We start from the raw sequence: 226,318 nt of genomic DNA on the forward strand, positions 1-226,318 counted from the left end.
TCTGGTGAATCCTGGGCTGTTTGTACTGTTCTTAATCTGCAGATGCAGAGCTGTCCATCTACCCTCAGTCCTCAATCTGCATTCAAGGGGGCTCTGATGAAGAAACTTTGACAAGTCCTGCCACAGAAATTTAAGATATTAGTCAAGACCCCTTGGACATTAGTGTTGATAAGACCTACATTGGAGACTTTTGCCATAGCAGAGGTTGCAGAAGAGAGCAGACTGCCCACACATTGTATCAGATCAGTATGCCAGGGAGCCAACAGAGTAAGCACAACAGCAAAGCCATTTCACTTGCACTTTTACAGAAGATGGTGACCTGGGATGGAAAAGAGATCAATGGCTGGGAATGTTACCTACAGATAAAGTCTGAAAATTCATCTGTTAGAACCAAAATTAAAGTGTATGTTACAGGGAGGGACCTCATGCATTGTTAGAAGTCTCTTTAGACTAGCTCCATTATTCAGCTCAGTTGTGTAAATTGCCACTGATTGAATCTGAAATAAACTTGGCAACTTACCTCTTTGTATGGTGTAAGGGAATAAACGTTTTCAACCACCTGACAAAGCCTCTACATCACCTGTTAAAATTATTTTTACAGATTACGTCAGTCCAGCTCCTCTCTTTCCTCTGGATGGTGTAAAAAACAGAATTGCAGCTGGATGCTACAGTGGGGAAAGAGCCGTGCTTCTGTGAAGAGACTAGTTGGAGCCTGCAAGGCTGTCGGCAGGTCAACACTGCCTTGAGAGGCTCTGACCAGGGCTTCTCAGGAGGCTGCTCCGTCATGCTGACATTTTTGTCTTCAGGGTATGAAAGAAAGATGATCTTACAAAGATCAATATGCCTAGCATCATGCCTGGCAGATTTCCTACAGCCTCTGACACTCGCTGGGGAAAAATGAAATCTCAGCTGCACTTGCCCCTTTCTTCATGTGAATAAAACCTACAACCTGTATCTAGTTTTTGCTTTGCAGATGTAGTGTGCACTTTGTCTATTTATCTGTCTGTTTATGATGAAGATAACTGTACTCTGCTTTAACCCATTGCCTATCTCACTGCAGAATCTTCACTGAGACTTGATGATTCACAGTAGTTTGATATACAATTGGAGTAAAAGACTGTTCTGTGAGGAACAGAATGGAGTACTGGGTTTGGTGCATAATTCTTTTTCTGTAACAGAAAAGGGGCATATAATGCAAACATTGTGTGCCTGACATATTTTTATAACGGAGTACTAAGAAAATACTAGCTACCTGAAATATTTCTGTAAGTCACTGAAGCAAGCAATCCAACATGTGGGTTAGATTATATTCAGAGCTGATCTTAGTTTTGTAACACACACTAAACAGCAGTATGTAGGAGGCTCAGGTTTAATAAAACTAAAACTTTCGGTGGTGCATACAGCCAATAAAGACTTAAGCATGCTGGGCATGATCAGCATACTAATTGCAGCATTAATAAATCCTGAAGCCTGGCTTGTTTTGAAAGGCAAATAAAATTATTGTAGAAACCTTGAGGAGCATTTACTTAGAAAAGTTAGCATTTGCCTGTACTGAGATGTGTGTGAATGTAAAATATCAGTGGTAACACTGATCAGAAGTTTTTCGTGTTTTTTCTACCTCTCTGTTCTGTGCAATCATGACTTTACAATGTCTGATGTTAAGTTGTTCTGCCCTAGTGTTGCCAAAACATCACTGAAAACAATCATGTTTCTGTAACTACTAGTGATAATGCAGTTTATCATTAATTTTCAGTGCTGCATTAAGTCATGCTGTAGAAATGAACACACCCCAAAGAGTAAGGCTGTACAGAACTATCTGACTACAACACTTCACACCGCAATCACAGACAAAAGGAAGCATAAAGGCAATTGACCCAGCATAAACGATTGCCCTAGGTATCCCTTCCACAATGCCAGAGCGCTGAAGTTTTCCTAGGAGGCCAGAAAAACAGGAGGTGCCCGAGGTCACTTCTCATGTGGAGACAAGGCCACAGCTGGATCTGAACTGATATGAAGAGGTACTTCAAGTGCTGCAAGCCAATGCAGAGCATCCTGTCCAGCTGTCAACAAGAAGCCCTCTCCTCTAATTTCTGCTCCTCAGCAGCACCCTCCTAGCTCCTCACTGGAGGAAAACGCTGCCTATCTGGTGCAGTAAAAGGCTGGATATCAGTGGCAAGAGGTTTTCGGCTCAGGAAGGACAAGCCTGCAAATGTGAAAAGAAAGATTAAAAATTTAGCCATGAGAGTTTACAGAAGTGGAAAGTACTCTTGTGCATTTCCAAATCCAGTGATGGGAGAAATAGGGCTTTGCATGCAAAAAAATGTGAAGAAAGGTATTGCTTTCAAAGGGACCTCACTTGCCTAGCAAAATGTACGCTCCACTGTTCTTCTAAAATAAAAATTGTTTATTAAAAAGTTTGGAATTTTTTTTAATGAACAGTAAGATTAATGATCCGTGCTCAAGCAGCAATGATTCCTGCCAGCTTGTGCATTAGTCAACTACTAACGTACTTCTTGGGTAATTTGAAGGCATTTTTTCATAGTGCATTGGAAATCACAAAAGAGTCGTTGAACTCAACAGGATCCTTACTGCCAGTTAACTTGCCTTACAGTCTGATGGCTGTGGCAGTTCTGATACATTTTGGCATTTTCTCAGTGGCATCAGTATATTTAGTGGAGAAAATCAGCAAATAGTGTAAGTTGAAAAGGGCTTCCTTTTAGAGACACCTCATTTTTAGCACAACAGTCATCCTAAGACTCTCTCTCTCTCTTTCTCCCACTACTATTATATGGACTGTAAGAACAGGGAGGTGAGATCTGGAGGCAGAGAAGATGAAAAAACCGATTGCGTCTCTTTCCTGGTAAGTTCTTGTCTACCCAGTCTGACAGAGATAAGAACCGCGTGTTAGAAGCTATGAGTTCTGAATCTTGAGCAGAGTGTTTCCAGCACGCAGAAGATCCAAGTGCAGTACACAATACTCCCATTGGGAAAAAGTGATGAGCGAAAAGAGTTTTGTTATTGCAGTGTCAAAAGGAATCCCCAGGATGGAGAAGCTGCAGTTTCTGGTGAAAATCAGGGGCAAAATATCTAAGAATAAAAACTACATAGTCAGGCAGCTGTTTTGGCAATGGCATTTGAGACTTCCACCAAGCAATTTTAATGGAGCAGGAAACGGGGTTATAGGAAAGGATCTGGATCCAGACATTAGATACCGGACACGGTTCTCAAGTCTGCAGCAGATTCTGTAGGTGACATGGATCAAACTGACCTTTCTCTGCCTCAGGTTTCCAGTTGTAAGGTGGGGGCAACTAGAACACTAACATTTGGATTTTTCTAGCACCTTTTGTCTCCTTTGCTGGTTCCCAAACACACATCCGATGGGAAATCTTCAACTCCCCAAGGCACTGTTCCCTCCTTTCTTCTACCTGAGAGCCCACTAAAGAGCTGCTCAGGACACCACAAAGGTTAGGCAGGATTCACCCAAAGGACAGGAGAAACAGCAGACCCATTTTTTTTGGTAGCAAAAAGCAATTCAGCCCTCTAAGGATGGTGGTATCCTGCCCAAAATCCTGCCTGGGGACATTTTCCATGCTGATTAACCAGCCTTTGCAGCACTACGGAGAAATACCCCTTTCTCTGCTGAGACACTCAAAGACTTAGTCCAAGAAGGGCTATTCCAATAAGGATGGGGATACATGGTGGGTTGCTGTACTGCCTACACAGCAGCTGCTGTGGGTCCCCTAATGCACCAAATCCACAGTCAGTTTCCAGTGCAGACATGCCCTTATTGTAACAGGTCAGTCATCTCTTTTGATGGTTTCACAGGGTATATTAAAAGAATCTCACTCCTTCTAAAACCTGGCCAAGAGAGCCAGAGGATAGCATTCCACACATGCAACTATTTTCCCAAAACATACTCTCACAGTGTTAGAAAATATTTCCTGTACTTTCCAAGCAGAATTCAGTCCTCCTGCTGTCATAGTCTTGTACCCTTTCTAATAAGAGAAGCTGAGCAGTAGTTTCAATATTCTTTGATTAGGGATTGCTTAGTTTATAGGGCTTAATACCATGGCACTGCATCCTGACTTTGGTTGCCACCATGCTGATGATGGTGAACCCCAAATCTAAGCCAGGTTTGGCAAGATTTTGGTAAGCACAGGTTAAGGTTCAAGCAAGCATGAGGTAAATCATTGCCTGGGGTAAAAACTGGAACAAAACAAGATAGTTGTGTTTCTGGTTTTCAAGTTTTGGTTTCAGTTGAACCACAAACTCAAAACTCAAGATTACAAGGTTATTTACAATCCATGCCTGCACTTGCAATACAAGCACTAGGTCAGCCTTAGCTCAAGTGATGAGTGAATCCTAATAAATTATTTCTGCTTATTCAGACCTCTAGATATTAAAGGTATGCTGGAAATCTATTTGCCAAGTGAGATTTACTGTCTGACCATTCTGGAAATATCATGAGAACAGTCACTTTTATTGTATCTGTTTTATCATTTGTGATCTTACTCAAACCTGGAAATCCAAAATTGCTGGGATGGATGGGCAGATGATAACAATTTTAATGCCTATTAATCTCAAGTTTTTATTGGTTGGCATAAGTATCTAGGTTCAATCTTATTTTATTTAAGCTGGTTTACAAAAAATACAAAACAGGAGGCAAGCATGGGAAATTGCTTATGAGCGTACCTATATACTGCACAAACCAAATGGCTGATCATGGTTTGCACGGCTTGAGAGTACATTCCAAAACATAAACCCATCTGGTCATACAGTCACTTTGACAGAAGCTGAAACACTCGTGCTGGTTTTTTTTTAACTGTTTGTCGTCTTCATTAAGAGCTGCACTACTTGTGTAAGCAGCGAAAACAGTAAGTGCTGATCAGCTAAAAAAATGCACGAATTTAAATAAAAAGATTTTTAGTCCACTGTCTTATTGACTAGTGATATCCAGCATCTGTTGGGATATTTGATGCTGCCAGTCTTCTGATCCTACGTGGGTGCACTGTGATCCACAAGAGTAAATTCTCAAGGTAAGAAAAACAGAAATATTTTTTTTACATCATTTTGGAGTGACTATAGAAAAACTAAGGAAATGTTCTCTATATGGAACTGCTTATAACCCAGCAGTAATGAGTAAATAAGAAGCAATGATGAGTCTTGAAACAAAACATGTATTTAAAAGATCTCAAAAAAGTACATTTATACATCTGCAGGGACTGATTTTTTGCTTAGTGACAAGCTATCACAGTTGCTCTGCAGCAATGCCACTCCCAGATGCAAAAGGTAAGAAATTTGAAATAATTTTACAGGGAGAAAATAAGCCTTAATTATCTGTTGCGCTGAATTCAATATATAGGTACACTCCACTTGTGCACTGTGTAGTCCTTCCTGTGTAAATAGGGCATCTCTGTAGCCGATGTGCTTCATTCTCAGTGAGAAAGATGAATTATGTGGCTCAGCCCTATTGGCAAGAAAGCATACAGCCCCTACGTGTCAGTAGACATATCCTCATCACCACTCATGTAAAATCTAATCCCTGCTTGTCATGACAGTCTCCATAACGTGGAGTATTCTCTGAAACACAGCCAATTTTTTGGTCATTTACTGCACCAGGAGTAGCAGTCACTGTTCTCTGTGTGTGTGTGCATTATGCTTTCATCTACAAATACACATACTTCTAATGCTGTTACTTTAAAACTGAGAGGGGGTGGAAATCAGTGGAAATCCCTGGTGATTTCTTTTGGGGAGTGATACTTGAAACTTTGAGTTTCATTCATAACAATATGGAAAGACTAGCTGTCTTGACGTGCCTCTCTTTGGGGAATTTTTCACAGATGAACATTTTCCCTAGTCTTATTTCATAACGTGTGAGTGAAATACAGTACACAATAGATTGATCGGGCTGTTTTAAAGAAGTCTTTGTCAAAAATTCCTGCATGCTTGACCCGTTTCTTCAGCAGTAAGTCCTACCAGAAATGCAATCTGAATATACAGTGAGTAGGACAAATGTGGCTTGGCATAAGCAGCTGCAGGTCTGCAGACGTGTGCCATGACGGGAGGTGAGTGCTAGCTGAATTGCTGCTTTGCTGAAAAGGCACCTGTTGAAATAAAATACAGTTAAAAAGCGAGAGAGTCTATGTTGGAGTGGCAATCCTTAGTAGCAATGTGGAGGTAAGACCACATACATGTCTAGGTGTGTCTGTGTTTAGCACATGAAAACAGGAATCATTTTCTTCCCATGCAATCTGAGGGGGCAGCTGGGTCCCCACCAATAGCCCAGAGAGGGGGAAAAGAGGAGTTGAGGGAGGAGAGGGGCTAGGGCAACATGCAGTTTTGACAGGATCTGAATCATCCAAATGCTACTGTATGAATGGGTGGGCTATTGTATACTAAAAGCAGTGTCCTAATGCATTGACCTAGTTTCAAATTATTTGAACAGGCAAGCAAACTTTTTCATGAGGTATTTGGTACCTCATGGAAACCTCATTGTGGTCATTTTGGCATCTTCTCTTCCGCTCATAGCTGGAAAATTTACAAAGCCTGTGAAAGACCTCTGCACATGTGGTGCAATAGAGGGACATATGATTTAGTTCTTCTTTGTCTGACAGGCACAGGTTAGATTTCTTAGGGTGATTCAGCGCTGCTTAAAAGGAAGTGTCTCCATCAGTCACTTGCACTGAGCATGAGTTTCGTGTCCCTGTAATAATTGCGGGTTCTGATTTTGCACCAGAACCATCTTTTCTTCCTCCCTCCCTGGCTGTGGGTTAATTATGGATACTTAAAACTCACCAAAAAGTTCGGGAAAATAGTTTATCTGGAATTAAGCAGGTACTAAGTAGAACGAAAAAATGAACATCAAGCTGTGACTGCAACTTTTTCACTTCTTAGCATTAATGTTGCTCGTGATGAAAGACTAGGGCTGAAAACCATGCACAGCCCATGGACCTTGCTTGTCAGGGCAAACAGCAGAGGCAACAAATATACACTGGGAACTGAAGTATAATTTGTGGGCAATATTTTTTGTGAGAGTGTCAGAAACTTAAGGTTGTCGTGCAATTTGACTTCTCTTTAATAATCTTAATTGCTATAACCAGCGGACCACCTGGAAAAGCCAAATCATGACAACAGTTTGTTGTCCCTGGACAAGAACCAATTGTCAGGAACATCATTCATAATTTAAAGCAACTTTTCTTCTTATAGACAGATATTTAGATCCTTATTTACCATACACAGAATTGCCATATATTTAGAGTACTTTATTCCATAAACTAAACATTATTTCACTTAGACAAATAAAACATTGTTAGAATCACAGTGATATTACAAATATAGAAATCGATGATGCCAAAACAGGTTAATCACACAAGTAGTGTGTCAAAATATCTTCCTTGCCTAGTCTAAACCTATTCCAGGACAATAGTTTACTGTACCACAAGGCTTTAGTGCCCTGTTGTGGAAAAGAAAAGAAAAGAAAAGAAAGGAAAGGAAAAGAAAGGAAAAGAAAGGAAAAGAAAAGAAAGGAAAGGAAAGGAAAGGAAAGGAAAAGAAAAGAAAAGAAAAGAAAAGAAAAGAAAAGAAAAGAAAAGAAAAGAAAAGAAAAGAAAAGAAAAGAAAAGAAAAGAAAAGAAAAGAAAAGAAAAGAAAAGAAAAGAAAAGAAAAGAAAAGAAAAGAAAAGAAAAGAAAAGAAAAGAAAAGAAAAGAAAAGAAAAGAAAAGAAAAGAAAAGAAAAGAAAAGAAAAGAAAAGAAAAGACGTTTCCCAGACTAATGAATGTGGAAGTTTTGTGTATATGCACAGGCTTGTGAACTGTACTTCACCTATACCAGAGGGGAAAATTTTCTGAATAGTGCTGCATTGTTCTTCAAGGAAAAGAAGCAGAAGATATCCTCTAAACTGTATTGTAACTGCTTAAGTAGAAACAAGTCAGATCTTGCAAACAGGAAATAATTATGTGCACAAGTAATTATTGTTTTAGTTATCTAAGGTTTACTTTTCAACCAGGAGATTATGATGCTTGCAAGAGGACATCAGAAGTTCTCTGTAGACTTCTGCATTTATAAATCTACTGCATTTTTATTACTTCTTAATACGGTCATGAAGCTGAATTCATTTTGTGCATTAATATTGTTTTTTCACCTCAACATTTCTTACAGTGTGTTTTTCCAAATGAAAAATATGGCATTAAAATCTTGCTGGTCAGTTGGTAAAGGTGACTAAAAGATTTGTTTTCTTTGAGTCAGCTTCATATTGCTTCAATAAGTAGTTTTACTTTTATTATCTTCCTATTTCTAATACTAAATAACAAATGAAAATGTGTTTATTCCCCTGGTACACAACACATGTTCGTAAACATGCATACTTGGAGAATATGCATTTTCTAATAACTCCACACTGTCACCACCTGCTGACCCACAAATTGATCACAGAACTTTTCTCTCTTCTTCCTTCACTGTAGAGACCGCTTAGGTGTGATATCAGTAACTTGGATGGAAATTCTTATTTTGCTTTGCATTCAGCACGCTGCACTTTTCAGAACTTAGATTAAAATTGAATAAAGGAGCTACAGGTCCAGTATAAAGCTGTGAGATATGCATAACTGATGCACCAAACCTAGGTAAAGTTCCTCTCCTGGATAGCCAAATCATTCCAGGCAGCAACACTTGTTAGTGTGGCTGGACAGTCTCCAGGTAGCATCAAAAAATTTGCCCAGGAACCTCCTGAGGAACTTGAGAGAAGCCAATGCGATGTTGTAGCTTGAGAGGAGATTTTGAGATTTATCAATACAGTTTGAAGTTCTGCATTAGAGGGAAAAGCTACAGTATCACAAAGAAATACCTTTGCCTTGACAAAAAAAAAATCATTCTGCCATAAAGAAGGTTCATAGGTGAGTGAAACAATATCTTGGGTCAGGCTTTTGCAAGACCAGGCAACTTGTAAGATTAGTGGGAAAGTTTTTACCACAAAGAGATGACAGAGTGTCTGATTCATGCAGGTAAAGATAGAAGAAGTAAACAAGTTTCTGTAAAGACTAGAAGTACCTAATATTACTTTGAACTGCCAGAGGTCCAGTGGCACTTATTAGTCAATAAGAAGGGGTAGTTCAAAACCAAGACACAAATCCACAGTGGTTACAGAGTACTAATGCACGTATTGCCATGAATCATATTTTCCCCGATGACTAGAAAGCGAAGCATACAAGCATTATTTGTTTTTATATGCATTCAGTTCCTGACTTTTTTTAAATATCAAAAAAAATTGTCATTAATACATCATAGAAACCCTCTGTGTCTAATCTTAGTATAGCTGTTGCCATATGAGCTATGAGAACATTAAAAAAAGAAAACAGTAATTCTACGATAAGCAAAACAGGAAATTGGAGGTTGCTGATGATGAAACTGATACCCAAACAGTAACCTGAGCAATGAAGTCACTAAGCCTTTCCTGCACTATAAATTTGATTTCCTGGGACATATTTAATGTTTTTGTTAGATTTCTTGGATAGTACACACCAGGTATTTTTAGCTAATAATCATCACCTTAATTTTGTTCAGTTCACTCAAAATAAGTAGCGTGCTAAAAGCGTAACGTGGGAGCAGAAAGCTAAAGCACGTTCATATTATAGTGTCAGCATTTATTTACAACTGGGTCTGTTGTGCAGATAACATCAAAATGATAAAAGGGGGAGGGGGCTTAAGCAGTGCATGCTCTTTACAAAGGCTGCTTAGTAACCAACATCACATTGCCTCACTGGAAGCTTTATGTTTGTTCAGGCTATTTCATTAAAAAACGGCAAAGAGCCCTCCTGGAAGGTGGTGATGAGGGAGACTCAGAGAGCAGCAGCCAGAGTGGCTGAAATGTAAATACAGCCCACCAAAGCCTTTCCTCAAAATGGAGGCAACAAAAAATTTAGGTATTTTGTGAGCTGCTGTCAATTCTTGAAACTGTGATAGTCATGTCTCTGATGTCCAGGCATAGTCTGTGTATTTATTATTACAGGTGTACTAAAATGAAGTGGTTTCTGAGAGGCAGCTCAGATTATCAGTCAATGCAATTATGAAGTGCTGCTGGCTTTATGGAACTTATACACAGTATCTGTCCCGCATCTTTGTAAACAATATTGAGCAATGTTCTGGCACCTCTGTAGATTCTGTTTAAATGATCGCATATTGTTTGGCTGGCTTACAAATGGTGTTTTTAAGAGATGGTTCACAATGGCTTCAGTCTAAGTAGAGAACTATATTTTGGAGGTCTTGTTCTCCTGCACTCCTCAGAGCCGGAGGCAGGACCCAGAAGATGGTCTGGAATCATACAAATTGGCTGCAGTGAAATGTGGCTAGGATGACACCTGGCATAGGGGATGCTTGCCAGGGAAATGTGTCTGGAGACAAATAAGAGCACAGTAGGAAGAAGAAGGAGGCTGAGAGGTTGTTACAATCACAAGAACATCAGCAGCACAATGCAGGAGGTTGTGCCCAAAGGCAGTGAGCGATGTCTGTAGTGACACCAGTAATGAATAAAGTTATTTCAGAACAGAATTTATTTGTGTATTGTATAAGTGTGTGTGTATAATTACAATGAATTCATAATCTCAAAGGCTTGAGACTGACCTGGAGGCAAATATCCCTTGGATGTGGAGGTTATGTTCTTGTTCTAATAGGAAATGAACCTGCTAGAGGATAGGGCAGTGAAAAAGCAAGTCATGTGCCATAGAGACTGTGGGACTCGTTTCTAGCACTCTCAAAAAGAAGCATAAGGTGATGGCAGCCATTGCTCTGATGAAGAAGGCAGTGAAGATAGATGCTAGTGGGCCAAGTTTTGTATTCAAGGAGGTATGCTAAATGCAAAGAACTCAAATCTGAAACAGTCATACAAAAGTTGTGAAGATACCAGGCATCTCTGTGGCATCCCTGCCTCCCGCTTTTCTGACCAGTAATGACACAACCAGGAGTCACCCTGAGCATATTGGAGTAATCCTAATGCCCTGGGAATAACAGATTGGAGGTTCAGGTGTTCCTCTCACTGTGTCCCTCTAGCTCCCCTGCCAGGAGCTGGTTTTTGCATGTGGCTATGTAGATGACATCGCCAGGGTCCATCTTATCCCATGTGATGATGTTGAGCATGAATGGAGTTAGTATCTTGAGAAAGGAGAACACCTTTGTACACCAATTTGTTACTTAAATGAAGAGACTTATAAGTTCAGACAAAATACTGAAAGAGAAGATCCTAAGAGGTGTGAATCAATGTGACCAGCAGAGAAGAGATTGAAAGATGTAACACTAAAATAAGAAAAGTACTGGGCTTAGTAATGAATCTGCAAATCCAACCTAGGCTGCCAAATCAGGAAGGTCAAATGGATGAATATTTTGTTTAGTGACGAATGAAATTAATCGGAGCACAAAGCTTGGTCACCTGTGTAGATTTTAATTATCCAGACATCTTCTGGGAGAGAAAGGCAAATTTACTGTCCAGAAAACTTGAGGGATGCTGTGTTGTCCATTTTATTTTTACTTCTTATATTTTAAAAAATGAAGAAAGGTATTAGAAAGGAAGGTTTTCCTGATGCAATTCCAACTGCAGGGGAGGAACTGCTTCACACACAAGTTAACTTGAGTAGGTATGATTGAAATGACAGAGCTTACAATCAATGAAATGGAAGAGCAACAAAATAGAAACCATGAATCCATTTAGGAAAGTGAACATCAGAGAAGTTAGGGTCTTTGTAGGGCCGATTTCCCAGGAAAATGATTCAAAGGAGTGCAAAGGATTCTTAAGGAAATTTTATGAGAAACACATCAGCAAATTATCTCATTGTGAAAGGAATAGAAAAATGGTGTAGAAAATACGAAGGTGGCTGCATTGTGAGTTCTTTCCACAAGCCTCAAACACAAGGAAAGAGCATACAGAAGTTAGAAACTAAATCAGGTAATTCATGGAAACAAGCATCAGCACACAATGACAAAACCCAGGAGGCCAAGGCACAAAATGAAAGCAGACCACATGCAGCACCAAGGATAACCAATGCAGAGGAAAACAGACAGGAAAGGATGACTTTGTTCCATGTCCTGCAACAGATGTCCGCTCTGAAAGAGTACACAGAGCATTGATTCAATGCACCAGCCTCAAGCCATCAAACTCTACCTGAAACGCTGTAAAAAAATCTACATCTTCTTGCCAAATACTCTGTTATTTCTGTGCCACAGGAAGGGGGCAGAAGAGGATTAAGCATACTGCTTCTGCCCCAGGACCCTGCAATAGCACAAGATGTCTTGTAGCTCCGAGAACACTGTACAAAAATGCTTCATGCTGTTGAGAGCAGCAGAGGCGAGATGGTCCTGGCTGGTCTGAGCTCTGGGAGCGAAATTCCCCTACCAAACCCAAACCTGGCAGTGAGGGTGTGAGTAGGAGGTGGTAGATAGCATGCTACTTGCTACATGTGCAGCAAAAGGAAGACAATGGAGTGGAATGGAATGGAATGGAATGGAATGGAATGGAATGGAATGGAATGGAATGGAATGGAATGGAATGGAATGGGAAAGCTGCAGATGGCACATTTGCAGAAGATCATTGATGAACTGGAAGACTGGAAAAGGAGAAAACATAGTAGAGGTGGCATGCAAAGGTGTTTGGAGTGGTGTACTTGGGCAGTAATTGTCAGTGGTCACTAATGGCATGAGAGGCTGTGCTGAACGCTGTTATACAGCAGTCTGTGCTGGGATCTGGTACTCATATTTTCATTACTGACTTAGATGTTAAGTAATCAATGTGCTAATCACATTTGCAGATTATTCTAGTTTGGGAAGACCCATAAGTACTGAAAGAATGAAATTGAACTCTACACGATGGCTACAAAACTGAAAAATAGTATTGAAAATACTGAATTCAGTAAGAAGGAGCTTAAAGCGCTATGTAAAGATGGCATAGGCACAGGAGAGGGAACAAGTGGATAGATAGTATCTCTCTATGAACAGATTTGTTATGGTAGATCATTAAATGAGCTATAGACCACTCCATTAAGGGTGAACGACATCCAGGATTTAGATAAGAGCAGAGTCTGCAGTTTAAGGAGGTGACCTGTCCCCTCCAGCAAAGCAGTCGTCAGTCAGAGGGAATTCAGAAAACAGAAATGTCAGTAATGAGAAATACAGAAAGCAGAGTCTGTGAATAAAAAAAATGAATGAACAAGGGAAAAACACCAGAAAGGCTATCTAGAAAAAAATAGAAATAAACATCATAATCTGTTAAAGAGTTCAGAGCTTCAAGGTCCTTTGTATAAAGCCTGTTAACATCAATAGGAAGTGCTTTTTTCAATTCCGATTATTTTTAACAGATAAATTAGATCTGCTTGAGAGGAAGATTTTGACTCATCTCCCTTGAAAGTTCCTCAGAAGAGAATGAGATATTTTTGAAAAACATGCCTTTCACAAAAACCTATAAAGCTGTGATGAGAAATAAGATCTTATTCTCATCTGTGCTGCTACCATGAAGTCACCAGAATCCATTTGCATAAAAACTGAATCTAACCCACATGTCTCAAATGGGATCTTAGTCAGGCCTTGAGATTAGGTATGCAAAGGGGTGTAGATGATCTTGTCTCCCCTTGTGGCTCAGGCCTAGCCTTGGCTACACACTTGAATCCTCTGCACACAGCCTGGGACCCACTGCAGCCAGCATGCTGAGCAGGAACCCACACAAATCAGCGCGAGAGAAATGCTTTAAAGAGCAGCATATCATGCATTTTGCTTCTTTTGAGGTTAGGCTCTTAACCCAGGCTGTTGTTCCTTTCAACAACATAGCAAGAGGTCACTCTCTTCTTTTATCACACAGGCTAAAAAAGAGCAAGAGGTTGTGGTTGTCACAATAACCCTTTGTCCTCTAAATCAGCAGCTAAAGCACTTCTCAGGACACAGGTTGTTCAAGACTCTTGCAAGGCAGTACCCTGGTGACGGAGCTACTGCTGAGACTAGGCACTCCTCTGTTTGCTGGGTCACACGCACACAAAAAGCCTTCAAGAGTCATTGTGTTAAGGACCATGATGCTCTAATCAGGTGCATGGGCTCTTCACATGGGGAGACAGACAGGGACTTAGCCTGGCTCTCAGGCTTGCTTATACATTATACATGACATCTGTACTGGATCAAATTATTCAGTAGCTCCTAGAAAGAGCCTGAGCCTAACCTGCACAGGTCTGTGGAGATGGAAATCCTTCCAAACATTTGTGGAAGAAGGGAGTTAGACATCTTAAAGACTTTATGCACCTTATAAATTATGTGAGGAGGAACTTTTATTATCCAGTCTCTACATGAACAATTAAACCATTTTCACAACACGTTCTACTTAATCAAGGAAATCTACAGCATTGTTAATGCATCGATTGCAAGACGATCAGTCAAAACAGTAATTAAAAAAATACAGTTGAGTATGAAATTATTCCTAATTTTTGCTATGTATATGCAATGAATGCCTGAACAAACTTTCAAAAATAAAGAAAAAATTAAGAGCATATCAATGGCTTTGGGTGATATCCATCCCTTTGCCACCTGCCCAGTATTCTGAAGTGGCATTCATGACTCTCCTAGGAGTTTTGTTTTCAAGGCCTAGTCCTGTAAATGCTGTTTTATGTCATGAGGCACTGAGGCTGTCAGAGAGGTAAATAAATGTCATGTCTATTAGTGAGTGCCAACAGCAACTTGATTGCAACAAAGCCTCAGTTGTTGAATGTTTTTATGAATACCAACATTATTTATTTTGCTTCTGGAATTCTGAAATCTCTTCTGTTTTGTTTATGCACATGCACACACATTATATATAATATGTATAGAAAGCACGAAGAGAAGAAATCCGGAATATTTCCCTCTGCAGTGTGATGGCGTTCAATTTACTCAACGGTCGTGTGACCCACTTGATTGTGAAGTTCTAGCACTCTTCATTTCTGAGCAGGATGCCTATAAGAAGTTACGAAGAGATGGATGAATAGAGTGCTTTTATATAGCAAACCCCTAAATTTGGGCAATTACAAAAGAGAGTATCTTGTGTAGAATAGGTAGAATACTGAATTTTTTTGTTACTTTTTTTGTCTTTCTTCCTTTTCCTTGTTCTCTTTTACAGGAAATTTTCTTCATCATAAAGCCCCAGAGTGCTCCACACTGCATGAGACGGTTCTGAATCTTCATATAAATTTATTTTTTAGGATCTGTAAGTATTTTGGTCTTCAAACTCTAGGGCTTCAATTCCATGTTTTATGCATCCTCTACTGATGCAGAAAGTGTTATAACTAGTTTCTAATTTATATCTAAAATTGAAATTTAAATACTGTATGGGGAATTCTGTTTCTCTTTTTTTAAACTTATAAATGCATTCCTGTGATTCAGTCTGTAATGTTTTGATTATGGATGTTGTTTTCTTGATACTAGTAAATATGTGAAATTAACTGTTTCTTTTCTATATTGTTTAGACGTGCTCATGAACAGCCTCCTCCACATCCTCACAGAATGCATCCCAATAATGGTCCTGGGCATCACATTTATGTACCTCAGACAATGTCTTCCTATACTTGACAAGCTCTGTCAAGATCTGCCTAGTTAGTGCTCTTGAATTTTTTTGCAGTTCTTGATCACAAATGTTTATTTCTCACATTACTACCCACAAACTCAGGTGTTGGAACATCCTGACTCATTTTATGGAGTTTCCCATCAACGGCATACAGCATTTGAGAGCATTTTGGTGCTCTTTCTATTTATAGACTTTATCTTTTGTATTTTCATGAAAGTTTCATCTCGTGTTCAGAGCAACACCTCCTACTGAAACCAATGAATGCTTTCATTGTCAGTAAGGCAGGCCCACAGAGGAGCTTAACTAGTAATACGAGTTTCTTTTTGGCTGGTTTTGTGATTCATGTTTCCGTATGTTCATACTTACAAGGAAGACTTGCTAATGTAATTTTACTTGAGCTACTCAGCTAGATGGGGAGCCCCTTTGCTATGCCCAGCTTTATTACAGTACTTTGGAATCTACTGGACTGCCTCCATTAGAAAAGTCACGTCTGACTTTGTGTCCGAAGACTCATATTTGTTTATTAAAATGTTGCACTCAAGTCGATATTCTGTAAGCATGGCAACCCAGTCAGGATTTGCCTGTAACCTATTGGCATTGTGTTCAATAGCATGATCCTGACAACAGATTTATTGCAACATTTAACACTGTGTCAGGTAACATCTCTCCTTTAGGTCAAATCCTGATCCATTTTAGTGCAATTAAATCACACAGTTTAAAGGGCAAAATTCACCCTTAGAAAAGTATATTTCACTCTGTTGGCCTCTTGTGCCTTTTTCTTAAGGCTCAGCAGAGTTTGCACAGACACTTTCTTTCCCATTCACCTGGCTTACTGCCCATGTTTGATATTCCATCCAACCTTGTATGGATGTGCCCAACTGCTCCCAACATAGTGGGGTTTCTATACTTTGTAGGAGGAAGCCCTGGATGCTTCAATTGCATGACAATCGCTCAACACCATAGCTATACTTGGCTCTGTTTTGTCAAGATGAATGGCATCTTAAAAAGTTCCATGCTGTACTGTAATCATTATAATCATGTGGACAGCCCCTTCTTTAGCTTCTTTAGTCATGACTTTTGCCCTTTTTTCTTGATTGATAAGTGACAGCTTTGCATTCTGGACCTTGAGATATATATTTACAGTAGTATAAGAAATTTGTCCTTAATCAAAGGAGGCTTGACTTGCCAGCACATCTTTAGAATATTATTGAGTAACTCATTAAAATGTTAATAGCTTCTGTCAGGATTTATTGATCCTAATGTCAGCTTTTCTCAGAATAAGAAATAAAGCTGATTTTTATCTTGGCTTTGGACCATGCTGAGTGATCAGCACTTAAATAGAATAATGAGAAGTGCTTAAGTAGAATAATTGGCATCTAGTGCATGTATCAGTTCTGAATACAGACAGAGTCCTCCAGATATATGAGTGTATTTTTTTGTGGTGTGTGAAATAACACATAATATAAAGAAAATTAAGAAGGCATTTAATCTGGATTATTTTGACATTTTTTTTCTGCTGAAGTAAATAGAAGCAATACAAATACATCAAATATTTTCTCTTAGATGAAAATGGAGTTTTTTAAACAGCTTAGTAAAATATAAGTGTCCTTGTTGTTCATCGCATCTTAAGTTATACAGGTTAAATAACGATCAAATAATATTCCAATTAATTTCTATAAGAAAAATACTTGATAGTGAAAATTTTCTATTGTTGTCACGTTATTTTGGTTATATGTGGAACTGAACAAAAGACTGACTGACAAGTGAAGGAGAGGGAGGGAAGGGCATTTGTTTTTCAAAGGCAGCTGCTAATCTTAGAATCTTTCCCACCATGAGCAATGTTGTCCAACAAGAGTAAAACAGCAAATCCCATGCTGACCCGAGCAGAGGCAGGATTGTCAAGTGTTAAGAGGAATGAAAGAAATAAGAAAGAAGAATCTGTCTTTTATACCTTGCTTTAAAATGATTAAGCTGACCTTCATCAGGACATTTGAGTATGTCAACAAGTATCTTATAGCATGTGCAGGACTTCTAGGAGATGGATATGATGTTGTGGTACTTTTCTAATTCAAAAGGACTATGAAGACAGTACATAGAAATCTGTCCCTTAAAGGTTTATTTCAGTATCCACCTACAAGGCAATTCCCTCTGACCCTGGCATGTAAGCACCGCTGTGTCCCATGTAAATATGCTGTCACCTTGTAGCTGGAAGGTGGCAGGCATTTACTGGCAAAAGGACCAGGACACTGCAAATACTCTAAAAAGTTACCTGGTTGCATATAAGCCACAGCTGGTCAGCCTGTGAAAAGGCCACATAATGTGTCTGTGACAAAAAAAACTCAGCCTTCTAATACAAGAGATTCTTATAAATCCTGTCCCTTATGACTTAGTGGGGGAAAAAGAAGTGGGTTATTTAGTAATTTATTTACAAGATAAGGGCAAGAGTAACTGTCAAGAGGGTGATGGATGCTATGAAACTTTAAAAAAATAAGATATCCTGAGAGAAGCTTCATTTTAAGTCAGAATGACTTGTCTGGATATTAAATAGAGTCTGCAGTAAAGGAGAATTTACAGGATTTATAGTTATGAGAGATATTGTTGTGGACTTGGTCAATTTACCTTTTCATCAGATTAGTCAACATAATAGGAAATATGAAATCTGGCAAAGCAGCTAGATGTCATCACATGCTTAGTGAATTTTAATCTGGCATTCACAATATTTGAGAATATAATGAAAAAATGCTAAATGATGTCTAGTTTAAGTGACCAGTAGTGATTTTCATTAACATTTTTCTTGTGAGAGTTGACAATAAACCCTGGAATTACTTGCATTCCTTTAAAAGGATGAAGGCAACATCTGTGAGGATGCAAACAAGAAACATTATTTGCTGCATGGTAAACAGAATGTGTTTCTGAAACCTGACTAAACTGAAGCATATTAATTGTTTGTGCACAAACTACAATCTTAATGACAGTTGTCCAGAGGGACACTTGCACAATAAGGTCTTCAATATGCAGACACTTAAGCTTATGTGTAATTTCACTTTTATGTGTAATCCTGTTCGATATGCAATATAAAGTTGCTCACGTATGTAAGTGACTTTAGGATCAAGGTCATGGTTTATAGAGTGATTTGAGATTCCTCAGGATAAAAATGCCATCTAAATGTAAAGATACTGTTTGTTAGGCATTAGTGTTTTACAGACAGTAAATTTAATGGGCCTGATTTTCATTTACCTTTACAGTCAGATGAGGGATCTATTTTGGAAAAGTCACCACTGTGGGGGAAGAAAAACAATAGCCAGGAAATTGCTAATGTTAATGTGATGTAAAGTCAAGCAACCATTTCGGATCTCATTTAAACTTTGATTCAGGAAGGGACTGAAACATGCGCTTAATTTTAATCATGTCAGCAGTCCCAGCAGTCAGTGAGAGCACTTGAAATTAGGCGTATTCTGCCTGCATAGAGGCCTTAGTCAACAGACTACAAAATACATTACCATTTCTCGTCTGAATTGCCTGTGCCCACTTCTTAATGGATGGATGGTCTTCTCCCAAACCACAATGACAGAACAGGTATTTAACGGAGCAGAAAAACTTTTCTGCAGAAGTGAGTGAAATAAGACTGTGAGGGACATATATTTCAGAGGGAGTAAGATGGAAGCCCTGGCAAAATCTGTAATGTAAGTGCTCTGAGATATGAGGCATATCACTTCTTGGTGGCTCATACTGAGAACCCACACTCCTAACTCTAGGCTAACCATCTGAAGTAATAGGACACAAACATTTTCCATAGAGATTTAGCTGTCTTCTGCTACCTCCCCCACAGGGCAGCATGTTGTGCCATATCATTAATCTATGTCAGCAATAAATGATTGCATCAAAGAATTCACTACAACCGTGCAAATCCAAAGGCTACTTCAGAACTGCCTTCCTTTCAATGGCACTATTCAAATTATCTGTATTATACTTCATTTTAAGAAATAATCTTTCAAGGCAGCTACTTTCAATGTCTACTTAAAACAATATCCCCTTGTGTATTGAATTTAAAAATAAAGTGTACATTCTGGCTTTCTATAGCACGTATTTATAAATAAGACACAGTCACAGTTCATATTTTGCACTTTCAGTTTTAAATGCTATGTGATCTAGAATTTGATGAGGCACTTGGGGTCTTTTCATAAACACAGAGATCAGAAAGAGATATTTATGCTGTTTCTAAAGTAATGATGTGCAACTTAATGTTCTGCATAACCATTCATATGTGTATTTATATATATGTGTCTGTGTAGAGATATTTTTATGTATTATGAATGCGTTTATGATTGCATCTTTTAAAAAGTTATTCACAAGAGAAAGGATTTAATTCTTCAGACATTTGCATTCTTCTGAAGAATCCATTAAAATAATTTAATTCTCACACTCAGGGACTTAAAGAATTGTTAGTATGCTTGAGGTTTGGTTTTTTTTTTTTTTACTTAGAATTGGTAAGATGCATTTATTTAGCTTATCTATATTTTCTCCCAATAGGTAACTATGTATTGTGAACACAGCTAAAAAATGAATCTGGGAAACAAGTGCTTTTCGAACTTTGTAATCATCATCTTTCACGATCTGGGGCAATTGCGTAGTTTTTAAGATTGCAAGGGATCATTATGATTTTCTCTTCCCTTTCTCAGAGATCTCTCTGAATCTCCAGCTGCCTGTGACTTGTATGTGTTTAGCCTCATGGAAGTGGTATGAAATTTGAAGAGATAGAAATACGACTTTTGAATCAGCATGCTAAGTATCTACCCACCCAAGTTAAATTTAAAGACATCAGGTTATGGGAAATTTATCATATTCCTCTTTAATCATAGTCTTATACTTAGGCTGAACTCCACATCATGCAGTTGAATAACACTTGCCTTTGGTATGACAGACAAGGAGCCTCCCTGGGAAGAGACTTTCTCACAGCACTTTTCCAGCAGAGAAATGGGGAAACCGAGGCACTCAGATTCAGTCATTACTTCTAGCCTTAGATCTGCTGCATGTTTGTGATCCCAGCCTGACACCTTACGAAATTACTTTTAAAATCACAGGTAAGGTCTCCTGTAGTTGTGGGAAATATATTCTGTAGAAATTTAATGGGGTACAAAACATATCATGCATTAATGAAGGACTACTTTAGGCCATGTTATTTCATTTTCTACTATTCCTAGGCTTCCATATAAAAACTCTCTTTCTTAATTTAAAGGTTCTAGTTAGGAGCAGTTACAACGTTTCTTCAGGATGTTGTCATTGCAGGAGGTTGGTCCAGAGTCCCTACCAGCACTGCAGAAATTTCTACCTCTGCCAAGATCAGGAAGGTCCATGGAAACAGACTGAAAAGGTACAGAGTTTAAAGTCAAGGTAAATCTCTGTCTTCATTTAGTAATTTATTCATCTTGATCCTTATGGGGATATGTATACAAATCTTACTAAAATAAGATTTAAGCAAAAACAGAATAAAATGTTGCTGGTAAATATTCAGCTGACCATGTCACGTCCCATGCAGCTTGGTAATCATTCACTACTTAAACTCAACTTCAAGGTCAACAAATAATTTTAAAAGACTTCTTAAAAGTATTTTACCAGATAAGAACGCGAGCATTGAAATTGCATGGAACATAATTAAAGATATTAAAATATTGCCCAATAAAAAATATTACAAGGGTATTTTTTATTCCACTTCCTTTAGATAAAATTTGCTTTGAAGGATTCTGTCTTCCATCTGACTCAAAAGATCAGAATTTAATTGGTTTCCCAACAACAACAACACATCTAAAGGGGCAGCAGGAAAGAGACTTTCTTGGGGAGAACACCTATGGATAAAAATCAGTGGAACACACAATAAGGCAGATGTCATGGTGGGGTTCTGCTACAGACCACTCAGTCAGGAAGAAGAGGCTGATGAGATATTCTATAAGCAACTGGGAGAAGTCTCACAATCGCTAGCCCTTGTTCTTGTGGAAGACTTCAGCCTACAAGATGTCTGCTGGAAGTGTAATACAGCAGACAGAAACAATCTAGGAGGTTCCTGGAGTGCGTGGAAGACAACTTTCTGACAGAACCAGTGAGCAAACCAACCAGGGAAGGTGCCCTGCTGGACCTGTTGTTTGTGAACAGGGAAGGCCTTGTGGGAGGTGTGACAGTTGGAGGACAGTTGGAGGACACCTGGAGCATAACAAACACAAGATGATAGAATTCTCAGTTCTGGGAAAAGGAAGGGCAGGAAAGGGGGGAGGGATGGTAGAACAGCCATCCTGGACTTCCAGAGGGCAGACTTTGGACTGTTTAGAAGGCCGGTTGATCAAGTTCCTTGAGAGGAAGTCCTAAAGGTCAAAGGAGCCCAAGAGGGATGGATGCTCTTCAAGAAGGAGATCCTGGCACTGCAAGAGCAGCCCATCCCTATGTGACAGAAAATGAGCTGGTGAGGAAGAAAACCAGCTTGGCTGAGCAGAGAGCTTCAGGTGGATCTCAAATAAAAGAGGAACATATAAGAGCTTTGCAAGAAGGGGCAGGCATCTCAGGAGGACTACAAGAATGAAGTGAGATCATGCAGAGAGAAAATCAGAAGGGTTAAAGCCCAACTAGAACTTAATTTGGCCAGCTCTGTGAAAGATAACAAAAAATGTTTCTACAAATATATTAACAACAAAAGGAGGGCCATCTTTTAATGAGTGCAGGGGGAACAATAGTGATAAAAGATGAGGATGAGACTGAGGTACTTAATGCCTTTTTTGACTCAGTTTTTAATAGCAAGGTATCTCTGAGTATTCAGCCTTGTGAACCAGAAGACAGGGAGCAAGAGCAGAACAAAGCGCCCTTGATCTAAGAGGAAATGATTAGAGAACTTCTCAGCCAATTAGACATTCACAACTCTGTGGGGCTGGATGGGATCAATCCAAGGGCATTAAGGAGCTGGTGGAGGTGCTCACCAAACCCCCTTCCATCATCTGTCAGCATCCCTGGATGACTGGGGAAGTTCCACATGACTGGAGGCTGGCAGATGTTACACCCATTCACAAGAAGGGTCGAAGGGAAGATCCAAGGAACTACAAGCTTGTCAGTCTGACCGTGGTGCTGGGGAAGGTCATGGAACAGGTCATCTTGTGTACTATCACATAGCAAACACAAGGCCAATGGGTGATCGGGCCCAGTCAACATGGGCTTATGAAAGACAGGTCCTGCCAGACTAACCTGATCACTTTCTATGACAAGGTTACCCATTTAATGGATGAGGGAAAGGCTTGGATATAGAGTACCTGGACTTTAGCAAAGCCTATAACATCATTTCTCACACTATTCAGCATTAGAAACTGGCTGCCATTGCCCTGAACAGGCGCACTCTCTGCTGGGTTAAAAACTGGCTGGATGGCCAGGCCCAAAGAGTCATGGTAAACGAAGTTAAATACAGTTCAAGAGAGATCGCAAGGCATGTCCCCCAAGGCTCAGTGCTGGGTCCAGTTCTGTTCAATATCTTTATCAATGATCTGGATGAGGGCATTGAATGTACCCTTAGTAAGTTCATGGATGACACTAAGCTGGGAAGAAGTGTTGATCTTCTTAAAGGTGGGGAGGCTCTACAGAGGGACCTAAACCAGCTGCATCGATGGGCTGAGACCAACTTTATGAGGTTCAACAAAGCCAAGTACAAAGTCCTGCACTTGGGACACAATAACCCTGTGCAGCACTACAGGTTTGGGGAAGAGTGGCTGTAAAGCTGCCTGGCATAATTGGACCTGGGAGTGTTCGTTGACAGCTGGCTGAATATAAGTCAGCAATGTACCCAGGTGGCCAGGAAGGTTAATGGCATCTTGGCCTTAATCACAAACAGCATGGCCAGCAGGACCTGGGAAGTGATTGTGCTCCTGTACTCAGCATTGGTAAGGCCACACCTCAAATACTGTGTTTAGCGTTGGGCCCCTCACTACAACAAAGTCATTGAGGTGCTGGAGCACATCCAGAGAAGGGAATGGGGCTGGTGAAGGGGCTGGAGAACAAGTTCTATGAGGAACGGCTGAGGGAACAGGGGTTGCTTAGCCTACAGAAAAGGAGGATAAGGGGAGACCTTATCACAGTCTATTACAATCTGAAAGGTGCTTGTAATGAGATGGGTGTTGGTCTCTTCTCCCAAATGATAGGGATAGGTGATATGATGAAAAGAAATGGCCTCAAGTTGCACCAGGGGAGGTTCAGATTGGACATTAGGAAAAATTTCTTCACTGAAAGGGTTATCAGACACTGGAAAAACCTGCCCAGGGAGGTGATTGAGTCACCATCCCTGGATGTGTTTAAAAGATGGCAAGATGAGGCGCTCAGGGATATGATTTAGTGAAGAGGTACTTGATGGACTCAAAGGTCTTTTCCAGCCACATGATTCTATGATTTTAAAGAACACATTTTTCTTTATAGGGGTACATTTCCTGGGATATCCATGGGATGAACACTTACAGTGTAAAACGTGCTGGAAAAGCCTATGAAGCTCATTTGGATCTGCTCTAGCAAAGATGCTGTCTATGGCTCAGGTAGCGGCCCATGTATCAGACGTTTTGTGTCCCTAAAAGTATTTGAGAGTTTGTGCCCGTGACTTTGGGCATCTTGGATGAAATCACTGAGGTGCACTGCTGCTGTTTTGTTTGTGACACAATGCTCCATCCCTGGAAACATTCAAGGTCATGTTGGACAGGGCTGTAGGCAACCTGATCTGGTTGAAGATGTCCCTGCTCGCTACAGGGGGTTCAGACTAGACGATCTTTAGAGACCCCTACCAAGCCAAACTACAATTCTCTGATGTGTCACTAATAACAACACCACATGAGCCACCCAGGCCACACATTTATACTCAGGTAATCTAATCATTTCTAACAGTAAGCTGTAATTTCCAAAGGTATTTCTCTTTCTCTTCTGGTTGCATAGGTGAGGCAGGGGATAGAGGCATGTTTCATTGGATGCTTACAGCAACCAAGCAGAGAAAACCAACACTAGGAAAAGCTGATTGGTTTCTTTTACTCACTATCCCATAAAAAGTGGTAATTGACATTTTGATGCATGACATGTTGCATTCCTTCATAACGCTACAGTAATTGAATACACATGAAACTGTAGTGCACTGGGTGACCCCGGAGTGTGCCACACACCTGGAAGTAGTGAAGTTCAATTAATGTGTCATTGCTACTAATAACAGCTACTAGTGAGAACCTCCAGCCAGTTGCTGCACCAGAGGAAGCAGTAATCCTTGTATTTAGAGAGATAGTATACAGTAAACACCAAGGATCTATTGTTTAAGTGCAGAGCTGGTTTGGATCAACAGTCAAAATCGTGTTCTCTAAGTAACATGGTTTTTAACCTGTCCTGTATTTGTCTAGCTTTGTGTGCAAAAATTTGAGATATTGAAATAAAAACAACTGAAAGCCAGTAGTAGACCAAATAAAATGGTATTGAGACAAAGATTCATGCAGTAAAAGCAGGATATGAATCACATACTCAAGCAGAAAAAAATCCTATAGTAGAATAGCCTTCAGAATTTGATTTTATCTGTCAAACCCCAGGAAATTTTCAGTTAAGAGGTGAAACTCCTTCCTTAACTTGCCTTATTTTTAAGATCAAGTTATCAAACGTTCTCCGTTAAGCATATGCATAGAATCATAGAATCATAGAATAACTAGGTTGGAAGAGACCCACCGGATCATCAAGTCCAACCATTCCTATCAAACACTAAACCATGCCCCTTAGCACCTCGTCCACCCATGCCTTAAACACCTCCAGGGAAGGTGACTCAACCACCTCCCTGGGCAGCCTGTTCCAGAATATATTAATGTGCATACACAAACAGTCTGAATGTTTTCTTCATTTAGTTTACAAAACTAGAGGACATTGAAACTGAAAGTGTACATCTGCAGTAGATTGGAACAGAAGCAACAGGGCTGATGTTGTCCTTTTAAATATTTCAACATTATCTTCATCGGGCTCCTGAGACAAGTTTTGTGTCCTAGGTGCTGAACCTAAAAAATTATTAAACTGTTTAACCAAAAGCTCATAGGGAAGGAAAGATCCCTCCAGTACGGCCTACAACATGTCTGTCCTCAGTAGGATTACAGAGTAGAATATCGAGTTACAAACATTACATCATTTGAAAAAGCCTCCACTGACTGAAAGCCATGTTAATACTGAGGGCCATGATGCTGATTCATGAGGAGTTTAGCCTCTTCACAGGAACCCTGTTTGCAGTATCAGACCCATGCATTTTCACTGGTGTTGACACAAATCTCAGAGGAGTTGTAGTTTCTGGTTGAGTAATCTCCAGAGATAAAACATCTTATTGAAAATGGGTTTGACTTTCTGCAGAGCTCCACTCCTCTTCTAGTAGCTATCAACACCACATCTATTTTATTTCTCCAATCATGCTATTCTCTCATCTTACATTTGTCTAAGATTTATCTGTCAGCTTTATCTCTCCCTAAATTCATTTCAGCTCTCTAGCTGATTCTCTTAGGCATTCATGATAAATAATATTCACTGTTCTTCATGCTCCTCTTTCCCCTCATTTTGCTTTTATATGTCTTAGTTTAAAGTCTGTCCTATTGACCTGGCTGAAATCCCATATGTTTATGGAATTAGAGTACAAACTTCCTCAGCAATGGGTCTCTAACAGTCACTAAAGCACTAGTAGGCAGTTGAGAGAATATTTGTCTTGTATTAATTGCAGAAATATTCAGCTCAGTCTAAGACCCCCTCCATTTTTTTTTTGAACTATCTAGTCCACGCTGCATGTGTTCAAAGGGTTAGAGGCATCAGTGTAATCAATCCCACTGTGAGTATTTGCACTGTCCGATACTTGCAATCTATTCAGGGTAAACAGTTGTCTGCCAATCCCCACTGCAGGAAGGTTTCCCGAGATATGCTAATAACATGTCTCCAGTGCTGGAGAAAGCCTGAAGTAGAGAGAGATTGGAAACAAAAAATATACAGAAAACGTTCTCCATTCAAAATGGAGGAAAGAAGAGAAAAGCACTTTCGGAATTTGACTTTTATATTGAGTAGCAGGAGGCAAAGAGACAGAAGACCTTCTGAAACCATTCAGGTGATAAAATAAGTATTTAGAGACCAAAGTATGTACCAGATTCTGCTGTCTCTGCTGTTTTCTTCACTCACAAAAGAAATACATTGCAGTTCTGGAAATGTAAGAAAATTCTATATAGGTTTTGGAGGAACGATAAGTTGGAGGTGAGGGTGTCTTTCCATTGCAGCATGGTGACCACCATCTGGGAGACTTAAGCCCAAGCATTGTATTTGGCTGAGGTTCATTCTATGGAGATGTTTATACAAGAACAAATCTCAGGAATGTTCAGAAATTCATAATAAGTCGCACCAGAAAACAGTGCAGTGATTTCATTTATTGCTTCGTAGCAACATGAAAACAGATTTCTCTTGGGTTTTTTTAGATAGGAAAATATGCAAAAATTACTTTGGAGACATAAAGGTAGGTGTTGCAGCTCTTTGTAAGTAATCATTTCCAAACTCAGTGTTAGCTACTTAAGCGGCTGTGAGATTGTGCTCTTCCAAAGAGAATGCATAAAAAAAACCTGAGCAGTGAAACATGTAAGCTAGCCACAGGGAGACACACTAAGGGAGTGGGCTCATTCTTACAGCCTTCTTCCTACCTTAGGCTTAGACATCTTCCTCATCATGAGGTTCCCTGACTGGGGTTTTCTTCTAACCTCTCTTTTTTTTTTTATTTCTTTGTTTGGTTTGGAGTGTTTGGGGAATTAAGACAAGAAACAAAAGAAAACATTGTTTAAACTCTAAGCCTGGAGGCAGAACACTAGTTCTCCTCATCTTCCTGTCATACCACAGAGTGGTTCTGAATTTATTAAATAATGAGAAGATTCAATTACCTTTGAGGAAATTCAAACTTTCCTCTCCATCTTTTCAGCAACAGAAGGATATAAGTGGGGCTGAGACTTGCAGTCCTTCCCATTCATACAAGGCTGGTCTGCCCAGAAAAACTAAGGGAAAAAAAAAAAAAAGAAAGAGAATATGAATCTGGTCTGTTTGCAGGGCAGTTGGCTGAGAGAAGGGAATCCTACACTTCATCCTGTTCCAAAGACTTTTAATGCACTTGAGTGCAATATCTGTTCCCGAATAATATACATTTAAAATAAACAAAAAACCCTGGAAAAGACATTAAAGATTTGTCCCTTTTCCAGTAAATCTTGATTCTTTTGTGCACAGTGAAGTGAATTCAGCAGAAGAGTAGCCTACATACACGCTCAAGGTACAGTGGTCTCATACCTCTTTATAGACAAGTGTATTGGGTATGCATGGCAAGATTTTAGTAGTTAGGGGGCTGCATAGGTGGCTTCCATGAGAAGCTGCTGGAAGTTTCTCCTCTGTCAAATAGAGTCAACGCCAACCAGCTCCAAGATGGACCTACTGCTGGCCAAGGCTGAGCCAATCAGGGATGGTGGTAGCACCTCTTGGATAACATCTGTAAGAAGTGGGGAGGAAGGAAACTTGTGCAACACCAGCAGCCAGAGAGGAGTGAAAGTATGTGAGAGAAATAGCTCTGCACACACCAAGGTCAGGGAAGAAGGAGGGGGAGGAGTTGCTTCAGGCGCTGGAGCAGAGATTCCCCTGCAGTCTGTGATGAAGACCATGGTGAAGCGGGTTGTCCCCCTGCAGCCCGTGAAGGACAACGCTGGAGCAGATATCCACCTTCAGCCTGTGGTGGACCCCACACCAGAGCAGGTGGACGTCTGAAGGAGGCTGTGAACCTGTGGGAAGCCTACACTGGAGTAAGCTCCTGTCAGGACCTGTACATCCATGGAAATAGAGAAGCCCATGCTGATGCAGGTTTGCTGGCAGGACTTGTGGCCCCACTGGGGACCCATGATGGAGCACTCTGTTCCTGAAGGACTGCATGCCATGGAAAGAACCCACGCTGGAGCAGCTCATGAAGAACTGCAGACCATGGGAAAGACTCACATTGGAGAAGTTTGTGGAGAACTGTCTCCTGTGGGAAGAACTCCATGCCAGAGTAGGGGAGAAGGGTGAGGAGTCCTCCCTCTGAGGAGGAAGAAGCAGCAGAGATAAGGTGATGAACTGACTGCAACCCCTATTACATGTCCCCCTCCACTGCTGAGAGGGAAGAGGTAGAGAAAATTGGGATCAAAGTTAAGCCCAGGAAGAATTGGGGGAACAGATGTTTTAAGATTTAGCTTTTATTTCTCATTATCCTAAACTGATTTGACTGGTAATAAATTAAATTAATTTTCACCCAAGTCAAGTCTGATTTGCTCGTAACAGTAATTGCTGAGTGATGTTTCCTTGGTCTTATCTCAGCCCACAAGCCTTTTGATATATTTTCTCTCACCTGTCCAGCTGAGGAAAGGAGTGATAGAGCAGCTTTGGTGGGCACCTGGCATCCAGTCAGGATGAACCCACCACATCAAGAGGCCTGTGACTGAATCTCTTTGGATAAAGGAGGGAAATGAGTCTGGAAACTCACCATCATATCTGACTAATCTATCTTTTGTATAAAATGAGACTTCTTCTCCTTTTAATCCTGGAGAGGAAGAAGCTTTCAGCGTATTTTTACAGTGTATCCGTTAACTGCATTTGACACAGACCAAAGGAGAGAAGCAGAGAAATACTTGCTTCCTAGGTCTGCATTAGCTACCACCCTAGCTGTGCACTGATGTGGCTGAGGCATGACTATAGGTGTGCTTGGAGATCTGAAATGATGAAAAAATTGCTTTAAATACATCCATAATTAGCCAGTAACTGAATGGAAGTGCTCAGCATTCCCTTTTAAGACTTCAGCATCAACATTCTTCCTTAGTCCTTTTCTGGATCTGGCCTTGAGCTCCAAAATTGAGAGCACATTCAAATGTCATCCAGTGACTTAAGTGTCTAATTCATTCGTATTGGTGGGTCTTGAGGATCAGATTTCAGGATCAGTGTCTAAAGGCTGAACAGATCATTTTAGAGGGCAGTATTTTCTGAGTATCTTTCTGATGTTAACAGAGACTGAACTTAGGTCATCTTCATTCAGTTAAGATTGAACATATCCCAAGTTCCTGTAATAAAAGCATGGAAACCATGATACTATGAACCCTGACAAAAAGAAAAAGACATGTGAAGTTAGAGCCAAAGCTGGAAATATTAGTGAGACATAGAAGCAAGTTCCTATACTGAGAGCATCTCCACATAGAGATCAGAGATGTCCCTGCCCATGCAGCAGAGGTGGAAATAAATGATCTTTAAGGTCCCTACCAACCCAAACCATTCTATGATCTATATGTTTGCTGAAGACTAGCAAACAAAACCTGCTGGTGTGAGTTTGTTGAAGGGCGAGTTATTGATATAACCAAAATGCCTTGTATGGCCATGCAGAATGTTTTTCAAATGTTTCAGTGTCAAACGTAATTGCATTGTTTTGATTACTGTCTGAATGAATAACTTTTCAGTCTCACTGCTACTAGGGAATTTCATGGTGACTAGAAGAAAACAATTGTCTGTTTATAAATTGAAAGACGTGAGCAGAGACAAGGAACACCTTTTGCATTTTCCCTTTGGTGAAGTCAGCCCATGTGCACTCCTTATGCGCTCACAAAGCCTTAACTCTACAAGGAGGATGGCTGGGAGGTTTGCAACCCATTTCAAACAAGACACCATGGTATGAGGCTCATGTCTTCTTTGCCTTTTGAACCAAAAGGATTCACATCCTTTGAAACCACACCACCAGTTCCCCAGGAGCTGAGCTTGTGGACCCTCACTTTTCCCATCCCCATGCCAAACCTTCCCATCAGCTCAACCACACTGGTGAGGAAACAGAACCCCTCTTCCCATTCTTCTCAGTGCCTTGTTATGGCAGGCTGCACTGCTGTAAGTATTCCATGTTTAAGTGGAGGCTTGGAGGGTTGGCTGATTTGCATTATTTTGCAGGGACAAGGCCTTAAGTTCAGAAAAGTAGCCTTCACTAGAACCTCTGCTTCCCCTCTCCACCCCTTCTCCCCAACAATAACTACAGTCCTAGTCCCATGTGAACAGATTAATCTTGACTTAAATTTCTCTGCTCGTACATGGTAAAATATCTGTTTAGAAATAAGCTGCTGCATGTGTTACAGTGTTCAATGGACAAATGCAAAAATCTTGAATCAGGATATTACAACAAACCAAAAGAATGGTAATTAGCAAGAGCATATACATTTACTTATGAGTGTGCTTAAAACATAGTAAAACATCACATAATTATGTATAAGTAGCGTTTTCCATTGACCATTTCTAAATCATGACTCAAGTATTAATCAACCTTACCATAAAGTATTACCAAAGTTCTTCTGACAGCCATTATATAATATATTGAATGCCAAGCAGCATAAAATACCACCAAAAACCAGAGAGATGTTTTTGCATCAGAATTCCTCTATTCCTTGCAGATCCATTATTCATCTCCACTAGATTAGTCACACTATTCATATAAGTTGAAGGCCACTGAGAAAACTGGTTCAAGTCACTGAACATAACTTTAAAAAAGGTAAATAAAAATACTTACATTGAGTTTCATAATGTTCAAAGGAGTTCAGACAAACAGAACAAAAATGCTCTACTGTGTGCTTTTTATACTAGGTTTTTCCTATTTCTTCAACCTAGAAGCTTCCTCTGTATGATTGATACATTCTGTCTCCTGTTCCCAAGGACAGCTTCCACCTTTAAACTATCTAGTGTAGTTGAAAGAAATATGGTTTGAAACTTATATTAGCAGAAGCAAATGTTTGATCATGAAAGTTTGGGCATCATAATTAATATTAATTTTCTGAGTTTTATGAAAATACTTTCAGAAAATTCATCAAATTCCAGATCCAGTTGGGAAAAAAAATTAAGTTGGCCTTCACAGAATAGCTTTATTCTCCTCAGAAAACTGAAATTGAAAACCTGACCCAAACATGAGCATTTAGTGTTTTTAATGTAAGACATGTCTTTTACAAATGTCATCCATTTGGATCAGTCCATCAACTCCGACAGCTCCTGCAGTGTTGCGTGCCTATATTATCACTGTACATTATGTACAGGCACTGTATATTGTGTACATTGTGCACCCTTTTCTGCATCACATGCAGAAAATAACCCCCACAAATATATTAGTTCTAAGGGGGGAAAAAATGTCCTCTTATTTCATTTTTAAACAGCAGATATTTTTCTGTATAGCTAGCTGAAGCCACTTTTGACAAACTCTAAAAATACTGTCTGTGTAACTAGAAAGAGCATTGAGTTTTCCTTCCCTCCACCATGATTAGAAATGGGATCTGCAGCCCCAGCTGGATATTTCCAATTCATGCCCAGTAGAAATAACTTTCTGTCCGATTGCCAAATGTTGTCCCATGTGGCCAGCAAAGGTTGGACAATAGCAGTAACACAGCTTCAAGTAAAGAGCTGAAAACGATCCCCTGCAACTGGAGGCCTCAATTCTGCATAGTTTAATAATTCTAGCACCATGACTTAACTTCCTTTTTTTCCTTTCAAGTATTCCGTGCAAATTAATCGTATTGTCAATGCTTGCATTTCCTACCTTACTTATTTGTAAAGACATGTTCAAGTGGCATACTAGAAGGTTGATCCTGCGGTCTATACTTAACTAGTAATCCTCATGCACACTAGTAACCCCATTGAATATCAATATAAGATTGTGGTGCCAGGGAAAGTTAAACAAATCCTGAGGAATCTGTTTTATTAGCATTTATAGGATTTGTGTGTGTGTGAGCATGTGTGTGTATACATCCACACTTGGGAACAGTAGTTACAGGGAAAAAAAAAATAAGGGATTCCTCTGGGGAGGATAAGGGCTGCTAGTTCTTGAGCTCATACCAGTGCTGATGTCGCAGACCGTAAATGTTAAAATATCTGATGATATTTTCTTTCCTGAGGAACTCGGTGATATTTCTCACAGTTAATACGTTAGCTAAGCACCACATCAGACAAAAAAAAGTTAAAACCTGCTCTGGGCTGGGCCCCGCAGCCCCGTTTTCTCCAGCCTGGACCCATTCAGCACCGCGTGTATCACATGAGCGTGCGAGACTGAGAAACACGGGAAAAAACAATTACACACGAGTGTGAAAGACCAAAGGCACAACCCCGCCTGCGCCTCTCCTTCGGGATTCCCAAATAAAAAAAAAGGCATTAAACCCCTCGTTTTGAGCCGCTCCTTCCTCAGCGACACCTTCCCCCCTCCCTCCATCCCCCCTGCCCCGCTCCAACCCGCATCCCCTGGATGTCGCCCCCTCTCCCCGGTGTAAACGAAGCCGCTGAGGCTTTGCCCCCACACGCCTCCCTCCCTGCCCCGCTGTCCCCTACCTTTGTCACCCGCCTCCACGCGTTGTCCCCTCCGCGCAAGCCCCGGGGCTCCCGGGCGGTGCGGGACTCGTGGCGGAGCTACCGACAGAGTTTGTTTGTGGGGTGATGGGTTGTTTGGTTTGTTTGGAGTTGTTTGTTGGGTTTTCCCCCCTCCCGGATTTTCCCCTTTATTTTCCATTTTTAGTTTAAACGGTTTTTTGGGAGGCGGAATATTCCTCTGCACAGCTCACCTGGGAAAGAAACGCTCTCCCTTTACCTCCCACCCGGTGAAGAGTTTCCCCTCAAACCGAGGAAAAGGGCTGTTAAATAACAGCGCTTTTTTTGTGTGAGCCCAATTTATGATTCAATAACAGCGTATCGGTGAAATTACGATCTGAATATTTAAATAATAAATAGCTTTATCTATTCTCCCTATATATTTCCCCCCCCGGTGTGGATTTTCTTATTAAATCGAAGAGAGAGAAGCCGTTCCCCGAAGGTCCCTGCAGCCACATCCGACTCAACGAGTTGAATATTGCGAATCCACCTCGAAAGCTTTGGGCCACCCTTTTGGCAACGTGATTTTTCTTTTTCTGCCGGGATTATGTGGCAAACGTTCGCAAACCTGCCTGTGCTCCAAACCACAGTCATTTGTTAGAAAAGCAACGTGCTCCCTTCTCTCTTTCCTTTGAGAACAAATCTCTTGCCCCCATATATTGCTCACAGGACAGAGAATTGCCCCGTATAGTTCCAGGGGATCTCGGAGCTTGTTGTATCGGACCCGTCTTGAAATATAGCTACTTTTCCGCATATATATATATATATTTATAAACATTAATTTTTTTTTTTTTACCTCTGCTAACGAGTCCAGTTTCGGCAGCGGGAGGATTTTGTATTGATTTTTTGAGAATTTTCCCCGTAAAGCCGAAGGTTCTTTTCGACTGGTGGGTCTTCCAGATTAATTTTGGTTTGTTTTGCCCGGCGAAAAAGTCCGTAAGAAGAAAAAACACCAGCGGCGGGTTTACTCGCCGACTACATCTGCCGCCCCCAAGCCCGCTCCAGGTGTCCCCCCCCGACTCCCCCGAGGGGGACACGGGGCTGCTCCCTATTTTGCGGGTGCAAAGGGCTGTGCGGGAGGGTGAAACGTGTCACACCGCCCGGGCTCACCCGTGCAGCCGCTTCCCTCGGGTTTCCTTGACCTGGAAGGCAGCTCTAAGCCTAAATCCCACCCAGGACGGCGGGCAGGGAGCCCGATCCCCGCTGTTCCCCCCCTTTCCTCCTCCGAGCAGGGAGAGGAGGGGGCGGATTTGGGACGGGACGGGGCGAGAGACCCGTCGGGGCGCCGTTTCCCGGACTCCGTGCCCCACGTTTCGAGCAGCAGAGAAAGAAGGTGCCCCGAGCTCCCTACCGGCCGTTCCTCGGGCTCGGAGAGGCTTTCCCGGAGGGAGCCGCCCGGGGCAGGGAGAGCGGGGGCAGCGGTGCCGGCGCGGGGATGGGGGGGATTAAAAAGTGTGGCCTTTTTCCCTCGATAAACGCCGAGACGGGCCCTTTCTGGTGTAATGGGATAATTACAGAGGGGCGGGCGGTCTTGAGCAAACACCCTCGCCCGCCGGCCAGGCCTCTCCGAGGGATTAATATTAAGGACCGGCGGCCCCATCCCCCCAGCTCGACGCCCCTGGGCGGGTGTGGAGCCGGGTCTGCCCCGGGCTTTGCCCTCCTTCCCTTCTCCCCGGTGGTTCCCTCCTCGCTGCGGGAATGGCCGGTCGCAGCCCAGCTACCCCCGCGACTGTTCGAAAGCTGATGGGGGTGCGGGGAGGGAGGTACGTGTCCCCCACGCCGGTGCCCCTCGCAGCATCCCGGCTACGAGAAGTGGTTACTGATAAAAAAAAAAAAAAAAAGAAAAAAAAATTGGAATGTTTTTTATTTAAGCTAAAGTAGAGTTAAATTTCATTCAAGTAATTGTGTTCTTAGAAAGGCAGAATGTCCCTCTGATGCATGTTTGCTTCGAAACGGTGCTTTTCCAGGCAGTTTCCATTCTTCGAAGATGATAACGTCTTGTGTGCAGCGCGATCTGTGCTGAACGGTTGCGTCTCCTGCTGCAATCACCTCTCTTTGCAGAACCTCCCTGTCTCAAAGGCAAAGGTTAAGCAGAGAGCTGGAGCCAGCTCCAAATTAGCAAGAGATTTTACTGCTGTGAAGTTCATAATAACACTAAAATTAGTTCTTGGAAAAATAACAGCATGCGCATAAGATTTCTGGGAAAATTTATCCCTGCGCATGTGAGTGGGAAATCCATCCCGTTCCAGCTCTTGCCTCGCCGCACAGGATTGACGGAGATCGCTCCATCACGTTGTCCGGGCCTGATAAAGGATGACGCTTTCTAAAACTCCCGAACTAGTCCTAGAAGAGTTTTATTTGCGGCGTTTTCCGTATCACCCTCGAAGGGCGATAAGCCAAAGCCGGGTCCGGCTTAACCGGGGACTTGGGACGAGGCGCTGACAGGGAGCTGGGAGCCGAGCTTTGCGATGGTTTCGGAGGCTGCTGCGACAACCTGTGCAAAAAAAACCCGGTTACAGCCCCGTGAGCTCCGCGGCGCCCGGTTCTGCCCCCGCCGCGGTGCCCGGGGCCCGCTCCCTGGAGGGAAAGGGATAAAAATCCAGGCGCTCAGGGATTTTCTTCGCCTTTTCCCCCCCGGGGAGCAGATTGGGCTGCTCTGGGGTCAAGCCCCGGTCATGGGCGGCCCGCGGGGCGTCCCGTCGGGGGCTGATGGCGTGTAATATATACGTAAAATATATAGAATGTGTAGGTATAGTATGAATGTGTGCTACACGCGTACACGTGTGTGTACATGAGACGTATGTACATATGTGCCAGGACATACCTATGTACACACGCACACACGTCTATGGACCCGCGTACGTTTTCCGCCTTTTACTAGGAGTCAAAACATCAGGGGAAAGCGCTCGAGTGAATTCACAGCGGTGCAGCGGGTCTGGAGAAGGAGGGTCTCTGAGTGTCGCAGCCCCACGCGTGTCCGTGGCCCCAGTCGAGGTGCCGGGTGGGGGATACGAGCCCCCCCTCCTCCCCCCGGGGTCACGGTCGGTGCATCAAGCGTGAGCGACAGCAGGTTATGGGTCTTGGGGGGCGCGGGTCCCCGTGTCCGCTTAGGGAGGTCGAGGGGAGAGGGCTCGAGCTGCCAGAGCAAAAGGCCCCCGCCCCCGGCTCCCCCCACTCCCCGGCCTCCCGTCCCCTCGCAAGTGCTAATTGCGGCTCTTTTTTTACGGCTCGTCTCTATTTGGGTCCCTCGGAGGGCGCTGCGCGGGAGGACACGTCACGGATCCATTATCCCCTCCCCTCTTGAGGCTCTCCTGGCTTTCTGCAGCCTCTGCTAAAGAATTAACTGAGGGGTCCACTTCAGAGCTCCTTCTGCCCCCGAGAAGAAAAAAAAAAAAAAGAGAGAGAGAGAAAGGAAGAAAAAAAATAAAGAAAAAGGGAAGGGAAAGGAAAGGAGAGGGAAAAAAAAAGCGGAGATATCGGTGCTTTCAGGGGAGGATCGTGACGGCTAGGATTTCCGAGAGGAGGGGAATTTTACCTTCGATCCTTGCCGGAGGTGAATGTAGCAAAGCTTCCCGCTGCCTTCGAAAGGCATGTCTATGAGAAAGAGCCACCGCTTTGCTTTTTAAATACGTGTCAAAATAATAATAATAATAAAAAAGAAACAATTCCTGATCTTGCAAATACTTTTTCTTTAAAAGGAGGGGGGAAAAAAAACAATAAATAAATCCAACAAAATCAACCCCGCGCCTCTGCCAGTGCTCGGACTTGTTTGGAAAGAGACAACGCTGAAGTGGCACCGGTCCCGAGGAAAACGGATCCTTTAATTTGACTCCGCATGAGAACTCCATTTGGAGCCGGGCGGCGCGGCCGGAGCGGCGGGAGCAGCCCCGCGGGCAGCAGCCCCCGCAGCTGAGCCGCCCCGAGGCCACGGGGAGGGCCGCCCGCCCCGCCGAGAACCGCTGGACGAGAGGGAAGAGCCTGAAGGGAACGCGAGCTGGCGACTTGGGAGCGCTCCGGCCACCGGCTCCCTCCGCACCAGCTCCGACTTTCGTTTAACGGGAGGCTGCCCTGCCAGCTCGTCGTCTCCTCGGCATCTAAGGGTCTGGGACCAGATCATTTTGCACTTCGTTAAACGCGCAGCGCAGCCTTTCTTTTCCTCTCTTTTCTTTTTTTTTTTTTTTTCCTCGGCTTGCCCAGCCCAAAGATTTCTTGCGTGGACGCTCTATTTTTAATATTTTATTTTTCTTCTTTTTGAACGGGGGAAAGACTGAGCAGAAGAAATCCTTCAGTGAAGGGAACCCGGTGCTTTGCTCCCCAGTTGAGGAGAAGATCCGATTGCAGCAGCAGGCAGAGGAGCGCCCTTCACGTAGGTCTTTTCAGTCTCGGTTTCGAAGCGCTAGATACCGAGGGGCCGGAGCAGAACTGCCTTCTCCCGAGCGGCTTGTCTCAAGAAATCGCCTCCCCCCTCCTTGCACCGTTTCTTTTGGTGTTGGTTTTGTTTGGTTGGTTTGGCTTTTTTTTTTTTTTCCCCTCCCCTCTTCCCCTTTTTTTCCTCCCCTTTTTATTTTTTTTTTCAGTTATTATAATTTTATTTTATTCGCGTGAATTCCCTCCGTTCTTTAAACGAAAATACTAACTCTGAAGCCGAAATCCATGCCCCCTGCCATTCGGAAGAATCGGGTCTAATATGCCAGTGGCATCTTCGCCTGGCAGTAGTCGCGATGAAGGAAAAATCCAAGAACGCAGCAAAGACTAGACGGGAAAAAGAAAATGGAGAATTCTACGAACTGGCCAAGCTCCTGCCCCTGCCCTCGGCCATCACCTCTCAGCTGGACAAGGCGTCCATCATCCGCCTCACCACCAGCTACCTGAAAATGCGAGCAGTCTTCCCCGAAGGTAACCACCGACGGGTCGGGGCGAGGGGGGGAGACACCCCCAGCCCCACGGTATGAGTGTTGGGGTTGTCCTGTGCGGGTGTAGAAGTCGGACTGGATGGTCCCTGTGGGTCTTTCGGGTCATTCATTCATTCTGCACCCCGGGATAAGCCCACATCGCCCCTACACCCCGGGAGGAAGGAGTTGGCAGGGTTTGCCAGCCCTGGGAGGAATGGGGGGTGGGGGTGGGGGTGGGGAGGGGGGCGTCAGGAAGGAGCCCCCTTGCCTGGGAAGAGAAGGCAGCGCGGGATGGTCTGCGGAGGGGAGGGCTGCAAGTCGCAGCTCTGCTCCTGTGAGGCCTAAACCCGAAAATAATCTCGCCGTGGCCCCACGTAGGATAACGGGATCCGCGGGGAGATGCGCGGGGACCCCGGCCGGGGGCTACGCCGGGAGGGCGGGGGGGGGTGGGAGTGCAGAGCCGCCCCTTTAAACCCCCCCTTTTTCTCCCCTCCCCTGCTTTCCTGCCGGCTCAGCTCTGTCTGTCTGTCCCGGAGAGAGCGGGCTCCGCTCGGCTCAGCCCCGAGAGGCAGGGGGGCAGCCCCCCAGGTCCCCGGGGAGGCCCCTCGGGGAGGCTCTCGGTGCCCACGCACGGACCGGGATTGGGGGTGGGGGTCCAAAGAAACCCAACAGCGTGGGTGTAATTGTTATTTTGGTTTGCTCGGAGCTTTCTGGGGGTAGGGAAGCAGCCCGGGTAATAAGGCAGCGAGGCCCTCCGCCTTCTCCTGGGCCCGGGGAGAGCGGGAGTGGGGGGGTGGGGGGGTGGCAGCCCGAACCCACCGGGACCCCGCTGCCCCCCGGCCGGGGCGGTGGCTCCCGCAGCTCCTCCCGGAGCGACGGAGCAGGACAGTTCTCCCTCCTTCCCCCGGGGTCTGGTGAAAAAAAACACACCCCCCCGACCATCCTGGGCCGCCCGTCCTTCCCGTGAAACGGGAGGCGTGAAACGAAGCGCTGGCTGGTGTCTGCGGGCGGCCAAATAGAGCCCGACTCCCTCCTTTGTCAATTGTTTGTGCCTCTCCTGACGGGACACGGCGGGTGTGTGTGAAGGAATAAGCAAATTCCGGAGTGGAAGGTCTGCTCTCCATCGCGGTTTCTAAGGAGCTTTATTAAAAGCCTGTCAATTAGAAAAAAAAACCCAAACCATATATTTTTATATATATATTTTTTATATATATTAAATATATATATTTTAATATATATATTAAAAAAAAGGGGTGCTGGAAAAAACCACTCCCGAACCGAGAAATCTTACCGTTATGGGCAGATAATTTAGTAATTTCGAGAGCAAGTGCTGGCACGGCAAGCCGGGGCTCTTTTATCGTGTACTGCCGTGTTAGGAAACAAGGGGACGCGAGGCTCCTCTCTGCTGCGATTTCCAGCCATTATTCCCTAATTTCCCGATGAGAAAGAGCGTGTCGTAATTTTGGGGGGAGGAGGGGGGCGCTTGCCAGCCCTTGCTGGGGGACGTGGCCCCGAATGGCTTTGATTTAAGAGAGGAAAAAAGGGGCACGTTTCGAGGTGCCGCTGGATGTGCCCCTGCTCTACCAGCCCTGCTGATCCTCAGGAGCAGCAAGACGACCCCGGGAGCAGGTTTATACCCACAGCTTGGGTGTGTTTTATGCGTCTGTCTCCCTTAAACAGTCCAGGCGTGCGCTTCCGCACACTCTGCTTATTAGGAGCAACGTTTAAATACGTACAGCGAATTCCTGATCTTTCATCGTCTTAAGTACGGATGGAAAGACGTTTAAAGCCAAAAGCTTTGTATCCAGGGATGACAGGCCGGGGAAATAAACGCCTCCGGTCCCCGAGACGGGTGTTTAGTGCCTGGGAGGGTGGAGGGTTGCAGGGGGGCTGCCCGACGGCACGCGGTCCCGCATTACCCTCCCTTCCCTTTTTTCCCTGGGGATTTTTCTAAGGAAGGAGAAGGTGTTCCCGGGGCAGTGGGAGCTGTGCAGCCCGCTCCCTCTCCCCCGGGATTCTCTCTCTCGAAGAGGATGCTGCCGCTAGTCCCGTGTCCGTGTCCAGCCCCGAGGTGCCACCCTCTCCAGGCTCAAGGGAGTTTGCTTCTCCCAGACCGCGGTGGCGGGGGATGGGGTGGGGGGACAGGCCTGTGGCGCCTCCAACATGCAAGCTAAGCCCGAGGGAGCTGCAGCCAGCGTGATCAGAAGTGTTGCCCGGCTATAAAACTGGCTTCCAGCGCTGTCTGGACTGGAGAAATAAGCGTGTTTTTTTAAAAAACTCCGATGGATGGCTTCCCCAGCCGCTTTACTTCCAGAGCGAGCTGACACTTAGTTTAGGCAAAGACTGAGACCCTCACCGAGGCGCCCGGTCTCAGCCTTTCGACAGATCTGTCCCCCCCTGCTCGCCCGGTTTCCCGAAGATGCATCTTAGGAACTGAAGTCACTGATCTCCCCGCGGAGACGCCCGATCAGGCTCAAAGAAGTGAGAGTGAAAGAAGATTTATATTCCAGCTCTTTTTCCCCCTCAAAGTGCACAACTTCGTGCTCTGATACCACAGATTTCGCCGTGCGGTTTCCCTCTGACCTTCAGATTCATGAATTAAAGTCCAGGAGACAGCAACCTACAGCCTCCCCCGCGCTCCCTCTCGGTTAGCTCATCTTCTCTTGTGTTTTGAATTTTTCGCCAAGGCATTTATTACTGCAAAACAAAAATACACCACGGGGCTTCTGTCCTGACTGTCAGTATTATTTTTCTTTTTTTCCTAAAAATGAGCAAATGAAAGAAAGAGACGGGAGAAGAAATCGTGTTTTAAAACCGCTGTTCTCTGCGTCCTGGTTGTGGCAAACTGGTTAAGTTGTAACATTCTCCCTTCCCCATCTCCGAAGCTGTTTCCAAAAATGACTGTAAAACCGCACGTTTATAGATGTTTAAACCGGATGAGAACTAGCTAAGTAATAAGTGACCCAAAAGATGCTGTGCGCTGTACAAAATAATCGGAATAAAATCACTCAGCGGTAGATCTGAGACCTGTTCCCTATTCCGAAGGGCAGACAGTAGAAATTAATAGGAGCATACAGAGTTTTTTCTGTCCCTATTTAAACGTGACCGTGAATGTGTATTTCAAGAAAATCAAGACGAGCTGCAACAATTTCATCTAATTTTCATACGCACTCCGAAGAGATTCATTAATGCATTAAATAAATAAATAAATCTCGAGCCGGCGGCGTGAGTAATCCCTCTACGAAACCGGGCCGCGATTGTAATAACCTCTAATAGTTGTATTAAAGGTCTTACTAAAACAAAAGTGTCACTAGGGCTTCCCCGGAGCCGCGCGGCCGTTCCCAGGCGGCGGGAGCGCGCAGTGCCGGGGTGCGGGGACGGGCGGGGGTGTCACTGCCGGGGGAGCTGTGGGTCTGTCCGGGACGTCGCTGTTTGTCGTGGGCCGCTTGCAGAGTTGTTAGCACGAGGTGGAGTTTCTGGCTTGGAGGGAAGGGCCGGATTTGGGTTTGTCCGGCTGTTCCTGGAAGGCGGTTTTGGTGGTTGGGTTTTTGTTGTTGTTTTTGGTTTGGTTTTATTTTTTTCCCCTCTGTCCCTTTTTCATTTTCCTTTTCTAGTTTTGATTTCTTTTTCTTCTTTCTTCCTTTCTTCTTTTTCTTGTTTTAAGCTGAAGTCTTGATTTTTACATCCGTCGTTCCCACCGCCCATCCCTTTCCAGGCGGCGACGCTGAAGCCCGCAGAGAGGAGGCGGGCGAGCCGGCACATCCCTGCCGAAGTTAACCTAACGCAGCCCTGCTTCTTCCCAAAGGAGCCTCCCTGCCTCAAGCAGAGGTTCCCCCCGCTAGATCCGAGGGCAACCTCTCTGCTCCAGACCCGTCCCTCTCCCTCTGTCTCCCTGTCAATGGTGCCGTCTCCTGTGCCGTAGGGGCTGAGATACCTCTCCCCCCGCCGCAGATGGGGCTTAAGGGCAAGATGCCACCTCTGCCCCTCGCCCCGACTTCCAGGGCTGACAGGCCACCCCGTTCCTATCCAGCCCTGAGCCTCGAATAATCTAGGGAGCCAAAGGCGAGGGCAGGGGCTGCCTCCTCCCAGTCCCGGGGGTGGCATCTCGCCGAACCCCCTCGTACTTTCCCCGTTGCTTCCCTGGCCGAGGGAGGTATAACCGTGCCGGGGGAAAACCCCCCGGGAGAGGCGGCGCTGACAATCCAGGTGCTTGTAGTTGACCCAGGTGACTATTGAATATCGCGGGGGGACCGTGCGCTCCGGGGGAGCCGGCGAGTAGTACATTAGACAAAAAGGAAACGCTCCAAGTTACAGGGCAATCCGATACTTAACAAAATACATCTCGAAGTAATTCTTTTAGCAGAATCCCAAGCAGAAAAGCTACCGGGCTTTCAAGTGTGTGTGTGTGTGTGTGTACGAATTGATATATTTGGAGAGCAAACGCGGGAGTTGTTCCCAAATATTTCTAGAAGTCATCACGGTTTAACTCACCCCTCTCCCTGGAAACTGGGAAATGGTACAAAGTGAATGTTGAGGTCCTTTGAAAAACAGCCAGAGATGTCAAAAGGCGGTGGGGGGGGGCGGGTGTGGTGGAAATCGTGCTCGGGTTCGCCGAAGAGAGGTGGATGTGTTCGTATAAGAACCCCCACGTCTTTCAGCGGTAAAATAGCACGTACTTTGGGGTGCCCCTGCAACCCCTCCTCTTTGTCCCTGGGACGCCACTGTCGCAGCCGAACCCTGCGCCCACCCTGCCCACCCAGCGCAGCCCCGGGGACCAGCCGTCCTTTACAGGCACCAGCAAACGGAGGGCGAACAAGGAGAGGGGGGGATCATCTCATCCATGTTTGTCAGCAGCGGGATGCCAAGGAAAGAGGTGGCTGCGAGTCACCTTCCCGGCGGGCAGCGCTCCGCCGTGCCAGCTCCTGCACGTCGAGCCCGGCTCCGGCTCTCTGTGCTTAAGGCTACTGGTCCTGCACGGTGTGGCCCCGAGCCACCGCCTGTAGGCGACCCCCTGTCCTCTAGCACTGGGAAGTGGCCGCGTTGGGGGACAGAGCCACCGCCACGGGTGCCCGCAGCATCTGCGGGAAGGATGCCCCAGCTGCTCGCTCGCAGGGAAATCCCTCTCTGGGCCAGTATCTCGGATAGTTCGTGCCGTAATGGGTCTTTCTTAAACGTTGCCTTCGAAATGACCCCTCCGGCTGCACAGCCGCGTCGGAAACCCGACAGCCTTCCCCGCCGGAGCCCTCTTCCCGGCCGGGGCCACCCCAGCAAACTCCCACCGCGTTTAAGCGATGTAGGAAACGCTCGCTTTGTATCAGCAGCTCTTTTGGCCTCGCTCCAGCCCAGTGAGTGAGAACGTGTGTTATTTACTGGCTGGGCAGGAGCAGCTCGGCTGGGTCTATTGCATCCATATGTTTACGGGAGGTAACGCTGCGCGTTTGCAAATCGTTCGGAAGGCAAGTTAATGGGCGTTAGTCCTTTATCTGAACGTAAGGTTTCATTCGTTTCGTTTCCATCCTTAAAAAAAGATCCGCTGGCGGATTAAATGATAAAATCATCGGCTTTAAAATAAGCTTCGACGAATGCCAGGCTGATCCCCCAAACGCGAGTCCGCAATCGCAACTCCAATTTACGATTTCAAAGGGAAACGAATCCGCGGAAGTAGCTTTTTTTTAGTTCAGGTTGGGAAAGAACCTCAAAAATAGCGTAGATTTTAGACGATGGAGCGAAACTGTACCTGGCCAGGTGTGATGGACAGGATGGGGTTGATTGTCATGCCCGGGTGCGGCAGAGATTCGCTTGGTTCTTGAATAGCTTTTAGTTGAGTGGCTCAAAGATCAAATCTGCTTCGTCCTTCGGAAAGTCAGGGCTGGTTTCAGGAGGGTTTTTACACCGCTATGCGTAACCCCTTTCTAGGGTTACGATCCCATGTTTCGATATTTTTGCAATTAGTAAATCGAAACAAGGGCAAGCCGCGTAGCACTGGGACTGACTCTACCGGCTGCATTTGTTACCGTCTCGGGAAAGAGACTATAGGTTGTCTTTGCGATCCTCAAACTTTCCGCCTCAGGGGAAGCAGAAAGAACGTTTAGACCCATCATTGGAAGTTTATGGTTCTTCTCCAAACCGCGATTTGTGAAACGCCGCAGAAAAGTGCGACTTTTCGTTTGCCTCTTCAAAGCAGATTTCCCAACGCGTGGCCAAACGCTTCTTTCGGGGGAGGGGGACGTTTAGAACCGCGCTCCGAAGCTGGAGCTCAGGGCAGGGGCTTTCCACCTGGGTACCGAGTTCTTGGTCCCGCAGCAGAGCAGAGCGGAGCCCCCGCTGCGGCGGCCTCTGCCCCTTTTCTTCGAAAGCGCCTGGCCGGTGAGAGAGGGCGCAGGAGGCAAACGCGGCGCTGGGCTTCACGGCTGCACATCGGTTTGCGGCTACACTGGAGGTTACCTGGGCTGAAGGGCTCTGCATCCGTGGCAGGTGTGCGCGCCCAGGTGAAACGCTACAGACGGGACGCCCGGACGCCCCGTCCACAGCATCGCCGGGCTGGCACAGAGCATCCCTGCCTTTCACTCGCCTCTCGGCTGCCGAGCAGCTCGGGCAGGGGCGCCCTTAAAGCTCCGTGGCCTCTCAGAAGCTGCGTTGCAGCCCCGAGGGCTTCACCCTTCTTTTCTCTCCAAAAAGGAGGCATTAAATGTATGCGACCCCGTCTCCCTTCCCACTTCCCCGGTCCCCCGGGCTAAGTCTCGCTGCGGAGCTGCCATGAGGTGCCGACACGAGTTTCCATCCTCTTATATGGCACGGGGGGTGGTTTTCGTTTCACCGGCAGGACGATGCACGCTTCCTTGGCGTGGAAGAAACGAAAAAAAGGAACATACAGCCCCCAGACCAGCTCCCCTGCCCCCAAGCGCCCCCAGCACAGCCCCTTCGGTAACCTGTCGCTGTCACCGAGGCGGCGCCGGGCGCAGGGACTGTCCCCAGTCCCTGCGGGGACAGCGTGACCACGGGCAGGGGACGAATTGCTCGGTCCCGTCCGTGGGCAGGTGAAGAGGCCGTCGGGGCTGTTTCTCCCTGAGCGAGATCTGAGCTCCTTTGGCTGCCCCAGCCAGCAGCAACTCGCCTCGGCCAGCGTGGGGGTGGTGGCCACCGGCACCCCCGCGGCAGCCCCGCTGCCCCCCAGCCCTCAGAACCCACGGCTGGGAGTCAGGGGCCGTCCCTGCCGCCTCCCGCTGGGGTCACGCGTGGCGAGGGGCAGTAATTGAAGGCGAGCGAGCGCCTCGCAGCATCTCCTGCCTTCGCCGAGAGCCAAGTGCCCTGGGCTGCGCCTGGTCTGGGGTTCTCGGCGTGTGAGAAACGGGGACGGGGAAGGTGCTGGGCGAGGGGCAGAACCCCTGCCCTTAAGCCCCATCTTCGTGGGGAACGAGGTAACCCAGCGGGCGTGGGGGAGAAGCCGTCGGGGAAGGCGCCTCCCGGGGGACGAGCGGCTCTCCGGGGTGGGAGAAAGGGCTCCCGCGGGGTTGTCCTGGCCGGGACCTCAAGGAAAAGAGCAATCCCCTTCCCACGCGTGTGTGTAGGAGGTGCTCAAGCTTCCCTAATTCCCGAGCCTCCGCGCCGCAGCCCGGCCCGGAGAAGCGGGGGCTGCGGGCAGCGTGGGAGCATCCCGCAGGGGATGGGGTGGTCCAGGGAGGGACCCGGCTCCGCTTCCCGTTTTAACCAGCTCCTTGGTTCCCTTTGCAGGTCTGGGCGACGCCTGGGGACAGCCGAGCAGGATAGGGCCCTTGGATAACGTGGCCAAGGAGCTGGGATCCCATTTGCTTCAGGTAGTGGACGCCTCCCTCCTCCCGTACGCGCCTGGTGCTGCGAGGGGATTCACCTCCACCTCTCCTCCTCTTTCTCCTCTCCTCGGCACTCCAGAGGAGCCTGGCTGAAGCCTCCTTTTTACTCCTGGCCGGGAAGGGGAAAAGAAGCGAGGCAACAACCACTCCAGCTGTTATTTTGATTGTTTTCACCTTTGGTACCTTAGCAGCTCACCGTGGCACTGATGGGCTCCCTGCGCACTCAAGGTTCTCCCAGCCGTAAAGGCGTTAACCAGAAGCCAAGGAATTGTTGGGGATGTCCCGCAGGCGGCGGGGAAGGGTGCGGGACAGCGGGGATCGCCCTTCCCCGCCCGTGTTTGGGGAGGGGAGCCCTGCGAGGAGCGCAGGGTGAACGTCTGGGTCAGATCGCCCACCGACCTAAGCACCTGAAAACACCCTTGTTCCCAATCCCGTGGGTCTGCTCTGGAATTCCTCCGAATTCCCCAGCCTAGGAGAATTTAGGAAGCCGTAGCTGGGGTGTGCGTGCCAGCCGGAGCGGGGGGAAATTACGTTTAGCTCCAATTTTTTTTTTTTTTTTTAATTTGTGAACTTAATACAGCGAGGGTTTTCTCCCCCGATTTTAAAGACCTAGTAAACCGTAATCATTTAACGGCCGTTTTTATTGTAGGAGGTTAATTCCTGGTCACAGGGCTGGAGCTGTTTTAACTGTTGGCTCGGGCCGGGGATAAAAACCTCAACAGAAACTCTGTTCGGGCTCTGCGGCCGCTTCCCACCCCGGGTCCCCCACCTTCACCCCCGCGGCTTTTGGGGTGAGTCCTGGCCTTTCAACCCCCATCCCAGCATCCCGGCTGGTTTGTTTCCATTCGCAGCCCCCTCTTAGGTAGCTGCTTTTTCTTCCCAGGCTCAATCCAAGCTACTCCGGGGGAGGGCTGGCTGGGAAAGCTGTTGCGAGGTCGTCCTGCGTTCGAAATGACGTGCACGGTTATTTACTTGGTACTGCAGCCCTGCAGAATATCATCGGTTCTCCTGAAGTGGAAAGAAAGCGCTCTTTGGGTGGAGTGATTTGAAGCAGACGTTACTTACGTGTAGTTAAAAAAAAAAAAAAAAAATCCATGAAGTTCAAATTTGTCCCGTGCGTGGGTGTTTTGAGCCTTGAAAAGTTTGTTCTCCGTAGCTGATGTCCTATCAGCTGTTCAGAATCTACCTAGAAAATACGCATCTAGTTATACTACAAAAATAATCGTTGTTACACTTGCTCCTCCTCCCTGTTAGCTGTTTCCACACCGTTTCTGGCATTAAACGAACTTAAATAACATTATATGCTAATCACCTGTAAAACTCATTTTACAGTTAATTTATTTATGAATTACGAATGCTTAACATTTTAACAAACCCACATTTACTGTAAATGTAAGGGTTCTTAGACTGAAGCCATACATGTGAAATTTCAGCTGCAATTTGCTTTTCTGTGTAGGGAAGCTAGAGACCTAATGCACTATGTAATGCGGTAATGGAAGCATTGACACGGTTTTAGTTATGATCCCGGGCAGACCGATTGCAAAATGACAGTGTTTAAAAGCAAAATTATGGCTAAGGATGCAATAATTTATTTCCTATTTTAATACTTCCACAACATTTAATTTATGTCTCAAAAAAAGAAAAAAAATGTAAAGGCAAAGAGTAATCTGGTTTCAATTACATGCTGTAGAATCGTTAGTAGGCGAGAGAATAATTTGGACTATTTTCTTATTGGGGCAGCACTGTAAGAACATGAAACATACAGGATTTTATTGCTTCTCTCCAGTAACTTAAAAGGTGAATTAAAGTAGGTGTTTGCTTTATCCATATCCTGTATTTTTTTTTCCTGCTCCACATATATTTTCCAACGATGCTCATGTGTACGTGTTGATCAAGGGTCCCTAAACTGGTTATAGATAATGAATACTTTTTGACTGAGAATATCAGATACTTTTGAAAAAATGTCTCAGAATAGACACCGAAGAATCAAGGTAACTCCAAACTGACAATTTGTCTCCCAAAAGCAGGGCCAGTTTTAGGTAGCCTGTGCCATTTCCACCATATTATTTCTTTCTCATAAAAATGATATATGACTAAAAAAACTTCAGCTTTTACTCACACAAGTAATATTTACCTCCTAATCAATATGCTGCCAATAAGAATTTGTAGGGTTGGACCTCAAGCCTGCATTATGTGTTACTGTTAGTTGCAACTCACAAAATGTAGGGATACAGCTTAATGAGCATAAATACTTCTCTTCAAGTGTGAATTTTTGAATGCTGATTTATTTTACTTCCTTTTCCTAAGTTTGTATAGTTACATAGCAGACAGCCCTCTGTTCAGAGAGACTTTATTAAAAATATAGTCACAGAAATTTAAAACATTGCTTATGGTATCATTAAATATATTGCAAATAGCAGTAAGCTGTGTCTGCCAATTATACCATAATAAATGGCTTGCATAGTACTAGCCTTTCCCCTAAGTACCACATAGCTCAGGATTTGTACCAAGTACTAAAATAACCAGAATCAACAGGAGAATGTTAACCTAAAGTGAAGCAGTAAAGCTAGCATCTGCAGGGGGAATGAATTGGATTTCACAATGTGTGTGTGTGTCCTAGAGTTTGTAGGAACGGCACTGGATAAAGCTTTCTGTTCCTTAAACTTTGCTGCTGTTGAAGTTGGACAGAAATCTTCCTCCAAAAGGCTTCAAAAATTTTTCTGTGTAAATGCTTTCCACCGAGCGCTTGCTTTTTAACCTGTGTATTTATCTTTTTCAGACTTTGGATGGCTTTGTTTTCGTGGTAGCATCAGATGGCAAAATAATGTACATCTCAGAAACAGCGTCTGTACATCTTGGATTATCTCAGGTATGAGTGACTTATTCTGTCTATCTGTTAAATACAGATACTAGATTTGGATAGGTTCACACTAGTATCTTGACATGTGTATAATGATATTGTATTTTAGGGGTATTTGAAGCTTCAACTTCATTCTCTCACAAATGGCTTTACTTAAATATTTAAGTTTCTTTTACTTACAACTGCTTCATGACTGTCTTTATATCTTTTCTTGTTCCATGTGTTTTACTCCTCGTTACCTTTAAGAAAGGCAATAAATAATATGATATTGCAAATTGCAGATATACACAGACCTTGAAACCCAAACCTATTGCCTGTACAGTAATGCTATATGTCTGAAATAAAGTTTAGAATTCAAGTCTATATGTTTTAGATTGTGTAAGATATTGAAACTTGCTATGAAATAGAGAGGAAATCTAATGTGGAACATGAGTTTTATGGTAAATGTGCTTTAGGAAAAAAAAGTAAACGGGGCAGATTTATGAGTGTTCACATGGAATTCAGGGTAGTTTTCCCTGAGTTTTTCCAGCTCAGTGGTCTTTTCAGTAAAGCGTTTTATATGGTTGTGATAGAACTCATAAAACTCAGTTTACTACTGTTCTGCACAAGAAGTATAAGTTTTTTTTTATTGTTGTTCATTTTTTTTTTCTTAGAAGGACATTTCTGATTTTTTGCCTTCTTAGGATAGGCACAAGGGCAAATAGCCTCAATTTATTGCAGACAGCAAGTGCCCATACCTTTGTCTGTAAATGTACTACACAAATTCATTGGTAGCACCTGACCTAAAGCTTTGCTGCAGTCCAATAGAAAAACCTCTTTCACTAGGCCTTGGTTGAGACTCATAAGAAACAGAAACATTTCTTCAGAACCATTTGTAGCTCAAACACTTCTCAGAGTTAAAGTGAAATAAAGACTTAATTGCAGAGGGAATTAAAACGAGGAGATGAAGGTGAGAGAGCACAGGATATTCTGAAACTGTATGGGGAATACACCCTGTGGCTCTTTCAATAAACAGAGAAGAAGCTGAATTGTGGAGATTGTATATGTACTTTAACTTTGGGAGTAACTAATATTTTAGATTGAAAAATTGCAAATTTCTTGGAATGTGTGTTACATTAGTGATACTAGAATTAGTAGCTGTGAGAAAAAAATAGTGCTCTAAATAGTCAGAAAAAGCAAGTATATCATCTCATAAACACCACTTCTACATCCAAAGGTAGCTACAGTCCCTATTTTTGTAATCTCTTTTTAGAAAAATTGATTCTGAGAATCAATATTCTGTATGGATAGTTTTTACTGCCAAGTTTTAAAACTGTGTCCAGGGAACATTCTTAATTCAAGTAGGTTGTTCAGTTGAGTCTGTTACAGCATAGTATTAGTTGTTTCATAACATTTAATGCATATTCAAATTACTTTAAATATTGCTTTGTTTTAGAATAAACTTTCCCAGAGAATGGCCATATTTTCTACTCTGCATCAACAGTGTTATTAAAAGTTCTTCTTGCCCCAGCTTTTGAAAAGATCCACCACGGTGCTGACTGCTTGAATAGGTTCATTTAGTTACCACAATTATTCCAAAGCCCTGAGTGTTCCCATCTGTCCTCCCTGAAGTAGAGTCTCATTGTCTTGTGCTGCTTGCTGTTTGACAAGCTCTAACTGATCTTCCAGGTTTTGTCCAGAAATTGTTTTGGTTTTTTTTTTAGTTTTCTTACTTTTTTTGAGGAATATCAAGTCATCAGCTTACGTAGGTCTCAGTGTTAGCCAGTCATCTGCTGCGATTAAAGAACTAGGGGATCAGTAGGATGCTAAATAGACTTGGATGCGTTCAAGAAGAGGGGACTGGAAGTGTCATACAGGCTTTAGCCGTATTTAGCCCTCGCCCTTACAGCCCTCTGCTCTGACCGAATTCCACATCCATTGCACCTATAAGTATCTATAAACCCTTAGTGCAAGAGGCGCTAAGGAGACCTAGAGGGTTTTGTCATATTAATTATTCAAGTTAGTTTAATAAGCAAAATCACAAATATGTCACTTTAGCAGAGATTTGTGAAGGAATGGACTGTACCCTTGAGCTTCCCAGAAAGATGTAGATTGGAGAAGACAGAGGAATATGAAATTTAAGAACTTGTTATAGATTCTCAAAACACTAAGTGTTCCAGCAGTTTCACAGCACACGTTTTTTTCAATTTATAAATACAAAATCCCAGCTAAACAAGGCACTGATTTCCCCCCCTCCCCTTTCTTGATATTGTTTTATCATCTAATCTGTTCTTGCTATTTCTCAATCCTTCTGAAGGGACATTTTTTTCTTTAAGCAGTACTAGAATGAATACTATGCTATTCCTGCGTACTAGGATATTAATACATTAACACTAGGATATTCCTGTAACCTTCCCAGGGCTCTAAATGAGTTCTTGTTCCTGCTTCTCTGGAAATTGCTGGGAGTTTTGCCACTGACATCAACAAGAATGAGATTGGTCTGAGAAGGAAATTCTGCAAGTCTCCCTCACCAAGTCATAATCCCACACTATATTTTCAACAAGTGCTCTTATAGAGCTCCAGCCAATACAAGCTGAGACCAGAGTGATGATGATTATAGAAAGTCTCTTAGAGTGTGCATAGAAAGGCCTTTTTATTAAATAATTTGACAATTAACTAGTCCACACATCAATTGCCAGTTAAAGTGCAATCTGTTGAAAAATATATTTAAACTGAATAAAAAGTCTATTTAAAAATATTTTGCAGGATATTCTTGAGGGCGTACTACAGTAGCCTTTATCTTCTAGTTGACCATGAATTTAACTTCAGCAGAAAGAAATTAGAGCTTTGGAACAACCTTGCACTGGCTGGTGTAGTTAAGCTAGTTTAAAAATTAAAAACAACACAAAAGATTGTTTTTCAGCATTACTTCACTTCTGTCTGCACAATCAGAGAACCAGAAACAATTTTTCTGAAAAGGTTACATCTTCATTTGTGGACCTATCATTTAATTTGTGGCTTTGGATTTTGATCCATCTTTGATCTCAACTGTAACAGTGAATACTGATGGCTAGGACCCCCTCCTCCATCTAATTTCACCAGGCCTCAGGCCAGCACTGAACTGACTTGTGCTAACTGAGACAGCCAATTCCTTGCCTCTTTTTCTTTTTTTTTTTCCTGTGGATAACAAATAGGTTCAAATTCCCCAAGTATTTTTTCCCCTTAGAGTCCAAAGACAGAATGGAGAGGAAAATCTGCTTAGGAAACAATGGTGAAAGATGGTTTTTTTTAAGTTTTCAAAAATCTGGAGCTTATTCCAGTCAATTTCTGGGTCCATGAGGGAGCCAAGCTTATCTTTGACTTTTGATATGACTTGAAATCTTTAACCACAAACATCTGAACTTGTCCAAGAGTTTATTTTACTTTCATCAAATAAGTATATGAAAGGCAAAATATGTAATTATTTGCTCTAGAATCCATCTACTTAGTCCTTTGTGTTTATTATGAATTGTTTCTTGGCAGGAAAAAAATGTGCAGCTGAGTTACATATAAAAAACCTCTTAGTAGGAAACAGCAATATTGGGTAGTAAGCAGGTATTTACAGATATTAAAAAGCTACATTGAGGAAGCTGATTTAATAAGCCTGAGGCATGGGGTTTTAGAAGGTTTATGAATTGAACCATATACTTTATTTTTTTAAGTTTTCAGTGTTTCATTGTAGAATTTAAAATAGCATGCATGCACTATGCATAGCAGGAGACTGTGGTCAGTTTCCAAATTATGTATACATATTTTGGTTATTTGAGTCTTTCATAGCCCCCATCTCTTTGCTGACGGCTTTATGTTTCCACTTGCATTTTTATAGTCAATTTTGGTTTCAGTGTTGCATGTTCACCTCCCCCTGATTTTGCTGGGGTTCTAAATGCATACGTCAGGGTAGAAAATATTCCTATGTGTTTAATGAGAAAAAGTAGTCATTAGTTTGACGAAGTGTTTTAGTTTTGAATTTAAGCCCTGGGATACAAATTACAGTTTGGATAAAAGTGTGACCTTGGGTGCAGACCTGTGAATCCCGTGGACAAATGTGTATTTCCATGAGTAGTCCTTTTGAAATAGCTAGTGACTTTTGGAAAAGCAAGAGATACCCATGATTTATACTTTGTAAGGGAGTAGATGCATGCTGATGTGGTTGTGATTATACAAAGTAAAAGCAGAGATGCAAGAAGTTCTTTTGGATTACTACAGTTGCTGAAGTTGCTAGTCAGGTTGGCTGGTGTTGTTTTTGCAAAATCTTTATATTGAAGAGAGATATTTTTCGCACATATCCATCCGTGAACAATTTTTTTTTTGGAAGGCATATTTTCTGATACAATTGTTTTATTTTCAAATGCAAAACATATTCTTTAGTAAAATCACTATTAGCCAAAGATAAAGTGATATAACAGGCTCATTAGTGATACTCCTTTTGATTTTAATATTGACCACAGTGGTGTATTTTTAAAATAACTTTTTTTTTTCATGTTTTGGTTTACTAAGCAAATAGTATATCTATCACCATAGGAATTTTTAGGTTTTTTTTAAATTGTTTTTATGAGTCTATAGGTGATTATGATATCTGTGGAGATAGCTATGGACATTTAAAATATGTTTTTCACCATGTAATTAAAACCAAAATGAAGCATTGAGAAGCATGACTCACAGTGAGATTGTATGTTCTCCTTCCTCCCCTGCCACTAAAGCTTGAATATAGTGTGTTACTGCAAGTCCCTACCTATTACAATCCTGAAAGGGAATAGCCAGTGCTTTTTAAGGAGGATATTTAGAGAAAATTATATAAATGACGTAATGTGGATTCCTCCCCTTCTCTCTCCTCCCCTCCCCTTCTCTCCCCCCCTCTTTTTCTCTTTCTTCACCTCTTTCACTCTACCTTTCTTTCTCTCCCTCCATCTCTCTTTTCCTTATTTTATCTTTCTTTTTTTTGTTGTTCAGTGAACAACAAATATTATCCTGGTTACACTATCAAATCAATGTTGGTGTTTTCATTTTTGCAGGGAGGGGTTTTTGGGAAGAAGCAGTGGGGAATAGATAGCTAGGAAAAAAAGTTAGTTTGCATAGCCTTTGGAAGAGACATTCCATGAATAATGTAGAAAATGGAACTATGAGAAACATTTTTGGAAAAAGATTGCTTTGTGGGGTAGATAACTTCATTTATTCTAAAGAAAAGGCAAATCACACATCTTAGCAAATCAGTAGGATTGGCTCAGAATAATAGGTTAAATTACTTCACCTCTCAGCTGTCTCTGATCTTGGGGGCCCAAGGCACATCAGGCCACACTGAACAATTGGGCAGCCTGACACTAATTTAAAACACAGGCTCAAAGTATTGGTTCACTCCTTAAATCAATTACTGCATCTATCTGGAGACTTTTGTTGGTAAGTTTTATATGTGGCAAATAGAGTTAGCAAAAGGGACATATGGTGCAGGCCATTTATTTTTTGTGCAACAGTTACTATGGGTATGACAGCAGGAAAGACAGAAATACATTTTTATGCCAGCAAAGTTCAAGTGAGAAGAGGGAATGCACAGATATTTAAGATAGATCTAGTCTTTACTGTTCATATTTACTGAAAGCCACGAAGGCTCAATCCAGTGCCCATGAAAATCTATGGGAGTCTGCCTTTTGAATTCATTGGCTACTGTTCTGAGCCCTTCACATTACTGTGGATTGAGTGTGGTCTTTGAAAAGGCACAAAAGGAATTGTGTAAGTCTAGTGATTTATCTCTGAAGGCTGAGCTGCCAGCTGAATGTAGGTGATAGTTTCTGGGAACCTGTAGAAACAGTATTTTTTTATATATCTATCTCCCTGAGATACTTCAATACAGTCCACAAATATTTATCCCATTTTGTGGCAATCTAACATTTCTACATCTAGTCTAGTTTATCTCTTCATTTGCTAGATCTCCCTAATAGCAGCTCTTCTGTATCTGGAACATCACCAGAAAGTCTCACAAAAGCCTCTATAATAATATTAGTTACTGCCGAAGAAGGAATTAATTCAGTTTAGTGAGTATAACTTGGAACATGATTTTCATACATTCAACTTGTGTTTTAAAAATGGTCTGTAGTTACCCAGATGCAGTTCATGCAGGTTACTTACGAGCTCTTTTAGAACAGGAAAAAAACTCAGCCAGCTGCACTGCTTCATGTGCTACGTGTCTCTTCACAGGTGGAGCTGACTGGGAATAGCATTTACGAGTACATACATCCTTCTGATCACGATGAGATGACCGCTGTTCTTACTGCTCACCAGCCTCTTCATCCTCACCTCTTACAAGGTACCTGTGTGGTCTGTGATCAAACTAACACTGAGAACCAAGAAAAGTTACAGCCCTAGGCTAAAATGTAACAAGCCCATATTTACCCAAGATGAAGCTATGCACACGCAGGGAGGAGCAGTGTGAACCTGAAACTGTGACCCATGATTTTGATTTGTTGTAGTAAAGGGAATAAGGTATCCTAGATTAAATAGCACCTTCCATACCATGGAATCCATGCAGTTTAGACAGGTTTTTAGGTTTTGCTCAGTGAGCATTTAATCTTTGCTATTTTGTCATCACTGCTGAGGTTGCAGGAATGTTACAATGGTCTAGCTTTGCACAGCCGCAACTACCTGGTCTTAGTGGAAAAACAATAAATAATAATACATTAGGCAATTGGGAAATAGGAGAACACTTCTAATGTTTTGAAAGCAACTGTTAAATTTGAAGCTTGAACAAAAAGCCAGACTTAACACCCTCCACTGCAGGAAGAGCAAAAAAGGGTTTTGTCAATGACTTCTGTTTAGAAACTCTCCTTAAAAAGGATATTTCCAGGTCCTCTTACCTTGATACTGGGCAGCTGATTCACCAAGCAGTGCTGCAGATGATTCACCCATGCATACCTATACAGGATGATGGAGTGTTAGGAAAGACAGCAGAACTCTTATTGATTATGTGAATACCTGGATCGGACTGTCCCCCTGGCTGTGCTCAGACACGACACATACATATTAACATAACCATTTGTGTATTAAGTTGTTACTTCAGTACTGTGACTATTGCATGAATAACAAAAAGATAAGCTTATCTTTGCACAATCTTCTTCAGTAGCTTTTGTTTCCTTATGGGCAATTCTTTGAACTTTCAGCTATCACAAATAATCTGGCTCCATCATATACAAAGCCCTTTCACATATATTTCATCATTACTTAGTTGGAGCTCATACCCTACTTTTTTTTTTTTTTCTCTGGACTTCCTAAGCATGAGGAGCTTTGGGCTTGCACTACAAATCTTTTTAGGATCAGACAGGTTTTCACAGTTCAGGTGCCTGTGCATTTTCTGTGCTTGGTCATGTCACCACAGTTCTGACCATGATGATTCCGCCAGCACAGGACCATGTACTCTCTGCATGCAGGGATGTTTAATGCATCTGGAAGTGTATGTACTGCTCTTAGTGGTATGAATGGAAGAATTATCTTACCTTCCTTCTCTCTTCTTCCTCCCCGAAGAGCTTGTCTTGTGTACCCTTTGGTGTCTTGAAAATCAACCTCTCAGTTTTCTTGGACTCTTTTGATTTCTGTAGCTACTTGACTGTTTCACAGTTTGCTCATTCCTCTGTAACGGATAATTTGTTTTTATGTTGACATTTTTTAAAAAACAGCATTTTTTCTTTTTTCCTACCTTATTGTTAAGCAGAGGGGATACCTCTTGTATAAATACATGACTTTTCATGAAGTTCTGCAGGTATCCAGAATTGTTAGTAAGGCATTTTTATACCCACTGTCTTGCTGATGGTGATAGCTTTCTGTTTCTGTTATAGTATTTTTGTTTAAATTTGTTATTTGGACATTTTCACAAATTTAGAGTCATGGGCAACTGATTGAAATTAATTTCTATGTCAAATGCTTTCCCTTTTCTCTGTTCAGCATCTATCATGACTCTGGTTTACTAGAAACTGTGAGTCAGCACACCAGTACTGCGTTTATAGAAGGTTTTTTTAGATTTTTTTTTTTTCAGAACTTGTTACTGCCTGTTTCTTGCTTGTATTTGGATATCTCTGGATGCTCTGAAGCAATCAGATTCCTCCAATTTTTATTATTTATGGTCAAATTCTTTATTTCCTTAACAGATTCTCCTCATGGTGAAGTGCAACTCTATTCTCTTCTGGTTGCTTTTGAAAAGTCTTGACACACAATTGAAACTGTTAATTTCAGTTTACTTGCAACCATTTCAGTCCAAAATTCTGCTGATGGTATAATTAGCCCCAGATACATGCTCATTCTCTGTAGCTTTCTTTGCCTCATTCTACATAGATGTCATTTATTATTAGCATCAAGGTCTGGTTTCTCAATTGTGCAAGGGTAAAGGAAAATTTACTTTGAAATTTGATCCATATATATGCTTTGTTTTGTGCAAAATTTTGTGTAGCAGAGGAAATTGTTAAAAACCTCAAAACAACATTTTATTTGGTTTTCTAGACTTGGAGAAGATAAATAAAGCAGATGAGTTATGTTCTTGTTTGTATAAGGATTATTTTGTGCAAATTTTACTTCTGTGTGTCTCTTCCCCAGACAACACATGACACAGGTGTATTAAAATATCCAGAATCCATAGTTAAATATTTTTTAAATTAACAGAGTGGCAAATATTTACTGCTATTTGTCTTCTCTGAGCCAGTAGGTCCCTTTTCTGCAGCATATACATTTAATCTTGAGGCATAACCTGAAATTATCTGGCCCACAGAAATCAAAGAAGGTTTCCTGTTTTGTTTCAGTGAATCCCTGAAAACTATTTAATAGATGCCAGGGATGAAGAAACTTCTGTCTATTAAACAGATATTTTGAATATTCAATGTAATATGGAATTCTACAAATAACAGTACAGCAGGAAGTTGAGTGAAAGTGGCTTTATTTTCCATTTAAAAAGAAAACAGTTTTTTTAAAGCACATCTTTTTGTAATTTCAGTTTTATTTTATCTCTTTTAATCTTTTAACACATCTGAATCATCAAGTCACTGGGTTGAAAAAAAAATTTCCATTTATTAATTTATTACATTATAGATTTCTCCAGTCTGTAGTATTACTCAGAAGTAAAATCAATATTGCACTGCAAACACAGACGCTCATAACACGAATTTGCAGCTTGGCTCAGATAACTTTGCTGGCTCAAGATGTGTTCTTCAGCTAGTTCTTGGTACATATACACATTTTTAGTTGTTATTTCTGCAGCTGCAGCTGGATAAGATCTCTTATGACAGAAATCACAAATGTAAGCATACATATCTGTACTTTGTGATATTCTGTTACTGATATTGAAGAACCTAGAGTACAGATTATTTTTTAACCTTTAGTTTTACGGTCTTTGTAAATTTTGATTATTTCCCTTTATTGATTTCTTCATTTGCTTTTTATCTTCCTCATTGCCTTTCATTATTCTCCTCAAACCTTCCCTTGTATTTCCAGTGCTTCATCAGTTCCATAGAAGCTTCTCTGAAAGGCCAACTATCATAAGAAAGGTAGAAGACTTGCAGTTGTTGAGCTCTAGAAACATTATTTTAATGAATTTTGTTTCTTAGAGAAATGCAAATTCTTGCTCACCGCATACAATCAGAGAGCATGGATTTCTTTATATAATGCTCTCTGCCACATTGCTTTTCTTTATCTGTCTCAGCCTGATGCTCAAAACATCATGTATTAGTTTAATCTTGAATAATCACATGCTTTGAGAAGCTGGGACTTTGTAGCAACATTAAATATCATAAAATTTGGGAACCAGCTATTGTGTCATCACTCTTTGGGAAAGTACTATGTGGCACTACACCAAATTATGATAAGGACAGCTTTTGGGGCAAGAAACTCGAAGGCAGTGACTCTGAGAAGCATTTAAAAGTCATAAAGCTCGGTGCGAGTTCCTGTTGTGATACTGTGGCTAAAAGGGATAATGGAAAATCCTTATGCACATAAGCAGAGAAATGATGAACAGGAATGCCAAGGATTAACAATTATATTCTTTATGCAGTATTAGTGAAGTGGATGCTGGATTTTTCTGTCTAATTCTGCTGTGCACTTTATAAAAAAAATGGCAAATGAGAGAAACCCCCAAAATTATTGAAAGATTGAAAAGGCTTATAAGAAGAGATGAAAGAGCACCATCTGTTTTGTTTATAAAAAAGAAGATTGGAAGGTGACTTGATTACACATATCAAGGTCTAATGTCTGTGGGCTGAAACCACAAAAGCTCAAATTAGAATTATGCGTACATTAATAACTAGGAGTTTGATTAACCAAAGGAACAAAATATTGAGGGAAGCAATGCTTTCTTCCTCTTTTGATGTTTTCAGTTGAAGGCTGTGTGCCTTTATAAAAGATAGACTTTAGGCAAACAGAAGTTACTGAGCTTAGCACAGGAGCAAGCAACTGAAGTTTAATGAGCTGCAATGTACAGGTTAGACCTATGATCTAATGCTCCTTTCTGGCCTTTAAAGTCTATAAGCTATGACTCAATGAAAGATATAACCCCCATGATCTATGGAGGCTTTGGAGAATTTCAGCTTTAACTTAGAAAGTCTTTAAGCTGCCTTTTTACTTGCATGACCAGCACTGAAAATGTAAAGCAATACGTACTGATTCCTTTGTATGAAAGAAGCCAACAGCTGGAGTCTTTCTGAGGGTGGCTGGTGTGGGGAAAAATAATAATCTCTCTCGCATAGACATTAAAGTAGTGTAAGCATCAGCAAATCACCTTGCATAAGTCTTTAGGCCAACTTTGCACCAGATGCAACAATGTGAATCCATTATATTCAAGTGGGATAGGTTAGCAGAAAAAGGAGAAAAAAAAAGAAAAGAAAAAAGAATAATTTGATATCTTTTCCAAATGTTGTATACTGGCTGTGCTCAGATCTAGATGACTTCACTGGCCCTTTACACTTAACCAAATACTGCTTGGTGTATTTCTGGTCTGCAATAGTTTTCTGTGTTTTGGCTTGGTTTTTTTTCCCAGGAAGCTTACAGCTCAGTTTTGCACTCCCTACACCACCCGTATCTGTTGCATAGGCTGATTTTCATAGGGCCTTTATCATAAGGAACACCACATTTAACTAACAGGAAACTGGCAATTGTTTCATGGTGTAGGGCTGAGACATTGGTTTCTTAACATGTGGACAGGTGTTTTATGCATGCTCTCTGTACTTGAGCACTTACAGCTCTGGAAGCCTTTCTTTTCTGTTTCTTCAAGTAGTGGAACTGGGTCCACTGGATGAGATTCTCCTGCTGGAGCAGAAGGTAGTCATCTAGCAGGGTGACTTGGCTGCAAAACGTGAGGAAGATGGTATAATGGTAGTTTCTGAATCTTGGAAGACTGCAAGTTTATGTTTATGCCTGACTGTAGAGACTCAGTGCGTGCTGATTATCTCCTGTGCCTAGTGAAGAAGACCTAGTTGGTTGTGGTGCCATGCAAAATTCTGCCCAGCTAGCAATAGCTCCAGAACTCCATGGAGGCACATGAGGAGTTTACCTCTTTCCTCAGCTCACATACAGCATAGAACTGAGTGGCAAACCATTTGATTCTCACATTGTTGCGAGTACAATGCTGGCAATGCTGGCTGTGAAGTGACTGTTACAGGGTATCCTGGCCAGAGGTGATAAGCATTTTGAAAGTGTCTGAAATAGTGGCTGGCATTCAAGGACTGAATGTCGAGGAACGCACCGGGATTATGGACTACACCCAGCTCTTCCTAGCATGGTCTTCAGAGGAAACAAGATATTGGCACAAACTGGCATGCACATACCAATATAAGTCCGGATCTTAAGCCCTCAGATGATGTTGTTATTAAAAATGTCTGTACCAACTGTTTTTTGCAGAAAGTTTTCTTCAGCAGTTAGCAGTATGGAGTGATAGGGCGTTAGCAGAATAGTAACACCCACTAAACTATCTGGAGTTTTTTGGGAAACGCTATACATCTTGAACCGTGTCTACAACAATAAAGAAGGAAATTTTTGTATGAAATATCAGGGTAGTGCAAGCTGGGTATGACCAGTCAGTGCATCTATCATCACTACAGTTGAATATAAGCGAGTAAGCAAGTGAAATAAGAAATATCTACACTGCAGGTTGACCGAGACAAGCAATTAAGCAATGCTGAGAGGGATTCAGTATTATATGCTAGTCTTCCATATGTGTAGCTGGAGTCAGACATTATGTGCTTTTATTGGTTTCATGTGCTTTTTCTGAAATTTTAATCCTTTGAAACTTACATAGCTTCCCGACTTTTGCTGACTTGCACACCAAAGCATGGTGTACTAAAAGCAGTTTATTAACATTCCCCAGAGCAGACAAAGGGAAAGAGGAATACTGCAGTTATTGTAGACATTCTGGTTGTCTGCTAACAACTGCGTAATTCTTATATGATTAGTTATAAGCCTAATGTAAGTTACACAAGGGATATGGAATACATTGTGTAAGGCTTTCTCCATTCTGGTTGATGCTTTAAGGGCACCGTTTCAGTCAGCTAAGAAATAAATGCCAGTTCATACATTCCCTCTCAAAGAAGAGCATCTTCCCTACACATTTTGTTTGATAGTAAAATAAAGGAATAGAAAATTGTGTATCTGGAAAGAAATTTTTTACACTCAGTTTTAATGATTTTTTCCAGTAGTACATGTGCAAAAGACAACTGTTGATATGAATTTATATTTTAATTAATCTAAAAATATTTTATAGAAGAACCATTATTGAAAAATAATGGTTTAACACAATGATCTTGTTGTCATTTGTTGTTAGTGTTATTTTGAACTTCAGAAACATAGAAAATATTATTTTGGATGTACAAAACTGGAAAAGAGGGCAGACTGATGGTTCTCAATTAAAAAATCTATTTTCATTGGTAGTTAACAGTAAAGCATACCAAACAGAGCAGAGGTCTCGGACTGCAAAACCTATTCTTTTCCTTTCTGCCTAATGCCCCTGTGAGTTTCTTTAAGAAAAGTTTGGAAACATCACTTCTAGGAGCAAAGGAAAATTTTGGCAAATGATAGCAAATGGCTGAGTTTGGATGACAGGAGTAATTTACCCTCTCCAGGATTCTGGATACAATGAGGACAAATAACAAACTGTCCAAAAGGGGAGGAAATTTGGACAGCTTGTGCAACCTTGGAACTCTAGGACAGCGGCTAACAACAGAACGGACTGCTTTCCTATCACAGCCAAAACATTAACAGGCCAAACCAAGTCAGCCCACAGGCTTCATTTTTCAACTTGGTATGTGGGTAGGAACTTGCTCTCCCAACATATATAATTTGCAGTTTTGCCTCGTAAAGCATTTATATTTCATCATTCAACTAGTACCACTAAATTGCTAAAAAGAAGATGGAAGATGCTCAGAGGTATATGCTTAAGCCTGTAGCCTGCATGTGTATATATGATGCTGCAGTGTAACAGGGAGAAGGGAAAATACGTTCACCTGTTTTATCTCTTCTCTTTTACTTGGAATCAGTTTTGACCATGCATACCAAGAAAGGACAGAGAAATGTTATTTTCATACATCTCTTTGCATGTAGTAGTGCTAGTAAACGGCATTAACTCCGGCTGGAGGCCAGTTACAAGTGGGGTTCCCTAGGGCTCAGTGCTGGGTCCAGCCCTGTTCAACGTCTTTATCAATGACCTGGATGAAGGCATCGAGTGCACCCTTAGCAAGTTTGCGGACGACACTAAGCTAGGTGGAAGTGTGGATCTGCTGGAGGGCAGGGAGGCTCTGCAAAGGGATCTGAACAGGCTGGACCGCTGGGCAGAGTCCAATGGCATGAGGTTTAACAAGGCCAAATGCCGGGTCCTGCACTTGGGGCACAACAACCCTGTGCAGTGCTATAGACTAGGAGAAGTCTGTCTAGAAAGCTGCCTGGAGGAGAGGGACCTGGGTGTGTTGGTTGACAGCCGACTGAACATGAGCCAGCAGTGTGCCCAGGTGGCCAAGAAGGCCAATGGCATCTTGGCTTGGATCAGAAACGGCGTGGCCAGCAGGTCCAGGGAGGTTATTCTCCCTCTGTACTCAGCATTGATGAGACCACACCTTGAATCCTGTGTTCAGTTCTGGGCCCCTCACCACAAGAAAGATGTTGAGGCTCTGGAACATGTCCAGAGAAGAGCAACGAAGCTGGTGAAGGGGCTGGAGAATAGAATCAACTGGGGTTGTTTAGCCTGGAGAAGAAGAGGCTGAGGGGAGAACTCATTGCTCTCTACAACTACCTGAAAGGAAGTTGTAGAAAGGAGGGAGCTGGCCTCAAGCTCTGCCAGGGAAGGTTCAGGCTTGACATCAGGAAAAGTTACTTCACAGAAAGGGTTCATTGGGCACTGGAACAGGCTGCCCAGGGAGGTGGTTGAGTCATCTTCCTTGGAGCTGTTTAAATGACGGATGGATGAGGTGCTGAGGGACACAGTTTAGTGTTTGATAGGAATGGTTGGACTCAATAATCCAGTGGGTCCTTTCCAACCTAGTGATTCTATGATTCTATGATAGTATTTCTCCTTGAGAACTGTTTTAGTTGCAAACTCACTTTTGCACTTCCTGGCATAATGATGACAAAGATGATCAGTATGTACCAGGCATACAGGTCTGTCTTCTCATTTTTCACTAGCTGATCTCCAGGCCTGCTTCTGAACTTGTAATGAGAAAAGTCCACCAAAGGCATTTGCAAGCCCCTTCTCATGCTGGCCCCGTTGGTCAATCCTGCATTCATAGCTTCAAGGGCTACCTTAAAACTTTGTGTATTATTATGAAAGCATCTCTTTTCCATGTATTCTACCACGGTTTTACCTCTTTTTTTTTGTTCTAGAAGACAAGTCACCAACATTCATAATTAAGGGATAGAAGTTGTGGCATTTGTCTCTCCTATGTCTCACAAAAATGATAGCCTGGTTACGCTCACGGAAGAGACTAGTCAAGATACTCGCATGCTCTTTTAGTCAGCAATGTGCCATATGGGATCCACATGCTTTGCAGATTACACAAGAATAAGAGCAGAACATGTGCAACTTTATAGTATAGAGGAGGTAAGATGAAAATAACAAACTGAAAGGGCAAAGGTATGCAGAGGGTTTGGGGGCTGGGCAGTAGAGCATTATCCAGACATGAACTCATGGTATCTGTGTTTTGAGCCTGTAAAACGGTCCATCAGGGACATGGAGCACATCTTACCACACATGTGCCTTATCCCCAGAGGAAAGTACTAGGCTGAACCACGTGTATGTCTCTGCACAAGTTGAATGGGAGGGAAGGTAGAAACAGATGACTGTCTGTATAGTGTTTTGGGCTAAATGTGCCCTTTGAGAATAGCTTTCTTCTCCTTCACTACAGGTGTAATTTGACATCACACACAAATTGCCACGTAGAGCAAATATGAATCATTAGCTATGTCAATAGCTCCTAATTTTAATGCTGCTTCATATCTTTCCCAAAAAGAGAGCTTGATGCAGCAGTGTGCAGTTTGCATAGAATTGTAGAATGGGTTGGGTTGGAAGGGACATTAAAGTCATCTAGTTCCAATCCTCCTGCCACAGGCAGGGACACCTCCCACTTGATCAGGTTGCTCAGAGCCTCATCCAACCTTACCTTGAACATTTCCAGGGATGGGGCACTGGCAGTTTCTCTGGGCAACCTCTTCAGTACTGATGTATATTACTATGTGAACTGGTTCTGCAACAAAGTGATGCTGTATTTTACGAATGTTGAAACTTCAGAGCTTTGTCAAAGAGATATAAAATAGTAGCTTTTACCTTAGAGAAAATAAAGTCAAAAAAAAGGTGAAGTTGCGGAAAAAACTCTTATGATGCTATTTTCTCATTCCACTATGCAAGCAGCATACAAACCACAGAATTTTGTGACCATTTTCTTTGAAGAGAGATGAAATATGGATTAGAAAACAAAGACAGATTTCATAGTTGCACCCACAGGGTTAGACAATTCTGGCTTCCATAAAGCTAACCATAATTTCACAAAAAAGCTTGGAGAATTCTGGTTGGCAGTCATGTACAATGTGAATGAACAAATACACAAATTCTTTATAAAAAAATGGCAAGAATCATTTTCTTTATCATTATGTTTAGTCTGTTCACAAAAGTAAGAAAATACAAATCTGTAAAATGTAATCAAGCTATTTTATTCTTCATTAGTTCTTGAAGTCAAACTCTGTTGCATTACATACCAGGCTAAGAAAAAAAGGGATTAGCAGAGAAGGCATATATAGTAGGAACAGTACTCAGTGTTCTGCCAAAGAAGTATATCTTCTGTATGTCCATAGACAGCAATATTTATCTATGTTCTTATTCACAGGTTGCTGTGTTTCAGCTCTGTGAGGATGTTAACATATGGATAAGTTTGGTCTGGGATTTGATTGAAGTCATTTACTCTCTGCCTCATTTATAGCTTTTACTGAATCAACTCAAATACATTGCAGCAGTTCTTCAGGGAAGGTGCCTGATGGTGTAAGATGACCAGGCAATATGGTAATATATTAATAGAATAGAAAAACTCTGAATGTGACAAGGGAAACATGGAGTTAGGCTAAAAAGTAGGCAATGATGCATTAGAAATGGACATCTTGGACATGGATATGGATTCTGACCTGTAGTGCCTCCTCCTACAAAATTAATTATAAATGATACATCAACTTTATTAAAATATTTGCTAGTAGACATGTAGAAGAAGTCAGGATCTTAGCAAACGCAGGTACATTCTTCCAAAGAAATGCAGCAGGAAAGTCAGAGAAATCAGCTCACAGTATATAATCATGTTGATCAAAACTAGTGTTTTAACTGTGTCAGTTTTCATTTCCAACTATTACCAATCATCTAGTTGGGGGAAAATGGAAAACTGGAATTCCAGGATAAAAATCAAGAGTCATTCTTTAAAAGATTTCAATAAAAGTTTGTGGTGCAGTGGGGTGAAGGCAAAAGCTTTCAAATGCTAAACATTGATCCAGGGCAAACAAAATTAGAAACTTGCTATCATAAGTAAATCCAAGTTATGACAAATATTGGAAGTGGTTGTAACAGAAAAATAGACCCATAATCATATTCCACATGACTGCATAAAGAAAAGCACTATGCCAAAACTGGGAGTGTAAACATTTAGGAAGAACCCTAAAACTCTGCTTTTGATCTCTAATTCCTGTAGTAGAGAAACACAACGTTACTAAGTTCTGGGAAATGTTAAAAGCTGTACTAAGATAGTTGGTCCACTTTTCAGGAGGCTACCATCACAATCTTTCAAGATACTTGGGAATTCAGCAGTGGGGCTGAGGTTTCTTTTTAGCTATAGCAGCTATCGAAACATTTCCTTGACTACACTACTGAAAACAACTTAGAAGAATGTACAGACTTTGAAAAGTATTCAACACGTTTATGAAGTCAAGGATCAATTTCCCAATTATTTTGAGATTGTTTGGGAGAGGGAAACAAGTCACATTCAGGTAAAAAGGGAAAATAAATGCTGATATGGTTAGTAAAGCGGAAGGTGGGAAAAGCAGACTCATGCTGCATAACTCGTAAAGGAAAACTGCATTAAAATCTTTCATAGCAATACACAGCTGTTTGTCAGAATTATAGGTGGTTATAGCAAATGCTAGAGGTGGTGCAATTAAACAGACAAATTTCGTCGTATGTAGTGGGCTTGCTGGAATAGTAAGTATTTGAAAGAAAAGATGTTGAGTAAGACATACAACAATAGTGAAATTAATCATGAGTTGCAGCAACAAATGCCATTGCCATGTGGTGACTGCTCACTGTTTTGAAACCTCAAGTGGCTGGGAGAGGAGTGTGTGGAGAGCATATCTGTGGAAAAAGACCTGGTGGCGCTGGTTGATGCTAAATTCACTATCAGTCGTCAGTGTGCCCTGGCAGCCAAGAGGACAAATTACATCCTGTGGTGTATTAAATACAGTATAACCAGCTGATCAAAAGAGGCAGTTATTCCACTGTAACTGGCATTGGTGCAGTCTCACCTGGAGTGCTAGTGTGGCGTTCTGGGCCCACAATTTAAGAAAGATGTGAAGGTCTTCAAGTGTGTCCAGAGGAGGGCAACAAAGCTGGTGAAAGGGCTGGAAGGCGTGTCCTGCAAGGAGTGGCTGAGGATTTGTCTGGTCTGGAGAAAAGGAGCCTGAGGTGTAGGTTCACTGTTCTCTACAGCTTCCTGAGGAGGGTTAGTGGAGAGGAGGCTGTTGGTGTCTTCTCCCTGATATCCAGCAACAGGACATATGGTAATGGTTCAAAGCTGCTCCAGAGGAGTTTTAGACTGGACATTAGGAAGCATTTCTTCACCGAGAGCATGTTCAAACACTGCAACAGGCTTCCTAGAGAGGTGGTCGATACCCCAAGCATGGCATTGTCTAAGAGGCATTTGGACAATGCCCTTGATAAATTGATCAGCTCTGAATTGGTCAGGCAGTTGGACTACATGACTGTTTAGGTCCCTTCCAACTGAACTATTCTACTCTACTCTACTCTACTCTACTCTACTCTACTCTACTCTACTCTACTCTACTCTACTCTACTCTGTACAGCTTGTTGTCAGTTTTCCAGTTTATCAGACTGCTTCTGGAAGCTGTAGTCAGAGGGGCAATATAATATAGAATGCCTCCTGCAGTGACAAATATGAATTTACATATGAGATCATTTTATTCCAATCTAAAATATCCCCAATACCTTATATCTTCACTGTGCGAAGATACAGTTGTCCCAGTGCCAGGTGTTGTGAAGGCACAGTTGGAAAGCACCATTTACCATGGCTGACAATGCTATTCTTAATGAAGTCTCCCTTTTTTCTTGTAGCTCTAAAAATGCTGTTTTGTGTATACATCAAGTTTGCAAACACACATAGAGTATGGTCACAGACATTACAGTGCTCTAACAGTGTTCTCTTAATCATTAGAACTAATAATAATACGAAGTACATCCTCATGCAGAGAAATGGGATTTCTTTTGTTAGAGATGAAAACATCTTCACATTGTATTGGTTTTATTTCTTATTCTCCTTTTTCACAGAAGATAAAAAAAGACAACAAAATCAAATCTGAGCAATATGTAGTAATCAACATCCAAAGGACTTGAATGGATTGACTTTTCTTCAGTGATGTCTGCAGTCTGCTGGTTTCATCTCTTCTCTACAACAAACATAGTTTCTACATATATTTTTAACACCTTAACACTCAAAGGAAAGGTGTTAACACCACTTACAGTGATGCTTTATGTAGTTAACATTTCAGAATAATTTAATAGAGTGGTTAAGCTTCAATTATTAGATGGTATGAATCTTCTCTAATACTTAAGAAGGCTCTTTTCCTTCAGTCATAACATTTTACTATTCATTATTCTCTCTTAAATTTCATATGTATGTGCTTAACTCACAGTTCTGTCAGCTTTTAACTACTTAAGAGCTGATAGTACTTGGTTATTTTCAGCTCATTTTCAAAATTCTTTTACCTCCTTGAAAGCCTAAGATTCTTTCTGTTATTTGTATGCGCTGTGCTCACATGTTTGCTTGAAAGCACACCAGTGACAGCAATAATTACATTACTAGGTCTAGGTGCTTTGTATTGTTATATTTTTTCAATTTTTCTAAACTTAATTCTGACTGATAAAATCACTTAACTCTTGAGAATAATTGGTCACATTCACCTCTTACTGAAGCCTGAAGTTCTTATTTTACTTTTACTGTTATTCTGTCTTTCCTAATTTGAGACTTTTGCTGCATCCCTGAACATCTCTAGTCATTTTTCTTTTACAGTAGGTGCTGTCTAATTATGTTTCAGGGTTTTTATCCTGCTTTATAACTGAACTTTCATGCCTACTGTCTCCTCACAGTTTTGTGATTAACCTCTGCAGCAGGACGGCACGCATTAGTAATCACTCTTCTCACAGCTCATTTGATTTCTCCTATTTGAATATTCAGCTTCTCCCCCTTTGCTTGCTAAACCTAGAAGTACCTAATTTTCTTTCTACATTCTCTTCATCAGAGTAGACCTTCTTAATTACATCAGGTACATCCTGGATGTGATATTTTTGCACTGTGTTGATGGATGTGTTAGCATCCAGTAGGATACTGGGGCTTCTTATTTCCTAATCAGCTTTACAATTACAAATTTACTTTAGTTGTTTTTTGCTTTGCTCCACCCTTCTGCTGCTTTCAAAGGTACTGGGGAGTCACATTGGCAAAGGTATCAGTTAATATTATTACTAATTCACACTGTTCTGAGTCTTGCACATCTAGGTTCTTCATGCGAGGGCTTTGGTCTTACTGTTCCTTTATATTTTACAGTCTCTAGATCAGGTCTAGAGAAGGTTTTATTACTAGTTGGTGTGCACAAAGACACACATACACACAGAGCCCGTGCACGGCAAATTGACACAGAAAGGAGAACAGCACTTTTACAGACACCACGTATGCACTAATGGCACTCACACGAGCATGAGCAATATAAATAGCCTAGTCCTGCTCTTTCTTGCCAGCAAGTCAGTCTCAAAGCCTGCTAGATTTTATACTCGCTCACATAGTCACAAGGCTCTCTCTCTGGCTTTTGTATTCTTCATCTACAATCCTGCAAATAAGATGCCAAATGCCATGTAGCACCTGCGCATCATTTACTGGGAACCTTGACACAACAATAAGCCTTAACCAACCATGTAACTCTCCCAGCTGGCTGGTTAAAAATGTTGCAGCACTCTGCATCAGCCTGTGCTATGAGACATGTCACATTACTAAATAACTATGTTAGCAGTTATGATCCCAGATGATCCAGGAATGGTCAAGGTCTCCTTTACTCCTTTAGACACAGTCTGCTTACACCTCCCCCAGCACCAAATCTCACAGTGACACTGGGCCCCCACACAAACATGAACAACCATTCCTAATACACATGGGAGGAGGAACGTTTATTATCACGCATACGCTGCTTTGGCCTCTTCAGGCAAAAAAGGCAATATGTCACTCAGGGTCCAGATTCTGTTTGGCCACGTGGCCATTTCTCCCTTCGCTTACTTAAGGCAGCTTAACATCATCTAGCTCAAGCCTCAGAAATGGAAGCTGCCAGATGAGTCCCAAGGTACCTCGTGGGTAATTCTTCCCACTTTAGATTGCAGGCATGAGTTATAACTGATTAAGGGCCTTAAGGGCCACTACTACAACCTAATAATTTAATAATCAATACTTAATAAACACATCACTATTAAATTGCAGTTATATAATTTTGCACTTGATTACGCACAACAACAAAGAGGAGGGAGCTGGCCTCTTCTCCCAAATGACAAGGGACAGGACGAGAGGGAATGGCCTCAAGCTCTGCCAGGGAAGGTTCAGGCTTGACATCAGGAAAAAATATTTCACAGAAAGGGTCGTTGGGCACTGGAACAGGCTGCCCAGGGAGATGGTTGGGTCACCTTCCCTGGAGGTGTTTAAAAGAGGGGTGGATGAGGTGCTGAGGGGCATGGTTTAGTGTTTGATGGGAATGGTTGGACTCGATGATCTGGTGGGTATTTTCCAACCTGGTGATTCGATGATTCTATGATTACTCTCCAATGTCACAAATCACAAGCTGCTACTATTGAGTTACAATCCTATCACTTATCTGTCCCTGTACCACTTAATGCTAGGGTGCAACTCTATCCCTCTTTACTCCGTCCTTCTACACCACACAGCATCATGGCCCTTGAATTGTTTTAATAACCCTTCTGGTTTCCTAGAGAGCCTGTAGCTAGTTATGGGGACTAGTGTTCCAAGGGTCTATCTTGCTTGCAATCTACCATCACAAAATCAGAAAGACAAGATCTCTTCTTAAATAATGAAATAATTAACAAATTTAAATAATAAAGGAAAAATATTATCTTACAGTCTGGGTACCCCTTTAGTTTTTATAGACGCCTAAAGACTATGCTGTACATCATAACCTATTCCTGGTGGAAAAGTGAAGTTAGAGCTAACTGAGTGTTTCTGTAGGAGTGCACTAATCTGCAGTAAGATTTAAAAAAGAAGTAAGCAGCAAATAGAAAGCTAAAGAATAAGGTGTCTGGAAGGATCTTGTTTCTGAAAGAGACTATTTTAAGTCTTGTGGCAGGTCATTTGAGAAGTTTAAGGTATTGCTTCCAATTCCACTAATCATCTCCTTTTATAGAAGAGTGTAAATAATTAAAATTGATAGCAGCTCAGTTCAGGTCTGAAGACAGCCTTATTACTGTGTGCTAATTGTTTTTCTCCCTTGGTGCTCGTGAAGGGACAGTTATATTTATTTTCTGTGCATGGTACTGCGGCAGAAAGAGAGCAAGCACTAGGGTAAGGGCACACAGAAAATCTGTACTAAAGCCATGAATTGCACCGATGTTCCCAAGTCCCAGTTCCATTCTTTACTTGTCAGATCATGTTTCAGCAATAGTAATCTGTACTGTAAGGCTTCTTCCCACCGAATTGCATATATTCATATTTAAGACTCTATAGTAGATGTGCCACTTCATTTAAGTGCCTGATTTCCCTCATATGGATCTAATTTACATTAGGGAGATAAATTTAAAATTCAAATACTCAGGAAGGCTGAAACTATTTGAGATGCACCACGTATTGTATTTCTTTTCCCTCCTCGCTAAATCCTTTTTCTGTGGTTGTATCTTCAGATCTTTAAACTTGGAACTTAATGCAGAGAGTTTACCGGTTTCCAGGTGGTTTCCTCAGTGGTCTGAGGCTGAAACCACTGCAGGTGTGTGGCTAAGACATGATAACTGGGCGAGGGATGCAAAAAAATGGGAATACAACTCAATAGTTAAATCAAATGAAAGCAATACTCCAACTGATTACAGTGGACTTTCAATCAAACCCCGTGGGTATTTAGGAGCTAACATGCATGGTGGCAAATCTGAAAACCCCTCTGCTTCACTGATTTCCCTACTCATGGGTGTACCAAGTGAGGGCTTTTTTCCTAATATAGTTGTGTTCTGCCAAACCACAACTTTCAGTAAAAAGTCAGAACTATTAATGATGTCTAAATCGTTATTGAGAATAGTTAAAGATAACAGTTACTTATTAACTTATCCTTAGCAGAAAATACATAGGTGCATGAGCAATATTTAACATTAAAACATTTCTGTAGATTATCCATAAAGACATTTGATTAAAAACCATCTACCAGGATAATTTTGGAAGTCAGTGAAACAGGTAATAATATTGCATATGGAGGCCAGAAGGTCACTGGTCTGGGCACAACTGTCTACATACATTGGAAATATTACAAACCAAATGAATTTTCTTGTTTCTCATTCTGCTATTACTTTGGAGAGTACATTTATTTACCTGCTTTTCAAAGGAGACATTTCCTCCCCTTTTTACCAATATGGACCGGTACTTAGCTGTCCAGAAACAAGGTGATAGCTTCGTGAAGGGTGGTGTAAACAGAAATTTGGAGACCTGGTCGTGTTGACTTTTCCAGCTTTCCAGTGAATCCTAACATAAAAGTGAAATAAGACTTGAGGGCAGAGATTGAGTTGGAAAAATACTATATTGACTTTTATTGCTGCCTAAGGCTGAGATATAAACACATCTATTAAATCATGAAAGGCAATGTCATAAAAAGTTTTGAAATCTTCAGTTATAAGTAAGCAGTGTGGTTTATGCTTTCAGAATATGAAATTGAGAGATCATTTTTCCTGAGAATGAAGTGTGTCCTAGCCAAGAGGAATGCAGGATTGACATGCAGTGGCTACAAGGTAATGTGTATAAGCTTCAACCTCCCCTCCCTCCAGCCCAATATTCAACCAGAGAAGAGTTTATTTATTTAGATTTTCTTACATGTGTGGCTGAAAGCCAAGTCTGTGATACAGAGAATCAGAACAGATGCAAAAAAAAAAAAAAAAGCCACTACTTATTGCAGATTCCCTTAATAATGCAAGTCTAAGCTCCTGCAGTGAATTAGAGTTCACTTTGTGCCATATTACCATATCCTAATCCCCAGACTGGGGAACTGGCAGGAGCACAACCACTGAGGTGCAAAGAGAGTGCACAGGTCTTATTCCCCTGTGGAACTGGAGGCAGATGAGGCAGGAACCCAGACACAGGAACCTGGGACTCTTCCCACTTCCCTCTGCCTCGGTATTACAGTGCTCTGGCTGAGCAGCCATCCAGTTGCACAAGTCACCTCATTGGCCTGACCAGAATTACCTCAACATAATGAGGCCATGATGATACCCTAAGCAATCATCACTATCAGCTCAGGGCTGAACTGTTCAAAACTAGCAAGTCTGTTTATAAATCTTACAGTTTGTATTAATTTATATTTACTACATGAAACCCGAAGCCACAGCAAATCCTGAGATTCTGTAACAACACCTGCGTTCAGGTAGTTCTTATTTTCAGCTTTGCAGTGTGTATTTGCTGGCCTTTTGATCTAATTCCATCACTTAAGCATCAGGAGAGAAGGATACTTCACACACATTCTGGTGAGGATTCATTTTGTTTGAGTCATTGAAAAACAAAGAAGGAAAACATGCAAGATAAGCAGAGCTCTTTTAAGGAATGTGTTCAAGGTCCAGACATATATCTGTCTATTTACACTGCTGTCTACCTGGTTATACTTATAATTCTTCATTACATGGACCCTTGTTTGCTCAGCTGCTTCCCAGCAAAAATTATTCTATCCCAAAGCTGAATCTGCAATCAGGTAAAAGAGTAGAGTTTGTAGTGGGGGTATTCCACCCCAGTTATGACTGCTGATCATAGGGATCACCTTCCATCTTCTGCTTGTTTTTAAAAGTTTATGCAGTTAAAAATTTAAGGATGTATTCATCTAGAGAGATGTTAGCCTAAACTTATTTGCTTTGACAATACTTAGAGTTAGGACCTAGTAATTTTGAAAATATCACCCGATTAGCTGGGGGGAAAGCTCATGAATCAAATAATAGGATCTGCTGGGAGAACTTACTTAAGTTTTTCTTGCTACTGTGCTTTTGATAAACATACTGATCACTTATTGATGGGAGAGAAGAAAGGAAGGTTATACAGAGGGAGCATATTTGTAGGTGGCTGTTTAGTAGGTTGTTCAGGAGTACTAAATACAGTGGAAATTAATTCCTTTACATTGGACACAGTTAAAAGTCAAACAAATACAAAAATTATGCTGAAGGACATGTAGTCTGCCTGCTGTTTGGACTAGAAAGTTGGCAGGAGCACAAATGATTTCTAAACACTAGCACTACATTAAATAAATCTTATGTGCTGGAATAGTCCCCAGTTATAATTCCCCCTTTAGCTGACATTGTGAATTTTTACAGTCCAAGACTGAAGTTATCACTCCTGTGATTAGGAATTGTAAATGGGGATTCAGGAATCTGGCATCAAGACCCTGGGCTTGGTCACATGTCAAAATAACATCGTCTGAACTTGACTGGAGAACTTAAAACTACTTTTAAGTGCATTTACATATACAGCAGTTAATTTTTACAAATGGGATGCATTCATCTCCACTGGGTTTTTGAAGTGTCTCTTTTTCACCAGAGTAACAACTCATTAAAATGGAAATATTTGTATATACCTCTGCATTGTTTGTGAGACAGTGTCAATTTAAAAAGCAACTTCCAGATTTTTTTTATTTATGAACAGGCATTCTGAATATATCTACAAGAACTCTGTACCAAAGAGACTTTAAAGAATTAACTTGAAAGCGGTCAAGATGGTCCCAAAGAGCATGTGTTTTAATACTGGATTAATCACTTCGGCAGTAACACAAACCCTTGTTTTAATCTCCATTCATAAATTAACCACTCTTTCAAGCCTTAACAGGTTATGTAGTATTTAAGTTTTATAAGGGTGTATTTATAATCTTGTTGAAACTGGGTGGTTGGCTGACTCGAGGCCTCTTCCATTGCATTAGATATTGAGTGTGTTTTCTTCTCATGCCAGGTGATCCATTGCAGTGGCTATTTGAAGATACGGCAGTATATGCTAGATATGTCTTTGTATGATTCCTGTTACCAAATCGTTGGACTGGTGGCTGTAGGTCAATCTTTACCTCCCAGTGCAATCACTGAGATCAAACTTCACAGTAACATGTTTATGTTCAGAGCAAGTTTGGACTTAAAATTAATATTCCTAGATTCCAGGTAAGCAGCTATTTCATTTAGCATGAAATGTTTTCAAAATTTAGTGTTGTCATAAGCTACAGTGGTTCCCAAACAAATCAAAATACCCATGGAAAAAAAAAGCATTCCAAAATAGATCTGGAACACAAAGACCATGTGAGTTCTTCAGAACCTTTCAAGTAGCTGGATAGACCATTCTTTGTCTTGAATACCCACATTTAAGAACCTGTACAATTTAACCTACAGTTACTTCAGAGAGTCAACTAAAGTGTTCATGCTGTAAATAACAGGCACATGAACAGTAGCACATTTTTGCCTTAAAGGACATAAATTTTGACATACAAAGCTAGCAGAAGGAACGAAGATGTATCATCGTCCACAATTAAAAAAAAAACCCCAAATGAACACTGAGGTCAAATAACTTGCCAGGGTCATCCAGAAATCTTTTAACTGAATAGTAAGAAAACATAGTCTTCTGGACAAAGATCAAATGTATAATACATTTGCAATGAAACGAACCCAACTAAGACAGTGGGGAAGTTTTACGTGGCAGGTCAACCATGCAAGAATACGCTTTTTCTCCATGCTGTTTATGAGATAGTGGGCCATCAGCTGCTAAAATACAAAAAACTGCATGTTCCTAGAATTACTCCCAAAGAAAGGCACACTCCACTTAATATAACTGCTACAAAGAAGCACAAGGGGTACAGCAACATGTCTTTGCATGTGGAAGAAAAAGGAAATTACGTGCCTAAGAGGAATTGCCTGGAGACATAAGTGTCTTCAAAGGAAGCAGTATAAGTAGAGGTGTTGACAGGAGCACAGATAGAACCAGCATCGTTTCATAGCTGTGTTTACTGAAGAGCAGGTGGGTATCATCCACACACAGGACAATGGGGGGTATTAAGCATTACCCTTTGCTCTCCCAGCTGAATAAACCAAATTATGTTTGCTCAGAGCAGGGACACATTAGGAATAAGATAAAACTATTTTCAAGCTTGCTTCTAGTATCCATACAAGGAAAACTGTTGGTGGATCTTTAGAGGTGGCAGTCACAGCAGAGAGGCCAGTATGAAAGACAAGGGAAGGAGCAGTTAAATAAGTCTCTGGAGACTCTTGATACAATATAAAACATGCAGGAGCTAATTTATTAAGGTCACTAAAAAAATGAGACAGTTACTTCCCTACAAAGGCATCTGCTGCTTCTGATTTTTGTGATGCGTCTGATTTATTCATTGCTACATAGCTTACAAAGGCTTTAAAGAAATTTAGAGGGCGGAACTGGCCATTGGGGAAGCACTGTTTCCTCCTGTGTGCCCTGTCACACCCAAATAAAAATCTTCAGAGCCCAAGCTCTTTATAGTAGCTCATTGAGTGGGGGTGTGTTTGTGTCAAGGAAGTCAAGCAGCTGACTTCATTTCCAGATTAAAACTTTTCAAAAGTTTGGGTGTCCTCATAACTGTTAATGATGTTTTTTTGGCTTGTGGGAAGACCAACTTCAAAGTGAGGCTGCACTTCCAGAAAAATTAACACCTGGTTTAGGTTTGTGGTCTTCTATGTGTTTTTGGATTGGCTGTTCCTGTACTTACTGATTAAGTAGGCAGGGTGAAACTGTCACCCTTGTTTAAATTGCACTGAAGTCAGGAGGAGCACTGAAACCTGACCGGGATCTTACACCAATAATTCACCATGCTGATAGGCTTAAGTGCGCATTTGGGCACCTAGAATTGTAAGCCAGGAGGGACAGGGCACAGTGCAGAGTTGAAACACAAGCACATGTACACATATCCACATGCAGAAAGAGACCACACGTGCTCACTGTGCGTAGGCAGTCCCTGATTGAGGCAAAGGCATGCAAAAGTTCCCCAGATAAAGGCAGAGCTAGAGTTGGTATGGATGTATTTATACATTGTTTATAATAAATCAGACTGCAAAGACATTCTGTTGTTTGTTTTTCTGATTTCCTTCAGAAGAATCCCACCCTCCAACAATCTCTCTCAAGTAAAGTCTCCAGTTTCAGTGGAGTTCACACAATTACTTACCATTAGGGTAAGAGTGAAGAAGATACATAGATAGTTACAAAAGAAAAAAAAAAGTAATAAAAAATTACATTATCTGCAGCCACCAGTGAAATATTGCTTGAGACCCTTGTATTCATTTCTGTAGATACTGCTGTGTTATACTCTAATACAGAGTGTATCCTCATTAGCATTTAACTTCAGACCAGAAGCATTCTTTTGGTGCAAATGTCCAGACCATCCCCACTCATTGCACTGCTGTTCACGTTATAAAGAGGCCTTAGGCATGTGTACTACACTCCTCCTGTATCTAAACTGGAAGAAAACCTCAAAGAACATGTCTAAGATGCTCCAACTACTATAAAGCTTTCAGTTCACAGCCCTGGACTAGAGCTAGTCCCAACTAAAAGTGCCAAAATTAAAATATGCAGATACATCTGATGCTGCGGAAGTAGATCCTTGACTATAACAATTTTTCTCTACCGACCACCTGCTATTGGACTGTGTTGCTTGTTAATGTAGAGATGCATTTGTACAGGTACCTCTGTTCCACCTTTTTAGGTGAAGAAAGCCCAGGACAGCATAACCCCTCCACCACTGCAACAACACTGGATAAATAACCCACATTATGGATGAGTTGCAATGTACTTTAAGGACTTTTGTTCTCAAACAACAGTTGTAAATAAACAAAAGTCTATTCTAAACCATGAAGTTTGATTCTTCAGGTCTGACCTAGTGTAAATCTGACCAATATAATCTGGTTCTATAGCATCTGCAGAGATACTGCTGTTTCAAATTTGTTTCATTATTTTACTTCTCGTTGTGTGAGAATGTTTTTCTGATATCTAGCTTCAAGCTTACTTTTCTTAGCTTGTGATCTTTATAGGTCCTTGTCTTTCCACATTCTCAGCCTGAATAAACTCTTGCTTCCTTCCTCCTCCTGTTAGGCGTTAGCCTGGATTTATTATTGACCATGATCACAGATTCTATGGATTGACATACCTGCTGCAATTGTATGCTTGCAAAAGCAAATGAAAAAGTGTCAGCAGTTCACAAGAGTAGTTTTATTGTTTCATGAATGCCTACTCAACTGGATCTTTGTGCAAAGGGTCATGTACGGTAGTGGCAAAAGCCCCAAGTGGAAATAAGTAAAATAAGTAAAATAAATCTTTTTCCTATCCATGTGTAAAGTTGGCCAGGGAATAGCTGCACCTTGCTTTGGCTGGGTTGAGAGGGTTTGTTTTCTTATAAAGATGAAGATTCTGTTTCCAAAACTAACATTTTGTCCTGCAGTTTTTAGGCCCTTGATTTGTTGGCACAATCAAATGTTAGGTTAATGAAACTGAATATTCCCAGAGATTTGCTTATTATGGAATCTTCCTTTTCCAGAGTGACTGAATTAACTGGATATGAGCCCCAAGATCTGATAGAAAAAACCCTCTACCACCACGTTCATGGCTGTGATGTGTTCCATTTACGATACGCTCATCATTTGTGTAAGTGAAAAGAATGCTGGACTGAAATTTATTAAGTAGAGTGAGAAGTTTTGCAGACAACAAGCGCTGTGCTGGAAAGTAAAGAAAGCTTTCCAAATCTTGACGGGAGCTAGATTTTCAAAAGTGCTTGGCTATCGCTTAAGGAAACCATTAGGTCTGCAAATAAGTTGATACTCAATATGCTGTGTTTCTGAAAAAATATCTGGCCACTTTTATCTTTCTCCTTAAAGGATCTAGGCCCTTTTGAAAATTTGGACTTGATTCTGGGTGGTGAAATCTTGAAGGAAAAAAGCTTAAAGAACAAGTGTGTGAGAGGGGAAATTCTGATCTTTCCTAGCCTCTGTTGGTAAAAGAAAAACTATGCAACAGCTCCCCATGACTCTGAAATATGTTAGTAATAATCATCCCATGTTTGAAGTGAATGCAGACCCCAAAAGTCCTTAGATGAATATTCATTAATAGCATGTGGATGAGGTTTGGAGAATGGAGTGATAGGAAAAAAAATATTACACATTTAATAATTCCCCATCTGCTAACTAGTCATATCTTCAAACATCTGGATTTGAGAAGTAGTTCATTCAGTAGCACACTAATTTGAGAAGCAAATTGAGGGACTAGTTGAACTCTGGATTTGGCTCACTCTGCCGCTGCCCATACGATGCAAAGTTGACATTGAAAATCCACTATCAGTGCATTTTTTTCCAGATTGCTCCTGTAGGCTGAAATTGCCAGAGTGAAATCTCTCCCTTAGGTTTCCTGAAGGAGAAAGTAGTCAGTTCTTCACCTAATATGTGTTCTTCATGAAGATTTGGATTATAAACAAGAATATAATGGCGTTTGGCAAGGAAATTGCCTCAAGTTGCATCAGGGGAGGTTTAAACTGGATATTAGGAAAAAATTCTTTATTGAAAGAGTGGTGAAGCATTGGAACAGGCTGCCAGAGAAGTGGTGGAATCAACATCCCTGGAGGTCTTCTAAAAATGTGTATACGTGGCACTTTAGGACATGGGTTAGTAGGCACGGTATTGCTCTGATGGTTGGGCTTGATGATCTTAGGGGTCTTTTCCAACCTTAAGGATTTTATGACTCTAAGTCGATGCTGAAATTTGAAGTGCTGAATTCTGTTAATGGCAGTGTGTGCTACACCTGGAAAAGCAGAAGCTGATCTTTACAGCAAGTCCATGTTTACTGAAACACCACTTAATACTCTGGGCAATGGCAAATTGAAAACTAGAATGTCCACCATACACAGTAGTGTCCTGCATCTTCTTTGTACTGTTAATATCTGCGTCTGGATGTGACTCTTGACCTGTACAAAATATCACTCATTATTTTCACAAGACTATTTGAAATACCTATGTCATCCAGTACAGAGATTTTCTTATAGCCAGAGTCATCTCTTGGAAAACAGTTTTCCATATTAGAACAGAGTGATGTATAATTCTGTGTGTGTGTGGTACGACTGGAGTTTTAAATAGAAAGACATATCATGTTTACTAACTTACAACACACACACCCCTCCTCCCACAAGAAAAAAATCCTTAACAAAACAGAATAACTTAAAGCAGTTCTCTAGATGCTGTATCTGAGTGACAAAGATAAATTATTGTAAAGTTTGATACCAGAAGAAAAACACGAGACACATGCAAAGAAATTTATGAAAGTTTCAAAGTAGGTAAATGTCAAGAATCAAAAACTAATGGCTAATGTTTAAGCAACAGTGGAAACAGTGCAGAATCATGGTTAGAATACCAAGTAATATGAATTATTAAAACAGATGTAAAGTGTACAAGCTTCCTCTGGGGAACACTGTTATAACTCCCCCACCATCCATTAGTAAATGTCTTAGGAACACGAACAGCAAAAGGTTGGCAAGTTTGACGTACCACTCTAAAAAGCGATTTGATGATTAAGTGTCATCTGATGAAGAAATCTGGAAAGAAACATCTTACACCTAATAAGGGTATTAAAAAAAAAGAAGAAAAGAAAAAAAAAAAGCAACCCTACACTAGAGTAACTATTGCTTTTTTAGAAGAAAAATAATTCCCAAACTGAAGGCCAAAAGCAACTGAACTTTAAGTTAGGCAACATAGAGAACAAAACAAGGGAGACCGTGAGGAGAACAAGTTAGAAGGGATATAACAAGAACGTCTGACTATGAGGAAAATGTAAATGTGAATATTTGCCTAAGGTGTGTTGGCAGCAAAGAGTATTTCCTGTTTTACACATTTCATTAGCTTCCAGCCATATGAAAAAGCTTCCGGCATTTGAACTAGTGTTATTTATTTCTATAGCACCATCAATATACACAGTGTTTGCTCTGCAACTGGGGAAATGTGAACACACAAATAATGAGCCTAAGGATCTTGCATTCTAAAAGACAGGATAGAGAAGCTGTTCTAGTACAGAAAAAGTATTCCTTGCTACAGTATAAACAAATAATTTTGCTGGCCTCAGAAAAATCACTTCATTTGTACCATTGTCTCTCTGTGAGGAGGTTTTTGTGCATCCCATGTGTAGTAACATCATTGCTTTTCCGACAAAATCTTTTACAAGAGCCACATCACAATTAGCCCCAGCTAATAATCACCAAACTGTTCTGCCACTTCCTGGAAGTCCACCTGTGTCTTTTAAAGCCTGTCATATAGCAGAGCACAGTTTATACTTTGTCCATGGCATTGAGGCTACTTTTGCTCCCACAGCAATCAAGCTGTCTGGCAGAGCTGCGCTGGTTTTTAAGAGGGCAAAAGAACTGTAGAGTCTCCTAGGGCATCACCCACCGACCACACCGCTCGAGGGCTGGGCCAATGACATGCCAGGTTGTGTGTGCCAGGGAAGCTAAAGCAATAACTGCTGAGAGCGTGGAACCAAGAAGTCCATTTCTCCCAGTGGTATTCTTAAGTGCAGACTAGGAACTCCCAGCCACATGCCCATGAGCTTGCAGGAACCTTCTAAAATAGCCATCTATAACAGACCAGAAGGACCAGCCCAGCCAGCTCAGTGCCCTTTTCAGCTTCTCTGCTAAACCAAGAGGGAACCACAAGAGCGGAACACCCAGTTACAAATGGCACGTCTAAGAGCCAAGGCTAAAGCCACTGACTCCTCCCCATTTGATTGCAGCAGAGACCACCAAGAAGTCTGAGCCTGCACACATTGTCTTGGTAGTGGATTTACCTCACCCCCATTGCTGAGGTTTCCCAGTCAGCATCAAGCAGGATAATTTAACACAGAGCCAAATGAAAATTGACCTCATTTACTGTATCAGAAGCACAGCTACTCTCCCCTAGCCAAGGTCAGACTTTCCTCAGACTGCTAAAAATGCAGGAGACATGGAGTCCTCCCCTGTCCCAGGAGAAATATTGGTTTATCCATATAATTAAGAAGGACAGCTGAACACTGTAGTCCTCAGTGGTTTTCACATCTTTTAAAGTACTGTCTTAATGGGAGAGCTAAAGTTTGTTAAAAGGATTTTTAAAAAGTCAGTGAGGAAGTCAAAACCAGTCCCAAAGCACACAGAAGTTTGTTATAGCTGAAAATCCATAACAGTGTTCGTTTCTTGTTGTCAGTGAGGATAGGGTTTTGAATGTTCCGTAAGACGTTGTTTATGTTGTCGCTTTCTGAAAAAACAGGTACAATATCCTGTAATGGAAAGAGAACTGACGCTTCCGGAAAGACCTGTCTAAAGCCATTTTGTAAGAGCCTGGTTTTCCTAGGGAGATAACCTGGATTTGAATAAAAGTTTAAATATGTTGTGATATGCACAATGGATAGGAGACTAACCAGACCAGAGAGAGATGATCTATATGCTACAGACTTAGAGGACCTTTTAGCAAGAAGGAGAACTTTTGCTTTTCTGTTTCTGTCATCTTACATTTAGCTATTCACATTATTCATGTTATTGTGATCTCTGACTACTATTGAAATTACAAATGCCTACTCCCCCAGGTAACAACTGAAAAAAGCCAGCCCCAGCAATGACTGACAGCCAGGTAGTTAATTACCAAACAGTAAACAAGCCCCCAAAGGTTATGCACTGTTCAGGTCCCAGTTTAACATCGGATGCCCTCCCTGTCAGAAAAATCTTTTATGAATACCAGTTATAAGGATGTAGCTTTTCATTTCAAGTGGTTGTTTGCTTTGCTAGAGTTGACTGAAAGAGAAAGCTGTTATTTGATTTCCTAATTATGCATCTGCTCCTGTACTAACCATGTACAATGAGAGAAAAAATTACAGTGAGCTTTGCTACTAAGTACAATCTAGTACAAGCCGTACATTTGCAAGCAGTAATTCAATGTCTTAATCATGCATTAAATGAAGGAATTTCTGCTATTGATCACTTTTTTTTGGATGTAGTTTGTGTAGCAAGCTCAGTCCCTCATTTCCTAATTTGAAATAAACTAACTGATCGTATAGAAGAGTAGGAAGATGGAGTTTCTTAGAGGAATGCTCCAGGGTCACACAAGAGAAGAATCACCTTTCAAGGCTGGGCATTATCTTCTAGTGAATTATCAGATAAATTCCTGGCACTGAACCAGAAGTATTTGTGGCTAGATTCAATATTTAGAGATGTTGAACAACTCCTACTATAGCATAGCCTTGTGTCAAAAAGTCTGTGTTCGCAGAGAACCCACACTCGTGTAGAGGACTGCATTTCTAGTGAAACCTATCAGATAACTGATTCAGCTCTCTGGCCTTGTATTTATTTGTGTATTTAAGAACCAAAGTGCATTTAATTTCCCCCTTTAATATCAACCTTAAAAGTTTAGAGCTTATAGAGGAAAAAGTTACACACCATAAAATATATTGCAAAACATACCATAATCTATCAAGCTATGAATGACAAAAATGCTTCTGAATATACTGGAAAAATTCAAGCTAGTTGTGTCTGCTTCAAAATACTTTTGCTGCCTTGAACTTTCCTTTTTCAGTTAGAAGATTAGAAACAGTAAGTGTTTTTTTCCAGAATGTAAGCATAGGAGAGCAAGGTGAACTGGAAAAGAAGGAAGACAAGCCTTAATAGTTTGAAACATACTACTTATAAATAATAATGTGACCTTGTGAAACTATGTAAGGGGGTAGGACAGATACCTTTGCAGGGGAGCTGTTTAAACTTTGTTAGGAGAAGGAGGTTTAGGGGAGGGGGAGGAAGGAGAAAAGTCCCTGCCTTGCAAATAAATCTCTCCAGGAGGTGATCACGAGTCCAAGCAATATGAAATGCTTTTTTGTGATGTATTCACAGTGTTGGTGAAAGGCCAAGTCACAACCAAGTACTATCGACTTCTGTCCAAGCACGGAGGCTGGGTTTGGGTACAGAGCTACGCTACTATTGTGCATAACAGCCGTTCATCACGGCCTCACTGCATAGTGAGTGTCAATTATGTCCTTACGTAAGTCAAAATACTTTGTACCATTACATGTTACCAACAATTGATTCATTTTGCATGTTATCAATAATTGATTCATTACTAATTATACCCTTGCAGTTTCTGTATTTATGTCTCTATGTTATTTTGCGCTTGCATGTTACAAGCACTTTTCTCTCCTCATATCGTCCCTCTTTTATTTACATTGAGCTAAAAAGAGCTAGTATTCCTGGTGATTACCTCGTAATGTGTGGAATACCACTTGTAGCCATTTGTGTTAGATCTGGACCCCAGTTCTGTAATTACCACGAGAAGTGCTACCTAGCAGAGGTCACACTGCCAGTTTGGGAGACAGAAACATGGTAGAAAGCATTACTTCTCTCAGGGAGAAGCGAATCACAGAGGATTCCCTCACTTGCCTTGGGTTGCACGGATACCCTGGGCAAATCTCATAATGGCCAGTAGCTCCCGCTGGGCTGGTGAATGTACATGGCTGTGATTCCAAACTGCAGGCTGCCACAGATGACTGAGAAGACATTGGCACAGGTTAGGTTCAGACAGTGGGGACGTTAAGTACAAAGATGTTAACGTGTTTCCCAATGGTATATTTGTGATAGACTGGCATGGGAGCAGGGTTAGACCATAGAATTCACTGCCTGCTGACATCCCCAGCCTCACACTGCAGACTCTTGGAAAACTGAAAACATTGTGAGAACTAACATGTATTTTCAAAGGAGCTATTTTGGATTTGTGTGGTATGTTTGAGTATGTAATTTACTGGACTGTTCTTTTGCAGAGATATTGAGTATAAGGAACTTCAGTTGTCACTGGACCAGGTTACTATTTCTAAGTCACAGTTTTCATGCAGAAACTCAGTATCTACCTCGCAGGAAACAAGGAAAATAGTAAAACCCAAAAGTAATAAAATGAAGGCAAAACTCAGAACAACACCTTATCCACAACAGGTAAATTTTTCAGTAATTTTTGCTTACTAATTGCTGTGGTAGAGTAATTGGGGCATGATAGAGATCATCCAGAACTGAAATTACTGTAAAACTCACTATAGCTTGCTTTGCTGCAGGAACTCCCTTATAGGCTAGAATACAATTAAACCTTTTTGTTCTTGGGTGGACAGCACAAGTAGTACAAACCAGCTCTGGCAAGTAAAGCAAAACCAAAAACTTTTGGATTTGGACTATGTAAAGTACTTCAAAACCAATCCAGCTGGCAAAATTATCAAACAAGCTCTTAATATCAGGATGATAAAATAGCTTTTTGTTCCCAAGGTAAGTGAAGGTAAATTTATCATGATGAGAAGGAACTTTAAATGCACCGGTAAGCTAGTCCCTTTAGTCAGTGAGATTGCTGTTCAAGGAGATCAAGCTTTGGGAGCCGGTATGATAGGTTATGCTGTTTCACATAAAAGTTAGTCATTTAACTCTCTCCCCCTCATTTTTTTTTTCCTTTCCCCCAGCAATACAGCTCATTCCAAACAGACAAACTGGAATGCAGCCAGGTGGGAAACTGGCGATCCAGCCCTGCAGTGAACGCTGCCACCATTCAAGAACAAAACTTCCATTCAGAAAACAGTGAACTTTTATATGCCCCGTCTTATAGCTTGCCTTTCTCTTACCATTATGGACACTTCCCTGTAGATTCTCACGTCTTCAGTAGCAAAAAGCAAATGTTGCCTTCAAAGTTTGGGCAGTCTCAAGGAGCACCTTGTGAAGTAGCTCGATTTTTCTTGAGTACGCTGCAGACAAATGGAGAATGCCAGTGGCATTATGCCAACTCCTTGGTACCCAACAGCCAGTCACCAGCCAAGAATCTTCCTGATCAGCCAGTGAACATCATCCGACACAATCTTGCACAGAGTTATGAAGGTGGGTGTCACTTTAAAAAAAGAAAAAAAATAAAGAAAAAGGAAAAAAAAAAAAAGCAAAGCTGTGGGATGTCTGAGGAAGATTTGTAATTGTAACTTGAGAACAGGAATTACCAGGTGTTTAGGAAACACAGAAAATCAGAAATAGTGAAGTATAAAAACTGCTATGGTTATAGTATTTATATGTTCAACCCTCTTCATATTACCATAAACACTTGATTTGGAATATTACCAAAACTTCATTTGCAAAAAATATATTCACCAGAATCACTTTTAGAACAGGGCAGAGATACCACCTCCTTTAATACTGGCACAGTTTACCTTCATGTTTTGCACTATCAGAGTTACTTAGTGGAATTGCTGAGGTAAGCCATTGCTGAAGTCAGAAAGAAACAAATTTACTTCAATTCACATAGACAAATTGAAAAAAACAAGATTTATTTTCATAAAAATTGCACCTTGTCCTTTCTGAGTATAAGGCCATTCTGTATGTCTTTACCATAGTTACTACAGGGAATGAGTAAATGAAATGCATTGCCTTGTGCTTTATTTAAGAATGTCTTCAGTGTTCCTCCTCAGTCAATGGCATCAACTCTCCGTGCAGATGATCAGCTCAAACACATTGAAGGAAGCACAGAAGACATTGATTTCTCTGAGGTGAAAGGAAAATAGTCAAATCCGAAATGCTGCAAAGCTATGAAGTAACTAAATGTAAACAATCTCAAGATATAATCCAATCCTTAGATTTCATATACATTCCATCTATCTGCATACACCATTTTGATTAGTTAAAAATCACTGATGAGAACTGACTGGCTGACAGGCTGTTAGTTAGTTAGATAGAAACGCTCCTTTCTTCTAGCTTCATTAAGGACAAGGTGAAAGAAGCAGTAGTGGAAACTTCAAATTAAAAAAAAAGCTACAAAAAATTAGTTCAAGATTCTTGAGTACCAGAAAAAAGCATTTATACGCTTAGGGACAAAACGTTAGACATCCTAGATCCGAAGAGAATACCTGCAGATGTTAAAAGCTGAGCTTGCTACATTAGACAGAAGACAGCATCAGACATTGTCACAGAGGAGGAAATAACTTCTGCCCAGGGTTTTGTCCTTCATAGTACTGTTTGACCTCACCTACCTGATTGACCTGACCTAACTGACTGTAGCATTTTATTTTACTGCTCCGTGTTTAGGTTGAAAATGAGCAAGTTTGAAGCTCTTCTTACAGTCTAGTGCAGGCCAGATGTTTTTTTTTTAGTCCATGTTCCTTTAATGCACTGTTTTTTCTTGCTGTTATGGATTGGGTGTGAAAAGGTGTAGGTGTAGACCAAAAATAAGGAATGAGTTTGTTCTTTCTAAAGCTGCTATATCTTTCTGGAAAAGGGGGGAAAAAAGCTACATCCATGTATAATGATTGAAGTAAAGTACCCCAATTCAGTCTTCAGGAACAAAGCTATTCCAAGTGTACAGAAGTCAGCCCAGATTTTCTTCTCTGCTTTCAGACTTAACAGATGCCATGAGACTGACCAAGGCAGTAGATCCACCTCTTGCTGGTCAGAGGGTGCCATCAGATACAGTGAGAATGGATGCGGAAAAACAGCCTGTTCAGAGAATAGTCTGTAAAATTGATCATGGCCATAACATTTGCCAGGAAAGCCCAGTCAGCATAGCAGCAGACAAACAATTTGCCATCAGTCGGTTGATATGGGCAGATAACTCCTAGTAAATGTATTAAGTCAGAAGGATTCCACAGGAATACTGCTAAATATTTTAGGGGGGAAAAAATGCCAACAAAAAACCGCAAGCAACTCATGGTATTTTTCAATTTCATTGCGCATGCGTAGCTTCACCATTCTCTCATGAACAGGAAAATGCAGTTGTGATACCAGTGGTTCTTACTTCCAGTTCTACTTCTACTTAGGATTTTCTTGCTTAAGTTGGAACATGTTTTCTTTTGAGCACAGATATGGTTAAATGGTTGTTTAGCTATTAGGCATTTGACGATAACTCACTTGGTACAACTAATTCTCTGCAAAAGCGTTTGCTATCTGGGAAGGAAAAAATAATATGGTCAAGCTCAGGCCTGGTTAGAGATCATTGCTGGAGTTCACACACAGTGTTATAAAAGAGGAAAGAGGATTTATATAAAATTGCTCCAGTGTTTGTTTCCTCCTGAGGTAGAAATAGCTCTGTAGTACTTTTGCTGAGGCTGGTGGCAGAAGAGGAATCTAAATCCTTGGAAGCAACTGTTTGCTTTGAATTGAACTGGGGCATCTGATGTTCCTTACATTGTCAACTGCTGCTTTTTCCAGTGGTTCACTGAAAAACTGACAGCCAGTAAGCTTCAAAGCAGACAGGATCTGCTTAGCATCATTATCTTCAATCCAAACGCAATGCCAAATATGACATCTGGCAACCGGGTTGGATGCGAGGGCTATTCCACATCACATCCATAGAGGCATCTGCCAAAAATGCCGTAGGCCAGAGACATTTTTCTCTATGGAAAATAGTTTCTTTTGGAGAGATCAGAGATTTTAAGATGATCATGCCAAACCATCAAAGCTCTGAAAAAGCACGTAGCAGATAAAACTGCCTGCAAATCAGATGCTGCTGCCTCCGAATCTAGTTTCAAAGCTTCTTCCACTATTTTCCAGCTGGCCTAGTCGTCAGAAAAGAAACTCACTCCAGAGAAGGCAACCATCTTCTTAGGGATGTTTCCTTTGCAGAATTGAATGGATAAATTACTTCAGTGAGTACCACGCTACCCACTTCTCATTAAGTTACACTGTCTGGCCAGTCTGTACTACCTGTGTGAAACTTAGTGCCACTAATCACATCAAATATCAGTAAATGAAGAATACAAAGAACATCTGTGAAAAAGCTCTGTCTATCTTCCTCCCCCGACTCAACTCCCAAGGTTTAGCCTGTAACTATCGGAAGAAATACTTGACATCTTCTTCGAAGAGTGTATTTCGCTAGAGGCTTGAAATTAGCTTTGAGATCAGGACACAGCACAGATATTAAGCTGATCTAAAAAAAGTCTTTTTCATAGGGATAGACAGATTAATACCTATTTTATCTTTGCCTTGTTTGATAGAAAGAAACACCAGCATGACTTTGTGACACAGGAATGTGTGACCTGAGCAGTACAGCAGCTCTCTTTGTTGGTCTTCAGCAAAACTCAGAGCAATTGAGTAGTTGTTCCTTTTCTCTGAAGGCTGTCTGGTACAAAGGATTAGGAAACATTGAAACATCAGGGCTATGTGTCGACATTCAAAGGTTGGCATATTTTCTTTTCAAAACGTGTAGTAACTGTCAGGCTCAGTAACTCACACTCTTCTGAGATTAGTGTAGATCAGAAAGCCCAAGAAAAATTATGCAAGGCAAAACATGCACGAGGAGGGCTTCAGTAGTGTTCTAAACACTGAGAAGTTTTTTCACAGACTGGAAGCAAACCTCTGCTGATAAGGACTACCTACCTTTTGCATGAAGATCAATGCTAAGTACCAGTTTTTATTGGCCTTAACCTGGTTCCAAGATGCCTTTATTTCACTTTTACGGGTATAGACAGGGGCAATAAGAGAGCAAGGAGCATATCTATCAACATTTTGGTACAGAAAAGCATGTTTGTGAATGAAATACCTTCTTCGCAAATATCTTCCCCCACTGAGCACCATCTGATCTCCAACTGCACTGTGTAAAGGTGAGGAGGGAGTGCTCCTCCCTGCAAGACCATGTTTGACAGGGAAAAGATTGCTCTAGTGTGCTGTAACTATGAATAGACATGATACGTTTTAAACAAAGATCAATACTTGATAGCGTAGCCTTCCTGCTCCCACTTGGATGGCTGGATGCTGAAGTCTGAGCAGGCTGCCAGGTGATGAGGGCCTGACCTTCAGGTTTCCTCTCGATTTGCTCAAGGTGCACCCTGTGCTCCAGCAGGACAGCGGATCTACTTGGCCAGAATTAACAGAAGCACGATGTGGGAAGAACCAAGTCCACTGTTGCAGTTGTAGGCTGCTGTGAATGGAGGAGGTGTCAGTAAATAGAAGGGGCCCTCCCCAGTCAATGTGCTGTCTTCAATGACTGTAAAGTGTTTCGGGCGCTGGAGAAGTGTGGAATCCATGGGATCCCCATGCACCTGCTGAGGCAGGTAGTCTGGCAGCTGCCCACGTGCCAGATGGGTGGAAGCAATGCTGGAGCACTGTCCTACAGCAGCACAGAGATGCCAGTCAGCTTTCTATTCACTTCTGTATGTAAAACACCCCAGGAGGAGTGTTTACCAGGGCATCCTTGGGTTTTTGTCTGCAAAGGAAGACAAAAGCAACTTTAAGATTAGCTCCAGTAACCGTTCTGAATGCGAGGGGACAAAAACTACTATGCTTTGTTGCATTGCAGACACGACTTGCTTAACTGTCTGCTCTAACTCCGTGAATGTGCTGACAACTTTAATGGAAGCCTGCAAACATTAAACCAGATGCTTAGCTTCTTCCCCAACAGAAGAGATAAAAAACACATTTGAGAAACAGGATAGAACAAAATGGATAATATCCTGTAAATCTCCCAAGCATGCAAATTACTTCTTGGTACCATGAAGGCAGCCATTAGCCTGGCAGAATTTGAGATTACAAAAGCGAAGAGAAGAATGGGGCCATCCAGGAGCTGTGATGCTTCAGCTTCTTACAAGTGTGGGCTCTGAAAATGGAGAAGGGCAATCTTTTGTTCAGAGATTAGAGTAGAGGCATAAGGTAACAATACTCCCTGCTACAATGAGAGAACAAACCCAACACTCTTGTGAATGTGCCAAGTGGGAAAAACATTAAAACCAGTCTACCAGATTAGTTAAACCGTATTAATTATATGTCAGTAGCGCTCAGCATGGATACTTATTTCATAGTAAAAATGCCAAATGTGAAGCTAAAATTATAGCAGTATAATTACACTGGCAACATTTCCAAGTATGTGGTTGAATCCCTGGTTTGATTTGTGATCTAAGAGGGTAATTTTTCAACAGCTGATGAGAATTCCGTTTACTAAGGACTGTATATACTTCTTGGTACAAAATACATACATGAAAGTTAAAAAGAATAACTTGAAAGGTTGTTGTTTCAAGCAGGGTGGTGGGTTGATCAAGAAGAAATTGGATCCAGATTCCTGTTTAAATTCTGGTGTTAATTATGTGGTGCAACTCCCTCTGAAATTAATGAAGGTCTGAATATAAAAAAAAAAGGTATAATTGAGCTATTTCTGCTTCCTCTGTTATACATGAAGGGTTTGCCAGTCTACTACAGCACAGGGAATATTTAATTATTAGCAGGTACAGTTACATCAGCAACCACTACGGGGAAACTCCAGAACTTTTAAGACGTTGAATAAATTTTTTAGAACCACAGAAAATTCAGTTTACAAAAAGTGTAAAAAACGTGTCCGGGGCTTTCAGTGTGCATAATGCAAAATAGAATTTAGGTTTAATTTGAGAATTCGGTAAGTGCCTCATTTAACCTTTAACATAAAACTTTCAAATCTGCCTTGGAGGAGTAGTATAACTGTCAAAACATTCATACAAGACAGTGCAAGAAAACCTAGTGCTCAATTTTAGTACTACTGTATAGGAGTAAACCAGTGGCTCCTTCTCTTACCATTGGTAGGTAGGTGTGTACAAGAAAAGGAAGAGCTATATAACCAAGCAGAAAATCATAAAACCAATTCAAATAGAATCATAGAATCATAGAATAACCAGGTTGGAAGAGACCCACTGGATCATTGAGTCCAACCATTCCTATTAAACACTAAACCATGCCCCTTAGCACCTCGTCCACCCGTGCCTTAAACACCTCCAGGGAAGGTGACTCAACCACCTCCCTGGGCAGCCTCTGCCAGGGCCCAATGACCCTTTCTGTGAAGAATTTTTTCCTAATGTCCAGCCTAAACCTCCCCTGGCGGAGCTTGAGGCCATTCCCTCTTGTCCTGTCCCCTGTCACTTGGGAGAAGAGGCCAGCACCCTCCTCTCTACAACCTCCTTTCAGGTAGTTGTAGGGAGCAATGAGGTCTCCCCTCAGCCTCCTCTTCTCCGGGCTAAACAACCCCAGCTCTCTCAGCCGCTCCTTGTAAGACCTGTTCTCCAGCCCCTTCACCAGCTTGGTTGCTCTTCTCTGGACTCGTTCCAGAGCCTCAACATCCTTCTTGTGGTGAGGGGCCCAGAACTGAACACAGGATTTGAGGTGCTGTCTCACCAGTGCCGAGTCCAGAGGGAGAAGAACCTCCCTGGACCTGCTGGTCACGCCGTTTCTGATACAAGCCAAGATGCCATTGGCCTTCTTGGCCACCTGGGCACACTGCTGGCTCATGTTCAGTCGCTGTCAATCAACACCCCCAGGTCCCTCTCCTCCAGGCAGCTTTCCAGCCAGACTTCTCCTAGTCTGTAGCACTGCACAGTGTTGTTCTGCCCCGAGTGCAGGACCCGGCATTTGGCCTTGTTAAACCTCATGCCATTGGTCTCAGCCCAGCGGCCCAGCCTGTTCAGATCCCTTTGCGGAGCCTCCCTGCCCTCCAGCAGATCAACACTTCCACCCAGCTTAGTGTCGTCTGCAAACTTGCTAAGGGTGCACTCGATGCCTTCATCCAGGTCATTGATAAAGACATTGAACAGGGGTGGACCCAGCACTGAGCCCTGGGGAACCCCACTTGTCACTGGCCTCCAGTTTCCAAATAGTTTCAGGAGTTGAACTAGCGTACAGAAGCTTAAGGGAAAACTAAGATTACTCAAAATATTCTAGAAGAAAAGTCTGAATAGAAATCTTAGGTTCATACCCTTTTGAGAATTTAAGCATCTAGCTTCTGGTTTTCCAAGCATACCTGGTTTAGTACTCCCACATCCAAACAAACATTCTCATCGTAAGTTGTAAAGTACATCCACATTGTACATATAGCTTTATTATATGATAGTACCCGAAAAGCAGAGATACAGCATTACTCAAGAACTATTTATGTGACTTTTCAAGGACATTAATAGCTGATGGTAGCTTTTCTAAGAGAAAAAGCAAAGCCTTTAATGTGACATGAGCTAGACATTACATGTATCACAAATAGCTTTCACATTTATACTACACACTCTCTTCTTTCCTTACAAGGGCGAGTGTCCAATTCACTTTCACAGTGACAGAAGAATAAATACTGTTTTACTGTAATCATTGACATTTAATATATGTTATCCATCCTTTGGTAAATGGTTTAATAAATCTCTGAAAAGAGCTTACTTAAAGCCAAGGTTTTTGATTGCAGGTCACATTTCCAAATACCTCTTTGATTTAATTTCCCTAATTTAGCCATATTAATAATGACAGTGATTTATAATTATTCTGTAAATAAACAAACAGGCATTTCATATGGAAAACCTTTTCAGACTTGTTCAACACTGTCAGCCCTTCTGTCTTAAAGAAAATTATCCTAAGCCACCAAAGGAAATGGGAATGTCCCTGGTGTCTTCAGTGGGATTGGATCTGGCCCAAATGAAACGGGCATTAAAGTTCAGTCATAAAAAGTATTATAGTCTAGCTATTATATGAGCTTGTTGTCAGAAATTAACATGTCTTCTTTCTCCTGCAAGTGCCCATATCAAACAGAAGATACAGCCAAGACACCCTGTCTGACAACTTCACAAGCTGCACAGCGTCCATGCCAGACAGCAGATACAAAGAACAGATTTATGATTCCAGCATTGTGAAACCCAACAAGATAGAAAACAGGATTCAGCCACCCCACCACCTCATTAAAGAAGAAAACAAGTTTGCTTTTAACAGAAACCTACAAGAAAAAATGAGCATCAATGAAAGCTCTTTTTCAAACTCAATAGCTAACTCCTTGCTGCCAAAATCAGAATGTTTCCAGTCTAAAGCTATAGGACAACTAAGTCATCTCCTGCCAATGCCCTCAGTTTATGAGCAAACCAGAAGGATTTGTATTAAAGAACCTAAATATGGGCATATTAGTCATGATGCCACAAATCTAGATGAACTGGACAGCGATGAGAGAATGACTGTAAAGCTTGATCATGACTCTGAAAGTGAACGTGTGATGGATGTGAGACCCTCTGGACAAGTTCCATTTGTGCTTCTAAACTATCATCACGTTTTAGCCAAACATGGTACGTTTCAAACTTCATCATGTACAGCGACAGGACATGTAGGAGAAAATTATGGATACAGTTCTGAGGAAGTAAATACATTTATTTACAAAAACCAAAGCCCCTCATCAGCTTCTTCTCCAGAAACCCACAAGGAATCTGCACTACCCCATTATATTGGAACTTCTGTAATAATAGCCAATGGAAGGTGACGGTAATAGAGGAGTATTTACATTTAATTAAGAAGCCAAACATTAACGATTCGCAAAAAGCATGAGAAAACACAGTTACATTTACTGAGCATACCTGAAGGTCAATGAGGGACAGACTCGTGTGTTCCTGACAAGCCACATGTAGCAGTACCTTCAAGGTCAGGAAAAAAACCTACATCCAGCTTCAGTGCTTCGTTGTCACAGGTTAAGCTCTGGTGCCAGTGAGAATACATGTTACAGATCTTATTTTTGTTATTTTATAGTGTGCAACAAAATTAAATGATAGGTGTTATATGCAGAGATTTATATGAAGAACGTTTTCTTCCTTAACCCTTCCTCTTCAAAATACATTCAAGATGTTTTTATCACTATCATGAACTATACGTTCTAGTTTGGGTATTTTTGACAAACTGTGTGAAACCTTACATCAGCTTTCCACTCGCACGTTAAACATCTTGACAAATGAACTTTGCTTAGACTAAACAGAACTCAGTTGGGAAAAAAGCATATTTATTAATTATCCAGAAGCTTTAAAACTAAATAAATCAAATCTGAATTTGATTTATTTAACATATATTTCAGTGTTCTGAGATTAACACCACCACCATTTATCTTGACAATGAACGATATGACAAATTAATACATGTAAAGATAAGTATTAAAGGGTTACAGGTCTTGTTATAGCAAATTGGGACAAATCACATAGCAGGAACTAAAGATTATTCCCCATTAAAATGTTGTAACAAGAAAAAGAAACTTCTAGAAAGTGTGTTTGAGTGAGTATTCTGGGAGAAGGCTGTACAGGTTTTCAAACCAGCTGGTCAAAAATACATCTTAATAATAGCACCAGAAATGTTTTCTTTATAGCCAAGGGAATAATGAACATTTCTGCTTCATTTTAACTTACCAGTAGCCTTCTGAAGTCTGAAGTTCAGCTTTTAACACACGGAACTTTACTAAGCATAAATCTCATTGTCAGCACAAAGGTAAGATTAAATATTTGACCCATTCGCACACTTCACAAATAATGTCAGTGGACAATTTGAATACAGAAAGCTGAAAGTCGCCGCACAAACCACAAAGCCCAAAGTTGCACTTGAAATAAAGCAGACTTCGAGTGCATCGGGGTTCGGAAATGAGCATTTTGCACACATCTCAATTTGTGCTAGTTAACTGTAGCAAGTGAGAAGTGTACAGAACACATTTACATTTTTTCCAGCCCACTAGGAACATAATTCCACCCCCCCCTCAGCTTTTTTTAACTTCTTTGTAAAGTTTGCAGACGAGGAGACATCCTGATCCATGTGCGTTTAATTGATAACAGTCTGTCCATTTTGTTTTCAACCACTTCCCCAAACATTCTTTGTGCGCTCTTGTTAAAACAAGGCATGGCTCCCTAAACAATAGCTGAAAATATCAACAATAAAGGCTGTTGTACATATGAGTCAGCTACACTTAGCTATATTTCTTAGCCCAAATCAAAGCTAACTTACATTTTCAAAATTTTCTCATATCAGACTCATTCTCAAGAGACCTTCACTAAAGAAAATGCTTACCCGGCCTGTGCAATACGGAAAAACATTTGCTCATGGATTGCACCTTCTCAGATAAAAATGTAATGAAATACACATTTCTTAAAATTACGTGTTCTCCTCCTTTTATATGCAGCAATAATATTCAGTCACCTCCTTGTATGTATATTTATTGCTACAACTACACAAAAATACTTTAAAAGCATATGTTTGAGAACAATTTTCAGTATTTTTATTGCTTCCTACTAAAATGTTAACAGAGAAAGCTTTATTATGAAGTTAAACTGATGTTCACTAGGAAGTTTACAGTTGTCTGACTTCTTAATTTGCTCAATGAGCATAAAAAAACCATTTTGTGAGAAGTATAGCAGAAAATACCTAATCAGTCATTACCAGAATACTGACTTAAAACCAAAAAATCAGAACCAAACCAGCATATTTGCTGACTCAGTATAACAGTGATCCTTGGTTTGCCTAATGCTAGAGAAGTCAGCAAGTCTACAGAAATGTCATGAGTGTATATTATTGTCCTTCTGACTTCATGAATTGAAGCACTGAGTCCCAAATCGGTTTTACAGTGGCTTTGGTTAACAGCCTTCCCAGCCAGTGTTACTAATAAATGGGCCCAACCCCCTGAAAGATACAATTATGCTAAGACTTGTATGTTAATTTAGTTAAATTAAAACCATGCCCCATAAAGGAGTAACTGACATTGTCCGCATCATTAAAAAGAAACCTGATGCACAACTTTCATACTACACTTTTCTCTGTACCTCATTAGTGACATTGCTGCACAGTCAATCTGGTGCATTTTCCCATTCTTGCAAGTTCTTTTCATTATATAAACATGTTTTCAGGAACATACAAATTAGCCTTTGGTTAAAAAAATGCTGTTGATATTTTTCAGTAAAATGTCACAGAATATTTTTTCCAGTATCTACTTTGTTATTCACACCTTCAGGCGTTATTCAATGAGCCTGAGCAGAGGAGGTGTTCCATCATTCTCCTGCAGATGTTTTACGGTGTATAATATTCGGGTCCATGAACTTTGCTTGTTAGGCAATAACGAAGCAATTATGCATTCACAAATGATAATATTGTGCAGGTTTAGAAAAGAGCTGTGATTAAAAAAGCAAATGTATGAAATGTTTTTCCTGCCATTCCAAAATAGAAACAGCAACTGCATGCTCACATGTGAGCAAATTATATTGAGATAGAAGTATGACTTTTAGTCAGTTAAACTACAGACGTTCATTGCTCACTTGTACTCTAAAATGCTGCACAGCCATTGACAGTGGCAATGTTCTTAATAATTGGAAACAATTATGTCACACAAGTGGAGTGTGAATTGGAATATATTATGAAGAATAACCTCATTTCTCCCTGCTCTATGTGTTTGAGCCACTAAAGATACCTTTGTCATGCAACTTGATAGGATTTTAACTCATAGGGTGGAGTTCAGAGCTGGCAAGTAAATAATATGGAGAATGAAAGAGAAAAAGGAGTGAAACGGGGAATATTTTATGGAAATGTAAAATTGGAAACATTAATCCCCTACTGAGGTCTCAAAGTTTTTATCCTATTAACAGCAGAAACACCATAACGTAAAAAAGCTGATAAGAGGACAGACTTCTCTCCAGGCTGCAGTAGCCCTGTAATTTGAAAAAGGGTCTTAAAGTAATTTGATTTAATTAAACACAGTGAACAATAGGTGCAGAATTGGAGAATATATCACTGATATAAAGTGCAAATGCATGGGAAACTTGCCAGAATAACAGTATTTCTCTAAAAATCACAAAACAGAACATCAAGTATTTTTTCAGTGTTTCAGTCGTACTTCAAAAACAACACAGAGAAAATGTTATTATTCCATTTTTTTCCCCTGGACAGTAGATTTTGCTTTTTTTATATGATGCAGATAAAAGCTATTTGGCAAATGTAGGTAAAAAAGCACGCAAAACAAACAACCTATTAATGCTCAGAATTATATATGTATCCCCTAAAAATGTAAAGCATTTTTGCTTATTTATTATGTAAAACAAAACTGTTAAAATGTTAATAAAATCCTGTAGCCAAAGGAAAAATGAGTTGGATTTCTTCTTTAACTACAAAACACAGGGGTTCACAAAGAATAATGCTGCATATTTGAAAATTTATTTTGATTGTAATATGTGCTATATTTCACAGGTAATGTACTACAAAATACAAGACTCCTGGAAAACTGAGAATAACACCAACTCACTAATGAAACATGCTAATGCAAGATACTAAAACATGACATCAGTTTACAATTCTTCCCTGCAGTTCTTTTTTCTCAATTGTGTGTTATATGACCGCAGCCTGCAGCACGCCGGCATTTTTTGACCTCTGCTCTTTCCTCAGTCCACATTTAATTTCTTTGGTGTCTGATCAGTGCGGTGCATCACTGCAGTAACTTATGCATGCAGATGCTTTTATCAAACCAGTTACCCCAGGAATCAGTCCTTCCCAGCACACATATTGTTCATGACAGATATTGAGCTGTACTTCAATTATTTTTTTTAAATATATCTACTGTATATTCCACAGCAGTTGCAGAGAGTAATTTTTTAGACTGCTGATGTCTCATAGCTGAATCAGAAAAAGCAAAGAAATAAAGAAAACCCCTCATTGTACAGTGAAGCAGAAGCATAAAGAATTAAATGCTTTAATATTATTTCTAGGTGATAGCCCTTCAAGTAGATTATAATTGTTGGATATAATTTTAAAAACGCTCTGAAGTCTTATAAAACCTTTTACTAAAGTGAGATGTACTGCTCAAACTCTTAAACGTTAAATACATTATTACTTTTTTAAATCTTTGGAAACAGCATTGGTGCTGACTGGACACAACCTGCTTACTCTTTCTGAAAGCAGATGTGAGCCAACACGCCCAGCTTGCTCGGCAGAAGTTTTCCTATCAATAAACAATCTCTACAAATATTTTCACAATGCGTAATGAGAAATGTTATAACAGAGCCTGGGAGGAAAAAAATGAAGTCACAGAAATATGGACATCATAGTAAATGTTTTTTTGAAAGCACTTCATGAAGAAAATAGTTTAAGATATGACTTCAGCCTCACAATGAAACAGGTGTTTTACTAATTCAGACAGTTGAATGAAATTAAACATTTTCAGTGCCTTACTTCTGGATCTGGAGTTGTCTGATTCCTTCTGTACCTTTGCCCAGGTACACTCTATGCTACATCTGTCTGTCTTATATAAAAACCAACAATAACAATGATTTTAATACAAAAATGTGGCTTTCTGGGAGTGCCAAGTTTGGCTCCCCATCTGCCTTAAGGTGAGCTGTAGTGCAGGAAGGTTCACCGGCTTTCCCATCAGTAACAGCCGCTTGCCACAAAACAGAAGTTTTTTCTGTGGAGTTCTTTGGTTCTTCTGAAGCAAAGCTCAGGTTTGTAACAAACACTTCATCCTATTCAAGGCTGTTTCCTCAAGACAACAGTTTTATACACACAGAATTGGCCACTAAATAGTAGAGGCACAGCAGTAATTACCCACAGCACCCACCTACGCCCCAACTAATCCTCACTTGGTTAGTTCTCATTTGCAGAAAGGAAGTTCAACACTAAGTTTAATTCCAATGCAAAAGAATAATCAGAATAATTTTATGACTCAAAGTGAGAGCAGAACAAGCTTTTCATTAAGAACGGTATGAAGAAATCCAAAAGGAACAATAGCAAGCAGGAAATATTGCAGTATTTTACTATTAAAAAAATCCATCTGCCTACTGCTCAGACACTGTAGTAGTGTAGTTGAGTGAAGGTTTGCAGGTCCATTCTGCCCTTCATAGAGGAACATGTTTTATCACTTTTCCTCATTAGTCATTTAAAGTACTTGTCCCTAGCAAAGGGAGAGCATGTTTTAAGGAAACAATTCAAGTTAAAATCTGATGCATGACCTGATGCATGATCTCTACAGGCACTCACCATTCTATGTGGAATACGAGTGAAATCAAAGGTTATTCTTAAAGGCACATCACATAGTACCAAAACAGAGCCTCAGCCAGAAATATCAGATTGTGGTACAGATCTAAAATTTTGCAAAACTCTGTGGTTGGAAAAACAGTACCAGAGCTATGCTTTCCACAGCTGACCTGCAGCAGCATGCATTGCTCGTAAGCTCGTTGAAGGAAAAGGAAGAAAATAAGCAAAGATGCACAAGGAAGATGTGAGTGTCCGTATGCATATTATGTGTAAACGGTTTCTTCTTTTTTAGACTTTATTAAGACAGACTTAAGTTTCATTTTACTATAATATGCATCAATAGTTGATACTGAAATAAAAGTAAAAGTACTGAAATAAAAATTAACAACCATAAGCAGTTTTGAAAGCATTTGGTGGGAAAAAGCAAAAACTAGTGTTCGTGTGTATCATTTTAACTATGTCAGTTAACAGCTGCCTACACTCCACTGTACAGTTCAATCGGTGTGCAGTCTCATTTGACATGGGTCAAGTGGAAAAACAAAACAGCAGAGTATGGACAAGCAGGCACACAGAAAAATCTACTCTGATATGGTGCATAAAATCCTAAATGTAAAGGGGACAACTTAATTTCTAGCACTTGCTGCCAAACCACCTAAACTCTAATATGTGAGGATTACTCTAAATGACCATCACAGACTAGTTTCCTTGTTTTAAGACTTATTGGCTTTGTAACTGAAACAATCTACTAACATGTTCAGATTGTTTATGAGGTGCATTTTAACCTAAAACCCCCATTTCTGGCTAGTAGACAGAAGTCCTTTGTGGAAACCAATCCAGCTGATCCACCTTCAATACGGGCAAGGTAACCTCATAAGCAGCGCTGCCTATTTGAGGAAATGAAGCTGGCTACATCACACCTATGACAAACTTCTCATTTTTAGAGAACTGTTTGAAGTGCTGTGGTGGCAAAGCCTCCTGGTGCAAATTTGGTTTGCCCTGGAGAAAAACCCAATAAGCTGCCACCGCACAGAAGCTCCCACGTGCCTGCTTCATGATGCTTTCCAATATGACCAAGCTGTTATACCTAACCTGGAATTGTGCAGCCAGCCCCCAAAGCAAGCTACTTTCAGTTCAGCAGGTGTTAAACCTCTTGTTTTTAATAGTTAGCAGCAAAACCAGATGCCATGTTGTTTATGGTAGGGATTTTAAGAGCTAGGCATTTTCTCTTATTTTTTTCTGCTTAATTTCATTGCTATTACTTAGGTCTTTCCTCTTGTGACATGGCTTCTGCAATAACCTGGATAAGAAGATTGCAACTAGGTGATACTCTGCTCCAGTGGGCTATTCCTACAGGGGCTAAGAGCTTCTTGGAAGACTATAACTCAAAACAGCTAGAAGATGGCTTACTCGGATCCAATTGACTAAGAACAGCAGAGTACAAATAATTTGGATAACCAACCACAGCTCATAAATGCTTATGAAAAACTCTCCAAAAACTCAAGGAGACCTTGAACTAAGAGACCTTGAACAAGGAGACCTTGAACTAAGAATTAAGAGAGTTGCAGACCTGAGACCAAAGCACAGGATGGTAAACTGTGGTACAGGCACAACACGGAGAAGAACCAAATCAGCAAGGCTCTGCACTTAGCCCTGAATTTAAACACAGTGGTAATCCCAGTAACTGAGAAATCTATGATGAGCTCTTCCAGCTGTTTCCACTGCAGACAACACATAAATCAGAATTATGTTTAAAAAAACATAGTAAAAATTTAAATACTGTACTGCATTGTGTTAAACTACAATATAAACACAGAGACAAAAGGAAATATATAGTCAATTCGGTTTCTCAAATACAGCGTGTAAATAAAAAGTTCCGTTCATTGCAAAATACTCCTTTGCAATCAGGCTCCATTTAAAGAATAGATGTTTAAAAAGAATGGCAACGTAGATGTGTTTTAAAGTTAGCAGAGAGGAATAAAGGCCTTCAGCAATGAGATAATCACCTCTTCTTAACTGTTGAAGTTATCCATGTCAAAACACAAAGATACCGGAGAATCAGAGAAAAAAGAAAGATCAGGCTATCAACTACCCTTCCCACCTTCAAGCAAGTTTAGCTATTTGGTGTCAAATACTAAAAGAGACTCCCTTTGCGCTGTGAGCTCTGAGGACTATCAGTGCTTTGGGACTATGAGGTTCTTCAGCATGTCAAAAGAGTTGCCATCTGGGTGCACAGACTCTACACCCTTGCCTTCTTCATGAACTTGAAGGAATCCATAATCATCTATCCCGACTATCCATGCAGTTGGGCCCTCTTCATTGTAGAGACGGACTTGCTTACCACTGCAAATAAAGAGAACCAAAGGGTTAGGAAGTAATTGGTGGACCCTGCACAAACAATTAAAAATAGCTTACAGGGATGATGTCTAGCAGAATATTTTTATTTTGCACTTCAGTGGTTCTTTACAGAGATTTTCAGCTGCATTTGCTTTCATTTCATTGTGCAGAATTTATAAAGTTGGAGTTAATGCTAACAATTTTATTTTTTTTTTTTTTTAGAGCACAGCAGCTTCAGCAGCAGCTAAACAAATAATTCCCAATTCCCTTTGTTTTGAGACTATAACATGTAAAATACCTGGAAGCACTCTTTAATTCATGCTAGTCCTTTGATTTTACTACATGTTATTTTTTATTCTCCCTCAAAAACTTCATCAGCTTGGGAGTATATTTACATTATGTCACTAGTATTAAAGGCAATCTAGTATAAAAATAGGCATGAGAACTTTCCAACTTCCTTAAGAGAAAGCTAGAGAAGAATATTACACTTACCTGTGTATCCAGTATTTGTAGTAACGAGGAAGAACTCCATTGGGCCCTTTCTCCTGAAAAATATCTATAAGCCTCTCTAGCACAGTTACAGTTCTTGCAATAAGACAGTCTGTGGTTAAAGGCTTCAGTGTTGTCCCCTCTTCCTTATTAAATTTTGTGATGAGATCATTGATGCATATGGTGGGGTTGCTGTTACTCACATTAAAACCAAAGCCTGAAGAAGACAAATCAAAAAAAGAGGACATGATTTGTAAATACAAACACTTTGTTACCACCAGAAAGTCAGTACTTCATTCAACTACATGATACAATTAGCTCTAAGGATGTCTCCAATGGCTGTTTTCCTTCATTCTCTTACCCCTTTAAATGTTCCTACTTGTATAATTTCAAATCTCAGTCCATAATTTATTTGTTCCTTGCCCTTAAAACATCTTCTCGGAATTGCAGAAGCAAATCCAGTGAAGTCTTTCAACAGCACACCACCCCAGCAATGAGGGTGAGGAATATGGAAGATGCACGCTGGTGATAATAACATCAAAGTGAGAAATTCTTTTATTCCCTGGAAGCTGACAAGTCATTACCTAATTGACAGTAAATCACTGAACATACTCTAAGCTAGAGTTTTATCTTTCAGTCTACAATTTAATTAAGAGACCTTTCTGTTTAGTATAGTTGGTTAATAAGCCTTGTTTGGCTTGCTCTGAAAAGCCCAGAAGACTTAACTTTGCCATGTAAGACTCCAGTTTGCTTAATCTGTCTTACCACAGAATATACTTTAGAAGCCTCAAGTCTTTCACTGAGATTTCTCCAGCTAGAATAACGCTGGCAAAATGCCCTTCTTATTTAAATACGGCTCTTGGGGGCTTTTCTGCAGCCTGCTGAAACAGGCTTTGAGGGATGTGAAGAAACATATAGTACAGCCTGTTTACTTTTTTGTCCTAATAATTTGGATTTTTCTTTCATCAGACATTTGGGATAAAACCCAGTCCTGTCAATCAGGTTTATGTATGATACATCTCCATCTGCAAGAAGGTCCAGATGTATCATTTTGTAAGTTTATTATTAGTGACACTATTCATATATGGAAGCAATTCATATCAACTAGAAGGGGCAGGATCTCTTCACAGGAAAGGATTTTTTTACTTTTAACTAGTCAGAGAATGCACGCGAAGGAAGCCGCGGTGATACCAGAATCAATACATTAACCCTCTAGAAAAGAGAAATGAATTATCATAAAAAGACAAGGGAAAATGAACTGGAAAAAACTGATGTGCCACACCAGCAGATCCCAACTCAGCTGTTTACACTCAAATACTGCACAAGTGAACAGAGAGTGCCCGTGGCCATTGACCTGTGATTGGTATTGTCATGGTGCATAACATGGCCTCGGAGTACATCTGCAGGTTCAGGGCACTCCACTTTGTCTGTACAGAGATCACTAAACACTGAAACACATGAGAAGCATACTGAGATGATGAACTCAACTGAGGCAGAAGCATCTGGGGGTAAACAGTGGCAAAAATGTAGCCAGCTAATTTGAAAAAATCCTAGGTGCTCAGGACTCTTAGCCTGTCTCTGCATTGCCCATGTGAGAATGAAAAATAAACACTTAGCCCTGATCTTGCAGTCTTCTGATGCGGCTAATACATCTTCCAGTTCTAGAGCTTGCCCTGCATTCAGCATTTGTGTGCTGTTCAAACATGCCTTAGCTGCACACAGAGACATACAGAGCTTTTGCCGGTCAACCACATTGGCTGTCCCTTGCTTTACAGTTCTGTTTGGCTATCTACATCTGATCTACGTCTGGCCCTTATATTAATGAAGTATATTCTTCTGCAGAACTCTTCTTCCAGAAGTCCCGCAGTAATTAAGTTCTTCAAAAAAATTTTTTTAAAACATGCTGAAAAATATGAACATGAACTGTGTCATCTGTGAGGCCCTCAGTATGTGGTACAGGTGAAAAGGTAGGTTTGCCTCTTTCTTTATTATTCTGGGGTAATTCTCAGAGCTGTGAAGCCATGTAGATGATCTTTGGTTTTGGTAACTTCCCTCATTTATGGAAACTCTTCATGAGTGCCACGTAAACAGTGAGGTCTAGGAAAGAAAACTCCATGAATCTACAAAGGGGATGATGCGCCTGGCTTACTTTTCCTGTTGTGGAAATCCGATCCTATTGCTACTACTAATATAAGAAGTGAGATGTCATGAGTAACCTCTACTACCCTCAGTGAGGTACATCACTGAAATGATGGAAAAGATCCTTAGGCTCATATGTGGCAAGTAAATTTCTATCTCAGAAGCTTCCAAGTGAAACAAAGTTGATGAAAATGTACACCTTTGTATACACCTCAGACCATGACTCTTACGGACATCAGGGAGAATGTATACAGAAAGTTTCCATTTGAAGTGAATGTTTTGATGTTTATGGTATGAAATGCAAGGTCCAATCCAAATACTTTATGAGCAAAGAGATGTTTGATAAGATAAACTGGGTTTGGAACCATTTCCGTTTTTCTTGTGCTCACCAGAACAGGCTCTGGAAAAACACATGGAAGCATTAAATGCTTGACAGGGTATAGAAAGACTCTTTTAAGCATCTTGTTTCAACCAGTATTCTATACATGTAGATCATCTACAAAATGAGGATATAAAAATTGATCAGAGAATTTAATGGCTGGACTTGTTTCACAGAAGGAGGTGATGACTACTTCAACTGTTCTGCTTCTTCATGCCTCAAATGATATGCTTGCATTCTCCTCACAAGATACTTTGCTTATCTACTGTGTTATATTCAAATATAACCCAAATACTATAAACTTCACCTTTTAGATTTGCTACGGAACTTTTAATTTTTTTGATGTACCACAAATAACTGGTTTTGGAACTGGAAACTAGCGCTCTGCTGGCAGGTTTCTGAGCATGTCTGACAGATCTGTACTCCTGCTGGTTAGGGGAAACATTTTCCTTAACAACAGGATGATTATCAGACTTGAAACAACAAAGACTTCAAAATTCTTATTTGTGCACCTAAACTTCTTCTGTTATTACAGTACTGGGACTTGTTGGAAAATACATGTACAGTCTTTCTGTAATTGGTCGTGTTATATTTTCAGAATGAGCCTTCTTGATAGACGGGTCATGTTCACAATGAACAAACAAATTGTCACTCTTTGTTTCCTGACTCAGCCTTCCCAACTACTTTGGATTTTTTTCTTTTTGAGAGAACTAAAGAAAGAAATTTATTAATCAAATAATTACATTACTGCTGCTTCACTAGCAATATTCCAGTTTCTAGAAAAATATCAACAGATTCAAGTTACGAATAAATTTTAAGAGGATGAAAGAAGAAGCTAAAGTATCACTATGATTACATAGCTCTTTCTCTCCAGATTTCAAAGGCATGTTATTTACTGAACTATTTGTCATGTTGCCAAAAATAAATAAATTTTTAAAAATGAATAATTTTTTCAGTATATCCTACTAGTTCTGCAACAGATCAAGGAGGGCACTTTCCTCTATTTCCTGTAATGCTCTTTCTTTGAACTCCACTACACCAGCCCAGATGCTTGCATTTATGTTTTCCTTGTCAAGCATATGGAATTATTAAGAAAAACGAAAATATTTACTTTTTGTGCTTCCCTGATTTAATGTTGTGCTTTATTTCCTTATGCCTGCTGTCATTATTTGTTCTTGTCCTTATCATTGGAACTCATAAAGACATTAATAAAATTTTTCAGAAAAAAACAATAAACCTTGAAAAGACATTTACCAATAAGGATGTGAAATGTTGTTTCAATAAGTGTAGAGTTTACCAGAACTCCACCAAGTTTCATAAGATCGCTGTAGTAAATATCATTTGGCCATTTTACTCGCAGATCAATATCCTAAAGAAACAAAAATATACATTTAGACACACTGTGACACTGATTATAAGAACATGGCTTATTCATCACTCCATATTCTATATTGTCTGTATGTCTTTGCCACACAGAACATGATACAGGATGTCAACTCCTCTTCATAATAAGAAACTATTTAAGTGCTCCACAAGTGTTGCTGAAAAAGTCATAGTAACATCATTACATGGTTTACTACGGAGGTTCACAGCTATCAGAGAAAAGTGCCTATTTATTAAAAAAAATTATGGCAGATAATAAAGTCTTAGAACCACCAAAAGGATGACTAAAAATTCTAGAGATTTTCAGTCTCAAAATGATAAGGCTTTATAGAATGCATTTCCCTCATTCATGAGTGCCTATTAAAGATTTTAAAGATCTGTTGAAGAAAGATGCAAATTGGAGCAGCTGTTGTGGCTCACTGCTGACAAACAACCACAGTAAGCCCACAGTAACATCAACACTGTATTTAAGGATCCTTGCAGAAACCAGACAAGGAGACAACGACATCTTGAATTTCAGAAAGGAAATTTAGCAGACAGGAGGAATTCCAGTTCACAACTATATAAATACTTCAGTAATGTCCTAAATATATTCATGCTTTCGGCAGCTATGCTCAAGCAACACCATGGAGCTGGAAACACAAACTGTGCTGTGTGACACCATTCCAGTGCAATAGAGAAGTTTTTGTTGAAACCACGGAACTGAACTCAACTTTGCACTGGCTACTTAAACACAAAAGGAAAGCAAATGTGCTTCCTGTAGTTTTAAAAACTGCGTATGACTGCATCCCCAGAGGCAAATTATGGGAGGTGCTCCAGAACTACAAGAGTCACATTCCCTCCTATTGTAGATTATGAAATCCCTTTACAGGATGTGTGAAAACTGCACCTGGGTCCATGTCTACTTTCCTGACAGATTTAAAGGCCAGAGAGGAGTCCATCACACATACATTGACAGGAAATACTACCTGATTTTGCTATCAAACTATTCTGAGAGAGTATCCCAATTCATATCCATTACGGAAAACAACTTGATTCCGCACTGGGAAAAGATTTATAGAAGACTCTTGAAACGTGTCAAGGATGACACAGTTAAACAGCACTGCCAACGTCAAGAGATCTTTTGAAGAGCTATTCAGGTGATTGATGTTAAGGAAAACATACACCTGTGAGACACCAGACACTAGCTCTGCAATTGAAGTGACAGCAAGCATGAAGAACAACCAAGTCAAGTGGATATTCCCATGTCATAAACTACACAGCAGAGATTTTGTCACAATATGGTGTTACAAGGTACTGCACGACTATCTGCGTGTCGAAGAGGCGACAGGTGTCACAAAATGTGTGGAAAATGGAGCCCATTATCTTCACTTACTAGAGAGAGATGTCTGCTGTTCTCAGAATGGGAGAGCAAAGTAGTCTCTTGATATAAGGCTGTATACCTTTGCAGCACTGACATCTGACAGTAAAACTTCAAACTGAGCAGTCAGATTTCCTTCATGAGGACTCAGAATCAAGGGCTCAGTTGCTGCCTGCTCAGCACAGTTGACAATTGTAGCAATTCTAAAAACAGTGACTGGCTGATAAACTGAGACACAGGTATTTCAGATTTTTGAATGGAAATCCTGAAGCAGACTTAGAGCATAACGAATGACCTTAAACTGTGTTGAAGTATTACTAAGGTGCTGACATACATCTGCAGAAGTATGGAAATTTGGAGGAGAGAAAGAAACCTCATCTATAGATAAGCCCATCTTTTGCAGCTAGTGCAGTCTGCATGGCATGGATGTTCATCTGTCATAATGAAAAGCCCTGTGTTACCAAAGTCTAAAGGGGAAAACTAAGCATTAAGTTTCCGATAAATCTTTGAATTTCCTTGCTTTAACATATTTCAATTCATAACCTTAACACTGGTTTCACCCATTGTCTAGGGTGGATGTACTGTCAAAGAGATTCAGTAGCTTTGCCTTGGTCATAGCAAGCTATGTATTTTACTCGTATTATTAATATATAATATTTTCATATTAATTTTTAGTACTTCAGTCATCTTTTTCCTCTTGAGTGAAATAAAACAATAAATGTCACAGTATACCAGGGTAGGTGTATGGAAGCAAAACCACCTCCATTCATAAATTAACTCCTTCCCCAGTCAAAGTAATATTGTACAAAACTACCTCTTATCCCTTCTATTTTAAATGGTTAAATTATTCACTCTAGCCAAACATTTTATATTGCAAATTTTAGCCTGAACTATTTTGTTTTTATAGTCAAGTTATGAAGCACTGAAGTTAGAAGGTTTTAATAGAAAGGCTGACAGACCCTAAACTACAGCAAAGCTACTGGGTGCCACTATAATAAAGTTCATGTGTAAATGTGTATAAGTCATTGATTTTCTCTAATATAGGAAACATATGCTTTAGTTAACCACTTCTGTAAAATACCGAAGTTTTATAGTTAGCAAATATTAGGAAATGGTAACATTAAAAAGGAGATATACGAGGTGATGAAGAAGACTGGTTCTTCAATTTAATACTGATGACAGGACACTTGATTCCCTCTTGAGAGCAATACTCTTAAGTTCTTGCTTCAGAAACCAGTTTTCAACTTTAAACAAGGGTTGGAAAAATCCTTTAAGAGGGATAAAGTGACCACTGAAACAGCACCACCAAAAAAAACCAGAAGACAATTTGTCAGTTTTATTCATTTTTTTCTCTTCCTTGATTTCTTCAAAATCAAAACAAATCAACTGAATTGTCAGACAAACAAAATCAACATTTTCTTTACTGCTGAAGACTGAGTCTTAAGTTTCATAAGTTTACTAGTGAAATGAATGTAGTATACTTAATCAAGTTAGCAAAAGACAATATTATTTGTATACTAGATTTCTTAAAACACATAAATAAACAAGCATGTATGAAAGCTAAGTTTACCACTATATTAATCCTGAAGAACTATACTATGCGTTCAGTCATTCTACACATAGAAGGCATAGTTAAAATCTGAATGTAATGAAAGTGGAAACTAACTTTGTGATAAATTAGAATGAAATACCTCATATCCTGGTATTGATCTAACTGATTCTACCACTGCCAAGGACACCAGGTGTTGAATAAAAGGAATTCTCTGGCCGAGGTTTGAATGTAGAGGAATGGTGATATGTAAAGTGGACAGTGCACAGCCTATAGGACTGAGCCAAACATTTCCACCACGACCTGGGGAGGGAGAAGAAAAAACATTAACTTTAACTCAAGAAAAAAATATTTAATTAAAACCAACACTTTTTTAATGTAGACAGCTACAAAAGAGAATGATTCAATAGTATCCATCCAAGAATCAGCCATAAGTCCTCTTATGGACTTATGTAAACTAATGTAAATTAATTTTGAAAAAGCAATGGTTAAAGCACAAAGCTCTCTCTTTTAAAAATCAGGAGGCTGTTTAGGGTGCATGCTACTGATCAATAACCCAGAATGTTCTAAATTACTTGCTTCCAGGACTTCCTGATATCTGGTAACACACACATTTCAAAAAAATCTTGCTTTTTGAAGTCAAGAAGTATTTGTGAGAATGCCCTGTGTGCATCTAGAGATCCACCCACATTGTGAGTCAACTTGCTACAAGCTAGATCTGTACAGAAAGCCAGGTAACTATCTTCATGTAAGCTTGTGCTCAGAAGAGCTTATTAGACTGGGCACTGTTCTTCAAATAAAATGAACGTGGCTTTTAAATCAGTGCTAGTAACCTCTTGGGAAAGAGACAGAACTTGCTTATATTTATCTGCACAAGACTGTGGGAGCCCATAGGACAGTTCAGGCAGGTCCTGAGAGAAACCTCTATCACACATCTAGTCAAGACCCAGTCTTGTTCCAGTTAAGTCAAAAAAGGAGCCCTGGTTTGGAAGACCGGCTTGTATTACACTAAATGTAGTGATGGCAATTTCCATAACTGGGAAGACTTTTTGGCAGAAACTAGAAGACCACTAAATCATTTCTGCAAAAGCCACCAAACATCCTGAAAATGTTTACTTTGGCCTCTATTAACTTGGGTTTTGAGTTTGAATCTACAGATCAAGCAGGAGGAGAAAAGGAAATGATTATTCTACAGATTATACTATCAAAAATACTCATATCTCTAGGGCAGCTAGATGACATTAAAATGTCCTATATCACATGTTTAATGCACATTTATTAGCACTAGAAGGAAACTTACTGACCTTTCCCTTGTGTTTGTCGAACAGCAATTGCTATTAAACCCATCTCCTCTGGCAACTCAAACATTAACCTGCCAATTAGGAAAAAAACCCCACAATGGTTATCAACTGGAACACTAAACTACATTCATGAAAATCTAGGCTTAAACATCAGGTAATATTTTAGGTTAACATTGTACTATCATTTATCAATTTTCAGATAACATTTATTCTGGGCCAAGAAGCATTAGAACAGTAAAAAAAAGATTAACTGAAAAATGATAATGTAAAACGTTACTATATCTATTACTCTGGAAAAAGTTACAGCCATAGTTCATTTAAGGTGCCTTCTGATAACATGAGTTTTGTATTTCTTCACATTTTCTTGAAGTGCTTATTTTTTGCATGTCATTATCTTCAGTAAGTGACAACTAGCAATTCTAGACATTTGTTTCTACTTACAGCAAATTTTTGTTCATACTAGAGAATATAAGAGCAGCAGTTTCTGATTATTTAGAAAACCAATATGGTGGCAATAAAGCAGTTTAAAAGATACACTATCCCCTGAGAACTAATTATGATTTAACTACAGTAAATAAATCTACACCTTCTGAGAACTCTAGAGAACACTGGCTTATTTTAGGCTTGTGTTCTGCTTTTAAAATAGTTTCACTTAAAAGAATACTAACTTTCCTCAAGGGATAAGTAGAAAGTGCACTTTAACACCACCAAATGAGTCAATGCTAGACTTAGAAGAAAAAAAAAACCCTACTGTGAGAACTTCATTCAAGCCACTTTAAAACAGATCTGAACTGTACTATGATCCTCTATTTCACATTTTCAGGAAGAGTTATTTAACAGATAAAACAGATATTCAAGATGCTGCCAGAACGGTAAACCCAGAAAGTGATGTATAGCCTACAAATCTACTTCTGATATGGGCACAAATATCACGTTGTTCCTTCATATGAAAGGAATCTTGTCTTGGAGATAAGTGCAGCCCAAATCAGCAAAGAGTACTGTTCAAAATTATTTCCTCTGAAGCAAGAATCTGTGGGCAGCAAGGTACAGCCACAAGCAGACATGTCCCCCTGCCACCCACAGACACACATGTTTAGGCAGGCAACAAGCTAGGGACTATACATCCCTCCTGCTTCACAGATTGAAAAGCAGGGGTTCGGTAACTCTTGGGGCTCTACCGGTAGCAAAATGGAAGTAGGATCCTCCCTGAGGTTTCTTTCAAATGGCTGACTTGCTTTCACGATGACCAAAATGGGAGATTATTAGAGGGCTTACCCAAAGTCTGGATCACAAATGCCTTTGCTAATTAGAAATACTTGAACCCAAACTGTCAGTAGCTGTAACAGACTCCACCATGTTTTCCCACGTTACTCCTGAATCAGTGAGACACTGTTGAAGAGCAACAGCCAGAAGATCTCTTTCCCAGTCCCCTTCCAGTTCATGTGAAATACAGCCCAATAATTCTTTCCTTTGAACCCTATGGATTACACACTGAGACCAGGCTCACTTATATACCTCCTTTTATGCTGGGACCTAGGGGAAAATCCTCTGTAGCTCATGAGGCTTCAGCCTTTACTTCTGAGAACAGCGTGATTTCAGTTACAACACCAAGTGCATGGCTTTGCAACATGAAAATCTAATTTAAATTTGGAAGCATATTTAAGAAGAGTTTAGAGGCTTTGTCAAAATATGCTGATTTCTTTTACTTCTCCGTTCACATATTTATTTTTAAACAGGCAAAAAAAAAGAAGTCATGTGTTGCCATGATGGGACGAAAATAATGAAAGCAGGAAAAGAAAGTTAATTATGAATCCAAAACACAGGCTTCTAGAACAAAAAGACATGATTAATAGAACATATGAATACAGCTATTAGAGACTTGGCAGCAGGTAACAACATATTAAGTGCAGAGACTGAGTTTGCACTTTCAAGGGCCATGAAGAAAATCTTTAATGGACACAACACTGGGAAGTTGTTAATACTCAGGCTGATACAGCAAGAGAGATATATTTATTTTTATTACTTCCTCAGATTGTGCTGGAATTACCATGAAGCCTATGATAATAAAAAGACCCAGACAACCATCCTCTCCCCTCCAACTTCAGAGCTTTGTAAATTGTGTGCACTTGTTATTTTTTTTTCTGGGATAAACAACTTGCATTTTTCTTACCAGAAAAAGTAACTGTACGTGCACTTTTTTACATATTGACTTCCCTTCTTTTCTTTCAACTTAATCAGTTGCAGATTTAACAATTTCATTTTTCTGTATAGTGACTTAATCACAGTGCTCACCACATTCTCCCTTCCCCTCCAATTTTTTTTCCTTCAAGAAATTCTCTGTTCTTTTTTGTGCTCTTTAACTAACTTGCTCTACATAATAAGTCAAAAGACCACACTAAGATACAAAAGTAGAGAAACATGAAACATCTGAAGACAAATTTACCCATCAGAAGAATATCAGATGGCACCTACATGACCATAGAAGATGATCCCCAAATTTTATGTAAATTTTTCTTTTCTGCTTTGAACATTTTTGTGGTATTTGCCAAAACGTGAGCAAGGCACTTTAAGTACTTGAGAATATCAACCCAGCTGAAATATTAAGAGAGAGATTCTAGCACAATTTTTTACACAAATAATCTCTCCCTGCCCTGCAGTGCATACTAGGAATGCTGTCAAAAGTAATACTTAATTGCTTTATAGACACTTCAAGTCTACGAAGGACTCTGTCTTCATGGCTAGTCAACACAACGACTTTCCTTCCTACATGAACATAAAATGGGAATTGAAACCACAAAAAAATTTGTTTGAATAATGCTAACAGCCTGACAACTATAAATTTCATTGATGTTGTGGGTTTAAGGTTGAAACTCTCATTAATGCATCCTGCTGTGTTACAGTATTGCAGAGGTATTACAACAGGCAGCATTACATTCCAGATGTTAAAATACCTGGGCAAAAGAGGGTAAGTTATGAACAGATTTCTCCCTTCACTTCAAGTTACTTGTCTGCAAATCTCACTCTCAAATAGCTTGTTTATAGAGTACTATAAATATAAAAAAAACCTTTCAATTTTTAGTCAATCTTTTTGACCAATTTCTTGTATTATTTTGGACAAAGAAGGGTCCTGTACGCTTGCTTTACTACTTCTTATCTACTGTTTCTGTCCATTATGTCCAATTTGAAAACAAGCAGTGTGCCTATTAATGCTTTTCTTAAGCTCTCCTCCATAGCCTTCCACCTCCCTTTCATATCCTTTAACTGCATGATGTTGTGTGTGATTCCAAGCTCTGTGTGCTGAATTGCCTGCCAGAAGGTGTGCTGGCCAAGCAGAATAAGCAACTCTTGAGTCCATGCTGCAGACTTCCTGGTGACAGCACTGATCTAGATGTCTCTTTACTACCTGTAAGCCTGTTTTCATAAGAACACGAATACCTGAAGAAGCTCAAAGATATGGTGGTTTCCTGTAAAACAGGCAGTGGACTGGACTGAGAGCTGGTGGGCCAAATCAGAGGAGAAGCCACCAACAATGACATCATGGTGGGAGTATGGTACAGACCATGTAATCAGAAGGAAGTGGAAAAAGTCTTTTTGAGCAACTTGAGAACATCTGCAGATCACAGATCCTGATCGCTATTGGAGACTCCTGTTTCCCAGTATCTCTTAAAAGTCAAACAAAGTGGGATGCTAGCTGACTTGTGGGTAATGTTAAGGACAAGCTCTTAACACAAATATCAGATGATAAACTGGAGTGATCAACTCCTTGATCCGCTACAAACAAGGGAGAGTGGACTGAGGAGGTGGTAATCTGTGGCAGATTTGCCATAGCAAACATGAACTAATACTGTTCAGGATCCTGACAGGAATGAGGAAGGCAAGGAAGAGTATAAGCTCTGGATTTCATGAAAGCAGAAATCAGTTTATTCAGGGACCTGACAGATGAGATCTTACGAGAGGAACTCTGAAGGGCAAGGGAACTCAACAGACGCAGTCTTTAGAGATAACCTTCCCAGACAAACTAACAGTCCATCACAATACAAAGGATGAACAAGGAGTCTGATTTGGCTAAAAAAGGGAATTAATGACTGGAAAAAGAACATGCAAAAGAGATGAAAGTAAGAAGAAATGCTACAAATGAGGAATGCAGAAACATTGCCCGGACAAGCAAGGATGCCATTAGGAAAGCCAAAGATTATCTCTAACAGAGATTGGCAAGAAACATGGCAACAGGAATTTCAACTGTTGCACTGTGAGAATAAACAAGGAAAATGTGGGCTCACAGCTGACTGAGGCAAAAGCACAGCAGACACACATAACACCGAGTTACTAAGTGCATTCTTAGCCCCACTCTTCACCAACAAGGTCTCCCAGGCTTCTACATATAACACATTGGGTTCCAGGAGAAAAGGAAATAGCAACAGTAGAAAACGACTTATGTCATAAATCTTTTGAGAAATCTTGACTCATACAAGTCCATGAGAGCAGACAGGATGCACCTGAGAGTGCTGAGAGAGCTAGCTGATGGCACATCAAGGTTAATTCCTGTCATCATGGTCACAGAGATCAGGGGAAGTGCTGCATGAATGAAGAAGGGCAAGTGTCGCAACTGTATTCAAGTTGGTCTTCCACAGCACCCTTGTATCTAAGTTTGGTCATTGATCTAGATGGATGCACTACCAAAGGAACAAAAAGCGTCTAGATTCTGGGACTGAAAAGAAACGGTTTTACTCTACCTGTAGACTGGATACAACTGCAGTTCCTCAGAGGTTTATCCTGAGATCTATCCTATTTAATATTTTAATAGCTTTACCAATGGCCTGTAGGAGGAAATGGCATGCACATTAATCAAGTTGTGAACAACACTGAACATGTAAGCACTGGAACAGGATGGCCAGAGAGGCTGTGGAGTATTTCAAGATCTGACTGAAAAAAAACTTGAGCAAGCTGGTTAGAATTCACTGTTGATCCTGCTTAAAAGGAGGTTGGACTAGAGACCTTCAGGGATCCCTTCCAAACTGAATGACACTGTGACTCGAGGAAATGTACAGAAACTTGGTCTCTCTGGTGTTTCTAGCTGTCTTTTAAGTTTGGCTGAAACCAGTCAGCAACTAGCCATTAGCTACTAATTACTAATTTAGAAATTTAGCCCAAAGGCTGTCCACTGAAATCCACTAGCCTAAGTAACATCCCAGATTAAAGTAATTTTCACACTCTCTTACTATCATAAACATTTAATTTTACCCATGTTTCACTTCTCATGCACTATTTTAAACGTGACTAGGTGCAACATGGAGGCTCCCAAAAGACTGACTCCCACAGCTGAGACAAGCAGAGGCTTATTTAAATGATAGGAATCTTATGGCTCTGCACTGTTACAATTTTGCCTATATCCAGCAGGCCAAATATGTGCTAGAATACTCGATTATATGAATGCACTCTTCTGTTCCGTTTCAAGAATCCATAGCTTCTTACACTTTATAGTGGGTTTCCCTATAGCAATGCTAGTACAGAAAGGACCGTTTAGTATCAAATTATCTTTTAAGTGTTTAGATATATTAAAGTCCTAAATCAGTGAGAAAATGTATTAGGGATTATAATGTCCTGTACTTGTGGAAAACAGAAAAAGTGCTGGAATCTTGGACTGCTAGTTTCTTGTATCTTACTTAATAGATACTACAAAAAGAAGATTGTCCTATACTAGTCACAACATTTTCAGGAAGGAATAATCTATCAATACTACCTATGACATAGTTCACCAACTTACATATACTTTGGCTAGTCAGGCTTGGAAAGCAATGCACTGATAACAATATAATTTCAACAAAACTGCAATATCTAGGAAGACTGTAAGTAGGGTGAAGTCCTGTGAGTTATTTTTCAGCTGGATCAATGCTCTAATCTGGCTCACCATAAATGAACAGTGCTGTTGGCAAAAGAGAAGCAACAGTAAAAGAGGCCAGTAGATAGAGGGGAAGATTAAACAACCTTTTTCTTACCACCCATGTACTTAATGCTTGATTTAAATTTCCATATTAAGGCATGAGAATTGTGTGTGCTTTGCTTGTGCAATTGCTTTGAGAATCAGGCCTGCTGAACAGGCAGGGTAAAATGCTACCATTAAATGCTCATTTTTTAGTGCTCACTGCATTTTTCAGCTGGTAATTTTCTTGTCTCTCTATTTTTATACCAGATATTTTATAATTAGCCCTTTGTATATGTTTATAGGCTTTTCCTCTTAAAAAAAAAAAAAAGAAAAAGAGAATTTTAAAACATAGTACCATACAGCCAAAGGTGTCAGGAAACATACCCAAATAAGAAAGGACTCCAAAAAATTGGTTTGCCAACAAAATGCCAGTAAAATTTGAAACCTGGGTTCAGACACACTGGTAATGTTCCAAAACTGAAAACTTAAAGAACTTCTTTATTCAGTAGATCAGCTTCTCTGTGAATATCATTGAGACCACAAAGTTACAGTAAAGAAGGGAGTTTCCAGTGGAGATGTGAAGAGAGTTTAAGTTGTTTCAAGTTTTAATTTGAAAAGCAAAAACTTCTACAATTTTTAATTTTTTTTCCTATAATATGTAATCTTCTCAATTAATGACCTTTCTTTATTTGAAAAAACTACCTGAAACATTCCAGAAAGTTAACACAGGACAAATAGAAGTTGGACAGATTTCATTCCAAAATGAATTCCAGTGCCAATATTTAAGAAACAGAATAGTTACTGGAATGCAGTGAAACATATTTATCATAACATGTTAAGAATAGAGTCTTCAGAGTGGAATAAAAAGTTATAAACATATTGATCAAAAACAGATCTAACCACTCTTGTCTGAAGTAAAGCACAGTATGAATGCTATAAAAAATGTAAACCATACAGATCATTGCAGCCTGCAGTGATGTCACTTTCACCAGTAATTTCATCACACTTCATTAGATAAGACTGTACAAGTTTGGTCACTGTCTGAAAAGGGAACCTTAAAGTAACCCCACAGAGTACGGCAAGAAACAACAGCATTTCAGTAAGGTGGAAAATCTATATTAAATCAGCACTGAATTCCCTAATTTATAGTATAAGGCATCACAAGCCTCAAAAGTAAACTGTCGTGATTCTGAATTCATGCAATATTGCTTAAAGTCACCTCTCAGATAAAATAGCAAACTGAGAACTTCTTGCACACACAGATTTTAACTCGATATTCTGGCCAATTTCTAGTCTGGATAATTACATTTCCTTATAAAAGTTTCTTTACAATTTACTAAGACAGCATTTCATTTCCTGCCTTAAATCATACAGGGTGCTAAATAGTTGCCATGTTCTACCAGAGAAGAGATGAAGCCATTCCCAAGTAGCCACTCAAACAGTTAGGGTTAATGTAGAACAAAAGACACTAGACATATTGTATAAACTAAAGTGAGCATGAAAATGAATTCTATGTGAGCAGGAACAAGCTGCCCTCCCAGGACTCTTCCATTGCAAACTGGGAAAAATTAAAGCACTTCATTCCTTGCTAAGTGATTGCAGAAGACATACAAAATAAGGTGTAACACTTCTTTTCCTTCAATTCCTATTTTTTCCTTTATCCTTTTGCTATTGGAAGTTTCATCAAAAGCAATCATACTTAAAATCACAGAAGTAATTTATAGTAAAGAGAATACTCTAAAAGCATTTGAACTTTCCTCTGTGATTTGCTTTAGTTTCTTTTATTTTACACCTGCAGCAAACATCATGCTCCAAACTTAGGCCTTGGTGGTTCATGATGGCAATGTGGTTGTTGCTACAAACCTATGGATGCTGTAAATTTCTAGACTTCCTAATGCAATGCTAACTACAAACTAGTTGTGTTTTTTCTCTCTTTTGTAAAGGCACACTCAATAGTATTCCTGTACTAAAATAAGAGGTAGCATTTTCTTACACTGTTAGATATTTCTTCTGGTCTATAGATTAGATTTTTACCTTGGTGACACACGTTGGTTAGCTTAACATTATTTCTGAAAAATATTTTTAACATGAAAAATAATGAACTATAAATTTCATGCAAATTTCTTAGCTACTGCTGTTTTCTTTGGGCAATAGCATCCAAGTCTCAATTTTAAAGTCTCCATGCATTTTCATGTAATTTAAACACATATAGAACTTCATGTAAGTTCTAAATGTTTATATGTAGTCTTAATTTTATGATACGGGGTACACTGTAAAATGCGTGTTACAAACATAGCCATGAAAGTGGTAATTAATGCTAAGTGTTAATTAGCATTAAATCATATCTCCATAATTTTGCCCAGGTGCTACAACCATTATAAAACAACCATGATTTCATAAACTGTCAGGTAAAGCACAATTATTTTACTTGCATCTTTTTTCCCATGAAGAACTCTGAAAGATGATATTTTTAAAAAAAAAAAATTATTGCCTATATGCTTTTGCTGTGCAAAAGCAATCAAAAGTACCGTATTTCTTCTAAAAACATCTATAAGCCCAGAATTGCAAAAGTCCCACAGACAAAAATGCCACATTCTGCCCTTCTCTATTAAAAAAGAATCTTGATATGTAGAATCTAGGCATTTAGTTGTAATGTAAGATATTAAAACAAAAGGAAAAATGTACCTCAAACCTGAAAAAAAGTGTTTTGTTTAAAGAAAAAGTGTTCCAGTAAGAGCCAGGTTTCTAAGAAATCCTTAGCTCTATTTAGCTCTAAAAATTTATTTAGCATCTGAAATACTCTGTTTAGCTAGTAAAGTCGAGAATTTTTTTTTAAGTCACTATCAGACCTGGTCAGGTATTTTTCATATTTCCATAGAAAATTCAGATTCAGATAAGCCACTGTTTTCTAAGAGAAGGAGGAATTAATTTGTCTGAAACAATGTAATTTTTCCTTTAAAACGCTCAACACTTTTTGGAGCTATTTCCAGCCTAGTCAAACATATAAATTCCTTCAAATATATGCCTATGGAAATGTTACAGTTTTGATTTATTTAAGCTTTGAAATCTATCTACCCATGGTACCACAACTGGGTTTTCACATGCTTCAGTTTCCCCCTGATGCCTCAGATTCTGTTAAGCAGACAAATTTGCTGTCCAACTCGTAGCTCCCTTTGTTAAGCCATGTGAAGCCTGACCTACCAACCAGAACAGCAACACAGGGTATCCTAACTAGAGTTTTCAGGAGGCGTAAAAGTCCTACATACACTTCTAATTCATTGTTGAGCTGACTTGGAATGAGGCATTGAGCTAGGTTAAAAATCCCTAAACTGAATTTCCCTGCAGTTTCTTGTGAAGAAAGAATGACAAGACTTCAGCTTTTTTTCTGATTTCAAGTTGCAGGTCACGTTAGAGATGATAATCTAGAAAAATTATTGCTTTTTGATGGTGAATAAAAAAAAAAAGCAATAAACACAATAGCTGAACTCAGTTGGATCTGTATTCATGCCTCTAATAATTAAAAACAGAAAAATGCCCTCATCAAGTACTGGAGTCTTATACGATCTACTCCCTCACAGTGCCAGCAGAAACCACAAGACTTCTAAATTCAGTATTAAAGCATACGGCACTTTTCTCCTGCAAAAGCAAACATCCAAAAACGTATAAATAAAGAACAGAAAGGTCCTGTTTCCAAATACATTCTCAAATATTTTTAAAACCCCTAGTATCAGTCAGTGCCAACTTGAAGGCAGACTCCAATAGTTAATTTCATGGGTGATTAAGAGTGGATTTCAAAAGAAGGAAGTTACTTTATGCTGGCCACAGCATCCTCAGTAGACTCCAGAAACAGTCATCATAATGTTGACTCTAACCACAGACTCAACACAAAATGTAGTTAATATTCAAATCCCCAGACAGTGGATTCTCTTTGTCAGGGTTGGTAGGAGAAAATCCGAAGGTCCCTACGTAGCCTTGTTACTTCAAATTCTTCTTCAAATGCAGGAAAAGTAATAACTTCCTACTCCTGTAAAGTCCAAAGGAATGCTTGCCCAGTTTAAGACAATAAAATACATGCAAATACCTCCTACCACGTGAGGTGGATAAATGGGTAAAGACCTGAACCGGAGAGAGCTGACATCCAGCTGGCGGGGGCTGCACAATCATCCTGAGCCCTGTATCTGGATCATGTCTGCTGCTCAGGCAGCAGATGCTAGGGGGCAAGAAACCATACAGGTCCTCAGGTACATCCATACTTGGATCTCGGCATCTTGCCCCTTTTCTGAGCCATGACCACTGACATTTGCATGTAGTAGATAATGAAGTCTGAATATACCAAATACTGTCGAAGATAAAATGCCTTTCATTTTTGCATTGTCTTAGTAAACTAAGGAATTACTTGCAAATGCTGACAAATACAACATGTCAAAGTCTAACTGTATATCAATACAAACAGTATTTAAACAGTATGCAAACGAATGAAAACTCTAGGATGGCTCACCCCTTACCATTCCTCCCTCTTCTCCCTCATCTCTGCGGCAGCCTTATGTTGGTATAGTATCTCAAAAGCCAGGATCTGGTCCCAAGTCCTGTTCTCTGTTACTAGGTCTTAGTGGATGTGTCTGATGATGTGCCTCTCTTGTATTTTCTTGTTAGATATATAAACAGTACTCATAAGGTGACAGTTGAAATCTGTTGTAAACAATTACTGAACCTCCTGACAGACTGCTGGGTCCTCCTTCACCTAATTTCTTGCATGTTCTTTAGCCGTAAAGTGAAAACAAAACACAGGCATAGGAAAGAAATTTTCTCATTCAGCTTTACTGATACATTTCTACAAAACAGGTGTTCCATAGACCCCTGACACTTGAATTGAGTTCCACTAAGGCTTACTCAGATGTGAAGCCTTAGCAGAAGTGTTCTGAGCTAGTAAGTGAATGAGCAGAACCACTCAGATCACATGCAATAGAAACAAGCATCAAAGAGAAGGAGGAAGACTTGGAGGATTAGTTATACGATACTATGACCCCTAGCAGTACTTAACACTAAGCAAGCAGAAATTGTGGGACAGATGTGGTATTTTATTTTAAATGAAACTGTAAGGTTTTATACAAGGTTGGGGTGGTCTGTGGTAAATAATTAAACTGGGAAGAATGTCTTAAATAGGAAGTGTCAGCACAGACATATATATGGGACTATGCAAAACCACTCAGAAATAGTCAGAAATTAATACATTTAATAAATATATGGAAGAAAAAACCCACCAGTTAGGACATTCACACAACGTGAAAATCCACCCCACCAGCAGAAGGCTATCTCCCAGTACCCAGATTTGTAATCATGGCAAAATGAGCCACAGCTGCACAAAGGCAAGCTGAAATCCTACTCTAACCAATGCTGGCAGCTACAGTGCAAGTGTAAGGTACAATTTTAAACCACAGTCACAGAGGGCTGGAAGGAACCTCAGGTGCTAAGTCTTTACACCTTCCTCTTCTATATCTGGTAAACTTTTCTCTAGTTTATTCATAAAAACTTAAAACAATAGAGAAACAACAGCTTACTTAATCAAACTGCCTTTCTTTCAGGAAAATTCACTGCGTCTGCATTTCTGCATTAAAATGTTGTCCCATACCCACTGAAAATGGAGAAATGCTTATTCATTTTCTTCCTGTAATGGACCATTGCCTTGAGTAAAGTTTTATTTACACCAATCTCGTCTTCTTTTGATGAAACACACATAGTTATTTTATATCCCACTCTCTCCATCTAAGGAGTCATATTTCCTAGACTTTTCTCTGTTTTGTACCACGCCCAGCAAATCCACACCTCTTGAAACCTGGTGCTGAAAACTGGACCAATAACTCCAGTTGAACACTCTCAGTGCTGAGTAGATCTGGAACGATTACTCTGTACATTTTACATGTGGCACATTTTTAAGCACTTTCATATGAATTTCAGTCTCAGTCGTCACCTCCTTTGTTACAACAGTTAAGACTTTTCTTAGCCTATATTCAATAGCTGACTCCAGTTTCCAGAACCTCTCTTGAAAAGTGATATTCAGCCACCCTATCCTTTCTAATGACTTGCATCTGATTATTACTTTATGCCACACTTACACATAAAGACCTGCATCCTATTTATTTCAGAACATTTTTTGATTCACCAAGACTGTTTAGATTTTGAAACCTACCTTCTTAAAACCTTATAGCTCCTCCCTACAAAGTTTAGGGTTTGATAAGCATACCCTCAATTCTGTCATCCAGATTACTAATGAAAATGACTGAGTTGTGCTCAAGCATTGGCATATAAGAAGCCTCAGCAGTCTGACCTATTAAGTAAATCACCAGGACCACTAAAGTCACATGCAACATAAACAAGTATGAATATTGCTTAAGTGAAATCAGACAACCACAAGCAATTGTCTAAAATGTATACATCTGATAATGAAAATATGATCTGTGATGCTGAAGCTCCAAGCAGAGACATCAATAACTTTAATCTTCAACAACCCTTTAGATGCCATCCACTTTGCCCAAAGGAAATTAAACTAAACCATGACTAAGAAAGGAAGAACTACAAATACAGTAAAAATGCAAGCAAGCAAGCCAGTGAAATGAGGTTTTGTACTACAGTTAAGAGGAGCCTCAGCTGCAGCACCTTAATTCCTTTCTTCCAAGAAAAAGTACAAAGCAATTACATAACTAGTAATTGGCCCAGATAAACTGATTTTTGGGAACTACTTTTCACTCTCCAAGTGCTAACAGTAAACACACCATCCCTAAGCAAAGCATTTGGATTTTGGGAAATGCCAGAGCTATTTCCCAAGCTCAAGAAGCTCTAATGAAACAGCCAACCCTATTCTGTAAAACAAACATGGATTTTGTATAAAACAAGATCCACCAAGTTATAACATGCACTAAGAGTTGGAAGATCTTTGGTATTGCATGTTCCACATAGGTCTTAGTTGTAAGAAGGGTGTTTAACCACCTCAGCTGTGATACTAAGGAGTTAATCACCTAAAAGGAGAAAGATCACTGAAGAAAATATGATCACCTTTTCCTTTCTCCACTAACAGAATTTTAACAAGAAACTCTTCACAGAATTCATAAAGTGGCAGTTATAAATGTCAAGTGCTTGCAGCTGTCCATTTCCTCTACCTTTCACAATACATTTAGTGTTGAATTTAACTAAGAAAGAATAAGGTGAGGAAACACTTTTCCTTTCAGGTGTTTTTTTTAAAAAGTGGCTTTTTCAACAAGTACTCCATAAATACTTTCGACTTTTCAACTACCAAAAGAGAACACTATATTTCTATCTGTCCAGAACAAAACTGTAAAATTCACCTTCCTTTCACCCTTGTTTTCTTCTGCTTCTTTACTGGGGCAAATCTGAGCTCCTTGTGTTCCCTTTTGAGACTCTTTTCACCTATCATTCAACCTGGTATCCCATAGTCATCCTGTCCCTGTAGGTCTTTTTCTCATTCACAATTTCTAAGCTCGGGGTTAGAAGCCATCATTTTGTTTGTGTAAATTCCAGCCTCTGAGCCATCACTAGGGTGGCTCAAATAATTCAACAAGAGAAATTCAAACAGGGCTCGAATTTAAATACTGTAGGCTGACAAGGTAAAATACAAAGTGCATCTACCATGGGGAAATTATTCTCTCTCACATACCAAGTTCCCACTAGTATTAGCAAAACAGACAGAAGAATCTGATTTTTGAAACCAGTAAATGAATTCACTATCACCCAATACATGGGTTCTTATCATGAACATGTGTAGATCATAAACACATAGGTTTTCTAGAATTCTGGGAGCATTTCCCATGTATGGAGACTAAACTGTTTCAGGTATCAGGTTGCAGAAGTGTTACATTAATTCCACGGCTATACATCAGAATGTAAGCAGAGACCGAAGTTTACTAACAGGCAAGATATATGCTAAGTGCTCAACTTAGGCTGAATACTTTTACACATCTGATACACTTATGCAGCAAGAAATGGCACATTCATTTCAAAAATCAAATGCAGACATGATCAAATAGACCTCTGTCGATACGTGGGGCAGAATCTAATCCTCCAGTGGGGTTTTCTGTTCTGCAGATCCTGAAAGCTGAGACATGCAGCGGTGCAAGCCAAACATAACAAAAGGAGCATTACTCTCAAACTGAAACTATGTGGCACATATTTATAGTGTGACACTACCTGGAAATTCTCCGTCATTTAGCAACAAAAAAAGTTGAAAATATGGGTTTTTTTAATAAATCAAAATTTTTGCATCTAATGAAGCAACTGAACGGTTGGATATTGTCAAGTTACACTTGCTTATTGCTTATTAGTGTGTTCATATTTTTAAATAAACTACATATATGACTATCCATTTTTAAAAGCTACTATAAAATCTTTTCAATATTAAAAAAATTCTTCCCTCAAGTTACATACGACAAGTGATAAAACTTACTTTAGCTATTCCAATATAAGATAAAGCAAGGTAGCTTCCAAAATCGTGAAACATATTGTCAAGTTCCCAATTTTAAAATGCTATTGTCAAAAATTCTTGGAAGTTAACATAAAATACATCTTTGATCATTTATCAGACTCTATACCTCCTCTGACATGAATGTTCATTTTTATTATTGAAGAGTTCCTATAATTGAATTTCCTTGTATTCATTAGCTTTTAGGATACCTCCACAAAGAAAAGATGACTGAATTTTAGAAAGGACATCATAAAATATAAAATCTGACTGCAGAAGAATGTTTTTTTCATCCATCCATTATATGACTTAAACAATTCTTTCCAGGTGGAACAGACACTTTGAGGAGTAAGTCTGAACAATTCTTGTAATACGCTATAGTTGTACATCAACGTATAAAAATTAACTCATTCTAGCAACCAAAAAAAACCCCATTTGCAGTTAAAGTTAAAAGTTAGTCCCTTAGCCTCCCTTTTGTTGCCAGTGCACATGCACACCAATAAAATCCCACAGATCTTCTCTAGTGAAAATTTTTTGATAATCCAGTTATACAGCATTCATTGTAAATTGAAGGACTTAAAAGAATACATAGTTATAGATGTGCCTTCCCATATGAACGCAAAGTTATTTGCACGGCTGACTAACATTTCTAGACTATATTTTGATGGTTTTGGTCATCTTGCAGCTCTGTGAAAACTTTATCTGCAAGGCAGTTTGCCATAAGGCCTCACGAAATGCAGCTGTTCGCATGGCTGCCTCTTTCCCAGACAAACTGAGATTAAGTTTCTGTTGCCACAGAAGTTCTGCAGTCCTGAGAAGCATTCTTCTACCCCAGTGCTAGGGCTGTGTATTGGTCTATCATATGAGGATGGCATAAGCACGGCAGAATTCAGCTTAGACAAAGAAAATCTTTTATATATATATATTTAAACCACAGAAAAGAAAGAAGAAGCTGAATAGGATAAATTATAAATATCAGTCAGCACTTGATAGGAAAAACTATGTCACTCAAAGTGTGTGGGGGAATAACACTGAAATTTTGATTGAAGTTCACTTCTTCTAGCAGTTTTGAATATTCAAGACTGCATGCAAGGAATGATTGAAACTAAAGTTTCAATCAACTATTATTAGATTTTTCTAGACAGTCTCTACTTGCTATTCAGTCCTCTTTTGACAGTGTGGGATCTTCCCAGAAGCATTTTTTTCATGTATGCATTTGTAGGATCCAAAGCAAAATCATAATTTTTAAGGTTCTGTTTCCTCATGTTAGTATGCACTTAATCACCATTTACCTACAATACTTCTAAGAGATCTTGGAAACATAAATGATAGCTATTGGCAAAGCATTTCAAAACTCACAGATGGATGGATGATGCTATTAAAGTGCCATTTCTGAAAAACAGTTAGTGATTTAGATTAGTAGAACAGTAGTGCTCAGTGCATCTGTGTTATTATTCTGCATAAGTAATGTTATGAAGAGCTTTGCATGTTCACCAAAATCCTTGATTGGGAGTAACTTGAAGGACTCTGAACTTCTGAAGTTGCACAGGCTGTGAAGGTCTGAGCGTACTATATTAGAAGGTTCTCAGGCTCCTGGAAGTGGTGTCTATGGAACATCTCATGTTCATGCAATAGAGATCCAAGATTGATTTCAACAAAACAGCTTAATCTAAACTACACATTAAACAATATATAGCACAAAAGAAATTACTTTGTCATGCCTTCCCACCTTTAAATACGTATGGTCTCTGGTAGCTAATCAAATATTTAATAATTTTCTTCAAGTTGAAAAATTAAAACAGTGCCCTTTTTTTCTTCTTTAAATATGCATTTGATGCTCAACAAATCAAGTTATAAAGAATTATTTTGACTACTTCTGACTGTACTTCTTTTGACTACTTCTCATTTGATCATGCAAATGAGATCAAATACACCTGCAACAACCCAAGACATTTTAAGTGCATTCCACGACACACAACCCAGTCCCAATATACTCATGCGAAAACCATGTACAGCCACTGCAAAAAAATGCTAAATCTCACTCCAGTCCGTGAAATTATAGACACAATTGAACAGAGGTTTATCTCTGTGCAGAGGTACAAGGTACTTCTAGGTCTTAAAGTTTTAATTATTTGTGAACCACAGGAATTATACAGTGAAAATATCCTTTCAAGTTACTGCTAGCTGCATTGCAATATGCTGAATATTCTGGTTCTATTCTGCAAAATAACTGATGCATGATATTGCAGAATAGTAATATTAGGCTCCTGGCTAAATGCCAACTGTGAAATTACTTTTTGCGTATCTAGAATTCCAGTGCAGTTTTGCTTAGTAGTGGGTATGTGCCATTCTTAATGTTTGCCCGGCCCTACTTCTGATTAAGAAATACCCGCCATCTCAGAAACATAGGCATCTCATTTTATTTGAGAGAATAAATTCAGATATTTGACCATTCAACACTGTAATTTTTAAAGGTACATATTTTTTGTGTGTATCTAAAAACATGCAAACACTGGAATTCAGGAACTAGGAAACAAATCTCAATGGGAAACATCTCTACTCATTATATTAAACCACCTCAGCAAAAAAGTACAGCAGCTGTTTGTCAGCCAAACACAATATTACCTTGCTCTTCGCAGCAAGGAATCTGAAAAATATCTTCCAATTGAAAATTGCAAGTGAAATTCAGGAAGAAAATAATAACCCTCTCTCAGTTATGAAGAAGACCTCATTATGCAACTCATTAGGCAGCAATCTGTCTAATGAACATTTGAGACAGTCTCTGTCTCAGAGAGACTGCAGTTTAGGAATAAAAGGATAAGATAGAACAAGTATAAGATCATGGGCAACAAGGATAACTTTTTTTCAAAGACTTCAAAGCTAGAAGACAATTCCCAAGAGCATAAGAGGAAAAAGTGGTCAAAACCTCCATATCATGTCCAATCTGAACACTCAGAATGTTACGTGTACATTTAGGCTCATAAGACGCACTTTATAAACACATTTCCCCCTTCTCCCCTTTTCTTGGTCGACGGGTTAACCCATACAGCATTTACCATAATTAAGAAAATTATACTGCCCCAAGGACTCATATGCTCTTTTTCTTGCTGCTTTCTACTGAATCAGGCTTCAGTTTGTGGGCTTGACAATGGAAATCCAGTCTTTCATGAAGGTTTATTATTCTAATCTAACTTTCCCATCTTACAGTTATGAAAAAGAGAGCAAAAAAAATGAAGTTATTGTCAGACTTACGTAGATGCAACTAGGTTAAAAGTAAGACTTAAATATAAATTTAAATAAAGATTGATAAGATTTCTTAGTTCAGCAGTAAAATTATTTCAGTTCCACCTACATCTTCTCCTCCTTATCTTTCAGAATTTGAATTGATAAAAACATACTATTAGAAAAAATGGCAACAGAGGGAACAAACAAACCCCAGAAGACAACAACTAGCATCCTACAAAAAACAAGCTGACTGGCTTTACAAAGAGCCCAGCTTTCACACTTCTCAGGAAGACAGCAGACATTCACATCTCAAATCCTTACTCGGCACATACACCACACTGTCACATTATATAGACTTAATAAATACACAGTTAATCTGCTTCATGACCTATTGAGACTATATTTTTACTATTTCTTATCTTTAAGTTTAAATAAGTTTTACTACGACGTCTTGCAAATATTTTTCTTGTTGTAATGAGTTACTTCAACAATTATCTCAGCAATTTAAATTATGGAATTTTGAGAAACAAAGAAATACTACTATTCTTTATTTAGAAAGATCTCTACACTATTAAGCTTACTCCTTATTAAATTAAGCCTGCAAGTAGTTTGTTTCTTTTAACTTGGTGGTTTACAGTATCTTCCCATGCTGTACCAAAGAAAAAGAAACTTTCTGGGCTGTTTTCTTCCCACACTCAACATTCCTTATATATTTCAAATAAAAAGAAAGGAGGGTTGAAATGAGTATAGAACTGAAACACTTTACACAAATTTACTAACAAGTTTTCTGCAAGCCTACAGAAACAGTAGTTAAAGTTTCAGTTTCCTCCTTCTCCTGATTTTCATGTTAATCATCCGCAACTGCAACTTTTATCCCTGCTAAACATGACCTTCACTTTGCATCTTTTGCAACTGACTGGAATTGCTATTACAATAGCAAGACGCTTTTCAATGTAAGCATTAGAATAAGATCTTTAATTAAAATACCTGATCTTCATTCACTTTAAGGCAGGGCCTCAACCTTTTTAGGGCAAATAAGCATTTTCACTGGTCCAAGTAGTAACATTTCTTCAAACTTTATTGTTACAGATATTCTGGCATTTGCTATGTTTTATTTTCAAATATTTTGTCTATTTAATGGACCTCTTTACTTGAAGTCGCTCTTACAGCAACAAACTATTTACTTTGCACTCTTCGTTCATCTCTGTTTATCATCATTTTACAAAGTATGCCACTACACCCATGGAAGTCTAGCACTCATAATCTATACACAATAATTTCTAATTCAAGAATTTTACTTTTAAAGGAATTAATCAGCTAGCACCTTAAGTCCTGAGCTCTACTTGACAGCTAATGGCCTGCCAGGCAGCCATACCATACTCAGAAAGTTCTCTCCAACAACCTAGAGACGTGCATTATACATCATTAGCAGTTAAGCATTCAAACATCACAAGATCTCCTGATGAGAACAAAGAATGCATTGCAAGGCATCAGTGGCTTCTGCTTTTATTTTTGTAGACTAGGAAATCTTCTACAAAATAACTTGAGCGCAGAGCAATCCCTCCCAGGCCTGAATCAGACAGAAAGTCAATGAATTTTCAATTTCTTCAGTGCTATGATGAAAAGTATTTTTTCCTCACAAACCACAGAACATTCCATACAGAAGAAGAAACCCCTAGATCTTTCAAAAGCATAAAATTTTACTCTACTGATGGCTGTTTCAAGGACAGATGATGGCTTGCCTGCCTTGCCTCTAGGAACCAAATACATGTTTTTTTAAAAAAAACCAACACATTTGGGATCAGTTCTTGGGTGCTTTTTAGGCTGGCAGTGCATTAGGAAGGAACATGACCTCCTCCGCTCTGTGGCAGGTTAAGCAGTCTGATTGAACATTGCTGCTAATTAAGAGCTCTTGTTGTTTGGCAGGACCACCAGAGTACCTTCTGCACTTGTTCATGACAACAGCACCTCTTTCAGAAATTAACTCTTGATGAGTGCAGACAGGGGGCCCAGCTGGTTCTCCCAAATCCTCCAACTATATAAATGAAGCATAATAAGAACACTGGTGACTACTGAGGGAAGAAAGGCTATTCGTGACCTCTTTTTAAAAAACAGAGTATACTTTTACATTGACTTAATTTTCTATATTGGGGGTAGATAATGCAGCTGGGAACTGTGTGAACAGAACTAAAAATCACAGGAGGTTACAGTGAATAATTTTGTATGAAATATTTTATTAGACAAGCCAAAACAATTTTATTCACAGAGCTTTCAAAATCAATAAATAATATTCAGTAATCAGGCTACAAAAATTTTCACAACAAAAGGTAAAATGAAAATGGAAAAGGTTTTGTGAAAAAAAGCATGCTACTAAAACAGATTTGATATTTCATTTCTGAATTTTAGGATGCATTCAGAAGTGCTGCTTTATAACATTCAAAAGAGTCGTTCCACATGTATAAGTAGTATAGGTTATCCTGCAAAACACATACAGAGCTAAATCCCCCACAAAATAAAAGCCACTCCCATTCAACATTAATATTGCAGTATATATCATCAACTGACAGTTACTGGCATCTCTGCTGACATTTCCACAGGTTAGCATGATTTTGCCCCTCTGAAGAGGTGGTCCCTGAAGACTTAGCATGAAACGCACTGGCAGAGCAATGGCAGGAAGCTTGCTGTTATCTTGGCTGTAATTAACTCTGCAGATTTCAGACTCCAGGACACCTTGCTTAACAATACATTCAAATCAAATTCATAAAGTGAAGTCTACAGATTGACTTTCAGATAAAACAAGAATGGACACCAAGCTGATAATTAAGTAGCAGAAGTACTGTCTATTAATACACTAAGATGCCACAGCAACAAAACAGTGATGTTTTGTTCCTTTGTATTGTTTCAGAATCCAGTCTTTGTACTAAGATCCTATGTGTCTGTCAGCCTTAACCTGGTTAAGAGCTCAAGCTTACGGAGATTAACAATAATTATTAATATTTAAAAATTATTACTCTTTTATAAAATTTCTATCAGTATGGCCTATTATATTAGGTAGCGATCAGAAATAATTACATACAGAAACAATTACATATGCAAAGCGCTTGACTCCACCCTTCTGTTCTAGACACTATCAATCAGATATGATAAAAGAATGTGAAAAGCTACAGTGACTGGAAACAATCATTTCCCTCTGTTAAAAAAATGCATTTAAAACAATTCAGTCCTTGTATTTCTCTTCTCCTCTCTAGCTTTTTGGTTATATCTTGCACGAAGACATAACTTCAGGGTAGTTGATACTAGAAAAAACTGAGAACAGGCAATATATATTTGCTTACTTTAGAAAAAAGAAGTAAGAATACAAAAAGAGCAGTATGCAAACATTTTCATAAAGTACCTAAGGAAAGATATCTTTACATGTTTTACTGGCATGAAAAATGCCACCAGCAACAAATACTCAGACACATATATACAAGATGAGAACTGCACATCTTTTGTGTGACTGAAAAGTTTGTAATATTCATCCTTATTTAACTCTTATTTGCTGGTTTTGCTGCTGAGGTAATTTCTACTTTGAAAAAAGTAACAAAACATTCAACCTAAACTAAGATTAAGGAATGCCTCAGTGGTCAGCACACCCGAGAGAACATTCAGATTAATCACAATATTTTAGTGGTGGTAAGATATTACTGCAAACTTCACACTCTGGTGGTATATGTGTATTGTTTAAAGTGCCTCCGTGTCCGAAACCTTGCAAATATATACTTCAGTATAAAATCCCAATCACCAGTTCAAATAGAAAATAAGTACTCCTATGGCTATTTTTTATTAATTTGAGTATCAGCGAATGTATAGAGCTAGTACCAACATAATTTGTTTTTCTTATTTGTTGGTAAAAAATAAGAGGGAAACCGACTTTCTTTTTATAATTGCATAGTTTCAACAGTCTTCTTCCAGCTTTTCCAGAATTTTTCTTAGGGAACTGAGCATTGTGGAGTCACAAGAGAAGGGCTGGAGGGCAAAGAGCAAGTACCTATGAATCAGTTGAAACAGAAATGAAAAATTATAAAAGAAAAAAAGAGCCATTGCTAATAACTGTACCTATGGCAGAGGTGTACATAGGCACAGTAAGTTTTCCCTGACCATTTTCAACTGTGAAATACAGCACTGAGAATGGAAGCTACAGACTAGGAGAAGTCTGTCTAGAAAGCTGCCTGGAGGAGAGGGACCTGGGGGTGTTGGTTGACAACCGACTGAACATGAGCCAGCAGTGTGCCCAGGTGGCCAAGAAGGCCAATGGCATCTTGGCTTGGATCAGAAACGGCGTGACCAGCAGGTCCAGGGAGGTTATCCTCCCTCTGTACTCGGCACTGGTGAGACCGCTCCTCGAATACTGTGTTCAGTTCTGGGCCCCTCACCACAAGAAGGACGTTGAGGCTCACAAGAAGGATGTTGAGGCTCTGGAGCGAGTCCAGAGAAAAGCAACAAAGCTGGTGAAGGGGCTGGAGAACAGGCCTTATGAGGAGCGGCTGAGAGAGCTGGGGTTGTTTAGCCTGGAGAAGAGGAGGCTGAGGGGTGACCTCATTGCTCTCTACAACTACCTGAAAGGAGGTTGTAGAGAGGAGGGTGCTGGCCTCTTCTCCCAAGTGACAGGGGAGAGGACAAGGGGCAATGGCCTCAAGCTCTGCCAGGGGAGGTTTAGGCTAGACGTTAGGAAAAAATTCTTCACAGAAAGGGTCATTGGGCCCTGGCAGAGGCTGCCCAGGGAGGTGGTTGAGTCACCTTCCCTGGAGGTGTTTAAGGCACGGGTGGACGAGGTGCTGAGGGATATGCTTTAGTGTTTGATAGGAACGGTTGGATTCGATGATCCGGTGGGTCTCTTCCAACCTGGTTATTCTGTGACTCTGTGATTCTGTGAAGCAGCCTATGATGGCCATCTTTCAGTGTAAGGTTTTCCACTGGATAAAGTAAGCACTCTCTCTCACATTCATCTCCCAAACTAAACTCAAATAGACAATGTATGAGAGCAGCAATTGAAGATGACATGCACAATTTTGACCTTAGTTTCTCAATAAACCTCTTTAGCTTATAGGATGGATAGTAATTATTATTAAAGTCTGGAGTAACTGCAGTTTAAGATTGCGCATAAATCATCTTTTAACAAGGAATTTCTATTTATACTCTTTCCACTTTTCCACCACAACTTTAGGAAATGTTTCCTATTTGTTATGACTCCTGCTCTGTCAAACATCTCTCCACTTTTTCTGGGTAAGAGCAAGGGGGGAAGGGAAAGCTTCATACTAAATCTCAGGCCTTCAGTTAGGAGCATAATTAAGTGTTGTAGTGGGCTTCATATTTCCTCAAACAAGTCCTTTTTCCAAAATCACCAATTGGTAAGTGCTCAAAGGCAACACAGCCTCAATTAAAGGTATCTTTAAGCCATCTGTTAGTTTTGGGAGGAACGCAATTCAAGTCTCCCCACACAACCAGTAATTCTTTTTGCAATGGGAAACAGCTGCATCCAGACTAAAATAAGGTATATTCCTCAACCTGGAACTGTAGAAAGAAAAAATAAAAAAAACAACTTACAACAAGATTTCAGAACAAATAAGAGGCAGGGCATTGTGAAAGGAAAACAATCAGAATCTGGCTTGAATGGCAGACATCAAAAGTACAGCTCAGGGTATAAGGAGAGGAATGAAAAATGCCTCTTATTTTAAAAAGCATTCCAGATAAAACTATGGCACTCCACATCATACCATATGTTAGAGCATTGAACTGTACTTGGCGCATCCGCTACTTTACACAGTCAAAATGCTATGTAACGTAATAATTACTGCCTCAGTTAGTTCAGCAATGAATTCCTACCAGAATGGATGGCCTGCAAAACAAATGCAAAATCAATGGCTCTTAATTTAATGTGGATAGCTTCATACATACTCTCAAAATTATCTCTCAAAGTCAGGGAGACTTTTTGTCCTTGAAAAATCTATTGGTAGAAAAACCCCAAAAACCAAAAACTCCAAGAGAAAAGTTTCATACTAGATTAGTGGCAACACTGTAGTTAAAGGATCAGGTTCTTGTCTGACTGATTAAAGGTTCATTTCTTCTCGAGAGAGAAACTTTAATTCCTTCTTACATCAGAAAGACCTCCTTGAGGCAGCGTTTCATCTTCACCTTTCATGTAAACATCCACCAACGGCTACACTAAACTGTGCTATGTGTGCTGTAAAACAATTCTTTCAAACCTGGCCATAACACCTGGTAGGTCAATAACATAAGAAAGACAATGCTGTGCCAGAGCAAAGCTTCAGCTAGGTTAGCCAAGCCAAAAGCAGTATCTTTCCACATAACAACCCTCAATGGATTTCTTTCCTATGAACTCATCTGTGCAGTGATTTTATTTGCATTTAAGGAATTACTTTTACGTCTTTATAGACTCTGTCATCTGAAAAGGTATACTTTATATGCACTCATTGCTTATTACATGTCTTTCACCTCTTGCTTGAAGCTGGTTTCTTTCACATACTGACAGTCCATTTCTTGTAAGTCACAGCCCTAAATACTCTCAAAACATTTAGCTGGGCGATGTGACACACAACTCTTAAAATTGAAAAGAAAAAAGTTAAAAGTGGAACAGAAAAATTAAGCGGCTTTATTCTGCAGACAGGGCAAGTGAGTCAGTCTTGGAGAAGACACCTATAAATAGCTGGTGCCCTCACGGGTGACCACAGTATATGCATATAGGCTAATCTCAGAAGACCAGTGGTGAAGTACAAAATCCTGCCTTATAGACAAGCATTTTTTTTAATGATAATTTGCCATTACTATAAATAGTTCACTTCTTTTATTCAATTATGTTTACCTAAAGAGATTTTAAGATGCAAAAGAAAAAGAGAGTTAAAGATAGAATGAATTAAGAGCTGAGAGAAAGCTGCTCAACCGCCAACACAACCGCTGCTTAGTACTCTTAACTTGCAGAGTGCCAGTAACCACGCAGGCAGTGAGGGATACCAGGCCAAGGGGGCCAACAATAAGTTCAAGAACAGATGGTCTGTTAAGAGATATTACCTTTCTTTGCATGCTGTACCCGATTGAAACACCATCAGAGCTAAGAACTGTAACAATATTACAAATTACCTTTCTATAATATTCTTAATTTCTCTTCAAGACAACTTGGTTTTCTTTGGCTAAGTCACTTCTCTTCATACTATATGTAGATCCATGAGGATGTCATCATGGTCAGGGGATGTCAGCAGATCGAGGGAGGCAATTCTCCCCTCTCCTCTACCCTCATGAGACCTCACGTGGAGTACCACATTCCGTTCTGGAGTCCTCAGCACAAGAAGGACATGGATCTGCTAGAGCAAGTCCGGAAGAGGCCACAAAGATGATCAGAGGGCTGGAGCACCTACCCTATGAGGACAGGCGGAGAGAGTTGGGGTTGCTCAGCCTGAAGTGAAGGCTCCAGGGAGACCTTATAGCGACCTTCTAGAACTTAAAGGGGGCTACAGGAAAGCTGGGGAGGAGCTCTTTATCAGGGAGTGTAGTGACACAATGAGGGTTAACAGTTTTAAGATGAAAGAGGGGAGATTTATATTAGGTATAAGGAAGACATTTTTTACTGTGAAGGTGGTAATGCACTGGAACAGGCTGCCCATGGATGCTCCATCCCTGGAGGTGTATAAATCCAGATTGAATGAGGCTTCGAGCAACCTGACCCAGTGGAAGGTGCCCCTGCTCATGGCAGGAGGGGTGGAACTGGATGACCTTCAAGATTTCTTCTGATCCAAACCATTCTATGATTCTATGGTCAACATGACCTAAAGAAGGGCTTTTTAATTAAGAAGCATTGCATAAGAAATCTGCTACAATATTCTTATGAAAAACAAGTTTTGTAGCCCATTTGTTATTGTAACAAAGAAACACGATCTTAAACTCATGGTAAATTCATAAGTACTCATAGAGAAATACCTTTAAATTATAGATAATAATAAGCAAGTCAGGAAAAAAAAGGAAATTTATTTACTCCTGTATTTCTTCCTTCTTTTTCATACAGATTCTTAATTCAAAAATTCTTAAAAGCACCTCTAAATAAGTCAAAGGAAAGGAAAGGAAAGGAAAGGAAAGGAAAGGAAAGGAAAGGAAAGGAAAGGAAAGGAAAGGAAAGGAAAGGAAAGGAAAGGAAAGGAAAGGAAAGGAAAGGAAAGGAAAGGAAAGGAAAGGAAAGGAAAGGAAAGGAAAGGAAAGGAAAGGAAAGGAAAGGAAAGGAAAGGAAAATGGAGCACATCTGAACTCCATAAAAGACTTCACTACTCTTTCAGGGAGCAATGCAGTCAAATTTATATATTTATAGGCTTTTGGGGACAAATTTTACCTGAAACAGTTTGAACTCTTGCAAACCAAATGTGAATTCAAATTTTTTTCTTGTAAAATAGTTACATGTACATTGCACTCATGAAAGTTGAAGCAGAAAAGGTGAAAATACAAACTGTAAAACATTTAATTTCCTGATATTATTGTGATGGTTTAATGAATCTACAAGTCAAAAGCGAATTATAATTAAGACTTCTCTTCTATTTTAATATAAAATAGTATTTATTTTTAAACTAATTTACACAGTAAAGAACAATCTGATTTTTTGCTTGACTTTTTGAATTCATACAAATATAATAGGTTGTTAAATACCAAAATGTATTACCACTCGATCACAGATGTTTGCTTTCAAACAAAAAGAATAATTTCAGCATGTTGCAGCTGCAACCCAGTTATGCTTTCTCAATATTTGTAATACTTTATTTCATTAGATGTCCGTACCCTGCTCTTGCTATAATACTTTACCATTCATGTTCCCTTCTCTTTTATGTAGCTCCAGATAAAAAATACCATTTATCCACAGTGGTCCAACATCAGCATATCCCACAATGAAGGGCTTTTTCCATGTGTATTTATTTCCAGTTTTAGCAACTTTAATAATTCTGTAAATATGCAGTCAAATAAGAGGAAAAAATAAATACAAATCAATGAATTATGTTAGGCTTTGTTCTTGATTGCTCTTATAATTCAGTTATGCTGGTGGTTTAAAGAAGACCAAAATATTTTGTTATACTGCAGGTTTTCAAAGTATAGTTGTGCCATTTGCAAGCTGCAATTGGTTAATGAAGCTAAATTTAATTAGCTCAACTTCTTTGCAGAGCCCATCAAACGCCACTATTTGACGTATTCTGTAAAATGACCAAGTCTCCTACAGCTGGCTAAGTGTCACAATGAAAAGGCATCTATACTTATTTCTGGGAACTGAAATGAGCTGTTTTAAGTGGAGCTTTTCTTCTATTTTCTGAGGCTGCACTGCTCTGACCTTCCCAAAATCAATCCTTTGCGGATTAACATGTAAAGCAGTGTCGAATTAATTTCAGAAAGCGAATATGAGATCAGCCTGGGATCATACAAAACATCTAACTCCTAAATACACTAATGCTTCTAGCCGCTCAATGAGAAGCTGTCAATAAAAAGAGGGAGGGGGTAGTTAGAAGGATTTGAAGCGTGGAGCAATCTATCAGGCTAGTTAGAGCTTTGCCTACTTCTGTGGCATGGCTAATGCATTCCTCTAGAAGTTAATCCCATTTCTAAAGACCCTCCCGTGAGGAGCACATAGGCCGTGCCGAATGAGAACTAAAATGCATTAAAATTCTCAACGACGTCACCAAAAGGCACACTAGTAGATTCTGAGAGTTGACAATGAGATGGTTCATTAAAAGTGCAAGGTCTTAAAGAACCAACTTTTGTTACAACATGTCAGATAGAAAAAAACTCAACTGATCTTTCCTGATGCACCTGCACACAGCATAATCTGTCAAAAACTGTTAAAAAATCCAAGAAATAAAAATAAACTTACATTAATGCTACCACTGTAAACAGAAATTGTCACAGTTTCCATGACATTGCAGATCCACTAAAGAGGACAGTCAAGCCTCCTTTAAGCAAATATTTACATACAAAGCTCAGTATGTTACAGTGATACAACATATGCAAATAAGTTTTGGTATGTTTGCTTGTACTTTGAAAAGAAATAAAAGTAAATTATCAGGTTCCTACCTGGGAATACGGCACTTATAATACACCAATGTTAAGTTTTATAAATGCCAATAACATTGTCAAATGCACTTCTAGTCTGTATGCCATGATACAGACAATTTTCAGAATTTTTAACTGAATATTGTATTTAAGTCAGCAATTTAAGCACCCATGACTAAAGCAAGGAAACCTCTGAACAGGCTAAGTATCATCTGGATATCTTCTGCTCTGCAGGCATCATCATCAAAAGTCTGAAAGGTGAAAACCAGAATCCTTATTCATCAGTAAAGAAAGAGAATAAAAGAAGATGGGGACCAAGAGAAAGCAGACGTATTTCATATTAAGAGACAAATTTTCTTAGCGTTTATGAGAGGACAGTGCAACCATGTTATCTGAATACAGATGATGCCAGTCTTTATGAAACACAATTATCCATTTCCAGATGAAGAAATTTTGCAATACAGAATTGTTTATTACTGTTGTGTTGAGGCTGAAGTGTGATTGGAAGAACCAAAAAGCAAAGCCTTTGCCTTCTGTGCACCTAGAATCTTTTAGTGTTTTCAGCATGGAAAATATAATGGAAGCTGTTTAACAGCTGTGCAGTAGTGCCACCAAAATCGGATTTAAGCAGGTTATCTTGTCAAAAAACACACTATGCACAAAAAAATTTTAGAAAACTGCATTAAAAATATATACTTTCTGTCATTTTCTACTCCTCAAAGTTTAGAAAGTGACAGACATGCCCACTCCTAATTAAAGACTACATATATCATAAATCTTATCGCTAATAGTGAACTATATTTCACAGAATACTTCTTGATTATCAGGTCCCAAAATAAATCTTACGGTAAGAAAGGTCCCATTTCATCTGTAACCTGATAAAATCTGATACAGTGTACATTAATAAAATCCAATAGAATTAAGTGCCTTTTCCACAAACTCATTTGTTATCCTCTCATCATACACATACACTGTCTAGCATGGTGATTAAAATGTGCTGTGATTTTGCCAGCAGAACGAATCAAGAGTTACGGTATGTCTATCTACCGGACTCCTTCAGTTCAGAAAAGGAATGGAATTCAGTTTTGTAGGCCAAAAGACTCTAGCAAAAAGAACTTTATGACTGTTGGAGATCTAGTTATTTTTTAGTCAACATTATTCATTAAAATGCCTTGCCGACATCTCCATATAAAGAAACTCAGAACATAAAATGCAAGACAGTGAGCAACTCAGCAGTGAGCAATTCTTACTCTAAGCAGGGGAAAGGGATTTGCATCACCACATTTTGCTAAGCTGTCGCACACCTAACTTTCATGTGGGTCTGCTTTTGTGATACAATCCTGCAATCAGCACACAAGCACCATCCTGAAGATACTTTAAGAGAAAATGGAAAATCCAAACTAATATTTTCCGCTATTTCTGACTACCACAAACTGACCTACTTAAAGATGAAATAAAAACTGTGTTAATGCATTTTTTCCCCCTCAACAAAAATTATGTTCAGTTAGACTTTCAAAAAGGGAACTGAAGGGCTAGTGAAAGATTGCAATGTTGACATTAAAATATTTCACACTGTAAAATTACAGGAAACAAACCAAACACATAGTTTCCACAATACAAAGGTCTGGCATAAGCTCACCTAAGCTTAATGGGATAAAGTCTCTGCTCACAGAAATAACTGAATCATGACAAATAGCTACAAAAAGGCCATTAAGAACAATGAAGGAAAAAGTTAAAATAAAATTAAAAGTTAATGTAGCACTCAGTGTTGCAACTAAAAACTAAGGACTGACTTTTCACTGAAAATCCTATAGCTGAAGAGCTCTTAACACAGACTTCCATCCAGAAAATAAGGTAACGGCTTTCTCAAATTATTCAGAGCAACCACGCTTTAAAAATTCATAGAAGTGAGACAATGCTGGTAATTTTTAACAATTCTATTACAGAACCGTGAAGACAATTTAGTGAAGGCAAGCTAAACAATACTCTTGAATTCCACTTCAACCCACCAGTTAATGTGCCATAGGTATTCTTTATATTTATGTTCACGTAGGTTTACAGAAATTTATACGGAAACTTCACGTGTCTCAATCTCCTAGAATTTCCAGATTCCATCTTTAATGTTCTGTCAGAAGAATTCTGAAAAGACATTATTGACCAAAAGTAGATGGAAGCATAAATGTAACTAATTTGGATAGCATAGCAAAAACGCATTGGTTTTACTTAAAATGCTCCTAAAAAGGCAAATTAGGAAGAATTTGGCTCTGCAAAACCTTCCATATCAGTTTCTTTCCATATACGGGGACAAGGCTGGAAACTAACACTTTATGAGATGTAAATATATTTGTGACAGAATATTGTGAGAAAACTTGCATAATGAAAAGATGTAATAGTTTTCTTCAGGACAGCACTGAAGATGCACAACGCAACTCCTAGTACAAAACAATGCTCAAGTAAGAAGATCACAGCTGAAGATTAGGAGCCTTTTATTCTCTAGTTTGAAGCAAAGAGAAAGAAAAAGGAAAAGAAACGATACCTTCTAATGAAATACTGCTTATTCTGACTTTATTTTCTCAAGGGAGAGGCAAAGTAGGAGGATGGGGAACAGTATTTTGAGCCATACTTATTAACAAGAAGAGAGTTACATCATACCATTCTGCTAAGTCTGATATTACACTAAAACAACGCCATGTCCTTGTAAAGGCAGCTCATAGGAAATGCCTTATTTTCTTGTAACCTAAAAGACACCCACAACACATGAAAATGTTCCTGTAGTTATAGAATAAGTTTGTGCTGCTGAAAAGCCAGTGATTTTGAACAACTGAACTGAAAAATCAGATTGTGAAAGGAACGTGATAGTGCCTCCAGTTGCTAAGCTGACAATATATTTTTATGTCCCAGCTGTTAAATTAGGGAGTGAAATGAAATTCCATTAGGAATGAAATTGCTATGCTGCTATTGTGTAAGTAAAGAGTAGACTGGCCAACAATATATAGTGGGTCTAGAAGATACAGCCCACAACAATTCACCATGGAAAAAGTCATGTATATGCAGAAAGACTTTGACCTTTCATAGTAAGTAGTTTTTCAAGGAATGTTATTGTCAAAAAAAAAAAAAAAAGTATAGATATTGAAATCCAACATTCTTTCTTTCTTTTCACATTTCTAGTATTTCAGGGAAATTTAAGTGTATACTTAAAGTATGTAGACGATGGTGGTAACATAATTTTCAAGACTCAACCTTTTGCATTGCCTGCCATTTTGCACTTTCCCATACGAGAATATCAATTATTATCAGGTTACAAAGATAAGCCAGTTAAAGGAAATAAACTACTACTATCACCGTAAAGAAAGGGGTCATCGCATCCTAGAAAGGCTAAGTTATTGAACTGCAGTTGGTAAAAGCATGCTCACAATTACAAAAGATATCAGATAAGACCATATGAAGGTACTTTATGTCATGCCTAGAAAAAAGGTTACTGATTTCTGTTGCATTTTGATAGCTGCATTTCAGAGCCTTTTTATGTGTAAACCCAAAAGCTCTCAAAAGGGCAGTATAACCACTCCAGGCTCTGCATACCTTCCCGTAGGGCTCTTTCATAACCAGCCCTGAAAATCTCCCCAAAACAGGAATCTTGGTGCTTATCCCTCAGGTGGCCTAAGGCACAGCAATGGACTGCTTCTTCCTAAAGACACCTACGCAGCTACAATACTTTGATATTTAATAGAAAAACAGGCTCTATGCAAAAATATCCAGTAATATGCAGCTGCCAATGCACATTTATTTGTGCATTCATACTGCCAGAAAAAGCTATCCAACTGTCTTTACTGATTAAAACCTGCCCAGACAGTTATTAGCTACTATGATTTTAACACAGCATAGATGTTTTAGAATGCACATAAGTGTATTCATGCATCTAAGTGTACAAATTTTACAAGATATCAACCATGTGAACCACTCATAAGCCTAAAAGCATGCACACAATAGGCAATTTGGTGTACCAGAACAATTACAAGCATGTTTTTATCATAATATTGTGAAATTAATTTTATAATTCTTTCCATTTAATGTTCTTTACCTCAAATCTAACATTAAAATACTAACATTGCCTAAATGCTCATTTTAAGGCCTACAGCAAAAACAGTATGGGAGAATCCGCTTAGACTTTTAGTCCAAGTCATCTCAAGACAGACAGATGTTCAACAAGATCCAGAAAATGCTGCTTCATGGATTGTAAAGCATTTCTCTAAGTGGATTAAGACTACAAGAGTCAAGATGTTTATATTTGTGCTCCACATAATTATGCTCTTTAAAGAGACTGTGTTAAAACTGTTACCATGGTGTCTATATTCTAAGGTTACAAGTTGACAAGTATGTCATTAAAAAACGGCAGACACTTCAGTGAGAATCTGCTCCTTATCACCAGAGTTAAGCTGTTTCAGAGAGAACGCTCTGACCATGCGTTTAGCACATTCAGTTCTAATCTACTTTAAACAACAGTCATAAAGGTTACTTGTTTCCATGCAATAGCATAAACCATATTAAAATGGTATCTCACTTCTGCTTGGCCACACTGCTTTTTAATAATTGATTACCAACAAGTAGCTTTACCTAGCTGAATGTATCCAATTCATCAAAAGACTGAGACTTCCACTGCCTTAAATCCAACCTACACTCCAGATCTTTCAACACAGCAAAAACTTCTTTGGTTTAACACCAGCCTTATAAAACAGCAAATTCTTCCAGGAGGACAAGTCTATAACTGCAGAGTCTTTGGCACTCAGTGTATGCTTTGCATGGATGCTTCAGCCCTTCTGTCAAAGCTGCACATGCAGACCCATTGTGCTTTGTTACATACTGAAGACTACAATAGACCAAAGGACAAAACAGAGCTGGGCAACCCCCCTGTCCATACAGCACTGCATATGCCAAGAGAGGAGTCTACAAGAGAACCAGGGCCCAATGCAGGCTTCCCTTCAACAACGAAAGTGCAGTGTGTGCATACCTCGAGCTAGCACGCTGACAAAGGATGCCATTTGCTTCCTTGACTCAACAAGCATTCAATTCACCTGCTAAATCATGTGAAAATGTAAAAGAACTACCTTGCCTTTACCATGATTCTGTTAGCTAACTTAGCTTTTGGTCATAAGTTTGAAGCAGTAACAATACAAACAATGACAGCAAACTTTGCTGTGTCTTTAATATTCATCTGCTAGAGAGATTTTCTGGTTTACACATTAAGAATGGATACAGAAACAATTTACATTATTTTATTTAATTCTATGAAATGCTGTGTTTCACTTAAGGGAATTAATGCCTTAAGCAATAAACAGAAGTATGCAATAAATGGCATATGTGGGATCTATTAACTTAAGTGCTTGACTCTGTCATCTAAATATTTCCCCTTTTGGGTTTCAAGTTTAAAATGTATATATAAATGATTACTAAGAAAGTTTATTTACTTAAAAAGGGAGATTAAAACAGATTGTGGATCTAATGGCATGTGTCGCTGCTGAGGATGCAGTGGTGATGCTGGTCTAACTTTTGATCCCCTGAAAGTTTATTTTCCCAACCACAGAAAAATTACAGGGAGGTTGATCCAGTATCACTAGGTTAATTGTCAGATAAAGCAGGAACCAGTATGAAACTCCTGCAAAATCTGTTACCACCTTATATGGGCAGGACGGTTGAAAGGTGTTTCTAACTCACCCTCTCTCGCTCCTTTTGTCTGTAGCTACTGTACATTTTACTGTGCTGAGGATTTGCTGCCTGCCTGCTTGGTCCAGCAGGTCAGGTTGATCTAAGCTGGATGGATGTTTCCATCTTCTCCCACCTCGTCCCAGCATTGTTTTGGAAGAGAAAAACTGTCCAAAGATCAGACAGTAACAAATCATGGAGTCTGGGGTTTGCAGACATTTAGCCTGGGAAAGAGACAGGTAAGAAACCGGGAAAATAGCACACTGAGGCCTGTCCTCCCTGTTATTCACAAGCCACTCTCCAAACAGACCAAGAAACTGGAACCTCCAGATAACTGTGGATGAGGCTGGTAACTTGGTATTGGACACTGACTGTAAGAAGTCTGGTTAAGTCATCATTCAGCGCACTGTTTTTCCTGCATGTCAGCACTGCTTCTTATGCACTGTCCTGGTTAAGTAAGAGCAAGACATTGCTCAAGTAAAGATATAAAATCTACAATCATTTTGTCCTGTATTACACTTAATACCATCCAGACATGGCCAGCCATTCATGTTTGAACATTATAAAATTGCAGCAATGATTTATAGTGATCAAGGAGATAAGTACTGTCCTGATTAAAACGAGAATAAATTCCCAGTCCTAAACATTAAATGTTTTATTACCTTCACCATACTTTGGATATCTCTCTGTGTAAAATGTAATACATAGCATCCTAATATATGTCTAACAACTACTATGTCAAATATTAATTCTTTAGCCAAGAGCAAATCTTCACTTATATGCAGAAAATTATTTGTTTGCTTTTTGTCCTTTTCTTCCCATAAATGCCTTAATGGATAAGAAAGTATTTTTCTGCACCCCTTAAAAAATCAAATGAGCAGGGATTATACCACAAACAATGTTAATTCAAAAATGGATTAACAATTAAAGATTTAAAGTACATTAGCATTGATCTCCAGCATGAAATAGTTGTGATCAATAAGCTAATCTGTAAACTTGATTAATTGGGCAAATCCTGTTTACTAAAGTATTCTATAAGCATAATTTACAAATACAAGATGATGAAAATCCTCCTTTTACTAAAAAAAATATTCAAAGCTATCATATCTGTGTTTAGACAGGAATAGCAAACCAATATTTTCTCATTCACAAATATATTCCTACAAAGATACCAAAACTTCACTGGCACAGTGCTGAAAATATACAAATCAAGATATGTCCTCTCTCTCAATACTACAGGAAAGTCACTGCTGCACAGAGAGCTTGGCCAGTGAAATAAGAAAAAAATAACAGGGCAATAAACTCTGCTAGTTGTTTTTTTTCTAAGAGCTTGCTTATGTACAAAGTTGTACTGCTTTAAAACTATACTGCTAGACAGGAAAGGGAAATAAGATAAATGGGTGGAAATATATCCTCATACCTATATAACTATATTTATTCTAGAAATTGTCTCAATACAACTACATTGGTTAAAAAAATAAACAATATCACTGACTGACAGGTTTAAATAGGACAAAACTGTTCAGACCAAACCTTAGCATTGAATATGTGACTTTAAACCGAGTAGGTAAGCAGTGCTATTTGACAATAATTTAGGCACGAAAATGATAAGTAATGTGATATGGTATTCAATTTAAAAAAGAAATAAAGAGATTTAATTAAGAATAAAGTGATTTTTTTTCTTCTAGTTGTAGGTTGCATGTTTTACTGAGAAATGCAGACAAAAAATAAAGATTCTATGCCTTTTAACTCTGAAGCTTTGTAATGTGTCAAGTTAAAATGGTTGAACTTCAAAATGTATGAAATAATAGCCCTAGTGAAGACAGAGAAATGATAAGCACTATTGTAAGGAGTTTTATGACAGTTCACTGTACCTCACACTGAAATGCAGAATTCTTTCCAATTCTTTTGTTCTTCTCTTAACCTCAGCTGGGAAAAAACACCACTTGATTCATCTTCTATGCAGTCATTGCTAGAAACTCTAAATAATGGGACTGACAGGCCTCAAGATACAACATATCCTACACTATCAAAATAGAGGAAAAACCCTGTCATGACATTTGAGATCCATATATATATTGTAAAACATGACTATATAGTAAAAAGATCCTTTGTCACTCACTTCATGAAAAGAAACAAATTATCAAAACCTAACACAAACTAACAAATGAATTAATTATTCAGACGGCTAAATATTCATTCACCCAGATTTAACTCATGAGCCCTCTGAAAGACAGACAAAGGCTCTATGAATATAAGCCTATTCCAGTAGCCACCTGTAGTAGGGGAAGTCCCTTAGTCCACCACAGCAATAACAGACCAGTACGTTTGTGGTAGTCTGGCCCCAGAGGAAGGAACCTCTGAAGTCTGTCAGTCAGTCTGATAATGCTGCACTTAAAGGTACATGGTCTCTCTGTCACTGTAGGTAACACTGGCTATGTATAAACTGCAAGTAGTTCAACACAGCTTGAGCAGATCTGCAAAGCCAAACAGCTGGTGATCAGGATGCAACGGCTGCACTACAAAAGAGTTGGGGGGTGGGTTTTGCACTAAGTCCAGCCTGCTTCCAGGGACTAATGCCAACAACTGGTTGAAATCATAGAATCATAGAATAACCAGGTTGGAAGAGACCCACTGGATCATCGAGTCCAACCACTCCTATCAAACACTAAACCATGCCCCTTAGCACCTCATCCACCCATCCCTTAAACACCTCCAGGGAAGGTGACTCAACCACCTCCCTGGGCAGCCTGTTCCAGTGCCCAAGGACCCTTTCTGTGAAGAAATATACTAGGTGTACTTCTGGAGCACATCTGGTGACGTTTAACCCAACAGTTCACACTATGAGAACACTGGAACCTCAACTGCAGCACAGTAAGGATAAACACATTTCTTTCAGAATCATAGAATAGTTTGGGTTGGAAGGGACCTTAAAGCCCATCTAGTGTCAACCCCGCTGTGATGGGCGGGGACACAGTATCCCTAGATCAGGCTGCCCAACGCCCCATCCAACCTGGCCTTGAACACCTCCAGGGATGGGGCAGCCATAGCTTCCCTGGGCAACCTGTGCCAGTGCCCCACCACTCTCATGGTGAAGAAATTCCTCCTTACGTCTAGTCTAAATCTGCTCCTCTCCAGTTTATACCCATTGTCCCTAGTCCTATCACTACAAGCCTTTGTAAACAGTCCCTCCACAGCTTTCTTGTAGCCCCTTCAGGTACTGGAAGGAAGTTCATTTCTGATCTAAACAGGTAACAGAGATGGACTTGTTGCCAGCCTAGGGCACAGCTCTCTACATCAACACTCCACCTGCTCGCGAAATAGTCATGTGGAGGCACACAAGGTTTCATACAGAATTCTTCTGACCATTTCAGAGTTTTTAGCTGTATGCACCACAGTTTACACTATCTCCCCAAATAATCTGTCAACTACAAGAGGTTAAATGTTAAAAATTCAAGTAGCATTAAAAATGCAGAAACAACTGTATCTTGCTTTAGTCCCTTAGAGAATATCATTGTCACATTATGATGTTTAGACCTGCTATATTATTATAATAACTAAGCATGAATACAGCAGTTTGTTTACTGGATCTTCTTACATGCAATTTTTTTTAATGTTTAACCAAAAATTGGGTTAATTTTTAAGGATGTAAAAAAGTCTCATGGCTGGCACATTCAATTTTAGAAGGAATTCAGGTAACTGAGCTTTAAAGTTTTCTCAAAGATTTGTAACAGAGATGAAAACTGGAATTTAATTTTACCTTTGCTAAAGGGTAAGCAACAACTCTGCTACAACTCTCCAAATCTCTGACAGAATATAAGATATTTTGAAGTCTCATTTTTCCTCCCAGTAAAACTAGAACATATGAGAATAACTAAGAATTAGTAAGATCAACAGAGGTCAAAACTAAAGAAACAAATGGTAATTTTTACACATTGAAAGAGCTGCTTTCTCACAGAAGTCTAATTTTCAAGAAATTTGCAAGTCAACTGCAATCATGAACATTTTGTCAAACTATATAATGAATGCTACTGTTTTCAATACAGCCCATATAAACCCATGAAATTCTATACATTCAGTTAGACTTTCTACTCTGCACACTCAATAGTGCTGATAACTCCCACTATAGTTTTTATTTTATTTTATAGAAAAGTGGTATATAAATTGAAAAAAAAAATATGTTAGGTTATCTCCTGAAAATTAAAAAAGGAGCCACCTTTGGCTATAATACATACACACTGCTTATTGATGCACTTTATCTCCCAACTTGTGAAAATAGTATCTCACCTTGTATGTTTGACTTTGGAGGAAAGGGAGTTCAAGTTATTAATTCCTACCACCTGACTTCATCTATTTCCTCTTTAAAGGAAAGGTGATTGTAATGGTACTTGAGAACATCTTCATCTTAAGAAGCTACATAACAAAAATGTTTGTGAAGAATAAATGCACCTTTTCTTCAAGTAGCTTACCTGATTTTTCTTATGCAGCCCATTTGGCTCTAAGAGCATGTAAATGCATTGGTACTTCGATGACTTCACCAAGTTGTACAACAGTGTTACCAATACCTCAGATTTTATAAGTAGTCTTCAATATTTTTAACATTTCAGTACTTCAGAATGAAAAAAAAGTGTCTAGTGCTCAACATTTTTCCTGTCAGATAAGAGAGATTAGAAACAGCTTTTAAGCTGTCCTAACTGTATTCTGGGTTTTTTTTTTTTGGTTTGGGTTTTGCTTTTTTTCTTTTTCTTTTTTTTTTCTGTTCCTTGTTGTGAAAATTTCTAAGTGAAGTCATGAATTCTAGAACTATGGTTGAAGTTTAGCAACGTGGGTAGTTTTTGCCCTTTAGAAGCACAAAGAAAGAACTTTCAGGACTTCCCAGGAACTGCAGGCACATCGCACATTATTCCAGTAAGTGCTGAACTGACAGAAAAAAAGGAGAGGCAGCAAAACATCAGAGGAGAGAAGAAAAACTGGCATTATCCCAAAATGAGGTGGTTTAATAATAAGCTCATCACTAAAGGAGCTCATGTCAGAAAGTGCAGAATAGCTAGCACAGTAAAAAGCATACTTAAAATTTACAGTCAGAATGGATTTAGCATTTGTTTTTTGTAGGGTGAAAACTGCTGTTACTTTAAGATAAACAGACAGGACCACTGATTTAATTATAAAACTGTACAACATGATTGTGGTGGCTGCACAATACCTGTACGCGAATAAATGTGTCTATCACCCATTAGACAAAAATTTGATAGATACAGGAAGGCAAACATGGTTGCAAAGCCCATTAAACCAGTCCTACACTTTTTACATACTAAATAATTTAAGAACTCTCACACCTGTATCCAATTATTTTTCTTTAAAATAAGAAAGGTGTCATATGCATCTTCAGCACCTGCAGAAACTAGAGGTGTGGGGGAAAAAAACCCCAACAAACTAACAGCCTTGGTGGAATCTTTAGAGGCCTACATGATGTTCATAGATGTTCTCCACTCTTTCTCCAGGCTGTAGAAATGAGCTATCCAAGAGCATAAATAGTTTCAGATGACTTATCTGTAACTTAAAAAATTAAATCTTAAATATAAAAAAAATCTGATTCTCATTCAGGTTTAATAAAGGAAAAGTTGATGAGTGAACATCTGATCTAAAGGATATCTACAGGATTTTTACGTATTCACATCAAACAAATGTGCAATTTTTTAATTGTAATCTGGGACATATATGGAAAGTGATCACTTATTGATAGTGTCTATCAAATGAGTTTAATATTCACAGGTACTATATTACCTTAAATTAAAAAAAAAGAAAAAAAAGAAAAAAGAAAAGAGGCATTTAATCCAGAAATGTATTCCTTTGATATTAGCACAGCAAAAGTTTCCATTTATTGATGGTACTTGTGGAAACTAAACGAGGAAACATCTGATAAATCTTAGTGGTATTCTACAGAATATTTCTGTGTGTTTTTCATTTTTTTAAAACCTGATGATCTCCACAGAAGACTGACATTTAGAACGGGTTCCATTACAAAGTCATAAGTGCCAAGAGCACTCAAAAGAGTGTGAAATACCAGCTGCAGAACAGTTTCCCAATAATTCCTACGAGTAAGTCTAATTTGACTGAGTACTTAGCTTCTTTCACCCTCGGGCACATCCATGCATCCTCCTCCCTAAAAGCTACACCTAAAAGCTAAGAAGCACTATGTAAACACCACAGTGAATTGAAACTTGGCATAATAACTTTGGGGTTTACACAACAGAAATCTTTCTAGTCTTACTCTAGGTGTTAGAATGTTTTTACTTGACAGCTTTGATTAGATTCAGATTAGCCTACTTCAAAACAGAAGGCTGACAAAACCAAGCAAATAAAAAGTAAGGCTTTCTCTGATGAAACAATGAATAAATAGTTTTAGAAGTTGAACTGCACATATCATTTAGTTATAAAGTACTAACTCTATCACTTATTTTGAAAAGATATTTTAAATAGAAAGGAGAGATATGGAAATAATTTAGAGTAGCAAACGTGCAGTTCCTCCATTTCATAACTCTAAGCATCAAGGAAAGGATCTTCACTACATTAAAAAAAAAAAAAAAAGTACTGGTTTTCAAAAGTGCCTCTGTGTATCAGCTGGTTTTCATAATGATGTTCTCTATTTTTACATTTGTCTATATAAACAATGAACAAATGTCTCTCTTGCAATAAGTCAAATATGTTTCTTTTTGGCATCTTGAGAGAAAACCTGTTTCATTACTATCCACATGATTTCAGGTCTACATAAAGAATAGGAAATAAGCTGGTTTACATTTTGTCCTTGGAAAGAAAATGGAACTTGAGAGACTATTCAAGTTTTTTTTTAAAAAATAACAGTACATCTGCACAGTCATTACAGAAACTGAACTTAGAAAAATTTCTTTTGGAAAATGAGCTTTTGTGAAAAACAACACACTGGAACATTCTTGAGAATGGTGTTGGTAGCAGAAAATAAGTAAAACATTCTTATACTCTCATATTAATTTCTTATGCAAACAAAGACTACAGGGAAGGAAGATGTAAAATGTTCCTTTTTTTTTTTTTTTTTGCAACCCAGAAACCCATAATGTAGGTCCAAAAGTAAAGGACTAGCATTAGTGGGAACCCTGGATATTTCATTGGCTGGAAAAGGCAGCAGACCCCAGACTACTTCTATGTCTTGCTGAAATCACTATGTATTGTGGGACTGTGACCTCCAAATGTTCTTCTGACTGTAACTGTCTAAAAGGTCTCTCTCTACTAATCTTGCTGCTCTCTACAGCTGCAGAAAATCATGGTTACAATACTACTTCTTAGTAATATGGCTTCCAAAATAAATAACACTAGTGCCTCAGTAAGTTTGATGTTTAGCTAAGCATTGATTTAATATACAGATAAGCTAGCAAAAGACACTTGGACACGTCTCTCTAATAATGCAGTCCTGCACCTCAAGTTATATTCCACAACTCAACACCATCAGGGGATGTTACACTTGACAAGAATTCCCTTTCCTGAAACTCCTCCCTCGCTTACTTTCAGGAAGGGGGAGTTCACAAGGCTATTTCACAACAGCCTGTACCTGTGGTATTGTCCAAATGATATAGCTAAAATTGATTTTGTTTAGGCAATCTGACTGATACATAATACAGTCTTCATTTCACAGATCTGAAAAGACATGGGAGATGGTGTAGAAATCCCCTGTACTTTGTAAAGGCTGGCAGCATCTTTGGAAGCCAGCAGAAAATTTCCCAAAAGATTCTTCTCTTTGGAAAAGAGGCTATTCCTCTGTCAGTGACTTATCACCTATGAGGTCCATATGGAAACAACTGGAGTGGAAACTTTATTGGCAACTTTGCACAGCTCTCCCCTGGTTGCGTTTTCCATACTACATTTTATAAAGTAGGAGTTAAAGAATAACTTTCAAATTGTAGTTTATTTTAAAAAATGAAGCCATGAGAGCTATGTAAGCTGGCAACCAACACAAGGTTAAAGTTGAACCTTTACCCTTGCAGACTGTCATAACAATTTCTTTGAAAAGAGTGCTGTATAAACTGAACAAGCAGGCAGTTTTTGTGTTCTCACATAAATGGAAACTAAGTCATATAAAAGAACCTTAATGAGGAAATGACATTGGCTTTTTTTTGCAGCAGCAGAGTTTCTTCCTTTCATTCTTCTTTTTTTTCCCACTTGAAATACACATTCTGTCATGCATATGAGCAGCACAAATGGATAAGCATCATCAAAAGTTTCAGGTGCACAGAGTATTTCATATTTTGCTTTTTCACCATCTACTGCGTTTTGTCTAGTATTGGTGGATGTATTGGTACGGTACTGCATTTTTTAAGATTTCACAGGGAAAAACTATTACATTACTCTGTATTTCATGGAAAAACTTTACTCTTTACAAAAGAAATGCTGTAATATTTATTAAAACAAAAGCGCCAATAAGATTTTTACTTTAATACCTGAGGGAGAAATATGATCGTCTGCACGAATAAGAAAGAGATGCATGCACTAGGTGCTCTACTAATTACAACTGCTTTGGTGGGCAATATCATTGGTGAAACAGATGTTAGGGACCTATTAACAAAAGTTTTTCAAACATCTGCTTACAATTTTAAGGCAATTGTAAATACAGCACAGAAGGTCAATTGGGCTCATTAAGGTCTATGTGCAAATCTACTGCTGCAGGTTTCTTTTTAGCTAATACTGACTTTTTTTAACACAGGAAATAGAGTTTAATAGCAACTTGTGTCAATTTTGATTGTGATTTCATACAACAACAAACAACAATCGCATGCCCTGTGCTTCACCAAATAACCCACTTTCCTTCCTCTTTTTCCTCTTTACCTACAGCACACTGCCATGATTCTATGGGGTGAAGCACAGAGTAAAGGAAAGGTTATAAATTGGGCAATTATATAGAAATGATTGATTTTACTTTTAAACACCAATTATAAATCTTGTTAGGAGATCTTCATTTTTTGAACCAAAGACAAATGAGTTTTGATTACAACTCATGGTTATGATATGCAAATTATTCTTAACAACTGGAGTCAGTAGTCAGAACAAGAACACAGATGTTCAGTAGGTCTAAAATATGTTATTGATTTAAAATATTCCTCCTAGTCTTTCTCAAATTGGAACAACCCAGTAACATTGTTTTCTGGCTAACTGCTCAAGACTGTCCCAGCAACAGAAGCAAGGAGCTACACTGTTTCCATTGCAGCTCTTAATTAGTACTCCAAAATTCAGGAACACTTAATTTGCACATGAGCTTCCAAGACTGCTCTTTGAGAAGACATCCAGTGAACTTGCTGTCTTGAGTAAGTTTGAACTAATCGGGTGACTTTGCACTAAATGAGATCTGGAATATTTGGATATTTCATGACAAGGGCCCAGCTGTCTGCAGCAACATGCAGCTGAAAGGCTTCCTGAACCAATTCAGTTACATTCCCAACAACCTGTTTTCCATCTGGTACTGTATTGGTTCTATACAGAAAAAAGTCTTTGTAATACAAAAACCTTAAATATTTTAACACAAAGAAAACATTAATGAAAAGGAGGAAAAATGCTGCATAGAGGTCAGTCACTATTAAAATCACAGACTGTATCCTTCTAATAAAGTTCACAAATTTGATAGCAAGTGCTGATCTATGAAAAAGAAAAATTACTTATTTTGTAAAAAATTTTATAAGCAATTTAGAAAGACAGTTCTATAACTATCTGTTCTAACTCACTATAGAAAAATTAATGATTCTACAGTAAAATTGCATTTCAAAGCTTCTGAAATTTGTAGCTTGCAAATTATTGTACTTTAAGCAAAAAACGATATTTCTCCAAGTACTTTGCTGCACATTTTACAGCAAACCGAGCTTAGGAAATAACACAAAACAGCACCTTCTACTATCAGCCATAGTACATAGTGGCAATCATTAAAAACAAATTAAGTATAATATAGATGAAAGTGTAAAATTTGTAAAAGTTCTTTATATCTGCAACCTTGAAGCTGTGTTCATATAGATCTGAAAAAGTAATATGAGCCCTTCTTGTCCAAACAACAGCTAAATCTGAAAGCAAACATCAGAGCTTTCAGAAAACATTCCCATCAATAAAGACTTGTCTTTACTCAGCTTGGCCCAATATTGCCTGCTTTAAAAACTTATCACCCTATCCATCTTCCCTGTGATTTACCAGAAAGAATATTTTCAATGTCTTACAAAATTTTTTCCAAGCTATTTTTCCTTCATCTAGCATTTAGAAGAGTCTAAATGGACTGGGGATTTCTTTATTTCTTGTACAGGAGTACAAGTGGGTAGCTTAATTTTGTACGGCTGAGGAGTCTGGAGATGACCACTGATATCTGTAATACACTAAGCTTTTTGATTCCTGTGTTTTTAATCTTCAAGTTAAACTTAGCTGAGCAGAATATCATTAATTATATACTTGAGGCTGAGCAAGTAAAAAAATTAGCATGATTCTTTATTTTTAGAAATCTGAATTGCAGAGACTCCAGGTATATTTCATATCAAAAAGGGAAAAGTCTAGTGAAATAAACTACCCCATCTCCAATCATCCCCTCAGAATTCAAATAATTTAAAAAATGTTTTGGATTCACCGCACAAAGTTAATTTTAGTGGCCTAACTTGCTTTTACTGAACTGATCCAGATATTTTTCTTGCCTCAGGAAGTGAGGAAGGACAGAAAAGAGGGAAAGGAATAACATTTCCTAATAAAAACAGAACGAGGGGCACCTATACATAAAGACTTAGGAGAGAAGGAAAGCTATAATTACCACTTCCAGAAAATTTTTAAATTTCCCATTTCAATACTTAAACAACTTCATCTATACAACTTAAAATGGGATGCCAAAGAAGGTTAAATCCTTACAGTTTACTAGGAGTTAAATGAAAAATGTGTCCCTTTATTATAACACTTACATTTGTTGGATATTATTCAGGACCACTTAATTAAAAAAAAAAAAGCATATACTCCCAAATCAAATCACAGAAATCCCAAAGAAACTGGGTGTGGGAAATGCAAAGACCTAACTAGAGAAAAAACAGCACAAAGGTAACACTGATGATGAAAGGATTTGCTTTAGCTGAGGAGGACATAAAAGATGAAGTTCTATAAAGACCACTAAGTATTCACTAGCTCACTGCAAATTACTCTAAACACTTGGTAAAGAAACATTTGGCAGATGTCAGCAATATGTAAGCCAAATATGTTCTTTACATTGAAGGATAGTGTAACTACAGAGAGGGTTTGTTTTGGAACGATTTCTATAGCACAAAAATAATCTGGCCTCCTCTCCTGGCAAGGCTGGAATTACCAAGGAAGAAATAAGAGAGAATCATGACTACCTATGTGACAAATTCACAGTTCTGCCATTTAGATACTTAATATCACTCCTGAAATAAGATATTGTACACAAATTCGGATAATAAAACATTTAGTTTTAAAAATTACTGTAATCGACCTTTAAAAAGTCAAATATTTAAGTAACTTCTTGTTTTAACAAGTGTAGTATATACACTACTGCATACACACAACTACTTAAAGTTAAAATCTTCCATACTTTGGATTTTGCTATTCCACTATCTTCCGCAGCTTTGAAACTACTTTACTAAGTGTGATTTACAAAGTTAAAACAGAACATAAACCCAGTGAAATCTATGGGATTTTCTTCTCTCAATCTCAAAGTTTACAGAAGCGCATAGGTTCACCCTCCCTGTTATTAGAAAGGCAGACTTAAATATTTAATGTTAAAATTAATGTACTGTTAGGTTCCACTTTAGGAAAACTATGCTTAAAAACAAGACAAAAACGATGGCATCTGGTTATAATTAGGAAATATATCCTTAGCATAACTGACCAGGCTGTCAGTATGTATCATTGCTAGGTAGAGATTTTAGATTTCTTTTGTGGCATATGGATTTCCTAGAATCAGGTCACATCCTTACAGCTGATGTACTCAGTCCTCCAGCACTTCATGTGCAGAGCAAACTAAAAGTAGCAATTGAGATTCACGTAGGATTCCCAAACTTGCTTTCACTAGTAAGCTCAAGTATCTGTAAAAAGTAAGGAGGGCAGCAAAGCACAATACTCAAACTCACATTAGAAGTCCAGGCTCAGTCAGGTGTCAGTGTGGTATTATGCTAGTTTGAAATTATTTCAGAGAATCTACACAAGCATCATATCCAGACTGATCTCACTGTACACCTATCTTATGCCAGACAAAGCATTCCCTCATGTTGGTATTTTGACTAAGAAAGTTAGCAAGATGTTTTTTATTCGCTCTTCTCTTGTTATACATGTGTTTGAAATCTCTAGTTCTTACCCCCACCCCTTCTCTAATGTCAGCAGAGCATCATTTGCATCAGCACACACTTAGTATAAACTACATCAACATATTTTAAAGTAGACAGTCCACCATAAAAGAATTTTGCTGCTTTTCAAATGCTTTTAATAAAGTGACTGAATATTAAAATTGCTAAGTTATCTGCTACTGTCACTTACAGAGCTGCCAAGTTCCAAGCAGCTTACTGAGACATTTCATGAAAATGCTACTGACTTTTATCATTGTAACAGTTAGCTTAAAATCACATGGCTCTAATCCCAGTGAAAGACATCACCTTGACAGATCTGGTCACTGCTTATTGCATTGTAGCCAGAGTGGCAGTTTCTCAAATAAAACAACTATGAGTGACCTGGAACTAATTTAAGTAAGGCAAATTTCTATTGGCATATACAATCCTTTGCACCAAGTCACAAACAGAGGTGCAAATGTCTGCTAAAACTGTAGTGGTTGAACAATCACATACATTTGTGAAAGCAAAAGGGGAAAAAAAAAGCACAGGCTTTCCCCCACATACACAGTCCCTCATTTTCCTGTCCTCTATAGAACAGTCCTTCACTCTCACCTCAGTTAGATTTCTGTTAAAGTTCTAGTTCAAGTTTCCCGAACAAACTCATCTGAGAACAAGATCCCCGAGTTCTCATCAGCTGAAAATTTTACTCTTGCTGAAGCTGACTGAAATCAAGCAGCTGAAAGTCTCTGTAGATTATCAGCTGGACTCCCAGCCAGGAATACAGACACTTTCAGAATCTCATGCAGACTAGCTGTTCAAACAACTGGACTGAAGCTACAGCCCACACATCTCTATAGAGAAAGAATCAGCAAGTGGACACATCTTCCAAACAGAAGACAACCTTCTGCTGAGAAACAAAATTCAAGATCATGAAAACAGAGTTTCAACTGTTTACACCAGTCTTAACTAGGTGTGCAGCTAGCTGTTCATTGTGCTTCTTGAAATGCTTGACCTGTTAGTATCTCAGAGCAGCTGAATTTCTCAGAATTAGCTCTTCTCACACATAACATCACCAATGTCAGCTCCATATATATACCCACAAAAAAGCATGCTGGTTGTATCTGACAGTTAAAAGTCTTAACAGTTCAGTTAGCTGCATTTTTCCAGAGAACTAGGCAGGTGGTTTCTTTAGCAACTTGCAGTTTTTCACGGGGCAGTACTTCAAAATGATGGCCCTCATCTGTGACATTCATTCTTAAAAAGGACACATAGTGTTGATGTCACAGTAAATGCAAGAGCTATTATATATCAACCCTAAATTCTCTGTCAGGAGTTACAGTGCTTGAAAAAGAAATATTGCATCCCTAGCAAAACAAACCAATGAACCACCCGCATGAACCAGCACTTACCCGATGCAGTGCAAATGAAAATAGTGGTCGATAGTCATCCTGTCACCTAACCACAGTAAGGAAATGTTGTTTCCTCCATGGAATTCTTTCTCAAGGTCTCTGTTTAAGCACTTCATACTTCCATAATTCTGTCATAAGTACTTGGCAGAAGCTGTAATAAGAACATAATGAATGGCAACCCTCACCAGAGTACAAGCTATAGTCTCTGAAATTTGGCCTCCAGAGACATCTATTTTATATAGCCATTTTGTATGTGCAGAGATGCATCTAAGCGGAGCTGGAAGCTATGCATACCAGAAGCCCAGTAGCTGCTGATTATATTCCTAATTGTAGGCATCACTGCTTTTTGAGCACATTCAGATGATACTGGGGTAATGTATAAAAATTTCAGGCAGTATTTCACAATGTTCAAAGAATTTCCTGGAACACCTGTTATGTCCAAGGTGTTGTCTTGCCTGACTTGATGAATGAGGGATTTGGAGGACAATTCCTGACTGGAATTTTTAAGCTGCTGAAACCGACCTACCGATGTTCTGTGTTTGAAATGATGCTTGGAATAATCAAAGACACATAAAGGATACTTTAAGAAAGCTTCATTTATTCCTTGTAAAACCATGCAGAAGGACCGCAGAAACAGATCCAGCCGCAGTGGTTTTCTGTGATACTGCTGCAGAATTAAATTACAACCTGTTATCAGATAACCTACTTCTCTTAGGTGGGGAGTGGCTCAAAGGGTGCAATCTGTATTCCTAGTTGAGCTTCCAAGGCTTTCTTCTTGGTCATGCTTCTGTTCAACATAACACAAATATTGAATTTATATCAACAGCACCACTATCCTTTTATAGTCACTTCAGTGCAAGTAATGAGACATCTACGTTACAAATAAAAAAATCACCTGATTTACACCCACTCTGTGCTATTCTGTAGAATCCACATTACCGTAGGTCTACAAAGTACATGTAAGATTGTGTCCTATTAAGAAAAACTCCATATAAACTGATTTTTTACCATTCTCTGCAGAGCTCTTCCCTTCACATTCACAAACTTTTGGTTTCCATTGGAACTGCATCTGTTACTTACAGCATTCCCACTTAGCATCCACAGTGTAACAGCATAAACACAATTTAAAAATATGCTTGCTGACCATTACGTTCAAATGTAAAAGGGTGCAACCTTTAGCTTTCTACTTTTTCATCTCTATGATATGATACTATGCAAGAAATTATTGGTTTTTCTCAAACATTTATTCTGGAGGTTATATTGCAATTTTTACTGACTATCCAGTAATACATACAGCTATAAATTCTCCCATAGAGAAGAAAACTCATCTGATATCACTTAGAACCTGAGAAGCAAATTGCATTTTAGGGTTTTTTTAATGTATTTTTTAAAATGAAATCTAACCATTCAAATCCTCCTTAGTGTTGAAATGTTATTTTAGTAATTTTCCAAATTATATTCTGTCAACACAACAAGAAAGAGCATCCACAAAAAATTTTCAGTTCTAGCCTGTCACAAACCTTGTAAACCAAAGACACATGGTGTTATGACAACTAAAGGATGAGGAACAAATTACAATTTATTTTTCTTAAATATGTTATAATTCAACTTTTCAGTAAAGTTGTAGTTTGTCCCTGAAAACAAACAGCCTAATAGTCACACATTAAAAAGGGCTGAGGAAGACTCTTGGAAGGTATTCTAGCTACTTTCCAGAACAGGACTAAACTTGCTCAAATGCCAAAGATTACAGAGTACAAATTTCTTATAAAATTATTAATGTAAATTCTGAAAGAGATAATTGAAGACCTCACAAAACCACTTCATAAGATTAAGTTCTGTCACATAAAAGACTAGAAGTAGATCATAGAATCATAGAATGGTTTGGGTTGGGAGGGACCTTAAAGACCAACCAATCCCCCTGCCATGATACACGGAACATGCCAGACACTTGCTTCCTTTCAGAAATCTTCACATGCTTCCATTATCAAAGCTTGTTACTGCAAATACACTTCATGTACTCAAGTATACATGGGTACATCCTAAAACAAAACTCTTCTACTGGGTATATTTGTTAAAAATACAATATCTACAATGAAAAATGAAAAAAAATATACTTAGAGGGCTAGTGCTTTTTGTTCTGGAACCAAGATTATGAAGCCCAAAGAGAAGAAAGAAGAAATTATTCAAGAAAGCCCAAGGAGGACTGTTAAATTCCCACATTAGAGAAGGTCAAACTATGCTTTCGGTTACAGCTTGTAGTCACAACCTGTGTAGTTAGTGCCTGCTGAAAGCAACTGTAGATTTAAGAAAAAAAACAAAGTTGGAAAACGGCACAAATATGAAAGGTAAATTTAGGCCCTGCTCCTGCAGCAAGTTCTACTTCACAAGTATCTTTAAAACCACACATAGCCTCCAAAAAAAAAATTTATGTGATTCAACACGTCAGTAAAAACATAAACGAATCAGTCTAGAAGAAACAGCAGGAATACCACAGAGAAAATATTATACCAAGTACTTTATGGCCAGTACTATTTCTGGCCTTAATTTATGAGTCCACTTCCACATTGAACTGTTGTACCACCTGAAAAAAAAGGCTTTAAATTATTATATGCAGCTAGATGGGGCAAAAATAGGGGCATGGCAAGGAGATTCTAACTTCAGAAACAAACAAAAAATGCAAAGCCAACTAGATTGATCAGAGTCACCAAAAAAAATAAGTTGCTCTCTAAGAAGAGGGTAAGGGCTTCTGTTGTTAGATTACATCAATTCTGCAGCTTGTATAAGCAAATGGCATAAGACTGACAAACAGTAGACTGGACTCCCAAACAATGAAAGGAACTAAGGACGTGGATATAGTGAAAAGTAAAACAAAATATAAACATATAATTTCTTGCAGGTAGTGATAAAATTTTGAGTTAATAGAAATGAACAAGCAGAACAAAATTTCTTTCCCTTTCTTTCCCTTTCCCATGTGGATCATACTCACCAGTTACGCTCTGAGAGAAGAGAACCACGGTACAGAGAAGAGGAGAAAATTAAGGAAACAGGTTTGAGTCAGCAGATTTTGACAAAAGACTGAAACAGTTACACACCCATGATTATGGATTGGCTGAATATGAAGGAGAAAAATCTGTAGTAGAGGAAAATAAGGTATCCTGAGAATTTCTTGATTCTGCTCAAAACTCAAAACCTTAATGTGAGCATCTGCCATACAGCTGGTACTTTAAAACAGACATAGGTAAAATCAGAGCAGACATAAAACTAGCTCACATTTTCTGAAACCAAATCCAACTCAAATTACTGGCAAATAATGCAGAAACCACACATGTCCCTAGTAACACGAATATCAGTGTTTCAAAAACACCCTTCAGAATGTGTTTGCACAGAAAAAATCCCCTTCATATAAATGTAACTAATGCTAGGAAGACCTAATACACTATGCAATGTGTACAGTGCAGAAATCTACGCACAAATGGCATACACACTAATAATCACCCATTTAAGAAAAACCACACCTAGGGATCATATTCTCACCCTTCTTGTAATGAGGTGGGTATGAGCCACTGCATAAGATGGAGAGATGATTAATGTATTTTGAAACCTGAAAATCAGAACGAAGCACCTCAGATTTACTAGAACACATAAAGCTGAAAACACAGACTAGGCAAATACTTCTGCCTTACAGTTCGTTCCCTTGATGATATTCATGTCACACACAAACACACACAAAAGACCTTTAGAAATACTGAAATACGTGACAGATTGAAAACAAGACAATCCAAATTCATTATTCTTTAAAAAATTAAAGGGTAGTTTGTAATATACAGCATTCACTATTTAGCTTTTTTAAAAGTTACGTGGTTGAAGTTTGTAAAGACATTGACAACATGATTTTTTTGAATCCAGCATTGAATGATTCTGTTAAATACAAAGAAAAAAAAATGCTTGGTTTACTGAGGAGCAGTTAATTTATGTCCCCTAGCATTGTACTGGATGTGACTGTCAGTTGGCTTCACAGCCAGCTAGAATGGGCAAGCAGTACCAGTATTATACCCTGCAAAGCTGCCTAGCATGACTTTGCTGAAGTCCAGAATGGGGTGCCCGGAGCACTTTCACTTCAACTAAATTAATACATGAAGTCTCCTGGGGACTCTCCTGGAGAGCTGGGGTTGTTTAGCCTGGAGAAGAGGAGGCTGAGGGGAGACCTCATTGCTCTCTACAACTACCTGAAAGGAGGTTGTAGAGAGGAGGGTGCTGGCCTCTTCTCCCAAGCGACAGGGGACAGGACAAGAGGGAATGGCCTCAAGCTCCACCAGGGGAGGTTTAGGCTGGACATTAGGAAAAATTCTTCACAGAAAGGGTCATTGGGCACTGGAACAGGCTGCCCAGGGAGGTGGTTGAGTCACCTTCCCTGGAGGTGTTTAAGGCACGGGTGGACGAGGTGCTAAGGGACACGGTTTAGTGTTTGATAGGAATGGTTGGACTCGATGATCTGGTGGGTCTCTTCCAACCTGGTTATTCTATGATTCTATGATTCCTATGCGAGCAACCATTAGATACAGAGTACAAGATAAACATTCACATAAAATGTTCGTCTAAATTATCTCACAGCACAAGTAAAAGTGAAAAAAATTATAGCACAGTTTGACTCAGGGTTATTTTTTATATTTCATTAATCTCTGATAGTACTTTGTAGTCTGAATTTAGCTTAGGCTTTCTTTGTATATTACCAACACTGTTAAAAAAACTTCCCTATTTCCAAGAAGGTTTTGTTAGGTACTAAATGCAGTTGCAGACTTAGCCAAGTAATTAAGAGAATCTGGTTTTGAATCTAGGAAATGCAACCTCCATTTCTACATTTCTTGTTTGAACACCACTTAAATATTTCTTTCTTAGAACTAAATAAAGCGTGCATTTCAAGTATGGGAATAATTCTGCTGAGAATTTTAATTAAGAAGCTATAGCCCACTATCACTAGAAAGCCTCCCTGCAATGAATTACAGAACAGTTAAATAAAAGGAAAATTTACATTCAAAATATTGAAAAATCTAGGGTTACCAGACTTTAAGAGCCATGTCTAATTTGTATGTGGCACATCTGGTATAATAGATACGATATACAAGCAGACAAATATTTGAAATAAGTGTTTCACAGTGTCAAAAGAAACATCTCAGCACTTGAGATTTTTGCTCAGCTATTTTTCCTCAATGGGAGAGGAAGCAGGGGAGGAAGGGTCCTTATCTGCTGTTACACTCTATCACTTATGAATTATCACTCACTCACCAAGATTTTTGGTTTCAAATCCAAGTAGAAAGCATTCCATTTCACTTGGTTCACATCGACAATATTTCACTGCTTAACTTGGCAAAACATCAAAAATAGAACATTTTCACCCTTCTTAACCTCTTCTGTTGGCACACTAGTTTATTAAGCTAATGCCTCATAGCAAATTACCATTTTCCCCCTAAATCAATGTAATACTGTTGTCATGAACACCCTGTATTACAGCTTCAGCTAACTGGAGGGATTTATTCAGCTCCTCCTTCACAGGTAAAGGGGTACAGTTTCTGCCCAGTTGTTCCCCAGTCAACAGTGAAATATCAGTTGTCAATGACTAAGTATTACCTGTTCTGATGACTATTGAACACTGAAACCTCCAAAGAGTAATCAAATAAAAAACAAGTTATCAGGCAGAATCCTGATTTTCCAATTATCCACACTCTCAAAAACACCTACCATACTTTTTATGCTCGTGCCATGTTGAAATAAAAAGCAGAAAAGTCTTGAACAGCAACACACCTTCTGCAAGGAGCTAATGATGACTAGCAGACATTATTCCACACTGAATTATGTTCTATACAACATGTAACAGGACCTGCTTATTGATCGGCCTCAACTTCATAAAAAATAAACCATCAATTTTAGTCCAAGTTTACCTATTCTTCACTTTTCTTTTCACCCTCCTCCCAAAAATCTGACTGTCTTGTATCTAGAAATCTTCAGAGTGAAAGGTTTCTCTATTGCCTTTACTAGCTGGTTTCCATAGAATTCTAGTTCAAAATTTCTGGTGAGTTTTACAAAATAGTAACAACTAGCATTAAGCATACAAAGTGTTATACCTATTCTTGCAGATATCCCAAAAAGACATTTAAAGTCTGTCTCTTCTTGTCTGCTCCCATTTCGGCATAAAACACTGGGGAAAAATTTTGCTATTTATGCAACACATAGATGAAAATATTTCAATTTCAAGAGTTCATTCTTTCCATTTGTTTTTTCCCTTTTTTAAACTATTTGTGTTGTCAGCTAAAGAGGAATTGTGTTGAATTTCATATTTGATATTACTGTTCAGTCATACTGTGAAAACACTCAAAGTTTGAATCCATTCTCTAGAGTAAGAAATGTCTTAACTGGTTTTAGGAGGAAAAAGTGGATGAAAAATAAGAGAAGGCAGCACGCAAATTCCTGATGACACATGTCAGAAATGTGTATTTTACACATTTCAAGTCAGCTGACACATAAAAGGGAAGGGGAGACTTAGAATATTGCTCATTGCTTTTAAAGCATTTAACCATTACAACTTACTTGCTTCAAACCATGTTCAGAACTGCAGGATTTAAAGCAGATCAATGAAGGCTTTTAAGACAACAAAGTATAGGAAAGGCTAAATTCAATACAGTTTACCAAAATAAGTTTTTTTTCCCCACACATACCAGGTCAAGATTTGAGTTCCTGAATGAAATGAGATTGATTTCCCCTAACACATATATTTTTTTTTTATCAGTAAGCAACTATCCGAATTATGTAAAAATTAAATTACATTTTAAAAAAAAGAAATACGTGAGTCCTGCACTTTCTAGTTTTAATAACTGGTACTAATTAATTAGATTGTAATAACCATAAGTTATATCTTATCCATCTCAAACACGAAATCAAACCAGAAGCTAAACAATAAGGAAATAAAAGTTACTGATAATAGCAAAATACTGGAAATGTGTAAGGAAACTACTGGGAACAGAAATGAAACTAATATAAGCAGAAATCTTGTTATTGTCCCTAAAAGATAAGCATGAAATTGCAATCCTTGTCTATAACAGAGATTAACAAATAGAATAAATTTGCCTGAAAGATTTTAATATGTTTTGTATACTTAAATTTATAACTGCTTAGAGAAATCACTAAACCAAATTAAGACCATTTTATAACACGATTTATGGTGCTATGAAGGCCATGTTTGGCTGTTAAGCAAAATAATTCATCATCTGACTCTGTCAGAAGGGTTAAAAAAACGCCTCAGGAACCTGTCATGCAGTGAAATACCTATGACAATATATTCTTTAATCAATTTCCATCTCTGTGGCTACAGCACATGGCTCTGGAAATCAGAGTTAATCAAGCAAACTTTAGTTCCAAGGGTCAAGATTAGCATAGTCAGTTAAATCCACTGCAAAGGTGATATTCTGTGCCTAAATGAAGTTTCCTAGGCTGAATGTTTCCATACAGCTAACATTTCAACTGGCTACATCATGAATCGTTAATTGCCGTTACTTCTTAAAACCAAGAAGCCTCTTGGCATAAAGATTCTTTCCCGCTTGAGGCTTTATAGTATGCTGGTACTGTGGCACACAAGGGCATCTTCCATCCATTCTTTCTGTCAGCACATTTTCAGTATTCTGATGGAGAAAACATAGCCCAGAAGAAGAAATCTGCACTTAGTTCCAAAGGTAACCACGTAAATTTAACAACTGAATGGTAGCAGAATGCTGATGCAGAGATAGAAACAAAACAAGAGCCAAATAAGCTAGAGTTACAGTGCTCTACTGACTTCCAAATACCTCCCATTAAAAATTCTGTGGTGTTTGGTTTTCACAAGAAATGTCCAAGCTACTCACAGCTGCTTTTCAAAAAGCTTGGCAAAAGGTGCTTACTTCACTTTTATTTTTTCAAATGGATGGATAAATTGTACTGGAAAGTATTAAACACTACACAAGCATCAATCATTGCTAACCTGACACAGTCTACTAACTTAAAATTATTCTCTATCACATGAATTCTATGTGACATCAACTACCACACAAGATTTTAAATGTCCATTAAAGCAGGTGGCCATTAACAATTTCTTTTATATTTCACATCTGGTACCATACTCTGTACAAGCATACACATCATCTTTTGCTAATAAATAAAGACTTGAATGAGAACTCTTTATCCGATGTGCAGTCTTGAAACTTAAAAGCTGTAAAATAATATTCCTTCTTTTCTTTCACAGCTGTGGATATTATTTTAAACTATTTTCTCCTTTTGCAGAAGCCTATTGAGATCATAAAAGCATTCTTCTGTATTACTTCCTAAATGTATGATCTACATAAAACTTCCATTTCAGAAGCCAGGAGCACAAACAGAGCTGATGGGAGGAAAAAGGTTAAAAGAAAAAAAAGAAAGAAACATTTATCTTTCTTCTAGGGCTGGGATGAGCATCTACATTCAACCAGGAAAGAAAACCTTTTATGATACAAGATCAGAACATATCCAATGCCAGTAATAAGCAGTTCTAAAACAGCTTGTAAGTCTGTTTGATACCACCAACATCTGCATTTACACTAGTATATCAAACAACTATTTGTTCTGAAGGCATCAAGTCCTGGTTTACTCCAGTGAAGAGTGAAATATTTTTAGCCACTATGGTATTGTCTGTATGTTACTCCCCCAGTGTTCATAAATCTCAGTTTCACTGCAACAATCATATTGCACATTAATCACCCTTAAAAGGAAGCTGGTTCTGTAACAATCACTTTGCAAGACCAAACTTATTTTCTCATACGTCTAAAAGAGAAACTAAGTCTTAGATTTAAACAAAGTGACTGATCATATAGGTGAAATATTTCACCTGAAAGATTATGCTGCAGTATAAAAATGTCCTCCTCCATCAACAGCCAACAGCCCATCCAAGCCTACCAATATGTTTTAAGGGCTTAGAAATGGGTGAATGAAATTCCATTTTGAAATTTTAACTGCCTATCCAAGGATTTGAATAAAGATAGTAAATGAACGGATGAAAAGCATTAGGCAAGTGAAATGAATTCTGAAGCTATTCCGCTGTCATGTAATACACAATTTAATGAATTACATGATATCCAAGAAGTACACTGTAGTATATTATAAGCTCCATTTTTAGAAGCATGAAATATAAGCAATTTGTGGGATTCTGATTAGGTATTTAAAAATCATTATGATGGTTGGAATTATTTAAAGGATGACTACAAATGAACAGGTAAAGCAGGACGTGATAATTGCAGATTCAGCTATGACTGGGCAAAATTGCTAGTTGGCCTCAACAAAATGAAGGTTTCCCCTTGCCTCATACTCCTCCATTTTGAAACAAAAAAAAACCCCTTAGAAATGGATCCACTACATGCTTAAGTGGAGTTATCACCAGCCGTTACGATTTCAGAAGAAATCGACCATAAACACTATGTACAGAATCTCTCACTAGACAATTTGCCATTTGAACAAGGGAGTGCTGGGCTTTTGATCAGTAATTGGTTTGATAAACACTGACAACGCATAATTTTTTCCTCAATTAATACTGCAATCTTCTTACATCCCACTTATTTTACCTTTTGATAAATATATATTCAATAAATACAAATAAAATCTGTTTCCTTTTAATGTCATATTTTTATTTCCTCTTTCCTATGTCTCAGCCTCCATCCATCTGCCTTTTTTTCTCCTCTTTTCTCTTCACTATGCATCTTCATCTTCCTTAGTGAATGGACAGACTGAAGATTCATTCAAACACAGATCAAATGAAAAATGTCTATAGCTGTATCCTGCAACTGCTTAATGTAATACATCATAAATGCTTTGTGTTTGCAAAGAATCCTTTAAAATACTTTTGGGGTTGTTTTTATGTAAGATACAATCAGTAAAAATAGTGTCAGTTCAGGTTTACTAAAAACACATGGAAGTTCATCCACATTTAACAGTTAAGCAACAAGAACAATGCCAGTAAATTTTTTTGAAAGCAACATGAGGTACAGCATTTTATAGCAATCCTGGGGATCACAAAATTGCAGTGGGGGAACCTCACTTTTTTTACACACCATTCTACAGGCCATGACATTTTAGGCTGAATGATATGAGGTGTGATAAATGCAAGCCTTCGTTTGAATACAAACAGATTCTTAAAATATTTTAACTAGGAATATAAGTGAAAATAAATTAGGCCAGAGGGATTTAGGTAAAGAGTTCAGATTTTGTGGGATTTTCTTTGTTTCCTGCTTAAGGTAGAAATTACACAAGCTGTGAGAGTTTTTGGCCCTGGAAACAATTACAGACTTATTCCGAAATTAAATCACTATCTTCTGGAACAAACAAAAATCAGTGTATTTATCCTTAACAGCACCTGAACAAGTGCTGTCTAAACCCCCCTGAAGAGCCATGCCATTAGTTTCTTAGTTCCTACCTTAGCTCCCATACTGTGGTAAATACAATGTCTTTTTTTTTCTTTTTTTTTTTTCCCTAACAAACCCACGGATATGGAGATGTGTGAAATTGACACTGGAAGCCACAATCTGACTTTGGGTTTCTAAGAAATCTGACTATGTTCTTCTCCCTGTGTAGTCAGAGTGAGAAACTGACATCTCCAGAGAAGAATTCAGATTTTGTATGACTGCTTTTAGTTGTATTTCAGTGTTCAGATCTTTATTGTAGTTTCAAATAAAAGTACTTAAAGACAAAACCTAGCAGAGAGCATGTTTGTCTCCTTGGTTGACAACAGCAGTTCTTCCCACCAGCTTCCTAAAACGACCAGACAACAAATACTACATAGACATAACTCCAAAGCTGAGGTAGGCCAGGAGTTGCATATTGGGCTTCACTCCTCCAGAACTCCCATTTTCTGAAAAAACAGAGAATCTGTTTAGAACTTGCATGTGCTGGATGTCTCCAGCACACCTCCTTCATAAATTAAGTGTAAAAAACACGCAGTGCTCAGCCAAGTGAATTCTTTATTAGTTCCTGAACTGGGAATTCCTCAGCCATAACTAAAGCGAGCATATGGTTAATCAAACATATTATCAAGTCACCTAGATACCTAACTGCTATTCTGTTCTATTTGAATACCATATCTTCAATTTATTCTGTTACTAATCTGATGATTATACCAATTACAATAAAAAGGTATGGAGCAGAACTGCAGATCTATGGCTTGTCCAAGCCCCAAACGACTCAATAAGGTTAATTAGGGAGGCGGGGATGTTGTTTCATCTGACCACATTATCAGCATCTCTAGTTTTGCTGTGCCTTGCCCTCCCCTTTTTAAGTCAATGGGTCAAGTCCTACACTGACTTATGCATGTCTGAGTTTTTTAACTTATTACCGTAAGCGCATGACTTCATTAGAGGCTAAAGTCTGACCTGAGCTTGGACCAGTGGCAATAAGGTGGCAGGTTTCCCAGTGCAAAGAAAGCAGTTTGACAAATGCAAAGACAGCCCTACCTGATACGTCTTTGCCCTGACACTGTTATAATTAACAATATGCTACAATATAATATCAGAAAAAGCATGAAAATCTCTTTCTCAATGAGGTGCAAACATAAATATATATATGTGCTTCTGGGTAGTTTAAGCTTAAGCTACATTTCTTTTTGCTAAATAAAAGTTAAAATTCAAAGGCAGAATTGACAATGACAGTTAGCAAACGAACAGCAATAATATACATGTACTATGTTAATTAATTCTATAATTATATCTAACAATACTATACATATTATTATGATAGACCATCTTCTATTACATAAATTACATACTTCTTCAAGATAATCTACAAAAAAGTGATCATTTGTAACTTTAATGTTAAATTTTTGCACCTTAATACAAGAAGTTTGTTTTAAAATGTGTGCATGAAAACAGCACCATGTAGAACAAAACAGTAAAATGTTCTTGAAACCCTTCCACTTCCATTCCTTAGCTCTCATTTTAACTGTGCAGTCTTACAGGGTTTCCTCTCATATTTAATGAATGATGAGTGTTCCAAGGCTATATGTGTATTCATACAGTGCAAATTGTTCAGGAACTTCCAGCAGCAGGGTAATACAATACGCTATAAAAGTTCAATGTGGGTTAATTGCTCTGCAAAACGGGTATCTTTTTTTTATGACTCAATCCCCTTTGGGAATGCCAAACCTCCCCTTGCACTGACAGAAACCATGCAAGCAGGGGGCCCACTTTATTAACAGGAAGAAAAACTACTAATTTTACATAACAAAAAAATGAAGAGGAACATATTTTGCCTTCAGTTCCATGAAAAATCAGACACACAAGGTGCGTGACAGGAAAATAGGGACCTAATTGTTTAGCGCCCTCAAGAACTGTTCACAACAGGTGGAAAGAAAGGCAAGGAAAATTGACGCAAAGGAGATGACAAATCCTAATACAGAAATCTTTCAGCAAGCATGTAATGAAAAATGGTATTGCAGAGAAGACTCTGGGAATGGCAGAGAACCAAATCAGTGCCAAAAACTTCCAAATTCCTCCCCTTCTACAGCCAAGGAAGGGAACAGACTCTTGGCTGTATTACAAAAATTCCTGCATGATCTTTTGTTATCAGTCTGAAGGACAGATTTCTTCAACACTGGATGATGCAGAATGCTACCAATAAGTGAACGGAAGAATAAAGTAGGAAATATTATACACTTAAAACTACATTAGCAAAAATTACTGTTGAAATTAATTTGATTTGATTTAAAGGAGAGAAACAGATTGTGTTATTTGAGCTAATCTTTATCACCAAAGGAAGGTACAAAATACTGAATACATAAGAACTCGCAAGGAAAAACAAGCATGGAAGCAGATATTAATGTGTTCTAACTTTCTTGTTTTGAGAAAAGCCTTTCAGCACTGCAAATATTAAAAAAAAAAAAGAAAGTTTAAAAGTTAGTAACCCAAATGACAAGGAACAAAAGAAGATGATACTATATCAAGGCTAAGTTTTATATGGGAGAGATGTAGATTAAAAGTGTAAAATTCCTTAAGCAGCAAGTCTATGGCCACTGGTTAGACATTCACCAAGCAAAGCATTCCTATCCCACACCACAGTTTAATAAATAAACAAAATCAAGGGAACAAAGCTTTTAAAAACAATATGAACTGTTGTGAGAGCTCTCTGCACAAAGAAGTATTTGTTATCCAAACTGATAAAATACTTCTGGTTATGTATCTGTAGAAAAGATTACGTATAAAATGAGTACATGATTTATTGGCATACTTCCTGCCCACCATGGCACTTTGCAGCTCTCCAAGTCGCATTCTTGAAGGAGAAAGGTGTATGGGGTTAATTTTTACAAACTGTTAATGTTGGTACTAAAACATGTATTTATAGCAGACTATTAATGTATTAGAGTAGTCTCACCATGCTAAAAGATAAAGATTACTCTTTGAAGAATTTGTACTCCAACAAAACATACATCTCAAACCACAGCTTGCAGAGGGTTTTGACTATTACAGCAAAACAGCTTCCTCCACCCACCTGAGCCGAGATTACGAGACACAGCTAGCTAAAATAATATTAAAAGTAGTAAAAAAGGTTCATAGCATTTAAGAAAATGGCTGATCAAGTTGAGCTAATAGTTGTGAGAAGAATAATTCTGACTTGTAGTTACAGTCCTAGTGGAATCCTGGGAGGGGAGGCTTTGCACAGGTACGTCTGATGTTGGAATGAAAATAGGCACTATGACTGTATGGCATACTTTGCAAAGGCTACATTAATGACAGGTTTCTATGTTCAAATGACATTTCAACCCATCCTCCACTACTTATCCGATTCTAATTTGTTTTTTAAAAATATGGTTTAAGCAGAGAATAAGGGAGACCATCGAGGTACAAAGAATGACTAAACACAAGTTCACTCTGTTTACACAGAGTAAAACATCACAAGGATCTGAAAAAAAACGAATCCCTAAATTCAAAATACAGATTGTCAATCTTACACCGCTTGCTTGTGCCTTTAAAGTGCCATTTCAATCTCTTTCAACTATATGCTACTCTTACTTTTCACTAGCTCATACCTGCATTAGCAGCATGCATATTTGAATACAACTGGAACAAGAGTTTTAAAAAATGTGTCCTAATGCTCACTTTCCAAAGTTAGAGATGTAGTACAATTTTTAAAAATTAAACAATACGAATCTAAGAAAGCAAAAAGAAAAAGTAAAAGGGCACCAAAGATATGAAGGATTTTCTTTTTCAAAGCTTTTAACTGTTTAGGAATTGTTTATACTAAGCTGACATTTTACATAAATAACCTAGTCAGCAATTATGAAAGCAACTTCATCCCACATTTCATTTCCACTAAAATTCACCACTTTTATGTCAAACTCTTCCTAAAAGCACTTTATACTTCTTAAATATTGGGGAAAAGGGATCCACAAAGGCATATCATATAGAATATATCACATGCTGGCTTAATCATGTACAAATCAAATCTTCTGCCGACTAAAACAGTAAAACAGGATATAAGGTGCTGGTAAAGATTACAACTGAAATGTACATCTAATTAATTTACTTCTTAATTAAATTCTTGTGAAACTATTCCAGCCAGTTAGAGTGTACTAGAAATATTTCTTTAACAATCTCAAGTTTTCCAAGTCTAATAAGTATGTCTCTATAATGTAACACTTCTACGACTACAGCAGATCAATACTGAAAAATAATGCTTTCATCTTAAATCATGCAATCCCACACACGCTTTGAGGAGAGCAGACAGAAAAAGCAGAACTGCTTCTCACAAGGTTAACCTGTTCAGGTGGCATTAAGGTAAACGTCTTTGAAGAGAAGGTTTCTGAAAGGAAACTTAGAGAAAGAATTTCTTTTCAGAGAAAAAGCAAGGCAGCCTCTAAATTTTGGTACAGATTTTAAATTTTAGTTTAAGAAATAAAAGTAGAAGTGCTTCTAAAAATAGCCTCAAATAATTCAAATAAAGCATTTAACATGAAATCATAAAAGCAATAGGGATCATCTAAAACTACGGGACATTTGAATAAATCTTTATTTTACAATTAGACTAATGCCATTTATTTGTAGATACCTACAGGTGAATTCACACTTCATTTATTATCTTAGGAGACATAAATGTATTCCAGTGACAATACAGTGTGCACGTTAATACACAAACTACCAAGACCTGCCATCTGGAGAGCTGATGAACAATCAAGGAATCCCGCACTAAACTACAGAATTTTCCCTTAGAATCTTTAGGACAACACTGTCAAGTTCAATCTATTCACTTCGCCTCCAGAATCAATTTTTCAAACTTTATGACAGGTCTAATAGTTTCCACCTGTTTCTCTTGCTTGACTTTTGACTGGCACATTACCAGCCACGGTGGAAATGCAGACAAAGACCCCTATTAGGCTCCGGCTGTTTCTCTACTGTGAGGTTGCTCAGCCATTAAATTAGTTCCAGTCCACTTTCTCCTTCCACATCTTAATTTTTGGGGAATATTAAGGTTTGGGGATGTAGAAAGGAAGAAGACACAAGTTTGACATTCAGTGAGTGGCAAAGGTACAAGAAAATCTAAAGTCACGAAAGTTAAATGCTAAATTTATTTATAATTTACTAACTAAATAATTTACTAACTAAATTTACTACCAATCACACTATGATCTTGAGGTGTCTGTATCATACTTTCAGGTATGACAAGCTAAGTAAAATTTCAGACACCCTAAGAGAGTCTATTATGTAAAAAGTGCTTATTGCAATATATGATTACATAAACACAGTATTGCCAATTTTTTTCTGGGAATCAAGAATGATCAATAGATACCTATTTTTTTTGCCCCAGCAAACAAAGTCTTCTTTCCTGATGTTTTCCTTTCATTCAGAACTGACAATTAGAGAAAAGTGTCATCCACGTATCCTAACAAACTCATATTGGTTCATTTAGAAGTACCTTCAAAACCTGACAACTTGGGTTTTTTTTCCTCTCCACTAAAAATGACCTAACAGTATTTGCATCAGTTTCTACTGATTTATGAAATGTTATCATCTGTGAAGGCTCAAGGTACTTTGCTAAATTGCAGATCACATGACCTACATTATCCCATGATCTACGACAACAAAGTATTTACAATAACATCATCCATAATATTTAAGACATATTTTTAACTTATCAAGACAAAGATCTTTCCATAAGAGAAATTTAATTGTTCATTTTATAATCTGACTAAGATCATCTTCCCAGTACAAGTTACTTAGATCCAGGACTTCTAGTTTGCACCTTCCTTATCTGAAAACCAACTACTCAAGATATATCATGATGGGAAAAATCTTGAAGACCCACATCTGCAAACACTTCATTACATTTGGACTGTTTAATGTAAAAAAGCAACCTGAGCACTGACCACTCTGCTGGTACAGCACTTTAAAGACAAGAAAGTAAAGCTTCCGCACCCATTAAAACACAAAGACCACTTCTCTTACCAAGAAAAGCAAGGCAGCTAATATAATCACATGTAAATTGGCCAGACATGATTCTATTTAGCTTGTGATATCTAAATAAATTTATATAGCAATTACATAGCAATATTTTTTTAATGTGTGTGCACATAAGTACATACACACACAGAGAACGGTTTGAAGTTGAAGGAAATTTGTATTTGGTTCCAACTATCTCTAAATTGCAATGTTTTAGCACACTTGTAAATTCTATCAGTGTCAACTGTAGGACTGCAAACTGATTTACTTTATTATTATAATGCATCCTCATTAACAGATTTTGTGTGCATATATTCTAAAATAAATCACCTTTACAACTCACAAGATGGCATATTTTTTAACATATTGGTCTCCAAATTTAGGCTCTCTAACTGAGGACTAAAGCTATTATTGCTGGTTAACTAATCATTTACAGTAACAGTCAAGATTATTTAACTGATAATGTTGAATAAAAAAAAAATCAAAATCAAAATTCCTGAGGGTATTTTGAACAGTAAAATTCACCTGCAATTTCTGCAGACAAATTAACATTAATACTTAAAAGCAGCTGCAGGTAGAAATACACAAAATCTCTCCCGAAGAGCAACAACTTCCCAAAGACACTTTTTGCCATAAGACTATTTCATGAAAGGCAACAGTATAGTCTTTGTACATAGACTCCAACCTAAGATTTAGTAACTGTGATTTTCATATCGCTTAATCCCATTTGAAACTGTAATGAACTACCTTCTCAAAGGTATCCTACAATTCATTCACAAGGGTCATCTATGTGATGATGAATGAATGCATAGCATAACCCTAATCAATGTTAAAAGAACCTCAAACAAACCACTAAAGAGCATTTCAGTGATATATTCAGTAAAAGGAAGGAGAGAAAACAGTGATGTTAAAATAAAGGCCACAATCTACTTGGTATTAATTTTGTCAAATAACTAGCTTCAAAAATAACTTGTCCTAGAAAATGTATATGATCTCCTAAACATGATACTTAATACCTTAGAATTTCCTATGGCAAAGTTCATGCTTTGCAAAAGAAATAATGATTAAACTCCACTGCCAAAGTAAAAAGTTGGCATACTCCGATTTTCCCATTCTTTAAGGCTTAGTATTATTAATATTCTCTGAACACAAAGATGTCTATTTTGTGTCCCACCTAAAAGATATTCAGGGGTGGGGTTTTCTTTCACTTTGACTATCTTTTAGATAACAAATAAACTAAAGAGAAAAAAAAAGTTGCTTTCTGAACACTGTGTGCTACTGTGATTGTGAATTCCAAATCAGAAAGCTTATTCAGCATCATTTAGATCACTATCTTACCCATCCAGAAGATTCATTGTTGTTGTGGTAACTTCAGTAAAAAGAAGAATCTTTCCAAGCTTCTTTGTTTGAAGATTCTGTTGATATGTCTTCAGGTTGAAATGTTTTGACGAGAAGTCTCTCATCTCAGTGATGACTGGCATGAGAGATGGAGTTATTTCCATTTTGGATTCACAGTATGAAACAAATTTAAGAGACACTTTGCTGGATGCTCTTAATCCTTCAGCATCTACGTTTCCCTCAAGCCACTTCAGAAAAGAAAGATGGATTTCCTGTGGGCAAGGAAAATAAAACAAGATATAGAAATAAGGAACACTACATGTGAAAACAAAAGCATTCTTCCACGAACATTTATATTCTAGCAATCATGTTGTCCTCTAACTAAGGAAAGTTAACTAAATTTCCTCTTCAAGATCAGCTTTTCCTGCTTGTTTTACTGCTGCCTGGCCCAACTACTTGATATGGTCTTCCTAGACTTGATACCATGTTCCTTCACAGATTAACTAGGCTTAATCTTACCCTATAGCAGGGCTTATTATGATTCTCCTAGATGCTAAAGCACTGAGTGCACACGCTCGCCTGTATTATGCAAGTTTTTCAGTATGCTAAGTTTATTTGCTGGAAGTCCATTGCTAAGACTCAACTTGAAGGATAAAGCAGCAGCAAAGGAAAAAGCATTTATTGATTTCTCAGCAGAATACCTGCTAAAAGGGCTCATAACTTCAGCTAACAGAAGCTTGGCTACTACTGTCTTAAATATAGAAAAAAGTGGCTGTTAATTAGCTAACTAAAAGAGAAGCATGTAACTCAAGAACGAATACAATTAAGAAAATTCTACCACTGTATGAAATACACTTGTATGTACAATCTGTTGTCCTTGTCTCAGTCAATGGCACAGCTAGCACACATTTTTGTGCAAAAAAAATAAATTAAATGTGAAAAATACATGTACACACATAATTTTACTTACCTACAGATAAAACTGTGATTTTTATCTCCTTTATTTTACATTATTTAGAAATACAATTTTTCAAATATGAAATGAAAAGATGAATTATTGGGACTATTGCCTGTCTGCTAACACCCTGAAACAATTGTTACACATACATAGGACTCTTTCTGGGCATACCTAATTCTATTTTGAGAGATTTAATATAAAATGTTTGACATGTCTTTAGAAACCATAAGCTAACAGCCCACAAACACAGATGCTGGGGCTTCTTATTGCAATTTGTGTAGCTTAAATTTCGAAGACCTTTCTTTCTACAGTCAAAGCGGTCTTCTATGTGACCTATGATATATGAAACCACAAAAATTGTAGTTTCAATTCTACTGAAAATAATGCACTAGTGATCCTTGCCTTCAAATTTTTAAGAGGAAGGTTTTTGACTACTAAATAAAAATCTTCTAACCAAATATATGTCGCTCCTTTCCATTGCTGCCATATCTGGGAACCAGCACACTAATGTTTCCTGTGTGAGGGCCAAATATAGGACTAAGCTCTCGTGCCCTTGAACAAGATGTCTCTGAGTTCCAGCTCAACTTTTTAAAACCCACAAACCAAAATTAAGAGGAAACTTCCTATGAATAGAATCAATCCAAGGAATTACTCGAGTTTTCCAAATCTCATTGTTGTTTCTTAATAAAGAATGAGAAATGTGTTCCTGCTCCTAACACCTTTCTAAAGATTTTCTGTCCTCAGAAACTACACATCTTTAAGTTTCACACGGACGCTGCTTCTTGTGTGACATTCTTTGTATGCTGAAAGTCAGCAGACTTACTAGTCTGCAGCCCTGCAGTCTGGGTAGCAGAGCATAACATGAAAAAAGGAATAGTAACTTTCCAAATGCAATCAGGCAGTAGCTTCTAAGCCCCAGGGTGATCTAAGAGAGTGACTCAGGAGCTAAATTTTAGTTACAGAGAAATTACTTCTCATTTCTTGGTTTTCTAAAGCTCCATCTTACTTTTTGGATAAAATATGGTGCAAATATTTTCTTCCATCTTTTTTTTTATATGCAACATAAATGATGATGTGGCATTAAAGGTTTTATGAGCATTTCTTTGACTTGATCTGCATAAGGCACTTGTATCTTTACTTAGTGTAACATTATAGCTTTGACAGACTGCTGCTAAATTCTTTACACACTATCCTACTTGTTTCACACACACACACAGAGTAACTTATTAGCTGTAACTGATATCTAGAAAAATTATAGCTTTCGTTCTTGTCAGACAGTATGTGGAAAAACTGTGCTTAATCAGAAAGTGCATTTTCCTATTGCTTTCCAAACACAAATTCACTTAGTGTAATCAGGCATGCAAGTCCTAGACACAAAACCATCATTTTAACTCACATAAGGACTTGTTTACAGACTTACAGAAACAGATACCAAGTTAAAAAATAAAGGTGTTTAAAATATTATTACATTCTAAACAAAAATCAAAATACTTGATCCTAAACTTCAGAAAGTCTGAGGTATTTTTGCCAGAGCATACTTTATGAAAAGCCTGAAATAGCATATATTTATGTGTGATACTACATTATTACAAATATGCCACAATTCTTACCATTTAACCTTTTCATTATATTCTTTCAGGTGATTTTTTCCCCCCATATTTTTTAGGTTTACTCCTTTATTTAATTCTTGTTTCTAAAGCATATTGAACCATTTAAGAATTGTTACATGTTCATAATTATGAAGCTAATTTTCACATAATGTACTCATGTTTACAGAGCTGATCAAAAATATAAACATGAGAAATACATAATCAAAACCAGCATTCCATTTTTAAAAATTCCTAAAAAATATAGGGTTTAATTTTTAATGAAGCAAAGTTTGAGGTGCTGTCCAAGTACGTGCTATAAAAACTAATTTTCACTGTCAGAAAATTCTCCTTCACACAAAGTTACAGAAATGCAGAGGCTGAATCAATACATTTCGGTCTCCACAATTACACTGGCACACAGGGAAATACATTTTTGTATAACAAAATAAACATAGATAAGAAGTCAGGCTTAAGCTCTGCTTCAACTCCATTTGAAAGGAATATAATCAAGTCAGAACTTGGAACTGTGCGATTTGTTGCTATGTTCAGGATTCAGCTTTGAATTCAGAATGTATCCCCAGCTGTGTCTGCTGTTCTGCAGCAACCTCTGGCGGCCACTGAATTAAAAAGTGTTAGTTCAGGAACTATCCGACTTTCCACACCTCTGGCACCAGATTAGGTGTGTCCAGCAAAGCACCCAACACAAGGTAAGGGAATATCCAAGCTCCTGGACACTGCTGACCCTAACCATTTATCCAAATCCTAAAATGCGTGGGTACAAGGTTTAAATGAGTATGCAATCAAAAAAGCTGTAGCTGTTACATATTGAGGCATTGCCAACAGTACTGCAGCTACTTACACATAGTCATACTAAAATCTGTATTACACATATTATCAGTACCATGCTCTGTAAATATAGCTACACTTTCCTTAGGGTGGCACAAATACAACTAAAAGTGTTGTTTATCATCACTGCTTCTGTTTTGAATAAGAGAACTGAAGTCAAGCCAAATTTAATTTCCTATAAAACCGTTCATTTTCCAAATCTTTTTTTCTATGTACATTCTCTAAAGTAAAGGTATCGCCATCTTCCTTAAAGTAAGAATGAAAACTGACCTATTAACCAAACAACTTAAGAGGTGAGAGAGTTAATCACCTTTCCACAGTTAAAATAATCAACTACAAATTTAATATAGATATTGAGAAATTTTTTTCTACACGTATTTTAAATGATAAAAGCACAATTTATTTTGAATGAGTCGTAAAAAACTATCACCAAATGCAGGAAAGCACTACACCAACAGGAACTACCTACCACATCTCAATAACAAATTCTCCCCCAGCACTCCAATGCACAACTTAAATCCTCCTAGACAGAAGCACAGAGAAATACAAAATTTCAAAGGAGCCACAGCCTCACCGATCTGGTACCCAGGGCGAAACAGATCAAACAGCAGAATTTTGATTGTCAGACTTAAGGTGTCACTAAATGAAAAGTTGTTCTGAGTGGGTGAGGAGATACAGTGGATGTTAACTCACAAAATTCATAGAAATAAAATTAAGTTACTACATACTTCATACCCTGAGCTCCTCCACCGATCAGCACAAAGGTTTATTAGGGGTTACTGTATCAAAGAATGGCGGTCTGACATTGCAAGTTGTCGAACTAAGTTTTAAATGGCAATTGTAGTGTAATAAAGGAAGAGTAAAAGCTGTATTTTGTTTATGATTTAACATCTGCTTTCTATGATTTTAAGAGTTCGGTCAGGTGTGTGAAGAAACTGCTGTGTAACAGAAGTTTTCTTTTGCTGTTTAAAATTCTTTTATTCTTGTAATCATTACTTTCACTTTTTCTTAACGCTTACTTAGTGGCTGAGATTGAACAAAAAGGAGAAAAGAGGGAGACATAAGAGACAAAACACAGCTGCATATGGACCCTTCTCTGTTGTAGTATAAAATAACAGAAAATTACAGCTCCTGATGGAGAAGGTTTTATTTGCACCTGGGCTCTATCAACCAGTCAGATGCACAAAGCACAAATTTTCAGTTATAATGGGTCAAAATAATCACAAATCTAAGACTTAATTCTTACATTATATTTATATCTAGAATTTTGATGTGTTTTCTTATATTCATATGTAAGTTCATTTGCATTTATCTGTGTGTGTATATATCTCTCTCACTGGGCTTCTTTGGGAACTGTTCTTTTCTACCAAACTGTGATGTCAAGCTCTGTATCAACAGAATTCTTCGTTAAGACAAAATTCAGTCACAGTCCAATTTGTTTTCTATTAAAAACATGGAGAAAAAAACGGAACAAAAGCTAAAACCATAATGCGATAAAACAAACATTACACATCAGTCAGCCCTCTCCTTTTGTAGGAGAAAAAAAAAGAGACTATTTTAACCGCTCTGATGACTCAATGTTGTGACTATAAGAAAATACCCTATTTTACTCACTGCTTGTTGACTAAGTGAGGCCAAGTATTCACTTTCTGGATACATAGCTAGAACACAATCTCAAAATTTTTCTCCATCATTTGCATAGTATGTAACTATTTTCAATAAACTAACTTCATTTTTGCTTCAGTGTACTTTAAAAAGCTTGCAGTTGTATCGATTCACATATTACCAGCTGGTGTACAGATTAAATCGTATACACATTTATGTTTATTAACTTCAAACAAGATTATACAGGCAAAAAGCACCAGCCTTGTAGAGGAACATATGAATAGTGCATTTGGAGCAAAACCACATTTAGACACGACACCTCCAACATGGCTAACCTGGTTTTCTCCCCTCTCGCTCCCCCTCTCCCCACATTTGCTGTTTTCAAATAATATTATCCGATTCTGGTATGATCTTAAAAGCATACATTTCATACGAATTCTACAACAACACTGATTAAAAGAACACATTTTATTAAAAAGTGCACAGCATTTGGAATCTCTTTTCATCTTCATAATATAAAAACACACACACGCATATACATACACACAAAAAATATATCCTCCTTGTATCATACAGCTTTGCTCAACAGCCCTACCAGCTTAAAGGTGTTAAATTAGCCACTGGAGAGCTTCCACGACATCTCTTGAATCCAACAGAAACAAACTGAAGTCCAACATGGTAGTAAGCAGAAGAATGGTGCCAGCAAAAAAATACACCTACAGTGGCAACTCCAGTCCTAAACGCTAGCGACTTAGGAGGCCAACAGCAAGAAAAGTCAGCTATTAGCCCAAGAGGGCAAGCTTTTGGCAGACATTTCTGACTAATGAGGCACACACAAAATGTTTTTCTGACACTGCCTCTATTTTTACTTCCCGTAATAATGCCATACATTGAGATCTGAAGCAAATGACAGTTTCATAACACAACCGTAGCCCCATTTTAATGTTCATACATAGTCAATACAGAAAAATGCTATAAATAAATAAATAAATAAATAAATATTAAATGGCACCGAAAAAAGGCTACTGTCAATAAACAGAAGATGCAGAAAAAAGTAAAGTTATAGACTATGCTTATTGCTTTAAGACCCTCGTATGTACATCAATGCTTGGAGTCCTAAATAGTTGCCCTTTTAGACTAAGTGTAAGCTTGAAGATGGAATTTGTAATAACTGAAATAAAAAGAATAAACAGAACTGTAAAACACAAAGGCTATTTGTAGAACCTTCAACATCTGATTTGAAATATATACTCAACTGAATTCATTTTCAGAAAGCACATATAAAACTTTTTTCCTAATATTAACTGCTTATAATTAATTTGAAAATTCAGTTCTTGTTCAAGAAAAGAGATAAAAATTGAGCAAGCTAGGTAGTTTCTCTGCAGAGTCCCATTGGCTGATTTTGATCAATCTTCAGGTTACTTATAATATTTTCATTTGTTTTGCATACTTTATAACACGACATATTTTAGCTGAGGTCACTCCTGTAGGGTAAGTCAGGAGAGAATCTGTGCATCTGTCCTATGATATTCAGCATGCAGAAGGCCATAATTTTCATGATTCTGTGCTTTAGTTCATAGTATAAAAACCTTAGGAAGGAGAGAAATCCCCAATTCCCTGCTCCTTCCTTTCCCCATCCCCCAAAGAACTCCATAAAGATTTTATTGTAGTACAACTGAGTGCATTCTCATTTCTTGTTCTCATGAACTTCTGTAGTTACTTGGCTGATATTTGCCATGCATTCTCAGGATACTGTATAACTAGAAAATCTGTTTCAGTTTATTAATAATACTTTTATGTTTCCTAAACCCAGATAAGATGCAAAACGTCAGTGGATTGCATAAAATATGGAAGGGCATTTAGAAATATGGCAGAGTTTGGTAACTTTTTAAATTCACAGCCAACTGGATTTTTTAGGAGTCTCTAGTGATCTGGGTAGTTACTTTAGTCTGCAATATACCTTCTCAAGAGAAGCAGAAAAAGCTAATCATTTATAAAAGATCATTCCAGAGACCAAGTTCCTTATTTTCATCTCCACACTTCAGTGTGTTTTCAAGTATTACATTACAGAGTTACACAGTGCATCATCTCAGGAGCATGGGGAGTAGAAACAGTCATACAGAAGTGGGTGCATTTTGCCAAATGATGCATGGAATACCTGGTCTAAAGGGAAACATTTTTAACGAAGTATTGCAAGGGATCCTTATCCTTTTTATCGCAGTTACATTTCTTTGAACATGAAGCATCTTAGATTTCAACTCATTCCCAGTCTACATATCCAGCAACTGCTCATAAATCTGTGCCTAAATTTGAATCCAAAATTAAATTTAGCTTTAAAAAGCACTGAATGTAGGCAGGAAAATAATTTATCCAATGTGCAGCAGTCCATTCTAAAAATAGGCTACAGGGCCCAGGTCAAAATTCACCAACTAACAAAAAATATATCAAATGTTACCTCCTACAAAGAAAAGGCAGCTATCAATAAGGCTAAAAATAAGATAAAAAGAAATCAGCTAGCAATGAAAGGGGAAAAATGGTCATCATGTCAAGTTTTTTATTTCAGTATCTCACTGTTGTTTCTAGCATCGTATTCCATTTAGGTATTAAGTTGCTAGAAGGCACAGGCTATAATTCAGACATGCAAAACAAATACAGAAAATTACACAATGACATTTTTTCTTTATTTTTATATAAAAAGGAGTATCAAAAATTCTTAAAAGGACGGAACAACAGGAAAAAAAATAATGAGTGAATGTGTACCACTCTAAGCAGAACACATTTGTCTTGATTTCTGTTTTGATAAAGTGCTGCCAGTTACAGCCCCTGACTATGGAACAGCCCTAGCAGCTGCAGAACAAGGCTACTTACAGAAGGCCCCACTGCACTGCCCTCAATGCAAACCAGAGCTGAGCAGAGGAAAGAGGAGGACAGCAAAGCAACACTGTAAGGTGCATCCTGGCTTTTGCTTTTCCTACTTAGCTGCAACAGAACAGTCTGGAAGCAATCTTCCCAGCAGCTGCTCTCATCAACAAACTGTTTATTGTAAGAAAGTGGCTGGGTCAGAGGTTAAACGTCATACAGAACCGAAAGCGTATCTTTAAAAAAAAACTGAATCCGAACATGCATATGAAAAAAGCACATTACATATGAAAGAGAAACATATTCCATTCTGAAAGGCCAAAAGTCTACCTAAACAACAACTCCACAATTTGCTGAAGCAGTATTTTATAACGGAGCAATGATTTACTGTGGCTTACGCTACTTTGAGACCTGTGCAAAGTTTCCAATAAAAACAGAATGTATTTAAAGTTCAATCTGTGTTTTATGGTAAAAGAACAGAGTGGTATATTTAAACATATTCTAAAAGATTTTATTAACATTTATTAACACTGAATAAGTTAGCTCCATATTCACATAAGACAACAAAATGAGTACTCCTCTAATACACTACAAATGCACCATCAACGTGTTACATAAGTCAAAAAACCCAGGTTTAAGCTCAGTAGCAGCTCTATCAAAAAAAAAAAGGCAGATTTTATGACACAGGTAGATGTACTAAACATATGGGTATTAAATCCTTCACAAGCATTTGCCAACTCAGATTCAAAACTTACTTAAAAACTTTTCAATGCAACGACTCATATTCAGATGCCAAAATCTCTTCCAGAACTCCCAGCTCTGTCTAGAATCACTAAAGGATTGAATTTGACCAGGTTTTAAGCCAAGCATACTTTAAAAAATTGTAATCGCATGTTACCGTATAACTACATTTAAGCACATGAACACACACACATACAAGGGAACAAAGAACATATGCAGCAAACCACCCTTGTATTGAGCATCGTTTAGTAACTTTCATGAAGTTTTAGTTTAAACTAAAGGATACTAAAAATTACAGGATGAAACCTTGTTTAGTAGTTTGTAGCTCTTAATCTCAGAAATTAAACAGCACATGACCACCTAAACAAGTTAAACTGGTATCATAACATAGCACAGTAATGGGGTACGTTTGCTGCAACAGACTATAAAGTTGACTTTGAGGGTAAGGGATCAAGAAGAACAAAGTCTACCTTTGACATAACATCACTACATAACACTTCACAAAAATGAGCATTGCAATGAAATGGCTGATAAATCAGAGGACTAGTAGGTGTTGATTTATCCTACCAGAAAAAGGTGTGATAAATTATGATTTGACCATTTAATTCTTCATGACACCTACTTTGTAACAAAACTGTTGTTATTTTTTGAAGAAAAGTGTACAGGAAATTAAGCATATGTACAACTGTGCTAAAAATAAGTAGAGAGAAATCAAGCAGAAGGGAAAAGACATTCCACTTTTGCACTGAAATTTGAACATTACGCATACTAAAGTAAGTTAAAAAAAAAAATCAAAGTAATGTTTAGAAGGATAAATTAAGATATAAATCTAACCCTAAATGCTGTATCCATTTATTTTAAATTGCTCTCGAAAGTATTCTGTATTGACTAGAAAAAAAAAATACAGAAGAATTTTGTTCTCAGCTAATAGGGCAATAAATTAGATGCAATATATTCAGCTGGTAAAACTGGCTCTGTTAAACAGCTATCACATAATAGTACTTTTATTTGGCACCAAAACCCCGTTTTTTTTTTTAACTGAGGATAAAATTGTTTGTTAAAAAATCTTGGAATTAGTAGCAGAATGAGTTAAGTAAATAAAACCTAAGAAAATATTTTTTCTTAGCAAAGATAATACATAGTTCTTAGTTTAAGGTTTTCCATCAGGTTTGTTTTGCCTTTCAACAGTTTTATATACATAAAATGTGAGTGTATTTAGTGTTCATGAATATGAAAAAGCAGAACAGGAGCCAGAGATTCTTCTCTTAGTACTGTAAACACACATTAAAGCTGGATGACAAGATTTCAGCTGTACCTCACTTTTGCCTCTTCTGAGCAAGAACTCCCAATTCTGCCACACTGTAGGGGTATTTGAGCTAAAGAAATGTCTGAAACATTAGAGTGAAACCACAACACATTTTCACATACACCACAACTCAGAGATTACAATGCAGTTATGTTCCCAAAGTTGCACAGCTAACGATCAACATGTACCATATATTTTATAAACCTTTCTAAAACATATTTAGGTTGACATAACAGTTGATGAATTAAAAAAAAACATATATACTAAAAGAAACATCTTAAAAAGGAAGAATTCCCTGGAAATTATATGATATAATAACAAGAACAGGCTTGGTATGTTTTTTACAGCATACCTACTCCTAAAATAAAAAAAAAGCACTAAGATAACAACTACTGAGTTTCACTGTAACTAATATCTCCTTGCTAATCCAGAAACTTAAAAACATTAGCATGACAGTATGGGATTATTAAAAAAAAACCTAAACCAATGCTTTTTATTTAATGGAGTCTATCAAAAAAAGTTAAGTTTCATGCTTAAAAAATTCATCAGATATAAAAAAACATATATACACGACAATATAATATTTAATTATCTAATTGAGAGATATGAAGGAAGTCTCAATAATATTCAGTTTATCACAAATTAATAATTTTTTCTTACAAAATATGAGGGGAAATGTACTATAATGCCAAGTTGTAAGAGTGAATAATACAAAACGTATTTACAGTTGTCCTAGCTGCATGTAATTTTTCTCTTCTCTTCTCAGTCCTTTCAGATTTAACACTTACTTTCTTCTGCTGGGATTGAAAACTTGCTGAGGACAAGGGGTAAAAATTTTTCCTCAGAGGAAAAACAAGAAGACAGTAAGCAAAGCATAGACCACACCTTCCAGTAGCTGTAAGGGTCCTGATACACAAGCAGCTTCAATAACTAGCTTTCGAGCCAACCTCATTAAAGAACAGCCACCTGAAAGCATCTCTGCAATTGTCAGGGATAAATGAGAAAAAAAACCAAAACTTAATTTGTCACTTAAAGGTAGACATACAACTTAACCCTCACAGGGATAAGGCTCAACATTTATCTAGACAAACCCTTTAGCTAGTCCAGGACTGAGTTCACTTCAGTCAAGTCATATACACCACTGGCTTCTACTCCAAAAGTTCACGCTTGGCATACAGAACTTACAGGACTGCAGAAAATGCAGAAGAACTCAAAGTTCATGACCGTAATACAGGTTCTTAGGAATGACTTTGGGAAACAAGACACTCAAAGAAAGAAAGAAGAAGAGACTCGAGATCGAGGCAGCGTATGAGAAGTGACCAACAGAAGCAAATGCAGGCAGCCAGGAGCATTTCTCACAATAGCATATTCTTTAATCTGAATGACTCTGGATTCCCTTGACTTATGTCTGAGGATAAACACCTGTTCCTACACTCGAGAATATTTATGTTCTGTTACTGTTAAAGGAGTTGAGGGAAGACCCAATCTGTCAAACAAAATTTTGCAATATTCATTAATGAAAATGGTAACACTTCACATAAGATGGTGGGCCAAAGAGACCTCATTTAACAAAATCTAACTGCAATGCTCAGACACATGATCTGGCATTGTTTTAAGACTCAATTGAATAGCTCACCTCTTGGTTTTTAGATTTTTTTTCTACTTAAAATGTAGTATTAACCCACGTAAGAAAATGTTGGGGGAGGGGGAGGCTGGTCTGGAGAGGACAAAAAATAAAACCTTACAGAAATACTTATGAAAACTATGTAAACAATGAGTGATTACTGGACACAGGACACTAACATAGCCTGTTGCAAAGGTCAGTGACTGCAGTGCAATATCAATCCTCAAACTTCTGGGATGGCATTAAAGCTTTTAAGTGGAGTAACAGTAGAGCTCAATGCAACTTTTCATTTCAGCTCAGCAGCCAGTGAGTGAAAGAGGATTTCAGCTCCCAAGGTGTATGGCTGTATTGTGCTTTTTCTAGCTTCTGACTGACCAGAGAAAATGGTAGAACTTTTGAACCCCATTGTAATACTAAAAAGAAAAACAGCCAAGGCCTGGACAAGAAAGTCTTATAGAAATGAAGATTAAGACTATAGCATCCTATGCAGGCTGCACTTCTAAAGTCAAGAATCTGGCCAGAAAGCTTTGAAAGACTGAAAACCAGCTCTGCACAAATCCACTCCAAAGATGAAGTCTTAACTAGTCAAATACTAACCACCTTTGCTGAATGCCCTTAATTAATAGTCCCAACAGAAAAGTTAACTTCTAAAACAAATTCTCTTTGAGGAAAAAGTTCCAGGTACTTACAAAAAAAAAAAATTAAAAAAAATAAAGAGTTCAAAATTTATTTCCATAATAGTTTCACATGAACTAATGAACTAAAGGTACACAGAAAGTCTGTATACTCAGTCTGTGACACCTAGTGATTAGTTTATCCTTGCCTGAATAGAGACAAGTTGGGTCTCTGTTTCTTGAACATAAAAGCTGGGGAAACAGGAGACTGGGAGCAAAATGATTATCATCTAATTTTGAGTTTAAAGTTTGATGTGTACTTTCACTTTGTCAAGCTAGCGTTACTAAATAAAATCAGGACCGTGACAGTGACTGCAAAAATAATGTTCTACAAGCAAATTATCATGTTTCTAAGATAAGAAGACATCCTCGAACAGACTGCGAAATTGTTTTGCATGAACCAGTAAGAATAGCAATAACTGTAGTAAGGTATATTACAGTTCAAAAATGTCTCATTTGCTATTCCTGGACTGCTAAATGGAGATCAACATTAGACAGAGTGATCACGGAGGATAGAAAAAAGCTTAAAAATATTTCAAGAAGAATGAACTCCACTCCCAGCCCCAAAAGGAATATGCCGCTGCAAAGATAACAAAAGCATATCCTTAACACTGCTAGCTATTCATACATCCCATTGGACTGGACCACCAAATTAAACATTGCTGCTTCCTAGATGAGGCCTATGGCTAAGACAAGTAGAAGGAAAAGCTTCCCATAATTGCAAGAGATGATTAACTTGTCTTTTAAATGACAAAATGATGAATAGCTGCAGAAAGGGGCAGCTCTTGTCAAAAGCTACTGCTGCTCAAATAATGTGAGTACAAGGACAAAGCAGCAACCATATCAATATAATATCCTCCTTCAACTCCATACCTTTTCTCCAACAAGGGCTAGAAGCAGACACTGGAAAGAAGAATGTAGCAAGCCAATAGTAACTATCTCCTCTTCTAGCAATCTACATCATAAAGATTTGTGAGCCAAAGAGCATATGCCTCACGGCTCCAATTAAGTATTCTCCCATGAAAGACAAGTAATCTTTTGAACTCAGTTCAAAACATTCCTGATATCAACTACTCCCATTTAAATTATGGCAGAATTATTCTAAAGACAAAAGTACAACTTCAAATGTTATCAAGTATTTCTAACAAACCCTCAGGAATTCTAACAAGCAGCTCAAATATTTAGGGTAATTTACAGTTCATACTGCTTACGGTAATTTGCAGTTCATACTGCTTACGGTAATTTTGTGAAAATGCCCCTCTCTCTATAGAAGCAAAAAATAAGCATTTGACTGCAGCTACTGCATTTTCTTTTCCATCGACTAATATGTTGTACTAATTTATCAACATGTAAATCACAGTTAAAAAATGGAGAACTAATTAGATAACTTTTATCTCTGCAACTGCTGTTCCTGTCAGGTAGCTGTAGTACATGAACTTATAGTAATACCAACAATTCCATTTTGGACAGAAAAAAAAGTATATCTTCCACACCAGAAATATGCATGGATAATTGCTTATTTCATGTAATGAGTTCTAAAGTCAAAAGATGCCATATTTATTTTTTTATTTAACTCTCAATGATTATGCATCAAAACGCAAGCATTTTTCCTTATCTTCCAAAAGAATTTCAGAAATATGTCTTGAAATTAACGCTCATCAATTTTGACTACATGGAAATGCTGAGACATGCTCCCACAAAATAGTTCTCTCCATCTTACAATTCAAAAGATTGTAAGATGTTTTTTAATCCATAAAAGCTGTCTTTATACAACAGGCAGAAAGCATCCAGGCACAGGTTTCCAAAGCAGAGGAGATGGAAACAGGCCACGGACTATTGCTCTTGCTTTCAAATAATTTTTATAATTAGAACAATGTAACTGTTTCTACAGAAGTTATTATCTACTTCAGTTTAAAGGTGTTACAAAGAAATTATGATTGATTACTTTGTTGCAAGTGTAACATCAAAAAATATCCCCACAAAGAAAAAAAAGCAAGCACAGGCATCCTAGCCAGTAATGCACATTATAACCATAATCTCCCTTCACATTTGGATCTCACAAAAAAAAACCCAAAACACCTTATATTTATTTAGATTCTCTCTCTGAAGTTGTTAAAATATGGTATTCGTTTTACAGGAAGTCTATATTCAAGGGCAAGAAGCTGAGCAAAAACCTTGATGGGGGTTGTTTGTCCAAAGTATGTCTTGAGACACAGTATTCTGCATACCCACTTCTAAATACTTAAGGTATTAAATTATCTATTGTTCTGCCTTAAAATCTTAGTTGTCACCATGCAAAAAAATTGCAAATCTATTACGGCCACTACTCAATACTGATCCTGCTAAGGCTTGGCCTTTAACTCTTTTATTTATATATTTATGCAGTTTTAACAAATTAAGAAGGATATTCTGAAGTGTTTTCTGAAGTAGTACTTAATATATTTCTTAAATAAGTTCAACAGTACTATTTAGTACACACTTGAGAAGCAATACACACTGGATAAGGAAAATGACTCTCAATAAAGCTAGCTGTAAAAATCAAATGTTGTCCTGTATCTTACATCCTAGTGAAAGGAGTCCAAAGGAGCACAGATTTTATAGCTAAAATCCTTACATATGCATTATAATAAGTAACAGCTGTAGAGAATGCTAGAAAATGCAGTAATAAAAGTTGTTTTCTATATGGTCAAGTCTTGCTCCTTTCGTCTGCCCCTTCAGCTGTTCATTCCTCTTTCTTCTCCTCCCACACAGTGTCTGTCTTTTCTTTCATCTGATATCAAACTAGATCCACTAGCTCTTCCTCCTGAGGTTTCTCTCTCAATAAAGTTCTTACCCTCATCAGTCAAGCAGCACGCTCCAATTTACACACTATATGAATTACTCCCATCTCTACTTTTATCAGGGCTGGGGTTCTCCAGGGCCAGCGGTCTTCTCTGGGCCTGCGTCACATTCATAACTTCTACTATATCATGCATTTATTAAGAAAGGAGTAAAGAAAAGACTCGACTTAATTTCTGAAACTTGAGATTGTCAATATGGCTAATAAGTTTATATACAGACTTTAAAAAATATGATTATCATCACATTTACATACAACAGACTTCTACAAGTCTGCATATATACTTGTATACAGACATAGTGCTGTACTTAAGTACAGAACATCATCGTCATTGTAGATTCTCTAGTGTTCGCATGAGGAAATGCTGGCACAGATAAAACAGCGAACAGCTGAAATTCTTAAAACTAAATAACGTTGGCTTGTGAAGCACAGCTCTGCATAAGCTAACTGTAAGAGTACATCTTGCCCTGATTGAGTTAGCTACACAGCACTTTTACAGAGGATAATTTACAGAAGAAAAATACACATACCCCAAAACCAGACAGAACAAGATTTATTCTGATTTTTTTTTCTTCTGAGAAAAGCTTGCTTCAATATTCATGTAAATCCTTTGTAATTACTGTCACCACTATAATTGCCAAGTAACTGAGTACAGTGATTTACTAAACTGGAACACATTCCACTTGTTGTGAAGACTGACTAAGACCCAAAATAAAAGAAACTTTCACATAAGAGTTGAATGGCAACTACAGCAAACTTTCTGATTTAATCTAACAGCTGTTCTTTAATCAGCTTTTCACTCTAAGAACAGCGTGATGTCAGCCAGATAGTCACATGTCAAATTCCATTCCCACTGCACCTGGAATTTCAGTATTTCCACAACATGTCAGGAACTCCAAATCATTTCTTAAAATGAACTGTCAAATGATTAAATACAATAGAATCTCTAAGTCCCTTCCCTATCAACTGTTGACACAAGTCATACTTGAAAAGTTCTTTTACAGTTTTCATCATCTTCGATGACAAACTCTGAGAATACAGGAATGTCTTTTGAATCAATATTAACTCTAATTAAACTCTCATCTCAGTTTCCAAGAATAAATCAGCTTGATAAACTTAAATAATAATCTTTGTGTGGTGGACAACTTTTTTTTCTGATAATATTACTGTGTAAATTTATTGCCAAAGAATTGTTAACTGTCAAAGAAATACATTCAGAAAACTTCAATGTGGCAAATGCGTTATTTTTAAACAGCTAAAGTTTGCAGCTTAATTTTTCTTCAAGAGTAATACAAGGAGACACTTGTTACAGATTTTTATTCAACTTTTCCCTTTAACTAAAATATATACTCTTGTATCATCTAGCCATAATTTGTTTAAAAGTAAAATGCAAAAGAAGCACTAATTAAATTGTTAGATAACCATTATGATTTCTCATTGTGGAAATGTATCGTCATTTCTGAGCAATGGTAACATGATAGCATCTCACAGGACTCCAGCTGATGCCAAGCCTGCTCTCATTTTCACAGTCCCACTTACATAAATTAGCCACAGGCCCCACTGACAGTCAGAGGATCTCAAGGTTTTTACGTTTGGAATTACTCCACTTTTGTCAGATCTTTACCAGTGAGGTCATAGTAAACGCACTGATGCCAAATTGCCACGGATCTCCAGAGCGTTTGTCACAAGTTATGGATTCTTGCTATCTAAAATCACCCATCTGCTCAAAGGCAGTACCCTGAACCCTGACTCCAAAAGGTTTACTGGCTACAGCTTCTGAGTGCTGAAACAAAATCCAAGACTGGTCATTTTAATCACAACCTTCACATTAAGAGTTTGTGCCTGTGTTAGACACAGAGCCAACATGAATTTAAATTAAGATGCCACTGTGGATTTTACTTTTTTTACTTAGATTCCTATTATAAACTCCAAAATAAACTGAGACTAAGAAAACTCAGCCTCACACCCTGGCTAGCAATGTTCTCTGCTGAGTGACTTATACTCAAGAAAGGGTACTTGGCCCTAATGCTGTTCTCTATCACTGCAGAAGTAAGAAGTTACAAGACATGAACATCAAGCTCACAAATGCTTTAAATACATATTACAGAAGCAGTTCTGGAAGGATAATAAAATTTTCCATTCTATACAGTACAGAAAGAACATGCGGCTAAAGAAAGTGGTTGTGAAGTACCATGCACATTAAACTTGAAGCAAGCCTTGAAACATGATAGAATACACTTCAATGAGTTGTACTTTGGTCAGATGCCAGCACATAATAATTTCATATCAGAGCTAGCTCTACAATAAGATTAAATGCTACTTGGTACAAGAGGCATTGACTTCTAGTTCTCACAGTAGTATAAAGACCCTTTTTTATGGTGATTTCTATAAACAAGTTATTTTCTTTCATTCCTCAAAGCTTCTTGCATTTTCCAAATGATTGTAAAAAACATTTATTGAATCAATACATAGTAAAAATTTGTTTACAAATCATAATGCAACATAAGTCTGCTATTCATTATTACATGCCTACAAATGCGACTCATCATTGTTTAACATAAACAGCATGCCTGCTGCTATCATTCAAGAAGGAAAACACATTTTTAACTAGAAAAGTGTAAAGTAAAGGGCATGTTTGCCAGATTACTCTTACCCCCTCCCCTGAATATATGGTAAATATTTCCTGAAAATAAACAACAGAAAAGCAAGAGGTAGCTTTAGCAACCACCTGGAATTACTTGGCTCCACATTTGGAGTGCCCTTCATCTCCCCTCAAGATCACTTAATTGAAAATGGTTTACTGTATTTTGACACTACATACCATCAATTCCTGTGGAATTTAAAATGCTGTTTTAAAATTCAGGATATATTATACAAGGCAGTGGCTGCAAACACGCAAAGATATTTTAGTGCAAATCTATATACAACACACAATACATAAAATATTTTCCATCCCTGCCTCATTCATCCTTTACTGTGTTCTCTAAATCCAACTCATCAGCGACACCTAGTGGTAAGACATCTTCCCTCACTAAAGGAGCTGTATAAAAAGCCACAACTGCATCCAGCTTTTGAGACTAGGAGATTCCCACTGAATTTCATAGAATGCTAACACTAATACAGCTCAGCTGATCGATACCGGAGTCTTAGAGCACTGGTGAATGCATTGAGAACACCTGTAGTATGCCCACCTTTCTTAAATAAACAGCTGCAGGGAGAAGTCTGAAGAATCTTTTACGAGTGAATAAATGAAGAGAAAATCTAGCCTTCTGTCTTCTAGATTTCTGATACTTACAGGAAGCAGCTGACAGTCAGATCCTAAGCCTGGTCTACTGAGTTAGCACCCAGGAGAAACAATCTCTATTGAGTACTTCAAAAGTTAGTTAAAAAATTTATAGTTTCATAGTCATTTTGCAGTAAAACACAGGTTAAGAAAAAAAAAAAAGCCTCTGAGCAGAGTGCCAGGAAAGCCTAGTTTGCTGTGTCTCCTATTTTAAATGCAATACCTCCCATCATATTTTCCTCCATGCCTTCTACATACAGTCACTATTTCTAATTTTTCTAGTTTAGATATCTCCCACATCACCTCTTCTCTCTCTATGTCTCTCCTTTCTCAGAGCCAGTTAAATCCTTCTCAGCAATGTAGGCAAAGGGGGTTTTCTCAAAACAAAACAATTTTTCAAGGCAAGATGTTAATTTAATGACTTTCACTGATCCGAGTAACCTCTGTATCTCAAGAGGGCCAAGAAAAGACACTCTCTTCATCCTCTGGAGAGGGAGGACTGCTTCTGTTTCTACACAGCAGAGACATGAAAATTAAGAAAGCATTGCCTTTCCCTGCCCTCCTCCCTTGTTTGGGGGTGGGTAGGTGGAAGGAGCCAGTTGAATTTCACATTAATGAGAGAGCAGTGTGTCATGCTTGTCATGCTTTTATCACCTATTTCAGCAGTGGTGAAGAACATAGGCATCAGGCAGTAAATGTACAGTTATCTGTTACTGTCCATATAATTGTAGCTCCCCATAAAAATCACCTATTGTGGTTACACATAGAAATGGTATCATGCCACCAAATCTAGCCCCTATCTCCAAGCTCTATATATCACCTCTCTGTGACACCTCTTTCCTCCCTTTACAGCCACAGGGCCCCACAAGTTCTTGCCTCTTTATTATTAGGGAGCAGCAGAGGGTGGGTGTTTCTGTAGGAGCAGTGTTTAGCAGTCTCACTTGAATCTCTTAATCACCATGCAAGACTGACATATAGCCAGCTCTGAAGAGCATCCTGCCCTGGACTGTATGTTACAAAATTTGCTATGGAAACCCAGCTTCTTTTAAGCTTTTCTCTCTACCAAATAGTTGGAACCTAGAAGTTTAAAATTTTTACTGAAGAATGAGCAGATCTATTTGGAATCTACTACTGGTACTGAGGAGAAAGAAAAAAGACATGCTAAAATACACAGTATTTATTCCACCACTGTCTACTACATGACTGTGTGACAAGCGTTACAAAACTCATGCTCACTGAGGTGAAGAACTATCACTAGTATATAAGAACCAGGATCTTAGTTCCTATCTGCAGATATCCTTCTCTTCCCCTGCCTATCCATTGTCATTTCTGCTGCCACTGCCTTTATGTCCTGTATTTCATCCTCCCTCAGTATGCTCGAGAGGGTAAGGACAGAAAACAGAGGAGTATCCCTCCTCTCAGTTACTCTATCAAATTACCACAAATTAAGAAATTACCCTGTAAACCACAGTAATCGACCATACTCGTTCTCTTAGCCATTCACAGGTGTGAAATAAAAACACATCAGCTTAAACCTCTACAATTCATTCCACCAAGCCATTTAGTTCTCTCTCCTTATGTCCAGCTCTATTACGAAGCTGGTGCCCCGAAAGCCCTACACAGCCTAAGCGCTTCTGAGTCTGGCCTTGTCATGCACTGAACCTGTGTAGCTCCCTTTATACCTTCGTCGTCTTGAGCACTGATGGAGCAAAAAAAGGGGCTGCTAACTGTCAAACAATTGTCCCCTCTTAGAGGGCCATTCCTTTTAGAACCACACACTTCACCACCACCAAATGGTGGATAGTATTATTAGAATCCAAACACTGATACAAATAGCGTTACAATGAATGACAACAACACTGCAATATTTTCATTTATGATCAGTGCAACCCCTCTGGGTTTACAAGTTCTGTTAAAGAAATAAAAGTTAATTTGAAAAGGGGAGGGCAAAGAATAAAAAACAAACAAAAGCCAAAAGCAAATGTACCCTCCCTGAACACATATGACAATTAAAGCCTTGCAAGCCAATAAATAAACTTTCAATTTATTATGGAAAAAAACCCAAACACATGGAGATAAATCACAAATATTTTTAAATTGATAGCACCTTGTTATCAGGCCTTGGTTTAAGTTTGACAGATAAGTTCTTCAGAAATCCTCTTAGGAGAAAAAGCATACTACCTGTCAGAACACAAATGGGTTGCCAAATGCCTCACCAGCCTACTAGAAACACAGCTTTTAACAGCAAAAAGAGTTCCACATATTGCATACATTAAATCCACTTCCCAAAAAGAAGAAGTTGTTCCAGCAAATACACATTTTTACTGATACAGACGCATTTACATTGCTGTATCTACCTTTTTTTTTCCCCTGAAGCAACTTTTCCATAAAAGACATATTCATTCCTAGCCAAGAGACACTTCGGCAAAGCTTTCAACCACAGACAAAGATTTCTGGCAAGAATGCACTATTTGTTAGAAAGAATACATACAGTACATTAACAAAAGTAAAAAATGTTAGATGAAAACTATTTCTCAGTAATCAACAGAATCCTTCCTGATCTCTCAAGTGGTGTGCTCTTCATTCAATATTTTCCCTCAACTCTTGGGTTACTTCTGAGCTAGAGCAAAAAGCAAGTTTCCTGTCTGGAATACATACTTCCAAAGAGATTTAGCCAGTACTACTGGCTAAAAAGGCAGGAATGATCCTGATGCTTTGAGGATGACAGAAGAAAATAAGCAAGTCTCCTATTCTGTAGATTGTACATTTTATTTCACTTTTAAGCACGAAAACTTGGATCACAATAAAAACAAGGCTTTGGAGTTTCACTACAACCATCCCTAATTTTAGCACTGGAAATTTAAAAAAGCCTTGAAGTTTCACAGTTGAATCTCAAGTTCTATAACACACATTAATATGCATGAAATATTTCAGAAACAATTGTCTCAAAATGTACCCTGAAATCTAGGTTCATTATAGTGTTAGCTGGGAGTTCAAATTTCCCATCCTCAAAGAAAGATTTATTCAGGATAAAGTAACATCATACTCTCTTTGGTGACATAATGGACTTGGAATTTAAACACAGACGATGCCATCACAGATTCAAAACTGCAGCTCAAGACATGTAAATTTGGTCTGACTGCATTTTATTTGTGCTATAGTGTACTGAGTTACTCAAATACATAAAGCTGTCTTTGCACATCATTACCATTGTGAGGGCAGTATTTTGTGTTTCAAAGTGTCCTTTAAAGTAAAGTTTGAAATTCAAGAGGTGCGTTCAATTGTACTTCTTAATTATTCTTTCTACCTCCAATAAACAAGAGTTAAAAATACCAACTTCAAGCTTCAGCCAACATGTTTGTATTGGCTGTTCATTTTTCTGGAAGAACCTACTGTTTAAAAGATGGTTACTAGCTGAGCTGAAGTAATGAAGACTGATTACATTTCATCATTTAGCCACCATGCATTTGAAAGATATCAAAAAAAGTGACTCAGCCTATCACAGCCTGAGGAGTTAGTGGTCAAGTTTAAGAGGCTTCGGATCAGCAAATGTGTGGGTCTAATATACTTCCTAATGGAAATAATCACTATGCTGACAAATCTCTTTCATTCTTCAAGGAATGAATCCCTGTTTTGAAACCTAGAAGATGTTACACTGAAACTTAAGGCAATAAAATACAACCCTAGAATTTATGTCTGAAAAATTATCCTTTAAGACGGCAATGTGAAAGAGTAAATATTTCAGTGTTTAAAGGCAAAGCTGCAGAAAAAATCAGATCTTATGCTTAAAGCTGCCACTGAACATATGGACGCCAGACAACAGGATTAGAGCAATCACCATTTGTTTCAACACTGAGTTTAAACTGGGCTGCAGTAATACAGAACTTTCTTTTCACAGGAGGGCACAAGTCTACAATTTGCTTAACTGCTTTGCACTCAAAAAAGGAAAAGGTGCTGTTTGTCAGTAATTTGTCTCTCAAATTACATTCAACACCAACAAGTTGTGCAGATTTAAATAAACTTTTAATCAGTAAGTAACATGCCTTTCATACTATACTGCTATTGCTTCAAACACTGTCTTCGCTGTTGTAGCACTGTATCAATATAATATGGATTTTTCCCAGTTAATCAAATTTTAAAATGTCCATATGTGTGTATCTGAAGGAAGCCATACTTGCAAGCTGTAGCGCAAAATGTCTTGTGATGAAAGAGTTGCCTCAAGTGCTGTTATTTCCCAGGCCCACTATAAGAAGTACATACTGTCGCAGCAATCATTCAACACCAACAGCAGCAAGCACTAGCTGAGGATTGACTAGCATAATTGTATATGGCAAGATCTAGACCTCTAAACAGATGGACATTACATCCATTATTCAGATACCAGAGTTTTATTTGAATTTGAAGCCATAATATTAACAAATTTTAATCTTAGACTGGTAGAGCCTGTGGACGCTTTAAGAGAAAGCCAGGTTAACCAAAGAAACAAAAGGGGGGGGAAAAAAAAAAAGAAAAGGAGAAAAAAAAAGAGTAAATCTTGCAAGGTATGGGAATCAATCACAGTAGTAACACTGAGAACTGCAACACACACAAAAATTTAATAAATGCTATTTTCTAGTTTGACATCACAACGTGACATTTTAATTTTCTACTGACAAGCAACCCAAATACTGTTACCCCAACAGTGGTATCAATGTGATCTGGTTTCCACTGCTTAGAAGAGACATTCAACAGCTAAAATGAGTGCTTATTTGGTACAGCCTCCAACTCATCCCATCTCCAACTTGCATACAGCACCACTGGAAATCTCTGCCTGTTTTTGAACAGTATCAAGCAGCATAAATCTAGTCTGGCTAAACTATACGCAGTCAATATATTGCTTTTTAAAACCCTGACCTAATGTATTTTTCTTGAGTGCTAAAATTTAATTGTGTCATTTTCAGTGTAACTACTGTCAATATCTCTTCAAATCCCCTATATTCCAACCTAAACTAAGATATTCTTTGCATATACTAAAGGCAAAAAGTGCATTATGAAGCTCAAAACTCCTCACGAAATATTAACATTGTCCTTTGAAAGTCTTTTTTCAAAGAAAAGAACAGCACATTCAAATTTAATTATGTGTAAGTTAATTATACCTTTGCATATTTTTATACCTCAAACTAGCCCCCAGTTTTTACTATATAGCTTAAAAAAAAGTAATAAATACATATGAAATCCTGGGCACTTAAAAAATAAAAATTCAACTCTTTCTTCCTGAATTAGCTTTCCTTTTTAAATTTTGTTCAACAAATTAAAGAAATTGCTTACCCTAATACTAAAATTACAGCGATTAGAATCATAGAATCACCAGGTCGGAAGAGACCCACCGGATCATCGAGTCCAACCATTCCTATCAAACCCTAGACCATGCCCCTCAGCACCTCGTCTACCCGTGCCTTAAACAGCTCCAGGGAAGGTGACTCAACCACCTCCCTGGGTAGCCTGTTCCAGTGCCCAATGACCCTTTCTGTGGAAATTTTTATCCTAATGTTCAGCCTAAACCTCCCCTGGTGGAGTTTGAGGCTTGATTTTCAGAAAGCTAACACCAGTTCTGCTCACATTTTATTTGCTTTTTTAAAATCCAAGTAGTAGGACTGTGAATTTAAGATACGTGAGAACCACAAACTGGAAACTAAGCTTCAAAATGTGAATCCTAAGGAGGAAAAAAAAATATTTCCAATCTCCGCTTCTCAGATGCAGCTAAAAGTTACATTGGCATCATCTAAAACCCAGACAGTATACAGGAAGATCTGAAAGTCTTAATAATCAAATTTATACCAATCAGCATAATAGATTTGATGGGACTATTAGTAACAATGAAGCAAAAAGACACATATTGTTTAGGAACTGTAGGCAAGAGAAGCTACTTGTTCATATAATAGAGTTGAAAGCTTTATTTGATACCAACAATGTAGCAGAAAATATGTCTGGTGAAAGTTCTGAAGTGATTAAGGGGGAGAGGAGGTTGGGAAGACAAACCAAGAAAATCACATAGAACAGGGTACAGGTCTACTGTAAATTGAAGCTTACAAATTAGACAGAAAAAAAATAACTAAACCAGCACTTTATATTTAAATAAAAGTGAAGCCAGCGTGGCTTCACCAGGGGCAAATCCAGTGTGACCAACCTAGTGGCTTTCTATGATGTGTTAACTGCAGCAGTGGACACAGATAAACCAATGGATGTGATCTACCTAGACTTCTGTAAAGCCTTTGACATGGTCCCACACAATCTCCTCTCTAAAGTGGAGAGATATGGATTTGATGGGTGGATGGTACGGCGGATAAGAAACTGGTTGGATGGTCGTATCCAGAGATTAGTGGTCAATGGCTCAAAGTCCAGTCAGAGATCTGTGACTAGTGGTGTCCCTCAGGGGTCCGTACTGGGACCAGTGCTGTTTAATATCTTCATCAATGATATTGACAGCGAGATTGAGTGCGCCCTCAGCAAGTTTGCAGATGACACCCAGCTGAGTGGTGTAGTTGCCACACCAGAAGGACGGGATGTCATCCAGAGGGACCTGGACAGGCTGGAGAAGTGGGGCTGTGTGAACCTCATGAGGTTCAATAAGGCCAAGTGCAAGGCCCTACACCTGGGTCAGGGCAATCCCCACTTTCAATACACGATGGGGGATGATGTGACTGAGAGACGCCCTGCAGAGAAGGACTTGGGGGTGCTGGTTGATGAGAAGCTCGACATGATTCTTCACTGAATTCTTCACAGAAAGGGTCATTAGGCAATGGAACGGTCTGCCCAGGGAGGTGGTTGACTCGCCTTCCTGGAGGTGTTTAAGGTGCGGGTGGATGAGGTACTGAGGGGCATGGTTTAGAGATTGGTGGGAATGGTTGGACTCAGTGATCCGGTGGGTCTCTTCCAACCTGGTGATTCTATGATTCCATGAGCCGGCAGTGTGTGCTTGCAGCCCGGAAGGTGAACCATATCCTGGGCTGCATCAAAAGAAGCATGGCCAGCAGGTCGAGGGAAGTGATTCTGCTCCTCTATTCCTCTCTTGTGAGACCTCATCTGGAATACTGTGTCCAGTTCTGGAATCCTCAAAATAAGAAGGATATGGAGCTGTTGGAATGAGTCCAGAGGAGGGCTACAAAGATGATCAGAGGGCTGGAGCATCTTCCATATGAGGACAGGCTGAGAGTTGGGCTTATTCAGTCTGGAGAAGAGAAGGCTCTGAGGAGATCTTATAGTGACCTTTCAGTACCTGAAAGGGGCTGCAAGAAAGCTGGAGAGGAACTGTTCATAAAGGCTTGTGGTGATAGGTTGAGGGGGAACGGGTATAAACTGGAGAGGGGCAGATTTAGACTAGACATTATGAAGAATTTCTTCACCAGGAGAGTGGTGAGACACTGGAACAGGTTGCCAAGGAAAACTGTGGCTGCCCCATCCTTGGAGGTGTTCAAGGCCAGGCTGGATGGGGCCTTGGGTAGCCTGATCTAGTGGGATGTCCCTGCCCATGGCAAGGGGGTTGGAACTACATGATCTTTAAGGCCCCTTCCAACCCTAAATATTCTATGATTCTACGATTCTACCTCCCCCAAAAATCTACATTTTTTCTAAATGGAGTAGAAAACAGAGCAAAATCAATTATTTCTTCCACATAAGCAAAAGGAGCTTGTAGTTTCTAAGATACACTAGAAAAAATCCAGCAAGGCTGCATTTACCAACCTTTTTTAAACATAATGGTACAGATGCAACCCCCAGTTTAGGAGGGAGGAATCATTAGTGAATTGCCAGCTCTTAAAAATAAGGGGAAGAGCGTTTGCCATTCTTCCATTTTCAGAACTGCTAACAGGACATTGAGCTTACTCACTCATTAGTTGACTCATGACATTTCTTATTACAAAGAAACCTAAGAAAATCATCCAAAAAATCTTTGTGGTTCTTCTCATATGAGCTAAAGTAGAATCAGTTTCCTAACTTTTCAGCTAAGCCTCATCTAAGTAATGAACACTACATAATCTCTCAGGGAGGGAATATATTACCTAACACATATCCAGTGACGTGTACTGGACAAGCTCTTCACACAAAAAACAAACGAAGTTCGAGAGTACTAGAGCCTGCAAGACAGTTTCCTCCATTTCCAGTACTACTGACTCACTCTGATCTTTAAACAAGTGTAAGTATGTCCTCAAACTATTCCCCTATCAGAAGCATTTCTGGTATCTCCTTGCTCTCAAGAAAGCCAGACAACCTATGTAGAACATGATGGATGGAGAAAAAGAAATAACTTGTTACAAAGCTGAACTGTGACATGCTCCTTATTTATTTTATTATATTATCTCTTCATTACTAACTTAAGTTTTTGCACCCAAGTTGCAACTTCATTTCACCACAATATTCTAGAAGCAGGTCATGGCTAAAGCAAAAGACATTGAAACAATAACTATACTTAGCAGCACAGAAAAACTAACGTTAAAGAAAACCCCAATCATAATTGTGGAAAACATTAAAAAAATATTTGGGTCTAAACTTTAACTACACGGTATACATTGTAAAAATGTATTTTATAGATGGCCTGCAATCTGTAAAATGCCACTAGATGGCAAGTTTGTATAAAATTAGCTACATGTTTTTATTCACAGCATGCCTGAAAATTGCAAGTGCATAGGAAAGAAACAGTCATGAGAAAAGAGTGAAGGAGGGGTAAAAAGGAAGAATACAAGTCTTCTATATAGACCATATTTAATATTAGTCAAAAAGGCTGAATGAGTCTTATTTGTTTCCATATCTGCTACATAAATAATCAATTCTTGTGAATTTACTGCTCACAAGGAAGAACTTATTTGGTCACAAACACCAGCATTGGCTGGAGCAACCATGAGAATCTAAGATCTGGAGGAAGGCTGAGAAGTGAACCAGCAGAATTAGGTCTTGGGGAAGTAGACTTCAGTTCACGCAAGGAGTTGCAAATTATAATTCCTTGGAAAGCAACCATAAAGAGGTTAAGGGTAAACAACACATCTACAAGAGAAGGATGAGGAAGCTCGGTTCCTTCAGTTTGCCAAAGAAAAGGCTAAGGAGCCATTTAATAACAATCTGCAACTACTTAGGAGTTAATAACTTTGTAGTGCTAGATAATATATTAAAGCTTCAAGAACCATTGATTGCAGCTTGAGGTTCAGGGTGAACATTGGGAGGGGAAAAAAAAAATCACTACAATGTTTCAACGGCCCTGAGACAGGTTGCACAGACAGGTCACAGCAAGCACTCTTGTATGTTTTCAAGATTCAACCAGCAAAAGGGCATGACTGATCTGATCTAGTGTTAGCAACAGTCCTGCTTCAAGCAGAAGGCTGGGTAAAAGCACTTCCAAACTTTCCATCATTGTGGAGAGGGATCCAGCCAAAGTCTGATACCCATGAAAGGGCAATCACTCAAGGTGAATAAAAAAAGCTCTCTGTATTTTGCCTAATTTTGATTAATTGTTACACCCAATCCAAACTGATATATGAGGGCATCACAATGCACCAGTAGAAAGCTTTTGTATTAACTTTAAAGGCATAGAAAAGAAATGCAGACTTGAATTTACAAATACCCCTATTACTAGTACTTTTGTCAATCTGTCTGGATCCACTACTGATTTGTCTGGCCTACAATCAAGTCACAAACCACATACTCAAAATCTATAGTTATGGTAAGTCTAGCACACCTTATTTTCCACATTAATGGACAGTGTTTTGAAAAGTACAAACTAAACTTAAAATATCATCCAAGTTACTTAAAAACCATTCAACTGCTACTTTCTTCATTGATTGATCCTGTAGTTAGAGGATGTTATATATGATACTGATGGATCAGGCATCCAAAGAGAAGCTTCTGTAGTTGAGTTCCCCTAAAGACAGACATCTAATTTCTGTACTAATGTAAAGATGGTACAGAAGAGGAGCAGGAATCAGACAAGTGCGCTAAGACCCCATAGTGGCAGCACTATATGGGCTGTAAACAACCTCAAAGAGCCTGAGTAGTCTGTATTGTGTTTTAATCCCCTGTCTGTATTGCTTCACTACTTTAGATCAATATAATGCAGTTGTCATCTATTTGAAGTCAAGCATAAGAAGAGAGCCAAAACTACCGCTTTATATGTTCTTCACAATTCCTCATAGCAATGTTTCAAACTGAAAAATCCAGGACAGTCAGCTGTTGAATTACAAGAAGCTGTTTTATTTACAGGAAACATTACAACATTCTCAAGAATAGAGCCCTTCACTATGTAATCACACACTCTTCCCTAACTACACAGCTCTTTCAGTTTCGGTCTGCCACATCATTCTCCATAATTTGGGTTTGATCTTTTGTTCCTAGCCTATACAGAACTTTCTACTTCATTTTTAAATAAAAACAAATCCTGTCTTTTAAATCAGTTCATTCTATAGCTTACAATAGCCTTGAGTTTTGATATTGCAAAAACATGCAAAAGTATAAAAGCTCTTAACAGAAACAGCAAATATATCCTAAAAGTTAACCCTGCACGATTTCCTCATGGTTAAAATCAGAAGTACTACTAGCAGGTAACAAAACAATGACAAAGTAGAAAGGAAGCACTTTGCTTAACTGTAATACACATGTAAACCTTTCCAAACAAAAATATCACTTAAGAAACAGAGCGTATTTAAGTGAACACAGAATTTGTCTTGTAGAGTAAATCTCAACCAACTGAAATATAAACAGAAACCTTACCTCATCAGAGGAGAGAAGGTTAATAGGTGTTAACATAGGAGTTTCACTTAATTCACAATTCAGGCCAAGTAGTACCAGGATCTCCCTGAGAACTTCATATCTCTTGGCATTGCTTAACTTAAGCAAATTAAAATCCTCTTCAGTTTGGACATCCATTGAATTGATATCCAATTCCAAGTGTGCCTGGCAGGATACATGCAAAGAGAATTAAAAAAAAAAAAAATTTGTTGGTATTACACATTTTGGCATGGCAGAGAGTGATAAGCACAACAGTTCCAAAAGCTACATCATACTGATTGCAGTTCCTGAATTACCCTGTGTTACTACTGTGATTTAAAGGTTTCCCATGTCTTCATCTTATCTACACAGGCTTTATTATTCTAATAAATTACGGAACGCTTATGTATTTAAAGTTTCTGATTCAGAGATCACAGTTGCCAGTACACTATAATTTTCCCTGAAACCTACACAAAACAACCCTTCTTAATAAACCAGTCTTCTGAAGGAGTTGTTGAAACTCGTATTTACTTACTTAAACTTCTCCTTTTGCTTTTTTGCTAGCAAATTAGAACCAAGGGCACTATTGGTCATATTCTGGCATGTACCAGAGCAGAATCACATTAAAATTAAAAGAGATTTACCAGAGTCTGCACAAGATATGTAGAACTCAGAGCCAAGTCCTTACTGTGTCACATACATTAAGTTGCAATCAGTGCAAATAAATAAACACTTATGTCTGAAAGAGAAATAAGAACCCCAGAACACGACTTTGCAGAGAATCAGTTCTCTGGACTGAGGCAGATGCTTTAAAGGGAGAAATGAAATGCAGGAGAAAAAAAAACTTCTAAATCTCCTTTTTTTGTTTTTAGTTGGTTGGTTTTGGTGGGGTTTTCTGGATTTTTTTTTGGGGGGGGGCTTGGTGTTTTGGGATATTTTTGTTTTGTTTGTTTGTCTTTTAAATAAGTGTTCCAAGATATTTAGAGTCCTTCATACCCTACCATATGCATATTCATTTAAGGAAAATCCCAAGCCATCATCTTCATTCATTTCTCCAATTCTACACATTTTAATGATGATCTTCATCTTTCATATATGATCTACTCTATTGAAATTCAGGGAAATATGCTGAAATGGGGGATGGAACAAAGGAGTACAGAAAAAAGGAAAAAGCTTCTGTGACAGAATACTTAATGGCTGATGTCACTGTCAGCCCTGCGACGAGAAAACAATAAGGCTTTTCGAATCCAGACTGGAAGTAATTTAAAATTATAAAATGACACACTAATCCTTTTAATCTGATTTTTGAAGCTATACTGTAATGCCCTTTTACTGGAGAAAACTTCTGCAGTATTAAGTTTTATTACAGCAGAAGGGTCAATTTAAACGGTGCAGCAAAGCAGGTTTCACCATGAACTTGCAGAAATGGATAGCAACAGTATCTAATCAATTTTCTAGTACAAGCATACAGCACATGGGTGGCAAAGCTTCCTACAGAAAGCTATAAACATGCTACTATGTATAACAGTTGCCAAAAACCTAACAGATTTAATCTGATAAATTGATAAAAGACAAAAACACTTCCAAGAAACCCAATAACTATTTCTGAATTACACAATTGCTACAAAAGTGTATGCTACCTAATATGTGAGCATTTAAATTTGAGTGCTCTAGGCTCCTGAGAAAGTTGTTTTACAACTAAAACATTGGTGAAAATATGTCCCAGAATCTTCCCTAATATGTGTTTGGCTATATCTCCATTATACTCCTCATATACTTAAATTCTGGTAAATAAACCTTGCCCTGCTTTTTTCAATGTGCTACTTGAAAGCAAAAAACAGAATAAAAGTAGTGACATAATTGTGAACAGCCAAGCTAAAAAAAAATAAAATATTTACATCTGCTCCTCCTGAGGTGAACTCAAAATGCGCAAGTTGCCTTCAGGCTCAGTTTACAAGTTTTACTACAAAATGGCTGGAATCTGTCTAGATTTAATAGCACAGATTACACATGCAGGCAGATGCATTATTTTCTAAACCTTTTATAATCCTTTCTATCACTCGAAACCTTAGCCAGGTATCTGTGACTATTTAAATCATCAGTGACCAACAATTACCTTTAATACAGCCATGGAAGCTTCTTCACCCATTATCCAGGAAGACAGAGAGTAACAATAACAAAAAAAGATTATGAACAATTGAACTAACATGTTGTTTCATTTCTTGAGGAGGGGTGGGTTTTGTTCAATACTTTCTTTTTTTCTAACAGAGATCACAATACCATAACACTGGAGATGTACCTATTTGCTGGGATATTATTAAGTGGAATGAATAAGACTTTGGCTCTTTCTAGACTGCCCTCCTTCTGTTCCCCCAGGTGCTCTGAGCTATTTGTTAAGTTCAAAAGTTTAAAGACTGAAGGAAGACTCAGGAAACAAAAAAGCAAGTTTCCAACAGACTAGATTCTCTCCCTGCCCCCGAACCCCAAACAAAAAAACCCCAAACAAAATAACAACAAAACAAAACAAGAGCATTTATTACAGACTGAAAACATGTCAAGCTTCAAAAAAAAAAAGAAAAACCCAAGAAAAATCAAGTTTTAGAATTCTAATTTTGATAGAAAAAAATGCCAACATCATGAACCTAACAACCATCTAGAAATTAACCTTAGACAAAAAGTCAAAACACTGCTGAAGAAACCATAAAATGGTTTGTTTTACTGACAACACTTCGATACAAACAGAATATAACTGAGAAAATGGTTGCAATACTAGTAAAAAAAGAAACAACAGACCTAAATCAACAATGGCATTTCAGTGCCACCAGAGACTATTCTTTATTGCGTAGTTACTTGCCCAGGCAAGAATTGTACAGTATTTTTTCTAGACAAGGCATGCAACAAGTAACAGAGGCTGGAACCCTCTCATTCACTAGCCAGATTTCCTAAGTGTTGGTTACCCTAACCTTAAACCTTAAGAGAAGATGTCTTTCAAGTTTCTTGCAAGGTTTATTTTACATCCTCTTATGACCCTCTGCTTCACCATAGTTTATATTTTTGTCTTGCCAATATAAACATTCACCTCAAGGCCACCAACTACTCTGTTCTTCTTGTTCCCACTTCCCAAAACCTGCAAAATGCACAGATGTATCATTGCAAAACTTCTAGCAAGCAGATAAGGATAACTGCTCTTGAAGATGCTTGCTTACCATGTAAATTTACTCCATACCTCCCACTGTGATCTTGCATAACTACCTGTGCGTGGCTACATGGTGAAGTGGAACAGCAGTGACAACTCTCTATCACTCTCTAAGCCTCCTGAGAATTAAGTGAAAATCATTCTGCACTCAGAGTCCTTGTACACTCACCAAGACACCCATCTTTATCTCCCCCTGACAAAAATCCCAAAGAACACACAACGGGAACAAGTGAACTTTTAGCACATCACAGTCATGGAGCAATGAGCAAATCAATGCTTCCGTATACGCAGTACCTGAGAAAGAATGGCTTCTCCTCCACTGTCTCCGTAAGTCAGATGAACAATAACTATATCTTTATCAGCGTTATTTAATCGACTCAATGGCTTCACTTTGCTGATACCTTCCTTCATCACTTCCTGAAAAATACAGCCACTGACCAGAAGATTTAACATAATTTCAGTGCTGTCCATTTTAGAGACCATTAATTCATGAACAGTGTTCCTCAGTTTGCTTTTTCTCTTTAATTGTATGCCATCAAATGTAAAAGAGGAAGAAAACCCTAGAATCTTTCCCCCTTTACATAAGAACTTCATAAATTGCTTGTGGTTCTCCTCAGAAATAGGCTCCTCTGTAGCAATGATCAACAGCAGTGAATTATCAATCCATGGAGCTTTCAGAACTTGTTCTTCATGCAGCTGGTAGATGGTGTAGCTGTCTGCATCAATGCATTCTTGAAGGATTGATTTTATCCGCTGAAATTCCTCTTTTGCAGTTTCAGAGCCAAGATAAACCAATACATTAGGGGGCTTTCCAGCAAGGTTTATTCTCTTTATTTTTTCAGTTAGACAGTCATCATTCTTCTCTTCCTGCTTGCTATCACAATCATCAGAAAGTTCTGGAATGTTTTCTGCTGAGGCAAACCTGACAGATTCAATAGTACTGTTTTCAAGTTGCAGACATTCATGACAACTGGAAAGATGCAAGTGATGATGTTCCCCAGAACCTGTCTCTTTGTCAGATAGACTGCTGGATTCATCTTCATGCTCACTTTCTTTCTCTAGCTTGGTTTCCTCCTCTTCACCTTGTCCTACAGACTCAGCTACTTCTAAATCTGATTTAACAGTAGTCCCAGAAGTTGCAGCAGAAGTTACTTCATTCATTTCTTTCCCACTTACACTTTGCTCTTTCACAGATGGTGCCACCTGCGCCAACTCCTTCAGAGCAGATTCCTGTAAATGGACAGCTGGAAGAGTTAAAGAATAACAAAAAAGTGTTAGAAAAACACTAAAAGAGCTACGATGAATATCACTACCACAGCAGGATTTACATTTAATTTCACCACAAATCATCTATAATAGCAAGAACACCACTTGTTAACACATCGAATCATAACACTCTCCTCCCCAGAACACAATAAATTTGCATTCGTAACACAAGTCATTTACTAGTCAATGATTCTTTGTTTCAGGGAAATCTGACTGAGAGCACAACCTCTGATCTTTACAGGGCACATTAAAACAAGCCAACATTTACTGTGAGTGCAAAAATATGTGCACAAAAGTAAAGCATGGTTCCTAGTGTACACACTGCAGTTGTGTTCTAAATGGAATGACAGCCTATGGGTGAGAAAGTGAAGAAGTTCTCCTAAATGCATTACCTTGACAGCTTGTTAATTTGCCTGTCCCTCTGTCCCCAGCAAAAGACAAAGAGAAGAAAGGTCAGTACCTTTGGAAAAACACTGGTTTCTTAAGGAAAGCAGGTGGAAAACTGCTTTCTGCTATTTTGAAACAAACTATTTGGATATAAGCTAATAAAGTGATGATATTGGGCAAGATGGATACACTGAACTATGTCTCTTGCACTGCTGAAGGCTGCTGAAGTCTGGCAGAAGTAAAAGGGAGTAAAAAAACATCTGAACTGCTTTCAGTCTGTAGAGTGTGAGACATATTCAGACTTGGGAGCTAAGAATCCAAGAGAAAACTTCAAACGAGGGATTGTTAAACATTTCCTTTTCTCCTCTCAAAGAGGACTGAAATGCAAAGATAAATTTCTGGCAAATCCAAGTGAGAAAAGTAGGGCAAAGATGTTTATTGTCAGCATGAAACTTGCAGAGCAAACTAAGAAAGGAGAGGAAAAAGTACTCCTCAAAAGGTAATTTTTTTTTTACCTGCTAAGCCATGAAAATATTTCAACATGAAAATATATCAAATCAAAGTCTGCAATTTTTTTCTGAATCCCCCTTCACTTCCATAAGGCCAAATAAACTTAATATGTTTTTGTTCCTGATTTCTCAAAGAAATTAAGAAACCTGATTAACAAGATAGTCAACTGGCACACAATACACCAGACCAGAGTTCAATCACTTTCTTCATTTAACAAAAGTTGCACTCTCTCGAAACTCTATCCCCTTTGCCTTGTGTGGGGCAGAAATTTGAAGCAAGACTTTTTTTCACATCCCTGGAGAATTTCACAGCTACCACTCTCTAAGCTATTCCACCCATAGCACCACCAGCCTGTTCTCCTGGAGCGGTTCTAGCATGGAAACAGTACCTGAAACAAAAAAAGCCAGAAAACATTCCGAAAAGTAAATGACTGCACTCTCTCAGTTTCCATCCTCTCCTTGCATGAATATTTTTGCAGAACAGCACCAAGAGACAGTTTCACATCAGATACGTTTGTGAGGATATTGCTACTCTCTTGCAGCCTAGCTAGCTGTTCTTTATTTTGTCATTCCCCAACTTCTGTCAATGCACCAGAACCTACATAAAAAAAACCCCAAACAAACAAAAAAACCCACAACCAACCAAAAAAAAAAACCCAAACCAAAAAACCAACCTGCCCTTTTTTGGGGAGGAGATGGGAAAGGAAGGATGGGAAATAAGATTTTATTTTGTAGTCCAAATCATTATTTTGTTATTCTATGCGACCCATAGTTTTATCAACACAGCTGAGAAGACACAACTAGGCAGGAAGAAATGAGAATGTTGCTGAACAAAGAGAAAAAGAAAGTGTGGCTCTACTTCCCGAGAGCCCACTACTCTACAATAGCCTACAGACTGCACATTATGGCACTTTTAGAACTGTGCTGGAATAAACAAGTTTAAATCTCACGCAGCAAAAGAAGGTGAAGCTTTGACTTCCCACAGTCCAGACGATAATTCTGTTCAAGAACGGTGTTACAAGCGCAACCACAACTACTTCTTCTCCTCTCTATGCCGTTAGACACAAACTCCTTCCCTGCCTTAGCTGAAACTATTAAACTAACAAAAACACTATAGCTCATAGTTTTGAGATCATCAAAATCACCCCTTAAAGAAAAACACCATCCACCAAAAATTCATAATTTAATTAGCAACGACCCCACCTTCCTTCCCCTGGTTATCCTTCTCCCTGTTTAGAAAGCATCTGCGAGCTTTTCCCTTGCTGCTCTAGACCTTTAAGGTGCTCAGGTTAGAACAATTTTTCTCAACCTATGTTTAGCTTTGAATACATTTTTATTTCAAATCTGAAAAAAAAGAGAACGTTCGCCTAAAATTTTTATGAGTTTTTGTGGTAGATTAGTTAATCTAGGAGACAAGACTTCCAGAAACAAGATTTTCTAACTTCACCTTTATCACATTTAAACATTAATGTATTTACAAAAGGTTAAACACCATTTAAGACACTTGAAGATCTTATCATACTAAGGCTAATTATTTGCAGTAGCTTATGAGGCATTAAAGAAAAAGAGGGGGTTTTATTCCAAAAATCTTTTTGTTATTTCTGTTGTTGCATTCGTAAAAAGTTCTGTAAAGAGAGAAATTAGCTCAAAAAGTGGTCTAACTTTTCAAAGACTTCTGTATTTGACAGTATACAGTATAAAATAGGGTAGTGATCAACTGCCTGGAATGACAAAAAAATTGTGCCAAAAATAAAAGCATGGCTTCTTATATAGGTATAAAGACTATATGCACAGTTCTAAATAAGTATGAAACAAACATGTTCTACCACCAAAAATAATTCATGAAGATACTTACAAACAATCTTCTGTGGCACCATTCCATTATCCATTTCAAGCCTGTCTTCCATGAATGCTATGCCAAGGTTACTGAAATTATCTACACTTGCTTCAGCAATCAACTTATAAGGCTCACCAGGTTTATAGGCCAGTGGTGAACAATAGTCTGACCACTTCACAATCTAGAATAAAGCATATGCATGTTTTTCAGTTTGAAAAGATTATAAAAAAATCATCAAAATACCAACAGTACTATGAGTCTGCAAGATAAACTGCAAACAAAAACTGTCCTTCTTTTCAAAGGATCCTGCTATTAAAAAGCAGCAAAACAGTAGGCAGAGCCAGCGGGACGTTATTAAACCAAAACAGCACAACCAGTAAACCCAAGGACTGGAAGTAATTTTAAAGAAAGTACTTGGGGAAAAAAAAAAAAAAAAAAGAAGTGTAGCTACTAGGATTATGGGATACTAAATGGGCAGAATCACTTTTAAGACTTGCTTCTCTGATGCCTGATGTATTTAAAAGAACCACTACATTTAATAATGTTATAAGACAACACATTTCCCTTAGAGAAGGCTTTCAGTTGACAGTTCCTTTCATACAAAAGCGCACCTCATGACTTCAAAGGTCTATGTATTAGACCGAACACAACCAGAAGAACCTGCTGAGGAGGGGCCATGTAGCAAGGAATACCTGCTACAAGATTCAGTCCCAAGAGAAGTCAACAAAGGCTGTAAAAGCTTCAAGTAACACAAAATGGCAGGAAAGCATTATGGTGTTCTATAGGTAAAACTATGTTTGTATTTATTTTCAACACATGGCTTTCAGAACAAATTCTAAACCAAATGCTTATAAAAAGTACAAAAGTAAAATACTAAGGTTTAATAAAAGTACACGTTGACTACCAGAAGCATCGACTAAACACAAAAGATCTAAGCTGCTTATCTACATCAAAAATTCCATTTTTCTGAAAAGAAACATTATGAAAGTGATACATTTGGGTCTGTTTTCTTCAAGACGGTTTGTTAAACCCAAACTGCATAGCTGTACCATCTTGGAGAACAAGTTTAACTATAAGAGAGACAAGTGGAGGAAACATGCAAAGAGTTTTGGGTTCTCTCTGAAAGACAGGCACATTAATAAAGACTACAAATCTGTCTGCTGACTCATAACTAACAAAGACCCCTTTAAAACCTTACATTTATTAAACAACAGTACCTACCAAAAATATATCCTTTCTTACCCAGAAAACAGGCACAAGCAGGTAATATCCATCTCACATGAAAATTGTGAGGAGGATATATTGATGCTTTTAAGCTTTTTCTCATGGGACCAAGTAAAAGATTAGACATGCTAACAAGTAAAAACTAGTTAACACTGTCTAATGCAAATAAAGTGAATACACCAAAGAACTTCACAAAGTAAGGCTGTTGCCCAGACATATGATCCATAATCCTGCTGATGCAACAATCCATTAGCTTCACAACATAACAAACACCCTCAGAGAATATTTTCAAACAGGCCAAGCTTTCCTGGTGTGACTAGGAATAGTCATCAAAATTCTGTTAGAATACAAAATTCAAGGCCAACTCCTAGTAAGACATGAGAAAAAAATCTATACTCTCGCTTTCTGGGTCTACCTCAGCTTCAGGAGTAACTGTCACAAATCACTGATAGGACTATGAAAAAATGGCTTTTCAGTCTGGAAATTAGCATAGGTCACAGAAGCAATCTGTTCCTAATCAACAGCTAGGTGCCAGAGGTAGCAGAATTAAAAACACTTTGCTAGAAGGTACATGTACAATGAAGAACAATAAACAAAATAAAATAGCAGTCCTTTTCCTCTCCAGTTTTGGTCTTTTGCCTGGACTATCACTTTTGAGCTTGACAAATCAAATTATTTATTAATGTATACACAAAAATGCAAGCATTTTCCATTCTAAAGGAAATGCAAACAAAACCAACAATATTAAAAAAAATCCACTGTAAAAAATTCCAAAAGAACAAAAATACTGGAGATTTAACTCAGATGTTTCTGTGGACCCCTTTGCCACAAAACAAACAAAAAATCTTCCTTAGACTTCTGTCTGAGTTAACCCAGCACTCCACAGGTGCACTCTGAGACAACGTAGAGAGTGCAGCAGGTATCCTGTCTAGTTTATCTCCTAGCAGTTGGGCCCCCTTGGATGGATTCCAGAGTCTCACAGTCTTACATCAAAGGCAATAAAATAATTTACAAACTAGCTAATGTGGCTACTTCCTGTGTGCTCCAAGGAAATACAAGGCCAGTGGAAGCAGGGTCAGAAGACTTCAGCAGAAGAGATCTCCAAGTTCTTCACAAGTTTTCAGTGCCTCCAGTCCTCACATTCTGAGCTTCAAGGAGATAATGATTTTGCTTGATACAGCAGTTCCCCTGGACATCATCCTTCTAGAGGGCAAAGACACACTCCAGAACCATGCTCTGTACTAGAACTGATGAGCCTTCATGAATGGTGAAGATACTAAAAATCTGATTTTTTTTTTTCTTGCTGGCCAAATCTGGAATTGTGTTCATTCCCATTCAGTCCTTCTATTCCTGCACTCAGGTTAGATAAGACTACTTCCCAACAACACTACTCTCCATGTTCACTCCAGCAGAAGACTCCTAGAGCACCTTCCAAAACAAGTGTTCTGGAAAATATTTGTTCATCATCAAGGGAAATGGACAGACCACAAGTACCCAGGTATGAGACAGATTCGCTTTAACTCCAAAAAGGAGCTTAAAACCTGATGCCAAAAAGCAGGATGACAAATGGTGCTTTAGGGGTCATTCAGGAAGACACCTTAAGTCCTGCCCCCCAGATGGCAATGCTGCCTTGTGTCATGGCCTGTTTAATAAGAAGGTTCTGTCACCTTCAGCATATGCCAGCGACAAGGACAGAGGTTTTATTACTGCCTACACATTGCTTATCCTAGAACGCACATCCTTCCATTTCTCCTCTTTCCAGCAGGGAACGAGATCCATTCTCTCCTCTTCGCTACAGAGAGCCTGTAGCACACACAAGTGACTGCCTTAGGAAGGGACTACAACAACCTGTACCATCTAGGAAATTTTTTCTCCCTGCAAGGTAAGTTTATCTTTTGTTTAGGGTTACAAACTTCCTTCCCCTTCAGATCTTCATCCAAGCCAAGCTGCCTAGGCAGCAAGCATTCCTCACATGACAAAAAAGTTATAAGATCAACAAAATTTAAGGGAGAGAAAGACATTATCTCAAGCTCATGGTCAGCTTTGACAGGGCCTGGATACTATTTTCATGCCTAATCCGTTTAGAGATGCTATATATACAGTAATTCAAGTTTTAGAACACCATACATGAAATCTATATCTTTGCACTGACAATATAGTGAAGAAGATACTTTATAATTTATAAGCCACTATGCTTGCCATAAGGATTTCAGTATTAATTTATCTTTGAATGCCTCAATAACATTTTGTAAGTATTATACATTAAAAGGCAAACACAATTTATAACTATTTATAAGTACTAACAATGATTCATTTTAATGAAGATATTACCTTTTTATTTCCAATAACATTATAAATATATAAAACCTATCTGTCATTGATTTCTTTTTTTCTTTCAAGCATTTTATATTTATACCTACCAAATGACCCGCCTGCACTACTTTCTATGCAACAAAAAACAGTAACTACTTACCTCTTTTGAAGAGCCAGGTACTTTCTGCAAATTATCTGTTGGAGCCGAAATGCTTTCTGTCACAAAAGCTATGTGTTCTGCTTTAAGTAACTTATCAGGATAAATAAAAGGAGAAATGAGAAGCAGACTCCACCTGTTTAAGTCATCAAAGAACTGAAAGACATGGGAAAGAAAAATAAGTCCGTACAGCAAGCATCTGATTTAATAATCCCCCTTTAAATTATGCCCAGTCTAAACCCAAGCACGACCCTTCAGCCTTACATGAAGGGTCACTAACATTTCATGCTCCCCATGAGGAAAAAAAAGAAGGTAAAGATCTGAACCGGTAAGCAGAAACACATCAAAAGTAAAACTAAAAGTAACAACCAAGCTTTTAATCCAACTCAGACTTTCGGTTACACAGGAAGAATGCACAAGTGAGCAGGGCACAAGATTTACTGTGCCATCGGCACTGTGACTGCTCTGGGCCACTTGCCACTGGGAACATTCCTCATTCTACCCAATCCTCCTCTCCCAATCACACTGTAGTTCACCCTGTCTTGTTTCCTTCCGTCTTCTCCCTTGACTCCACAAACACATGGCCCTGCCGTCTCAGTTCTGGTGGCTGAAAGGAAATGTCTGCTACTTGGCAGGGACTGAGAAAGCAGTCACAACATTCAGCCTGACTGATCAGTCGCTACAGCCCCTCTAACTGCATAGCTGTCCAGGCAGCATTCATTCTGACTGGGTACCAATCCTCCAGGAAACACAGTCCCACAGTTTCCACATCCATCTGCCAAAAGCCCAACCAAACTGTGAGCCACAAGTGATCCAAGAACTATATAATAATAACTCTAAATTTAGAGTTAAGGAAATAACTCATTCAAAATAAATTTGTTCATGAGGTAGTCCATTTAGCAGACCATTGTACAAACATGTCCTTTATTACATTACAAAAATAGTTCCCTCTCTTGTTCTCACAAATGAGCAAATAAAGCGCAGCAGTTGGAATTAGTAGACCAAACAATAGTTTCAGGAATCTCAAAGCTTCTTGATGCATAGTATGATCTCACATCATTCTATATAAACTTTTATGTAGATATCACATTGAACTTATTTTTTCTGCCATATTCTAAAAGCATCAAACATTTAAAACAGACATCTTGCTACTGCTATAGTAGCAACACATGCTTTGCGCATTTCAGTAATTTTATGTGGAAACATCAGAGAATTTCCTTAGAGCACACTAAACGTGTACATCACTCCACAACTAAAATGAAAGTGCACAATTTTAACTCTGTGGGGATGGATTGCCAAACAAACCAGCTTTACAGAGCACAGAAGCTGCAAGAGTAAACATTTCTACCTTCTCCAGGAAAGTGAACAGAACTCATGAAGCTTTACATTATCTTAAGCATCCAATTTGATTAAAGATCAAACAAAAAAACCAACAACCCAGCTTTCGAGGATACATTTATGACTTGCTACTATCTTATCTTAAGGAAATCACTGATCACAGCCCAGAGACAGTTACACCTACTCCGAAAGCGAAGCAGCTCAGTGTGGTATATGAGGCACGGACTCAGGTTATTGCTGTAAGCAGAGACATTTATTAAAACAAAGAGGTGCTATTTATACTCTTAAACCCAGATGTTACATTCCATTGTAATTTCCCACTAGAACTAAAATACAGGGCTACAGCGTTAAACGTAACAAACGCAAGGTCACAGCACAGAGTGTAGCAATGCTTGCATGGCCATATACTGTTATAGTTGTACCAGAGAGCAAAACATGTTTTTTAATAGCTCCTTTCTCCTCCTGCTAATTCAGCAGGTGGTGTTCTTTTCACTCACTGCAACCACACATTTTGTATGTCTTTCGCAGACAGCTCAGCTATCTTCCTAGAAACCAAAAAAATTACGCTAGTTAACCTTTTCTTCATAGTGTTCACAGATGAAGCAGAGAGCTCCAGAATGATGCTGCCTCCACCTTTAATGCAGCCAAGTCAGAGCCTATATATGCCGCACTACCATGCTACCGGCATGGCAGGCATCTTCTGCAGGGATTCTCAGAGTCAAATGCCAACTGGTAACCTTCAACACATATATTTAAGAGAAATAAATTTTGAGTAACAGCATTGCCTTTACTCTAAGCTTCAAGCCAAGCTACAGTTCCCTAGAGGGCTTCCCAACTCCCAATAAACACAAATAAACTGACAAGTTTATAAAGTCAGTCTGCATGACTAACATTGCAGACAGAAAAAAATGTGCTTACTGTGCAAGGATCAAGGAGAAGTTATTACAGAAATGAGTAGAAGTGGGGCAAAGAACAGCATAAGTCAGTTGAAATACGATTTACAAAACAATAATTCAGGGCAATTGAGGCAGAACGTCTGTAAACATACAGACAATTTTTTGGTTGTTTATTTTTAGGGGGCTTTTTTGCTTTATTGAAATGTGTATTAAGTATTTAACTGCCCTGTGAGAGATTTTGAGATTGTCAACATCGCTTTTGAGCATGAAACAATTTGTTCATTTAGCAAGAAGACTATTTTCGAACAAACTCCATTACCACTTGTGATCTTATTTCCACTGCACTGAAAACATCCTCTTTACCCACTGAATTTATGACGCTTCCCAGCTTCTTGCAGAGTTGCATTTAGCCAATGACATGCTTCAGAAACACATTTCAGTAATACTCATTTCAGTAAAATATGTAACAACTGAAATAAGTTCCACAAACATACACATGAACACCAGCAAAAAGGAGAGATGCAGAAGATTCTTACCCACACTAATGCTGGTAACTAGTGACAAGTTTAGACAAATCCAGCATTCAGTCCAGCGATAGCAATGATTTGTGGGGGGAGTGTCGGAGGAGTTGCACTTCTAAACCTCAAAGTCAGAAGCAGGCTTACTTTTACTTTCCCTTCATGCCATATCAAGCAAATTCAGGCACAGTATTTTTCCACTGTCCTGGGCTACTGCAGCCTCTCCCAAACAGCCTCTCTTGCTGCCCATTTGCAAAAAAAAAAAAAAAAAGGGATTTTCACAGATTTTGTTTTTCCATGTCATTTCCCTCACTTGAAACAACATTTTGTGATGAGAAAAGCAGTTCTCCTAACCAAAAGCTCAATTCAGACCCTGGTACAGTTTCAGCTATGCTTCAAATTTCTGACACAAAGGTTGAATACACAAACACAGCATATATTTCTAAGCTAAAGCCTTACATGTGCTACAAGTATATTATTAATATGGAAATACTACCAAGTTCTCCTAGACAAGTGCTCCTATTGCCATAGCTGAACTTGCAAAGCTGCACTTCATGCACACGAAGGAAAAAACACTCCACAGCCCACTCCCCAAACAACAATCAATGTTAGTGAAGAGAGGTAACTTAACAGCACTAAGATTTTCTACAAATGCAATTACCCGGGCACCACCTAAACCTCATCCCTGACAAGCAGGGCTGCGACAGGTCTGGAAAGATATATAAGCTATTTCATAGAAACACAGAACAGATTGGGTCAGAAGGGACCTTAAAGTTCATTCATCTCCACCCCCCCTGCCATGGGCAGGGACACTGTCCACCAGCCCAGGCTGCTCAAAGCTTCATCCAACCTGTCTTTGAACATCTCCAGGGATGGGGCAGCCACAGCTTCCCCAGGCAACCAGTGCCAGGGCCTCACCACCTTCACTTCTTCCTAATATCCAAATCTCCCCTCTTTCAGCTTAAAACCATTATCCCTTGCCTTCTCACTAAACTCCCTAATAAAGAGCCCCTCCCCAGCTTTCCTGTAGCATCCTTTAAATACTGAGAAGCTGCTCTAAGATGTCCCTGGAGCTTTCTCAGCTGCAACAACTTGGTCAGTCCTGGGGCCTCTTTGTGGCTCCTTGTCCTAGTTTTCTTGCTCAAGTCTATTGCTATACTTCTTTTTCTTATTCCATTTGCCAGTAATCTTTTTAGTTGCTTAAAGTAAGAAGTCTTAGACAGTGTTATTACAGGTGTACTGTAACAACATATCTAAAGCATAATTCACCTACTGAAATTTTTGTGTTTAAGCATTACAAGCCAAAGAGACTTCACATATCTTCCTGATAAAGAGCCTCCTCACAGAATGGTTTGGGTTGGAAGGGACCTTGAAGCTCATCCAGTTCCAGCCCCTCTGCCATGAGCAGGGACACCTCCCACCAGCCCAGGCTGCCCAAGGCCCCATCCAGCCTGGCCTTGGACACCCCCAGGGATGGGGCAGCCACAGCTCCCCTGGGCAACCTGTGTCAGAGCCTCACCGCCCTCATGGTGAAGAAATTCCTCCTTGTCTCTAGTCTGAATCTGCCCCTCTCCAGTTTATAGCCACTCCCCTTCGTCCTATCACTACAAGCCTTTGTAAACAGTCCCTCTCCAGCTTTTACGGGAACAAATGTCTTGTGATGGAAAAAATTAGGAATAATTTCTTCACTGTGAGGGCTGTGAGGCTCTGGCACAGGTTGCCCAGGGAAGCTGTGGCTGCCCCATCCCTGGGGGTGTCCAAGGCCAGCTTGGATGGGTCTGGAGCAGCCTGGGCTGGTGGGAGGTGCCCCTGCCCGTGACAGGGCGTTGGAACTGGATGTCCTTAAGGCCCCTCCCGACCCAAAGCAGACCGAGTCTCCGCGAGGAGCCCCAGCGCTGCTGCCACCGCGCAGGAGCGACCCCGGCCCCGCTCCCGCCGTTGCCAGGGGAGCGCGGAGGCCGCTCCCGGCGCGGTTGGCTCCCCGCGGCCGCGGGGCGGTACCTGCGTCTCGTCCGTGAAAAAGACTTTGTTCCCTACGCGGAGGCAGACTCGCTCCTCGGGCCGAGCCGGGGGCGGCCCGGCGGAGCGGCAGCAGCAGAAGGTGAAGGAGCAGCGGGAGCGGTGGAGGCGGCGCACGGTGCGGCGGATCAGGGCGGCGGAGCGGGTCCCCCAGCGCGCCCATAGGTAGAGATAGCACAGCGTGATCAGCATGGCGCGCCGGCCCGCCCCCGCGGAGGCCCCGCCCCCTTCGGACACGCCCCTTTAGCCTCAGCCCGTTATTAACCGCTCGTTAGGCTCCGCCCCCTTTGGACCCCGCCCCGCCGCCGGCCCGGCCTCCCTAAGGCCTGGCAGCACCCACGGTGGAGGCCACGCCCCCCGGAGGCACCGCATCTGTTAAGCCACGCCCCCTCTATAAGCCACGCCCCCTCGCCGCTCCCCGCAGCGCCCACCGCGCAGATCCCGCCCCTTTAAACCGCGCCCCTCCCCTCCAAGCCGCGTCCCTATAAAGCTGCGCCCATTTTAAACCTCCCCCTTAAGCCACGCCCCCTTTAAGCCGCGCCTTCTTCCAGCCTCTTCCCACCCTCCCGCGTGCAGCTCCGCCCCGCAGCCCGCCCGGCCTCCCGATGGCCGGCGGCAGCCACAGCCCCGTTAAACCACGCCCCCTGTTGGCCACGCCCCATAGCCCGCACCACCCTGCGCCCCTCTTAGCCCCGCCCACACAAGCCCCGCCCCTTTTCGACTCGGTTCCCCTGTTGACTCTTGGAACTCAAGTTGGAAGACTCATAGAATCATTGAATGGGTTGGGTTGGAAGGGACCTTAAAGCCTATGCAGTTCCACCCCCCCTGCCATGGGCAGGGACATCTCAACAGCCCAGGCTGCCCAAGGCCCCATCCAGCCTGGCCTTGAACACCCCCAGGGATGGGGCAGCCACAGCTTCCCTGGGCAACCTGGGCCAGTGTCTCACCACCCTCTTCGTGAAGAAATTCTTCCTAATGTCTAACCTAAATCTGCCCCTCTCCAGTTTGTACCCATTCCTCCTCGTCCTCTCACTACAAGCCTTTATGAACAGTCCCTCTCCAGCTTTCTTGTAGGCCTTTTTCAAGTACTGGACGGTCATTATAAGATCTCCTCAGAGCCTTCTCTTCTCCAGTCTGAACAAGCCTCTCTCAGCCTCTCCTCATATGGAAGGTGCTCCAGCCCTCGGATCACCTTTGTAGCCTCCTCTGGACCTGTTCCAACAGCTCCATATCCTTCTTATGTTGAGGATTCCAGAACTGGACACAGTACTCCAGATGAGGTCTGACAAGAGAGGAATAGAGGGTCAGAATCACCTCCCTCAACCTGTTGGCCACGTTTCTTTTGATGCAGCCCAGGACACGGTTGGCTTTCTGGGCTGCAAGCACACATTGCCGGCTCATGTCGAGCTTCTCATCAACCCCATGTCCTTCTCTGCAGGGCAGCTCTCAATCAAATCATCCCCCATCCTGTACTGAAATTGGGGATTGCCGTGACCCAGGTGTAGGACCTTGCACTTGCCCTTGTTGAACCTCATGAGGTTCTCACAGGCCCACTTCTCCAGCTCGTCCAGGTCCCTCTGGAGGACATCCTGTCCTTCTGGTGTGACAACTGCACCACCGAGCTTGGTGTCATCTGCAGATTTTCTGAGGGTGCACTCATTTGCATTACCCCTTGTCTTATTGCTACATGCCCTACTAAAAAGATTTTCTTGACAGAATGATGTCCTCCTGTCCCAGGTGCCACAACCCAGCTCCGCCGGCAAGCCTGCACCTTCTGCTTTCCAAAGCCAATGCTGTCCTGATGCGCAGTGGGTTTGGATGAATGCATTGGTTCAGTGTTGTCGTGAGGGGTTGTGGGACCTGCCCTTCAGCTTTGTGTCATGTGTGATGCCATCTTCAGTGTGGGTGCAATACAGGGAACTGAACTCATGTTTCCAACATAAAGATCAGTTTTGTATCCCATCAGCTGCATTTCACCTTACCACTATGGGTCACAGAAAAGTATAAGCCTGGTAGGCAAAACAGTAAGAGCCAAAGTATTCATTGTTCATTGATCTCATCTTCCTCAGAAACGGCTCCACACTGTCACCTGACCTGATTTCAGGGTTCATGATACCCTAGAGGAGCAGCATCTCCTCTATCACAAAACCAGATGAAGACATCAGTCTCCAAGTCCCACATCTGTTCTAGGGTAGCCAACAGAGTGCAAAGCAGGCATAAGAAAAGTATGGCTAGCAGGTCAAGGGGGTTTATCTCCCTCCTCTACTCTGCCCTAGTGAGGCCCCATCTGGAGTATTGTGTCCAATTCAGGGCTCCCCAGCTCAAGAAAGACAAAGAACTATTGGAGAGAGTTCAGTGGAGGGTCACAAATGTGACGAGGGGACTGGAACATGTGTCTTACAAGGTGCTCTGGTTTGAGGTAAAGAAGAATCAGTTTCTAACTTTTCAGCTGTGCCTTGTTTAAGGCTGAGAGACTGGGTCTGTTTAGCCTGGAGACAAAAAGACTAAGAGGAGACCTTATCAGAGCTTAAAAATATCTAAAAGGCAGGTGTCAAGAGGGTGGAGCCAGACTCTTCTCAATGGTACCCAGTGACAGGACAACGGGTCACAAACTAGGGCACAAGTAGTTCCACTTCAACATGAGGAAAAAACTTTTTACCGGGAAGGTGAGAAAGCACTGGAACAGGCTGCCCAGAGAAGCTGTGGAATCTCTTTCTCTGGAGACGCTGAAAACCTGCTTGGATACGTTCCTGTGCAGCCTGCCCCGGTGAGCCTGTTTCACTGGGGAGGGGACAACTAGGTGATCTCCAAAGGTCTCTTCCAACCCTGACTATTCCGTGATAAGCAGATGCATTTGATTTCAGCTGATTTGTTGGACTAACTAAACAAGAAAGATTAAGTTAGGGTTTGGTGGGGCTATTGATTGAAGCCAGAGTGAAGAAGCGCCCGTTGGGGAATAAAACTGCAGGATTTGCATGTCACATGCATGCTGCAAACACAACTTGCCACTACAAAAGAGGTAACGTAGGTAACAAGGTATCCTTCACTCCTCTGATACATCTATGCATAAAAATTATTATTTTCATTATTCTATATAGTATATGGGAGGTAGTCACAACATCAAGCTCTGTGAAAAGAATACGTATCAGTCTGAAACCAGTAGATATTTAGTGGGTGAATGAAAAGAGAACAGAAAAAAAAAGGCAAGAAGAAAACCACAAGAAGGCTAGAAGAAACAAGCTGAGGCCAACATTAAACAGTTCTAGCTGACTGATATGAGACAATCATTTCCTTAACAGGGTGTGTAGCAACATTCTTTTTTATTATTCTGAGCTCAAGGCCTTGTATGCTCTTGGAATTTACTAAAATAGATATTCTAAAATAAGTTTCCTGAATGGATCTCCAATAACAGCATGCTGGCATTGTAGATAAACAAGGACAAATCTGCCCTGTACATTTTGGAGCAAGCATCCATATAAGAACAACATCACTAGTACTATGACAGATATTTTTACTCTTTTTAAATCTGTACAGCAGAAGCTTAACCAAAGTGATCAGAATCACTGACATAATATTGATTTCCACAATGTGTGGCAGAAACTGGTGACAGTTCAGTTGGAGGGTGAAATAATTTCAATATTTCTCCTTCTCTATCTCAAGCTTAGGAGCTACCAGCCTTGTGCTCCTGTAGATATTATACAGAGAGAGAAACAAAGCCTGCAGTCATCCTAACTTGGCATTACACATTGTTCCTTTGTGTGACTTTATCTTATGCAGGAAGTCAAAATACTTACCCAGGCACATCAAAAGAAAGAAAACAAGCAAAGTATACAGCCTCAAAAGAAAGCTGTCAACTTTGGAATTCACTTTCTCTGAGACAGTTGCAACACATGCACGTGCATTGCTGACTTTCTGAGCACACTGCAAAGCACAATTGTTTATATAACCTTCCCATGATGAGGAACATGCTTTACTTAATCCTGTAGTGGCATTGAATGCAGTCAACAGTATTTTGATCTTTTATGGGTTTTTTTTCCCCAAGATTCCTTATTCTGGAGAAGTTTATGAGTTAACGAGAAAACTGAATCAAAACTTCATGATACAAGGGAATCTAAAGCAGATTAGCACACAAGCAAAACCAGTCACCACTTTAAGACAAGTTTCTACATATGTTGGCACAGTCTCAATTTGAAGCCATGATTGCTGTAGGTTTTCTAGTTTCTACTATAGTGTATCTTAGAATTAATCACGACAAGGCTAATCAAAAGTTAAAAACTTCAGATTTGAAAAAATTCTTTTTATTATTGTGAAGCCAAGGCCTTGCATACACCAGGAAATTTACTAAAATAGATATTCTAAAGTAACTATATCAATCAGTTCCTCCTTAGAGGAGTGCTGGAAGGAAGTCTTGGAAAGAAATAGTGAATGATACTAGCCCTCAGACTTCCCAGAACACTTGAGTTTTGTCGCGGAGAAAAAGTTACAGAAAGATGTTGCAAGATGCAGGACACATGCAATACAGACATGAAATTGTTCAAAGAGAATTTGAAAAATCCTGAAAAATGTCAATAGGCTAAATTTTCACTTACTACTCACAAGCACAGAGAATCCCACTCCCTCACAATGGGAAAGAATGGCTAGCTTTAGTCTAGGGGCAGGTTAATCTCCCTTAGATCTTATAACAATCCAAGTGGCAAGGGTTCCAAAGGAGGCAACTCTGAACAGGGAGATAACTCTACCCTGTAGCCTCAGCATAGACAACTCTCTTCTTTTGACTTAAAGGAGTATTGTGAAACTGGCCTTGCTGTGCTTAATGAATGATTCTGTTTCCTCCTTCCTCTGTTCCCTAAAAGCTTTTCCAACAGGTTCTCTTTGAGGAGCTTCACATGCTTTTGGTGGCTACAAATGTCTATGTTGCGTTGTTTAATACCAGGTATTATTCAAAACTATAAATGCTGCAGAGCTGTCCTATTTCCTTGTCAATACCAGTTTATACTGAATGCTTTTCATTCTTGTAAATGCACGAGTGCTTTCATGAGCAAACTAAGGGTTTCCTCACAAAGATAAAAATACTGTTCCAATTCACACAAATTCATTATCCTGTGGCTCATCTCTGTATAAAAATCAGAATCAAGACTGTCAAAGTTATTCTCAGGTAGTAACAGAAGGATGAAAAATACTCCTGGCTTCTGGGAAAAATGGATAAGCATCCGTAACAGAATCAGTGTTGCAACAGAATCCAGCTGTCTTTTTTTTTTTTTTTTAGAAATTACAAATCATACGCTATAACAACTGCTTATATTTTACTGGAATAAATTGTTTTCCACAGATCTGCAACCTGATTTTAGCTAATGATTTCCATGAAAGTAACGGTTAGGTGCTGGAGCACCTCCCATATGAGAACAGGCTGAGAGAGTTGGGCTTGTTCAGCCTGGAGAAGTGAAGGCATAGATTCTATGATTATGTAATTATTTTAGATTACAGTATAGTTTAATAAACAAAAAATATATTTTCAATAATTTTGTAGTAAATTTGGTCTTACGGGGCTTTATCAACAGATTTATTTCATGGTAACTTTTCATATTCTGGAGAGCCACACTTTAGTATTTTAGGCTTTGAGCTGCACTAATATCCTTGTTGGCAGACTCTAGAAGAGCAACGAAGCTGGTGAAGGGGCTGGAGAACAGGCCTTATGAGGAGCGGCTGAGAGAGCTGGGGTTGTTTAGCCTGGAGAAGAGGAGGCTGAGGGGAAACCTCATTGCTCTCTATAACTACCTGAAAGGAGGTTGCGGAGAGGAGGGAGCTGGTCTCTCCTCCCAAGTGACAGGGGACAGGACAAGAGGGAATGGCCTCAAGCTCCGCCAGGGGAGATTTAGGCTGGACATTAGGAAAAAATTTTTCACAGAAAGGGTCGTTGGGCACTGGCAGAGGCTGCGCAGGGAGGTGGTTGAGTCACCTTCCCTGGAGGTGTTTAAGGCACAGGTGGACGAGGTGCTAAGGGGCATGGTTTAGTGTTTGATAGGAATGGTTGGACTCGATGATCCAGTGGGTCTCTTCCAACCTGGTTATTCAATGATTCTATGATTCTATCCAGAGTTATAAATCAATTATCCTCACATATGGGTCTGATTTTAAGATCAGGACCCTAGACATCAATTGGGTAATGCACACCTCCATTTCAGCTATCAAATTAAATCAGCTCTAAATAAGACTAAGCCAGTGAAATTATAGGTATATGTACACAAGACTGTTAAATCAACAAGATGTTTAATTACAATTGAGGTTACTTAAGAAATTTGCTGTTTTGTCTCAGGACCTATGCTGCTATTTAATCTGTAGTTTGTTATTTTAATATTATTCACTATATTTTTCTTTCTAATAATTTATTTTGATACATGAATGTTTAAAGACTACATATATTTTCTTGAGATTGTGCATGTATTATAGTATTGTTCACTTAGTTACAAATTTACAAATATTCATAGAACCATAGAATCAC

General features: G+C 39.1%; 2 protein-coding genes across 3 annotated transcripts; one reads left to right on the forward strand and one right to left on the reverse strand.

Annotated features, from left to right (window-relative positions):
- Window positions 1-37,525: 37,525 nt before the first annotated feature.
- Window positions 37,526-93,966, forward strand: SIM2 (SIM bHLH transcription factor 2). Its single transcript, XM_069871736.1, has 11 exons — window positions 37,526-37,863; window positions 45,591-45,673; window positions 48,468-48,557; window positions 54,756-54,864; window positions 72,212-72,297; window positions 74,486-74,685; window positions 78,072-78,178; window positions 83,418-83,565; window positions 84,338-84,506; window positions 85,016-85,424; window positions 93,029-93,966. Exons 1-11 carry the CDS (start codon window positions 37,689-37,691, stop codon window positions 93,754-93,756), a joined length of 2,304 nt encoding a protein of 767 aa, XP_069727837.1. The 5' UTR covers window positions 37,526-37,688; the 3' UTR covers window positions 93,757-93,966.
- A 3,457-nt stretch (window positions 93,967-97,423) lies between these two features.
- On the reverse strand, window positions 97,424-220,021 carry HLCS (holocarboxylase synthetase). 2 transcript variants are annotated; one of them, XM_069871711.1, is made up of 11 exons: window positions 219,802-220,021; window positions 215,052-215,204; window positions 211,373-211,535; window positions 207,650-208,599; window positions 204,163-204,345; window positions 175,108-175,379; window positions 110,192-110,259; window positions 109,030-109,190; window positions 105,850-105,964; window positions 102,081-102,294; window positions 97,424-101,594 (listed from the first exon to the last, which is right to left on the reverse strand). In XM_069871711.1, the coding sequence occupies exons 1-11, from the start codon at window positions 220,009-220,011 to the stop codon at window positions 101,426-101,428; spliced, it is 2,658 nt and encodes an 885-aa protein (XP_069727812.1). In that variant the 5' UTR covers window positions 220,012-220,021; the 3' UTR covers window positions 97,424-101,425. The 2 variants fall into 2 exon arrangements, with proteins under 2 accessions (XP_069727812.1, XP_069727822.1); XM_069871721.1 differs by lacking the exons at window positions 215,052-215,204; window positions 219,802-220,021 and having other exon boundaries at window positions 207,650-208,585; window positions 211,373-211,531.
- Between the last annotated feature and the right edge of the window lie 6,297 nt (window positions 220,022-226,318).

Source organism: Phaenicophaeus curvirostris, chromosome 1 (genome assembly GCF_032191515.1).
Source record: "Phaenicophaeus curvirostris isolate KB17595 chromosome 1, BPBGC_Pcur_1.0, whole genome shotgun sequence".
Taxonomy (NCBI): Eukaryota; Metazoa; Chordata; class Aves; order Cuculiformes; family Cuculidae; genus Phaenicophaeus; species Phaenicophaeus curvirostris.

Coding starts and splice junctions, on each gene's coding strand:
- SIM2 (XM_069871736.1), top strand. CDS start 37,689: ATGAAGGAAAAATCCAAGAACGCAGCAAAGACTAGACGGGAAAAAGAA. Junction 37,864..45,590: donor GCGAGCAGTCTTCCCCGAAG/GTAACCACCGAC, acceptor TTCCCTTTGCAG/GTCTGGGCGACGCCTGGGGA. Junction 48,558..54,755: donor TACATCTTGGATTATCTCAG/GTATGAGTGACT, acceptor GTCTCTTCACAG/GTGGAGCTGACTGGGAATAG.
- HLCS (XM_069871711.1), bottom strand. CDS start 220,011: ATGCTGATCACGCTGTGCTATCTCTACCTATGGGCGCGCTGGGGGACC. Junction 215,205..219,801: donor TTTTCACGGACGAGACGCAG/GTACCGCCCCGC, acceptor CATGTCTTTCAG/TTCTTTGATGACTTAAACAG. Junction 102,295..105,849: donor AACATTTCACATCCTTATTG/GTAAATGTCTTT, acceptor TGTCTTCTTCAG/GCTTTGGTTTTAATGTGAGT.